The following is a 238,275-nucleotide window of genomic DNA, read 5'->3' on the forward strand; positions in this document are numbered from 1 at the left end:
TGCTAACTTATCTTTGTTGGCTAATTTCTTCTATCAATTATCCATTTCTGGAAAATGTCACATGGGTTTAATCACTGGGAGAAAACACAGTGATGCTTGCCGTCCTTGAACTGAATAACAGATTTGCAATGTCCAATCACTAACAGACTTTGAAAGAAGTGACATAGTTTGATCACTGGTTATAATACGCATTTGTTACTTAGTAATTTTGGACTGAAGAACTAACTGCAAATGTCACACTTATGCTATTAATCACAGTTAATACACCAGTGTATGTGAAATTTGAACTGTGTTGTTGAGGGACTAATGTTCATTTAATTAAAATATGCTAACTGAAAATCTTGCATTTAGGAATCATGCAACCTGAGGACCTTCATCAAGCAAAATTATAGGATATGAAAGGATATATAGACACATGAAAAGGACTTTAAGGCCCTGGCCGGTTTGCTCAGTGGTAGAGCATCGGCCTGGCATGCAGGAGTCCTGGGTTCAGTTCCTGGCCAGGGCACACAGGAGAAGTGCCCATCTGCTTCTCCACCCCTTCCCGTCTCCTTTCTCTCTGTCTCTCTCTTCCCCTCCCGCAGTGAGGCTCCATTGGAGCAAAGATGGCCTGGGCACTGGGGATGGCTCTGCGGCCTCTGCCTCAGGCACTAGAATGGCTCTGGTTGCAACAGAGCGACGCCCCAGATGGGCAGAGCATCGCCCCCTGGTGGGCGTGCCGGGTGGATCCCAGTCAGGCGCATGCGGGAGTCTGTCTGACTGCCTCCCCATTTCCAACTTCAGAAAAATTCAAAAAAAAAAAAAAAAAGAAAGAAAAAGGACTTTAAAAAACATCTTCCAAACCTAGATAGATAAAGTGGACAAAAATGTAATAAGGATATAGTAGACACAAATAACATAATCATTGTGTTAGTTGGGTCCTATAGTAAGCAGATACTGAGACAGCACAAAAGGCTGAAGTTGCTGCACTGACCCATTCAGTCATAGCTGGGTACGGAGTAATGAAGTAGAGCATCATTCCACACATATTTCTCCCGGCTCTTTATTTAACAGCAGCCCGTACCTCCTTGTTGATCTGTATCAATTACTTCTACCAAGATAATGACTCCTCTTGCTTGCTAGTAACTGGTTACATGTAGTCCAAAAGGCCCAGGCTGAAGCCATAGTTTGTACTCAGTAGGGTTCTTGCTGTGTCCCTTGGCAAGCGTAAACCCCAGGGACCATCACTTCTAACCCTGAAGAGCCCAGAGTTGCAGGAACAAGAAGCATAGAGTCCTACAGGGAGTCATCGGAAATGATATTGAGTGGAGATACTCCTTAATTCCTGAACCTCAGGTATTCTTCTATTGTAAACATAGCACCACATAAAATTTTCTGATTCGGTGCATACATCATATCCTGGAGGATGGCACCCCACCCTCAGAGCATCGCCTCAAAGCTAACTGCACCTGCCATTGGCCATTCCAACATTCTATCAGCTCAGCTACTCCTGGAAAGTATGCAGTATGACCAGTGTATCTCATAGTCACGGGCCCACTCCTGCACCTTCTTGCCTGGGAAATGGATTCCCTGATTACATGCTATGTTGTGTGGAATTCCATGCTAGTGGAATGGGTACTCTCTAAGCCCCCAAATAGTGGTCCTACATGAAGCTCTGTGGGCAGGAAAGGCAAACTCATACCTTGAATAGGTGTCTAATCTTGTGAGAATGAAGCACTGACTGTTCTAGGATAGAAATTGCCTACAATTGCTACCAAGTAGCCAGTTGATTTCCTTGAAGAACAGCAGAGGAATGGACTCTGTTGATGACAGGATGGACATTCAAAGGCAGCAGTAGCTGTAAGAGTCTTGGTAAGTGGAAGTTCATGACGTTGGGCCCATGGTTAACCTCTACCTCTCCATTCATGTGCCCATTGTGTCAGTTGCCAAAAGATGCTAATGTTGGACTTATTTTGGCTACTTGATTGTTTAGTACCTCTTCTGTAATGAATGCTTTCTGGTGAGCATTAACATATAATGTAAAAATTTTCACACTTTGTGCACACACCAGTATGTCCATCCATAATATCATACAATGTGCTCTCTTTGTTTCCAGATTCTTTTGCCTGTGAGATTTATCTATGTTGTTGTATGAACCAGAAGTTATTTTTGTTGTTGCTAAGTAGTATTCAACTATATGAATAGACAAAAGCTTATATCTTCTCTTGTTGATAGACATCTAGTGTGTTTCTAATTTCTGGCTATGTATAAATAAAGAACGCCACTACCAGTCTGTTATTGTAGACATATGCATTTATTTATCTTGGAGACTATGTGTTTATGTATATACAGGATAGGCAAAAGTAGGTTTACAGTTGTTTGTATGGAAAATAATACAATAATAAATAATAAGGGAATAAGCTCTGTGTTTCATGAACTCACAACTGTAGATCTACTTTTCCATACCCTGTAGATGTATGGGTGTGTGTGTGTGTGTGTGTGTGTGTGTATAGTCATATGTATACATTATATAAATATATATGAAGGGCTGAGTCATGTTTAACTTTTTAAGAAATTGTCAAATGATTTTCCAAAGTTCCATTTGCCCCACATTGTTGTCAACACTTGGTATTGTCTGTCTTTTTTTTTTAATTGTAGCCAGTTTGGTGGGTAGGTAATTGTAGCTCACTGTATCTTTAATTTTAATACTTTTTCTTCAGATGTTTTGGGGATATATATACTCTGTAGATAAATAATAAATATGGTTTTTCTTCTCTTCCCTTTCAGTATTTATATCTCATTTTCTTTCTTCTCTTACTGCATGAGTGGGAGTATAGTGAGGCAGCTTAATGGCAAGAGTGGGAAATAATCATAAAGAGCTTTGTAAGTGATGTTAAGAAGGACAATGAAGAACTTTTTATGGATGACTAATGTGGCCAAATTTGCATTTAGAAAGAGCTCTCTGGCTACAGTGTGGAAAAAATTAAGTCACCAGGGAAAATTAGGAGGAAAATCAGAAGGCTCCTGACCTGACTAGGTGGTGGCGCAATGGATAGAGTTTCAGCCTGAGATGCTGAGGACACAAGTTCAAAACCCTGAGGTTACCAGTTTGAGCATGGTCTCATCTGGCTTGAGTGTGGGCTCATTAGCTTAAGCATGGGGTCACCAGCTTGAGCATGAAATCATAGACATAATCCCATGGTCACTGGCTTGAGCCCAAGGGTCTCTGGCTTGAAGTCCAAGGTCACTGGCTTAAGCCCAAAAGTCGCTGGCTTGAGCAAGGGGTCACTTGCTCTGCTGAAGCCCCCCAGTCAAGGCACATATGAGAAAGCAATCAATGAACAACTAAGGTGCCGCATCGAAAAACTGATGCTTCTCATCTCTCTCGCTTCCTGTCTGTCTGTCTGTCTGCCTCTCTCTTGCTAAATAAAAAAAGGCTCCTGAAGTGATGTAGATAAGAAGTGGTGACCTAAGCTAAAAAAAAAATAGCAATTGGAATGGAGAAGAATTGATTTTGAAAAGATAAAATATGTCTGTTTCCACTTAGTCCACATCAAGTGTGATTTTAGTAAATGAATCAATAAAAATATGCACATATTTCAAGCTATTTTTAGGATAGACATTTCCTTTAGAGAAGCCAGAAACCACTAAAAAGAACATTTCAATAAATGTTATCAAATATTAACAGAAAGGACTGTTGGATTTAATATAAAATATAAAATGAAAATAATGCAATTCAATGAATGCAGAATCAGTTACTAGAATTTATTTTCTTACAAACATGCTCCGATCAGATCAGGTAACAAGTTCTTTATGCCAGCTTCCAAAACTGGTAAACTGAATTGTAGTAATAATTGATGTGTTCCTTGATCAGCAAAATAGATGACCTAAAAAAAGTAAATTACCCTGGCTGAAAGTAAAACATTGAGGTCAGACCAATTTAGAAAAAAAAAAAAAAAAAAGACATAAGCAGGAAAGAAGTTGACAACAGCAGAAAATTTTAATTGATTTATGCAAAAAGACAAAAGCAGATGACTTGGAAACTGTGGCATTTATCCGAGGCCTCATAGCTCTAGAACTGCTGTTCTTTCTACTATTCTGCCTCCTTTGCTCTTGCTCTTCCTTCTTTTTGCCCTGCACGCTCTCCTCATCCTTAGTAAATGCCACACTTAGCATTTCCCACAGCTTTCATTTCATTAGAGGTGAAATTTTTTCAACCATGTGTCCAGCCTTGACCTCAGACTTACATTTCCAACTTTTTACCTGATAATATTCCTGGATTTTCAAGCTCACAAACTCTAAAATCACTTTCTCTGATCCAAACCATTTTTTTCTCTTTTTTTCTGTTAAAGTTACCACCGTTCTCCAAGTCATGCAATTTTGACATCCAAATTATTTTTGACTCTTCCTTCCACGGTAAATTAGTTCCCAAACTTGCCTAGCCTCATCAACTGTTTCTTCAGATTATACCCTGCCCTGTACAATCACCATGCTACTTCAGGCCCTTCTCACAACTTTGCCAGAACAGTTGCAATAGCCTCCTTGCTAGTATTCTTGTCTTTAGTTTTTACTTTCTTGAATTAATTTTGCATGTTGTCACAAATTTAATCTTTCTAAAGCTCAGAATCGGTAATAACCTCGGATTGCTACAAAACAACACAGAGTAAGTGCTGGCGAGGATGTAGAGAAAAGGGAACCCTCCTGCACTGCTGGTGGGAATGCAGATGGGTGCAGCCACTGTGGAAAACAGTATGGAGATTCCTCAAAAACTTAAAAATTAAACTGCGTTTTGACCCAGCCACCCCACTTTTAGGAATATATCCCAAGAACAACACGTCAATGATTCAAAAGAAGAAATGCACCCCATGTTTATGGCAGCATTGTTTACAATAGCCAAGATCTGGAAGCAGCCCAAATGTCCGTCAGTGGATGAGTGGATTAAAAAGCCATGGTTCATATACACAATGGAATACTATGGGGCCATGAAAAAGAAGGAAATCTTACCTTTTGCGACAACATGGATGGACCTGGAAACTATTATGTTTAGTGAAATAAGACAGGCAGAGAAAGAAAAATATCATATGACCTCACCCATTTGAGGAATCCAATGAATAATATGAACTGAGGAACAGAATAGAGACAGAGGAGAGATCAAAGGGACCAGAAGGAAAGCGCACAGAGTGAAAGGGGATGATAGGAAGGGATCAGAAAAGGGAGAGATTGGTGAAATTATGCACACATAACACAACGTTATAGAGAGCAGAAAAGCAAATCCTGGAGGGAAAGGGGAAGGGCGTTGCCGGGAGAGGGGAAAGGGGGCTGTTGTGGGAAATACAGGGAGGGGGTGTTGCATTTGGGAGGACACTTGAATCTATGTAAACACAATAAATTAAAATTAAAAATATATATATAAAAACTAAGGATAATTATATTCAAATGGGAAAAAGAGAAAAAAGAAAAAATGAGACAAGAAAAATTTTCCAGTTTTGCAAGCTTACTTTTTTCTTTTTCCAGTAGATGTCTCTAGTCTTCAAGTTCTTTTGTTTGTTTGTTTGTTTCTGCAGTGAGAAGCAGGGAGGCAGACAGACAGACTCCTGCATGCACCCGACCTGGACCCACCTGGCAAGCCCGCTAGGGGGAAATGCTCTGCCCATCTGGGGCATTGCTCTGTTGCAACTGGAGCCATTCTAGCATCTTTGGTGGAGGCCATAGAGCCATCCTCAGAGCTCGGGCCAACTTAGCTGCAATGGAGCCTTGGCTGCGGGAGGGGAAGAGAGAGATAGAGAGAAAGGAGAAGGGGGAAGGGTGGAGAAGCAGATGGGCACTTCTTCTGTGTGCCCTGTCCAGGGATTGAACCCAGGACTTCAACAATCTGGGCCAACGCTCTACCGCTGAGCCAACTGGCCAGGGCCTGGTCTTCAAGTTTTGGCTCTGTGAGAGTCTTGGGCAGAGTTCAGCTGAGGTGTTGCTGTTGTAATGATGTAGGCAAGGCCTCAGTCGTGCTGGTGGGTGGGGCTTGTTGTTAGCTCTTTACAGTTTCGGCTTTATGGCTTTGCAGTTTATGGCTCTAGCAATTGTGGTCTCAGGTCTCCGGGTGCTCCTCCCAATGTTCCAACAGACCAGTGGATCAAATGTGGAGTCCCTCTGCCTCTCGAGAGAATGGCCCCAGAGAGTAAGCTGTGAGGGATCTGCTACAGTCATTCTTCATACTGTGAGGGAAGGGAAGTGGGATCTGGGAGGCTGAGGTCGCACTTTGGTTCTCTCCTATGCTGCACAAAGGGCAGATGGCAGATAGAGCAGGGACTGTGCGCTGTGAGCCTATTGCGCTTGAGCACTGTGCACATTGAACCCTGCAGGCTAAGTGTGCACAGATTGAGTGCACCTCAGTGCTGTGAAGGGAAAACTCCTAAGCACTCACAGATTGAGTGTACCCCAGCGCCATGCTGACTGAACTCCACAGGCTAAGTGTGCACAGATCGAGGGAGTACTGCAGGCCTAACCTGTGGTGGCACAGTGGATAAAGCGTTGACCTGGAAATGCTGAGGTCGCCGGTTTGAAACCCTGGGCTTGCCTGGTCAAGGCACATATGGGAGTTGATGCTTCCAGCTCCTCCCCACCTTCTCTCTCTCTGTCTCTCCCTCTCCCCTCTAAAATGAATAAAAAAAAAAAAAAAAAAAAGGGAGTACTGCAGCCTGTGTGTGCACCCAGTGCCAGCGATCACAAGTGGAGCCCAGCAAAGTGGACAGACCATGCAACCCAGGCCATGTCCCTGCTCTTGGTTGTACCCACCTTAATTCAGCTCCTTCTCCTTTGCCTCTCAGTCTCTCAGCCTCTCCTGTCTTCAAAACAAAACCCAAGCAAAGCATGCCTCCTTCCCTCACATCATCAAGGAAAGAGAAAAATTCAGTCCTCCGGCTTCTCTCCTTTCCGGAGCTCACCTCGAGAGCATTTTATTTTCTGCACACACACCCCCCCTTTTCAACCCATTCCACCTTCACCTTCAGTCCCTTCAGTGCATGGATCTTTCAGGCATGGCTGCAGCCCAGCTGGGGTTCCTTCTGTGCAGTATAGTTGTTCAATTTGTTGGAATTTCAAGGGGAGAGATCAGCAATATCTCTCACGCCGCCATTTCTCTAATCAGCTCATTCAAGTTTCAGGCAATTTTAACAAAACAAAAGTAATTTTTTTTCCTGCTGAATAGGGTGAGGATGGTGGAGGGGGCTTCTGGGAAGGATGTCGCTTGGGAGGGAGCCAGGCCATAGTCTCCAGATATTTTAGGCATTGTGAGGAAGTTGATTTCCCCAGAAACTTCCCAAGCACCAAGTGAGGAAAGTGAGATCCAAACAGGAAAATGAAGTTCTGGTGATTGAGGCAAAGTCAGGCCCTTTCTCTTCCATACTCGTCCTCTCACTCTTGCCATGTACTGCACAGGGACCCCCCCCCCCCACACACACACACACTAGGAGGCTTTCCCTGGGACCAGCCTCCAACTATGAGCCCTGGAAGCAAGATATAATGTGAAATACCAACTGTGGATTAAAAGCAATAAAAAATTCTTGTTAGGAAAGAAAAAGACAGAAAACTAAAAAATTCAGTGTCTAGCTCTATACAGTTGTTACTACTTCTAAGTTATATATAATAGGATTTTTCTCTTTCCTCTCTGTTCTGAGGCTTCCACACTGGGGTATTTTTTCTTTGTTGTTTGTTTTTTTATAACCACTCTTTTCTGTTTGTTTGTGGATAAGAATTAAAGAAAATCAGAAGTCAATATATAATCATCATAATATGGAAGATGCAGAGAAAGGAAAAGCCAGAGGTCTCAATAGCATTTGTTTGGAAGTTAATACAAAGTATGAAGGCACGTGTATTTTTTGTATTTAACTTTTTGCATTTATGTATTTAAAAATGCTAAGGGTATTTAATAGATATTTAGAGTGAAGAACATATAGAAAATATACAGTATAAGAAATGACTTCTCTATAACTCATACAAAGAAATAATATATGAACAAAAAACTATAATTCAAAATAGCCTACTTAAAAACCATATATTATATTCTTTAATCCTCCATAGGATGTGGTACCTAATAAATTTCTAAAAATTTTAGTTGCCATCTGCAAATATAGTTTATTTTGTAGAACATTCAATGTGAAAATACCACCAGAAAAATACACTGCTCACAAAACTTGGGGGATATTTTATCGCTTCATATTCATTGTGAAATATCCCCTAATTTTTGTAAGCAGTATATTTAAAAATAATTTTTGTCATCTTCATCATCAGGTCTCTAAAAATTACTTAACAGGCCTGACCTGTGGTGGCGCAGTGGGATAAAGCGTCGACCTGGAACACTGAGGTCGCCGGTTCGAAACCTTGGGCTTGCCTAGTCAAGGCACATATGGGAGTTGATGCTTCCTGCTCCTCTCCCTTCTCTCTCTCTCTGTCTCTCTCTGTCTCTCTCTCACTCCTCTCTCTCTAAAAAAATCAATAAATAAAATATTAAAAAAAGTAAAAATAAAAATAAAAATTACTTAACAATGAGTCACTGGATAGTCTGTTTTGATTAGTAAAACAAAATAGAAGAGATCATTCTGTTTCAATACAGTTTGCAGTGGCATATTATGACCACTAGGGTGTGCTATTAGCTTTGCCATCAGGTTAGTCCTCCTGGCAATAAGTCTGAAAATCATAGCTGCCCAGTGTTTGGTGTGGATCAGGGGTCCTCAAACTTTTTAAATAGGAGGCCAGTTCACTGTCCCTCAGACCGTTGGAGGGCCGGACTATAAAAAAAACTATGAACAAATCCCTATGCACACTGCACATATCTTATTTTAAAGTAAAAAAAACAAAATGGGAACAAATACAATATTTAAAATAAATAACAAGTAAATTTAAATCAACAAACTGACCAGTATTTCAATGGGAACTATGCTCCTCTCACTGACCACCAATGAAAGAGGTGCCCCTTCCGGAAGTGCAGCGGGGGGCCAGATAAATGGCCTCAGGGGGCTGCATGCGGCCTGTGGGCTATAGTTTGGGGACCCCTGGTGTAGATAATCCTGAACCAGAAAGTCACTGAACCTTTTCCAGACTGTCATAAGGACACATCAGAAATCATAATAACACTTTACCAGTTTCCCATTTGAAAACTGTGAGTATACAAGGATGCTATGTTAATGGATGATCTTGTAACAAAGACAAAATGTAGAAGATCGAGCAAATATGTATAAAGTTGATTGTTCTAATAGAATGAAATTTGTAAAAAGTTAACATTATTTTATAGTTTGTTCTATATTTCATAAAAGTTAGGCATAAATAGGAAGTAGATCAAGAAATAACTATAATTGGAATTACTTTTGTCAGTCCCAACTTTTAGTTTCTTTTATAACTTTAGTTTTTTGTTTTTAGTTTTAGGGGGTTTTTTTGTTTAGTGAGAGGAAGGGAGTCAGAGACAGACTCCCACATGCACCCTGACCAGGATCCACCTGGCAATCCCATTAGGGGGCAGTGCTTTGCCCAGCTGGGGTCATTGCTCTGTTGCTCAGCAATGGAGCCATTTTTTTAGTACCTGAGGCACAGGCCACAGAGCCATCCTCAGCACCTGAGGCCAACTCACTTGAACCAATCAAGCCATGGCTGTGGCAAGGGAAGAGAGAGAGAGAGAGAAAAGGGGGGGGGGTGGAAAAGCAGATGGTCACTTCTCCTGTGTGCCCTGACTGGGAATTAAACCCAGGACGTTCATACGCCAGGCGATGCACCACTGAGCCAACTGGCCAGGACCTCTAACTTTAGTTCTAATCAGTGTCCATCTTCCTGGATATTACATTCTATTCTAACAACCATCAAATATAAATTGATATTCAATAGGTTAAAAGACAATAGACTCATATACCATAAATAAGATTAATTACTTTGTCTCCCTCATTCTTCTTGTTTGAAATTTCTTTAATTGGAAATAAAGGATGAAGATTTTAAAGAACACAAGGATTTGATGTATTTAATATATATATATTTGGTGTGAATGCAGTTTTGTCAAAAGAGGTCAGGCTCTCAGAGAATCCCAAGAATTTGGCCTGCAGTTTACTAACCCCTGTTCTAGCAGTGGTCAGCAAACTCATTAGTCAATAGAGCCAAATATCAACAGTACAACAATTGAAATTTCTTTTGAGAGCCAAATTTTTTAAACTTAAACTATATAGGTAGGTACATGGTTATTAACTTAATTAGGGTACTGCTAAGCTGGCCAAAGAGCCTCACTCAAGGGGTCAAAGAGCCGCATGTGGCTCGCGAGCCGCGGTTTGCCGTCCACTATACTTCTATATGTCACATGATATGCCTCTGTTATAGCAGTTATTGCAGTGTATTGTAATAAGATTTGTATGTTTGCTAATTCATTGTGAAACCCTTTAGGAGACGGGCTGATGTTATTCATATTTGTTTTCCCAGTGTTCAACAGAGTAGTTGGCATTAATAAGTCCTAAAATATTTTGTTTAGTTGAATAAGTAGTATTCAGATAGAAACTGGTTTGTGGAAGCACTGAAGAACCTGTTCACTATTCAGTTTTATGTTCCAAAGGACTGTGTAGTTTTTTTTTTTTTAAATAGCTTTATTGAGATACGTTACATGCCATATAATCAACCCATTTAAAATATACAATTCTGAGATATTTTTATTAAGCTTTAATTGACATAAAACATATTAGTTTCAGGTGTACAACATGAGATTTGCTTTTAAAAAGAGATGGAAAGATCTAAAGGTGGGTGTAGGCCACAAATGAAGGAAAAGAGAAAGAAGAAAGTAGTTCTCTGGTATGATTTTTATTCTGTGCTGAAGAAAAACTGTATTAAAAGAGGCTTTATGTTCTGTGTTCAAACTCAGTATAAACCTGAACTTGGCTCATTATCCTTGAAAATGGTCTAAGACTGATCCAAGGTATCATTCTTTCCTCTTCAATTATCCAGAGTACACATCCCTAAACTTGAATTATTCCTCTCTCCATCCCCCCTCCTCTTTTCTCCCCAAATCTTACTTTATTATCAATTGCTGCATGACAAATTGCTCCCAAAACTTAATGAGTAAGCAAAAATAAACATTTATTATCACATAGTTTCTGTGGGTCTGGATTTTTCGATTGGCTTAACTGGGTGATTCTGGCTTAGGGTATTTAGAACAAGGTAGCAGCTGAGATGCCAGTTGGGTCTGCAGTCATCTGAAGGCTTGGCCAGGGCTGGAGGATCTATTTCCAAGAATGGCTTACTGTGCTCGCTTTGGCAGCACATATACAAAAATTGGAACGATACAGAGATTAGCATGGCCCCTGCGCAAGGATGACACGCAAATTCGTGAAGCGTTCCATATTTTTCTCAGATAAAAAAAAAAAAAAAAGAATGGCTTACTGATATGGCTGGCAAGATGGTACTGATTAATTGGTGTAATGCCTACAGAGTTCCTTGCCAGGTGCCCACTGCAGTGGAATGCTTGAGCGTCCTCATGTTATGGCAACTGGCTTCTCTCTAAGTAAGTGATCCAAGACAGCATAAAGTAGAAGCCGCAAAGTCTTTTATAACCTAGCCTTGGAATTTACACATCATTATTTGTGAAAAAACGTACTGGTTACACAGGTCAGCTAAATTCAGTATGGGAGGAACTATTATATATCAGGAAGAAGGGATCACTGTGGGGCTTCTTAGTGGCTGACTACCACATTTCTTTACATATACTGCTCACAAAAAATTAGGGGATATTTTATAGCTTCATATTCATTTTGAAATATCCCCTAATCTTTGTGAGCAGTTATATATATCAAAGAGGATTTCTGAATTCCTGAAGTCCAGTACCAGCTTTTGAATAATATATTACTCTTTCATTTAGCCTGCCTAAAAAAACAAACAAAAAACAACAACAAAAACCTCTTGGGGCAGACCAATACTTCTTAAGTGGAAAGCATCGGAGAAAAAGGAAGGGCTGAGAACTTGTTTTCCTTGGGCAGTCCAATATCCCAGGTTTCCTATTCCTGTGGTATTAACTTTCACTATATGTTCATTCTTATACTTTTACCCTGAGATACACTGTTGCCCTATTGTCAAGATACTCACCATAGAACACTTCCCTTTACCCTGCACTTTTTAAGACTTTCTCTTGATACACACAGCTACTAGACTGCTTTCTCATGTACTCTACCTTACCCATCATGGATCTGCCTATGGGAGCTGGTCATAAAATAACAATCAGAATAATAGTCATCTTTCTATCATTTGGAGAATCTAACTGTGTCTACTGTCTCATTTAAATAAACAGTAAGTTCTGTAAATAAATTCATTAAAACCCATGATAGCAGTGATATAGATATCTGGGTAGCTTAAAGAGGACACCCTGTATTTGCTAAGTGAATGAAAAATATTCTCTTCAAATAGAGAATAGCTATTTAAAATAAGGTTAGTCATAATATCATTGAATCTGGACTTTCCCCCCTATAAACTTCTTTAATTTTAAGGAAAAGTATTTACAGAAACTCTAATCCTTTCCAACTCAGATTATTTGCCCAACTAATACTCTGAACTATATTCTGTTAGACAAAGTAATGGAAAAAGCGACTTGTGGTTTCAATTAATGGAAACCCCCCTCCAACAATTTGGCAACTTCAAGTTTGAATAGAACAAGATTGAGTCGCATCAATTGCCTTTAAATGCACATTTTGTCCTACTTTTTAATCCAAGGATTTAAAACATGACAGGCAGTAGAGGTGCCTGCTGTTTTTTAAAAGAATGTCAAGAGGCTGTAGCATTTCCTGAACAAGAAACAGATTCTGTTACCACTCTGGGATTGAATGTAGAATTTATATTTAACCCTTTTATATATTTTTCCTTTTTTTTCTTCAGTGTTAAATTTTGTCTACATGCTCAAACTTTTTATATTCTTAATTGGCTTTATTAATGTCAGTTGAGTGAAGAAAAAGATTTAAAGTAAATAAAGCTCATAATTCATTCCATCCTTTCAATCCATGGTAGACTCCTGGGAATTATTGTGATTATTAGTAAAAAAGAAAAGGAAAGAAAAGGGGGGGAGGGACATGGGAGGTTTAAGAGAACTGCCTTTTGGTTCTGCCACAAATTAGTCTTCTAGTCTTGGGAAAACTATTTCACCTTTTGGGTTTTTTTTTTTTTTCTTCTGTAACTTGGTGGCTAAGGATGGGAGAGGCGTTTCATCTTAGGTTTTCCTCTTCACCAAAGAGTTCGACACAACACCAAATACAAATTTAATCCCACACAGCCTCATTGCTTCGCCCTCTTCGCTTTGATTTCCAGGGACGCCCTCCTTCTCTTGCTTAGAATCCCATACTGGCCCCCAGGGGGCTGCTCATTGAACCTTTGGCTAGTGGTGTCTCAAGAAGGGAATGAAACTTCGTTCTTCATGGGTTGTGAAACCCATAAAGATACTCCCAGCTTCAGGCTGACATTCTTTTCTGGGGTCTCGGTTTCTCTTCCTCCTTACACCGTCATGCCTTTGCCTAGTCTCCACCGGTGATTAGCTTTGTGTTAGCCTGTTCTGGGGACAGCGCCAACTTGCCAGACCCTAGCAGCTCTGATTCTAAGGAAGTAGCATGGCAGGGCCTTACGGACTGGGGCCCTTCTTCGCGACTGCCTGAATATATAAACCCGTATCGTGACAAAACATTTCCGATTTTCTTCCGAAAAGCCCAACCCTGGGGTCACAGCCATGCAAGTTATAGGACACCACTGTGCGCCCTCCGCTAGTCTCAGAAGTCCTACTTTTCTGCTCTGGACCGGATAGTTGCAGTAGTGGCTGGAACTACAAGGCCCAGAGTCCCCGCGTGCATGCGCGCTGCTATTGTGACGCTCCTTTCCCGGTAACTCGCCCTCTCAGGCAAACTTGAAGATAGCGGCAATTCTCCGGTGAGGGGCGGAGACGTTCTCTGCCCGACTCTCTGCCCCCCTTCGTGATAGGCAGTGGAACCAACCAACCGACATGACGGGATCATGACGCAGTCTCCAATCAACACCAGCGGCGGAGAGATGGGCGTGCGCACTGGCAAGGCCGGTGGGCTAGGCTGTGCCGGGTTGCGAAGGGGGCGAATAACGTCGGGTCGGGTCAGCGGGCGCTGCAGTAGTCGCCGCAGCGGCGATGGGAGCGGTGGGGACGAGGTGGCGGCGGCGGCTGGAGGGGAAACAGGGGCTGGCGCAAGAGCAGCGGCGATGGGTGGCCAGCAGCAGCAGTAATAACTGCCGCCGCCAGTAAACGCGGACGGTACCCGAGGGGACTAACTAGACGGACGGCCCTCGAAGCCACGCTCGGGTCCCGCCGCAGTGTGCGGCGGGGGATGGGCAGGCGGCGGCGGTCCCGCCTGCTGAGGGTTGACCCCTGCGGGTCCTGGCCCTGAGATAGACGCGAGCCCCTCTGCTGAAATCCCTGCGTCCGCCACTGCCCAGGTAGGACACACCCCCCGCGCCCCCTGGCGCGGCCTGGGATCCCTCGGGCTCCGCCCTCCCCAGTTCTGACTCCTTTTCTGGCTACCGCACAGGCGAAGTACCGACCCTGGTGCAGAGGGAAAGGGTCGGGAGACTCTTCGGTCGCTGCCCACGCCCGGGCTTGTGCCAGACCCAGTCACTCCACCTCACAGACCGTCTGCTTCTCCCCGGTTTCTCCGAAGGCTTGTGCCCGGTTTCCCCAGAGGCTTTTGGTGTCTTCACTGAATTTGGAGGGTTATGAAGATTTGTTCTGTTTCTCTCTGTGGCTGACCCACGTATCACTTGTATTCATTCTGCTTCTGGTACCAGGACTGAACACTGAGGATTCTCGGACTATACTGACCGCTTCTTTCCTCCCCCGCCTCCCCAAATATACTAACAAGGGGCATCTGGCTATAGAATCTTTGCTGTGTAGTAACGACAACGAAGTCCATGACTTCCTGTTACTTAGGCTGCGAAGTAGTGACCTGAGAGATTTACCTGTCATTTGCTTTAACCAAGATAATATAGACAACCTGGGTTGCTATGGGAGGGACCAAAGACTCCACACATGTACTCCACACGTTATCAGAGTAGATAATCCATTGGGATGCCAGGATACTTTATGCTACAGTGAAGTTAATTTTGTTTCAGTCGTGGCTGCATTAGAGGTAAAAATGACATTGAGGTGTACTTTTTTTTTGTATTAAAGTTGATAGGTGGCAGCAGTTCCGGTATTAACTCTTCTCTTTGCTAGCTTTAGAAATTGTTCTTTCCTAGAACATTAAAAGAGGACAGTTTTATTGTAATCTGTATATTATGTAAAGATATTTTGGTAGTCAATAGAAATTGAGTTCCTGTATTCACGTACGAGGATCCCATTATTATGAATGAGCATTTGTATACGCGCGCGCACGCGCGCGAAAGATTCCACTCTGTTTTGTTACAATGTTTGGTTCTGAGCCCTTAATAACAGTTGCATTGGTTTCTAAAACACTGATTTGCAGGATAAACACAAAGATGTGTTTGCTGTTTTCTTTTGGCTAAATGGAATAGAGTTACGTTCATGGGGGGGGGGGAGATTGATTTTAAAGTATTGAGGGAATTGAATGCTATGTATTTTTTTAATGTAAAGCAAGCAGGAATGGTGACAAAAATTGCTTAATATGACATCTTGAATTTATCTTAACTCTAAAAATTTTCAAATAGTAGTAAGTGCATGGACTTGGATAGCAATTTGTAAGCTATCCAAATTGAAAATGTACTGAAAGGAATTTCTCCTAATTTAGAAGCTTATGTCTTTTTGTATGACATTTTTCTTTTTATCAACGGACTAAAAGAGATGTTTAAAGCATGGTTATAAAGAAAAGTTTTTCTAACATTTTTCTTTATGATAGAATGTTAGGAAATACCTTTAACTTTTTTAGGAAAGGAGAAAGAAATTGAACTCCCTAGCTATATTAATTCATAATATCAAATTGAAACACATTTGATCTTCAGTAGTGGACCAAGAATAATATATCTTGCTCATTACTGTATCTTGTACTACATAATTAATGCATAATTTAGTGAATTCTCTCTTGTATTATAAGATTTAAGATTTTTGTACCTTCACTTTTTTTTAAATACTGATGGTTTTAATGTGTGAGGAAATCTTCATCAGATTAGGTTCATTTGCATTAGCAAATTGAATTCAATTATATAGGGCTTTAAATATCTTTAAATATAGCGTTAGAAGTAAAGTTTGTATAATTTAGACAACTTTTGAGATTATTTTACATAAAATAATGCCCCAAAATGTGACAATTAGCAATAAATTGTTGGCTTTTCAATGTAAATGAATATTACAAGAGCAGAGTTGCCCTGATCATGGAGTTTATTTATTTAAAAATAATTTTTAAAATGTTTATTGTATTGATTTTAGAGAGAGAGAGGAAGGGAGAGAAGGAAAGAGAGACAGGCCAGGGCATGGAGTTTAAATTTAACTTTAATGAGGGGCAGGCAATTCTTTATAAATTTTTTAACTTTAAAAAGTAATATATAGGCCCTGGCCGGTTAGCTCAGTTGGTTAGAGCATTGTCCTGTTTCTCTGTCTCTACTATATAAACACAACAACTTGTTTACAACTCTTGGGAGACTTTGAGCTGGAACCACCCAACTAAATCACTTTCAGGTTCCTCATCCTTAGAAACTGTGAGATGATAAATGTTTGTTGCCTAAAGGAAAAAGCAATATGCTCTGGCTGGTTAATTCAGTTGGTTAGAGTATCATTGCCATATGCCAAGGTTGTAGGTTCCATCCTCTGTCAGGGCACATGCAAGAATCAACCAATGAACCTCCAGGCGGTGGTGCAGTGGATGGAGCATTGGACTGGGTCCCAGAGGACCCAGATTCGAAACTCGAAATCGCCAGCTTGAGCATAGGCTCATCCCGCTTGAGCACAGGCTCACCAGCTTGAGTGCGGGATTGCTGGCTTGAGCGTGGGGTCATAGACATGACCCTGGGGTTGCTGGCTTGAGCCCAAAGGTCGCTGACTTGAAGCCCAAGGTCGCTGGCTTGAACAAAGGGTCACTAGCTCTGCTGTAGCCCCCTAGTCAAGGCACATATGAGAAAGCAGTCACTGAACAACTAAGGAACCTCAGTGAAGAGTTGATGCTTCTCATCTCTCTCCTGTCTGTCCCTATCTGTTCCTCTATCTCTGTCACAAAAAAAAAAATAAAAAAAAATCAACCAATGAATGTGTAAATGGGTGGAGCAACAAATCAATGTCTCTCTCTCTCTCTCTCTCTCTCTCTATATATATATATATATATTCCTTTCTCTCTAAAATCAATAAAATTTTAAAAAAGAAAAAATCAATATATAACAAGGGAAAATGTTTAATAAACATTATTGAATTAGTGGGGGCTGAATTGATCAGCAAAACTAAACAGCCTCTGAGAATTAGCTTATTTATTTCCCCACTAAAAAAAAAATCTATGGAAAAATTGCTTTACAACCATCTGCTTCACCACCTCTCCCCTTCCCCCTTCTGCTCCCCCCCCCCCACCTCCCACAGCCATGGCTCAATTGGTTGGGGCAAGTTGGCCTTGGGCTCCATGGCTTCCATCTCAGGCGCTAAAAAAAAAAAAATAAGGCTCAACATGGAGCAATGGCCCCAGATGGGCAGAGCATTGCCCTCTAGTGCACTTGCTGGTTGGATCCTAGCTGGAGTGCATGTGGGAGTCTCTCTTCCTCCCCTCCTCTCACACACACACACAAAAGAAATAAAAAGAATTGCTTTATAGATATGTGACAATCTTTACAACTTGAGTGTATATTACTCAAAATTAGTCTAGTCATATATTAGTTTTTATGCTGTTTTTGAGCCATATATATATATATATATATATTTTTTTTTGTGTGTGTGTTTTTCTGAAGTGAGAAGTGAGGAGGCAGAGAGACAGTCTACTGCATGTGCCTGACCGGGATCCACCTGCGTGCTCACCAGAGGATGATGCTCTGCCTATCTGGGGCGTTGCTCTGTTGCAACCAGAGCCATTCTAGCTCCTGAGGCAGAGGCCATGGAGCCATCTTCAATGCTCGGGCCAACTTTGCCCCAGTGGAGTCTTGGCTGCAAGAGGAGAAGAGAGATTCAGAGAAAGTAGAGCGGGAAGGGTGGAGAAGCAGATGGGTGCTTCTCCTGTGTGCCCTGGCTGGGAATCGAACCCGGGACTTCTATATGCCAGGTCGACACTCTACCACTGAGCTAGCCGGCCAGGGCCTTGAACTCTATTTTGACTCAAGATATAGCTGGAGCTATGCGGGTTTATTTGGTTAGTAATATTGAAGGACATCTTCAATATGCATAAATTTTTATTTTTAAGGTGAGAAGAAGGAGATAGTGAGGCAGACCTACTACATGTGTCCTGACTGAGTCCACTGGGCACCCCAGTCTGGGGTGAATGCTGAGTACTGAGTACCAAGCACCCTGCTATTTTTAGCGCCTGAGGCTGACATGCTTGGACCAATTAGAGCTATCCTCAGAGCTATCCTCGGTGCTATCTTCAGCTACCCTGGCCAGGCTCCAGCCAAGCCACTGGCTGCAGGAGAGGAAGAGGGAGAGAAGAGGGAGAGAGAAGGAGGGAGAAGCAGATGGTCACTTCTCCTATGTGCCCTGACTGGGAATAGAACCCTGGATGTCCATATGTCAGGCTCTGTGCACTGAGCAACTTGCCAGGGGCCATAGATTTTTAATTTATTTCATTTTTTAAGATTTTTAAAGTAACATAGTTGCACTGTTTTACTTCCTTGTCACCTTCTGTTTTATCCAGTAAATTGTAAACAACAGTAATGGCAGTGGTGGATTCTTCATCCTCCCTGCCTCTCACCTCTCCAGGCTTCAGAGGATAGAGTCCTTGTGGTGTAAATACTTTTACAGTTTTTGTGCTTTAAATACACAGTGCTTTCAGGTTAAGTATCATGCTTCCATATTTGATAAAAGAGACAAGCCTATGTGAAAAGTTGAGTTTTTTAGAGCTAAATTTTGAGTTTAAGTATAACACATGCTCAAAAGTTTCTGTCATTAATATCTGGTGCTCCTCAATTGTAGGTATAAATACAAATTGAAATTACATTGTTTACATAATATAAATGTCAATTTTTGCTAGAAAATTCTATCTTTTAAACAGGTCATTTTAAAGCAGACTTTTTGGTATATTTTCAGTCATGTCCTGTGACTAAGTTAAACATAATTATTATTCTCTTTGTGGTCATTTTATAGGTTCTCGGTAATTAATTGAACATATAGTACTTATGAACTTTTGTGAACATTTTGTATTTTTTTTCTTTTAATCTTTGTAAGATCCTTTATGATTTTAGATGTTGATAAATGATTTTTATTGTATGTTGGAATTTGCTTTTACTTCAATTAGAGTAAAGCTTTTCAAGGTAAAGTATTAAGTGTTTTTTGAAATGAGTTTGGGGTGTTGTAGAGTCTTCTGAAAAATGAGAGGTACTAGCTTCTTGGCTCCCTTTAGTCAGCTGTCGAGATCTAACCAAGAATCAGTATATTTTTTACATAAAATTTGGCATTTTAATTGAAAACAATAATTAGCATTTTTTAATGTTTGAATTAGAAGATTTTTTGCCATTACATGTTTTTACGAAAATACTTTTCTCATTTTTATATTTGTCTTTTTTTCTTTCTGTAGCATTAGGTAATTGCTTATTTTAAAAAAATGATTTTGCATTGTTTTCCTTATTTTGTTCTAGTTCAGATGATGATCTGAATACTATATTTTGTTAATACTTGTCTGACATTGTTTTCCATGTGTATTGCATATTATGGATTAAGTTTGGAAAGCTCCCTTTTACCCCCTTCTTGATCCATCCACTAAGTTCTTCCGTTTCTAAAATATCTCAAAAATGATTTTATCGACATTTTTTAATGACAAGGCAGAGATGAGGACAGTAAAATAGAAAAAAAAAGTAACTAAAGAGAAAAATATGAGCCTTACTTACCTCCCATGAAATTTACTTCAAAAAAACATCATCTGAAGCCTGACCTGTGGTGGTGCAGTGGATAAAGCGTCGACTTGGAAGGATTAAGGTCGACCCTGGGTGCAGAAGAAAATATTGGACTCCTTAAAAAAAGAGAGACAGGGAAAATCAAAATACATGTTAATCATATTTTTAAATAAATAAAAAATATTATGTACTATTAATGTTAAAATTGCACATATGAAACCAAACTTGGTGTCATTAGAAAAAAGTGTAAAGTTTGGGTTTTGCGGGATTCTTCAGAAGTCAAGGCCCAGGGCACGCACCTAGTATGCCCGCCGTTAAATCCACCTCAGTTGCTGGTTTGAAACCCTGGGCTTGCCTGGTCAGGGCACATATGGGAGTTGATGCTTCCTGCTCCTCCCCCCCTTCTCCATTTCAAAATGAATAAATAAAATCTAAAAAAAAAAAATCATCTGGAGCCCTGGCCGGTTTGCCCAGTGGTAGAGAGTCGGCCTGGCATGTGGATATCCCAGGTTTGATTCCCAGTCAGGGCACACAGGAGAAGTGCCCATCTGCTTCTCCACTCTTCACCCTCTTGCTTCTCTCTCTCTCTCTCTCTCTCTCTCTCTTCTCCTCCCCTCCTGCAGCCAAGGCTTGGTTAGAGTGAATTGGCCCCAGGTGCTTAGGATGGGCCCATGGCCTCCGCCTCACGTGCTAAAAAATGGCTCCAGTTGCAAATGGAGCAAGGGTCCCAGATGTGCAGAGCATCGCCCCCTACTGGGCCTGCCGGGTGGATCCCAGTTGGGGTGCATGCAGGAGTCTGTCTCTGCCTTCCCTCCTCTAAAAAAAAAAAAAAAGAAGCTACATCACATGATAGATAGTATATTAGAACTTCATTTCTGCTATTTATCTAAAAATTCAACATGTCCAAGATAAAACTCACTTGTCTTTTAACTTTTTAAATTCTACAAATGAAAGTATCACTGTTTAATCAGTCATCTAAACTCAAAAATCTTATTTCTTTATTTTTTGGCTTCCTCTTTCTCCTGGTTCTACTAATATGAAACCTATTCTCTTCATCCACTACTACCACCTTAACTTAACCTCTGTGAACCTCATTATATTGCTAGAACCATTGCAGTAGACTCATCCATTTATTTATTAAATATTTTTTAAGCATCTGTTATGCTACGTGTGCTGAGGGTTAGAGATTCAGCAGTGAGCAAGACACAAATGCTCTAACTTTTGGAGCTTACAAGACAGTAGGAACAGACAGTTGTAGAACAAGGAATTACAAGTGTTCCAAATATCATGAAAACAAAATGCAGACTGCCACAAGAACATATTAATAGATAGACCTAATAGTCTTTTGTTTTATCAACCATAAAAATAGTATTTTTTTATTTCCAAAAACAAAATTTTATTTTTTTTCTTTTTTATGTCTTTTTTAAGTGAGAGGAGGGGAAATAGTGAGACAGACTCCTATATGAATCCCTACCAGGATCCACCTGGCAAGCCCCGTCTGGGGCCATGCTAGAATCAACTGAGCTATTTTTAGTACCTGAGGCTGACATGCTCTGATCAACCCAGCTATCCTCAGTGCCCAGGGCCGACACTAGAACAAATTGAGCCATTTGCTGTGGGAGGGGAAAAGAGAGAAAAGGGGGAAAGGGAGTGGGAGAGACGTAGATGGTTGCTTTTCTTGTGTGCTCTGACCAGGGATCGAACTCTGGACGTCTGATGTTCCATCCAATGTGTTAATGGGCCAGGACCCTAAAAATAGTATTTTTTAAGTTTATTCTACATACTATCTCAGCTTCAAAGTTTAGTAGATTTATTATAGCTGTAAGTAGTTAAATAATTTTGAATAAATATTTTTAAATTAAAAAAATTTTAATTAAAATTAAATATTCACACAACTCCTGAAACAGCTTTAGACAGATCTTTTTAGATGGCCAGAATACTTTTTTTTTTCTTTTCCAAGTGAGAGGATGAGAGATAGACAGAGACTGCCATGTGTGCCTGGACTGGAGTCCACCTGGCAACCCCGTCTAGGGCCAGTACTCTGCCCATCTGGGACCATGCTCGCAATGGAGCTATTTTTAGTGTCTGAGGCGAAGGCTCCATGGAGCCATACTCAGTGCCCTGACTGATGCTCTTGAACCAATCGAGCCATGCCTGCAGGAGAGGAATAGAGAGAGAGAGGAAAGGGGGAGGGGATGGGGTGGAGAAGCAGATGGTCGCTTTTCCTATGTGCCCTGACCGGGACAAACCCGGAACATACACACTCCAGGCTGACGCTCTACTACTGAGCCAATCTGCCAGGGCCAAAGGCCAGAACACTTTGAAAACTTTTGTTCTAAAGAGACCACCTCTCCCTCTCCAATAAGGGTTTCTATTTTGGGTTCTTCTAGTCTTCAGTTGCTTGAGTACTGACAGAATTCCTGTGTTACCAATAGAAGGGTATTATGGTTATATGAAAGAGGTCTGAAGTTAAGCTGTCTCTGAATGAAGTTAAGCTGTCTCTGTAGCTAGAGTCCAGCAGTGTATAGATGAGTTATTAAATGTAGAAGTAGTTAGGATATAATTTGGATATCTTTGTAAGTTTTAAAATTTATAAATGTATTTGCAAATCAGAAAAAATATATCCTGTATATATGTTGCTATCTATTTTTTTTTTTTTTTGAAAGAGAGAAATAGACGAGGACAGACAGGAAGGAAGAAAGATGAGATGCATCAACTCATAGTTGTGGCACCTTAATTGTTCTGTGATTGCTTTCTCATATGTGCCTTGACCGGGGCCTCCAGCCAAGCCAGTGACCCCTTGCTCAAGCCAGCGACCTTTGGGCTTTAGCCAGCAACCCAGGAGCTCAAGCCAGGGACCATGGGGTCATATCTGTGATTCCACACTCAAGCCAGTGATGCTGTACGGGCTCGAACTGGTGAGCCCGTGCTCAAGTCAGCGAGCTCAGGATTTCCAACCTGGGTTCTCAGTGTCTCAGGCCAACACTTGATCCACTGTGCCACCAACTGGTCAGGCTGTTGGTATCTTCTTTTTAGTTTAGAAAATGAGATTAGGATAGCCACTAACCTTTTAAATTAATAAATGTTTATTAAACAAATGATTATAAACTGTTCATTGTGTATCAAGATGAGATTTGAAATTATTCTCATCTTTACTATAACATCACATAGGACCTTAGATTACTTAATTTCTCTTTGCCTCAGTTTTGCTGTTTTTAAGAAGGGAAAATGAATATACTTTAAATCCAGTTACAGTGACTATCATTACAGGAAAGATTCTGTATTGTTTTTCCCTTTGTCTTAGTGGGAGGATCATAGACATGCTTTGTTTGGTTGATCTGGCTACAGTAGACTTTACCAAAGGATGGGTCTCATTTACTTTGTATTTTCCTTGCAACCTGGCTGTGTGAATTATACCTTACTTTCTATCAGGGAAGAATTTGTTTACTTATGTGTTGTTAGTATGGTAGCCAGGCAAAGAATTAGGTTGTGTACACTTTTTTTCTGTTGTCAGTAATTGTAGCCATGCTGACTTATAAAGTTTCTCTTTAATAGATACATATTTTTAAATTTTATTTAGAAAATTAAATTCAACAGGGTGACATTGATCAATAAGAGTATATAGGTTTCAGGTAAATGTTCCTATAGCATTTGAACTGTTGATTATTCATCACCCAAAGTCAAATCATTTTCTGTCACCATATATTTGTCCCTCTTTATACCCTTCCCCCAATAGATATTTTATTTCTTGAATATATTTATTGAATCCAGAGATATTACCTGCTGCTGGAAGTATAACTTACCTCCTGTGAAAGTTTAGAAGGGACAGTTGAAGTGTGAGTAGTCACTAAATTTTCTTTCTCTTTTTATTTACTTATGTATGTATGTATGTATGTATTTTTGTATTTTTCCGAAGTTAGAAGCGAGGAGGCAGTCAGATAGACTTCCATATGCGCTCGACTGGGATCTATCCAGCATGCCCACTGTGGGGTGATGCTCTGCCCATCTGGAGTGTTGCTCTGTTGCAACTGGAGCCATTCTAGCGCCTTAGGCGGAGGCCATGGAGCCGTTCTCAGTGTGCCCAGGCCAACTTTGCTCCAGTGGATCCTTGAGTGTGGGAGGGGAAGAGAGAGACAGAGAGGAAGGAGAGGGGGAAGGGTAGAGAAGTAGATGGGTGCTTCTCCTGTGTGCCCTGACCGGGAATCAAACCCTGAACTTCCATGCGCTGGGCCAATGCTCTACCGCTGAGCCAACCGGCCAGGGTCTCTTTCTCTTGCTATCAGCAAAATAGAGTTATCCACAAATCTTCATCTCTGTTTACTAACTTTTTAGAGAGGCTCTTGCAAAAACCTGTAGGTTAAAACAAAAACAAAATCCACAGATAGTATCCTATTCTGACTTTTATTTCTGTTCTTTATGGTTGTTTCTGTATTATTAGATGTCTTGAAAAACTTAGCTGTTGTGTAGTCTTAGTAAACTTGTTTCTAAACCTCAGCTTGTTTTATTTTAAAGCATAATTTAGATAATCTTTTATAATGTGAAAAATGTATTATTTTGATTTTTTTGAGATAGCTACTCTGCATCTAACTATATTTTAATCTATTTTGGGGATGTAGATCAGGTATCCTAAATATGATACTACTTATTCACATAATAGATCATAATAACTTTGAAAAGCATCTGATCTTTTACTTTAATAGTGGAAGTGGTGTTTGATATGTTTATAGTTTTTATCAAAATTGGAAAATTTAAGACATTTTTTTCCTTCAGTTTCTCCCCCCCCCCCTCCCGGCATGGAATCTCTCTGGGCTCAATAAATGTTTCCAGAAATTAAAATGTGTATCTACTAAAAATGGAGAGAAACTTTATATAAGATGGTATGGTTACAGTTATTGACAACAAAAGAAAAGGGTAAACAGCCTCTTTGTTGTCTACTTCAAGGACTCCAGTTATGTATTTCCCAGTTTTATATACATTGATGTTATCCCATAGCTCACTGATGCTCTGTTTGTTTTATGTCTTTTTCTCTCTTTGATTTTGGATAGTCTTTTTCTGTATCTTCAAGTTCACCAGTCCTTTTATACACTGTGGTTAATCTGGTGTTAATCTGATCCAGTGTATTTTTTTTTTTATCTCAGAAATATTCTTTTCATGTATGGAAGGTAATTTTTTAAATACATTCACTTCTCTTCTTATACTTTTCTCCATTTTCTTTATGGAATACATTTATAATAACCATATAATGTCCTTGTGTACCAACTCTATCATTCGTTCTATTTCTGGGTCTGTTTTTTATTGAGTGATATTTTTTCTTGTTTGCAGCCCTGGTAATTTCTGTTTGGATGTCAGGCATTGTGATTTTACATTGTTATGTTCTGTGTATATTTGTATGTTTTCCTTAAAATATTTTTAAGATTTGTTCTGGGATACAGTTATTTGAAAATAGTTTGACTCGTTCAAGACCCTTGATGTTTTTGAAGGTTTTCTTCACTCTGGTGAATATACAGACTATTCACAGCACTATGTGAGAATCACGAATTTTTTACCTGCTCCTTTCTAGTGGTTGTTTTCCTGGTCTTGATTGTTTCCTCACTTACATGCACTGATAAGTACTCAGCCAAAGTCCTAAGTCAGCGGTTCTCAACCTGTGGGTCGGAAAATACATATTTATTATACAATACATTTTTAAATAAAATATGCATTTCCGATGACTTTAGGCGACCCCTGTGTTTTGGTCGTTCGACCCCCGCCGGGGTCGCGACCCACAGGTTGAGAACCGCTGTCCTAAGAGGAACCCTCCCTAGATATCCAGAGTTCATCTTTATGCAGCTTTCTTCTCCAGTGTTCTGTCCTGCCTTAAGTTCAAATTCTGTCTCCTCAGCTCACGGAGACTGGGCTCTGTTTGGGTTCCCCATTCCTGTGCTGTGGACTGGAAACTCCAGGCAGTGAGGTGTGGGCAAATGTAAGGTTTACCTCATTTATTTCCCTTCTCTTATGGATCCCTGTTTTGTACTGCCCATTGTCTCATGTCTAAAATTTATTGTTTCATTCAAATATTAGTCTGTTTTTCTAGTTGTTTAAAGTAGGAGGGTAAGTCTAGTTCCTGTTACATTGTGGAGGCCAGAAGTTGAAATGGTCTTCTGGGTATATGTAAGTTTCAAAGAAGAGTCATATTTCACAGTTATGGTATTGTTAGAAATTTATGTATTATCTTTATGCTCAAATGTATTTTCTAACCGTTTAGACACATCATAGGCTTTTCTTATGATTAATTCTAGCACTGTTCCCATTGAGATTAAAATTGTGGGTAAAAATGAATTCCTGTTTGTGGATAGGTGGTGGTGCAGTGGATAGAGCGTTGAACTGGGATACAGAGGACCCAGGTTCGAGACCCTGAGGTCGCCAGCTTGAGCACGGGCTCATCTGGTCTGAGCAAGGCTCACCAGCTTGGATCCAAGGTCACTGGCTAGAGCAAGGGGTTACTCGGTCTGCTGAAGGCCCACGGTCAAGGCACATATGAGAAAGCAATCAGTGAACAACTAAGGTGTCGCAACGAAAAACTGATGATTGATGCTTCTCATCTCTCTCCATTCCTGTCTGTCTGTCCCTGTCTGTCCCTCTCTCTGACTCTCTCTCTGTCTCTGTTAAAAAAAAAATTCCCTATTTTCCTATTAAAGAGCAGAATCTTACATAAACTATATATGCCATTTATAAAACCATGCTGTTACCTATTTATTGAATTATCTAACTTCCCTGCAAATGTAGGAGAATTTTGAATTTTATTACTTCAACCTGTCTAGATTATAGTAGTCCTAACTGGACTTCTTTCCTCTTGCGTTATATCCTTCCTTGCTCTGAAGTCCTTCAGTGGCTTCCCCTTGTCTACTGAAATAGAATAAAATTCATCCTGTTCCTTGCCTGATTTTTAGTCTTAACTCAGTTTACCTATGTATTCTTTCTCTACAATCAGAATTCTTTTCCATTTAGACTAATCTAGGCATTCATTTACGTACCCATGCACTTGTATGTTGTGCACATTTACTCTTCAGTGTCTACTTACCTCCTTAGTTAGCTTTTGCCTTGAAACAAATCACTCCAAAGGTCAGCAGCTAAAACAGTAATCATTTATTAGTTAACTATTCCATGGGTTGGCAGTTTGAGCTAAGCTGAATGGTTCTTTTGATCTTGTCTGGGCTCACTTTTGTGAGGCAGCTTGGGTTTCTTTACAATCTAGGTTCCTAAACCAGAAAAAGAGGGCAAGTTTCCAGTACATAAGTGCTTTTCAAGCTTCTGGGTCACGTTTGCTGATGTCTCATTGGTCAAAGCAAGTCATAGAGCCAACACCAATTTCCAAGATGGACAAAGAAACTTTACCTCTTGTTTTTTTTTTTTTTCTTTGAACTTCGCTCCACCCTTGATTTTACACCACACAGCTGGGACTATCCTCATCTGCAAAATGGGCATTTAATACTACCCATCTTCTATGGCAGTGGTTTTCAAAGTGTGTCTCTTGACCAGCAGCAGCAACATCAATGGGAACTTGTAAGAAAAGCCAATTCATGGTCCTGGCTGGCTAGCTCAGTGTTAGAGCATTAGCCCGATTGGAAGTCCTGAGTATGATTCCCGGTCAGGTCACACAGGAGAAATGCTCATCTGCCTCTCCACCCCCCCCTTCTTTCTCTCTGTTTCTGTCTTCCCTTCCTGCAGCCAAGGCTCCATTGGAGCAAAGTTGGCCCGAGTGCTGAGGATGGCTCCATGGCCTCCGTTTCAGGCACTAGAATGGCTCCGGTTGCAAAGGAGCAACACTATGGATGGGCAGAGCATCGCCCCCTAGTGGACACACCGGGTGGATCCCAGTCAGGCACATGTGGGAGTCTGTCTCTCTGCCTCTGTGCTTCTCACTTCAGAAAAATACAATAAATAAATAAATAACAAAGAAAAAGAAAAGCCAATTCAGGAAGTCCATCCCAGACCCACTGAAACAGAAACTGGGAAATCAGGGTCTAAAATTTGTTTTCACAGCTATCCAGATAATTCTGATGTACACTCGAGTCAGAGAACCTCATCATAAGGTTACTTTGAAGAATACATGAAGGAGCATGTAAAACATGCTCAGAACAGTGCCTGGTACCTGTTATTTAGCTAGTAGTATCATTATTATCATCATCATTCTCCTCCTCCCCACAGGAACATTTTTTTAATAATACTGTCATTTACAGTAGCACCAGATACTCACAGTTGGAGATGCTTTTCCTGTGTAACAAGACCCTGGGACATATATGTGCACGTTGATTCTCCTAACGGCACAAAGGTCATCTCTGCCCTGACCACCTGCCCTCATGGTACAGGGACTGATTTATACTTATGTTCAATTTATATATATATATGGCATTATTTTTATTTAGTTTTATATCTCATTACATAAAATCTATCTTTCTTTTTTTTTCCTTTTTTTTTTTAATTTAGTGAGAGGAGGGGAGGCAGAGACAAATTCTCACATGTGCCCAGACCAGGATTTACCCAGCAAGCCCACTGGAGGGTGATTCTCTGCCCATCTGGGGCCCTTGCTCTTTGCAGTGAGAACCCTTTTTTAGTGCCTGAGGTGGAGGCCATGGAGCCATCCTCAGTCCCAGGGCCAACTTGCTCCAATTGAGCCATGGCTGCAGGAGGAGATAGGAGAAGAGAGAGAGAGAAAGAGAGAGAGAAGCGAGAGGGGGAGGGGTGGAGAAGCAGATGGGCACTTCTCCTGTGTGCCTTGACCAGGAATCAAACCTGGGCCACCCACACGCCAGGGCCGACGCTCTACCACTGAGTCAATAGGCCAGGGCCCATAAAATCTATTTTTAAGGGAATATTTTAGTGATTTGTAATATATTCAGAAGGTTATGCAATTACTACCGCTGTCTAATTCATGAACATTTTCAACACCCCAAAAAGAAATGTCACACTTACTAGTCACAGTTAGTGCCAACTTCAACTTCTTCCTATCCCCAATTCTCATAATTCACTTTCTGTCTCTACAGGTTTGTCTATTCTGACATTTCATGTAAATGGAACCATAAAAGATACGTCCTTTTATTTCTGGTTTCTGTCACTTAGTATATATAATGTCCTCAAGGGTTATTCATATTAGAGCCTGTATCAGGACTTCATTCTTTTTTATGGTTGAGTAATATTTCAGTGAATGAGTGTGATAGATTTTTTTTTATCCATTCATTAGTTGATGAACATTGATGGTGCTTTCACTTTAATGGGCATTATGAATGATGCAGCTTTGAACATCTTTGTAGAATTTTTTGCATGAAGGAATGGTTTTTATTTCTTTGGGTTTATACATGGAAATTGATTTGTAGCACTTTTTGAAGAAATATCACACCATTTTTTATGATAGCTATATTATTTGACTTTTCCATCAGTATATTATTAAGGTTCTGATTTCTGCACACCCTCTATAATACATCTTTTTTTTTTTTTCCTTATTTTTTATTTTTATTTTTTTGCATCTTTCTGAAGCTGGAAACAGGGAGGCAGTCAGACAGACTCCCGACCGGGATCCACCCGGCACGCCCACCAGGGGGTGTTGCTCTGTTGCGACCAGAGCCACTCTAGCGCCTGGGGCAGAGGCCGAGGAGCCATCCCCAGCACCCGGGCCATCTTTGCTCCAGTGAAGCCTCGGCTGCGGGAGGGGAAGAGAGACACAGAGAGGAAGGAGAGGGGGAGGGCTGGAGAAGCAGATGGGTGCTTCTCCTGTGTGCCCTGGCCGGGAATTGAACCCGGAACTTCTGCACGCCAGGCCGACGCTCTACCACTGAGCCAACCGGCCAGGGCCGTCTATAATACATCTTATTGTCCATTTTTAATTAAAATATATTTTTTTAAGTGAGAAGAGGAGAGATAGACAGACTCCAAATGTGCCCTGACTGGGGTCTACCTGGTAATGCCCTTCTGGGCCTGATGCTCGAATCAACCGAGCTATCCTTAGTGCCTGAGGCCAATGCTCAAACCAACTGAACTATCCTCAGTGTCCAGGGCCAACACTCAAATCAATCGAGCCACTGGCTGAGAGAGAAGGGGGAGAGAAGGAGAAGGTCACTTCTCTTGTGTGTCCTGACTGGGAATTGAACCCGGGATGTTGGATGCAGGGCTGACACTGTCCACTGAGCCAACCGGCCAGGGCTTCTTATCGTCCATTTTTAATTGTCTCCGTGCCCATAGGTAGAAGTGACATCTCATTGTGGGTTTGATTTGAAACTACCTCTTGATGGAAGTTGCAACAAGGTCACGTTGTAAAGGGAAGTATAAATATATAGAGGATTAGATGGAATTTGTGGTTATTTTGCAATTTACCAAACCATTATATATCCTACCCACCTCCTCTCAGAAACTGTGTGATCACCCTATTCCATGCATTATACTTCCTTCTATTCTTTTAACATATTTGTAACAATTTATTGAATGACTACATGTTGGATTTTCAAAATCACTCTCACTTACTGTATTTTTCGCTCCAGAAGACACACGGGCATTTCCCCCTCCACTTTTTGGGGGAAAAAGTGCATCTTATGGAGGGAAAAATACAGTATTTGCTTGAGGACTATTTAATGTCATTCAGTCTTATAGGAGGTGAATGATATTAAAAAATTACTGAAAGTTTGTATACAATGATGAGTATAGTTCTGCTCTTGAACTAAAAAAAATCATAGCTTAAAGAAAGACATTGTGAATTGTGTATGATTCTAAGTCTGTTTTTTTTACTCTGATCCTAGATTTCTGCCTCATGTTCAACTCACAGATTAAACTGGCTTTTCACTATTGCATAGATGGTGCAGTTTCCTTGTCTATTATACTGCTAGGTGGTTGTTGCGTAATCTGTTTTGTGCCTGGCTTTCCCTGCCTCTGTTTTATATGATTATATTACCTGTTACTGTCTTTTTATAAGATATACTAACCATAGAGCACCTAAAATATATCTTTAAATTATAATTATAAAGTCAAATGGTCAAGAAATAGACCATTGCTGGCATCTCAGCAGCCCCCTCCTGATCTCATCCCTTTTGTTTATTCCAAAAGAATCCATTTTTGTGAAAAATCATGTTCTTGCTTTTTAAAATAGACTTACTACCTACAATTGCACTCCAATTTAACATAGTTAATTTTGCTTATTTTTGAGGTTTTTATAAAAAGACAGACATAATGTTTGTATCCTTTAGTTTTGCTTGATTTTGTTTTCAGTGCCCTTTGTGCGATTGATTCATTTAGTTCAGTGTAGCAGTAGTTTCTTCATTTTCATTTTAGTAGTTTTCTGTGGTAGGTAGAGTAAGGGTCTCCTGAAGATATTCATGTCCTACTCCCTGAAACCTGTGAATATGTCACCTTGTATGACAGAGGGACTTTGCAGTTGTGATTAAGTTAAGGCTCTTGGGATGGGAAGATTCTTTGATTATTCAGGTGGATTCACTGTAATCACAAGGGGCCTTATAAGAGGGAGGCATATATATTTTGTCAGAAAGAAATAAAATGTGATGATGGAAGGAAGCAGAGGTCAGATAGAGAGATTTGGAGATATTACAATAGTAGCTTTGAAGACAGAGGATGGAGCCAATGAGCCAAAGAATGTAGGCAGCTTCTAAAAGTGAAGGAAAGGGCAAGGAAAGGCATTCTCCCCTAGAGTCTCCAGAAGAGCATATCCTTGCTGACACCTTGATTTTAACCCCATGGAAGCCTGGACTTCTGATATCCGGAACTGCATACAGTTATAAATTTGTGTTGCTTTGCCACTAGTTTATGGTAATTTGTGTGTTGGCAGTAGGAAATATACTTTTTTTTTTTTTTTTTTCTATATGAATATACTCCAGTTTATCTGTTCTTCTCTAGCTGGAAATTTGAGTTGTTTCTAGTTTTGGCATTTTATGGACAGTGTGGCTATGAACATTCTTCAACATGTTTCCTGGTACATATGAGAAGAGTGTTTATAGGAGTTATGCCTAGGAAAAGAGTTACTAAGTCACAGGGTGGGGCATCTTTTCAGCTTTACTTTGTACTGTTTTCCAAAGTATGTTCCTACTAGTAGTGTATGAGTCAATTTTTTTATTTTCAAAGTATTTCTTTGATATTCACTATGATAATGCTTTCTTCATTTATGTAAGTGGGTACTCAAAATTTGTTTCAAGTGAAAATTCATTTGGGATCTAATTTATACTTTTTCCAATCTAGAAATAGTAGGTAGTATGGGTTCATTTTTATTATTTTTTTGATCAGCTAATTTTTCTATTAACTTTAAAAGCAAAATTATAGCAATGACAATGCTATAACTTAATTTGTAGTCATGGTTGTAATTTTTCTTTTGCTTACAGAAACATTTTTATATGAATTTGATAAGTAGTAGTTGTATAATAGGTTTAAATGTTAGGCCTCCATGCAAACATGGTAATTTACTTTCATCAGCATTCAGGCAGGACAGGGACTGTTTTGAACAGTATTTATTATGTCTGTAGATGTGACTGTTTTCCTTTCTACTGGTTAAGAAGCATGCAGAATGATGAACTACCATTTATTGAGCACAGTCATTGTGCCAGGCACTGTGATAAGCACTTTACAAATATCATGTATTATTAGTTTTAATCCTTAGTTAGCCACTGTTGTTATTCCTTTTTAAAGATGAGGAATTTGAGGCACAGAGACGTTAAGTAATAGGCCTTAGGTTACACAGCCAGGATTTGAATGTAGGTGGGCAGGTCTTTATCTCTATATTGTGGGGAGTCCCTAGAGTTAGAAGACAGTAAACACACTGCAGTGTTATGTTAATTTCTCAAATAATACTCTTTTAGAGAGTTGTCATCATTAAGTGTGGTTTGGTCTGTTTTATGTTTTTGGAATGCTTACACAATTTTTTATTCATTTGCCTTTTGTGACTCTTATTTTCATTCTGCATTTATTTCTCATTTTTCTCTCATCTTGTTATATTTGTATATGTATGTCTATATGATTTTTAAATTACGTACAGTTTAATCTCATTTTCAGATGACTAATTAATTTTACCAAATATCTATTTGTTGATAAAATACAAAGTTCAGCCTCACTGGTGGTGGCACAGTGGATAAAGTGTTGATCTGGGATGCTGAGGTCTTAGGTTTGAAACCCCAAGGTCGCCATGGACTTCCCTGGCTTGAGAGTAGCCTCCCCAGTTTGAGTGTGGGTTCGCAGGCTTGAGCATGACATCAAGGCCAAAGGTTGCTTGCTTGAGTCCAAGGTTGCTGGAGCCCCCCATCAGGGCACATATGAGGAGCAATCAACAACTAAAGTGCTGCAGTTACAAATTGATGCTTCTCATCTCTCTCTTGCAAAACAAAACAAAGTTCATAATTTTTAAGTTATGATGTGGAATCGAAAAGAACCTGTGCTTCAGGTACTACTTTGAGATACTATTGCTCCATGTTAACAAAGCCTGTTGTATTTGTTATCTATTGCTGCATAACAAATAACCCAAAACTTGTGTTTTAAAACAACATTTATTAATTTCACAGTGTCTCTGGGTCAGGATTTTGGGTGTAACTCATCCAGGTAGTCTGTTTTAGGGTCAATCACAAGCTGCAGTTGTGGTAGGCTGTAGTTATCTCAATGCTCAACTGGGGAAGGATCCATTTCCATGCTAACTTCAGTGATTGTTGGATTGATTCAGTTCCTTGTGGACTGAGGGCCTTGGTTCCCTGCTAGATGTTGGTATCTATTAAAAGTGGAAATCAATAATGTTAGCAGAACCTGCCTTCAATTCTTCACCATGTGGGCCTTACAGCGGTCGGCAAACTCATTAGTCAACAGAGCCAAATATCAACAGGACAACGATTAAAATTTCTTTTGAGAGCCAAATTTTTTAAACTTAAACTATATAGATAGGTACATTCCTTATCGAGGTAGTGCCGCACGTGGTATTTTGTGGAAGAGCCACACTCAAGGGGCCAAAGAACTGCATGTGGCTTGCGAGCCACAGTTTGCCAACCAGGACCTTGGCAGCTTGCTTCATCAGAGCAAGCAAGTAGGGAGAGTCAAAGAAAGAGAATGTGAGCAAGGTAGCTATCATAATCTTCTTTAATACCTAAGGGAAGTGACATCACTTTTACTGTATTTTATTCCTTAGAGAAAAATCACTAGATCCATTCACCCCAAGGGGAGAAGATCAGTAGCACAAGTAGTTCATAGGGAGCCATTTAGAAGCAGACTCATGCACCTTGGTAACTTAAAGGATTCTGAACCTTTTCCCCTAGGGTTTATTTCCTAATTGGAACAGGTGTATTCTTAGACTTTCTTCATTGTTCTGAAGGATTCTACCCAGGATACCACATTGTTCTATGATCTTTTCACTGGTAATTTAAAGTGAGACAAGATCTTAGGGCCTATGCAGGCCTGCTGGGAAAGGATTTCTATAAGGATTAATATGTCTGGATGGCTTTGGTCCAAGGCCATTTTTGCTGGCTATAAGTGGGGTTTCCAGAAACAGGGAGCACATAACTCTTCTTAAAATTGAAGATGTCTATGCTTGAGATGAAACTGAATTCTATCTAGGCAAGAGATATGCTAGTATGTACAAAGCAAAGAAAACACAGTGATTCCTGGTGGCAAACTGAACAAAACCAGAGTAATCTAGGGAAAGGTAACTTGTTCTCATGGAAATGGTGGCTTGGTTTGTGCTAAATTCCAACGCAACCTTCCTGCTAAGGCCATTGGCTGCAGAATGTGTGTAATATTGTATCTCTCAAAGATTTAAATTTACTGAAAAGTAAATAAAATGGATTTGATCTCTTAAAAAATAAACAAAAATAAAGTAAGATAATAAAAGTTATTTGGTATTGTAATTACGTTATATCTGAAGGTTACCTAGTAGTCTTATTAAAAATTTAAACTTTTGCCCTGGCCAGGTTGCTCAGTTGGTTGGAGTGTTGTCCTGATACACCAAGGTTGTAGGTTCTATCCTGCATTAAGGCACATACAAGAATCAACCAATGAATGTGTATAGATAGGTGGAACAACAAATCGATGTTTCTCTCTCTCTCTTCTCTCCTCTCTCTCCCTCACCTCTCTCTCTAAAATAGAAAAAAAAATTAAACTTTTTTAAACTTTGTTAAAAATATACATAAAATTTACCTTTTTTTTTTTTTTTGGTGAGTTGATGATCCTGTGCTCAAGCCCACAACCCTGCACCCAAGCCAGTGACTCCACACTCAAGCCAGCAAGCCTGTGCTCAAGCCAGCAATCTTGGGTTTCAGTCCTGGGACCTCAGTGTCCTAGGTCAATGCTCTATCCACTGTGCCACCACCAGTTAGGCTTTCTATGTTTTATTGTATAGTTGTTTTTTTAAGTGGTTGCTCTAGGTTTATATTATATTTACCTACCTAATTTTTCAGTCTGCTAGATTTATTATAGTACCACTCCCAGGGGAATGCAGAAACTTAATCACCATCATATAGGTCTCTTTAACATTCTACTTTTTGTCATAGTAGTCTTATGAATTATATCTATGTACATTGAAAATGCTTTCAGGAAGTGGTAAAATTTTTGCTCTTAACTGTCAAGCATATTTTTAAGAATGTAAGAGATTAGTTTGTTATATTTATCTTGATCTCTTTGTGTGTGTATGTGTGTGTGTGTGTGTGAGAGAGAGAGAGAGAGAGAGGAGGAAGAGAGAGACAGGGAGAGAGAGAGACAGGGACATTGACTTGCTCCTGTATGTGCCCTGACTGGGAAATTGAACCATCAAACTCGGCACTCATGGACGATGCTCCAACCAACTCAGGCTATCTGGCCAGGGATTAATTTTTATTGATTTTTAGAGAGACAGAGAGAGGATGGGAGAGAGAGGGCAGGGATAAGGGAAGCATTTGCTGTTCTACTCAGTTGTGCATTTTTTGGTTGCTTCCCGTGTGTGCCCTGATCAGGGATTGAACCTGCAACCCTGTTGTTCTGGGACAAAGCTCTTAACCGACTGCGCTAACTAGCCAGGGGCCTACGTTGATTTCTGTTGCTCTTCGTTACTACTGTAATTCTAAGGTTTCCTCTGTTCCCTTTTCTCAGAAGAAATTTTTTTGGTTATTCTTTCTCAGAAGCTCTGCTGACAACACATAATTTTAATTTTTCTTTATTTGAAAATGTCCTCTGGTGTTTTTCCTTGTATACAGAATTCTGGGTTAACATTGCTTTTTACATTAAATACTTTAAAGATGTTTTTATATTTCTTTCTAGTTGTTGCGTTATGTTGATATGTATCTTGTTTCTTGTGATGTGTAGTATAAGCTTGTGTTTTGTTATTTTTTGGCAATAGACTTTATAGGTGGTTAAGAAAATTTTGTTGCATCATATCAGGAAGCACTTTTGTCTATGGTGCTGCTTTTTAGTGATGTTAAGATGGTCAGTAGGTTCAACTTGGGCCTTCTGTATTAAAGATCCCATCAACCTTTTTTACCTTATGGTTTTAGCAGCCATTGATGGTTATTGCTTATAACCAGGAATTGGAATTCTTAATTCTAGTTGATTTTCTAATTTGATGATCTCTTCTGCATTTATTAGCCATGATTATTCTTTAGGGAATTAGCTGCCCTCATCCTGTCTTTGGTTTTCCAGAAATACTGTTCATATCAGAAAGGCAAGATAAATGCTTGATTCTTTCTACCTATTTTCCAATTTTCAGAGTAGTTAAACCTTAGAAACTTCCAGTTGACCAAAGAGGAATTTTCTTCTTTTTACTTTTTTTAGTGTCATTATGAATTTACGTGCATTTACCGGTATATTTTTATGTTTTTCATCCTTGCAATCACCATTCTTGTATATTCTCAAATTGTTTCATCCTTGGTAAATGAGAATCCTTTCAGTTGTCTCTGATTACCTTTTGACTTGCCTATAGTAGTATGGTTAACATTTTTGCTTTCTCCTTTGGCAAGATGTCCTATATTTATTTTATGTACAGTTTCCTGTGCCAGACTTGGAATAAGCCAATTCTCTAAGGAGCCCTGATTTCTTTTTTTTTTTTTTAATTTTTTTTTTACAATTTATTTATTTTTTTACATTTTATTTATTCATCTTTTTAGAGAGAGAGCGACAGAGAGAGGAAAGAGATAGAAAGAACAGAGGGAGGAGCAGGAAGCATCAACTCCCATATGTGCCTTGACCAGGCAAGCCTGGGGTTTTGAACGGGCGATCTCAGCGTTCCAGGTCAACGCTTTTACCCACTGCACCACCACAGGTCAGGCTAAGGAGCCCTGATTTCTTTCAGTGGGAAATGATGTTCAGAGTCTACAGTATGAGTAAGGGGTGCTCATTGCTAGTGGGTTATTGTTGCTTTTAGGCCTTTTCAGGCCAATCTTCATGCCAAATTTTCTACCATAATTTCTTGATTGTCAAATACTTGTTATGTAGTTGGTTCCTAGGGATATTTCCTAAGAACAGTATTCTTTAAGTTGAGTGTTCATAACTGCTTATTTTGTTTAGCCTTGAAGGTTAGTTTGGCAGTATAGAAATCCTTGGCTCACGTTTTATTTCTTTGGATATTTAAATACAGTGTGTCCGTAAAGTCATGGTGTACTTTTGACTGGTCACAGGAAAGCAACAAAAGACGATAGAAATGTGAAATCTGCACCAAATAAAAGGAAACTCTCCCAGTTTCATACTTATTCAATGCGGTTCGATGTGGGCTCACGCACAGATTTTTAGGGCTCCTTAGGTAGCAATCCCGTATAGCCTCTACAGACTCGTCACTGACTGATGGCCTACCAGAACAGGGTTTCTTCACCAAACTGCCAGTTTCCTTCAACTGCTTATCCCACCGAGTAATGTTATTCCTATGTGGTGGTGCTTTGTTGTAAACGCGCCGATATTCATGTTGCACTTTGGTCACGGATTCGAATTTAGCGAGCCACAGAACACACTGAACTTTCCTCTGTACCATCCATATCTCGACTGGTATGGCCGTGGGCTACTCTGCTGTATACACGGTGTTACATCATCATCTGCGCATATGCACACATGCTGCCACATCATCCTACAGAAACTGGGAGGGTTTTCCTTTTTTTGGGTGCAGATTTCACATTTCTATCGTCTTTTGTTGCTTTCCTGTGACCGGTCAAAAGTGCACCATGACTTTACGGACACACTGTATATAACTCCATTGTCTACTAATATAAGCTGTATGCCAGTGTATATCATCGATCTGATCTTCTTTCCATATAAGTAATTTGTACTTTCTGCATGATGCCCAGTGAGTCCCCCCCCCCCCCCTTTAAAATCCAGTAATTTATTAATCTGTGTCTTCCTGTTGAACTTCTGAGTTGTTTTCTTAGGTATTTGGTATACCATTTCAACATGCAGATTTAGACTTTTTTTTATTTCTAGAAAATTTTCTTGAATTAGAGTGGCTAGTATTTGTTCTAATTTTTAGCTTTGATTTTCTTTTTTGGGGCCTTCTATAATATGTATTTTGTATTTACTTTGCCTTTTATTTATTACTATTAATTTTAAAATTTATTTTCAAAGGCTTTTGCCAGGTGGCTCAGTAGATAAAGTATCATCCTGATGTACTAAGGTTGTGGGTTTGATTTCCGGTCAAGGCACATACAAAAAGCAACCAATCAGTGTACAACTAAGTGGAACAGTGAGTGAAACAATGAGTGGATGTTTCTCTCTTTCCCTTCCCCCCCTTCCTCTGTCTCTTAAATCAATAGAAAAATTAAAAAAAAATTTTTTTAAAATATGTTGTTTTCATTTTTCTCCCGTTTCTTTTTTTTGTATTTTTCTGAAGTTGGAAACAGGAAGGCAGTCACACAGACTCCCGCATGCGCCTGACCGGGATCCACCCGGCATGTCCACCAGGGGGCGATGCTCTGCCTATCTGGGCATTGCTCTGTTGCAACCAGAGCCATTCTAGTGCCTGAGGCAGAAGCCATAAGGCCATCCTCAGTGCCTGGGCCAACTTTGCTGCAATGGAGACTTGGCTGTGGAGGGGAAGAGAGAGAGAGGAAGGAGAGGTGGAAGGGTGGAGAAGCAGATGGACGCCTCTCCTGTGTGCCCTGGCCGGGAATCGAACCCGGGACTCCTGCATGCCAGGCCGATGCTTTACCACTGAGCCAACCGGCCAGGGCCATTTTTCTCCTTTTAAAAAAATATTTTAAATTTTATTGGTTTGAGAGAGATCTATTTGTTGTTTCACATATTGATGCATTCATTGGTTGATATTTTTTTGTGACAGAGAGACAGAGAGAGGGACAGACAGGCAGGAAGGAAGAGAGATAGAGATAAGGAGTATCAACTCTTCATTGTGGCACCTTAATTGTTTATTGCTTGCTTTCTCATATGTGCCTTGATGGGGAGGAGTGGCTACAGCAGAGCAGATGACCCCTTGCTTAAGCCAGCAACCTTGGGCTTCAAGCCAGTGACCTTTGGGCTCAAGCAGCGACCATGGGGTCATGTCTGTGATCCCACACTCCAGTCAGCCACCCGGCGCTGAAGGTGGTGAGCCTGCGCTTAAGCCGGAGACCTCGGAGTCCTGGTCCAACACTCTATCCACTGCGCCACCACCTGGTCAGGTGTATTTCTGATCTTTTTCTGAGTTTGCTCAGGTTTTCTTTTATGTCTTCCTATGATGAGCTCATTTAAGAGCCTTTCTAATTATGATTTATGTTATCTTAAAGCTTCTTTTTCTTAATTTGTTTTGTAAAATTAGTTTTCATCTCCTTTTGGTCATATTTTTCCGTTGTATCTTAATTTTCTATAGGAGGCCGGTTCATGTTGTTATTGTCTTTTTCTTACAATGTAATTGTGTTGGGTTTGATCACCAGCCCTTTTCTCTGGCTCATGTTTATTTCCTATCCATTTAAGTGCATTATGTAACATTAAATTTTTATTAGCTCTGATGATGATAAGCTCTGACTTACAACCTATTAAACTATGAGCTGTTGTAATTAAGTACTCTTTTTCTTTAGTAATATGTTGTACTTAGGATAGTCATCTCTCTGGGTCAGCTGCTGTTGACGTCATGCTTTCTCTGTAGTCGCTTAGCAGTCTTAGCTATTGTAAATTATATCTGTGTTATAATATAATGGTTTTGTAATGTCTAGCTTTTTCACTGGGTATCTGTAATGGAAAGATAAATGCTCTTTAAAAATAATTACTAAATAGATTTTTGAACTGAGTTCCTAGGTTCCTCCACTTTCCAAGAGAGCAGCCTAATTAAAGTACAGGATTAGTAGTGCTAAATGGTGCTTAAATGTTTGTGTTAATTAGTTAGCCCTGATATACTGTTGTTGTATCTTTTGTTTTAGGTTAAATGGAAACTACCCTTAGGAGCTGGATGCCTGTGTAGCCTTTTTCTCATATCAGTGAGTTGCAATGAGTGGAGGAAGCGAACAACCGGATATCCTCAGTGTTGGGATTCTGATCAAAGAAAGATGGAAAGTGGTGAGTATACATTTCAGAGAGAGAGTGTACACATTTAGGGGTAATTTTTGGTGTCTTGATAAAAAAAATATAGAATTTCATTAGAGAATAATACGTATATTGCTTGCTAAAGCAGTTATTTTTAGGTTTTTACCTATGATTAAGTTTAGTTTATGCTCTAATTCTTACTCTTGTTTTATGTAATAGTAAATTTTTCTAACCATTGATAACTAATATTGAATAAGGTAAATAAAAGTGTACTTAAGGAACGGACAAATTAAAAATATATATAGTACAATGAACTGTTCTTTTCTTTTTTTGAACCTTTTATTAAGGAAAATTGTCAGTATACATAAAAATAGTGACATTGATACAGTGAACCTCCACATACTTATGCCCTAGCTTAAACAGTTATCAATTTATGATCAATCTTGTTTCTGTTGGAATCCATGGGAGTCTGAAAGACCAGAGTAACAGGCTTTATTGAAAGGAAGAAAAGAACCCTGCCGGGCACTTCTCTGGGGAGAAGAGCACCGGTTACAGACTAGGGGCGAGTTATATAGTGTTTGGGAGAGCCTGAGGAGATACTGAGGCAAAATTCCTGGTATGTCCGGAGCCCCTCCTTGGGGCGGCTTCTCAGTTTTTTGGAATTCCTTTGTCTCGGGGGCGATAGTCCAGTAAGGGTGAGGTCTGACAGATAAGGGGAACATCAAGAGAGCAGTTTGGAATTTACATATCTATCATTTCTCAACTCTGTGGTTACATATAAAAGAAAGGCAGTTATTAATTTTATAATATATGGTGAGGAGTGATGAGGAGAAAGAGAAGAAAAAATTGGAAAATTATTGCTTCTTTTGGAGAGAACTCAATAAGGGAATCTTGCCAAGCCAAGTCCCTCATCCAGTTAAGGAGGTGGTCAATTTCCATGCTGTAAGGTCTGAACCAGGCGATGTCTCCGAAAACCTGAGTGAGGAAGTAAAAAAATTTTGCAAGGTAATAATTGTTAGTTGCTTGCTGTGAGTGCCAAGTGGACAGAGTGACATGGTGATACATGGTCTCCTGGTTAAGCCTCATGAGACATGCTGGTCTGGTTCCTCTCGAATGGGAGGACATGTGGAGATTTGTAGAGACAGGGAACCTATTGGTGTAAGTTTTTAGAAGGACTCAATATTAAAAGGAAGGGGGTTTGGAGAACATTCAGGAGGGAACTTCTCGGGCTGAGGGTCGGCTTCTTCCTGCTGTCATCCCTACCTATTTGATATTTCCCTAGTGAAGTTCTCCTTGGGATATTGGGGAATAGGAGTGTAGGAGCATTTGATTGTAGGTAATCCTAGAGATTTCTCTCATCCTGGCTTGTAGGAACTTGATAAAGAAGGGGGCAAGTATTTGGAGATCAGGAATGCAGAGATAAGGAGGGTTGTATAGCAGGGGTGAAAGTTCTTCCATGGTGAAGTTAGAGATATTTTTTCCTGGCAGCCCTGGAGAGAGCAGTTAGCTTGAGCTAAAAGAAATGTTTCATGTTCGTTTGTAGGCTCCTCTTCAGCCAAGAAGACCCAGTGATCTTGTCCTCTTACTATGTGAAGGGTAAAAAGACTGAAAAGCATTAAGAGGTGAATGCTATTCATTCTCCTAGTTCTTCAGGGATATGGGAGAGCTTTAGGGTTAGGGGATCTGTAGGGGTTGAAAGATAGGATTTAGGAGGTTTGCTGATAATAGGGTTTCAGATTTTTCTGTTTCACGAGGGCAGGTTTCAGAGTTGGTGTGTAGGGTTAGGTAGATTTTTCCAATTTTCTGATTCGCAAAGGTCTGCATGCAGTTCTATAAGAAACTAGTGAACAAACATAAGAGGCAGGGTCTAAAAGTTAGAAAAATAAATAGGAGAGTGAGTGGACCAATGAAAGGCAATTGTCAAGATACCCAGGTTGTGCAAAACCACTGACTCCATGTTTACAAATTCGCTGGGCTTGAGAGAGAGAGAGAGAGTAGGAATAAGACAGGGCAGTGTGGCTAGTCCCCCTGTCCCTAGATCTACTTTTATATAAAATTTTAAAGCAACAAGAAGAGAAATTACCTGTATAGTTCGTTTGGTCCTTAGATTGATGGATAGTGTATTAGGAACTAGAAGAGGCTCATGAGGTGGGATTAGGTTGATATTTGGGGTGAGATAGATTAAGGTACAGGTTTCTGTACAATTAGTAAGGAGATACATATACTCGTGGTCCCACACGAGTAGAAAGCACCTGATTGGGTGAGGCAGGCTGAGAGGTGAATAGAGAATAGAAGGACAAGGGGTCGGTTTTGTTTGTCTGTTTCTGAGCTTCAGATGGTTAGGATGGAGGAAAGAGTCGTCCCAATAAGTGGGGAGAGTAGAGGATTGGTAGCTAGGGTGACTGATTAAACATTCTTTGAGAACCAGTTTTCTGACTGTACAAATTCTTTTTCTCGGTACAAACCTATAACCTGCACAAACCTTCTACAACTTACATAAACCTTCAGCTTTCATGCACTTTCTTATCCAGAAAAAACTGGCCTTCATAACAACTTGCTTTTCCTTTTTCTTTCAAAAGTATTTCCATACCTTATACCTTCTATTATCAAAACCATACAATTCCTTTCTAGTCAGAACTCTTGATTTAAAAATTTTTAACCTCTAGTGACAATCAAGTTGACTTTCTTTTTATCCTAGTTTCCCTTTTCCCAAAGCCTGACTGAAAGAGTCCTTAGTTTTTTCATATATTTGCCATATGTAGACCAATCAGCTTCAGGTTTGTGATTGGAGTAAGGCATTCCGTTTTTCTACTTTAGCAGCAGTGGGAGTTGTCGGGATCATGGTGTGTGGTGGACCTGTCCATGTGAAAGTCAGTCCTTGGGTGATGTAATGCTGGAAGTGACTCTTGGACAGTCTTTGAACAGTTTGCTGAGTAACCTGTAAATCCTGCAAGTACTTAGGGAAAGGGTGGTTACATTTCTACACTTTGCAGTTAGAGTTTAAGTCCTAGTGACCACTGCTTCTAGCTGGAATTAGCAGCAGGTCCCAGCCTATAATAGGCATGGGGCATTGAGATAAGAGGAACAAAGGAGATACTATACATTAAATAAAGTAACAAACGCAGACTGTCAATACCCACAGTAGAGATCTTTGAGGGATAAATAAAACTTAAATATTCAAGCGAGGCATAGTAGATGGCCCTTGTATTTACAAGAAATGAGATCAGTTTATCTGCTACTTGGAATAAATACCTTAGGTTCGTGAACGATGTCCTTGGGCCTTCAGTGGCAATTCCCAGCACGCTGGGCAAGGTCAGGTCACAGGTAGCTGGAGCAGGGCTAGAAGAGACTGAACCCTCCCTCCATGGAGCAAGGGGGCAGCTTACCTTCTCATGTCCCTCTTTCCACAGCAGAGGTGTGTCCCTTGATGGGGCCAGGAAGCCTAGCAGGCTTCAGTTCAATGACCTTTTTTCCACTCTTGAAGCAAGGCCTTGATGGAATTCTCTGAAGCCCTTTAGGGCGCTCGAGCCAAAAGCTGGTATTTTCTGACCTCTTTTGGGCCTTATTTGCCTTTTCTGTTACTTCTTTGTTCATTATAGACCTTAAAAGCCATGCTCAGAAGATCTCACTGAGGGGCTTCACTAAGAGCAAAATTGGGAATTCAGTGTTTAAAGAAGCCTATTAGACTGAGGAAAAAAAGATTTGATCTGTTGTGGTAGGTGGTTGGAGACTGTGGAGGGTCTGAGTTTGATCTAGAGTGAGACTTCAGGTGGTGGGGGTTAAGGCGATGCCTAGATAGACTAGGGACTGAGAATAAAGTTAAGCCTTAGCAGAGAAGACATGATATCACTTCATAGTGAGGAAGTTAAGGGTGTGTCTCCTTGAGGCAGGCAGGGAGGGGCTGCAGAGGAGTAGATCATCTACATATTGTTATATGTATATGTTGCATGCTGTTATATCCTGAGCTAGTGCCTGCCGAAACAGGTGTGGGCTTTTTCTGATCCCCTGGGGTAAGACAATCCAGGTAAATTGCTGGGCTGCACTAGTGTCCAGGTAAAGGCAAACAGAAAGTAAGAGTCAGGGTGGAGGAATGGTAAAGAAGGCATTCTTGAGGTCTAGGACCATGAAGTGAGTGGTGTTTGAGAAAATGTGTGACAGTAACTTATAGAGATTAGGGACTACTGGATGGAGGGGAATTACTGCCTCATTGATTAGGTGTAAGGTTTGTACGAGGTGATAAACTCCTGAAGGTTTTCAAACAGGAAGGATGGGGGTATTGCAGGGAGAGTCCATGGGGATGAGTAAACCTGGTTTAAGAGGTGGGTAATTATTGGTTTAAGGCCTTAGAAACAGACACAGTTACACATTAAACAAAGACTTTACATAAAAGTTATGAATTAAGGAATTTAAATGAGCGTGCTTTACTTGTTCCAATTCAAATTATACTAGAGATATTTTCTGACAAAGAGACAAGACAACTTCTTTTGAAGATGGCAGCGGAGTAGGCGGACGCACAGACGCCCAGCTCTCAACACCAAACTGGAATACAAATCAATTTAGGAAAAATCAGCATGAAAAACCAACACTGAACTGCAAGAACAGCTCTCAAAAACCAAGGAGCAAAGAGGAAGCCACAATAATCCTGGTAAGGAGTGCCTGAATCTCCTCTGCTTACAGGAACGGAAGGGGGGGGCGTGAGGCTGAGAGCCCAGAGAGGATTTCACAGAGGAAAAAGAGCAGAAACTACTGCTCACAGCCACTTACCTGGCGACCAGGGAGCAAGGTGGGTTGAAAAGACCAGCTTATCTCCCAAGTGGAAAGGTCGTGGAGAGGGACAGACTGTGAGGGGATAAGGTATGCAAGAAACGAAATAAAAAAGCTGACTCATTCGTGCTGGAGGCGGCCATAGCTGGGGGAGGGACTGAACCTTTCACAAAACAGAGCTGAAGTGCTTCCGGATCAGAGATCTCCGGACATCTATCCAGCTCCAATCAGTGCAACAAGACACAGCTGAAAACAAGAAGTGGGGAGGAGGGGCAGTAACTCAGGTCTCCATGGAGATCTGAGATACACCTCCCCCTACTGAAGCTGAGAAAAAACCCTGCCCCCAGTGAGATTAGTTGGTGGAAGAGACCTTCAGCGTCTCAGGTTACACCCACAGCATTCCTGGTTACAGTTTCCAGGAAGCCCCCTGCTGAGATCAGTTAACAAGACTATCACCTGTTAAGAAAACAAACAAATCAAGACTTCAAAGCTGCCCAAATCCGAAAGTGGATTACAAATAATAGCTGATACCAACCCCAGAAGACCTAGAAATAACACAACTGAAAACTTGAGGCAGACAACACCAAGCCTAAACTCAAACAACTCTACAAATAAAACACCATTATGAGAAGACAAAGGAGTGCAACCCAAATGAAACCACAAGAGACACCTTTGAGAGATGAGCTGAGTGATATGGAAATAATCAAACTTCCAGATGCAGAGTTCAAAATAATGATTGTAAGGATGCTCAGGGATCTTAGAACAACAATGGAGGGGCAGTTTGAAAACCTAAATAAAGAAATAGCAAGTATAAAAAAGGATACTGAAATATTAAAAAAGAATCAGTCAGAGATGACAAATACAATATCAGAAATTACCACAATGGAAGGAATTAAAAACAGGATGGATACAGCTGAGGATCGAATAAGCGAGTTGGAGGACAACTGGAATGAAAGCATGAAAGCAGAGAAGAAAAGAGAAAAGAGACTCAAAAAGTCAGAGGAAACACTTAGAGAGCTCTGTGACAACATGAAGAGAAATAACATCCACATCATAGGGGTTCCTGAAGAAGAAGAAAAAGAACAAGGGATAGAGACTTTGTTCAATCATATCATAACTGAAAACTTCCCTAAATTAATGCAAGAGAAACTCTCACAAGTCCAAGAAGCACAGAGAACTCCATTAAAGAGAAACCTACACCAAGACACATCATAATTAAAATACCAAAGCTAAGCGATAAAGAGAAAATATTAAAAGCTGCAAGAGAAAAAAAAGTTATCAACTACAAAGGAGCCCCCATAAGGATGACATCCGACTTCTCAACAGAAACACTTGAGGCCAGAAGGGAATGGCAAGAAATATTCAAAGTAATGCAGAACAAGAACCTACAACCAAGACTACTTTATCCAGCAAGGCTATCGTTTAAAATCGAAGGAGAAATAAAAAGCTTCCCAGACAAAAAACAACTCAAGGAATTCATTACAACCAAACCAACACTGCAAGAAATGTTAAGGGGCCTGTTGTAAACAGATCAAAGGAGAAAAAGAATATAGCAAAAAAAGGAATACACCTTTAAAGAAGAAAATGGCAATAACCAACTACATATCAATAATAACTTTAAATGTAAATGGATTAAATGATCCAATCAAAAGACATAGGGTAGCTGCGTGGATAAGAAAACAGGACCCATACATATGTTGTCTACAAGAGACACACCTTAGAACAAAAGACACACATAGATTGAAGGTAAAAGGATGGAAAAAAACATTTCATGCAAACGGAAATGAAAAAAAAGCTGGGGTAGCAATACTTATATCAGACAAATTGGACTTTAAAACAAAGGATATAGTAAGAGATAAAGAAGGCCACTACATAATGATAAAGGGAGTAATCCAACAGGAAGATATAACTATTATAAATATCTATGCACCTAATATAGGAGCACCCAAATATATAAAGCAGACTTTGATGGATTTAAAGGGCAAGATCAACAGCAATACTATAATAGTAGGGGATTTCAATACCCCACTAACATCACTAGATAGATCCTCAAGAAAGAAAATTAACAAAGAAACAGCAGACTTATTGGAAACACTAGATCAACTCGATTTAATAGATATCTTCAGATCCTTTCACCCTAAAGCAGCAGAATATACATTCTTTTCAAGTGCTCATGGTACATTCTCTAGGATAGACCACATGTTAGGGCACAAAAGTGCTCTCAACAAATTTAAGAAGACTGAAATCATATCAAGCACTTTCTCCGATCACAACGGCATGAAACTACAAATGAATCACAGCAGAAAAGCTCAAAAATTCTCAAACACATGGAAACTAAATAGCAGGGTGTTAAATAATGAATGGATTAAGAATGAGATCAAAGAAGAAATAAAAAAATTCCTAGAAACGAACGACAATGAGCATACAACAACTCAAAATTTATGGGACAAAGCGAAAGCAGTGCTGAGAGGGAAGTTCATAGCACTACAGGCACACTTTCAGAAGCTAGAAAAAGCTCAAATAAACAACTTAACCCTGCATCTAAAAGAATTAGAAAAAGAACAGCAAGTAAAGCCCAAATGTAGTAGAAGGAAGGAAATAATAAAGATCAGAGCAGAAATAAATGACATAGAGGCTAAAGAAACAATACAGAGGATCAATGAAACTAGGAGCTGGTTCTTTGAAAAGGTAAACAAGATTGATGAACCTTTAAGTAGACTCACCAAGAAAAAGAGAGAGAGGACTCAAATAAATAAAATTAGAAATGAGAGAGGAGAAATAACAACTGACACAACAGAAATACAAAATATTATAAGAAAATACTATGAAGAACTGTATGCCAAAAAACTAGACAACCTAGATGAAATGGACAAATTCCTTGAAACATACAATCTTCCAAAAATCAATCTGGAAGAATCAGAAAACCTAAACAGACCAATTACACCAAATGAGATCGAAACAGTTATCAAAAAACTCCCAACAAAGAAAAGTCCGGGGCCCGATGGCTTCACAACGGAATTCTACCAAATATTCAAAGAAGAACTAACTCCTATCCTTCTCAAACTATTTCAAAAAATTCAAGAGGAAGGAAGACTTCCAAGCTCCTTTTATGAGGCGAGTATATTCTGATTCCAAAACCAGGCAAAGACAACACAAAGAAAGAAAATTATAGGGCAATATCTCTGATGAATATAGATGCAAAAATCCTCAACAAAATATTAGCAAACCAGATCCAACAATATATGGAAAAAATCATACACCATGATCAAGTGGGATTTATACTGGGGAGGCAAGGTTGGTACAATATTCGTAAATCAATCAATGTGATTCATCACATAAACAAAAAGAAGGAGAAAAACCATATGATAATTTCAATAGATGCAGAAAAAGCATTTGATAAAACCCAGCACCCATTCATGATCAAAACTCTAAGCAAAGTGGGAATACAGGGAACATACCTCAACATGATAAAAGCCATCTATGAGAAACCCACAGCCAACATCATACTCAATGGGAAAAAATCAAAAGCAATATCCTTAGGATCAGGAACAAGGCAGGGGTGCCCCCTATCACCACTCTTATTTAACATAGTCCTGGAAGTCCTAGCCACAGCAATCAGACAAGAAGAAGAAATAAAAGGTATTCAAGTTGGAAAAGAAGAAGTAAAACTATCATTATTTGCAGATGATATGATATTGTATATAGAAAACCCTAAAGTCTCAGTCAAAAAACTACTGGACCTGATAAATAAATTCAGCAAAGTGGCAGGATATAAAATCAATACTCAGAAATCAGAAGCATTTTTATACACCAACAATGAACAGTCAGAAAGAGAAATTAAGGAAACAATCCCCTTCACAATTACAACCAAAAAAATAAAGTACCTAGGAGTAAACTTAACCAAGGAGACTAAAGACTTGTACTCGGAAAATTACAAAGCATTGATAAAAGAAATCAAGGAAGATACAAACAAGTGGAAGCATATACCGTGCTCATGGTTAGGAAGAATAAACATCATTAAAATGTCTATATTACCCAAAGCAATCTATAAATTCAATGCAATACCAATTAAAATACCAATGACATACTTCAAAGATATAGACCACATATTCCAAAAATTTATATGGAACCAAAAAAGAACACGAATAGCCTCAGCAATCTTAAAAAAGAAGAATAAAGTGGGAGGTATCACACTTCCTGATATCAAGTTATACTACAAGGCCGTTGTACTCAAAACAGCCTGGTACTGGCATAAGAACAAGCATATAGATCAATGGAACAGAACAGAGAACCCAGAAATAAACCCACAGTTCTATGGACAACTGATATTTGACAAAGGAGGTAAGGAAATACAATGGAGTAAAGACAGCCTCTTTAACAAATGGTGTTGGGAAAATTGGACAGCTACCTGCAAAAAAATGAAACTAGATCACCAGCTTACACCACTCACAAAAATAAACTCAAAATGGATAAAAGACTTAAATGTAGGCCGTGAAACCATAAGCATCTTAGAAGAAAACATAGGCAGTAAGCTCTCGGACATCTCTCGGAGCAATATATTTGCTGATTTATCTCCACGGGGAAGTGAAATAAAAGACAGGATAAACAAATGGGACTATATCAAACTAAAAAGCTTTTGCACAGCTAAAGACAACAAGAACAGAATAAAAAGACAAACTACACAATGGGAGAACATATTTGACAATACGTCTGATAAGGGGTTAATAACCAAAATTTATAAAGAACTTGTAAAACTCAACACCAGGAAGACAAACAACCCAATCCAAAAATGGGCAAAAGAGATGAATAGACACTTCTCCAAAGAGGACATACAGATGGCCAATAGGTATATGAAAAAATGCTCAACATCACTAATCATTAGAGAAATGCAAATTAAAACCACAATGAGATATCACCTCACACCAGTCAGAATGGCGCTTATCAACAAAACAACATAGAATAAGTGCTGGTGAGGATGTGGAGAAAAGGGAACCCTCCTGCACTGCTGGTGGGAATATAGACTGGTGCAGCCACTGTGGAAAACAGTATAGAGATTCCTCAAAAATCTGAAAATCGAACTGCCTTTTGACCCAGCTATCCCACTTTTAGGAATATACCCCAAGGACACCATAGAACGGCTCCAAAAGGAGAAATGCACCCCCATGTTTGTGGCAGCATTGTTAACAATAGCGAAGATCTGGAAACAGCCCAAGTGTCCCTCAGAGGACGAGTGGATTAAAAAGCTTTGATACATATATACTATGGAATACTACTCAGCCATAAGAAATGATGACATCGGATCATTTACAATAACATGGATGGACCTTGACAACATTATACGGAGTGAAATAAGTAAATCAGAAAAGAAAAAAACTAAGATGAATCCATACATAGAAGGGACATAAAAATGAGACTCAGAGACATGAACAAGAATGTGATGGCAACAGGGGCGGGAGGTTGGGGGAGGGGGTGAAGAAGGAGAGAGGGGTTAGGGGAGGGGAGGGGCACAAAGAAAACCAGATAGAAGGTGACAGAAGACAATTTAACTTTGGGGGAGGGGTATACAGCACAATCAAATGTCAAAATAATCTAGAGATATTTTCTCTCAACATATGTACCCTGATTTATCAATGTCACTGCATTAAATTTAATTTAAAAAAATAATAATTAAAAAAAAAAAGAGAGACAAGACAGATTCCTTACTCACATAGCTTAATATAATTCTGCTTTTTAAGTTTTTTGAGATGGCAGGGAGTTGCCAGCATAGAAAGGAGGAAGAGAGAAAGCAGATGGATGGACAGTGTGAACAGCTGGATGAAAAGAAGAAGGGTCAGAATCTGCAGGAGGAGGAGGAGGAGGTTAAAGTATTGGTGTGGTGCCACGTGGTCAGAGGAGTCAAAAGGATTTAGAGCTCTGAGGAGAGGGGAGAGGACGAGGAGGAAAGAGGCACAGTCGCAGTTTGTAAGGAGGGAGGAGGGGTTGGAGAAGAGACAGACAGAACTGCAGTTTGTAAGGAGGGAAGAGAAGTCAGAGATGAGACAGGCACCGCAGCCAGAGCCACAGCTTCTAAGGAGGGGTAGGTGATGAAGAACACAGTGGAGAAGGGAGAGGCCCCTGGCCAGCAGGGGAGGAGAAAGAGAGACTGGTGAATGAGAAAACAGGATTTAGTGAAGGGAAGGGGCTTTCTGGAGGGAAGAGACTCTAGCAAGAAAGATTTGCTGAGGGAGTAGAGAGGGGTCCCGAGAGAGGGGTGCCCTCAGGAGTCAGGCAGGAGGGAGAGAGTTGGGAGTCCACGGAGAAGGAAAGATTAGGAGCAGAGGTTTTAGGTGAGTTTTTTTTGGCCAAAAACAGCCTGCGTGTAGAACAGAAGGTACAGAAATTAAGGACAGGAGAGAAGAGAGAAGAAAAGCCTGCACATAAGGAATTTCTGATGCCCTCCCTGTCCGGTGGCAGAAATTGTCAAGATCTCTTAGAATATTGTAATCAAATGTCCTGTTTTCAGGCCAATGGGAGTCATTGTCTAGTTTGTATTGGGGCCACACTGTGTTACAGAAGAAGATTAATTTCTTTGGTTTGAGGTCTGAGAGACCGAGTTTGGTGAGGTTTTTTATGAGACATCCTAGAGGGGTCTGGTCGGAAGGCTTCGACTCTGAAGAGCCCATAGTGGAGACAGGTGAGCAAGAGGGGGCATCCCCGCCTTTTGTCACTGTCCCAAGAGGAGAGAATCTCTGTGTGGGGGAGTCGTCCCTGATAGAGGTCGTCACCACCTGTCAGGGAGCTCCAAGGACGAGAAGTCCGAGAGAGTGGAGAGGTTTGGCTAGGTGCCTAGTCTTCCGTGCAGTCCACTGAGACTGAAAGTCAAACCCCTCAAAACGTGAGGCATGTCAGAGAAAACCGTCCGACCAGGAAGGGGTGTTTTTAGAGAGAAATTTAGAGGCCAACCGGGGAAGGGGAAGGGAGAAACTCCTTACCTTTCTGGTCCAGCAGGGGTTCAGGACAGGGTTAGACTGCCAGCCAATCGACCTACATACAATTACACGTCCAAACAGAATCAGGGAGTAAGCCTGGGATGAGCTGCCGCTGCCCATTGCTTCCCTGGTTGTAAGTTTGGACGGCAAAGAGGGATCGTCCAGGCAGTTAGTACCCTGTCCCGGGTTTCGGCACCAAATGTTGGAATCCATGGGAGTCTGAAAGACCAGAGTAACAGGCTTTATTGAAAGGAAGAAACGAACCCTGCCGTGCACTTCTCCGGGAAGAAGAGCGCCAGTCACAGACTAGGGGCGAGTTATATATAGTGTTTGGGAGAGCCTGAGGGGATACTGAGGCAAAATTCCTGGTATGTCCGGAGCCCCTCCTTGGGGTGGCTTCTCAGTTTTTTTGGAATTCCTTTGTCTCAGGGGCGATAGTCCAGTAAGGGTGAGGTCTGACAGATAAGCGGAACATGAAGAGGGCAGTTTGGCATTTACATATCTATCAGTTTCATTATTTTAACCTCCTTTCCAAAATATTTTAAGCATATCTTTTCCTTTAGCATTTTTTCTGTCTGTACCTCTTTATGTATCTCTAAAAGATAAAAATTTCTTTTTAAAACATAATCATAATATCATTATCACACCTAAAATGTAATAATTTCTTAATATCAAGTATTCTTTTAGCTTTAAAAAACTCCCCTAATTGTTTTGTAAATTCATTTTTCTTAAGTGAGAAGCAGGGCAGCAGAGAAACAGACTCCCGCATACACCCCGTCCAGGATTCACCCACTAGGGGTCAATGCTCTGCCCATCTGGGGCTGTTGCTTTGTTGCTCAGCAACTGAGCTATTTTAGCACCTGAGACAAGGCCATAGAGCCATCCTCAGAGCTTGGAGCCAACCTGCTCCAACTGAGCTATGGCTGCGGGAGGAGAAAAGAGAAACAGAGAAAGAGAAGGTAGAGGGGGAGGGGTGGAGAAAGCAGACTTCTATGTGCCCTGACCAGAAATCAAACCTGGGACATCCACACGCAGGGCCAACACTGTACTGCTGAGCCAACAGACCTGGGCCCTGTTTTGTAAATTATTATTTTTTATTTAATATATTGGGGTGACATTGGTTAATTGTATAGGTTTCAAGTGTACAGTAGAACATCATCTGTATATTGTATTGTGTGTTCACCCCTTTGTCTCCTTCCACTACTACCATCTGTTCCTCCAGCCCCTTTCTCCCCTGCTAATCATTATGCTATTGACTATGTCTATGAGGTTTATTTTTTAAAAAATTTTATTTATTGGCTTTTTTTTAGCAAGAGAGGAAGGAGAGAGAGAGAGAGAGAGATAGGAGCATCAATCTGCTCCTGTATGTGCCCTGACCAGGGACTGAACCAGCAACCTCTGTACTTCTGGACAATGCTCTAACCAAATGATCTATCTGGAGGTTGTTTTTCTTTTATTTTTGGTGTGTATGTATTTTTCTGAAGTGAGAAGCGGGAGGCAGAGAGACAGACTAGAGAGACAGAATCCTGCATGTGCCCGACCTGGTTCCATCCAGCAAGCCCACCAGGGGGCTATGCTCTGCCCATCTGGGGTGTCCCTCTGCTGCAATCAGAGCCATTCTAGTGCCTGAGGCAGAGGCCACAGAGCCATCCTCAGCGCCCGGGCCAACTTTGCTCCAATGGAGCCTTGGCTGCAGGAGGGGAAGAGAGAGACAGAGAGGAGGGAGGGGGGGAGGGGTGGAGAAGCAGATGGGTGCTTCTGTGTGCCCTGGCCAGGAATTGAACCTGGGACTTCCACACGCTGGGTTAGCATTCTCCCACTGAGCCAACTGGCCAGGGCTCTGGAGGTTTTTATTTGCTTTTTGCTTGTTTGTCTGTTTTTGCTTAATTTCTTCACCTTTTTCATCCAGTCCTGCAACCACCCTCCCCTCTGACAGCTGTTTTTTGTGTCTATGAGTCTGTTTCTATTTTGTTTTGTTAGTTTATTTTATTCATTGAGTTCCACATATGAATGAAAGCATGTGGTACTTATCTTTCTCTGACTGGCTTCTTTCACTTAGCATAATACTGTCTGGGTCCATCCCTGCTGTCACAAAGATGTGTGAGGTGATACCTCATTGTAGTTTTAATTTGCATATCTCTGATGCTTAGTGACTTGAGCATCTTTATTATATGCGGCTTAAGTGTCTGTCTCCGATAGCTTATTGGTTGCTTGCGTAACTGTACTAGCCAATGGGGTGAAGTTGCCACGGCTGAACGCAAATTGAGCAGGTCAGGGGGAAGGTGAACATTTGTTTGCATTGGCAATCATCTGCTTTTGAAACAATTTAAGGCTGAATGCAAATTGAGCGTGTCAGGGGGAAGGTGAACATTTGTTTGCATTGGCAATCATCTGTTTTACATAAAAACTACGTCTTAACGTAATTTCTTTTAAGAATGCCTCCTAGAAAATACAGCACTGAAGAGGAGAGAAAAGGAGCTAAAGCTGCACAAAAACGGCTTTCTCGACAAAAAGAAACCACTGAGCAGAGAAAGACAAGGCTTGCTTCAGTCGCAGAGCAAATGCGTCTTTCTCGGCAAAATGAGACTGATGAGCATAGAGAAACAAGGCTTGCCTCAGATGCAAGACAAAAAAGCCTGTCTTGACAAAATGAGTCCCTTGAACAAAGGCAGGAGAGAAATGCAAAAAAAACGACAGAGTAATGCTGACCAAAACGCAAAAAGGATTAAAACAGTTTCAAATGGAGAAACTTTAATTTTTGAGCATTCCTCTGGTGACATGAATATTAAATGTGAACACTGTCAGTCCTTAAACTTCAAGTTAGAAACTAATCGATTTGACCGTGGCAAGAAAGGATTTTCTCAATGTTGCAAGTATGGAAACATTGTAGTTCCACTAATTGAGAATTATCCACCACTCTTGAATAAATTATTGACTAATCAGCATCCAAATAGCAAACAGTACATGGATAGCATTCGATCCATTAATAGTTCGTTTGCTTTTGTGTCCATGGGAAACAAACCAATTGACTTGCCTGGACCAGGACTTTATTGCTTTCGACTTCATGGTCAAGTTTACCATCAAACTGGAACTTTGCATCCTTCTGACGGGAAAAGAAAGTTTGCTCAATTATATATACTTGATCCCTCAGAAGCCAGTTCGGCACGTTTAGAATGGAATAAAAGAGTTCCTGAGACCTTACTTAATGAAATGGGGGAATTATTTCAAGACATTAACTCATTTGCAAGGCAAGCTTAAAAATGATGGAAAGATCTACACAAGAAATGTTGTGTACAAAGAGATCTTTGACATGTGAATTAACATTTTATTATTTAAATCACCTTTATTGAGCTAGCGGTGGCTCTTAAGAAATGTACCGCCAGTGATTTCCTTCATTGCACTCTACTTTAAGCAATTAAGCAAGTAGAAGGGGGAAACCCCGTGGGACACTAAGCAAAGGGGCGTCCTCGCCGCCTGCCCTGGGTAATTCAGTTTGAATTAGCAGACACCTTTGCACAAATCATTTTAATTACAATTTATAATATCTAGAACAGTGGTCATTTCATATGACCGCCGGGCTTTCTAGTCTTTTCATATGTCTATTGGGCATCTGTATGCCTCTTTGGAGAACTGTCTATTCAGGTCCTTTGCTCATTTCTTAATTGGATTGTTTGTGTTTTTGGTGTTGAGTTTTATAAATTCTTTATACATTTTGGACATTAAGCCCTTATTAGCCTTATCATTGGCAAATATGTTCTCCCATTCAGTGGATTGTCTTTTCATTTTGTTAATAGTTTCCTTTGCTGTGAAAAATTTTTTGTTTTAATTTTTTTGTTTCTCTTGCCCAAGACGACAGATCATAAAAAATATTTAATGGTTTGAATCAAATTCAAATAAAGTCTGGATATTGCAATTGGTGACATCAGTTAAATCAGAGAGAGAGTCAGAGAGAGGGATAGACAGGGACAGACAGACAGGAACTGAGAGAGAGATGAGAAGCATCAATCATCAGTTTTTCATAGTGACACTTTAGTTGTTCATTGATTGCTTTCTCATATGTGCCTTTACCGTGGGCCTTCAGCAGACCGAGTAACCCCTTGCTAGAGCCAGAGACCTTGGGTCCAAACTGGTGAGCTTTTTGCTCACGCCAGATGAGCCCGTGCTCAAGCTGGCGACCTCGGGGTCTCGAACCTGGGTCCTCCGCATCCCAGTCTGATGCTTTATCCACTGCGCCTGGTCAGGCATCAGTTAAATTTTTTAATTTTTAGAGTTTTTTTTTTTACATCTCTTTTTACTTAGAATTTATTTGTTGGAGAAACTAGGTCATTTGCATGTACAATTCCATGATATGGATTTTTCTGATTGTTTCCATGTGGTATTAACATGTTTCTGTGATGTGTTTTATGTAATTGCTAATTACATATAGAAGCTTGATTAAATCTGAGTTCAGATCTAATCTGAGGTAAGCAGTTTTTTTATAAAGAGTATCATGAACTTTCAATAGGAGGCACATACTGCCTGATTTCCTATAATTTTTGTGGTGTTACTACTATAAATTGTCATTGTCTAGGTCTGTTAATTCATTAGGGATTGCAGATTTGTGATGTTCTAGCATTCTTTCATTTATTAAAGTACATCTATACAGCAAAAATTTTCATCATCAATTGTTAGATTACCTGAGATACAGTCTGATTAGAAGAACAGGATAAATGCTTATTTCTTTTCTCAGTTTACCAGTTTTACAAATAATAAACAGGTGTCCTAGGATTATCTGATATTAACCAATGAGATTTGTAAAAATAAAATTAAGGGCCCTGGTCGATTGGCTCAGTGGTATAGAGCGCTGGCCTGGGGTGTGGATGGTCCCAGGTTCAATTCTTGGTCAGGGCACACAGAGGAAGTGACCATGTGCTTCTACACCCCTCTGCCTCCCCTTTTCTATCTCTCTCTTCTCCTCCCACAGCTATGGTTCGATTGATTTGAGCACATTGGCCCTAGGCACAGAGGATGGCTCCATGGAGCCTCTGCCTCTGGTGCTAAAAATAGCTCAGTTCTGAGCATGGCTCCAGATGTGCAGAGAATTGGCCCCAGATGAGGGTTGCCCGGTTGATCCCTGTTGGGGCATGTGTGGGAGTCTGTCTCTCTATCTTCCTTCCTTTCCCTTGGAAAGAAGAAAAAAATAAAAAATAAAAATATAATTAAGAATTCATGGATTTAAACAAATTTTTTTTTTTACAGAGACAGAGAGAGAGTCAGAGAAAGGGATAGACAGGGACAGACAGACAGGAACGAAGAGAAATGAGAAGCATCCATCATTAGTTTTTCGTTGCGAATTGTGACACCGTAGTTGTTCATTGATTGCTTTCTCATATGTGCCTTGACAGCAGGCCTTCAGCAGACCGAGTAACCCCTTGCTCGAGCCAGCAACCTTGGGCTCAAGCTGGTGAGCTTTTGCTCAAACCATATGAGCCCTCGCTCAAGCTGGCGACCTCGGGGTCTCGAACCTGGGTTTTTCGCATCCCAATCTGACACTATCCACTGCGCCACCTCCCGGTCAGGCGGATTTAAACAAATTTAATGTTTTTATTTATTGTAGTTGTTATCCTTATTGATGCTCAAATTTTCTCATTTGACTAGGAAGACACTCTCAAGTTGTCTCCTAAGTTCTTTTAACATGATCCTAACAGTTTTTTGATGGCTTTCTTGCCCTAGACTTGGAATCTGCCATCTCTCCTCCTCTTAAAGGAGCTATTTTCATTTTGCATATACTTCAATATACCTAGTTTTTTGTTACCAAAAACTTTGTTCCATTAGCAGGTTTAGCAAAGCTATTTTAGTGGTTTCCTTAGTCTATGAACAGATTGGAAAAAGAAAATTCTCCTTTAGAAGTAAAATTTTTATTTTTATGGTATAGTGTTTTACTGGTTAGGCTTTGAAAATTTACTTAAGTGAATCTTAAGAAAAGGACCATGCATGTCATCAGCATGGACTGGTGCAGGGAGATTCCAACAATTGGTAATCTTTTATGTAAGTCGGGAATGAGTGTTGCTCTGGTGAGAGCTTTGAAGTTAGTACTGCCATAAAGGTTGGCTGTTCAACAGAAGTGGCAAATGAAGTTATGCCTGGCCTAGTTACTCTTTTCTGATAGTTAGAGCTAATATATATGTGTGGAGTATGTCACCCACATAGTGGAGGCACAGTGGCAATTTTAGTGAAAAATCACAGGTTCATTGTTAAGGTTTGTGTTTTGGTTATCTATTGTTATATAACAACTACATCAAAACTTAGAGGCTTAAAATAATCATCTATTTTGTTCACAGTTTTGTCGACTAAGAATTTGGGAAGAGTTTGCCTAGGTGGTTTGTCCCATAGCCATGCAGTGCTAGCAGGGTTGGTTGGGTTGGAGGATTCACTTCTAGATGGTTTGGTGTCTTGGGGGTCCTTAGTTTCTTCACCCTCCCTTTATCCTGGTGGCCCATTTTTCTAGGATCACTTCACAGGCTTTTCTCAGGTGGCTGGCTTTTGAGAAACAGGTAACAGAAGCTATAAGGCTGTTTAAGGGCTATTATTAGAACTAGGACAGTGTTACTTTGCCATGTTCTGTTGGTTAAAGCAGCCACAAAATCCACACATATTTAAGGGGGTGGGAAAATGAACTACTTCTTTTTTTAATTTTTTTTTTATTTTTTGTATTTTTCTGAAGTTGGAAACGGGGAGGCAGTCAGACAGACTCCTGCATGTGCCCGACCGGGATCCACCCAGCAGGCCCACCAGGGGGCGATGCTCTGCCCATCCAGGGCGTCGCTCTGTCGCGACCAGAGCCACTCTAGCACCTGGGGCAGAGGCCAAGGAGCCATCCCCAGCGCCCGGGCCATCTTTTGCTCCAACGTAGCCTTGGCTGCGGGAGGGGAAGAGAGAGACAGAGAGGAAGGAGAGGGGGAAGGGTGGAGAAGCAGATGGGCTCCTCTCCTGTGTGCCCTGGCCAGGAATCAAACCCAGGACTTCTGCACGCCAGGCCGACGCTCTACCACTGGGCCAACCGGCTAGGGCCGAACTCTACTTTTTTTTTTTTTTTGTATTTTTCTGAAGCTAGAAACGGGGAGAGACAGTCAGACAGACTCCCGCATGTGCCCGACCGGGATCCACCCGGCACGCCCACCAGGGGGCAACGCTCTGCCCACCAGGGGGTGATGCTCTGCCCCTCCGGGGCGTCGCTCTGCTGCGACCAGAGCCACTCTAGCGCCTGGGGCAGAGGCCAAGGAGCCATCCCCAGCTCCCGGGCCATCTTTGCTCCAATGGAGCCTCGGCTGCCGGAGGGGAAGAGAGAGACAGAGAGGAAGGAGAGGGGGAGGGGTGGAGAAGCAGATGGGCGCTTCTCCTTTGTGCCCTGACCGGGAATCAAACCCGGGACTTCTGCATGCCAGGCCGACGCTCTACCACTGAGCCAACCAGCCAGGGCCGAACTCTACTTCTTGATGGGAAAGTGGCAAAGTCATACTGAAGGTGCAAAACTGATGGGCAAAATTGTTGTGGACATCTTTAGAAAACAGTCTGTCATAGGCCTTTATTCTTTCTCTAATCTGTATACCCCTATCATATTAAACTGCCCCTGTCTCTTTCCCTCCTAATCCACTGATGTCTTAGGGCATTAGCAAGCTCAATAGAAAGTTAATTCTCTACTGTTGTTCAAATGACATAGGAATGACCAAGGAGAAAAATAATTTACTTTAGCCTAAATTTGTTTTTTCTGTCATTTATAAGATTTTTTGTAGGGTAAAACATAAAGCCATCTCTCATCACAGTTTATAACTAGAAAGTTGTCCCTTTGTTACTGTTTATGAATATTTTAAGTTACTCTAGACTTTGTTGAATGAAAAAAAAAATACAGAGACTCACAAGTACCAATCAAGACCCAACAAAGAGCAATTTACTTAACCAAAATTAATTTCTGGAACTTTTCTTTTTAAGCGAGAGAGAGAGGAACAGATAGGGACAGACAGACAGGAAGAGAGAGAGATGAGGAGCATCAACTCATAGTTCCGGCACCTTAGTTATTCATTGATTGCTTTCTCATATGTGCCTTGACTGGGAAGCTACAGCAGAGCAAGGGATCCTTTGCTCAAGCCAGTGACCTTGGGCTCAAGCCAGCGACCTTGAGCTTCAAGCCAGCACCTTGGGCTTTAAGCCAGAGACCTTTTGGCTCAAGCCAGTGACCATGGAGTCATGTCTATGATCTCACACTCAAGCTAGCAACCTCGTGCTCAAGCCGGCGACCTTGGGGTTTCTTTTTTTTTTTTTTTTTTTTTTTTTTCTTTTTTTTTTCATTTTTCTGAAGCTGGAAACAGGGAGAGACAGTCAGACAGACTCCCGCATGCGCCCGACTGGGATCCACCCGGCACGCCCACCATGGGGCGGCGCTCTGCCCACCAGGGGGCGATGCTCTGCCCATCCTGGGCGTCGCCATATTGCGACCAGAGCCACTCTAGCGCCTGGGGCAGAGGCCGAGGAGCCATCCCCAGCGCCGGGCCATCTTTGCTCCAATGGAGCCTTGGCTGCGGGAGGGGAAGAGAGAGACAGAGAGGAAAGCGCGGCAGAGGGGTGGAGAAGCAAATGGGCGCTTCTCCTGTGTGCCCTGGCCGGGAATCGAACCCGGGTCCTCCGCACGCTAGGCCGACGCGACCTTGGGGTTTCAAACCCGGGTCCTCAGCATCCCAGGCCATCGTTCTATCCACTGCACCACCGTCTCATCATGCTAAAATTTTGGAACTTTTATTTAATCCAGAGCTCATACCAGGGTTCCTCATGATATCTCTTCCCATTATCAGGGGAAATTAAAGAAGGATTATGGTTCATATATACAAGCAATAAATACAATAATTGCTTAGCAATACAGGGTGGGGCAAAAGTAGGTTTATAATTGTGAGTTTGCAAAAGACTTTATTCCTGCATTATTATTTATTATTCTTCTCTTTTTTAAAAAAGTTTTTTCATTGAGAGAGAGAGGGAGAGGGAGAGAGGCATCAATTCATTGTTCTATTTAGTTGTGCACTCATTGGTTTCTTCTCATATGTGCCCTGACCAGGGATTGAACCCACAACCTCCCTGCACCAGGATGATGCCCTATCCATTGAGAACCTGGCCAGGGCATGTATTCTTTTACATATGGACAACTGTTAACCTAGTTTTGCCCAACATGTATATATATAGTTACCACTTTGCCAAATGTTATGGAAAAAACAAAAAGTAGATGGAGTGGCCTTCTCTTTGAAGGAGCTTAGTTTCACTGTTGGGGGCTAGGATATTAACAATGAAAAGTGGGAAAGTTAAGCAACCTAGCCTGGGTTGCAAGTATTATCCAGATATTTAACTTAGTAAAATGATTAAGTGATTAAGCAAATAATTCCTATAGAAATTCAGAAGATAAAGAAATCAGCCTAGATACAGTATTGAGTATCTATGCTGGAGAAAGAAGTGGGACTTGAGCTGAGGCCTCTGGTTAGGATTTAGCACTCTGTGCCTCCAGTAATGACTTCCTATATTATATCACATCCTAGATGTTTGATAATGTGATAAAGAGAAGACTTAGTTTTAGGAAATGGAAGAAGGCTAATTGTAGGTTGTTTCTAGCTTGAATTATATCAGTCGTCCCACTCCAGTTTCTCATAACTGTTGCTAGCTCTTCAGAACTTGCTTATAATAATACTAGAAAGCCCGGCGGTCATACGAAATGACCGCTGTTCTAGATATTATAAATTGTAATTAAAATGATTTGTGCAAAGGTGTCTACTAATTCAAACTGAATTACCCAGGGCAGGTGGCGAGGATGCCCCTTTGCTTAGTGCCCCACGGGGTTTCCCCCTTCTACTTGCTTAATTGCTTAAAGTAGAGTGCAATGAAGGAAACCACTGGCAGTACATTTCTTAAGAGCCACCGCTAGCTCAATAAATAAAGGTGATTTAAATAATAAAATGTTGATTCACATGTCAAAGATCTCTTTGTACACAACATTTCTTGTGTAGATCTTTCCATCATTTTTAAGCTCACCTTGCAGAGGACCATCAATTATTTTTAATTTTACGTCCGTTCTTTCACAAACTCTTGAACAGCTGACATAAAGTTGACTGTGTCCAAATGCAGGCTCAGGTAAAAAAATGCCGCACGGTCAAATCGATTAGTTTCTAACTTGAAGTTTAAGGACTGACAGTGTTCACATTTAATATTCATGTCACCAGAGGAATGCTCAAAAATTAAAGTTTCTCCATTTGAAACTGTTTTAATCCTTTTTGCGTTTTGGTCAGCATTACTCTGTCGTTTTTTTTGCATTTCTCTCCTGCCTTTGTTCAAGGGACTCATTTTGTCAAGACAGGCTTTTTTGTCTTGCATCTGAGGCAAGCCTTGTTTCTCTATGCTCATCAGTCTCATTTTGCCGAGAAAGACGCATTTGCTCTGCGACTGAAGCAAGCCTTGTCTTTCTCTGCTCAGTGGTTTCTTTTTGTCGAGAAAGCCGTTTTTGTGCAGCTTTAGCTCCTTTTCTCTCCTCTTCAGTGCTGTATTTTCTAGGAGGCATTCTTAAAAGAAATTACGTTAAGACGTAGTTTTTATGTAAAACAGATGATTGCCAATGCAAACAAATGTTCACCTTCCCCCTGACACGCTCAATTTGCATTCAGCCTTAAATTGTTTCAAAAGCAGATGATTGCCAATGCAAACAAATGTTCACCTTCCCCCTGACCTGCTCAATTTGCGTTCAGCCGTGGCAACTTCACCCCATTGGCTAGTACAGTTACGCAAGCAACCAATAAGCTATCAGCGACAAACAGACACTTAAGCCGCATATAATAAAGAAGACAGAGGTCCTGATATTTCCAAGTTAAGCTAACATATTTTATCAGGAAGTATATTAAGTGTTTAATTTGATTAGAGTTTACTCTGATTTGCGCATAGAGATATATAGTGAACCCTGGGATAGTTTAGAATGGGAGCTTTTTGCGTGCTCTTTGGAGTCTGTTGAGTGCCTTAGAGAGAAGGATAAATGTCACAGAGAGGGCTGGGTGCTGGCTGCCCTCCTATCTCTAGCCTCCCAGTATATACATCTCAATCAGGTTCCAGATAAGATTACAACTGGTAAAAATATTTCATGCTTTAAAAAAGTCTTCAAATGAGCCTGACCAGGCAGTGGCGCAGTGGATAGAGTGTCGGACTGGGATGCGGAGGACCCAGGTTCGAGACCCCGAGGTCACCAGCTTGAGCGCGGGCTCATCTGGTTTGAGCAAAGCTCACCAGCTTGGACCCAAGGTCACTGGCTTGAGCAAGGGGTTACTCGGTCCACGGTCAAGGCACATATGAGAAAGCAATGAACAACTAAGGTGTCACAACGAAAAACTAATGATTGATGCTTCTCATCTCTCTCCGTTCCTGTCTGTCTGTCCCTATCTCTGACTCTCTCTCTATCTCTGTAAAAAAAAAAAAAAAGTCTTCAAATGATTGCCTTAAAATTAAAACAAATCTGGTTGTTGAGAAGCATTTGTGTGAAGCGAAGCTTTCAGATACTGTGGGGTTTTTTTTTGACAGTTCTGATGCTGGCTATAGACCAAATTTAAAAATTATTTGTAGCTGAAATAATTTTACTATCATTTGTGGACAAACCTGTGGGAAAAGGTTCTGATGTTACTTCTAGGCATTTGTTTTCCTCTTGCCATATTCATGGTTAATTTAACAATGTTGAGATCTTTTTATTGTAAAATAGCAATAGCAAAATTATATATATTTTCTAAATATCAGAGACAAATGGTTTTCAGATAGAATCTTCTAGTAATTTTGTTTGTGTTCTTATTTCCTCTGCAGTTGAGGAAGATTGGGGGGGGGTGGCTTTGGAGAAATTTACGATGCACTGGACATGCTTACCAGGGAAAATGTTGCACTGAAGGTGGAATCAGCTCAACAACCAAAACAAGTTCTGAAAATGGAGGTTGCTGTATTGAAAAAACTACAAGGTAAGTTGCTTTGTGTGACATACCAAACAATTTATAATTTATTGTTATCTTTCTGAACCTTAATTTCATTCTCTAACTATTAATTGAATTTTCTGATGTCAGATTGGTATTAACATGCTGAGCATTTTTCTCTTTAAAATTTTATCACTAGCTAGTAATAGAAATACTGATTGCTTAGCATAATCGAACTTTAGCAATTCTTTTTTCATGGTGAGTAAGGATGAGAGTGAATTACTTGAAACATTTTATTTTAGAAAGTGTTTTCATAAGGCTGTCAGGGTAAATTTAGCCTTAAAAAGCAACAACCAAACATAAATATATCTTGAGTTGTTTCTACTCGTATCTTTGGATGTTAAACATACTTTAATCACATGAAGGAAACTTCCTTCAAATCACACTGCAGGATGGAATGGGAATAATACTGTTCGTTATGTGTTGATTTCTTTAATTTCAGTTTCATAAAATAACTTTATGGCACTGTATTTATTTATTTAAATTTTTTTTCAACGCTGAGGTCACCGGTTCAAAACCCTGGACTTGCCCAGTCAAGGCATATATGGGAGTTGATGCTTCCTGCTCCTCCCCTTCTCTCTATCTCTCTCTCTCTCTCTCTCTCTGCCTCTCTTCTCTAAAGTAAATAAATAAATAGTAATTTAAAAAGAAAAGCTTACTGTCAGCTTTATAAAAAATTTTTTTCCATTGATTTGAGAGAGAGACAGAGAAAGGAAAGGGAAAGGGAGAGACAGAAAAAGAGAAGCATCAACCTGTTATTTCACTTTGTTGTTCCATTTAGTTGTGTACTCATTGCTTCTCATATGTCCCTGATCAGGGTTCGAACCCACAACCTTTTGTGTGTGAGACACTTTATCCACCGAGCCACCTGGCCAGGGCCCTGTCCTTAATTTTGAGGTCTGTTTTACTAGTTGGGTCCCTATTATTTTACTACAAGGATAAATAATTTTTTTCTGACATCAATTCAGTAATTTAAACCCTGAATACATTGCTAGTTTATATTCATCTTTGTATTTTCAGTTTAATGACATGATATTATGATATTTAAAATTTTTTTTAATTTTAAAAGATATTAGTTTGAGAGAGGGAGAGAAAGAGAGAAGCATTGATTTGTTGCTCCATTAGTTGTGTACTCATTGGTTGATTTTTGTATGTAACTTGACTAGGGATTGAACCTGCCGCCTTGACATGTCAGGATGACATTCTAACCAGCTGAGCTACCTGACCATGGCCCTAAATGTCTTCTTGTTGTTGTTGTTTTAGTTTAAGATTTTTGATGTGTGTGACAGAGATAGAGAGAGACAGAGAGGGACAGATAGGGACAGACAGACAGACAGGAAGGGAGAGAGATGAGAAACATCAATTCTTTGTTGCAGCACCTTAGTTGTTCATTGATTATTTTCTCATATGTGCATTGATCAGGGGCCTACATCAGACTGAGTGACCCCTTGCTCAAGCCAGTTACCTTGGGCTCAAGCTGGTGAGCCTTGCTCAAACCAGATGAGCCTGTGCTCAAGCTGGCAACCTCTGTGTCCCCAGTCTGATGCTCTATCCACTGTGCCACCGCCTGGTCAGGCTGGCCCTAAATGTTTTACCTGAGTCAAAATTAAATAAGGGTGATTAGCATATTAAGTAATCTTGCTAAGCTCTAGGAGGTTTGATATTGTTATGAGACATTCATTAGTATCTAAAGGAATTTAGTACTAACATACAGAACAAAGAAAGTTACTATAATTGGCTCAAGTAACTATAGTTGGTAGAAATAGCAAGGGTAAAATACTATGTAGCCTAGACTTTCAAATTCATGACTGTATAATCTTTTGGGAGAATGTGCTCTCTTTGTTAATTCCTAATTTTTGAAATTCTAGTCAATTAATTTCTGTTAAGTAATGAAATGTGTATTATAGATTCTGGCAACGTCTATTCTTTTAATTTTTCCCTTTGCCTTAAATTTTCTAGTTATCAGAGTTTCTCTACCAAAGTCAGTTCATTTTTTTTTTTAATTTTTTTATTAATTTATTTTATTTATTCATTTTTAGAGAGGAGAGAGAGAGGGAGAGAGAGAGACAGAGAGAGAGAGAGAGAGGAGAGACAGAGAGAGAGAAGGGGGGAGGAGCTGGAAGCATCAACTCCCATATGTGCCTTGACCAGGCAAGCCCAGGGTTTTGAACCAGCGACCTCAGCATTTCCAGGTCGACGCTTTATCCACTGTGCCACTCCAGGTCAGGCATTTTTTTTTTTAATTTTTTTTTTTTATTGATTTTTAGAGAGAGAGGAGTGAGAGAGAAAGAGAGAGAAGGGGGAGGAGCAGGAAGCATCAACTTTCATATGTGCCTTGACCAGGCAAGCCCAGGGTTTCGAACCGGCAACCTCAGTGATCCAGGTCGACGCTTTATCCCACTGCGCCACCACAAGTCAGGCTCAAAGTCAGCTCATTTGATTAGAGCATGATGCTAATAAAATTATAGATCTGGCCTGACCAGGCGGTGGCTCAGTGGTTAGAGCGTTGAACTGGGATGTGGAGAACCCAAGTTCAAGACCCCGAGGTCGCCAGCTTGAGCGCCGGCTCATCTGGTTTGAGAAAAGCTCAGCAGTTTGGACCCAAGGTCACTGGCTCGAGCAAGGGGTTACTCGGTCTGCTGAAGGCTCACGGTCAAGGCACATATGAGAAAGCAATCAATGAACAACTAAGGTGTCGCAACGAAAAACTAATGATTGATGCTTCTCATCCCTCTCCGTTCCTGTCTGTCCCTCTCTCTGACTCTCTCTGTCTCTGTAAAAAAAAAAAAAAAAAAAAAAAAAAAAAAATATATATATATATATATATATATATATATATATATATATATATATGTTTAGCCCAAACTTAGCTCTCCCAAAACATGGGAAATTAGGAAACAGTGGAAATGCACCCATTGTCACTACTAGAAAAAATGGATACTTGGAGAAGGAAAAATAGGAAAAAAGATGGCACATTCTTTTTCTCACCTTTTCTCCCTTCTCCCTATTTGTTTTGAACTGTTCTCAATTCATTCTCGTAGAAGCCACAATGGGATGCAGCTAGAATTACCCCTTTCTGAGGTTATTGATTCTAGGAGGTCTGTTTTACTCTCAGCTAAGCCCATGAGTTGTGTCATCATCAACTTGGCCTGGACAACTTCACCTGTCTTTCTCCTACTTGGCCCTGAGTAGATGCTTCCAGGTGAGGCAGGATACAGTTTTGTAGCCCTTTCAGGAAGTTCTGCCTATTTTGACCATGGTTTACTCAGGATTCTAAGTGATAAACCTTGAAGATCAGTTTAGTACCTTTAATGGATGAATTAGAGATCCTTGAATGCTAAGTCTCTTCTTTCCTTCTATTTTATCTTTCATACTATCAGTATATAATCTAAAATGTTTTTCCTATTGGTTTATAATCCCATAACATCCTATTTCTTACAATTCTTCACTTTTCAAAAATTAATAGGTTTTTATCTTCTGATATGTATTTCAATGAGGCAGCCCTTGACTTTCTGTTCATGACTTCCTTATGTCTTCTACATACTTAATGCCTTAGAACTTCTTTTTGTTAAGCAAGCTTTGGAATCTAGACCCTTTTGAGAACATTTTTATAGGGCTGAACTGCTTTCATCTTCTGGTTGTCATAATGACTTCTTACTCAATGACCACAACAAAAAAGGCTAAGTATTTAAGGGAAAAATATATAACCTGAGGCAAACCTTTTATAAGATTGGTTGGTTTTAAATTGATACTCAGTTTTTGATAACTGGTATAAGGATTTTTTTCCCTATAAGATAAAAAGATATATTATGATGAAATTAGCCCAAACCCTAAATCTTATTTCATTTAATTAATCAGTCCCCCCTTTCAAAATTCTCATACCGTCTCTTTCTGGATTCCCTCAGTTCTCAATTTTTACTCAGGTTTTCCTGTACTTAACAACTATAGATTTCTTCAGGTCATACATAACTCTCATTACCAGTATGTGCCTTTCTCATTGGTCCCAAAGTGTGAAGGCCTTAGCATTTTACCACATCTTTCCTTCTGAATGACCTTCCCCAGACTATTAAATCAGATTACTTTCTTTTCAAAGTTCTCTCAACTATTTTAGATGTATCCTCCAATTCTCTATTGAATCAAGCTAGACTCCTAAATTGTACTTGGTTTTTACAGATTTATTTGCATGTTTTAGTCACTTCTAAAATGAAGCCATCTGTGTATAGGCCTATTATGTAGTACTTTTCTAACACTCGGTTATTATTTTCTGAAGCAGTGGTTTTCAACTGCCTGTCCAGTGTGGGTCTGCCAGAAATTTCATGCCAGTTGCAAGAGACTTAACCACCGTGATGTTGTATGAAGATTATGGACCTATTATAGACTATAATCTTCATACAAGATTAGGTGGTTATCTCTTTCATGGACCAGTGGTTGAAAAACGCTGCTCTAAAGTATACCTAGTAAACCAGAAGACTTAATAAGCCTTTCCTTTTATTAATATTGTTCAGATACATCTTCATATACTCATCTATTTGTGTCTTCCTTCTCTCCATTTGTGACTATACCACTTTCATACCTTTGTTTTTCAATTTATTTGCTTTGAAACTGTGTAAAGGGGATAATTGTCTCTATAGTCTGTTAGATTCTTTATTCTCTCTTCTCTCCTATCTTAAATAAATGCTATATAGTGACCTACCTATCTTCACTTCTCAATATTCATGATCTCTTGAGCTGTATTCACCATACCACTTAAAAAATAGTTTTGTATGCAGTACAGGTATAAGAAGAAAAAATATTCTTTCTATGATTTTAACTCTGATCACTAGTAATTTTGTAGTACCTCAGGAACCTACCATCAATATGTGTTAAAAAGTTAGATTTCCATTGCAATTTTAACAAAATTTGATACATGTCTAGAATCCTGCAAGTGAGATAGGCAAATCTTAATATTGAGTTTTAGCCCTGGCTGGTGGCTCAGTGGATAGAGTGCCAGCCTGGTGAAAGGACGTCCCAGGTTTGATTCCTGGTCAGGGCACACAGGAGAAGCAACCATCTGCTTCTCCCCCCATCCCTCTCCGCTCCCCTCCCTGCCCCCCTTCTCCTTCTCTCCCTCTTTCCCTCCTGCATCCAGTGGCTCTATTGGTTTGAGTGTGGCCCCGGGCACTAAGGATAGCTCCATTGGAGCAGATCAGCCTCAGGTGCTAAAAATAGCTCATTAGCCTGACCAGGCGGTGGCGCAGTGGATATAGCGTCGGACTGGGATGCAGAGGACCCAGGTTCGAGACCCCGAACCAGCTTGAGTGTGGGCTCATCTGGTTTGAGCAAAAGCTCACCGGCTTGAACCCAAGGTCGCTGGCTCCAGAAAGGGGTTACTCAGTCTGCTGAAGGCCCACGGTCAAAGCACATATGAGAAAGCAATCAATGAAAAACTATTGATTGATGCTTTCTCATCTCTCTTCGTTCCTGTCTGTCTGTCCCTGTCTATCCCTCTCTGACTCACTCTCTGTCTCTGTAAAAAAAAAAACACAAAATAGCTCATTACTTGAGCATGGGCCCCAGATGGGGTTGCCAGGTGAATCTGGTCAGAGTGCATGTGGGAGTCTGCCTCACTATCTCCCCTCCTCTCACCTAAAAAAAAAATTGAGTTTTTCCCTAATTTTTTATTATGAAAAATTTCAAATATACAAACAAGTAGAGAATTATATAATTAATATTCATGTATTCAATACTCAGCTTCAATAAGTATCAGTATTTGGCCAGTCTTGTTACGTCTGTATTCTATTCTTTTAACATTTTCTCTACTTTGCTGGAGTTAAAAAGAAATCCTATAAAGAAGCTATGGTACATATAGACAGTAGAATACTTCTCAGCCATAAGAAATGGTGACATATTGCTGTTTAAAACAACATGGATAGACCTTGAGAACATTATACTGAGTGAAATAAGTAAACCAGAAAAAGCTAAGAACTATATGACTTCACACATAGGTGGCATATAAAACTGAGACTCATGGACAGAGAGAAAAGTTATGTAGTTCCCAGGGAGAGGGGGCAGGGAGAAGGGGAGTAAAGAGACAAATTTATATCCCAAACAGGTGGGATATAAAACTGAGACCCATGGACATAGATAAAAGTGAAATTGTTACTGCAGGGAAGGGGCTTGTGAGGAAGGGGAGAGGAGAGTAAAGAGAGACAAATACATGGTGACAGAAAATGATTTGACTTTGGGTGGTGGGCACATGACACAATCAACAGTTTAAATACTATAGAGATGTTCACCTGAAACCTATGTACTCTTATTGAGTTATGTCACCCCATTAAAATTAATTTCAATAGAAAAGAAAAAATCCTAGACATATATCAATCATATATATATAAATACTTCAGTATGTATCTCTATCTAATAGATAAGGGCTTCTTTTTAAAGAAAAACTGAAAATACTTTTTATTTTATAGTCATGAAGTATCAGGGAATTTGTGGGTTTCAAGTGTGGGGGGTATTTGGAAAATATCAAAATTTAAGAGACATTACTTTGCCTGTTAGAGCTTTGTTGATGATTTTGTGAATCCATGAAATTGAATCTGTTGGAACATAAAAAGTCTTAGCCACTTACCTTCACACACACACAAAAAAAATGTTATGAGAACATATTAGAGGTATATATTTGTTAAACTTTAGGAAAATTTGGGAGATCTATATTATTGAAAAAGTGAGGTAACAAGTAATAAGTGAAAATGCCTCAGGTGACTAGTTTTAAAAATAGATTTGAGACCTATTGGAGAAGAAGCCTGTGCTCCAGTTTTTCTTTAACTTAACCTTTTACAACCATTTTTGGTTTACAGAAAAACTGAGCAAAAAAGTCCAGAGTTCCCATATTCCCCTCACCCCCAGTTTCTCCTATTGTAACATCTTGTATTGGTGTGGTACATTTGTTACATTTGGTGAACCAATATTAATATATTGTTATTAACTAAGTATATAATTTACATTAAGAGACTCCTTTTTAAATAACATAAACTCAGTAGTCTTAAACACTTAAAAAAAGTATCTCTCAATACCATCTAAAGTGTAGTCGTTGTTTAATTTTTTGCAGTGTCCCAAAAATATCCTTTTACAGTTGACTTGTTCAAATCAAGATTCATACACTGGCCCTGGCCGGTTGGCTCAGCGGTGGAGCGTTGGCCTGGCGTGCAGGGGTCCCGGGTTAGATTCCCGGCCGGGGCACACAGGAGAGGCGCCCATCTGCTTCTCCACCCCTCCCCCTCTCCTTCCTCTCTGTCTCTCTCTTCCCCTCCCGCAGCCGAGGCTCCATTGGAGCAAGGATGGCCTGGGCACTGGGGATGGCTCTGTGGCCTCTGCCTCAGGCGCTAGAATGGCTCTGGATGCAACAGAGCGACGCCCCAGAGGGGCAGAGCATTGCCCCCTGGTGGGCATGCCGGGTGGATCCTGGTCGGGCGCATGCGGGTGTCTGTCTGACTGCCTCCCCGTTTCCAGCTTAGGAAAAATGAAAAAAAAAAAAAAAAAAGATTCATACACACAGCCACACAGCAGGAACATTACATTTGCTTGACAAATCTCCTAAGTCTCTCTCTCTTTTTTTTTAGCAAGCAGGAGCGAGAGAAAGAGACAGACAGACAGCGACAGACAGGAAGGAATAGAGATGAGAAGCATCAACTCATAGTTGTGGCACCTTAGTTGTTCAATGATTGCTTTCTCATATGTGCCTTGACCCCGGGGGTGCTCCAGCTGACTCAGTGACCCCTTGCTCAAGCCAGAGATCTTTGGCTCAAGCCAGCAACCATGGATCATGTCTATGATCCCACACTCAAGCCGATGAACCTGGGTCCTCAGTGTCCCAGGCCTACACTATCCACTGTGCCACTGCCTGGTCAGGTTCTTAAGCCTCTCTTAATTTATAAGAATTCTTCCTTCCTATCTTTTTTTTGGGAGGGGGGAATTTAGTTGTTGAAGAAATTGCTGAAGTTCTTAGTTTGATAGAATAGTTCAAATTCTGGATTTGGCCATTCACATCCTTGTGGTGTCTTAGCATGTTCCTCTATTCACCATGTTGTCTGTGAACTGGTAGTTAGACCTAGAGCAGGCGTGGCCAACAGTTTTTGCCCCAGGCCAGATTAGAAAGAAAACATTTTTCACGGGCTGGAGGAAATATTAAAATTAAAAAATGTTCCCTGGCCGGTTGGCTCAGCGGTAGAGCGTCGGCCTGGCGTGCGGGGGACCCGGGTTTGATTCCCGGCCAGGACACATAGGAGAAGCGCCCATTTGCTTCTCCATCCCCCCCCCCCCTTCCTCTCTGTCTCTCTCTTCCCCTCCTGCAGCCAAGGCTCCATTGGAGCAAAGATGGCCCGGGCGCTGGGGATGGCTCCTTGGCCTCTGCCTCAGGCGCTAGAGTGGCTCTGGTTGCGGCAGAGCGACGCCCTGGAGGGGCAGAGCATCGCCCCTGGTGGGCGTGCTGGATGGATCCCGGTCGGGCGCATGCGGGAGTCTGTCTGACTGTCTCTCCCTGTTTCCAGCTTCAGAAAAATACAAAAAAAAAAAATGTTAAGTACAAAAACGATTCGTTTAAGTAAACAAAATTTTATTATGTAATTTGTTTATGAATAAAGGTGAGTAAAAAAAATTTAATATACAATATTATTTTAATAAAAATATATTTTAATAAAAATATAATTACATACCATATAAATATCCAAACTATCGCAATCAATTGAAACAATATTTAATTAATAGAATGAACTTGAAGGAGTTATATTGCAAATAAAACAATTATTTCGTTTTACAAACAGCCTGGACACGTTTTCAGTTATCAACTGCAGCTATTGCCTATGCTACAATGCCACTTGATTCAGCACACTTGCCCACAAAAATAACGAATTGTTTGACCTTGGATGTGCACTGGCAAACTCCGCCTAAAAGAATGTGGGTTTCACATCACCACTAAACGTCAAACAGTTCATATCGAGTACAGATGAGTACAAAAGTTGTAAATCTTTATAATGGAATTTTTTAAAAAATAAGTATTGCGAATCCATTCAACCAATTATTGGAAGTTAACCCTAGATTAGTCACACGCAAAATTCTTTTCCGCGTATCACTATCTTCTTAAATATCTCAATTTCTGATAATCAAAGACGCTTCCTCTTCTGAGTAGCTGAGATTTTAAAGTAGCGGAGAATATTAAAAATTTAATCGTGGGCCACATAAACTCATTACACGGGCCGGATGTGGCCTGGCGGGCCGGATGTTGGCCATGCCTGACCTAGAGGCTACATGCCTAGATCCATTGTTTCTGCAGGGCTTGTAAAATGGTGATTTTTCTTATTCCTTTTTTCATTCCTTCCAAAAGTCTGAACTAGAATTATTCTACAAGTAGAACTTTATCTCATCAGCGGTTTGTTCCCTCTGAAATTTAGTTACTATAAGTAGGACAGAATAAAGGCTTAATTTTTCTTTCCTTTTATTTACCAATTTTCAGAATAATGAGTTGTATCCTTATGTGACTAGTGACTTGTTTTCTGTTTTAAGTATCACTATGAAGTCATGTATATTTACCTATTTAATTTCAACCTATTGCAGTCATTCTTCTTTTGATGCTCAAATTTTCATGTCTTTAGGTAGTGGAAGCCCTTTCAAGTTGGCTGCTGTGTCCTTCTGACATAACTCCAGTGTTCTGTGATACCATTCTTGCTTTCTAGCACAGCACATGTTTAAGGTATTCCTTGAACTTTCCCTGTACCATAGTTGGAATCAGCAACCCTGTTTTTCCAAGAAGCCCTATTCGTTTTGTTGGGAAATAGTTGAGACCACAATGTGGGCACTATATTGGACCAACACACTTTTCTCATAGGTTTTAATAAGTTCTAGATTTTGCCTGTTTTAATCTTATGTGGACTTTTCAACTTGCTTGCATTGTTTATTTTATTTTAAAAATACCATTACATTCTATTTTAAATTGCAAGCCTCTTAAAGGGCAGGGATTATATAATTTAAGCCTGACGTTTTTGCTCAGTGGCAAAATGATAGCACAAAGTAGGTGTGATAGCACACATTTGCAAATGGAGATATGGGAGAATACGATAACATAATTCTTCTATTTCTGACTATTTTTTCATTGGTTCTTTGTTTTAAGAAAAATAAATAATTGGAGTTCTGGAATAATTTGTTAAAGAGTGCTATAAATACTAGTTGATCAAGTCACTTTTGGATGACTATGGTTTGGATGCTAAAAAGCATATTATATGGAGATTCAACTCTTCATTGTTATAAAAGACAATCATTTGTGTCTTCCAGAAAGTGATTTCTATTTGATTGAGAAGTTTTTTTATTTTTATCTCTGCATATAGGTAGGTCTAATGTTTTGGGAATTTAGAAAATTGTAAAATTACTATAATTTATATTTTATATATGTTTTCATGAAAGGGAGTCTTTCTAGGATCTTTAAAAGTTTATATTTTGTTAACTTAGGTCCAGGGGGTGTATAAATATATAGTTATGCATAAAGATAGTTTTTCTTTAAAAGTATTCTGTAGATCACATATCTCATTAATTCTTACATGTGTTCTTTCCACAATGTGTTCACCCTAAATGAAGTTTGTTGTATTTAAAAATCACTACTGAAATCATTGAATGACTAGAAAATTGTACTGCCTTACTGTCCTATTTTAGCCCTTTCTGTCATATTGTGAATGATCAGCATATCTTACCTCTTGTGTTCTTTCAAAGCACCAACTTGAGTAAAACTGAGTTTTTTCTCTCTATATATTACCTTGGATGAGATATTCATGGTATTTGTTGGTAAGAGTACATGCCTAGATCCATTGTTTCTGCAGGGCTTGTAAAATGGTGATTTTTCTTATTCCTTTTTTCATTCTTTCCAAATTTCTGAACTAGAATTATTCTACAAGTAGAACTTTATTTCATCAGCGGTTTGTTCTCTTTGAAATTTAGTTACTATAAGTATGGCAGGATAAAGGAAATATAGACTTATTTAATTATTTAAAAATTATTTTCTCCTCTAAATCCTCTGAAAGCAAGTGAGTTATTACTCAAGAAACAAACGAGTAACTGCCATTGTTCGATCACTGAATAACTTTATTATTCTCAGTTGAAGTAGTTGGGAATTAATTTGTCTTACCCCATATAAATGTAGAGAGAAACAATATAGCCCATAAAGAAGGGATTTTGTATTGACTTCCAGGGACTCCTTTTACCTTGAGATATTGGTCCTGTTTTTGTTTGTTTGTTTGTTTTTGCCTTTGAGACTACAGCACACAGGCTCTGAGAGTTGGGAAGAAGGGATACTATTACAGAAGAGCAAGTGCGACCTTCCCTGCTGGAAATCTCCAGCTACTGCTGCAAAATACAACTGCTTCCTTTCCCTAGTCATAACAATGTAAGAAATATGTAACTTCTTTCTAGTCTAGAAGACTGTCTCTGAAAGTTACTCCCAAGTTGCTTGCCTTCATTAAGGTTCATGTGTTCCATCAAAAGATGTAAGGTCTCTGATAACTCCTTTTGTGGGAGAGCATAGTAGTCAATGTCTGGGACCTAAAGGGTTAGGAATAAATCCTTACCCATTTTATTGCATCCTTTAACTTGTTACCTGCCCTTTTGTTTATTTCATCCTGTGCATTTACCTTCCCCCCTCAAATTAATTTTGCTTGCCCTGTTTAAGGTTCATCTGTTTCATTAAAATGTGTTTGGGGATCTCTGAGAACTTAACTTGTTCAGTATGTTTAACATTTACCTAGTTGGGAGAGTTAACATTATCTGCAAGTTCAGGGTTTTGTTTATTCATTACTCTGTTTGGACTTAGAAAAATGACACATCAGAACTAGGATAGCAGAGATCCCCCCCCCAAGAGACAGTAAGAGAGAGGGACAGAAGGACAGACAGGGAGGGAGAGAGATGAGAAGCATCAGTTGGTAGTTGTGGCACTTTAGTTGTTCATTGATTGCTTTCTCATATGTGCCTTGACCAGGGGCTCGAGCTGAGGCAGTAACTCCTTGCTCAAGCTAGCGACCTTAGGCTCAAGCCAGCAACCATGGGGTCATTTCTGTGATCCCACGCTCTAGCCAGCAACCCAGTGCTCAAGCTGGTGAGGCCGTGCTCAAACAGATGAGCCCGTGTTCAAGCTGGCAATCTCAGGGTTTCGAACCTGGGTGTTCGAACCAGGTCAATGCTCTATTCACTGCATCACCACCTGGTCAGGCGAGCTCCATTTTCTTGAAAAAGAATATAAGGTATATGTGCGTGTCTTTGTATGTACATACACATATTTTTATATGTGCTTTATATGCACAAAGGAAGACTGGGATCATAACAGAACTCAAGAAGCTGTTGGGAATGGTTATGTTTGGGTATTGGAATTAGAGGTACCAGGAAAGGAGAGGATCTTTTACTTTTTCCCTTTATACTTTTGGTTCTTAAGAAATTGGAAAGAATAATGCAAACATTTCTTTTATAGTAAAAATATAATAATTATAAATATCTCAAAATTCATTCTTTATCTTTTTAAATTTCTGAATGCTTGAAAATACATGGTAAATTACTGTAATATAATTTAATTAAAAGGCTATTTTGGTTTGTGAACTTACTTTATAAATGGTTGGTAATATCTTATTTGTGGGGAGATCTGTAGCAGTGTCTGAGTGCTTCCTATGTGCTAGGAACAATACTACTGAATGTTAGGCTCATTCATACTTGTTTTGTTTAATCTTATATCTATTTTTTTATCTAATGCATACATAAGACCTCCCTTCCTTTTGTTTACAACCTATTTTTAAGGCTGAAGGCTGTAAATTTGAAAATCAAACAGAAGAATTAAGTAAAAAGTAAAAGTTTCCTTTCTCTTAGTCCCTCACTCTCCTCCAAAGTTAACCACTGTTATGGTGTCTTGTTTTTATTTTCCAGAAACAGTCAGTACATTTCATAAATCTATTTGACCACACACATATTTAACCATATCATTATATATGTCATATATGTATAATGTATGACATACATAATATAATTGTGTATGTATAAAATCTCCCTCCCTTACCCATATCTTCCAACAACATGTGGAATCATACTGTATATATACTGTTCTGCAACTTGATGTGACCCCTTAGATTCAGACAGTAAAACTCATTTTCTGTGCACTTTTATGTTCAGCAAAGAGTGATCCTTCAAAATATATTGATTGGATCATGTCACTCTCCCACCATTGCTAAAATATTTTAAGGCTTGCCTTTTCTCAGGTAAATTCCACCCATCTTAACATGGCATGACTTTTTTAGTTCCTAAACAGTTTATGGCCTCTTATCTGCCATTTGTTTTTTCTGTCTTATGCTTTGGATAACTCCTTTCTTTTCTTTTTTTAAAAAATTTATAACAAGCCTAATATTTATAAAAATCCATGGGTAAAATAAGATTTAAAGAAATAAAGCAAAGTACAATTAAGGGCTTCATTTTTTTTCCAAGCATGTAATATCCCAAAATAGATATGCTTAAAAAAATGTGATTCTACTTGCTTGCCTGTTCTCTTTTCTTCAATAAGGTTATTATAACATTTATTTATTTTTAATTTTTAATTTATAATCAAAGTTATACAAATAGTTTTAAAAAATCAATCAGTTCGACAAACTTTGTTATGAAAAACAATCAGGTTCTAGTTCCAGATAAGATGGAGTAAGCATACTTCACCCTGTCTTTCCCACTGAATGCAGCTATAAAACCTGGACAGAATGCTTGGAGTGGCTATTTGAGGACTCTGAAAAATAAATAGTAGGAGGCAGATTGGGGAAGAAGACCAGAATTCAAAGTACCAGTGAACTGGTGGTGAGTTTACCATTTTCTTTCTTCCAGTATGCCCCCGCCTGAACTTAACATATCCTGAAACCTGGAAGTATGCATCATTAACATGGACAGAAAAAGCACCAGAAGTCCTCTATTTCTGACTCAAAGAGCAGAAAAGGGGTTTCTCAGTGCTCAGAGAAAATGTGGCAATCCCACATCCTTTTCTTTTTTTTTTCTTCTTTATTTTCTTGTACCCCAGGCCTCAGGCAATCCATGGCAGTGGCTGCAGTGGCCTCAATGGGGTTAGGCAGGAGCCTAAATCTCAGAGAGAGGGGAACTTTCCTCTCAAATTGGAGGAGCTATGTTCTCAAGAAAGTGGAGCAAATTCCATTGCTTTTCTTCTCTCTGTGCTCTTCTGCTGGTTGGCCCTGACTTCTGACACAGTCATGGGAAGTACATAGCAGAGTGCAGTTAATGAAGCCCAGCTTTCTGTTTGAAGGCTAAGAAAGGGGAGCCCCAGGGAAACAGAAGATTGCATGTAAAGTTGCTTATGGACTGCTGAGCTGACTTCCAAGCTGTGCATGTGTGAACCTGATTCTAAACAGCCTAAATAAATGTTGAGGACTGAATATGAGATATACCATCCCAAGCCCTAAACTGGACACTACGTGGGACAGTTATGGAACACACTACTAAATTGAAATTGGAAGCACAACCGACAGAAGACAGATTAGAACTTGAAGTATGAACCCAACTGGGTTAATTACTGACTAAAAAACCCCCACAAACATTCTCATTGGGACTTAAATTAGACCCAGAGTCTCATAAATTTAAAAATGTCCAGAATATAATCTACAATTATTCAGCTTAAAATAAATTAGAAAAATCTGAACTTACATAAGAAAAGATAACACAATCGCAATACCAAGACCACACAGATGGTAAAGAGTTATCTCGGTGGGGTGGCAAGATGGTGATGGAGGAGGCAGATGTACCAACTTCCAACTCCCAGAACAAGGTGGATTACAACTTAATTTTAAGAACAATCATCTGGAAAAACCAACTTTGTACTCTTTAACCAGGGATCACTGAAGAAGCCACACTGAGACTGGTAGGAAAAGCAGAAACGCAGAGGGGGCTGCCCAGTTCCCAGGAGCAAGCGGCAGCCCAGAGGGAATTGCGTGGAGGGAAGTGAGTTTAGCACAGAGGAGAGGGTCCTGGGCCCCAGGAACGAAGCCCCAACCTGAAGCCCCAGAGCCTAGAAGAGGCGTACGGACAGTATTTAGCTGCAAAACAAGCCAGGATACTATTTGTGAGAAAGAGATTTCTCAGACCCAGGATTTGTCTTAAAGGGTCTGCACAGAAAACCTCTTTCACAACCACTCACCCGGGACTCCAGGGGATGGGGAGAGATGAGATGACTGGAGTAGCAGGCAGGAAGAGAGTTTAATCTAGGAGGCACAGGGAGAAACACTTTGAGGGACAGCCACCCCAACCCCTGGGCTGAGTCACTCCCCAAATCTGAAGTGAATATTTCCCCTAGAACCAGCAATACCAGCTAAGGGAAGCAGGTCACCAGCCAAACAGAAGCTCTCCTGTGGCAGTCAGAGCAAAGAATCGCTTAGAAGCGGGGAGCCATCCAGGATACAGTATTGAGTGCTAAGGTCTGAGCTGCATCACCATCCCCACACAGCTGATTACTTGCTGGAGGGCGGGTGGCAGCGGGACACGGAAGCACAGTCCCATCAGTAGAGGCAGAAGTAGGGGGGTTGACTGCGGCTGCGGCCCAGATGCAAGAGCAGTCCAGCCTGCAGGGGCGGTAGCTGGGGCTGGTCGTGACTGAGGCCCGGAGTGAGCACAGTACTGTCTAGCAGAGGCCAAGGGCGGCTATGGCAGCGGAAGGGGCACATGAAAGTGGTCCAACCCGTGGCTGTGGGCTGGCCGTGCAAGAGTGGTCCAGCTGCAGGGGAAGGTGAGAGCCGGGAAACCGGCTGAGACTTGCAACTGGGCGCAGGAGCACAGCCCCGCCCGCAGGGTAAAGGTTTGCAGCCCAGGCAAGCAAACACAGTCCTGCCTGTGGGGTCAGGACAAAGGCCGGGGGCTGGCCAAGGCTTACAGCTCAGACGCAGGAGCACAGTCCAGTCCTAGGGGGCGGTGTGGAGGCTGGGTCGGCCAAGGATTGCAGCCCAGGCATGTGAACACAGTCCCGCCCACTGAGGTGAAGGGAAAGCAGCAGTGACCACTGCAGCAGGCCAGTGCGGACAACACCCATGCCCGAACACCCAAAGCAGTGGCAAAGGGGATGGTAGGCCTGCAGATAGACCACACCTAGAAAACAGAAGTCACACCCATCGGATTCCTATGGCCACACCCTTCTTATACACAGACAAAAAGGGAAAGGCAGAGAAATGCAACCCAAATGAATCAAAAAGAGAAATCCCCAGAAAAAGATTTGAATGAGATGGAAATAACCAAATTATTGGATGCAGAGTTTAAATTAATGATTGTTAGGATGCTCAAAGATCTTAGAGCAACAATGGATGGACATAATGAGCATCTAAATAAAGAGATAGCAAGTACAATGGTACCTTGAGATACGAACAGACCAATATACGAATTTTTTTTAAGACACGAGCTGCAACTCGGTCTGTATTTTTATTCGAGATCCGAGCAAAATTCCGAGATATGAGTCGTGATTCGGGAAGCTTCTGCTAGTTGGTGCATTGGCGCATGGGTCCAGTATCGACAGTTTGATATATGAGTTGACTGACTTATGAGCTCGGATACAGAACAAATTAAATTTGTATCTCAAGGCACCACTGTATAAAAAAGGACATTGAAATAATAAAAAAGAATTAATCAGAAATGACAAATACAATATCAGAAATGAAGATCACACTGGAAGGAATTAAAAGCAGAATGGATGAAGCTGAGGATTGAATCAGCAAGATAGAGGATAAGATAAACAAAGGCACGGAAGCAGAGCAACAAAAAGAAAGACTCAAAAAGTCTAAGGAAACTCTAAGAGGGCTCTGTGACAACATGAAGAGAAATAACATCCGCATCATAGGAATTCCTGAAGAAGAAGAGAAAGAACAGGGATAGAGACTTTGTTCAAAGAAATCATAGCTGAAAACTTCTATAAATTGATGCAGAAAAAAGTCACACAGGTTCAAGAAACACAATGAATTCCATTAAAGAGAAACCCCAAAAAATCTACACCAAGACACATCATAATTAAAATACCAAAGCTAAGAGATAAAGAAGGAATACTAAAAGCTGTCAGAGAAAAGCAGTCTATTACCTACAGAGGAGCCCCCATAAGAATGACATCTGATTTCTCAACAGAAACACTTGAAGAGGGATGGCAACAAATATTCAAAGTAATGCAGAACAAGAGCCTACAACCAAGACTTCTTTATCCAGCAAGGCTATCATTTAAAATTGAAGGAGAAATTTAAAGCTTCTTAGACAAAAAAACAAACAAACACAACTCAAGGAATTCATTATAACCAAACCAATGCTGCAAGAAATGTTAAGGGGCCTGCTGTAAACAGAACAAAGGAGGGGGGAATCTAGTAAAAGAGGAATGTAGCTTTAAAGAATAAAATGGCAATAAACAACTACATATCAATAGTAACCTTAAATGTAAATGGATTAAATGATCCAATCAAAATACATAGAGTAGCTGTGTGGACAAGAAGACAGGACCTGTACATGTACTGTCTACAAGAGACACACCTCAAAACAAAAGATATACATAGACTGAAAGTAAAAGGATGGAAAAAAATATTTTATGCAAATGGAAATTTAAAAAAAGCTGGGGTACCAATACTCATATCAGACCAAATAGACTTTAAAATAAAGGCTATAGAAAGGGATAAAGAAGGTCACTACATAATGATAAAGGGAGCAATCCAACAGAAAGATATAACCATTATAAATATCTATGCACCTAATATAGGAGCACCTAAATATATAAAGCAAATTCTGATGGGCAGAAATGGTGAGATCAACAGCAATACTATAATAGTAGGGGATTTTAATACCCCACTAACATCACTGGATAAATCCTCAAGAAAGAAAATTAACAAAGAAACAGCAGACTTAAAGGACACACTAGATCAACTGGACTTAATAGATATCTTCAGAACCTTTCACCCTAAAGCAGCAGAATATACATTCTTTTCAAGCGCTCATAGTACATTCTCTAGGATAGACCATATGCTAAGACACAAAATGAGTATCAACAAATTTAAGAAGATTGAAATCGTAGCAAGCATCTTCTCAGATCACAATGGCATGAAACTAGAAATAACTACAATAGAAAACTGAAAAACACTCAAACACTTGGAAACTAAATAGCATGTTATTAAATAATGAATAGGTTAACAATGAGATCAAGGAAGAAATAAAAAATTTCCTTGAAACAAATGAAAATGAACATACAACAACTCAAAATTTATGGGACACAGCAAAAGCAGTCCTGAGAGGGAAGTTCATAGCACTACAGGCATACCTTCAGAAGCAAGAAAAATCTCAAGTAAACAATTTGACCCTGCTTCTAAAAGAATTAGAAAAAGAACAAGTAAAACCTAGAGGAAGTAGAAGGAAGGAAATAATAAATATCAGAGCGGAAAGAAATGACATAGAGGCTATAAAACAAAAAAAATACACAGTATCAATGAAACCAAGAGCTGGTTCTTTGAAAAGGTAAACAAGATAGATGAACCTTTAACCAGACTCACCAAGAAAAAAAGAGAGAGGACTCAAATAAATAAAATTAGAAATGAGATTGGAGAAGTAACAACTGATAGCAGAAATACAAAGGATTGTAAGAAATACTATGAAGAACTATGTGCCATAAAATTAGACAACATAGGTGAAATGGACAAATTCCTCTAAACATATCATCTTTCAAAAATCAACACAGAAGAACCAGAAAACCTAAACAGACCGATTTCATCAAATGAGATTGAAACAGTTATAAAAAACTTCCCAACAAACTAAAGTCCTAGGCCAGATGACTTCACGGGCAAATTTTACCAAATATTCAAAGAAGAACTAACTTCTATCCTTCTCAAGCTATTTCAAAATATTCAAGAGGAGGAAGACTCCCAAACTCCTTTTATGAGGCGAGCATAAAACTGATTCCAAAACCAGGGAATGACCCTACAAAGAAAGAAAACTATAGACCAATATAACTGATGAACTTAAGATGCTAAAATTCTCAACAAAATGTTAGCAAACCGCCCTGGCTGGTTGGCTCAGCGGTAGAGCGTCGGCCTAGCGTGCGGAGGACCCTGGTTCGATTCCCGGCCAGGGCACACAGGAGAAGCGCCCATTTGCTTCTCCACCCCTCCGCCGCGCTTTCATCTCTGTCTCTCTCTTCCCCTCCCACAGCCAAGGCTCCATTGGAGCAAAGATGGCCCGGGCGCTGGGGATGGCTCTGTGGCCTCTGCCTCAGGCGCTAGAGTGGCTCTGGTCGCAACATGGCGACGCCCAGGATGGGCAGAGCATCGCCCCCTGGTCGGCAGAGCATCGCCCCATGGTGGGCGTGCCGGGTGGATCCCGGTCGGGCACATGCGGGAGTCTGTCTGACTGTCTCTCCCTGTTTCCAGCTTCAGAAAAATGAAAAAAAAAAATGTTAGCAAACCAAATCCAGCAACACATGAAAAAAATTATACATCATGATCAGGTGGGATTTATTCTAGGGAGACAAGGCTGGTACAATGTCTGCTAATCAATCGGTGTGATTCAACACATAAACAAAAAGGATACAAATCACATGATAATATCAATAGATGCAGAAAAAGCATTTGATAAAATCCAGCACTGGTTTATGATCAATACTCAGCAAAGTGAGGATACAGGGATCATACCTCAACATGATAAAGGCCATCTATGACAAACCCAAAGCCAACATCATAATCAATGGGCAAAAATGAAAAATGCCCTCATGATTAGGAACAAGGCAGGGGTGCCCCCTTTTACCACTCTTATTGAACATAATTCTGTAAGTCCTAGGCACAGCAATCAGACAAGAAGAGATAAAAGGCTTTCAAATTGGAAAAGAAGAGTAAAACTATCATTATTTGCTGATGATATGATACTTTACATAGAAAATCCTAAAGTCTCAGTCAAAAAACTACTGGAACTGATAAATGAATTCAGCAAGGTGGCAGGATATAAAATCAATATTCAGAAATCAGTGGCATTTTTATACACCAACAATGAACTGCCTGAAAGAGAAATTAAGAAAACAATCCCCTTCACTATTGGCAACAAGAACAACAAAAAGTAAAGTACCGAGGAGTAAATTTAACCAAGGAGGTTAAAGACTTGTACTCGGAAAATTATAAAACATTGATAAACAAAATCAAGGAAGATACAAACAAGTGGAAGCATATATCATGTTCATGGATAGGAAGAATAAACATCATTAAAATGTCTATATTACCCAGAGAAATCTATTAAGTCAATGCAGTTCCCATTAAAACACCAATGACATACTTCAAAGATATAGAACACATTCCAAAAATTTATATGGAACCAAAAAAGAACATGAATAGCCTCAGCAATCTTGAAAAAGAAGAATAAAGTGGGTGGTATCACACTTCCTGATATCAAGTTATACAAGCCCATCGTACTCAAAACAGCTTGGTATTGGCATAAGAAGAGGCATACAGATCAATGGAACAGAACAGAGAATCCAGAAATAAACCCATACTTATATGGACAATTGATGTTTGATGAAGGAGGTAAGAGTATACAATGGAGTAAAGATAGTCTCTTTAACAAATGGTTTTGGGAAATTTGGACTGATACTTGCAAATAATGAAACTGGATCACCAACTTACATCATTCACAAAAATAAACTCAAAATGGATAAAAGACTTAAATGTAAGTCATGAAACCATAAACATCTTGGAAGAAAACCTAGGCAGTAAACTCTTTGATATCTCTCATAGCAATATTTTTGCTGATTTATCTCCACGGTCAAGTGAAATAGAGGACAGGATGAACAAATTGGACTGTGTGAAACTAAAAAGCTTTTGCACAGCAAAAGACACCATTAACAAAATAAAAAGACAACCCACACAATGGAAGAATATATTTGCCAATACTTCTGATAAGGGGTTAGTAACCAAAATTTATAAAGAACTTGTAAAACTCAACACCAGGAAGATAACCAATTCAATTAAAAAACATGGGCAAAAGAAATGCATAGATACTTCCCCAAGGAGGACATACAGATGGCCAATAGGCATATGAAAAAATGTTCAACATCACTAACCATTATAGAAATGCAAATTAAAACCACAATGAGATACCACCTAATACCTGTCAGAATGGCACTCACTAACAAAACAACACATAATAAGTGCTGGCGAGGATGTGGAGAAAAGGGAACCCTCCTGCACTGCTGGTGGGAATATAGACTGGTGTAGCCACTGTGGAAAACAGTATGGAGATTCCTCAAAAAGTTAAAAATGGAACTGTCCTTTGACCCAGCTATCCCACTTTTAGGAATATATCCTAGGAATACCAAATAACTGATTCAAAGGAAGAAATGTACCCCCGTGTTTATTACAGCATTGTTTACAATAGCCAAGAAACAGCTGAAGTGTCCATCAGTTGATGAGTGGATTAAAAAGATGTGATATATATATATATACAATGGAATACGACATGACCGTGAGGAAGAAGGAAATCTTACCTTTCGCAACAGCATGGATGGACCTGGAAACTATCATGCTAAATGAAACAAGCCAGGCAGAGAAAGACAAATATCATATGACCTCACTCATTTGAGGAATCCAATGAACAATGTGAACTGAGCAACAGAACAGAGGCAGAGGCGGGATCAAAGGGACCAGAGGGAAAGCAGTCAGAGAGAAAGTAGAAGAAAAGATGGGATCAGAGAAGGGAAAGAGATTAATGAAATTATATATACATAACAGCATTATAGAGTACAGGACAGCAAATCCTGGAGGGAAGGGAGAAAAGCATTGGTGGGAGGGGCCGGGGGAGCTGAGGGGAATAAAGGGTTGGGGAGATATATTCGTGGAACACTTGAATCAATGTAAACACAAATTAAAATCATAAATAAAAAAAAAAGTTATCTCGTTGACTTTTAAAATCAGCTCTAATGACCGCGTCCCAGGAGTAAGCAAGAAGATAAAATACCTCAGGAAAGAAATAGAAGATACAAAGAACTAAATATAAATTTTAGAACTGAGAAATACAATCATGGAAATAAAAAATTTACTGGATAGGCTCAATAGCAAAGTGGGCATGACAGGTGAAAGAGTCGGTGAATGTGAAAATAGAGCAATAGCAATGATTCAGCTGCAACAACAAAAAGGAAGGTTAAAAATAAGTGATCTTGGGAACCTATGAGACTGTCATCAGGTCTCACATTTGTGTCATGAGAGATCCAGAATGAGAAGACAGTGAGTGTGGTGTGCCAAAAATATTCAGAGAAATAATAGCATACAGATTGGAAAGGAAGAAACAAAACCGTCTCTATTTGCAGGTGGCATGACTGTTTATGTAGACAATCCCAAGGAATCCACAAAAAAATTCCTAGAATAAATGAGTTTAGTAAGTGATTCATGGTCAACCCACAAAAAGGAATCATATTTCTGTATACTAGTGATAAACAATTGAAAATTGAATTTAAAAAATTTATAATAGCTCCTTCAAAATGAAATATTTATGTTTAAAGTTAATAAAATATGTATCTTTATGTTGGAAACTATGAAATTCTGATTAAAAATAAACAAAGATTTAAATGGAGAGACATATCATATTCATGAATTTGAAGATTCATTGTCGCAAAGATGTGTGTTTTTCCCAAATTGATCTATAGATTTTACACATTATCAACAAAGATCCCAATAGCACTGTTTGTAGTTATAAAAAAACTGATTCTAAAATTTCTATAGAAAGGCCAAGGACCTAGAATAGCCAGAGCAATTTTGAAGAAGAAAAATATTGGAAAAATTAAACTACATGGTTTTCAAACTCAGTACAAAGCTACCATAATCAAGATAATAGTGTTAGCAAAAAGATAAACATATAGATCAGTGAAACAGAATAGAGATCTCATATATGCCTTGATTGACCCCAGGGGACTGAGCCTATGGCCCCAACTCAAGCCAGTGACCTTGGGCTCAAGCCAGCGACCTTTGGGCTCAAGCCAGCGACTGTGAGGTCATGTCTGTGATCTCACACTCAAGCTGGTGAGCTCATGCTCCAGCCAGCGACCTTGGGTACTCAGCATCCCAGGCCAGTGCTCTCCATTGCGCCACCTCCTGGTCAGGCAATAATTTAAAATTTTTTAATAAACTATTAGAAAAAATAATAATGCATCTTGACCTAAACCATACCCATGATACAAAAATGAACTTAAAATGTTAAATATAAAGCTATCCAGCTTTTAGAAGAAAAAAAACATATGAAAGAATTTCCTTTGATAGTTATCTAGAATGAAGAGTTTGGAAAGTTCCTTTTGCCTTTGGCTCCTAGTGAGTTACTTAGAACCTAAGGGATTGTTAGATGGGCTTTATCATGAGAGCTGGAATGAGCCTTTGCATTTTAGATTCCTTGGTGGAATTATTTTTCCTGGGGAGTTGGTGTGGAGCATACCCCCCCCCTTTTTTTGTATCCGTATCAAGTAAACTCAGTCAAGCTCTAAGCTCTATGATGCATTTTAAGCCAGCCAATCTAGTAATTTCTTTGTAACACTTATTCTTTGTTCTTATAAGCTATGATTTGATCTTATATTGTCTATATTAGTCTTGTAGTAATTTCATTTCTTTCAACAACATTGTAAATTCTTTGAGAACTGGGTCTAGCTTTATATTTTTATCTCCCATGGTGTAAATATATATTTCATGAGTTGTTATTAGGGTGAATGTGGTTTGTTGTTTGTTTTTGGTGGGGAATAGGTAACTCTAAGGAGTAAATGACAGATGGGTAAGGAAACTAACACTGGTTTGTAGTGTCCTTATTAGGATAGTAGTCCATCTTTGGGGAATCTCAGTGTTAACTAATTTGTAAATGACTTGGAATTTGTTTCTGAATTCTAGGACATTATTGTTAGTAGATTTGGGATTTTTTCATCTCAGCTGTTTACTCTATTACTAAATGGCTTTTTTCCCCTGGCTGGTTGGCTCAGTAGTAGTAGAGCATCGACCTGGCTTATGGAAGTTTTGGGTTTGATTCCCAGTTAGGGCACATAGGATAAGCAACCATCTGCTTCACCCTTGCCTTCCCCCTTTTCTTTCTCTCTCTCTCTCTCATCCCCTCCCACTGCCATGATTTGATTGGTTTGAATGAATGTACCTGGGCTCTGAGATTGGCTTTGTGAAGCTTCCATCTCAGGTGCTAAAAATAGCTCAATTGTGAACATGGCCCAAGATGGACAGAACATCAGCCCCAGACAGGGGTTGCTGGGTGGATTCCGGACCAGGCGCATGTGGGGAGTCTGTCTTTCTATTTCCCCTCCTCTCGTTTGGAAAAGAAAAACTGACCAGGGTCCCAAATTCTTTTTGATATCGCAGTAAAAATCTCTGTTTAACTAGCAAGGTGCTACCTTGCTATAATACCCATAGATATTATCTGTCTAAATTAAGTCTACCTCTTATTGTCTCTTTTGGGTGGAGATATCACTAATTATTTCTCTTTTGTACCAAGTTTTATGACAGACCACAGGCATTCTCTATTGGATTATAGTGTTTAAGACCAAGAAGATTAAGAAAAAGCCCTAGTGGTGGTATTTTGAGTGGTTGGTAAAGATCTAGTTTGTATGTTCAGAATTTCCTTCCTTTTAGAGCAGTGATCAGCAAACTCATTAGTCAACAGAGCCAAAATATCAACAGTACACGATTGAAATTTCTTTTGAGAGCCAAATTTTTAAACTTAAACTATATAGGTAGGTACATTGTTCTGGCCTTTGCGCCTGCACGTGGTATTTTGTGGAAGAGCCACACTCAAGGGGCCAAAGAGCTGCATGTAGCTCACAAGCGGCGGTTTGCTGACTACTGTTTTAGAAGATTTATTATTATTTAGGATTTCATCTTTTTATCTTTCTCTCTCTCTCTCTTTTTTTTTTTTAGTGAGAGGAGGGGAGGTAGAGAGACAGACTCCCACATGCACTCTGACAGGGATCCACCCAGCAACCCCCATCTGGGGCCCACGCCCAGACCAACCAAGCTATACTCAGTGTCTGGGGCTGACACTTGAACCAGTTGAGTCACTGGCTGAGAGGAGAAGAGAGGGAGAAGAGGGACAGGGAGGGGAAGAGAAGCAGATGGTCGCTTTTATGTGTGTCCTGACTGGGGATCAAACCAAGGATCAAACCCGGGATGCCTGCACACTGCACTGACGCTCCATCCACTGAGTCAAGTGGCCAGGGCCAGGATTTCTTAAATGTAAGAAAGACATAAGCAGAAAGTTAAAATTGGTTTGTTGATACAGTTCCATCTTATATTTTCTGTTTTTTAAAGTTTTATTTTTATTTTTTATTTATTGATTTTAGTGAGATCAGAAGAAGGAGAGAGAGAGACAGGAGGAACATCAATATGTTCCTGTATGTGCCCTGACCAGGGATCAAACCTGCAACCTCTGTGCTTTGGCATGGAGCTCTAACCAACTGAGCTATCCTGCCAGGGCACATCCTGTATTTTCTTTGGATCAACAACCTGTAATTCCCAGTGATCAGTGCTACCTTGTCGACTTCTTTCTCTAGTTCTGTGTTAACAGACTCTCTTATTTGTCTTCAGGGAACTCTTATGATAATTGTCCTATTTATTTTTCCTCCTTCAGAGCCTTACTAGGTGACCAATTTGCTAATATCTGAAAATCTAATCTTGAGTATCAATTGGTTGATATTACCTCCTTCAGGGACATTTAGATTTTAAGAATTGTATTTGATTTGAGGAGATGAGGTTGAGGGAAAGAATGTAAGCAAAAAAAAAAAAAATCAAACAAAAATAAAACCCATTTGAGAGGGAGAATAAAAAAACAAACACACCTCATCAGAGTATATAATTTATGCTGAAGAACTGAAGGAAATGAAGTTTGGTTAGTAATGTAGAATGAATCTTAAATTATAGGCTCACTTTTTTATCTTCTGCATGCATTATTGTTTAGGGTTTCTTGAGTAGGCAAACGATGTGATAAAAATAGTACTTTAGGGAGAAAATCTTATGAATAGTGTGTGGTTGGTGACATTATGGGTCACGCTGACCTAGTCCAGCGAAGTACAGTCATATTTGACAAAATGAATGGGGTCAGGGAGGTGTACATGCTAGGTGAACCTGGTCAGTGGATAACAGGTGGTAGTCCATTGGAGTTGTCAACATCAGGGGAATCCAGTACATTGTTTATAAGAGATAGATGAAGCATACAAGGCAAGCTGGTGCTTGTCATTCTGAGGTTGACATTTGGCCATATGGGAGCAGGCAAGGGGTAGTAGAATGGAAAAAAGGAGTGAAGGCCTTACTCTTAGAAAGTCCTTAGTCCTAGAAAGTCCAGGGTACTGGATAGTTTAATAGTCATTTTCATTCATTCTTCCTTCTTTTCTTCTTAGGCACTCGGAGAATTTGAAACACTGTGTTAGGTGCTAGGGATATAAACAAGTCATGGTCTTTATCACTCAGGGACTCATAATCAAGACAGACTGATACAGAGAGAGTGAATAATAAAATTGTGAATAAGTTATAAAAAACCCTCTTTAAGTGTTTTTAAAAAGAGAAATGTATACAAAGACCCATAGAGCATTGAGAAGGGAATGAAAGAGTAACTAGGCAGAATCCCAGTTGTCAGAACCAAGGAGTGAGGTCAGGACAAGACTAGCAGCAAGGTTGAATGCATGATGATATCCAGAGTGTTGTGCTGGATAGAACTCCGTAAATGTTTCCTGCTGAACTTAGTGGGCTTTAGTCTGTAGGTGAGAGTTAAGTGGCAACAATATTATGGAGAGGAAGACTATAGTGTCAAAGAACTAGTGAGGGTCTTAAAATATTTGAGAGTACAGAGGCAAAGGATTCCAGTGAAATACTCTATGAGATAGTGATGTCCTAGGCCAGTGGTTGACAAACTCATTAGTCAACAGAGCCAAATATCAACAGTACAACGATTGAAATTTCTTTTGAGAGCCAAATTTTTTAAACTTAAACTATATAGGTAGGTACATTCCTTATCAAGGTGGTGCCCTCATATGGTATTTTGTGGAAGAGCCACACTCAAGGGGCCAAAGAGCCACATGTGGCTCGCGAGCTGCAGTTTGCCAACCAGGGTCCTAGGTCAAGGTGATCAGTCACAGGAGTGAACAGAGAAAGGATAGGCAAACGATAAAAACTGCTAATTTACACACACAAAAAGGAAGTCTAAACAATCAATCAATCGATAAAGGGATGCTCAACATTACTAGTAATGAAAGAAATGCAATTATAGTAAGACACTAATTCATATCCATCAGATTGGGGGGAGGGGTGTCTGGGAGCTCTGGCCAGATAGCTTAGTTGGTTAGAGCATAAACCTGATAGACCAAGGTTGCGGATTCAATCACTGGTCAGGACACATACAAGAATCAACCAATGAATTAATAAATGGGTGGAACAACAAATCTATGTTTCTCTCTTTCTCCCTCTCCCTTCTTCTCTCTTTCTAAAAAAGTCAATTTAAAAAAGTATGACAGGCCCTGGCTGGTTGGCTCAGTGGTAGAGCATCGGCCTGGCATGCAGGAGTCCCGGGTTTGATTCTGGGCCAGGGCACACAGGAGAAGTGCCCATCTGCTTCTCCACCCCTCCCCCTCTACTTTCTCTCTGTCTCTTCCCCTCCCGCAGCCAAGGCTCCATTGGAGCAAAGTTGGCCCGGGTGCTGAGGATGGCTCCATGGCCTCTGCCTCAGGTGCTAGAATGGCTCTGGTTGCAACAGACCAACACCCCAGATGGGAAGAGCATCACCCCCTGGTGGGTATGCCGGGTGGATCCCGCTCAGGTGCATGCGGGAGTCTGTCTGACTGCCTCCCCGTTTCCAACTTCAGAAAAATACAAAAAAAAAAAATAAATGACAGTATTTAGTATTAAGAAGTGAGAATTCTCTTGTGTCCCAGTAGCAGAAATAGAAATTGAGGCCCTAGCTAGTTGGCTCAGTGGTAGTGTTGGCCTGGCGTATGGATGTCCCTGGTTCGATTTCTGGTCAGGGCACACAGGAGAAGCAACCATCTGCTTCTCTACCTCTCCTCCTCCCCTTTCTCACTCTCTTCCCCTCCTGTAGCCATGGTTCGATTGGTTTAAGTACATCAGCCCCGGGTGCTGAGGATGGCTTTGTGGAGCTGAGGATGGCTCCAGATAGACAGAGCATCAACCCAAGTTGGGGGTTGCCAGGTGGATCCCTGTCGGAGCACATGTGCAGTCTATCCCCCCCCCCCCACTTGGAAAAGAAAAAAAAATAGGTACAAGAACACTGAGAAGCAATTTGTACCTATCATATAATGATGATGCTAGCAACCATTTATCACACTTTCTGTGCCAGGCTTTGTTTCAAGTGTGTTTTTAAAAAATAGTATTTGATTTAATTCTAACTATAACTTTTACCTCATCTTATAGTTGAGGAAATTGAACCTAAAAGAGGTTAATATGTCCATAGTCACAAAAGAAAGGTAAATAGAAGAACCAGAAATTTTAGTTTATATCTGTGTCATTACAAAATAATGCTCATTATTACTAATTTTGATACTAATAGGCAGCATACGTTGAGCACTTCTTATATACCAGGCAGTATATTAAGTATTGAACATACGTTGGCTGATTGCCCCTGTGCAATAACCCTTTGAGATAAGTGCTGCTGTTACTCCTTGTGTGGCGTGTAGAGATTAAGTAACAAGCTAACAAGTGAAAAAGCTGATATTTAACTCAGTCATACAGTTTTCCTCCACATCAAACTGAAAGATCCAGAGGTAAGATAGGCCTTAGGGATACAGGGGGTCCTCAGGTTACGATACAATTCTGTTCCTACAACAGTGATGATATAACCTGCATTTTGGTATAACTTGAAACATAACTTAGCCTAAGTCACTTACGTATCCTAACACAGTTGTATTTATAAAATCATAATCTAGTACATAAAAACACAAGCCACAGAAAAAGGAAAGGGACATACATATACTGTACTGTACACTGTACTGTATTTACAGAAAAAAGTAACAAAAAATGAGTGTAAAACAATTCCTTCCCTTTATTCCTGTGGTTGCTTGCACACTGGAAGGGGCATGACAAGGTGGGAGAGAGTGACCTATTGAGAGGAGGAAGCTGGAGAGGCAGGAGAACCTGCAGAAGGTGCTGGAGATACTGGGTCAGCTGAATCAGGATTGTCTAAGGAACATGCAGGAGATGCTGGGGATGATTCTACCTGTACTGCAGATGTTATTTCGAGAAGCAGCTGATGTAGAGGGTACAGGATCTGTTGCAGGCCTCTACCTTCTTAAAGAATTTTGTTCCAGGCTAGTCTGGAAGGTTGATTACTTCTCTTCCAAAATCTGCCTATAGCATTGCAAGGCGTCCATAACAGCTCTGTACACCTTACTGAATCTGTCTTTGCTGGGGTCCACAGCGTGAAATTTTGCCAACCCACCCTCTACCATAGAAAAACCTTCTGCCAAACCCTTGGTAGTAAATCTCTCAGGTTCTGGGATTTCTATCTCTTCCTCTTCAATCAGCTGCTTCTCCAGTTGAATGGGGTCATCTGCAGACAACTCCTTTCAATGTGAAGCCAGTAGCTATGTGACATCCATCGTGATGGCTTTCCTCTTCTTCTAAGCACTACCGTCTAAAGACTGACTTTTGTTTAGGAACCATGTTAAGGGCCCAAAACTCACCAAACAAAGCAACACAAATGTAACACTTGTGCTTTTAACGGTACAGAATGACGTAGGTAAGTGTACTGGGGGATGTCAACTCTCTCATTCTTAGGCCGTGTTACTGCGTATTCTTCTGCCTTGTGCAACCAAACTAGTTCATACGGCCCGTGGGCCGCATGTAGCCGCCTGAGGCCATTTATCCGGCCCCCTGCAGCACTTCCGGAAGGAGCACCTCTTTCATTGGTGGTCAGTGAGAGGAGCACTGTATGTGGCGGCCCTCCAACGGTCTGAGGGACAGTGAACTGGACCCCTGTGTAAAAAGTTTGGGGACCCCTGCACGTAGTCCATAAGTGTGAGGCTAACAGCATAAGCTGAAACACTCATATCTCAATTTTTTAAAGTTTTTATGGGAGTGAGCATCGTAAACTTGAAATGTTGTATTTTGAAACTATTGTAACCGAGGACCCCCTTTATTTTGATCTGGGTTCTGACTTTGTGTGTGTGTGTGTGTTTCTGAAGTGAGAAGCGAGGAGGCAGAGAGACTCCCGCATGCGCCCAACCGGGATCCACCTGGCATGCCCACCAGGGGGCGATGCTCTGCCCATCTGGCTCCGTTGCACCAGAGCCATTCTAGCGCCTGAGGTGGAGGCCTTGGAGCCATCCTCAGCACCTGGGCCAACTTTGCTCCAGTGGAGCCTTGGCTGCAGGAGGGGAAGAGAGAGACAGAGAGGAAGGAGAGGGGGAAGAGAGGGGTGGAGAAGCAGATGGGCGCTTCTCCTGTGTGCCCTGACCGGGAATCAAACCCGGGACATGTGAAAGTTCTACCTGTGTTCTACCATTGAGCCAATCAGCTAGGGCTTCTAAATCTTTTTTAATTGAGATAGAATTGACATGTAATTTCATAATTGTGTAAGGTGTACAAAATAATGATTTGATATATGCATATATTGTAAAATAATTACCATAAGTTTAGTTAACATCCATCACCTCACATAGTTAAAATTATTTTTCTTATGATAAGAACTTTTAAGATTACTCTCAGCAACTTTCAAATATACAATACAGTATTGTTAACTATAGTTACCATGCAGAATATTACATCCTCAGAATTTATTTTACATCTTGAAGTTTGTACCTTTTGACCACCTTCATTCTTTCCCCCCACCCCTCGCCCCTCCACTCTGGCAACCACCAATCATATTCTATGTTTTGGAGAGTTTGGATTTTTTTATTCCACATATAAGTGAGATGATATAATATTTGTCTTTTCCTTTCTTATTTTATCTAGGATAATACCTTCAGGATCTATCCATGTTGTCACAGATGGAAAGGTGTCCTTATTTTTTATGGCTGCATACTAGTGTGTATGTGTATCATCTTTTCTTTTTTTTAAAGTTTCTATTGACGTGAGAGAGAGGAAAGTAGGGGGAGAGGCATCAACTTGTTTCACTTTCACTTAGTTGTTCCATTTAGTTGTGTACTCATTGATTGCTTCTCATATGTGCCCTGACTGGGAGTCAAACCTACGTCCTCTGGCTTGCTAGGTCAATACTTGATCCTTTTGGCCAGGGCTATCACATTTTCTTTATCCATTCATCCATCAGTGGACACCTGGATTGCTTTCATGTCTTGGCTATTGTAAATAATGCTGCACTGAACTTTAGGTGCAGGTATCTCTAAGATAGTAATTTTCTTTCCTTTTGGATGGAGATGTATATTATATGTTAGTTATATTTTTAATTTTTAAAGGAACTTCATACTTTTCCACAGTGGCTGTCCCAATTTACATTCCTCTCAATAGTGCACAAGGGTTTCCTTTTCTCTGCATGCTCCTAATACTTGTTATTTTTTGTCTTTTTGATAATAGTTATGCTTATTATAACAGGTATGAAGTGATATCTTATTGTGTTTTTGATTTGCATTTTCTTGATGATTAATGATGTTGAGCACCTTTTTATGTACCTATTGAGCATCTGATATCTTTTTGGAAAAATACCAATTCAGGTCCTCTATCCATTTTCAGGGATTTTATTTATTTTTTTATTTATTTGCTATTAAATTGTATGAGTTCTTTATATATTTTGGCTATTAACCCCTTATCAGCTATATGATTTGCAGATATTTTCTCCTGTTCAGTAGGTTGCCATTGATTTTGTTGATAGTTTCCTTTGATGTACAGAAGCTTTTTAATTTGCTGTAATCCCATCTGTTTACTTTTCTTTTGTTGTCTTTGCTTTTGGTGTCAAAACCAAAATGTCATTGCTAAGACCTATTTCAAGAAGCTTACACTCTATGTTTTCTACTGAGTTTAATGATCTAAGGTTTTTTGTTCAAGTCTTTCATTCATTTTGATTTGATTTATTGTATGGTATAAAATAGGGTCTTGTTTCATTATTTTGTGTGTTACTGTCCATGTGACTGTTTTTGTTTTTGGATTTTTTGTGTAATTATAATCTTTTATATTATGGACTTTATCTTCATGCTGATTTTCCTCATGCTTGAGAGACTGTTGCTGGAGCTATATTCTTTCTCTCTTAATTAGCAATAATTGTACCTTGAATAAACCTCATTGGCTATGGTACTGCCACTGTGCAAAGCTACATTCTTTCTCTTTCTTTTTAAAATCTCCTTTAACTATGCTCCTCTGTTTTTGTTGTCATCATTGTCTTCCTCCTCCCCTCCTCCTTCTTCCCTTCTTCTTCCTCCTCCTCTTTCCCTTCTTCTTCCTCCTTCTTCTTCCCTTTTTCTTCTCCTCCCCCTCCTCCTCCTCTTTTTTCTTCATATCCTCCTTTCTTCTTTCTCCTTCTTCTTCCTTCTTTCTCCTTCTTCTTCCTTCTTCCTCCTTCTTTTTTCTTATTGTTTCTTCTTCCATCTTCCTCCTCCTTTTTTCTTTTTCTCGCAGGCCCTTTAACATTTCTTGAATACTGGTTTAGTGGTAAATACTCCTTTAACTTTTTCTTGTCTGGGAAGCTCTTTATTTCTTCAATTTTTTCTTTTTTATGTGCATGTGTGTGTGTAACAGAGACAGAGAGAGGTACAGACAGGAACAGACAGACAGGAAGAGAGAGAGATGAGAAGCATCAATTCCTCGCTGCAGCACCTTAGTTGTTCAGTGATTGCTCTCACATGTGCTTTGACCGTGGGGCTACAGCAGACTGAGTGACCCCTTGCTCAAGCCAGTGACTCTGGGCTCAAGCTGGTGAGCCCATGTTCAAGCCAGCGACCTCGGGGTTTCGAACCTGGGTGCTCCGCGTCCCAATCCGATACTCTATCCACTGCGCCACCGCTTTGTCAGGCTCAATTTTAAATGATAGCCTTGCTGGTAAAGCAGTCCTGGTTGTAAATTCTTGCTTTTTATCACTTTAAATATTTCTGTTGAGAAATCAGCTGGCAGTCTAATGAGAGCTTTCTTGTAGGTAGCTAAACTGCCTTTCTTTTGTGGCTTTTAAGATTCTCTCTTTGTCTTTAACCTTTGCCATTTTAACTATGATGTGTCTTGGTGTGGGCCTCTTTGGATTCATCTTGTTAGGATTCTCTGCACTTCCTGGGCTTGTGTGATTTTTCTTTCACCAGATTTGGAGAGTTTTCGGTCATCATTTCCTTTTAAAAAATGTTTATGGAATTTATTGGGGTGACATTGGTTAATAAGATTATGCAGGATTCAGGTGCACAATTCTACAATATATCATTTGGGTCATTATTGTTCTTGATCCCTTGCTCTTGCTCTTCTCCTGGTACCCCTATGCTGTGGGTGTGATGTTGTTAAGCTTCATGTAGTCCTGAAGGTCCCTTAAACTACCCTCATTCTTTCTAATTCATTTTTTCTTTTTGCTTCTCTGATTGGGTTTATTTTTCTACCTTATATTGCAAATTGCTAATTCGATCCTCTTCTTCATTCCCTGTTCATTCCTTCCTGTATATTCTTGATATCAGATATTGTATTCCTCATTTCCGAGCAATCTTTTTCTATGGTTTCTATGTGTTTTTTTTTTAATGCTGTTGTGGTTCTCACTAAGTTCCTTGAATTTTCTTATAATATCCCGGATGAACATTGATTCTAAAACCCTCAACAAATATATTAGCAAACTGGATCCAGCAATACATCAAAAAGGTCATACACCATGCTCCAGTGGGATTTACTCCAGGGATGCAAGGTGGATACAGCATCCACAAATCAGTAAACGTGATACACCACATGATTAAAATAAAGGCTAGGCTCTGGCCATTTGGCTCAGCAGTAGAGCGTTAGCCTGGTGTGTGGAAGTCTCAGGTTCGATTCCCAGTCAGGGCACACAGGAGAAGCGCACATCTGCTTCTCCACCCTTCTCCCTCTCTTTCCTCTCTATCTCTTCCCCTCCTGCAGCCAAAACTCCACTGGAACAAAGTTGGCCTGGGCGCTGAGGACAGCTCCATGGCCCCCGCCTCAGGTGCTAGAATGGCTCCAGCTGCAACGGAGCAATGCCCCAGATGGGCAGAGCATCGCCCCCTGGTGGGCAGGCTGGGTGGATTCTGGTCGGGCACATGCGGTAATCTGTCTGACTGCTTCCCCGCTTCTAACTTCGGAAAATACAAAAATAAGTAAATAAAGGCTAAAAACCATATGATCATAGCAATTCATGAAGAAAAATCATTTCATAAGACCCAGCACCTATTTATGTTAAAAACTCTCAGCAAAGTGGGAATAGAGGGAACATACTTCAATGTAATAAAGGCTGTATACGATAAACCCACAGCCAACATCAGACTCAATGGGCACAAACTATAAGCATTTCCCTTACAGTCAGGAACAAGACAGGGATTTCTGCTTTATTTATGCTTATTTATCACAGGACTGGAAATCCTAGCCACAGCAATCAGACAAGAAGAAGAAATAAAAGGCATTTAAATTGGAAAGGAAGCTCAGCGGTAGAGCGTCGGCCTGGCGTGCGGGGGACCCGGGTTCGATTCCCGGCCAGGGCACATAGGAGAAGCGCCCATTTGCTTCTCCACCCCCACCCCCTCCTTCCTCTCTGTCTCTCTCTAACCCCTCCCGCAGCCAAGGCTCCATTGGAGCAAAGATGGCCCGGGCGCTGGGGATGGCTCCTTGGCCTCTGCCCCAGGCGCTAGAGTGGCTCTGGTTGCCACAAAGCAATGCCCTGGAGGGGCAGAGCATCGCCCCCTGGTGGGCAGAGCGTCGCCCCTGGTGGGCGTGCCGGGTGGATCCCGGTCGGGCGCATGCGGGAGTCTGTTGGTCTCTCCCCGTTTCCAGCTTCGGAAAAAGAAAAAAAAAAATTTAATTGGAAAGGAAGAAGTAAAACTGTCATTATTTGCAGATGACATGATACTGTATGTAGAGAACCCTAAAGATTCCACCAAAATACTACTAAAACTGATAAATGAATTCAAGAAAGTAGCAGGATACAAAGATATCCAGAAATTGCTTGCACTTTTATACACCAATAATGAACTATCAGAAAGGGAAACTAAGAAAACAAACCCATTCACAGTTGCTTCAAAAAGAATAAAATACTGCTTGACCGTTGATGGCACAGTGGGTAGAGTGTTGACCTGGGGTGCTGAGGTCCCAGGATTGAAAGAAATCCTGAGGTCGCCAGCTTGAGCGTGGGATCATCAACATGACCCCATGGTTGCTGGCTTGAGCCCAAGGTTGCTAGCTTGAGTAAGGGGTCACTGGCTTGCCTGGAGCCCCCCAGTTAAGGCATGTATAGGAAGCAATCAGAGAACAAATGGGTACTCAATTACAAGTTGATGTTTCTCATCTCTCCCTTCCTGTTTCTGTCTCTCTCTCTCTTAAAAAAAAAAAAAAAAAAAAAAAAGAATAATAAAATACCTTGGAATAAACTTAAATCAAGGATATAAAAAACTTGTACTTGGAAAATTATAAGACACTGAAGAAAGAAATTGAAGAGAATACAAATATGTGGAAGCATATACGGTGTTCATGGTTAGGAAGAATTAATATCATTAAAATGTCCATACTACCCAAAGCAATGTATATATGCAACACAATTCCTATCAAGAGACCAATGGTGTATTTCACAGAACTAGAACAAATATTCCAAAGATTTATATGGAACCAAAAAAGACCCCAAGTAGGCACAAAAATCTTGAGAAAGAAGAACAAAGTTTGAGGAATTATGCTACCTGCTCTCATACTATATTACAAGTAATCAAATAGCATGATACTAGCATAAAAGCAGACATATAGATTAGTGGAACAGATTAGAGAGCCCAGAAATAAACCCACACCTTTGTGGTTAATTAATATTTGACAAAAGAGGTAAAAACATACAGTGGGGTATAAATATTATCTATTCAATAAATGGTGTTTGGAATATTGGACAGATACATGTAAAAAAATGAAACTAGACCACCTTCTTACACCATATACAAGAATAATCTCAAAATGAATTAAAGACTTAAATGTTAGACTCAACCATAAAAATCCTAGAGTAATACATAGGCTGTAAAATCTCGGACATTTTTTAAATTGGTTTTAATTTATTGTGTTTACATAGATTCTAGTGTCGCCCCGAATGCATCCCCCCTCCCCCGTATTCCCCTCAACATCCTTCTTGCCCCACTCCGCATAGAGACATCCCCCATTCCCTTCAGGTTTATCCCATCCTTCATCCCCTTTTCCTCTGTCCTCTTTTCCTCTGGTCCCTTTGATCCCTCTTCTGTCTCAATTTCGTTTCTCATTTCACTTGGTTCATTGGATTCCTCAAATGAATGAGGTCATATGATATATTTCTTTTACTGCCTGGCTTTTTCACTTAACACAATAGTTTCCAGGTCCATCCATGTTGTCGCAAAAGGTAAGATTTTCTTCTCTTTCATGGCCCCATAGTATTCCATTACATATATGTATCACAGCTTTTTAATCAACTCATCCACTGACGGACACTTGGGCTGTTTTCAGATTTTCACTATTGTGAACAATGCTGCCATGAACATGGGGGTGCATTTCAACTTTTGAATCAGTGATATGGTGTTCTTGGGATATATTCCTTAAAGTGGGATGGCTGGGTCAAAAGGCCGTTCTATTTTTAATTTTTTTTTTTTTTTTTTATATAATTTTATTTTTTTAATGGGGTGACATCAATAAATCAGGATACATATATTCAAAGATAACAAGTCCAGGTTATCTTGTCGTTCAATTATGTTGCATACCCACCACCCAAAGTCAGATTGTCCTCTGTCACCTTCTATCTTGTTTTCTTTGTGCCCCTCCCCACCCCCTATCCCTCTCCCATTCCCCCCTCCCCCCCGTAACCACCACACTCTTATAAATGTCTCTTAGTTTCACTATTATGTCCCACCTACGTATGGAATAATACAGTTCCTGTTTTTTTCTGATTTACTTATTTCGCTTCGTATCATGTTATCAAGATCCCACCATTTTGCTGTAAATGTTCCGATGTCATCATTTCTTATGGCTGAGTAGTATTCCATAGTGTATATGTGCCACATCTTCTTTATCCAGTCATCTATTGATGGGCTTTTTGGTTGTTTCCATGTCCTGGCCACTGTGAACAATGCTGCAATAAACATGGGGCTGCATGTGTCTTTACGTATCAATGTTTCTGAGTTTTTGGGATATATACCCAGTAGAGGGATTGCTGGGTCATAAGGTAGTTCTATTTTCAGTTTTTTGAGGAACCACCATACTTTCTTCCATAATGGTTGTACTACTTTACATTCCCACCAACAGTGTATGAGGGTTCCTTTTTCTCCACAGCCTCTCCAACATTTGCTGTTACCTGACTTGCTAATAACAGCTAATCGAACAGGTGTGAGGTGGTATCTCATTGCCGTTTTGATTTGCATTTCTCTAATAGCTAAAGAAGATGAGCATCTTTTCATATATCTGTTGGCCATTTGTATTTCTTCCTGGGAGAAGTGTCTATTCATATCCTCTTCCCATTTTTTTATTGGATTGTTTGTTTGTTTGTTGTTGAGTTTTATGAGTTCTTTGTATATTTTGGATATTAGGCCCTTATCTGAGCTGTCGTTTGAAAAAATCATTTCCCATTTAGTTGGCTTTCTGTTTATTTTGTTATCAGTTTCTCTTGCTGAGCAAAAACTTCTTAGTCTGATGTAGTCCATTCATTAATTTTTGCCTTCACTTCTCTTGCCATTGGAGTCAAATTCATAAAATGCTCTTTAAAACCCAGGTCCCTGAGTTGAGTACCTATGTCTTCTTCTATGTACTTAATTGTTTCAGGTCTTATGTTTAGATCTTTGATCCATTTTGAGTTAATTTTTGTACAGGGGGAGAGACTGTAGTCCAGTTTCATTCTTTTGCATGTGGCTTTCCAGTTTTCCCAGCACCATTTATTGAAGAGGCTTTCTTTTCTCCATTGTGTGTTGTTGGCCCCTTTATCAAAAATTATTTGACTATATATATGTGGTTTTATTTCTGGACTTTCTATTCTATTCCATTGGTCTGAGTGTCTATTTTTCTGCCAATACCATGCTGTTTTGATTGTCGTGGCCCTATAATAGAGTTTGAAGTCAGGTATTGAAATGCCCCCAGCTTCATTCTTTTTCTTTAGGATTGCTTTGGCTATTCGGGGTTTTTTATAGTTCCATATAAATCTGATGATTTTTTGCTCTATTTCTTTAAAAAATGTCATTGGAAGTTTGATGGGAATTGCATTAAATTTGTATATTGCTTTGGGTAATATAGCCATCTTGATTATATTTATTCTTCCTAGCCAAGAACAAGGTATATTCTTCCATCTCATTATATCTTTTTCGATTTCCCTTAACAATGGTTTATAGTTTTCATTATATAAGTCCTTTACATTCTTTGTTATGTTTATTCCTAAGTATTTTATTTTTTTTTGTTGCAATCGTGAAGGGGATTATTCTTTTGAGTTCCTTCTCAGTTGTTTCATTGTTGGCATATAGAAAGGCTATTGACTTCTGTATGTTAATTTTGTATCCTGCGACCTTACTGTATTGGCTTATTGTTTCTAGTAGTCTTTTTGTGGATTCTTTGGGGTTTTCGATGTATAGTATCATATCATCTGCAAAAAGTGATACCTTTACTTCTTCTTTTCCGATATGGATGCCTTTTATTTCTTTGTCTTGTCTGATTGCTCTGGCTAGAACCTCTAGTACCACATTAAATAAGAGTGGAGAGAGTGGACAACCCTGTCTTGTTCCTGATTTAAGGGGGAAAGCCTTCAGTTTAGTGCCATTTAATATGATGTTAGCTGATGGTTTATCATATATGGCCTTTATCATGTTGAGATATTTTCCTTCTATACCCATTTTGTTGAGAGTCTTAAACATAAAATTGTGTTGTATTTTATCGAAAGCCTTTTCTGCGTCTATTGATAAGATCATGTGGTTTTTGTTCTTTGTTTTGTTGATATGGTGTATTACATTAACCGTTTTACGTATGTTGAACCATCCTTGAGATTCTGGGATGAATCCCACTTGATCATGATGTATTATTTTTTTAACATGTTGTTGTATTCGATTTGCTAGTATTTTGTTTAGTATTTTAGCATCTGTATTCATTAGAGATATTGGTCTGTAGTTTTCTTTTTTTGTGCCATCCTTGCCTGGTTTTGGTATGAGGGTTATGTTGGCCTCATAAAATGTGTTTGGAAGTATTGCTTCTTCTTCAATTTTTTGGAAGACTTTGAGTAGAATAGGAACCAAGTCTTCTTTGAATGTTTGATAAAATTCGCTGGTATAGCCGTCAGGGCCTGGACTTTTATTTTTGGGGAGGTTTTTAATGGTTTTTTCTATTTCTTCTCTACTGATAGGTCTGTTTAGGCTTTCTGCTTCTTCTTGACTCAGTCTAGGAAGGTTGTATTTTTCTAGGAATTTATCCATTTCTTCTAGGTTGTTGAATTTAGTAGCATAAAGTTTTTCATAGTATTCTACAATAATTCTTTGTATATCTACGGTGTCCGTGGTGATTTCTCCTCTTTCATTTTGGATTTTGTTTATATGAGTTCTTTCTCTTTTTTCCTTGGTAAGTCTTGCCAAGGGTTTGTCAATTTTGTTGATCTTTTCAAAGAACCAGCTCCTTGTTCTATTAATTTTTTCTATAGTTTTTCTGTTCTCTAATTCATTTATTTCTGCTCTGATTTTTATTATCTCCTTTCTTCGGCTGGTTTTGGGTTGTCTTTGTTCTTCTTTTTCTAGTTCCTTAAGGTGTGAAGTTAAGTGGTTCACTTGGGCTCTCTCTTGTTTGTTCATATATGCCTGAAGTGATATGAACTTCCCTCTTATCACTGCTTTCTTTTTTGCAGTTGAATTCTAGTTTCAAGGCTTTATGATCAGAAAATATGCTTGGTACAACTTCAATTTTTCTGAATTTGCTGATGTTGTTTTTGTGGCCCAACATATGGTCAATTCTTGAGAATGATCCATGTACACTGGAGAAAAATGTATACTCAGTCACTTTGGGATGAAATGTCCTGTAGATGTCTATCATATCCAGGTGCTCTAGTGTTTTGTTTAAGGCCACTATGTCTTTGTTGATTCTCTGTTTGGATGACCGATCTAGAGCCGTCAGCGGTGTATTAAGGTCTCCAAGTATGATTGTATTTTTGTCAGTTTTTGTTTTAAGATCAATAAGTAGCTGTCTTATATATTTTGGTGCTCCTTGGTTTGGTGCATATATATTAAGAATTGTTATGTCTTCTTGATTCAGTGTCCCCTTAGCCATTATGAAATGGCCATTTTTGTCTCTGAGTACTTTTCCTGTCTTGTAGTCAGCATTATCCGATATGAGTATTGCTACACCTGCTTTTTTTTGGATGTTATTTGCTTGGAGTATTGTTTTCCAGCCTTTCACTTTGAATTTGTTTTTATCCTTGTTACTTAGATGAGTTTCCTGTAGGCAGCATACAGTTGGATTTTCTTTTTTAATCCATTCTGCTACTCTGTGCCTTTTTATTGGTGAGTTTAATCCGTTTACATTTAGTGTAATTATTGATACTTGTGAGTTCCCTATTGCCATTTTATATTTTGCTTTCTGTTAGTTTTGTGTCTTGTTTGATCCTTCTCTTTTGTTTTTCTATCTTTTGTTTTTATTTGGTTGTATTCCATACATCTTTCCACTGTTGCTATCTTTTTTTATCTCATGTGCTTCTGTGGTGGTTTTTTCAATGGTGGTTACCTTTGAATAATGAAAAGGGTCCCTACCCTGTTCATTGTAGCGAACTATTTTGTGAGTACTTTTGCACTCCATCGTCCTTTGCTACTGTTAATCTCCATCTTCTCCCCCTCTTTCTTTTTGTTGTTGTCACAGTTTAAATTTGGTTTTATTGTGTTCTTCTTGGAGCTTTTACTTGTGGCTCTGTTTTTTTTTGTTCTTTGTATCTGATTGGAGAACCCCCTTTAATAATTCCTTGAGTGGGGGTTTTCTGATGATAAATTCCCTCATCTTTTCTGTATCTGTGAATGTTTTTATTTCTCCTTCATATTTGAAGGATAGCTTTGATGGGTATAGTATTCGTGGCTAAAAGTTCCTCTCTTTCAGGACTTTAAATATTGGGGTCCACTCTCTTCTAGCTTGTAGAGTTTCTGCTGAGAAATCTGATGATAATCTAATGGGCCTTCCTTTATATGTTGTATTCTTCTTTTCCCTGGCTGCCTTGAGAATTTTTTCTTTGCTGTTGGTTTGTGTCAATTTCATTATGATATGCCTTGGAGTAGGTTTGTTGGGGTTAAGAAAACTTGGAGTTCTGTTTGCTTCTTGAACTTGAGGCTTTAGTTCTTTCCACAGGCTTGGGAAGTTCTCATCTATTATTTGTTTGAGTATGTTCTCCATTCCATTTTCTCTCCCTTCTCCCTCTGATATACCTATTATTCTTATGTTATTCTTTTTGATGGAGTCAGATAATTCTTGTAGGGCTATCTCATTTTTTTTAATTTTTGAGTCTCTTTCTTCTTCTCTCTGTTGTGCCTCAAGTTGCTTGTCTTCTATTTCACTAATCCTCTCTTCTATCTGACCTGTTCTATTAGCTAAGCTTGTTACTTCGTTTTTCAGCTCGTGAATTGAGTTTTTCATCTCTGTTTGATTTGTTTTTATAGTTTCAATTTCCTTGAACATATATTCTTTGTGTTCATTGAGTTGTTTTCTGAGCTCCCTAAATTGCCTTTCTGTGTTTTCTTGTATATCTCGGAGGATTTTTAGGATTTCTATCTTGAATTCTCTGTCATTTAGCTCCAAGGTTTCCAATATATTAAATTTTTTCTCCATAGATTTTTCCTCATCTAGCTGTGTTACCTGTCTTTCTTTTGTATCCATGATATTCGATTTTCTCTTCCTTAATGGCATCTGAGGGTGGTTTTGTTGATAGTATTAATGAGATTTAATAAAGAATAAAAAATTTAAAAAAATAATTAAAAAAATCGAAAAAAGTTGTTTTTTTAAAAAAAATTAAAAATGAAATAAAGAAAAATAAAATAAAAATTTAAAAAAAAAAAAAAAAAAAAAAAAGGAAATTATTCCCCCCCTCCTTTTTTCCTCTCCTCTCCTCTCCCCTCTTTCTTGATAAAATCTTGTGGTGGACTGTGAATTATAACAAACAATGCCTGTGATGGAGGGCCTGAATTGGGGAAAAGTAATGAAGGGGCAAAAAAAAAAGAAAGAAAAAAGAAAAAAAAGAGCGTATGGACCCACAAAAAGCAAATAAGGAAAAAATTTGGGTCAAGAATAAAATGATTTGCTTTTAGGTGTTGGTTGTCTAAGAGTTATGATGAGAGGATTAAGAGGAAAACGGAAAAATGGGGGGACAAATTAAAAAATTACTATTGTATTTAGTGGAACAAGAACTAGATAATATGGAGAGCCAGGGATGGGAGCACTGCTAGTGAGTTAAAAAGGTGAAGTAAAAACCCCCCAAAATGCCACAAACATAAGTTTGAGTCCCAGATAAGATAATTTGTTTGTTATTGAGGTTTGAATGAGAGGAGATGTAAAGGAAAAAGGAAGAAACTAATATAGAGGGAGAAAAGAAAGAGAGAGAGAGGAAAAAAAAAAAAAGAGGGAACCACTAAAAGAAGAAAAAAGAAAGGAGAGAGAGAGAGAGAGAGTTAAGGGTTTTGGAGTGCAACCCTCATAGAGAGAAAGGAAGAGAAGAGAAAAGATAATGGGAGATGTAACACTTATGGGTAGTGTAGTTCAAGGAGAGGAGAGAGTAAGACCGGTAGAGAGTTAATCGGCCAAATTGGAGGAGGAAAAAAAAAGTATCAAGAATGAAGATAAGAGAAACAAACGAACAAATATAATAAAATGGGATAGGTTATAAAGTCTGCAGATTATTCTTGATTTTGAGAGGTTATCTTCTTGCTTTTTCTTTTCTCTCCCTCTTCCTGGTCAGTGACTCTGTACCCCGGGTTTTGCCCCTTTGCCACTCTCAGGTGGAGGTTTGCAGTTGATAAGTCTCTATGGCAATGTCATGTATTGTGCTTTAGTCTCGTTGGCAGTCGAGGCTATTAGCATTTATAGGCTCCGACAGTGAGAGAGTCCGTGTTCCTGGAGCCTTTCTCCTAGTCTTTCCTTCCTCAATTAGTAGCCTGATAATCCAGCTATGGGGTTGCTACTGCCTCTGCCTGGATAGTAAGAGGCTCAAAGAGCTGGCAACTCCCCACTCTATTTCCACTCAGCACAGGGCTCTGGGTAAGGCTCAGTCAGTCAGAGCTGCTAGCATAATCAGGCGGGCTTTCCACCCACTCACAGACCTCTGGCTCTGCCACTCTGTCCGGTAACACAAGCGGTGCCCACTTCCGGGGCGCTTGGAGAAAACTCTCACTCACTGGCTGCGCGCGCAGACCAGGATATCCGGCCAGCAGTCTCACGCTCTGAGTGAAACCCCCGACCGCAGGGAAAAGTTGCAGCGTTGGAATTGAGTCTCGCTCCGTCCCCGTGCACGGCTTTTGCAAGGCGCTGGGGCGGCCCGAGATTCCGCTTTGGCCCACACAAAGGCCCCTGACTCTGCTCCTCTGTGCGATGACACGGGTGCGCACTGCCGAGGCACTCGGAGGAATCGCTCACTCCTTATCTGCGCGCGCAAACCAGGATATGAGGCCGGCCACTTTCCCTCTGAGTGAAACACCCTTGGCAAGGAAAATCTCCACCATTGGAATTAGTTCTCACTCCCTCCCGTGCGTGGCTTTCCCAGGGCGCTGGGGCTGCCCAGAGACTCTGCCCTCAGCCCACAGAAAGGCCTCTGACCCTGCCTCTCAGTGGGGCAACACGGGCACTGACTCCCGGGGCCTAGGAAGAAATCTCTCGCCCACTAACTGCGGACCAACCAGGAGACCGGGTAAAATGGCCGCGCCGCTTGTCTTTCTTTGTTTGGGTTTGGCGCGAGTGTTAGCTTGTATTGCCCGGGTTGCCACAGGATCAGATTTTCCTCGGCTTGGATCTCTGTGCCACAGCCTGGTTCGGCCGTTTGTATTCACCCCCTTTGCCCGCCTCAGTTTCTATATTCACAGTTACCAGAGAAAGCCGCCCTGTTTAGGTTAGTGAGGAAGGCGGAGCATTTCTTACTCCCTATTTCCTTCGGGGTTTGGTTATATATTTAGCCAATTTTTCACTCAATCATACCTTTGGGTGTATTGCGAAGCATCTGGAAGCTCCAAGTATAGGTTTTTCTGTTTCTGGTTGAAGATCTTGTTGAGTTTTGGGGGAGATTTATCGGTATCGCTTCCTACCCCGCCATTACTCTGACGTCATCTTTCTATTTTTAATTTTTTGAGGAATCTCCATACTGTTTTCCAAAGTGGCTGCACCAGTCTGCATTCCCCCCAGCAATGCAGAAGGGTTCCCTTTTCTCCACATCCTCGCCAGCACTTATTATGTTGTTTTGTTAATGTGTGCCATTCTGACAGGTGTGAGGTGTATCTCACTGTGGTTTTAATTTGCATTTCTCTAATGTTGAACATTTTTTCATCTGTCTATTGGCCATCTGTATGTCCTCTTTGGAGAAGTGTCTGTTCATTTCTTTTGCCCATTTTTTGATTGGATAGTTTATCTTCCTGGTGTTGAGATTTACAAGTTCTTTATAATTTTTGGTTATTAACCCCTTATCAGACGTATTGTCAAATATGTTCTCCCATTGTGTAGTTTGTCTTTTTATTCTGTTCATATTGTCTTTAGATGTGCAAAAGCTTTTTAGTTTGATATAGTCCCATTTGTTTATCCTGTCTTTTATTTCACTTGCCCGTGGAGATAAATCAGCAAATATATTGCTGCAAGAAATGTTGGAGAGCTTACTGCCTATGTTTTCTTCTAAGAGGCTTAAGGTTTCATGACTTACATTTAAGTCTTTTATCCATTTTGAGTTTATTTTTGTGAATGGTGTAAGTTTCATTTTTTTGCAGGTAACTATCCCATTTTCCCAACATCATTTGTTAAAGAGACTGTCTTTACTCCATTGTATGCTCTTACCTCCTTTATCAAATATCAATTGTCCATATAGGTGTGGGTTTATTTCTGGGTTCTCTGTTCTGTTCCATTGATCTATATGCCTGTTCTTATGCCAGTACCAGGCTGTTTTGAGTACAGTGGCCTTGTAGTATAACTTGGAAGTGATACCTCCCACTTTATTCTTTTTTTTTCAAGATTGCTACAGCTATTCGTGTTCTTTTTGGTTTCATATAAATTTTTGGAATATGTGTTCTAAATTTTTGAAGTATGTCATTGGTATCTTTATTGGTATTGCATTGAATTTATAAATTTCTTTGGGTAATATAGACATTTTAATGTTTATTCTTCCTATCCATGAACACGGTATATGCTTCCACTTGTTTGTATATTCCGTGATTTCTTTTATCAATGTTTTATAATTTTCCAAGTACAAGCCTTTAATCTCCTTGGTTAAATTTACTCTTAGGTACTTTGTTTCTTTAATTTCTCTTTCTGACAGTTCATTGTTGGTGTATAAAAATACCTCTGATTTCTGAGTATTAATTTTATATCCTGCCACTTTGCTGAATTCATTTATCAGATCCAGTAGTTTTTTGACTGAGACTTTAGGGTTTTCTATGTACAGTATCATATCATCAGCAATTAATGATAGTTTTACTTCTTTTCCAATTTGGATGCCTTTTATTTCTCCTTCTTGTCTGATTGCTGTGGCTAGGACTTCCAGAACTATGTTGAATAAGAATGGTGAAAAGGGGCACCTGTGCCTTGTTTCTGATCTTAAGGGTATAGTATTTAATTTTTTGCCCATTGAGCATGATGTTGGCTATGGGTTTGTCATAGATGGCCTTTATCATGTTGAGGTATGTTCCCTGTATTCCCACTTTGCTGTGAATTTTGATCACGAGTGGGTGCTGGATTTTATCAAATACTTTTTCTACATCTATTGAAATTATCATGTGGTTTTTTCCTTCCTTTTGTTTATGTGATGGATCACATTGATTGATTTGTGAATATTGTATCAGCCTTGCCTTCCCAGAATAAATCCTACTTGACCATGATGTATGATTTTTTTCATATTTTGCTGGATCCGATTTGTTAATATTTTGTTGAGGATTTTAACATCTATATTCATCAGGGATATTTGCCTATAATTTTATTTCTTTGTGTTGTCTTTGCTTGGTTTTGGAATCAGAATTATGCTTGCCTCATAAAAGGAGTTTGGCAGTCTTCCTTCCTCTTGAATTTTTTTAAATAGCTTGAGAAGGATAGGAGTTAGTTCTTCTTTGAATATTTGGTAGAATTCACCTGTGAAGCCATCTGACCCAGGGCTTTTGTTTGTTGGGAGTCTTTTGATAACTGTTTCAATCTCATTTGTTGTAATCAATCTGTTTAGGTTTTCTAATTCTTCCAGATTGATTTTTGAAAGATGATATGTTTAGAGGAATTTGTCCATTTCACCTATGTTGTCTAATTTTATGGCATATAGTTCTTCATAGTATTTCTTACAATCCTTTGTATTTCTGCTATCAGTTGTTACTTCTCCAATCTCATTTCTAATTTTATTTATTTGAGTCCTCTCTCTTTTTTTCTTGGTGAGTCTGGTTAAAGGTTCATCTATCTTATTTACCTTTTCAGAGAACCAGCTCTTGGTTTCATTGGTCCTGTGTATTGTTTTTTTTAGCCTCTATGTCATTTATTTCTGCTCTGATCTTTATTATTTCCTTCCTTCTACTTCCTCTAGGTATTACTTGCTGTTCTTTTTCTAGTTCTTTATATATATATTTTTATTTTTTTGCATTTTTCCGAAGCCAGAAATGGGGAGGCAGTCAGACAGACTCCCGCATGCACCCAACCGGGATCCACCTGGCACACCCACCAGGGGGCGATGCTCTGCCCATCTGGGGCATTGCTCTGTCGTGACCAGAGCCACTCTAGTGCCTGAGGCAGAGGCCACAGAGCCATCCTCAGTGCCCGGGCCAACTTTGCTCCCGGAGCCTTGGCTGCGGGAGAGGAAGAGAGAGACAGAAAGGAAGGAGAGGGGGAAGGGTGGAGAAGCAAATGGGCACTTATCCTGTGTGCCCTGGCCGAGAATCGAACCCGGGACTCCTGCATGCCAGGCTGACACTCTACTACTGAGCCAACCGGCCAGGGCCTCTAGTTCTTTTAGATGCAGGGTTAAGTTGTTGATTTGAGCTTTTTCTTGCTTCTAAAGGTATGCCTGTAGTGCTATGAACTTCCCTCTCAGGACTGCTTTTGCTGTGTCCCATAAATTTTGAGTTGTATGCTCATTATCATTCGTTTCTAGGTATTTTTTTATTTCTTCTTTGATCTCATTGTTAACCTATTCATTGTTTAATAACATACTATTTAGTTTCCAAGTGTTTGAGTATTTTTCAGTTTTAGTTGATTTTTAGTTTCATGCAATTGTGATCAGAGAAGATGCTTGATATGATTTCAATCTTCTTAAATTCATTGAGACCCCTTTTGTGCCCTAACATGTCTATCCTAGAGAATGTACCATGAGTGCTTGAAAAAAAAAAAATTCTTCTGCTTTATGGTGAAAGGTTCTGAAGATATCTATTAAATCCAGTTGATCTTGATGATCTATCTAGTGATGTTAGTGGGGTATTGAAATCTTCTACTATTATAGTATTGCTGTTGATCTCACTCTTTATATCCATCAAAATCTGCTTTATATATTTAGGTGCTCCTATATTAGGTGTATAGATATTTACAATGGTTATATCTTCCTGTTGGATTGCTCCCTTTATCATTATGTAGTGACCTTCTTTTATTTCTTACTATATAGCCTTTGTTTTAAAGTCTATTTTGTCAAATATAAGTATTGCTACCCCAGCTTTTTTTTACCATTTCCATTTGCATGAAATATTTTTTTCCAACCTTTTACTTTCAGTCTATGTGTATCTTTGGTTCTGAGGTGGGTCTCTTGTAGGCAGCGTATGTGAAGGTCTTGTTTCTTATTCATGCAGCTACCCTATGTCTTTTGATTGGATCATTTAAGCCATTTACATTTAAGGTTACTATTGATATGTAGTTGTTTGTTGCCATTTTATTCTTTAAAGCTACATTGTTCTTTTACTATATTATTTTTCCCTTTGTTCTGTTTACAGCAGGCCCCTTAACATTTCTTGCAGCATTGGTTTGGTTGTAATGAATTTCTTGAGGGTTTTTTTTTTTTGTCTGGGAAGCTTTTAATTTCTCCTTCAATTTTAAATGATAGCCTTGCTGGATAAAGAAGTCTTGGTTGTAGACTCTTGTTCTGCATTACTTTGAATATTTCTTGCCATTCCCTTCTGGCTTCAAGTGTTTCTGTTGAGAAGTCAGATGTCATCTTATGGGGGCTCCTCTGTAGGTAATAAACTGCTTTTCTCTTACAGGTTTTAGTATTCTTTATCTCTTAGCTTTGGTATTTTAATTATGAGGTGTCTTGGTGTAGATTTTTTGGGGTTTCTCTTTAATGGAATTCTCTGTGCTTCTGGAACCTGTGTGACTTTTTCCTGCATCAATTTAGGGAAGTTTTCAGCTATGATTTCTTCGGACAAAGTCTATATCCCTTGTTCTTTCTCTTCTTCTTCAGAAACCCGTATGATGCGGTTATTTCTCTTCATGTTGTCACAGAGCCCTCTTAGAGTTTCCTTAGACTTTTTGAGTCTCTTTTATTTTGTTGCTCTGCTTTTGTGCCTTTGTTTATCTTGTCCTCTATCTTGCTGATTCAGTCCTTAGCTTCATCCATTCTGCTTTTAATTTCTTCCATTGTGGTCTTCATTTCTGATATTGTATTTGTCATTTCTGGTTCTTTTTTATTATTTCAATGTTCTTTTCTATACTTGCTATCTCTTTATTTAGGTGCTTGTTATGTCCATCTGTTGTTGTTCTACGGTCTTTGAGCATCCTAACAATCATTATTTTAAACTCTGCATCCGATAACATGGTTATATCGGACTCATTTAATTCCTTTTCTGGCGATTTCTCTTCATTCATTTGGGTTGCATTTCTCTGCCTTCCCATTTTACCTATGTGTAAGAAGGGTGTGGCCACAGGAGTCCAATGGGTGTGGCCTCTGTGTTCCCTAGGTGTGGTCTGTATGCAGGCCCACCACCCCCTCTGTTGTTGTCTTGGGCATTTTGGTCTGGGTGTTGCTGGTGCCAGCTTGCTGGACAGTCACTGTGGTTTCTGCCTCTCCTCTGTGGGTGGAGCTGTGTTCACATGCCTCACCCCCATGGGCCCAGCTGCGCCCCTGTGCCCTGTTGGGGCTGCAAGCCACAGCACCACGGTGTAGGGCTACACACCTATGTTCAGCCACGGGTCTCTGCTGTTTTCCTGGCTTCTGCCCCGCCCTCGCATGCAGGAATGTGCTCTCCGTCAGGCTGTAAGCCCGGCTCCCCAGGATTGCTGCTTTCTTGCGCTGGGCTACAAGCCCCAGCTCTGCTGGTGGAGCTGCGTGCCCAAGCTCAGCTGCGGGTGTCTGTTGGTTCCCTGTCTTTCGCCCCACCAGGGCTGTGTTCTCACACTGGGCCACAGCCCCGGCCCCACAGGCTGAGCTGCGTGCCTCACTCAGCCACAGGTAACCACGGGTTCCCCGGCTTTTGGGCTTTCGCCCTGACCCCGCAGCCGGGAGTGCAGTTGGATCACTCTTGCTCCCCCCCCCCAGACATGGGTAGGGCTGCTTTTGTGCGCTCCTTTTGCCTCCACAGCTGCCGGGCAAGACTGAGCTCCTGCTGGGCCTCAGCCATGGCCAGCCCTGCTTCCGCCCCCGCTGATGGAACCATGGTTCTGTGTCTGGCCGCTGCTGCTGCCCGACTTTCAGCTAGCACTCAGCAGTGTGGGTGGAACAATGCAGCTCAGACCTTATCACTCAATACTTTATCTCTAAAGGCCCCCTCATTCTAAGCAACTCTGCTCTGAGTGCTACAGGAGAGGTTCTGTTTGGCTGGGGTCCTACTTCCCTTTGCTGGTATTGCTGATTCCAGGGGAAATATTCACTTCAGATTTGGGGAGTGACTCAGCCCAGAGTTTAGGGTGGCTGTCCCTCAAAGTGTTTTTCCCTGTGCCTCCTAGATTACACTCTCTTCCTGCTACTCCAGTCCTCTCATCTCTCCTTGACCCACAGAGCCCCAGGTAAGTGGTTGTGAAAGAGGTTTTCTGTGCCATGCCTTTAAGAAGAATCCTGGGTCTGAGAAATCTATCTCTTTCTTACAAACAGTGTCCTGGCTTGTTTTACCGCTAAATTCTGTCTGTAAGCCTCTTCTAGGCTCTGGGGCTGCAGGTGGGGCTTTATTCCTGGGGCCCAGGACACTCCCCTCTCCACTAAACTCACTTCCTACCACGCTAGTCCCTCCGTGCTGCCTCTCACTCAGGGGAGCTGGGCAGCCCTCTCCGCGTTTCCAATTTTCCTATCAGTCTCAGTGTGTTTTCTTCACTGATCCTTGGTTAAAGAGTCTTCTTAGTTTAGTCCATAGTTGGTTTTTCTAGGTGATGGTTTTTAAAATTAAGTTGTAATCCACTTTGGTTTTGGGAGGTGGAAGTTGGTATGTCCACCTATTCCATCGCCTCGGACATTTCTTATACAATATTTTTTCTTATATTTATATATTGCCTCAGGCAAGGGAAACAAAAGACAATATAAACAAATGAGACTTCATCAAACTAAAATAACTGCGCAGGCCGTGGCTGGTTGGCTCAGTGGTAGAGTGTCGGCCTGGCATGCAGGAGTCCCGGGTTCGATTCCCAGCTGGGGCACACAGGAGAGGCGCCCATCTGCTTCTCCACCCCTCCCCCTCTCCTTCCTCTCTATCTCTTTCTTCCCCTCCCACAGCCGAGGCTCCATTGGAGCAAGGTTGGTCCGGGCGCTGAGGATGGGTCTGTGGTCTCTGCCTCAGGAGCTAGAATGGCTCTGGTTGCAACGGAGCGACGCCCCAGATAGGCAGAGCATCGCCCCCTGGTGGGTGTGCCAGGTGGATCCCGGTTGGGCGCATGCGGGAGTCTATCTGACTGCCTCCCCATTTCCAACTTCAGAAAAATACAATAAATAAATAAATAACTGCACAGCAAAGGAAGCCATCAATAAAATTAAAAGACAACACACTGAATGGGAGAACATATTTGCTGAAACATCTGATAAGGGCTTAAGATACAAAATTTATAAGGAACTTGTAAAACTCAATATCAGAAAAACAATCTAATTAAGAAATGAGCAAATGGCCCTGGCCAGTTGGTTTAGTGAATAGAGCATTGGCCTGGTGTATGAATGTCTCAGGTCCACTTTCTGGTCGGGGCACATAAGAAAAGCAACCATCTGCTTCTCTCTCCTTCCTATCCCCCTTTTCTACTTCTTTCTCTCCTATAGCCAGTGGCTCAGTTGGTTCAAGCATGGGCCCTGGGCACTGAGGATTGTTCAGTTGGTCGAGCACATCAACGTCAGGCACTAAAAATAGCTCAATTAATTTGAGCATCAGCCCCAGATAGGCTGCTGGGTGCATCCCAGTCAGGGCACATGTGGGAGTCGATATCTCACTATCTCCCCACCTCTCACTTAAAAACAAGGAAAGAAAGAAAAAAACAAGGAAAGAAAAGAAGAAAAGAAATGGGCAACGGAACTGAATAAACACTTCTCCATAGGAGACATATAGATGGCCAATAGAAACATAAAAAGATGTTCATTGTCACTAATCATTAGCAAAATGCAAATTAAAATGACAATGAAGTACCACCTCACACCTGTCAGAATGGTTGTCATCAATAAATCACCAAAGAACAAATGTTGGCAAGGATATGCAGAAAAAGGAACCCTTGTGCACTGTTGGTGAAAATGCAAATTGGTGCAGCCACTGTGGAAAGCAGCATGGAGTTAGCTCCAAAAAAAAAAAGGGGACTTCCTAATGACCCAGTAATTCCACTTCTGGGAATTTATCCAGAGGGACCCAAAACATTAATTTGAAAGAATATATACACCTCTGTGTTCATTACAACGTTATGGAGGGTGTCAAGTCTATTGAGAGTAGATAAATAATTGAGGAAGATCATTCTCCAAGAGAGATTTGCGTGCTGTTAGTAAGGAGGAATGAATGCTGGATAGTTAATCAAGTATAGTAAATACTTTGTAAACAGATTATCTCACTTAATTCTTTCAATAGTTCTTCTGACCAAACAAACTTGCTCAAAGTTTCATAATTATAAAGTTGCAGAGTTGAGATTTAATTCTTAAGTTAATGCTTTATTTCCCTTTCCATAGAAACGACAAGGTTGCAGGTTCAATTCCTGGTCAGGGCAAACAGGAAGCAACCAATGAATGCACGATTGAGAGGAACAACAAATGAATGCTCCCCTTCCCTCTCCTTTCTCTTTTCCTTCCTCTCTCTCAAAAAACAAAACAAAACAAATTCTGGGGCTGGAGGAATTAAAGAGAGGACATTTCTAGTGATCTTACAGAAATAAAAAGTATTATAATAAAGAAATATGGACTATATGACAATAAATTAAATAACTTACATGAAATGGACAAATTCCTAGAAAGACATAACCTATGGAAACTGACTTATGAAGAAATAGGAAATCTGAATAGACATACAATGGGTAAGGATGATTTGACTTTGGATGGTAGGCACACAATGCAGTATACAGATCGTGTATCATAGAAAAGGTATACTTAAAATCTATATGATATTGATCAGCTGACTCAGTGGTAGAGTGTTGGCCTGGTGTGTGGAAGTCCCGGGTTTGATTCCCAGTCAGGGCACATAGGAGAAGCACCCATCTGCTTCTCCACCTGTCCCCCTTCCCCTCTCTTTCTCTTTCTCTCTTTCTCTCTCTCTCTCTCTCTCTCTCTCCCCCTACTCCCTCTGCCTCATTCTCTTTGTCTCTCTCTCTTGTCCCCTCCCACAGCCTGGCTCAAATGGTTTGAGCAATTTGGCCCTGGGTGCTGAGGAATGCTCCATGGCCTTGTCTCAAGTGCTGAAATAGCTTGGTTGCCAAGCAATGAAGCAACCGCCTCAGATGGGCAGAGCATCGCCCTGTAGGGGGCTTACTGGATGGATCCTGATAGGGATGCATACAGGAATCTGTCTCTGCCTCCCTGCCTCTTGCTTCTCACTTAATAAATAAATAAATCGATATGATCTTACTAATGAATACTACCTCAATTTAAAAAAGAGAATAAAAAATTAAAATTAACAATAAATTACAAAATTTTATAATAATAAAAACACCTACCCATTGTTGAAAGTCCAGGCCTGGATGACTTCACTGCTGAATTCTAAAAACATTTAAAGGAAGATTAATGCCAATTTTTAAAAACAGACTCTTCCAAAAAATACAGAAAAGGAGGGAACTTTTCCTGATTCATTCTATGAGACCAGTATTACTCTGATACCAAAAGCAGTCAAAGATATTAAAAGGAAACTACAAATCAATGTCTCTATGAATATAGATGCAAATATCCTTAGCAACATATAAAAAAGGATTCAGCAACATATAGAAAGGATTATTGACCATGAGTAAGTGGAATTTATCTCTGGAATTCCAAGTTGGCTCAAAATATGAAAATCAATATGATACACTGTATCAACAGAACAAATGCCAAAAGCATCATGATTATGGTAGTATACACAGAAGGCCCATTTAATAAAACCTAGTACCCCTCATGATAAAAATTCCAAACAAACTAGGAATAGAAAAGAACTTCCTTACCTGATAATGGACATCTATTAAAAAAAAAAAAAGACTCATAGTTAATATGATAGAAGACTGGCTTTTTCCACCAAAGATAAGGAACATGACAAGGATTTCTACTTTTTGCCATGTCTTTTCAAGTCAAGAAAATGAAATAAAATGCACTCAGATTGGAAAGAAGTAAAGCTATCTCTAGTTATAGGTGACATGATCTTATATATAGTAAATCCTCGGGAATCCACTGAAAAAATTATTAGAACTTATAAACAAGTTCAGCAAGATTGTAGCATACAAGGTAAATATACAAAAATCATTTATATTATAAGACAGTGGCAATGAACAAGCCAAAAATGAAATTAACAGAACAATTTCATTTATAATAGCTTCAAAAAGAATAAAACATGTAGGAATAAATTTAACAAAAGAAGTGCAAAACTTTTTTTCTGAAAATTACAAAGCAGTTGAAAAAAATAAGGCATAAATACATCAAAAGATATGTTTGTAGATTGGAAGATAATATATATATATATATATTTTTGGAAGAGAATATTATTGACATGGTAGTACTCCTGAAATTGATCTACAGATTGAACACAATGCCTACCAAAATCCTAGCTGGCTTCTAATGGACAAACTGATTCTAAAATTAATATAGAATTGCAAGAGACCCTAGATAATCAAAACTGTTTTGAAAAAAGAACAATAGGCCCTGACTGGTTGACTCAGTGGATAGAACATTGGCCCAGCATGTGGATGTCCCAGATCGATCCCCTGACAGGGCACACACGAGAAGCAACCATCTGCTTCTCTTCCCGTTTCTCTCTCTCTTCCCCTCTTGCAGCCAGTGGCTTGATTGGTTCTAGCGTTGACCCCAGGGGCTGAGGATAGCTTGGTTGATTCAAGCATCAGCCCAGATGGGTTGCTGGGTGGATCCTGGTTAGGGGGCTTGCAGGAGTCTGTCTTTGTATATCCCCTCCTCTCACTTTAGAAAAAAAAAAGAACAACAAAGTTGTAGTCTTAAACTTCCTGATTTCAAAACTTAGTATAAAGTGACAGTAATGAAGACATGGTACTAGCACAAGGATAGAATTATAGCTTCCTGATCAGGTCGTGGGGTGGTGGATAAGAGCATTGACCTGGGACGCTGAGGACCCAGGTTGAAATCTTGAGGTCACCAGCTGGTGCGTTAATTTGAACCTTCCTCATCTTTTACCTGGAGTAGTGTATTAACCACCTAGTTGATCTCCCTGCCATAAGTCAGCATGTAATGGTGATTAACGTTCTCTTTCCAAAACACAGCCCAAATCATGTAGCCCTCTTGCTTGAAAACCTTAGAACTAGCCCCTCCCCCACCATTATCTAATAAGGAGTCAAATCTGAACTCCATGTGGCATATAAGACTTCAGCATACATTTTATGTTTCAGTATGCCACCTTTTAACTGTTATCCAACCCTCTAGCCTATTAACTCTTCTTTTTCTCTTTTTTTAATTAAATTTTTAAATTTATTATATATATTAACATGGATTCAAGTGCACCACTCAATATAACACCCTCAACCCCCCACAATGTGCCCCCCATTGCCCCCCTCCCCAAATCCCCTCTGCCCTCTGGAATTTGCTGTCCTGTTATCTGTATCTGTGTGTTATGTATATATATATAATTTCACTAATCCCTTCAGCCTCTCTGATCCCATCCCCTCATCCCTCTTCCCTCTGACAACTGTCCCTCTGCTCCCTGTGACCCCACTTCTGCCTCTATTCCATTCCTCAGTTCATAGGTAAGTGAAATCATATGGTATTTGTCTTTCTCTGCCTGTCTTATTTCACTTAACATAATAATCTCCAGGTCCATCCATGCCATTGCAAAAGGTAAGATTTTCTTCTTTTTCATGGCCTTAGAGTATTCCATTGTGTATATGTACTACAGCTTCTTTATCCACTTGTCCATTGATAGACACTTGGGCTGCTTCCAGATCCTGGCTATTGTAAACAATGCTGCAATAAACATGGGGTGCATATCTTCTTTTCAATTAGTGTTTTGGGATTCTTAGCATATATTCCTAAAAGTGGGATAGCTAAGTCAAAAGGCAGTTCCAATTTTAATTTTTTGAGGATGCCATACTGTTTTTCACAGTGGCTGCACCAGTCTGCATTCCCACCAGCAGTACGGTAGGGTTCTCTTTTCTCCACACCCTCATCAGTACCTGTGGGGGTTTTTTTTTGGTTTTCTTTTTTTAATTTTTTTTATTTATTTATTCATTTTAGAGAGGAGAGGGAGAGACAGAGAAAGAGAAAGGGGGGAGGAGCTGGAAGCATCAACTCCCATATGTGCCTTGACCAGGCAAGCCCAGGGTTTCGAACCAGCGACCTCAGCATTTCCAGGTCAACGCTTTATCCACTGTGCCACCACAGATCAGGCAGTACCTGTGTTTTGATTTGTTACTGAGAGCCATCCTGGCAGGTATGAGGAGGTATCTCATTGTGGTTTTAAATTTCATTTCTCTGATGTTTAGTGACTTTGAATATTTTTTCATATGGCCATATGTATGTCCTCTTTGGCAATGTGTCTGTTCATCTTCCTGGTGTTGAGTTTTAGAAGTTCTTTATAAATTTTGGTTATTAACTCCTTATCAGATGTGTCAGCGAATATGTTCTCCCATTGTGTGGGTTGGTTTTTTGTTTTGTTAAAAAGCTTTTTAGTTTGATATAGTACCGTTTATTTTGTCCTTTATTTCACTTGCCCATGAAGATATATCGGCAAGAATATTGCTACGAGAGATATTGGAGAGTTTACTGCCTGTGTTTTCATCCAAAATTTTTATGGTTTCATGATTTACATTTAAGTATTTTATCTATTTTTTTTCTTTAGCTAGAGAGACAGAGAAGGGAACAGACAGATAGGGACAGACAGAAAAGGAAAGAAATGAGATGCATTAACTCATAGTTGTAGCACCTTAGTTTTTCATTGATTGCTTTTTCATACATGCCTTGACCAGGGCGGGGGGAAGCTCCAGCAGAGCCAGTGACCCCTTGTTCAAGCCAGCAACCTTTGGGCTCAAGCTGGTGACCATGGGGTGTGTGATCCCATGCTCAAGCCAAAGACTCTGCACTCAAGCTGGTGAGCCTGCACTCAAGCCGGTGACCTTGGGGTTTCAAACCTGTGTCTTCAACATCTCAGGCTGATGCTCTATCCACTGCACCACCACCTGGTCAGGTTCTTTAAGGTTCTTAAAACAGGTTCTTTATATTCCATCATAAAATGCTATACAGAAAAACAAATTATTAATTTTTCAGAAGAGAAACTATAATATAACCTTTTCCACTGTTTTCTTTCTTTCCTTATCCAGGGAAAGACCATGTTTGTAGATTTATTGGCTGTGGAAGGAATGATCGCTTCAACTATGTGGTCATGCAGTTGCAGGTAGGTTACCTTGAAAGTGTATCTTAAAATCTTACAGTTTTGATCCAGGTACCTAATTATAGTGGAAAAGAATAATAATAATGACATTCTTGATATCATCTCAGAATGTTTTATATTATGCAGATGAAAATTTATTTAAACAGACTTGGTACAGATATTTCTAAAGATGGAAGGATTGTTCCTGTCAACTATTTGAGTTGATCCATATCATCACTGACTGTCATAATTGCAAAGTTTTCAGTTCACACATGGATTGCTGGATATAATGTGAGTCTTGCTCTCTCCCTGTCCCTTCCCTTTCTACCCATTGTTACTTTAAGGACTATAGTTTTCTGTTTATGTGTTCAAGTACCAACCTTAATTGCTTGAAAATGTAAATGTAAGCACTAGTTGAGATAGAGGAAAAATTCTATCCCTTTTTCTCTTTTCATTCTTTAACATTACTCTCTCTGTTCCCTGTCCTTTAGATGGAAATTGGAGGTGGGTTGGGGCAGCAGTAAGAGAAATTCAGAAGGGGAATATTGGAGTAATGACTGCAACAGGAAGGAGAGGGGAAACCATCACCTTTCTGATTCTACCTCTGCCCCTGAACACACATACCCCACACCTCCCCCTTGATCTATAGCCATCCTCAACGTATAAAAGCGTTATTCAGCTTGCTGCCTAAGTTAAAGATCTCAAGGTTTCTTTTTCAGCTTTAGCAAAATTTGTTTTGGGCACATGGTTCTTTTATTTTTTCAACTTTACTACATAGCAGTGATTTCAGAGACATAGATCCTAGCCTAAGTGCTTCTTCTTTTCCTCAGAAGGCTTTTCTTGTTTCCATCAATTATCCTTCAGCACTTGATGTAGATTTAAAGATATTTATCTATGGACTTTAGCCTTAAAGTCTTTGAGTTATGTGTTTTGCTATTTCTGGAGCCAGCCCAGGTTTATTTCTTGAGGCAGCTATTCCTGGACCTTTTTAGGTTATTAATATGGACTCTGCTTTTTCTCCCTTTGGCCAATAATATTATAATTTTTATATTTTAAACTATGATATTATAACTTTAAACTATGATATATTGTTTTATTTTGGATTTAGAAACTTCTTATAGGACAGGTTGTATCTCCATTTTGCAAATGAAAAGGCTGAAGCTCAGGGAAGTTTGTGGTTGGTCTGAGACTGGTTACTTGATGGGTGTTAAGGCTTGGTGAAAGCCTAAGGCCGGTGTTCTTGGCACAATTAAAGAAAACTCTTCAGATTTGTTCTTCGGTTATTAATAACTGGAGAATATGGACAGGAGCTTTTTCAAGACTGCAGAGTGCCTCTTGTCTTAGCACATGCTTGTTTTTATTTTATTTGCAATTACTTAAATCTCACTTTCGGAAATGAGAAGGCTCTTAGTCTGGGAAAACTAAGGAGGCTTGTATATCAGGTAATGATAGCTTTTGTGGCCCTTGGCACTCCCCTGTGGACCCATCCAAGAACCTTTCCATTTGACTTGCATGCTATCCTTTTTCCTGTCATAAGAAAATTAGCCCTGAAAAGAAAAAAAAAAGAAAAAGGAAATTAGCCCACCACTAACCACCCCCATCTCTACATTTAGGGTTGTCTTGATTTGGGACAAGGTTCAAGTTAGTATAACTGTTAGTGGGTACTCTCTTGACATATTAAAGATTACTAGTAAGTTTCTCCCATATATTTTTATTAAAATTTACATGCTCAGACCAAGCTTCTCACTGACATTACTAATTTCTTCTAAAAACTGCAAATTCACAACAGTGTGGTGATTGCTGAGAAAGGAGGAAGGTAGAGGACATCATAGAGGGCATAAATAAAATAAAACGACCAAATTCATTATTCTTAACTAAATTTTACTCTTTTTTTCCCAGCAATTCAGTTATATAACACCTGCTTTAAAATTTTTAAGGAATGAATTTTATCTCTGTTTAGCAATTCTAGCTATTTATCATTAAAATGGATCTTAAAATCTTACAGGATTCAAACAGTTATAGACATTTCTTTTTTCATTTCTACTGATAAGAACTTGGCCATGTCTCATTTATTATCCTGTCACCATTGAGGCTTTACAAGAACATCCTTAGGGTGATATTTTGTGATAAGCATATCACCTAGGGAGGGGCAAAAAAATATTTTGAATCCTGTAACCAGTACAGATGTAGATCAAGATTGCCTAACATCAGAGTTGTCATATCTTTAAAATTTTTATTATTATGGAAAAAAATTAAACATACACAAAAATAGAGAGAATTACATAATGTACCCATGTACTCATCACCCACTTTCAATAATTATCAAGCCTGACCTGTGGTGGTGCAGTGGAGAAAGCGTTGACCTGGAAGGCTGAGGTTGCTGGGTTGAAACCCTGGGCTTGCCTGGCCAAGGCACAGACAACAAACAATCAATGAACAGCTAATGTGAAGCAACTCTTGAGTTGATACTTCTTGTTTCTCCCAACCCCTCTTTCTCTCCTCTCTCTATAGAATCAATAAAATCTTTTAAAAAAATTATTTATATATGGCCAATCTTGTTCCAAGTAAATTTTTTCTCTCCTTTCCCTCCCTAGATTATTTCAAAATAAATCCAAGAAATATTTAATCTGTAAATATATTAATATATATATTTCTAAGAAGTATTCCTTTTTTTCCATCTTAGTCACACTACACAATAATTCCTAAATAACATCAAATATCAAGTCAGTCTTCAGATTTGCTTGATCATATCTTCCTATTTTTTGTATTTGGTTTACTTGAATCTAGTTCCAGACAGAATCACATACTACATTTGGTGGCTATATGTCTTTTTTATTTTTTTATTTTTTCAGAGACAGAGTGAGAGTCAGAGAGAGGGATAGATAGGGATAGACAGACAGGAACGGAGAGAGATGAGAAGCACCAATCATCAGTTTTTCGTTGCAACACCTTAGTTGTTCATTGCTTCTCATATGTGCCTTGACCGTGGGCCTTCAGCAGACTGAGTGACCCCTTGCTTGAGCCAGCGACCTTGGATCCAAGCTGGTGAGCCTTGCTCAAACCAGATGAGCCCGCACTCAAGCTGGCGACCTTGGGGTCTCGAACCTGGGTTCTTCTGTATCCCAGTCTGACGCTCTATCCACTGTGCCACCACCTGCTGAGGTGGTGGCTATATGTCTTAAGTCTCGTGTGTGTGTGTGTGTGTGTGTGTGTGTGTGTGTGTGTGTGTGTGTGTGAGAGAGAGAGAGAGAGAGAGAGAGAGAGAGAGAGAGAGATTTTATTTTGGGGGGTACAGAGGATAGTTGAGAAACATCACCATGGGTTCTTAAGTCTGTTTTAATCTGTAGGTTCCCTTTTTTTTCTTACAGTTTTCTTTTTGTTGTTTTTCTTCTCATTCATAAAAAAGGGAGTCATTTGTCATGCAGAAGTTCCCATATTCTGGGTGATGTTGTTTAGCATGTTCTTCTATTCCCTGTATTTTTTTTTTATAAACTGGTGATTAAATCAGATTCCAGTTTTTTTTTGTTTGGCCAAAATACATCAGTAGGCAGTGTCTGGCTGTCTCTTTTTAGTAATATTTTCTTTTCGTTTTTGTTGTTTGAGGGAGAGAGAAAGAGAAGCAGGGAGGGAGGGAGGGAGGGAAGAAAGGATAAAGAGAGGGAAATGGACAGACAGAGACAGACAGGAAGGGAGAGAGATGAGAAGCATCAACTCATATTTGTGGCACTTCAGTTGTTCATTGATTGATTGCTTTCTCGTATATGCCTTAAACAGGGAGCTCTAGCCAAGCTAGTGACCCCTTGCTTAAGCCAGCGACCTTTGGGCTCAAGCCAGTGACCATGGGGTCATGTCTATGATCCCATGCTTAAGCCAGGGAGCCTGCGCTTAGCCTAGATGAGCCTGCATTCAGGCGACCTTAGGGTTTCTATGCTAGGTCTTCAGCGTTCCAGGCTGATGCTCTATCCACTGAGCCATTGCCTGGTCAGGCTCACTTTTAGGAACGTTAAGATTAATCAGTGAATGCAGAGACTGTCAGCCTGATTCATTCATTTTAAAGTTTCCAGTGGTTTGGCCCTGGCCGGTTGGCTCAGTGGTAGAGCGTCAGCCTGGCGTGCGGGAGTCCTGGGTTCGATTCCCAGCCAGGGCACACAGGAGAAGCGCCCATCTGCTTCTCCACCCCTCCCCCTCTCCTTCCTCTCTGTCTCTCTCTTCCCCTCCCGCAGCCAAGGCTCCATTGGAGCAAAGTGGCCCGGGTGCTGAGGATGGCTCTATGGCCTCTGCCTCAGGCACTAGAATGGCTCTGGTTACAACAGAGCGGCGCCCCAGATGGGCAGAGCATCGCCCCCTGGTGGGCGTGCCTGGTGAATCCCGGTCGGGCGCATGCGGAAGTCTGTCTGACTGCTTCCCCATTTCCAACTTCAGAAAAATACAACAAAAAAAGTTTCCAGTGGTTTTTCTCTAAGTTTCATCAATCCATTAGAAATCATTTCCTAGATTCATTGAGGTTGCAAATGTACTATTCTAATTCTGTTATTTCTAATTGATGTATTAGCTAGAATTCTTTAAAAAGCACTCCACCAACTATTAGGTTATCCTAAGGAAGGATAATATTTCATATAGGAAGGAAGGATTAATACTTGATTTTTTAAATTTTTATTTAATTATTTTTAGAAAGATATTGTGAAAGAGACAGAGAAACATTGATATTTTTGTTCCACTTATTTATACATTCATTTTTTGATTCTCATATATACCCCAACTAGGGATCAGACCCACAACCTTGGCATATTGAGATGACACTCTAACCAACCGAGCTACTGAGCAGGGTCTGATTCTTTCCTTTTATTTACCAGTTTTCAGAATAATGAGTTGCTTTCCTGTTATTTTGAAAAGGGGACACCTCTCAGTGTTTTTTCTAGATTTTATTTATTGATTTTAGAGAGAGGCAAAAGAGAAGTGGGGAAAGAGTGGGAAACATCAGCTTGTAGTAGTTGCTTCTCATATGTGCCTTGACTGGGCAAGCCTGAGGTTTTGAAATCATTGACCTCAGTATTTTAGGTCAACGCTTTATCCATTGTGCTACCACAGGTTAGGTTGTTTTTAAAAAACATAATTATGAATTCACAGATTTAACATTTTGTGTTTTTCTTTTTCATTTTAATCTTTATTTTATTTTTTTTTAGGTGAGAGTAAGGGAAATAGACTCCTGCATGTGCCCCAACCGCAATCCACCCGGCAACCCCTGTCTGGGGCTGCTTACAACTGAGCTATTTCTAGCACCTGAGGCGGTGGCTCCATGGAGTCATCCTCAGTGTTTGGGCCCACATGCTCAAATCTGTTGAGCCATGGCTGCAGGAGAAGAGAGAGAGAAAGAAAGAAGGAAGAGGGGAAGAGAAGCAGATGGTCACCACTCCTGTGTGCCCTGACTGGGAATTGAACCGGGGACTTCTATACTCCAGATCCACCCTCTACCTCTGAGCCAACTGGCCAGGGCCATTTTGTGTTTTTATTTGTTTTTGTTTTTTTAATTTTTCATTTTAATCGTTATTTTTCTTCCCTCCCTTCCTCCCCCCCCTCCCTCCCTCCTTCCTTCCCTCCTCCCCTCCCTCCGTCTTCCCTCCCTCCCTCCCTCCTTTCTTCCTTCCCTCCCTCCCTCCTTTCTTCTTTCCTTCCTTCCTTCCTTCCTTCCTTCCTTCCTTCCTTCCTTCCTTCCTTCCTTCCTTCCTTCCCTCCCTCCCTCCCTCCCTCCTTGCTTTCTTCCTTCCCTCCTTCCCTACTTACTTACTTCCCTCCCTCCTTCCTTCCTTACCTCCTCCCTCCCTCCTTCCCTCCTTCCCTCCTTCCCTCCCTCCTCCCTCCTTCCCTCTTTCCCTCCCTCCTTCCCTCCTTCCCTCCCTCCTCCCTCCCTCCCTTCTTCCTTCCCTCCCTCCCTTCTTCCTCCCTTCCTCCCTCCTTTCCTTCCTTCCTTCCTTCCTTCCTTCCTTCCTTCCTTCCTTCCTTCCTTCCTTCCTTCCTTCCTTCCTTCCTTCCTTCCTCCTTTCTTCCTTCCCTCACTCCTCCCCTCCTTCCCTCATTCCCTCCCTTCTTTTTTTCTTTCTTCTTTCTTTCTTTCTTTCTTTCTTTCTTTCTTTCTTTCTTTCTTTCTTTCTTTCTTTCTTTCTTTCTTTTTTTTCTTTCTATTTTCTTTCTTTTTTTTTTAATATAGAGGAAGGGAGGGTAAAAGAGAGAGAGAAAGAAGCATCAACTCCTCACTCTGCTTAGTTGTGTCCCCATTAATTGCGTCTCGGGATTGAGTCTGTGCCCTTGGGAATGCCCTGGGACCCTTGGGGATCTCTCTGGCAACCCTGGGATCAAATCGGTGACCTCAGTGCTCTAGGATGATGCTCTATCCATTGTACCACTGACCCAGGCTGTTTTTCTTTTTAATGTTCAAATTCTCCCATCTCTGGCTATCAAGACTTCCTTCAAGTTTGATCCTGATTAATTTTGACAGGACTAGACTGCAGCAGTCTTTGATAGCATCTTTACTTTATGGTACAACATTGTGTACCTGGCTCACTGTATATATTTCATGCTTCAGAGCTGGAGTCAGCCATTCTCCCTTAAGCTTTTATTTCTGTTAATGGGAAATGGTATTTAGAGACCACAATCTAGATGTTATGGATGCCTAATGAAACTGAATTGGTCATTGTTTTAAATTCTTTTCAAGTGGATGGATTCAGGATATGTTTTTGTTTTTTTTAAAGAGAAAATATATCATGGTTTATGTTGATTTTTCCAATTCAAATTTGTGATAATAGAATTGCTAATAACCTCTTTGATTTTATATTGTGAACTTCAGGGATCTGAAAGTACATCTCTTTGCTCTTATGTACTTTTAAAAATCTATAGATGAAGTGATATAATTGGGATTTACATGAAAATAATAATCCAGTGTATGCGTGTGGGAAGGGAAAGGAGGGTGTGTGTTGTGGGGTGTGGGTAGTGGATAACAGTCAAGGGTTCATTATGTTATTTTCTCTTTCTTTAAGTATGTTTAAAATTCCTAATAATTTTATTTGTATTTTTGGGGATCATGTTAAATTTTAGAATTAGGAAGAAGTAAATTTACTTTTTAATTTCAGCAATATTTCATATTACTATGTACAAGGATTCTATTTTTTTATTGGCTGCATATTAGTTAAGATGATTGTACCATAGTTTATTTAATTGTTCCCTTATTGATGGAGATGTAAAATGTTTTTAATTTTTATCTATAATAAATAATCATTTTTAGTATATACTCTGATATACAAGGTGAAACAAAAGTAGTTATACAGTTGTTTGTATGAAAAATATAATAATAATAAATGATAATACAAGAATAAACTGTTTTGCATATTCACAGCAGTAAACCTACTTTTGCCCCACTCTGTATAATTTCTTGGATCCAACCTACACGTGTTCCTTTATTTCTTTTTCTATTAAGTGGGAGGCAGGGAGGCAGAGACTGACTCCCACATGCACCCCAACCAGGATCCACCTGGCAAGCCCCCTCCTATACAGTGCTCTGCCTGTCTGGGCGGCTGCTCCATTGCTTACTAGCAACAGAGCTATTTTAGTGCCTGAGGCCAAGGCTGTAGAGCTGTCCTCAGCACCCAGGGCCAGCTTTGCTTGAACCATTCGAGCCATGGCTGTGGGAGGGGAAGAGAGAGAGAGAGAGAGAGAGAGAGAGAGATGGGGTTGGGAGGGAGAAACAGATGGTTGTTTCTTCTGTGTGCCCTGACTAGAGTCAACCCCAGGACTTCCACACACCAGGCCTATGCTCTACTGCTGAGCCAACTGTCCAGGACCTGTATTTTCATATTAATAATTCTTTCCTCATACTTTTGCCAGACGTGTATTTATCTTTTTAGATTTTGTTATTTGATACCTCAGGTTTATATTTTAAAAGATTTAAAAATTAAAAATCATTACTAGCCTGACCAGGCGGGGCACAGTGGATAGAGCGTCAGACTGGGATGCTGAGGACCCAGGTTCGAGACCCCGAGGTCACCAGCTTGGCGCAGGATCATCTGGTTTGAGCAAGGGCTCACCAGCTTGGACCCAAGGTCACTGGCTCGAGCAAGGGGTTACTCGGTCTGCTGAAGGCCCACGGTCAAAGCACATATGAGAAAGCAATCAATGAACAACTAAGGTGTCGCAATGCGCAACAAAAAACTAATGATTGATGCTTCTCATCTCTCTGTTCCTGTCTGTCTCTGTCTATCCCTCTCTCTGACTCTCTCTCTCTGTATCTGTTAAAAAAAAATCAGTACTAATATAGGTGTAGTTTAATTGATTTTCTTTCAAAAGCTTTTAAGGTGGTGGAAGTTATTTACAAATGAACTTCCAGTATTATCTTTGGTATATTTTTGGCAATCAAAATATTGAAGTTGCCTGACCAGGTGGTGGCGCAGTGGATAGAGCATGATTAGGATGTGGAGGACCCAGGTTTGAGACCTCGAGGTCGCCAGCTTGAGTGTGGGCTCATCTGGTTTGAGCAGAAGCCCACCAGTTTGAACCCAAGGTCTCTGGCTCCATCAAGGGGTTACTCAGTCTGCTGAAGGCCCGTGGTCAAGGCACATATGAGAAAGCAGTCAATGAACAACTAAGGTGTTGGAACGTGCAACGAAAAACTAATGATTGATGCTTCTCATCTCTCTCCATTCCTGTCTGTCCCTGTCTATCCCTCTCTTTGACTCACTCTCTGTCTATATAAAAAATAAATAAATAAATAAAATTAAAAAAAATATATTGAAGTTATTAGGTGCTCTAATGGGATTATAAAAGTTGTTGCTCTTGATTATCACTTATTTTACATTTTCTGAGGATGTAGAGAACAATAAATTACCCTAACATTAAAAAAATAATAAACTACCAATTTATACTATGGGAAAACTGCCGTTTTAAAGATATGTGGTATGAAAGACTCCTGACTTTCTTGTAATTTTTTAAATTCTTAGATTACTATTTAATGTTTTATTTTAAATGGTATTTATGTAATATAAGAAATTATTACTTTTGCATCGGCCTGGCATGTGGAGTCCCGGATTCAATTTCTGGCCAAGACACACAGGAGAGGCACCCATCTCCTTCTCCATTCTCCCCCCTCTCCTTTCTCTCTAACTCTTCCCCTCATGCAACCAAGGCTCCATTGGAGCATAGTTGGCCCGGGCGCTGAGGATGGCTCCATGGCCTCCGCCTCAGGCTCTAGAATGGCTCTTGTTGCAACAGAGCAACGCCCCAGATGGGCAGAGCATCGCCTCCTAGTGTGCATGCTGGATGGATCCTGGTTGGGTGCATGCAGGAGTCTGTCTCTCTGCCTCCCTGCTTCTCACTTCAGGGGGGAAAAAAAGAATTTATTACTTTTTCAAAAGTAAATCAACTGTTTTTAGTTGAGGTAATTGTTTTAGTGATATTAATCCTGATTATATACTGCAACATTTTGGGAATAGAGAGATTGGGATATTTAAATTTCCTTGAGATATAGTGGCCAGTTGCATTCTTTAGGACATAGAACTGCAGCACTGTAACCTGTTCTTCTCATCAGATTACTGGTTGTTAACTAGGCAATAAGGAACCTTCTGGATGGAACAGCACTGTGAAGTGGAAAAGAACACTTTGGAGTCAGACAGACTTATATTTGAAAGACAACTTTACCTTAACAGGTTAACATTATTTAAACTCTCTGAACCTCAAGTTCCTCATCTGTAAAACAGAAATAACTTCTTTTCAGGGCGATGTGAGAATTAAATGCAATCATGAATGTAATTATTGGCACAGGCTAGATACATTCATTGCTTTTCTCTACTTCTAGAAGTAATTGGGTGTTTCATATAATTTTTGTTCATAATAACAATAAATAGCATTTATTGAGTACCAACTGTATGTCAGATAGTATTCTAAACAATTTACATGGATCTGTTTTAATCCTCCCAAAACACTTGCCCCGTTTTATAAGGAAACTGTGCCACATATGAGAAAGTAGTAGAAAGTAGAAACATACTACAAATAAGTAGTTTGTATGGAAATATATGTTAGGCAGTAATGAGGAATTACTGCTCTGGGTGTGTGTGTGTGCATGTTTAAATATCTTTTAAAATAATATATATATAAATTTTTGTATATGTTTAACATTTATATATATTTATTTTTAAATAAGATATATATAAAATATATTTTTTAAATAATCAAGACTGTATTTTGTTATGACATCAGAAACAAAGGGAATTGTGACTTGGACACATGCTCAAAAACTTTGGTTATTCTTAAATTTGTCTGAAACATCAATGCATTATTTTAATAGAATCTCTTCCTTTGAGTGAGAAAATCACAATTTGGGTAAAATCTTTGCTATTTTAGTCAAAACATTTTTAATGGTAAATAGATAATTCTCCATCTTTTCTTTTAACATAGTTTTAGTACCATGTTTTAAAGTGTTTATTTGGTTTCTATAGGGTCGGAATCTGGCAGATCTACGCCGTAGCCAGTCCCGGGGCACATTCACTATTAGCACTACTCTTCGGCTGGGTAGACAGATTCTGGAGTCTATTGAGAGCATCCATTGTGTGGGATTCTTGCACCGGGACATCAAACCGGTAGGGGTCCTTTTCTAGCCAGTGCACAGAATGAATTTGTTGGATGGGAAGCAATAAATTACAAATGTAACACTCTATATTAAATACAAGATAACATTTTCATTTCTATAGCAAAAATGTAACTGGAAGCAAAATATAACGCCTCTTAATTTAAAAATAATTATAAACTACCACTTATATTTAAGAGTTTTTCTTATACAATGAAAATGTTGCTCGGTATCCAAATTAAAAGTGATTAATGCTTGACTTATTATGTGTGTTAACTTTGCTAATTACTTAGCCTTACAGCTAATTTGATAGTTATTCTTTAGATTTCTTTTTCCTAATATTGGTCAAAAATATTTACATATGTTGCTTTTAGATGTTGGTATTGTATTCTCTGAACTATTTTTTTTTTTATTTTTATTTTTTTACAAGGACAGAGAGAGAGTCAGAGAGAGGGATAAACAGGGACAGACAGACAGGAACGGAGAGAGATGAGAAGCATCAATCATCAGCTTTTCGTTGCGACACCTTAGCTGTTCATTGATTGCTTTCTCATATATGCCCTGACTGCGGGCCTTCAGCAGACCGAGTAACTCCTTGCTGGGGCCAGCGATCTTGGGTCTAAGCTGGTGAGCTTTTTGCTCAAGCTAGATGAGCCCACGCTCAAGCTGGTGACCTCGGGGTCTTGAACCTGGGTCCTTCTGCATCCCAGTCCGACACTCTATCCACTGCACCACTACCTGGTCAAGCTCTGAACTATTTTTTAAGTGACAAATTAAGAAACTATAAATTTTGAAAGACTAATTTTTTTCTCCTGAGTGCTACACTAGCAATATATAATTTTTTCCTATTGTTTTTCTTAAATATTGTCATTTCCATAAGTGTGAAATAAAACTTTTATTTTTCCTTCTCGGTTTTTTAATTGCTCAAAAGGGGAAATTACCCATTTCTGATATATTGTATTTACTAGGAATTTATCAGATGTTGGTACAGTTGGGAATTACACCCATCTGTTGCTACATGATTTCTAAAATTAAATAATTTACATGAAAATGCTAACTAAAATTAACAAACTTAATGTAAGGTAGATTTCGCTGGCTCCCATTTCTGTGCCACACTAAATGTCATTTGAGAGCTCTGGTGATCGAAAAGGTGACATTTTCATAAAAAAACTCCCTAGGTAGAATTGTATTTTAAAATAAAAGCAAACAATTTGGTAAAAATTTGGCTTTTACTTTTATAATTTTCTTATTTACATATCTATCTTTGCTTGTTTGTGGTCATTTAATGTTACATGGATTTTCATTAAGGGAAGAATACAAAGTATATTTTACTTAAGTCTGTTTTGAAATGTTTCCTTAAATTGCATTTTAATTTTTACAGTTAGTGAAATTCAACTTTAGGACATTTATTTACTTTTCTGAGCTATGTATTTGATTTTGCCTACTTTTAGTTTCTCCCATTTTAAAAAATAGGGATTGGGTTTTCATTTAGGCAATAGAGGAAGTTAGAGTTCTGATTCCAGTTAAGTCATTGTTGCGTTATATATAACTTTATACGGTTGCTTAAATTCTTTGTTGCTCAAAGTTCATCTGATCTTAACATTAATAGAACACACAATGAAATTTATGTATTATATTAATTACAGTAAACATCATTGACTAGAAGAGTGTATTAGGACATATGCGTTATATAGAATTTAAGCAGACAAATTAAAATATAGAAAGGATAAGATATAAAGAATAATTATTATAGGAATATGTATATTTTCCTTTATTTTTCTAGTCGAACTTCGCCATGGGTCGCTTTCCTAGTACATGTAGGAAATGTTACATGCTTGATTTTGGCTTGGCTCGACAATTTACCAATGCCTGTGGTGACGTCAGAACAGTAAGATTTTTTATATTATTATTAAATATTTGAAAAGTAACCTATTATTTATTGTATCACTCTAAAGAAATGCTAATTATGTATCAGCATAAATGCCATTCAAAATAGAATAAAGATTTATCAATAAATCCAATGAATGAGGTAATTATAATTTTATTATTGAAAGTTGTGGCTTTAAAAAAAGTATATTAGATGTAGTTTTAGAATTGTCTTGTAGTAAGAACACATGTTAGCCCTTTATGATCGGGGGTCTGTTTTGCAGTCATAGGGTTTTTCTACATACTATATAGTTCTTCTATTTCCATTATTGTACTTTTCATATCCATTTGGTTCTTTTAAAATTTCCTCTTTATTGATATTCTCTATTTGCTATGGAGTTGTCATTCTTTCCTTACTTAAGCATTTCTTTAGTTTTGTGAAGATGTTTATAATGGCTAATTTAAAACCAACAATATCTAGTTACTCACAGGCAGTTTCTATTGTCTGATTGGTCCCCCTTCCAGTGTATATTATTATGTGCTTGTTCTTTTTTTTTTTTTTTTTTTTAATTTTTCCAAAGTCAGAAGCGGGGAGGCAGTCAGACAGACTACCGCATGCACCCGACTAGGATCCACCTGGCATGCCCACCAGGGGGCGATGCTCTGCCCATCTGGGGCGTTGCTCTGTATCCACCAGAGCCGTTCTAGCACCTGAGGTGGAGACCGTGGAGCCATCCTCAGTGCCTGGTCCAGCTTTGCTCTAATGGAGCCTTGACTGCAGGACAGGAAGAGAGAGATAGAGAGGAATGAGAGGGGAAAGAATGGAGAGGCAGATGGGCACTTCTCCTGTGTGCCCTGACCGGGAATCGAACCCGGGACTTCCACAGGCTGGTCCAATGCTCTATTGCTGAGCCAACCGGCCAGGGCCCTTCTTTTTTTTTTTTTAATTTTATTTATTTATTTTTTATTTTTTTACAGAGACAGAGAGTGAGTCAGAGAGAGGGATAGACAGGGACAGACAGGAACGGAGAGAGATAAGAAGCATCAATCATTAGTTTTTCGTTGCACGTTGCAACACCTTAGTTGTTCATTGATTGCTTTCTCATATGTGCCTTGACCGTGGGCCTTCAGCAGACTGAGTAACCCCTTGCTGGAGCCAGCGACCTTGGGTTCAAGCTGGTGGGCTTTTGCTCAAACCAGATGAGCCCGCGCTCAAGTTGGAGTGCTGGGCCCGTGACCTTGGAGTCTTGAACCTGGGTCCTCTGCATCCCAGTCTGATGCTCTATCCACTGCACCACCGCCTGGTCAGGCCCTTCTTTTTTTTTTTTTTAATTTTTACATTAATTTGGGTGGAGGGGGGCAGAGAAAGAGAGAGAGAGAGAGAGAGAGAGAGAGAGAGAGAAGCATTAACTCATTGTTCCACTTAATTGTCCCATTTAGTTGTGTACTCATTGATTGCTCTCAAATTTGCCCTGACCAGGGATCGAACCCTCAATCTCTGTGTGCTGGGACAACTCATTTTCCATTGTACACTCAGCTAGGATGGTTGATTATTTGGACTGAGTGCTTTTTTATTTGCTTAGTGATTACATTATTTCAGTCAACTCTGTTTTTCTCACCCCTACCCCAAAACACAGTGCTAATCTTCACTCATTGATTGCTCTATTGTTCTTTTGTTTTTTGTTTATTTTTAGAGTGAGAGAAAAACAAGAAGGGAGAGAGAAACAAGAACAGAGAGAGATAAGAAGCATCAATTTAGAGTTGTGTCACTTTAGTTGTTCATTGATTGCTTCTGATATGGGCCTTGACCAGGGGGATCAAGCCAGTAACCATGGGATCATGTCAATAATCCCATGCTCAAGCCAGAGACCTTGGGGTTTTTTTGTTTTGTTTTGTTTTGTTTTTTGTATTTTTCTGAAGCTGGAAACGGGGAGAGACAGTCAGACAGACTCCCGCATGCGCCCGACCGGGATCCACCTGGCACGCCCACCAGGGGGCGACACTCTGCCCACCAGGGGGTGATGCTCTGCCCCTCCGGGGCGTCGCTCTGTTGAGACCAGAGCCACTCTAGCGCCTGGGGCAGAGGCCAAGGAGCCATCCCCAGCGCCCGGGCCATCTTTGCTCCAGTGGAGGCTCGCTGCGGGAGGGGAAGAGAGAGACAGAGAGGAAGGAGAGGGGGAGGGGTGGAGAAGCAGATGGGCGCTTCTCCTGTGTGCCCTGGCCGGGAATCGAACCCAGGACTTCTGCATGCCAGGCCGACGCTCTACCACTGAGCCAACCGGCCAGGGCCGAGACCTTGAGGTTTTTAAGATATCAGTGTCCCAAGTCAACGGCTAATTGCTCTATTGTTTACAACAGTGCCCTGGGGCACAAATTCATTGATAAACTAATATAATCAAATTGTGTGTCCTAAAGTGGAAGTTTCTGAGGTCAGAGTTTGATATTTGTTCTGGACTCAGGTGGGCTCCTTTCATCTGTCTTATTCTCCTGATTCTCCCTTGGAGAGCCCATAGTCTAGGCTGTGTGTTCATTAGATCCACCAGTCTCCTCCTAATTGCCTTTACTACAATCTCTGGTATTTTTGAGAGGGGTCTTGGATTTAAACTTAATTGAATTTTCTTTAGAAGGGGATTAAGAATTATCTCTCTTTTTGCTTTCTGCCCCCAGGCAAAATCTCTGAGCCAGGGCTCTAGATTTGGGGGTGAAGGAAATGTTTTTACTCATGTTCTTTTCTTCCACTAATTCCCAACCCACTTCATTCGGATTCCTCCGACCAGGGAGTAGAATGAGAAACAGCTAACTTGTTTACCAACCCCCACTTCCCGACCCCTTTCATCTGGTCATCCAGATTTTTCTGACCATTCTTCAACCCCCTTATCTACTTAATGATATCCCCATCTCTCCCTTCCACTTTGGCGTGGACATTTGAACTAGCCAATTGAGAGAGAATAAGATTGGACATTCAACACTCCAGGCAATGGTTCGAGACCTAGCAGCCTAGGGCCTGCATTAGGGATTAAAACAGAATTTGACCTCTGCCCACATGCTTGCTGGCTGGCTTTCAATAGCGGCAACATGCGCTTCTGCTGAAGTTATTAAAGTTGCCTTGCTGAGGTGTTTTGTCTCCACGAGTCTTGCTTAATTCCATCTTTAACAAGGGTGAGGCTAGCTGTTCTCTGAGTGACTTACTTTAGGAGCTGAGCCCTTTGGTTGAGTTGGGGGCAGTAGTCTGAGGTCCCTGAGCATGGAACCACTGCCTCATGAGCCAAGAGAAGGATGGTTGGAGTCCTAGAATTCTCGGCATACCACACCAATTTAGAGCCTCTATTCCATCAAAGAAGGCTAGGAGCCTCCACCTCACTACCTACAGCTGCCCAGGACTTAGCCTTCTCAGCAACAAGCAGCTGGGAGAATATGAAAATGCTGAAGTCTTACTTCTGTGGGAAGAAAGCCCTATATCTGGAAAGTGGGAAAGGAGGGAGCCCTGTGTTCTTGGTTACAGCAGTCTGGAGTGAAGTTGCCTTCACTGATCTGGAAGACAGAAGAGAGGGATCGGTTTTGGTTCAGATACCATAGACTCTAGCCTTTGCTGGCAAAGAATTTCATAGGTTTTCTTGAATAGATGTTTCTTCGCTTGTTGTTTGCCCTAAGGACCATTTCCAGAGGCTTTGGTTGTTTTTTTAAATAATTTTCATCAGTTTTACTGGGGAGTGAATCTGATGGAACTTCTCATGTTATACTGGCATTTGGTCTCTGTAAAGCCAGAAGCCACGGCTGCCACTATCAAAGCAGCCTGGCTTATGCAGGTTCCCATTGGATTCGGGCAGATGGTAAAGAAACGGCGGAGTCGGAGGATGGTGGGCCAGCCATCCTATTTATTGGTGTCTCACCAAGACAGGCAAACCACAAAAGACAAGGGAAAAGCAGAAAACCAGCTCTTCCCATGAAGGGCAAAGGATCAGGGAAGCCCCTGCAATCGTGATAGCAGGAACTGTGTGTGCCAGCTCCTGGTCTGTCCCACTTTATAGTGTAGAAAACCAAAATCCCTTAATCCAATATACAAACAAGGAAGTCTCTGATACAAAGTCACTTATCCAAGGCATAATTGGATTCCTCATGAGAGTGCACCACCCAGATCATACAATCAGTCAAGGGTGTGGGGAAAAGCTTAGTCCTAAAACCAAACCTTAGGCTACAATGACCTGGCCTGCTTATAGCCTGTCCCCCACACCCAATATAAGTCACAAGCGAGCAAACATATATATCATATTTACAAACTTATTTGACCAACATTCCACCCCTTTTGCTCGCTTTACAATCTAAACCACAGGCATCTTCCATGATGATCACTGTGCAAGGAGTGGGATACATTGCATAAACAGAAATAGTACCAATTACAGCAATAGGATTAACAGATCAAAAACTATGGGCGAAATGAGAGAGCTGTCAGTGGCACCAAGAGAGGCAAATCCTTTCCCTCTGGCAGAATACAGGCCAGAGTTTTGTCTGCAGACAGCACCGTAGCTGGCACCAGAGGCCGCCCTGAGTGGGCATACCAAACCTTATTGGCCAATACACCAGCATCTGCTGGTTCTATGTGTAGTAAAATAGGAGAACTCATTATTGGCCATAAAGAAATTACAAAGGTGCCCTTCAAAATGCTGTCCCCTTGAGCACTCAAGGGATAATACACTTCTACCTTAGGTGGCCAGGTGCTGGTTGCCCAAGGAGTTAACTGGAGGTCCACCTCTAGCCCCTTTACCCATAGTGCCAACAAGGCCACCCATCTCAGATGGGGGGCCTGTACAGTCCAGGGCCAAGTCCATTGAAGCCGTTGTCCTTTAAGAAGGGCTGTTGGAACAGGTAAGAGCACATTGCCCTGCTGTCTGAAACCTGGCTTGAGTAAAATGTCCTTGGTGCGTATCTGCAACTGAATGGGGGCAGCTGTCCGATGCAGGAGGGCCTGTACTAGAGCTGGGCTCCCCCGTCGAGGTCGCTCATTCAAAATCCGGAGTACTGTCCATAAGCAGCGTGTCCATCCAGTAAGAGAGCCGGTGCCCCCCTCCTGTCGCAGTCCCTGCTTTAAGAGTCCATTATACCGCTCAATGATACCAGCAGCCTGGGGGTGGTAGGGAACATGGTACTTCCAGTCCACCCCCAGCTTTTGAGCCCATTGCCTCACCATTGAACCAGTGAAGTGGGTACCATTGTCACTTTCAAGGACCAGAGGTCGCCCGTATGCAGCACTCAGGCGGTCCAGAGCCTGTATGACTGCCCTCTGGTCAGGGTTACGAGCAGGGTAAGCAGCAAGCAGCCCGGTGGCAGTATCTACACAAGTGACTGCATACTGGTACCCTTCTGACTTTGGTAAGGGTCCAATAATGTCTGTCTGCCATCGTGTCAGTGGAACATGACCCCTCTGAATCTGTCCAGGCGACACCAGTGATCTCCGAGGGTGTTCCTTGGAACATACTGCACATTGCTCACAGGCTGCAAGTACCTCTGCATAGGACACAGGCAAGTTCCAAGCCTTAACCGTAGCCCACATAGTTTTCTGTCCTGCATGGAGCAGGCGCCAGTGGAGCCACTGTGCCACATCACCTGCAGGGGCAGTCTCTAACCATCGCACCCTTGCCAACGTGTCTGCCTCATCATTCCCAGGATGGGCTTGAGGGGCATGCCCTGTGACATGATATACTGTCACCTGTTTCTGGTGTCCTATTTCCCATAAGTCCTGCCACATAGCCTGACCCCATAGTGGACGGTGCATTACCATACACTGGTTAATGTGCCAAGTAGCAATCCAAAGGGTAAGTCCACGATAGACGGCCCAGCTATCAGTACAGATTACCAGAGGTGAAGGTTCATTATGGGCAACTAGCCAAACAGCTCTTAATTCTGCCCATTGGCTGCTTTGGCCTATACCCGTGTCCATCCAAATAGTCTCAGTGGCCGGATGGAAGGCTATAGCTGTCCATTTGGCAGGATGGCCCCTGCTGGAACCATCAGTATACCAGGCATCCTCGGGGATGGGCACCCGCCCCTCCTGGTAGGGACTGACTTCAGGTTCTGCCTCCTGAGCCCCAGTTGCACCTGACTCTAAGGTCGCATAGGTGACTGGACCCAAGACTTCCTGCAGTTCTGCCCTCAATGGGCTGGTGCTAAGAGCACAGCGTTGCTGCAGGTAGGCACCCCACTTGGCCAGGGTGGACATTTGGGCCATACCACTGCATGGTTTAGTTGCCCAATCTCTCACCCATCCAGCTATAGGGTATGTTGTTTTGACTGTAACTGGTGTTGTGGTTGTAATACTCTCAGTTGCCAGGAGGGCAGCATACACAGCTGCCAGCTGCTTCTCCACTAATGAGTAACGAACTTCAGCACCTTTCCACAATTGAGACCAAAACCCAATAGGTTGCCGTAGGCGCTCTGTCCGCTGCCACAAGCCCCATCCAAACCCCTCTGAGGTTACATGAACATCCAGCTCACAGGGCCTGGCAGAATCAAACACATTCAAGGCCTGTGCCACCTTGACAGCTCTCTTAGCAGCTGCAAATGAACCTTGCACCTGCTCAGTCCAATCCCAACGAACCCCCTTTCGAATAAGGTTGTACAGGGGGCGTAGTAACTGAGCCAAATGGGGTATAAATGCTCGCCAATACCCCAACAAACCTAAGAATTCCTGTAACTGTTATACCGTAGTGGGCACGGGGTATGCTTGAATCTTATCTATAACTGCGTCAGGGATAACTTTTGTCTTACTGGACCAGACAACTCCCAAGAATTTAACAGATAACCCAGGTCCTTGTAATTTGTTCTCGTTGACTGCCCAGCCACATGCTTTCAAATGGGATAGCAGGGTAGGGACTGCTTGCTCCAATTCTGGAAGAGAATCACTAGTTAGCATAATATCATCAATATATTGGTACATGCGAACTACCTCTGGCTGTTTCCATTTAGCCAGGTGGGCAGCCACCAGCCCATGGCACAAGGTGGGGCTATGCAAATAGCCCTGGGATAACACTGTGAAGGTCCATTGTCTCCCTTCCCAACTGAAGGCAAATTGGTCTTGACTCTCTGCAGCTATATCAATAGAGAAAAAAGCATTGGCCACGTCTTCCACAAAGTGGTATGTCCCCAACTCATGGCTTAGCCGATCCATCATGTTAGCTATCGAGGGAACAGCAGCGTGCAAAGGGGGAACAACTTTATTAAGTTCCCTGTAATCTACTGTCATTCTCCAGGTTCCATCTGCTTTGCGCACAGGCCATACCGGGGAGTTGTAAGGACTGTGTGCTGGCCGGATGATCCCTACCTTTTCTAATTCGAGGATTGTCCCTGTGACTTCTTCATAACCACCTGGCAGGTGGTACTGCTTGGTGTTAGTCACACGCTGAGGGATGGGTAATAGCAAAGGGGAATGTGATGCGTGTCCCCGCAATACGGCCTTCACGACCCTGATCCGCAGCCGAAACTCCCCAGCTGTAGTTTCCAACCACAGTCCTTGCAAGATATCTACCCTCAAAATATATTCAGGAATAGGAGATACATACACCTAATATGACTTAGGAGGCAGTTTTCCTATCCCCAATGGAATAGTTACTGGCTTCACTTGAACAGTTTGTCCCCTGTAACCGTCAATGGCCACTGGGGTCCCAGCAAACCGCTCTGGGTTCCCATAGAGGAGGGAACATTCTGCACCTATATCCACCAAGGCCAACACCCATTGTACATTGGAAGGGGACCAGTGGATAGCCAGTTCCACGTGTGACCTCCGGTCCCCGCCCACCCCCATTAGACGGGTCCCTCGGCCCTTTTCCTATTCAAACTGGTACAATGGGTCTTGGGAGTTCTCCTCTCCCTTGGCCGTCTCTATCATATAATCTTGTAACCGAGCTGTGCGTGCACCAAACGTTTTATTGGTAGCTGCTGGGCCTTTCTTTTCAGTGGCTGGAACTTCTGTTCTGGTTTAAGCTGCCGCCAAAGCTCCAAAAGAATTTTATTAGACTGGCCATCCAATTTCCCCTTATCTGCTCCAGCCGCAATCAAATCTACCCACATCTGCGTTCGGGTAACCTTTACAGGCCCGTTTCCCTTGCTAGTTGGGGGGGCAACATAGGCAGCAGCCCTCACTGCTTTATGATCCCGAGGTGCCTCCAGCTCTCCCAAATCTGCTACCATTTGTGTGACTGCATTGATGAGCTTCCCCAAATAGGGGCCCAATATAACCACAAGTGACCCAAAAAGGGCTGACAGGGCACTAGCAAGGACAAATTCCCTCATTTTAGCCGTAAACACTTCCTCGTCTGGCCCACGGGACCCAGGGTTGAAAACAGCATTCTTCATACCTAGTTCCCGAAGGACCTTTACTAACTCACTGTAGCACTGCCACCGACTCATTGCCCCCGGCAATTCTCCAGCATTCTGCCAGACCATACGAATGGCAGCCATCACCCATTCTGATAGGGTATGGTCTCCTGGATTGCCATGGCAGTTCTGAAGACGCTGCCTCAAGGAAGAGTGTGTGGTAATGGTGGCCAATTTCTCCATCTCTGTTCCGGAGAGCATGATGCCATCCACCCCTATATCCCATAATCGTAGTAACCAGGCTACCAGGGATTCAGTAGGTTTCTGTCTAAATTGTGCCCCCAACTCCATCAGCTCTGCCTGGGCATAGGGCCGGACCACAGAGTGTTCCATTACCTGGGCAGGAGGCTGTGGCTGCCCCTGAGGGACTCTTTGCTGCTGGGTTTTTACCTTTTTGGCGACCACTGGTCGGGCTCTCAGTGTGCGTATGGCAGCTTCAGCCTGAGCATTCTCATCCTCAGAAGAGGAGTCGCAAGCGCCTGCTCCCGCTGACTCAAAGCCAATCCACCAGCACAGATGCTGCTGCTCCTTTGGTGACCATTTAGGCTCCTGTGGCTGCTGGCTTTTGGCCGGAAGCTGAGACTCGAGCTCTTGAATCCGCAGTTGTTTCTCCAACAACTGCCGGTGAAAACGTTCAGCTTCCAGGGTAAACTGCAACTCGTGAACCCGTAATTCCTTCTCCAGTGCTCGCTCCAATTCCAGCCTTTTCTGCTGTTCTATTTGCAATTCACACTGAAGCTTTTGACCTCAGGCAGCTTCTCGCACAGAACTCCTGGTTTCCTCTTGAGTAAAAAACACGTAGCCCATGGCCCCTAAAAGGACAGCCATGGGGAACCAGAGCAGCAACCAGTACTCTATGCCACCCATCAAGGGTGGCGGCCCCATACCAATCTCTGAATCCTGCCGCAAACTACGCCAGTTGTAAGGCCAGGAGCCATGGCTGTCACTATCAAAGCAGCCGCCTGGCCCATGCAGGTTCCCATTGGATTCGGGCAGATGGTAAAGAAACGGCGGAGTCGGAGGATGGTGGGCCATCCTATTTATTGGTGTCTCACCAAGACAGGCAAACCACAAAAGACAAGGGAAAAGCAGAAAACCAGCTCTTCCCATGAAGGGCAAAGGATCAGGGAAGCCCCTGCAATCGTGATAGCAGGAACTGTGTGTGCCAGCTCCTGGTCTGTCCCACTTTATAGTGTAAAAAACCAAAATCCCTTAATCCAATATACAAACAAGGAAGTCTCTGATACAAAGTCACTTATCCAAGGCATAATTGGATTCCTCATGAGAGTGCACCACCCAGATCATACAATCAGTCAAGGGTGTGGGGAAAAGCTTAGTCCTAAAACCAAACCTTAGGCTACAATGACCTGGCCTGCTTATAGCCTGTCCCCCACACCCAATATAAGTCACAAGCGAGCAAACATATATATCATATTTACAAACTTATTTGACCAACACCATTGGATTCGGACAGTCGGTAAAGAAACAACGGAGCCAAAAACTGGTTGGCCATAGTCTTTAATCCTAGCTTGCACCCTGCGGGCAAGCAAAACACACATACTAGGCTCCAAACCCACTCACATTCAGTGCTCAAAAAGCTACTGACTTATCCGAGTTTCCTAGAATCAAAGGTTACTAGCTCACCAGACTTACTCACCTCTGTTCCCCATCTCCTTCCTTCTCCCTGCATAAACTCTGCACTAACTGGCTTCTCACTCAACACTCCGCCATTTTGGCTGCTTCTCCTGGCCTACTCCACGTGGTCTCCTTCTGCTCTCTGCTCTGCTCTCTCCTCTAATGATAATCTCAGGAACCAAGCTCGCAAGCTCCCGCTCTGCCCCTATTTTATAGTGTAGAAATCCAAACCTTTAATCCAATATACAAAATAGGGAAGTCTCTAATACAAAGTCACTTATCTGGGGCATGATGGGATTGTACCACCCCACATCAAAAAGGGTGGGAAAGGCTTAATCCCGAAAGCAAGCCCCAGGCTACAAGGATTCTGCCTGCCCACAGCCTGCCCCCAACACACATTAATATCACCTGGGCAACGGCCTCCACGTGGGCAGCGCCATCTTTAACAAAGTGAGCATAATATATTTTATCTGCCCAACAGTCTCCCACTATTTTTTGTTTTGTTTATGTTACAGAGACAGAGGGACGGATAGAGACAGACAGACAGACAGGAAGGGAGAAAGATGAGAAGCATCAATTCTTTGTTGCAGCTCCTTAGTTGTTCATTGATTGCTTTCTCATATGCGCCTTGACTGGGGGCTACAGCAGATCAAGTGACCCTTTGCTCAAGCCAGCAACATTGGGCTCAAGCCAGTGACCTTGGGCTTCAAGCCAGCAACCTTTGGGCTCAAGCCAGCAACCATGGGGTCATGTCTATGATCCCACACCCAAGCCAGTGACCCTGTGCTCAAGCTGGTGAGCCTGTGCTCAAGCTGGATGAGCCCACGCTCAAGCAGGCGACCTTGGGGTTTTGAACCTGGATCCTCTGCATTCCAGTCCAGTGCTCTATCCACTGTACCACTGCTTGGTCAGGCTCACACTACAGTTCTTATACTTATGTCTACTTTTTATGTTTTGTTTAACAGCAACATGTTTGCTGCTGATTGTGACTTTCATTCCTAGCAAATTGTTTACACAGAAGTTGAAATGCTGGTTTTGAATGAGCTAACTATATAATAATAGAGTTGTATACAGAAATGTAAATTATATTTAAAATTTAGGCACAAGGGAATTTAAATGCCTAGTGTAAAGCCAGTAGCCAGGGCTACCATCACAGCTGCCCGGCCCATGCAGGTTCGCATTGGATTTGGACAGTCGGTAAAGAAACAACGGAGCCAAAAACTGGTGGGCCACCATCTTTAATTCTAGCTTGCACCCGGTGGGCAAGTAAAAAAAAATACACACTGGGCTCCAAAACTGTAAAGCCAGAAGTCACGGCCAGGGCCACCATCAGAGCAGCCGCCCGGCCCATGCAGGTTCGCATTGGATTCGGACAGTCAGCAAAGAAACCATGGAGCCAAAAACTGGTGGGCCATAGTCTTTAATCCTAGTTTGCACCCGGCGGGCAAGTAAAAACATACACTGGGCTCCAAAACCCAGTCACATTCAGTGCTCACAAAGCTACTGATTTATCCGAGTTTCCTAGAATCAAAGGTTTCTAGCTCACCAGCCTTATTTCCCTCAGTTCCCCATCTTCTTCCTTATCCCAGATACAAACTCTGTACAAACTGGCATCTCACTCAGCACTCCACCATCTTGGCTGCTTCTCCTGGCCTCCTCCACGTGGCCTCCTTTAGCTGCTGGCTCTACTCTCTCCGCTCTCTCATGCTAACCTCAGGAACCAAGCGCCAAACTCCCGCTTCGTTCCCATTTTATAGTGTAGAAAATCCAAACCCTTAATCCAATATACATAATAGGGAAGTCTCTTAATACAAAGTCACTTCTCTGAGGCATGATAGGATTGTACCACCTTACACCAAAAAGGGTAGGAAAGGCTTAATCCCAAAACCAAGCCCCAGGCTACAAGGATTCTGCCTGCCTTTAGCCCACCCCAACACACATTAATACCACCTGGGCAACGGCCTCTTTAACAAAGTGAGCATAATACATTTTATCTGCCCAACAAAAACCAATTCACATTCAGTGCTCACAAAGCTACTGACTTATCCGAGTTTTCTAGAATCAAAGGTTTCTAGCTCACCAGACTTTATTCACCTCTGTTCCCCATCTCTTTCCTTCTCCCTGCACAAACTCTGCACTAACTGGCTTCTCACTCAACACTCCGCCATCTTGGCTGCTTCTCCTGGCCACATGGCCTCTTTCTGCTCTCCTCTCTAGAATCAAAGGTTTTCAGCTCACCAGACTTATTCACCTCTGTTCCCCATCTCCTTCCTTCTCCCTGCACAAACTCTGCACTAACTGGCTTCTCACTCAATACTCCCGCCATCTTGGCTGCTTCTCCTGGCCACATGGCCTCTTTCTGCTCTCCTCTCTGCTCTCTCCTCTAATGATAATCTCAGGAACCAAGAGAGCAAGCTCCTGTTCTGCCCCCATTTTATAGTGTAGAGATCAAAACCTTTAATCCAATATACGAAATAGGGAAGTCTCTAATACAAAGTCACTTATCAGAGACATGATGGTATTGTACGACCCCACATCAAAAAGGGTGGGAAAGGCTTAGTCCTAAAACCAAGCCCCAGGCCACAATGATCCTGCCTGCCCACAGCCCACAGAGACACACATTAATATCACCTGGGCAACAGCCTCCACGTGGGCAGCGCCATCTTTAACAAAGTGAGCATAATACATTTTATCTGCCCAACACCTAGACATTGTGAGAGAGGCTTTTTGGTTCTGGTGAAGGTCTTACATTATTAATAGGTAGCAAGGTAGTGTTACTTGTCCAAAATCCATGTGCACTATACTTTAAAAGGGCAAGGCTCAAAACATCAGAGTTTAAAGTAAGGAAAGGTTTACTGATCAAGAAGATGCCAACTGACAAGATGGGAGACCTGGTGGTTCGTCAAATTTATCTTAAGAAAGTATAGAATTCAGGCTTCTTTATGCCAAGGGAAGGGGAAATGGGCAGGGTATTTGAGCTGATTGACAACTGTGGAAATCTGGGTGCCCCAGGGGTTTGAGGAAGATTGTGTTAGTTGAGGTAAGTCTGGTTCCTGCAAATCTTTGATAAACAGTACCTTCTCTCCCTTATCTCCTCAAGCTCCAGCAGGATTCCTCTAATGATTAGCATGTCTATATGCAAGACTAAGCAGATCTATTAGCCTGAAGGTCATGGGAACAAAGCAGGCTTGAACAAGATGGAGTCAGAGAGACGGAGCATTTCACTGTTACAGAAGGTGGTTTAGTTTCTATTTAGTTTATTAGATTTGAATATTACTGTGAAATCCTATTTCTATTCCAAGTATCTTTTTTTTTTTAATTAAGTAAAAGCAGGGGAGGCAGAGAGACAGACTCCTGCATATGCCCCAACCAGGATCCACCTGGCAAGCCCACTATGGGGCAATGCTCCGCCCATCTGGGGCGTTGCTCCATTGCTTGGCAACTGAACTCCTCCCCTGAGGGGGAGGCCATGGAGCCATCCTCAGCACCTAGAGCCAACTCTGGTATAAATCCAGCCATGGCTGTGGGAGGTGGAGAGGGGGGAGGAAGAGGCGTGGAGAAGCAGATGGTTGTTTCTCCTGTGTGCCCTGACCGGGAATTGAATCCCAGACATCGTCTTGCTGGGCCAACACTCTACCACTGAGCCAACCAGCCAGGGCCTCCAAGTATCTTTAAATATTAATGAGCACATGTTGGGCAGATAAAATGTATTATGCTCACTTTGTTAAAAATGGTGCTGCCCACGTGAGGCCGTGGCCCAGGTGATATTAATGTGTGTTGGGGATCATTGTAGCCTGGAGCTTGGTTTTGGGATTGAGCCTTTCCCACCCTTTTTGATGTGGGGCGGTACAATCCAATCATGTCTCAGAGGAGTGACTTTGTATTAGAGACTTCCCTATTTTGTATATTGGATTAAGAGTTTGGATTTCTACACTATAAAATGGGGACGGAGCGGGAGCTTGTGCTCTTGGTTCCTGAGATTATCATTAGAGGAGAGAGGAGAGCAGAAAGAGGCCATGTGGGCAGGAGAAGCAGCCAAGATGGCGGAGTGCTGAGTGAGATGCCAGTTTGTGTAGTGTTTGTACCTGGGATAAGGAAGGAGATGGGGAACTGAGGAGAATAAGGCTGGTGAGCTAGAAACCTTTGATTCTAGGAAACTCGGATAAGTCAGTGGCTTTGTGAGCACTGAATGTGAGTGGGTTTTGGAGCCCAGTGTGTGTTTTTACTTGCCCGCCGGGTGCAAGCTAGAATTAAAGACTATGGCCCACCAGTTTTTGGCTCCGTTGTTTCTTTACCGACTGTCTGAATCCAATGCGAACCTGCATAGGCCAGAAGGCTGCTGTGATAGTGGCCCTGGCCACAGCACATATGTGTGAAGCATGGATAGAGGTGCTGGGACTGCTGCATTGAGTAAGCAGAGCAAAACAAGGCTCTTATGGAGGTTATATTTTAGTGGACAAGACAGATAATACACAAATTAATACATAATTTTACACTGTGATAAATGCTATGAGGAGTACAAAGCATGGTATTGACATAGGGATTGTTGGGCAGTGAGGACAAAAGACTATTTTAGAGGTATTAGTTAGAAAAGACTCCTTTGAGGAGGTATTGAGTTGAGAGTTGAATGAAGTGTGAGAGCAAGCCATGTGACTATCTGTTAAGAAAGTGTTTGTAAAGCCAGTAGCCACGGCCACCACTACAGCTGCCTGGCCCATGCAGGTTCTCATTGGATTCGGACAGTCGGTAAAGAAACAATGGAGCCAAAAACTGGTGGGCCTTCATCTTTAATCCTAGCTTGCACCTGGCGGGCAAGTAAAAAACACACACTGGGCTCCAAAACCCACTCACATTCAGTGCTCACAAAGCTACTGATTTATCCGAGTTTCCTAGAATCAAAGGTTTCTAGCTCACCAGACTTATTCACCTCTGTTCCCCATCTCCTTCCTTCTCCCTGCATAAACTCTATACTAACTGACTTCTCACTCAACACTCTGCCCTTTTGGCTGCTTCTCCTGGCCACATGGCCTCTTTCTGCTCTCTCCTCTAATGATAATCTCAGGAACCAAGAGAGCAAGCTCCCGTTCTGCCCCCATTTTATAGTATAGACATCAAAACCTTTAATCCAACATACAAAATAGGGAAGTCTCTAATACAAAGTCACTTATCTGGGGCATGATGGGATTGTACCACCCCATATCAAAAAGGGTGGGAAAGGCTTAATCCCAAAACCAAGCCCCAGGCTCCAAGGATCCTGCCTGCCCACAGCCCGCCCCCAACACACATTAATATCACCTGGGCAACAGCCTCCACGTGGGCAGCGCCATCTTTAACAAAGTGAGCATAATACATTTTATCTGCCCAACAGTGTTCCAAGCAGAGGGGACAGTGAGTGCAAAGGCTCTGAAGCAGAGTAAATTTGATGTTTTCAAGAAAAAGTAGGGGGGCCACTAAGGCCATAGTATAACATAGCACAATAAGGAGGGTGTAAGTGGAGAGATGAGGTTTAAGAGGTTGGTAGTTGTAGGTCAAATAAATTTGTAAATATGATATATATGTTTGTTTGCTTATAGTTTACATGGGGTGTGGGAGACAGGCTGTAAGCTGGCAAAGTCATTAGAACCTAAGGCTTAGTTTTAAGACTAAGCTTTTCCCACCCTTTTAATAGTAAAATCTTTTCAAAATCCTTCTAATACTAAGATCTTCTCAAAACGAAGCTTTTCCCCACACCCTTGACTATTGCATGAGAGGGGTAGTGCACTCTTATGAGGAATCCCATTTATGCCTCAGATAAGTGGCTTTGTATCAGAGACTTCCCTATTTATATATTGACTTAAAGGCTTTAATTTCTACACTATAAAATGAGGCAGACCAGGGGCATGCTCGCCTAGATCCTGCCATCAGCATTGCAGAGGAGAGGCAGCCAAGATGGCAGAATGCTGAAGAAGAAGCCAGTTTGTGCAGAGAGATAAGGAACAGATAAGGCTGGTGGGGCCTTTGATTCTAGGAATACTTGGATGTGTCAGTGGCTTTGGGAGCCCTGGATAGAAAGGGAAGTGTTTTCTCACTGTGTGTATTTCTTGCCTGCTGGGTGCGAGCTAGGATTAAAAGTAATGGCCCACCAGTTCTTGGCTCCATTGTTTCATTACCATCAGTCTGAATCAAATGAGAACCTGCATGGGCCAGGTGGTTCCGATGGTGGTCATGGCTACTGACCATACAGTACTGTCAACATAAAAAAACTTCCAAGCCTATAAGAATTTTTAATGAGTTTATTTGAGCCAAACTATCGACAACTGCCAGGAAGCAAAGTCTCAATGGATTGAGAAAGTACTCCAGAAAATGGCAGTTTTACCACCTAGGATAAAAAATAACTCATTACCACCTTAGAAGCTTGCTGTGGTTCTTTCTTGATTGCATTCTTTTTCCTTCCTCGAGCAGCACTGTCCAATTGGCCTTATTAGGAAGACGAAATATCCTGTATCTGTACTGTCTGATATGGTAGCCACTAACCACATGTGCCTGTTGAGCACTTAAACTTTGACCAGAGCAAACAGTTTTAAGTTTCAAATTTTACTTAGTTTGGAGTTGTTATTATACTTACTATTATAGCCAATAGATAAACTCCATTCTTAATTTTGCATTAACCAGTACCTTGCTTTGCTTCTCTCTTCTGTAGAGCCAAGGGTAGTTGTTTTGGAATATGGAGTGGATTCAAGGAGCTTTGTAAAATCTAGTTACCATGTAACCTAGCTTCCCCCAATGATAATACTGTATCTTAAATAGTCATAGTACAATGTCAAAACTAGGAAATTGATATTGGTACACTAATATTAACTCAAGTACAGACTTGAGTCAGATTTTACACACAATTTTTTTCTTAAGAGTGGAGGGAGTGGTATATTAAATTTTATTTTATGTGTAGATTCATTATAACCAACACCACAATTAAGATAAAAAACTCTTTTATCACCACAAAGAAATTCCCACAAAGCATAAATGTGTATTTATCTACCAAATTTACGGTATAGGATCATCAGTCAGCATGCATTCCAAATGGAATGATGGATGTTGTCTGTGACACTAGTGAGTTGTTTATGTGGTTGGTTTTGATAGCCTCTAATATTAATCATCTTTAAGATATATTAGTTACATTAAATAGAGTTGTGAGGTACAAAGTTACTTTGATCTATACAGTTTCAGAGTTGAATTTCTGTTTGCTTAATGATTTGGATCTGCATGCTCATTTTTTCTCTTCGGGTTTAAAGCATGCCCCAGTTTCCTAGCCCTTCAGCTGGCATCTCACATTGGCCCTTTGTGTCTAAGCTCTTGGAATGCCATGTTTTCTTCTTCCTAACCATTCAACTGAAACTTCCTAGGGCTATAGTGACCTAATTAAAAACAGTTGTTGAAGTCTTTTTCTCTGTTACTTTTCCAGAATTTCAACTATTTTCTTATGTCCACAGAGGGTTTTATGCTGAGTATTTCTTTTTCTAGATTTATTCTTCTAGGGACTCATTCTACCTCTAACATTCATCTCCTTCTTCACATTCGTACCGCATTGTTTTTGTGCAGATCTCCTGATTTCTTGTTTGGATTATTAAAATAATTTACTCACTGAGCTCTCTACCTTCTCCTTCCTCTATACTTATAGTCTGTCCTCTATACTTCCAGCAGAGTAAACATGCCAAGCACTTTCTCAATCATATTACTTCACTACTGAAAATTTTTTGATGAATTCTATTTGCATATTATAAACTAAACAACTTAATATGACATTTAAGGCCATCCTTAATCTGATTTCAACCTATGTTTTTATTATTTTCTCTTACTATTTGCTTCAACCATACTAGATTCTTTCCCTAATGCTTAAAGTATACTCCTCCCTTTTGGCTTTGTTCATTGTTGTTGTTTTTTTTTACTTAAAATGAAGTTCCTTCTTCCTGTTGAAATTCTGCCAGTTTTTCTAGGCCCAAATATCTAGGTATTTATTTTAATAAAACAATCGTTTAGGTTTTTAACAACTCTCACTTTCCACTTTTTTTCCTCTAAAGATGTTTTTAAATATAATTTTTGAAAAGGTAATACTATATTTATATGTTGCAAAAATAAAAGATTTTTTTTTTTAATTCAATGAGAGGAAGGGAGGCAGAGACAGACTCCTGCATGTGCCCCAACTGAGATCCACCTGGCAAGCACACTAGGGGGCAATGCTCTACCTATCTAGGGAGTTGCTCTGTTGCTCAGCAACTAAGCTCTACTTACCGTCTGAGATGGAGGCCATGGAGCCATCCTCAGTGCCTGGGGTCAGCTCGCTCCAGTGGAGCCATGGCTGCAGGGGGAGAAGAGAGATAGAAAGGAGAGGGGCAGGGGTGGAGATGCAGATGGGCGCTTCTCCTGTGTGCCCTGAGTAGAAATCAAACCTGACACTCTACCACTGAGCCAACCAGCCAGGGCTGCAAAAATAAAAGAATTAAAAATTCCTCAAAATTTAACACTTGTGCCCTGGCCAGTTGGCTCAGTGGTAGAGCGTCGGCCTGGTGTGCAGGAGTCCCAGGTTCGATTCCCGGCCAGGGCACACAGGAGAAGCACCCATCTGCTTCTCCACCCCTCCCCCTCTCCTTCCTCTCTGTCTCTCTCTTCCCCTTCCGCAGCCAAGGCTCCATTGGAGCAAAGTTGGCCTGGGAGATGAGGATGGCCCTGTGGCCTCTGCCTCAGGCGCTAGAATGGCTCCGGTTGCAACACAGCGATGCCCCAGATGGACAGAGCATCGCCCCCTGGTGGGCGTGCTGGGTGGATCCTGGTCGGGTGCATGCGGGAGTCTGTCTGACTGCCTCCCCGTTTCCAACTTCAGAAAAATACAAAAAAAAAAAAAAAAATTAACACTTGTGCTCTTTGAAAGACACCATTAAATGAAAATTCAAGTCACAGACTGGGAAAAATATTTGCAAAACATAATCTGACAAAGAACTGACAAAGAATCCGTAAACAACTCTCACAACTCAATAATTAAAAAAAAAAAAAAAAGAAATGACAAAGTTTTGAATAGATATTTGATCAAAGAGAAATAAGTATTTATATATTAACAAATGCTAAGCATCTTTAATTTTCAGGGACATGCAAATTAAAACCACAATGAGATACTACTACACAGTAATTAGAATGGTTAAACCTAAAAAAAAAAACCCAAAACCCCAGATAATTTTAAGAGTAGTGATGGCCAAAAATCAGAGGTTGCCAGAGCCTGGAAGTGGAATGGAAGAGATTGACTACAAAAGGTGTTAAAAGACATTTGGAGTGATAGAAATATCCTTTCTCTTGATTGTAGTGGTAGTTCCATGACTATATCTTTGACAAAACTCATGGAACTTTGTTACCCGTGTGTAAATTATGCTTCAATAAATATGACTTAAGCCTGACCAGGCAGTGGTGCAGTGGATAGAGCTTCGGACTGGGATGCAGAGGACCCAAGTTTGAGACCCCGAGGTCGCCAGCTTGAGTGCGGGCTCATCTGGTTTGAGCAAAAGCTCACCAGCTTGGACCCAAGGTCGCTGGCTCAAGCAAGGGGTTACTCAGTCTGCTGAAGCCCCATGGTCAAGGCACATATGAGAAAGCAATCAGTGAACAACTAAGGTGTCGCAATGCGCAACGAAAAACTAATGATTGATGCTTCTCATCTCTCCGTTTCTGTCTGTCCCTGTCTATCCCTCTCTCTGACTCTGTCTCTGTAAAAAAAAAAAAAAAAAAAAAGACTTAAAACAAATAAAAAAATAAACAGTGAAACACATCTCCATTTCATCCCTATCCGAAATTCACTTGTTTCATGTCTGCCTTTAACCCTCCTTCTACTTTTAGGAAGCTGTTATAAGTTCCTTGATGTATTCTTCTGGAATTTCTTTATGCATGTGCAATGTATATTCTCATTTTTCTCTTTTTGATTCAAAAGGTAGCATGACATACTGCATTTTTTTCATTTATCAGTGCATATAAATCTTTCTATATCAGGATATAGAGCTTATGCATTCTTTTTTGCAGCTACAAAGTGTATTCCATTATATGGATGTACCTTAATTTATTTAGTCAGTCCCCTATTGATGAATATTTGGGTTACTTCAGTTTTTTGTTATCACAGACAGTAATGTGAATGAATTTGTAGATTCATTATTTTTGCATCTGTGCAAGTATATCTGTAAGATATTTTCTAGAAGTGAAATTGCTGGATCAAAAAGAATGTATGCATGTGTCATTTTGATGAATCAACCAAAGTACCATCAACTGGGGAAGTATCAGGAGATCACCTGTCAAGGCCCAGTTAAAAGTAGCCTTATTCCTAAGATTTTTCCTTTTCTTTTTCACTAAATGGAACTAATCCTTACCACTCCTTAACTTTAGTAGCTCATTGTACTTTGCTAATGATGTTCGTTATAATTTGCTTTGATTTAGAATTATTTGTAATGTAGCTGTTTTTCCCAATTGAGTTGTCTTTTCTGCATTATAAAAGATGACTGAATTGTGTTGACTTTAGTATTATTTCAAGATCTCTCTAAACAGTTGATCTCTCTTTACCTATATTTCAACCATTTCAGTGGTAAAAGTCAAGTCAGAGCCAGGCCAGGGGGGAAGTCTCCTGGGTTTGTCTTGGCTAGAATCCATCACTGGGAAGTGTAGGTGCCCAATTAACTATGGACTTGGCTGCAGAGTGTGATAATAGGTCTGGATATTTTCATCCTAACAGTTATTGGAATGAAAATAACTGGGCAAAAATCACATGCTACAAAAACAACTTTGGCATTTTGGTATCAGTGAAGACTCTTGTTAAGCAATGAATAAATGTACAACTTTTTAAAAATTTTTATTTAGAAAATTAAATTTAACAGAGACATTGATCAGTAAGAGTACATAGGTTTCAGGTAAACATTTCTATAGCATTTGAACTGTTGATTATATTATGTGCCCATCACCCAAAGTCAAATCATTTTCCATCACCTTGTATTTGTCCCTCTTTATGCCTTTCCCCCCACCTTGTTTCCTACATTCCCCTCCCATATCCCCCTACCCCTAGTAACCACTTTTATCCATGTCCATAAATCTCAGTTTTATATCACATCTATGTGTAAAATCATATAGTTCTTAACTTCTTCTGATTTACATATTTCACTCAGTATAATGTTCTCTCAGTATAAGGTCCATTCATGTTGTAAATAGCACTATGTCATCATTTCTTATAGCTGAGTAGTATTCTATTGTATAGAAATACCACATTTTCTTTATCCAATCTTCTATTGAGCAATTCTTTGGTTGTTTCCATGTCTTGGCCACTGTGAACAATGCTGCAATGAACATGGGGGTGTTAGCCTAACCTGTGGTGGTGCAGTGGATAAAACATCGACCTGGAATGCTGAGGTTGCTGGTTCAATACCCTGGGCTTGCCTGGTCAAGGCACATATGGGCGTTGATGCTTCCTGCTCCTCCCTCCTTCTCTCTCTCTCTCTCTCTCTCTCTCTCTCTTTTCTCTCTCTAAAAATGAATAAATAAAATCTTAAAAATAAAATTAAAAAAAAAAAGAACATGGGGATGCCTGTGTCTTTACGTACCATTTTTTTTGAGTTTTTGGGATAGATACCCAGTGAAGGTATTGCTGGGTCTCTAATTTTTTGAGAAACCACCATACTTTCTTCTATAATGGTTGTACTGATTTGCATTCCCATCAGCAGTGAATGAGGGTTCCTTTTTCTCCACAGCCTCTCAAACACTTGTTATTACCTGTCTTGTATAATAGCCAATCTAATAGGCGTGAGGTGGTATCTCATTGTGGGTTTGATTTGCATTTCTCGAATAGCTAATGAAGATGAGCATTTTTTCATATATCTGTTGGCCATTTGTTTGTCCTCTTGGAGAAGTGTCTGTTCAGGCCCTCTCCCAATTGTTTTATTGAATTGTTTGCTTGTTGCTGGGTTTTGTGAATTCCTTGTATATTTTAGATATTAACCCCTTATCAGAGCTGTTGTTTGCAAATATCATCTCCCATTTAGTTGGCTGCCTATTTGTTTTGTTGTCATCAGTTTCTTTTGCTATAGAGAAGCTTTTTAGTTTGATATAGTCCCATTCATTTATTTTTGCCTTTACTTCCCTTGCCTTTGGGGTAACATTCACAAATTGTTCTCTACCACCAAGGTTTATGAGTTTAGTACTTATGTTTTCTACTATCTAATTTATTGTTCCAGATCTTATTTTTAGGTCTTTGATCCATTTTGAATTAATTTTTATGCAGGAAGACAAAAATATATTCAAATTTCATTCTTTTGCATGTGCTTTCCAATTTTCCCTGCACCATTTATTGGAGAGGCTTTCTTTTCTCCATTGTGTGTTTTGGCTCCTTTGTCAAAGATTGTTTGTCTATATATATATAAGGTTTTATTTCTGGGCTCTCGATTCCTTTCCATTGGTCTGTATGTCTGTATTTATGCCAGTACCATGCTTTTTTTATTATAGTTGCTCTACAATATAATCTGAAGTCAGGTAGTGTGATACCTCCAGCTTCATTCTTTTTCCTCAAGATTGCTTTGACTATTTGTTTTTTTCATGGTTCCAAACAAACCTGGTGATTTTTTGTTCTATTTCTTTAAAAAATGACATTGGAATATTGATGGGAATTGCATTAAATTTGTATACTGCTTTGGGTAATATGGCCATTTTAACAATGTTGATTTTTCCAATCTATGAACATGGAATATTTTTTTATTTCATTGTCTTTTTCAATTTCTTCTAATAATGTTTTGTAGTTTTCAGTATATAGGCCCTTCACATCCTTTGTTAAGTTTATTCCTAGGTATTTTATTTTTTGTTGCAATTGTAAAAGGAATTGTTTTTTTGAGTTCATTTTCCAAAGTTTCATCATTGGTACACAGGAAAGCAATAGACTTTTGTGTGTTTTGTTATTTTTATTTATTTATTTATTTTTATTTTTTTACAGAGACAGAGAGAGTCAGAGTGAGGGATAGACAGGGACAGACAGACAGAAATGGAGAGATGACAAGCATCAATCATTAATTTTTCGTTGTGCATTGCGACACCTTAGTTGTTCACTGATTGCTTTCTCATATGTGCCTTGACCGTGGGGCTTCAGCAGACCGAGTAACCCCTTGCTTGAGCCAGCGACCTTGAGTCCAAGCTGGTGAATTTTTGCTCAAACCAGATGAGCCCACGCTCAAGCTGGCGACCTCGGGGTCTCGAACCTGGGTCTTCCGCATCCCAGTCCTACGCTCTATCCACTGCGCCACCACCTGGTCAGGCGCAATAGACTTTTCTTTATTGATTTTGTATCCTGCAGCTTTACTGTTATTGGTTTATTGTTTCTGATAGTTTTTTGGTGGAGTCTTTGGGGCTTTCTATATACAGGATCATGTCATCTGCAAAAAGTTATACTTTTACTTCTTTCCTGATATGGATGCCTTTTATTTCTTTCTCTTGCCTGATTGCTGTGGCTAAAACTTCCAGAACTATGTTGAGTAACAGTGGAGAGAGTGAACAACCTTGTCTTGTTCCTGATTTTAGAGGAAAAGCCTTCATTTTTAGTATAATATTAGCTGATGGTTTGTCATATATGGCCTTTATTATATTGAGGTACTTTCCTTCTATTCCAAATTTATTGAGTGTTTTAAACATAAAAGGATGTATCTTATTGAATGCCTTTTCTGTATCTATTGAGAGGATCATATATTTTTGTTCTTTGTTTTGTTGATGTTTTGTATTACATTGATCAATTTTTGTATGTTGAACCATCCTAGTGCTCCTGGAATGAATCCTACTTGGTGGTGATGTATTATTATTTTAATGTGTTGTATTTGATTTGCTAGTATTTTTAGGATTTTTGCATCTGTATTCATTAGAGATATTGGTCTGTAGTTTTCTTATTTTGTATTGTCCTTGCCAGGTTTTTATATCAGGGTTATGTTGGCCTCATAAAATGGGTTAGGGAGTATTGCTTCTTCTGTTTTTTGAAGACATTGAAAAAAATAGGTGCCAAATCTTTTCTGAATGTTTGGTAGAAATTACTAGTGTAGCCAACTGGTCTGGGACTTTAATTTGTGGGGAGGTTTTTAGTTGTTTCTATTTTCTCTCTGCTTATGGGTCTATTTAGGTTTTCCACTTCTTTGTGACTCAGTCTAGGAAGAGTGTATAGTTCTAGGAATTTATTCATTTCCTCTAGGTTGTTGAGTTGGTGGCATATAATCTTTCATAGTATTCTACTATGCTCCTTGGTATATCTATGAGTTCTGTGGTAATTTCTCCTTTTTCATTTCGGATTTTGTTTATATGAGTCCTTCTTTTTTCCTTAGTGAGTCTAGCAAGTTGTTTGTTGATTTTATTGATCTTTTCAAAGAACCAGCTTTTATTTTATTAATTTTTTCTATAGTATTTTTTTTTTTCTTCATTTTTCTGAAGCTGGAAACAGGGAGAGACAGTCAGACAGACTCCCGCATGCGCCCGACGGGGATCCACCGGGCTCGCCCACCAGGGGCGGTGCTCTGCCCCCCAGGGGGCGATGCTCTGCCCATCCTGGGCGTCGCCATATTGCGACCAGAGCCACTCTAGCGCCTGAGGCAGAGGCCACAGAGCCATGCCCAGCGCCCGGGCCATCTTTGCTCCAATGAAGCCTTGGCTGCGGGAGGGGAAGAGAGAGACAGAGAGGAAAGCGCGGCGGAGGGGTGGAGAAGCAAATGGGCGCTTCTCCTATGTGCCCTGGCCGGGAATCGAACCCGGGTCCTCCGCACGCTAGGTCGACGCTCTACCGCTGAGCCAACCGGCCAGGGCTCTATAGTATTTTTGTTCTCTATTTCATTTACTAGACCTGCTCTAATTTTTACTATTTCCTTTCTTCTGCTGACTTTGGGTTGCTTTTGTTCTTCTTTTTCTAGTTCCTTAAGCTGTGATGTTAGGTTGTTTACTTAGGATATATCTTGTTTCTTTTTTTTTTTTTTTTTAATAAATTTTTATTAATGTTAATGGGATGACATTAATAATTCAGGGTACATCTATTCAAAGAAAACATGTTTGTTTCTTGATATAAGCCTGTAATGATATATACTGCATCCAAGAAATTTTGATATGTGCGTTGTTATTTTCGTTTGTCTTTTGACCCAGTCATTTTGTAGAAGTATGTTGTTAAATTTCCACAGTGTTTGTTTCTCTACCTCCTTTTTGTAGTTGAATTCTATTTCAAACCCTTATGGTCAGAAAGTATGCTTGGTATAATTTTCATCTTTATGAATTTGTTGATGTTAGTTTTGTGGCCTAATATATGGTCTATTCTTGAGAATGTTTTATGCACACTGGAGAATAATGTATAATCTGATGTTTTGGTATGAAATATCCTGTAAATGTCTATTATGTCCATTTGGTCCAGTGTGTCATTTAAAGGCAATATTTCTTTATTGATTTTCTGTTTGGATGATCTACCTAACCCTGTCAATGGTGTGTTGAGATCTCCAAGTATGATTGTATTTTTCTCTGCTTCTATTTTTAGATCAGTTAGTAGATGTCTTATATATTTTGGTGCTCTTTAATTCAGTGCATATGTATTAAGAGGTGTTATGTTTTCTTGATGCAATGTCCCCTTTATCATTATGAAATGTCCATCTTTGACTGTGATTACGTTTGTTGTCTTGAAGAAGTCAGCACTGTCAGATATGAGTATGGTTACACTTGCTTTTCTTTAGGTATTATTTGCTTGGAGAATTGTTTCCCAACCTTTCACTTTGAGTCTACTTTTGTCTTTGCAGTTTAGATGTGTCTCTTGAAGGTAGCTATGGTTGAGTTTTGCTTTTTGATCCAGTCTGCTACTCTGTGCCTCTTTATTGGTGAGTTCAGCCCATTTACATTTTGCGTAATTATGGACACTTGAGGATTTCCTACAACCATTTTATGTTTTGTTTACTGGTATCTCTATGTCTTGTTTGATTCTCCTCTTTTGTATTTCTGTCAATTGTTTTTGTTGGATGGCATTCCATACTTTCCCGTTTCTTCTTTTTTTAAGCTGTGTATTTCAGTAGTGGCTTTTTCATGGGTGGTTACCATTAGATTATTAAGAGAAAAATTATCATATGTACAAGAGTCTCTTGTCTTATGAGTGCTTCTGCACTCCATCCTCCTTTGCTACTGCAGATCTTTATCCTCTCTCCTTTTATGTTATTGTTGTCACAGATTATTCTTGTTTCTATTGTGACCTTGTTGGAGCTTTTACTTGTAGATTTAATTTGTTTTGTACTTTGTGTCTGGTCAAATAACCCCATTTAGTATTTCCTGCAGTGGGTGTTTTCTGGTGATAAATTTCCTTAGCTTCTGGGCCCTGGCCGGATGGCTCGGTGGTAGAGCGTCGGCCTGGCGTGCGGAAGTCCCGGGTTCGATTCCCAGCCAGGGCACACAGGAGAGGCGCCCATCTGCTTCTCCACCCCTCCCCCTCTCCTTCCTCTCTGTCTCTCTCTTCCCCTCCCGCAGCTGAGGCTCCATTGGAGCAAAAGATGGCCCGGGCGCTGGGGATGGCTCCTTGGCCTCTGCCCCAGGTGCTAGAGTGGCTCTGGTCGCGACAGAGCGAGGCCCCGGATGGGCAGACCATCGCCCCCTGGTGGGCGTGCCGGGTGGATCCCGGTCGGGTGCATGCGGGAGTCTGTCTGACTGCCTCCCCGTTTCCAGCTTCAGGAAAAAAAAAAATTTCCTTAGCTTCTGTATGTCTGGAAAAGTTTTTATTTCTCTTTCAGATTTGAAAGATAAGTTTGATGGATAGAGTATTCTTGGCTGGTAATTCTTCTCAGTACTTTCAACATTTGAGTCCACTCTTTCCTGGCTTGTCAAGTTTCTTCTGAGAAGTGTGATGATAACCTAATGGACTTTCCTTTATGTATTACGTTCTTTTCCTTCACTGCCTTGAAGATTCTTTCTTTGTTGTTGATTTTTGACAATTTTATTATGATATGCCTTAGAGTAGGTCTTTTTGGGTTGAGGTAACTTGGTGTTCTGTTTGCTTCTTGGATTCAAGGCTCTAACTGTCCATAAGCTTGGGAAATTCTCATTAATTATTTGAATAGTCTTTCCATTCCCTTCTCCATCTCTTTTTTTTAATATACCCATTATTCTTATTTGCTCTTTCTGATGAAGTCAGACAATTCTTGTAGAGCTCTCTCAGTTTTTTTTTAAATTCATGACTCTCTCCTCTTTGTAGTTGCCTGTCTTCAGTGTCACTGATTTTTTCCTCTATCTGGCTGTTCTGTTTGCTAAACTTGCTACCTTAGTCTTCAATTCATGTATTGAGTTCTTCATCTCTGTTTTTAAAGTTTCAATCTTCTTGGAGAGCTCATTAAGTTGCCTATTGGTGTTTTCTTGCATCTTGTTGAATGTTTTCAAAACTTCGATTTTGAATTCTCTATCATTTAACTCCACAATTTCCATATGATTAAAATGTTTTTCTGGAGATTTTTTATTTTTTTTCTGAACTACGTCTCTGTCTTGTGTAGCCATGGTATTTGTTTTCTTTTTCCTTTATGGTATTTGAGAGTGCTATTGTTCAGAACCCTAACAAAAAAAAATGCTAAGAAAATAAAAAATTAAACTAAAAAATACAGGAAAAATATAAAAATTTTAAATATTATGACAGGTAAAAAAAAAAACACCACAGAAAACAAAGGTCAAAAACGAATAAAAAATAAATCAACAACAAACAAAAGAGCACAAAAAAATAAGAATAAAAAATATAAAAATTAAAGAAAATGACATTGAAAAGAGAAAAAAGAATAAGAAGAAAAAAGGAAAAGAAAAAATATATATTTTGGTTGTAATAGGTTTTGTCCCATAGGTGTTGCTGTATTACAAGTTTTTAGCTCAGTGAAATTCCTGGGTTGTCCTCTGCTGACATGTTGCTGTTGCAATGATACAGGCAGGGCCATAGTCGCATTGGTGCGTGTGGCATGTTGTGAGGGCTTTATGTCTATGGCTTCAGCTTACCAGCCTTATGGCTCTAGCAATAACGATCTCAGGCTTCTGGGCCCTCCTCTCCACATCTCAGCAGACCCAGGGACCAGACTCAGCGCACTCTGTTCTTCAGGGAAGAGAGTGACTCTAAAGAGCTAGCTGTGGGGTTTGTCTTGGACACTTTCTGTGTCATGAGGTAAAGGACTTGGGGTCAGGGAGGCTGGGGGCCGCACTTTGTTTTTTTCTGTCTATTCTGAATACGGGCTGCAGGCAGACCACGGGAACACTGACCATGACTCTCTACTCTGGCTTCTTTGGTTTAGTTTGTTCCCCTCTCCCCCTCTATCTCACTGTTTCTCCCAGAAGAAGGAGACCCAGTCAGTCTGGGTTTCCCTCTCCATACCCCTCAGACAAAATCCAAACATCATGAGCTTTTCTTTTCCCCACAGTTCATCAGAGGAAAAAAAACAAATAAACCCAGTTACTCTGGGTTTGTCTCCTCTCCTGAGCCCTCTGAAATGCATTTTATCTTCTGCCCCTCTTTTCAATCCACCCCACCTTTAGTCTATTTGGTGGATGGATCTTTCAGGTGATCCTCTGAGCCCAGCTGGGGTTCCTTCACTGTGTTGTTGTTGTTCAATTTGTAGAAATTTCAAGAGGAAAGATCAGGAGTATCTCTCACGCTACCATTACTCTGACCTTACTCCAAAAGTACAACTTTAAAATGTTATTTAGTGAAAAAGGCTTTCATATATATATCTTCTTACACATTTTCCTCTGGAAAGAAATTTTTTTTTCTTTTTTTTTTTTCATTTTTCTGAAGCTGGAAACGGGGAGAGACAGACAGACTCCCGCATGCGCCCAACCGGGATCCACCCGGCACGCCCACCATGGGGCGATGCTCTGCCCACCAGGGGGCGATGATCTGCCCATCCTGGGGGTCGCCATGTTGCGACCAGAGCCACTCTAGCGCCTGAGGCAGAGGCCACAGAGCCGTCCCCAGCGCCCGGGCCATCTTTGCTCCAATGGAGCCTTGGCTGTGGGAGGGGAAGAGAGAGACAGAGAGGAAAGCGCGGCGGAGGGGTGGAGAAGCAAATGGGCGCTTCTCCTGTGTGCCCTGGCCGGGAATCGAACCAGGGTCCTCCGCACGCTAGGCTGACGCTCTACCGCTGAGCCAACCGGCCAGGGCCTGGAAAGAAATTTTTAATCTCAGAGTTCCATCAACCAAAGTGAGAATATTGGATATTTCTGTTAGTCATGATGTCTTAGGAAAAATTGATACCTGAGTATGATTTTCAATTAATGGCAGCTAAGAAAATGAAATAAGTAAATTACAGAACCTTTTGATTACTGAGACTTGCCATTAAATACAAAAAGTATTTTTAATATAATTAAATCTTAAAGCAAATAAAAAAGGAGTACTAAAAGGAAATAAAGATTTTCATGAAAGAAGAAATAGACAATTTGAATAGATTAAATATAGATTACAAAAATGAGCAAAGAGAAGAAGAATACATAGAATATTTATCTTATATCATAGCACATGACCGCCTGGCCTGTGGTGGCGCAGTGGATAAAGTGTCGACCTGGAATGCTGAGGTCGCCGGTTCAAAACCCTGGGCTTGCCTGGTTAAGGCACATATGGGAGTTGATGCTTCCTGCTCCTCCCTCCCCCTTCTCTCTCTCTCTCTCTCTCTCTCTCTCTCACTCTCTCTCCTCTCTTAAAAAAAAAAAATATATCATAGCATATGACCAAAGTGATTTTGGTAACTAAAGGTTTTTTTGTGTGTTTTTTTTTGTGACAGAGTCAGACAGAGGGACAGATAGGGACAGACACACAGGAAGGGAGAGAGATGAGAAGCATCAATTCTTCATTGCAGCACCTTAGTTGTTCATTGATTGTTTTCTCATAGGTGCCTTGACGGAGGGCAAGGGGGGCTATAGCAGACCGAGTGACTCCTTGCTTGAGCCAGTGACTTTGGGCTCAAGCTGGTTAGCTTTGCTCAAACCACATGAGCCTGCATTCAAGCTGGCAACCTCGGGGTCTCGAACCTGGGTCTTCCGTGTCCTACTCCGACAGTCTATCTACTGCACCACTGCCTGGTCAGGCAACTAACTAAAGGTTTTAAAAAATATTATTTATTCCCTGGCCAAGTATCTTGGTTGGTTAGAGCATTGGCCTGAAGCACAAAGTGTGTCGGTTCGATCCCTGGTCAGGGCATATATAGGAACAGATCAATGTTCCTGTCTCCTTCTTGCTCTTCCTTGCTTTCTCTCTAAAATCAATAAAATAAAATTTTAAAATATTATTTAATATGCAGTTTTTCTGCCTACAAAAGTAATATATTTTAGTTGAGAATAATTTAAAATTATGGGGGAAAACACAAAACTTCTATTAATGGAAATAATTGACTATGATCATTTTCAAGTTTTTCAGTTTTCATATTGAACTCTTGTGCCATCCATGAATTTTTAGTTGCTGACTTGACCTTTGTGAAGCAGTGGAATGGAAATAGTGCATGATTTCAAGTCAAAAGACCTTGGTTGAGTGCTTGCTCTAGCAGTGCATATACTAAGATGGAGAAGATGAACATGGCCCCTAAAAAAAAGAAAAAAGAGATGTTGGTTGATGCCTGGTTTTATCACCTACTAATTCTGTGTCCTCAGACAAGTTTACTTACATCCAGTACCTGTTTCTATATCTGTAAAATGAGCAAGACAAAGACCCTGCCCTCACACAGTTTATATTCCAATGGAAGAATATAGGCAATAAACAAGTTAAAATATAAATAAAATTAACTTTGTGTAATGAAAGGTATTATAAGAAAAAAAAGCAGAGTAAAAGAATAAAGTGTCATTGCAGGAGTGGGTAGTATTTTAGAATAGGATGATTAAGGAATATTTCTCTGAGAGACTGACATTTGAGCAGAGGGCTTAATATGGAGATGAGTTAGCCATTGGAGGCATACAAGGAGATAGCATTCCAACTGAAGAGACTAACTAGCAAGTGCAACTAGCTAGTTCAACTGTACTCGTAAGTCTCTTCAGTTGGAATCCCAGTCTCTGTAGTAGAAAAAAGCACAAATAAATTCATTTTGGAATGAGGATAGTTTCAGGTTGTAGAATATCTTGTAGACCAAATAAGAAAAGTTTGGACTTTTCCTAAGTTAAGCTCTCTGAAAACTGGGATCCTATATTATTCATCTTTGGATTTATTCCCAGTACCTGGCATATAGTTAAGTACTCATTAACCTGAATTAAGTGTAGCATATATAGGGAAGGATACAAGTTGTCACCAGCTTTGAATTGAGTTTAAATGAAATACCAAGACACAAAGAGGTTAGCATCTTAGATTACTTAGATTCCTCATGGTCTTAATATACTTATTTGTAACCAAAGCCTGTAAACTAGTATATATACTATGATGCTTGGCATGATTATGGGTATCTGAAAACATTTAATATTTTCTAATATACCAAGTTTCTTTTATTATAAACGTCACTTTATTTTAAAATGTAGGTAGAAAACTGGGACTTACTGATAACTAAAATGTTATTACTTACTGTTTTAACATAATCTACAATTTTCTATAATTTCACAATAAAAAAGAAATTTAGTGTTCTGTTGTGACAATAATGTACATGTTTCTCACATCTACTTTATGGGTTCAAGTATACGGAATCTTTTGCTATTTGAAGCTCATTTATTTTTCTTTGCTTGGTTTTATTGTAGCCTCGAGCTGTGGCAGGCTTTCGGGGGACAGTTCGTTATGCATCCATCAATGCTCATCGAAACAGAGTAGGTATCTGAAGTAGTCATCTCTGTATAAGCATGCTAATGGCTGGAATTAGATTGAATTTTTTACATTAGAGTACAAAGGTGTAGAAAGTGCTTTGGAACAGAGGGAAATGCATTAGTTATGCTAATGAATGGCAAGGTTTATAGTGGACAGATGGACAGATGTGTGCTACTGCATAGAAAATAAAATTGGATTTGCCAGAAAAAAGAATAGTGAAGTATGTATATGCCATGGGGAATCTTGTATCCTTACTAGGTAAAAGTAAATAATTTAATATAGAATTTTGAAGAAATAGAACATTTATGTTCTCTTTCTAGAAGTTATTTGGGAATATCATACTGTCAATATCTAATGAAATATAGGGGTCATCATTTTATCTATAATATGCATCTAATCTGTGATAGCCCTTCTGCATTAAATCTTTTGTTTTCATGAAGATCTCAAATGCAGACTGAAAGGCAGAAACCACACAAGACAAACCAAAAACACGAGGCTAGTGTGTTCTAAAGAGAAAATGTATTTTAAAAGTGCCTGGATACTAAATACAAGTGGGCTGAGACCAGCAAAGGGTGTCAGCAAAGGGTGTCAGACCTGAGCTGTGGGAGAGAGCATTAAATATAGGGGTTACTGCAGGTACTTGAACATACTTAGATTAATATATCAGGGTTGGTTGCCCTAGTTACAGACTGTCTTCTTTTCCCAACCCTCAGGACCCTCATGATGTTCTTGTCTCAATGACATTTTTCAGAACCTTCCCAGGGTGGGAGGAGTTGCTTAAGGGGAGGGGGAGGTTGGGCGAGAGAAATGTTTATTGAAGAAATTATCCTAGTGGGAGTTGAGTGAGGGGAATTTGAGAATTTGAGTTTTAAAGGAACCAATTTAACCCTAACACAAATGACTTCAAATTTTTTATCTTAGTAAATATAACTTTCCTCTTGGGTTTAAATCCTATCTCACACCCCCACACCCCCCACATCCCATATTCTTACTTTGGTACTTTGGTACTTTGGTTCTTTTGTTCTGCTCTGATTTTTTTCTCATCTAAACCTTAATTATATGTAGAAAAAATGGGTACCATATTTCCCCATGTATAAGACACTCCCATGTATAAGACGTACCTTAATTTGGGGGCCAAAAATTTGAAAAAAAAAATTTATTACATAAAGTTATTGAACTCAGGTTTTATTCATCATAAAATTCATACAATTCTTTTTTTTTTTTCTTCTGAAGTTGGAAATGGGGAGGCAGTCAGACAGACTCCTGCATGCGCCCGACCGGGATCCACCCGGCATGCCCACCAGGGGGCAATGCTCTGCCCATCTGGGGCGTTGCTCTGCCGCGACCAGAGTCATTCTAGCGCCTGAGGCAGAGGCCACAGAGCCATCCTCAGCGCCCAGGCAAACTTTGCTCCAATGGAGCCTCGGCTGCGGGAGGGGAAGAGAGAAACAGAGAGGAAAAAGAGGGGGAGGGGTGGAGAAGCAGTTGGGCCCCTCTCCTGTCTGTCCTGGCCGGGAATTGAACCTGGGACTCCTGCATGCCAGGCCGATGCTCTACCACTGAGCCAACTGGCCAGGGCCCATACAATTCTTCATCACTGTCAAAACTCCCATGCATTAGGTTGTCCTCATCTGTGTCTAATGACGAATCACTGTCTTCAACAATGAGCACAAAAACAAGCACAAAAAAGCAGGAAATGCAAGTAAAAAAACTACAACCACTGTATAAAAATGCAACCAGTTTTGGCCCTGGCCGGTTGGCTCAGTGGTAGAGCGTCGGCCTGGCGTGCTGGGGACCCGGGTTCGATTCCCGGCCAGGGCACATAGGAGAAGCGCCCATTTGCTTCTCACCCCCCCCCCCCCTTCCTCTCTGTCTCTCTCTTCCCCTCCCGCAGCCAAGGCTCCATTGGAGCAAAGATGGCCCGGGCCCTGGGGATGGCTCCTTGGCCTCTGCTACAGGCGCTAGAGTGGCTCTGGTCGCGGCAACGACGCCCCGGAGGGGCAGAGCATCGCCCCCTGGTGGGCGTGCCGGGTGGATCCCGGTCGGGCACATGCGGGAATCTGTCTGACTGTCTCTCCCCGTTTCCAGCTTCAGAAAAATACAAAAAAAAAAAAAAAAATGCAACCAGTTTTTAGACCCCAAATCTTCCAGGAAATGGTGCGTCTTATACAATATGGGGAAATATGGTATTTTATGGATTCTTAGTCCTTGAACTTGTTTGGATGGAGTTAAGAAAATTAACAAGTATTTCCTTGATAAAACAAAGATAAATCTTTTCTTAAACTTTTGTTAACTTATTTTTGTTCTGTGAAGCCAAAATTGCTTTAATGAAAATTTGACCAATGCTAAATTTAATAGGAAGAGTGTGCTGTGGTCTTATAGGCTATGCTCCAGTTAATTTGGTTTCTTATGATGTGATTTTAAATTGAAAATAAGAAAAGTGTTTTTTGTCAGTTGGTAGCACTGTGCCAAGCATTTTTAACTTATTTGTTGTGATTCAGTGTTGCTTTTTTTTTTTATAATGGCATCTAGTCAGTTATTCTGCCTTGAAAAGAAAGTATACTTATTTTCCAGGAAGAGTCTTACAAAATTTTTTAAGCATTAGGCTTTATAATTAATTCTATTAAAGAATTATTTTAACTTTGGATCTTTGAAATAGGACATTTCTTTTTGATATAAGCATAAATATTTTTAGAAATCATAATAGCTCTATAAGCATTTCCAAAGTTGCTACTAGAGATTTTATACACACACACACACACACACACACACATATTTTTTAATTTGAAGACTAGAGATTTCTTCTAAAAGCCTTTCCAGCTTTGAGCACTATAAAATTTACCTTTAACCTGTCTGTTATTCATTCAATCATGGTAGAGGAATTTGATAGCATATAGCAGTGATTCGTACCCTTCTTTTTGGCTGCCGACACATCTGAGGAGTAGAATGCTTTATACAGTAACACTGCTTCACAACAATGATTGTCATTTTATGTGGTGACACAGGCTTGCAACTAGTGAAACCTTCACAGGTGCTTGTCTAATTAAAAAAGATTTCTTTCTTTTATACTCTGTAACCCTGATTAGTTAATTTATGAATATAATTCTCTTCATTTCTATTTTTTTGGTACCTTAAACTTTTAACACGAATAATTCCCAGACAAAACAGGGACTTTTTAAAACACTTGCACTCTGTTGTCCTACATTTTAATCCTTTGTTAATCCTTGTTTTATCTCAATATTTTGTGAATAAACTACTATACTTTCTTCTGGTTCTATGGTTGCTATTAAGATTATTGTACATTTAATTATTGTTACCATGTATTTAATTTTTACTTTTTGGGGGGGTCTACTTTTGATGTTTTGTTTTTATTTTTGGTGTCCTGCCATTACATTCAAACATGCCTAGCTGTGGATTTGTTTCTATTTATTCTGCATGGGAGATCAGAACATTCATGTCTTTCATTGATTCTGAAGATTCTCAGACATTACTTTTTATTGCCCTTGCTGGTTGGCTCAGTGGTAGAGTGTCGGCCAGTGTATAGAAGTCCCAGGTTCGATTCCCGGTCAGGGCACACAGGAGAATCGCTCATCTGCTTCTCCACCCCTCCCCCTCTCCTTCCACTCTGTCTCTCTCTTCCCCTCCCACACTCAAGGCTCCACTGGAGCAAAGTTGGCCTGGGCGCTGAGGATGGCTCCAGAACCTCCACCTCAGGTGCTAGAATGGCTTTGGCCGCAATAGAGCAACGCCCCAGCATTGCCCGCTGGTTGACATGCCGGGTGGATCTCTGTCGGGCACATGCGGGAGTCTGTCTGACTGCCTTCCCGCTTCTAACTTTGGAAAAATACAAACAAATAAATAAATAAATAATAAAATAAAATATTGCCTTTCCCTTTCTATACTTTTTTTTCATATATCCAATTTGATGTATGTTAGAGTTTCTTGTTCTGTTTTCTTCTTTGTTTTTACTCTTTTTAATTTTTTTAGGTGAGAGGAAAGGAGATAGGCAGATTCCCACATGTGCCCAACCGGGATTCACCCAGCAACCCCTTCTGGGGCCAATGCGCAATAGTGAGCTATTTTTAGTACCTGAGGCTAAAAAACAGTTCAAACCAACCAAGCTATTCTTCAGTGCCTGGGCCACATGCGAACTAATTGAGCTACTGGCTTCAGGAGGGGAAGGAGGAGAAAAGGGGATGGAGGCTGGAGAATAGCAGATGGTCACTTTTCATGTGTGCCCTAACCAGGAATTAAACCTGGGACATCCATATGCTGGGCCAAAGCTCTATCCACTGAGCCACTGACAGGGCCTTGTTCTATTTTCTAACTCTTTGTATCTCTGTGTTGCATTCTAGATAATTTCTTTAGATCTGTCTTTCAGTTCATTAAATTTTTTTACTGTGTTTAATAAGCTTTTTAGCCTCTCCACTGAGTATTTATTTATTTTTATTTTTCATTTTTTAAAAATTTACTTATTGATTTTTAGAGAGAGAGGAAGGGAGAGACAGACAGACAAAAACTTTGACCTGTTTCTATGTGTGCCCTGACTGGGGATTAAACCGGCAACCTTTGTGCATTGAGACATTGCTCTGATCAGGCGAGCTATCTGACCAGGGCCAATGAGTTTTTAATTTCCATAATTGTACTTTTTTTTCTTGTGAGGTTGGGGAGGGAGAGAGAGGAGAAGCTTCAACTTGAAGTTGCGTCACTTTAGTTCATTGATTGCTTTTTATACGTGCCTTGACCAGGGGAGGGGGTGCTCCAGCTGAGCCAGTGACCCCTTGCTCAAGCCAGCAACCTTGGGCTTCAAGCCAGTACCTTTGGGCTCAAGCCAGCAACCATGGGATCATGTCCATGATCCTATGCTCAAGCTGGTGAGCCTGCACTCAAGCTGGAGACCTTGGGATTTCAAACCTGAGACTTAAGCATCCCAGGCTGATGCTCTATCCACTGCACCACCACTGGTTATGCTCTGTAATTGTACTTTTTATTTCTAGATTTCTTTTGGTTTTCCAAATCTCATTGGTCTTTTTATTTTTTTGGATAAAATATGGTTCCTTTGTCATGACTTTAATTTTTTTTTGTTTTGTTAAACATTCTTATTTCACATGCCATATTTTATAATTCCATTTTTGAAGTCTTTGAATGTCTAATTCTATTCTCAATAGATTCTCCTGACATTAACTTATGGTAGCCTGCTTTATAACAATTTTGTAATTTCACATAATGAGCTTATATTTGATGGGCCTCAAAGAAGTTCTCAATTTTTTTTAATCTTATTTTTATTAATTTTAATGCAGTGACATTGATAAATCAGGGTATATATGTTCCGAGAAAACATCTCCAGATTATTTTGACCTTTGATTATGCTGCATACCCCTCACTCAAAGTCAAATCATCCTCCGTCACCTTCTATCTGGTTTTCTTTGTGCCCCTCCCCTCCCCCCACTCCCTCCCTCTCCTTCCTCGCCCCTTCCCCACCCCTCCACCCCACGCCCTGTTACCATCACATTCTTGTCCATGTCTCTAAGTCTCATTTTTATGTCCCATCTATATTGGTTCATATAGTTCTTAGTTTTTTTCTAATTTACCTATTTCACTCCTTATAATGTTATCAAGGTCCATCCATGTTCTTGTAAATGATCCGATGTCATCATTTCTTATGGCTGAGTAGTATTCCATAGTATATATGTACCAAAGCTTTTTAATCCACTCATCCTCTGATGGACACTTGGGCTGTTTCCAGATCTTTGCTATTGTGAACAATGCTGCTATAAACATGGGGGGTGCATTTCTCCTTCTGGAACCATTCTATGGTGTCCTTGGGGTATATTCCTAAAAGTGGGATGGCTGGGTCAAAAGGCAGTTCGATTTTCAATTTTTTGAGGAATCTCCAATACTCTGGTTTCTCTTCAGATTACATAAATCTTTCGCCTTTTACTAAAGAAGTTCTCAATTTAAGAGTGCTTTTATCTCGAGGGGATTTTCATTTGCAGCTCTCATCACTGCAGGAAAGAATCACCCAGAAAACAGTCATTCCTGGGCTTGGCTTTCCAGACCACAAAAGTGGTGTAAAATTTTTTTTAAAAGATTTTATTTATTGATTTATGGAAAAAGAGAGAGAGAAAAAGGGCAGGTGGAGGAATGGGAAGCATTAACTCATTGTAGTTGCTTCTCTCATGTGCCTTGACCAAGAAAGCCCAGGGTTTTGAACCGGCAACCTCAGCATTCCAGGTCAACACTTTTTTTTTTTTTTTTTTGGTGATAGAGACAGAGAGAATCAGAGAGAGGGACAGATAGGGGACAGACAGACAGGAAGGAAGAGAGATGAGAAGCATCAATTCTTCGTTGCGGTTCCTTAGTTGTTCATTGATTGCTTTCTCATATGTGCCTTGACCGGGGGGGGGGGGGGGGGCTACAGCAGACCAAGTGACCCCTAGCTTGAACCAGCAACCTTGGGCTCAAGCTGGTGAGCCCTGCTCAAACCCGATGAGCCTAAGCTGGTGACCTTGGGGGTCTCGAACCTGGGTCCTCCACGTCCCAGCCCGATGCTCTATCCACTGCGCCACCGCCTGCTCAGGCTCCAGGTCAACGCTTTATCTAGTGCACCCACCATAGGTCAGGCAGTGGTATAAATTTAAATCCTAGATCTGAGTGAGGGGCAGGCCTTCAGTAACAAATTCTCAAGGCAAATTCTTTTTTAACTTCTCACTTTATCTCTTGATAGTGGTTCAATTCTATAGAAAACAATTATTGCAGCATAATGTACATACTAAATGTTGCATTAAAGGCAACCCCTTGCAGGTCCTAGCTATATAGTGGTGGTAGGGGGGAGTTGCTCAGTTTTAATTTTTTTTTTTTTTTTTTTACAGAGACAGAGAGAGAGTCAGAGAGAGGGATAGACAGGGACAGACAGACAGGAATGGAGAGATGAGAAGCATCAGTCATTAGTTTTTCGTTGTGTGTTGCAACACCTTAATTGTTCATTGATTGATTTCTCATACATGCCTTGACTGAGGGCCTTCAGCAGACCGAGTAACCCCTTGCTCGAGCCAGCGACCTTGGGCTCAAGCTGAGGAGCTTTTTGCTCAAACCAGATGAGCCCTCACTCAAGCTGGCAACCTCGGGGTCTCGAACCTGGGTCCTCCGCATCCCAGTCCGACGCTCTATCCACTGCGCCACCGCCCGGTCAGGTGCTCAGTTTTAATTTTTGTCTTATGTAGGCTCAATGCTTTTATATAGGTCCCCTTCCTGACTGATAAATCGCTGGTTGATAAAATCTGATAGTTATCTCCAAAGCAGCCACAGCTAAGGCTGTAGCTTCAGCTGGCTTCTCTTGTTTTCAGCTTTCTTTTAATTTTGACCATTAGTATTTACTTCTTTTTTTTTAAATTGTAGTAAAAACACATAACATTAAATTTATCATCATAACCATTTTTTAAGAGTGCAATACAAAGTGTTAAATATATTCACATTATTGTGAAACAGATTTCTAGAACTTTTTCATTTTGCAACATTGAAATTCTGTACACACTAATTTCCCTTCTCCCTTCCCTCAGCCCTTAGCAACTACCTTCTGTTATTTCATAATGAATTTTTTTTACTAATTAATAGACTGTTAATTATATTATTTCCAGCATTTCTGGGTTTGGGCGTATTTTTTTATCAAAAAGTTCTTTAGTATATATCTATTCTGCCATCTACATTGCTATATAACTATATAACTATATATATATACACACACACACATCTCAGATGTATATATATATCTCGGATAATTTGTGGGAAATATATTTAAATCTTTAGGCCTTATAATAGGGTGAAACATGATGGTTAGGTCTTAGACAATGTAATATACTCACAAAGAGTGGTAATATAATGTGACTAAATTTTGTTTTGCTGTGAAGGAAATGGGGAGACATGATGACCTTTGGTCCTTATTCTACATGTTGGTGGAGTTTGTGGTGGGTCAGCTGCCATGGAGAAAAATAAAGGACAAGGTAATTTTGGAAATGGAAATGTCAGTTTTGGGTAGGGGAGGGAATAAAAATTTCTTTTTGATAGGCATTTTTATTGAGAATATATATATTTATATATAAGAATTAAAATTTGCAAGGATTTTTACTATATCACACCCAATATGTATTTTTTTCTATAAGCTGATATTAGAGATTGAATTAATTTTATAACTTTTCTATGTACAGACTAGGTACTAAAATAATTTAAGTACAATTATCACTTCTGATTGATTTCTAGTCTCTCTTACTTTTTATTTTTACTAGTCCTTTTTTTTTTTTTATAAATCAGTGAAACTCTTAATTTTTTTTAATTAAGTGAGAGCAGGAGAGGCAGAGAGACAGACTCCCACATGCTCACGGATGGGGATCCAGCCCACAGTCCCCTATGGGACGATGCTCTGCCCATCTGGGGCATTGCTCCATTGCTTGGCAACAGAGTTATTTTTAGCACCTGAGGTGGAGGCCACAGAGCCACAGGACCAACTCAGTGGAGCCCATCGAGCCATGGCTGCGGAAGAGGAAGAGTGGGGGGAGGGGTAGAGAAGCAGATGGTCACTTCTCCTGTGTGCCCTGACTGGGAATCAACCCTGGGACATTCACACACCAGGCCAATGCTCTACCACTGAGCCAACCGGCCAGGATAAAACTCTTAAATTTAATTGTCACATATTATTTGATTTGAAAACTGTAATAAACACCTGCGTTGATAATGAAACATAGACCAGATTTAAGATCAACTTTTTCTTTGGGAGAGCTATCGATTCACTGATGCAGGACTCTGTGTTACCTACAGGCCCTCTCCCTTACCCACTTTAAAGCAGTATGCATTAAGCTATTAGTATGAATTTATTTCTTGCTTTATCATTAATTATCTATGATCTCATTCTCCTTGCATACCCTTGAGACTATTACTGAAAGGCCTGTAATATGTAGCTGCCAAGAAAAATTGACTTTGGTTCTATTTCTCTTCTTAGGAGCAAGTAGGCTCGATTAAGGAAAGGTATGACCACAGGCTTATGTTGAAACATCTCCCTTCAGAGTTCAGCATCTTTCTGGATCACATCTCCTCTTTGGATTATTTTACAAAACCAGACTACCAGGTAACCATCTTTGTGAATTCTGTGGACTGATTATTCTGTTATCACTTATTATAGTTTTGAGGATGTTGTAAATGACTATGGGTGGTCTCTAGAATAATACTATTTTAATACATTTTGAGGAATGTGGTTAAATTACCTGATGGTGACAGTATCTGTGTGTGTGTGTGTGTGTATTTCCTTCATTCTGGATGAACCTACTTTATTAGAGTTTTAGGTTTGTTCATCATGTAATAGATTGTGCTGTTCCTGCTGTGATTCATCTGGTGTAGAACTGCTGATAGTTCAAATTATGTAAATCTTATAGCTAATGTTGACCAGAAGGAACTGTCTAACTAGGTAATGTATCTGTCGAGGGCTTGAGGGCTGCATATCATATATTAATATGCTATGGAACAACAGTCAGTCAGTGTAGATTGTTGGCTCCGTTTTGTCTGTGGTCAATGAATCATTTCCTTAGAGCATCAGTTAATGCGGCCTTATAAGGTTTTCTAGGTCTACCACAAATTGCATTTCTAACCCACCAGCTATTTCAAAGGATTCTATTGGTCTCAGGGAAAACCTGGTCAGAGCTTAATGCAAAATAATCACTATCACTGAAAACAGAAATGAAACCAGACATAGATTTATAATAATATACTAGTGTATCATTTTTGTCTACAAAGGACAACACGTAGACTTTATTGCCTGTTAATAGGAGTTTTGTATTCTAAAGTGTTGTCAGTGTTGTCTAGTCAAAAGACTAAGACTACTCACAGTACAGTGAAGTTATTTGCATATAACTATTTTATATGAAATTGCAGCTTTTGTATAAGATATAAATGATATAAAGCAGAAGGGCAATATACAACCTTGGGTCCTTAGAGACCTTAGAGAAGACAAGGTGAGCTGTCTTCTTTCCTATAATGGCTGTTTGTGTTATAAACTATAGACTGTCTAACTCAGTGTTTCTCAAATCACTGGTCCACCAGATATTTTGTGCTAATCCGCAAAAGAGTTAACCACCCTAATGATATATGAAAGTTATAGAGTCTAATCCTGGACTGTCTTGTTAGAGAAAATTATCTTAACAAGTTTCACATGGCCAATACCTCATCCAGTAGCCCTGCTACTCACTCTGACAACAGGTGTGGACCTAGAGAGAAAAGCTGTTTGCTCTCTACCCGGAATCTATTATGTATGTCTCAATTAGAATAAAGGCTGACACTTGCTTTTGGAAAATGTTATGATGTATTTGGAATTTACATCCATGTTTATCAATCTAAATACAGGGTAGAGCAAAAGTAGGTTTATAGTTGTTCATATGGAAAATAATACAGTAATTAATAGATAATACAAGAATACAGTAAATTGTTTCACATACTCAACAGCTGTAAACCTACTTTTGCCACTCCCTGTGCCATTATATGCTATGTACAATAAATACTTTCCATTAAACTGAAGGTGAAGATATCAGAATTATAGCCAAGATTAAAACAGATACCTTATTATAATTATTGTTTTTATTACTAGATTCTGAAAAAGCATAGTAACTAAAAAAGATAAAGTGCTGGGCCATGAATCTTCCTCAGGTGACAGAATTACATAGATCTCTACACACACACACACACACACACACACACACACACACACACACACGAGTGCGTTTAAAACTGGTAAAATTTGATAAGCTCTGTGGATTGTACCAGTATCATTTTTCTGGTTTTGATATTGTACTCTAGTTATTTAGGATGCTATTACCATTGGGGCAAACTGGGTGAAGGGGACTTTTCTGCATAGTACTTTTGCACTTTCCTGTGAATCTTTAGTTATAGTTGACCCTTGAACAACATTAACTTGAACTGTGCAGGTCCACTTATAAATGGTTAGGAATCGCATACATGGAGGACTGACTTAAATTACACATAGATTTAAATCCATGTGTATGGATTTACAGCTAGTCAGTATGCAAAGCAACAACTCACTATGTGAGTAGTCAGTATCCCTAACCTCTGAGTTGGTGAAGGGTCAACTGTATTTCAAATTAAAAAAATTTTTTTAAAGATTTTTTTATTTATTCATTATAGAGAGGGGAGAGAGAGAGAGAGAGAGAGAGAGAGAGAGAGAGAGAGAGAGAGAAAGAAGGGGGGAGGAGCAGGAAGCATCAACTCCCATATGTGCCTTGACCAGGCAAGCCCAGGGTTTTGAACCGGCAACCTCAGCGCTTCCAGGTTGACGCTTTATCCACTGCACCACCACAGGTCAGGCTAAAAAATTTTTAAAAAGTGATGGGCCCACATTTTCAGAAATGTAGATAGTGATTTTAAAAGTGTGGCTACCTTATAATTTAAATAAATCCCTTCAAGGTGTTTTAGAAAGGAAAACGACTCTCAAAGGTGCCTAGGAAAATCTTTATCAACCTTGACTTCCACCACAGGACTCTACCTGTTGGTGTCACTATTAATGGAAAACTAATATAGCAGCATCAGATTGGATAAAGAAGGGCCCTGGTGTCTTTACACATTATTGTCATACACACAGCAATGTCACAGTAATACATGGTTCCTGGGGTCCCAAAACAGTTTCATTCCTACGACAGTGCATATCCCAAATTTTGGTGTAAGTCAGAACACCCTAGCCTAACACAAACAGAACACTTATGCCTTTAACAGTTCAAAATGGTGTAGGTAAGCGTACTGGGGACGCTTCCTCACTCATATGCCATGTTACTGCGTAGGGTTCCGCTGTGCACAGCCAAATTAGTTTACCCATGTAGTCCGTAAGTACAATGCTAAGGGCATAAGCCAAAACACTCACGTCTCAATTTTTTAAAGTTTTTATGGGTGTGAGGGTCATAAACTTGAAACATTATATGTTGAGACTGTCATAACCTGAAGACCCCTCTGTACCTGGGCAGTACTATTATCCCATCTTATGAAGTCTTAATAGCCTGGGAAAGCTAGTGGTGCTAAAAGTGGTAATCTGAACCCATTTCTGACCCCTTCAAAAAGATCCCAGGCCTGACCAGGCGGTGGCGCAGTGGATAGAGCATTGGATTACGATGCGGAGGACCCAGGTTCGAGACCTCAAGGTTGCCAGCTTGAGTGTGGGCTCATCTGGTTTGAGCAAAAGCTCACCAGCTTGGATCCAAGGTTGCTGGCTCCAGCAAGGGGTTACTCGGTTTGCTGAAGGCCCGCGGTCAAGGCACATATGAGAAAGCAATCAATGAACAACTAATGTGTTGCAATGCGCAACAAAAAAATAATGATTGATGCTTCTCATCTCTCCGTTCCTGTCTGTCTGTCCCTATCTATCCCTCTCTCTGACTCTCTCTCTGTCTCTGTGTAAAAAAAAAAAAAAAAAAGATCCCAAACTTTTTCCAGTTTGCCATCTGCCTTCCTTGGAGAGGTGACCACAAACAACAGCCACTGTAAAGTAATACTAACATAACTAGGTAAGAAAAATTTAGTGAAAGAACTAAAAAAGTACATGAAGAATTATCTGAAATTATTGCGTTAATTATTCTAACATAAGGATACAAAATGTATATTGGGGTTTCAGATTATGTTAAGCATTGTTTAGCAAGTTGGAAAGATTAATAAAACCCATAGTATACACACTGTTGGTGAGTCTGAAACTAAAATGTGTATATCAACCAGTTCATACACTGCCACAGCATTGCTAAAATCAGAGGCTATGATAGGAAATCCAAAGCCAACCCCTCTGGCTTTGGGAGATTTAAAGTTATTTTAGGATCCCTTGACTCTGATACATTGAGAGAGCATGTATGGGCTGCTTCTGAAACAAACAAATAAGAGTTTGAGTAGCGACTAAATATATAAAAAGGAGGAAGTTCTCATAAAATAGAAGGTCAGAGAAGGTCTCTTTCTAAAGCTGCCATTTAAGCCAAGCCCAAAAAAGTGAGACTGTATTGCATGAGAAGAGCAGAAATAAGAGAAAGAATGTTATAAGCAAAAGGAAGAACAATATGCATAGGCTCTGATTCAAGAAAGGAATAAAAAGAAGATAGGTGGCCAGAACATAGAAGGTGAGGGAAGAGAATGGTTTTAGATGACATTGGAAAGGCAGAGACTAGATGATACAGGGCCTTGTGGTCTTTCTTAAGGAATTTAGACTTGATTCTGTGCAGCAGGAAGCCTTGGAAGGTCTAACAAACAGAAGCATTGTGATACAGTTTGTGTTTTAAGAAGATTATTTTGCAGTTATGTGCATTCAAATGAGGCAGAGGACAATTAGGGAGTATTTAGGGAAATACTGAGAAAGGCTGAGTTATACCCAAGAAAGAAAGAAATGTAAAAAAAAAAAATCAACGTCTTAACATTACAGAAGTTTTATTTTTTGGTCACAAAGGAGTGTAGTTACTGGGCAGGTCTCCTGGGCAACTCTCAAGTGGTACTTTAAACATCCAGGCTCCATCCACATTTTGACACTGCTTTCTATAATATATACAATGTCCTTTACAGTCATCAGGAATGGGAAGAGTGAGTGTGGATGATTGCTTAGGGTTTAAAAAAAAATTTTTTTTTTTTAAGTGAGAAGTAGGGAAGCAGAGAGACAGATTCCTGCATGCACCTGGACCAGGATCCACTGAGCAAGCCCCCTACCCTGCGATGCTCTGCCCATCTGGGGTGTTGCTCTGTTGCTCAGCAACTGAGGTTTTAGCACTTGAAGCAAGGCCATGGAGCCATCCTCAGCCCCCCGGGGCCAACTTGCTCCAATGGAGACAGAGGGGAAGAAAGAGAGAGAGAAAAGGGAGAGGAGGAAGGGTAGAGGAGCAGATGGTCACTTCTCCTGTGTGCCCTGACCAGGAATCGAACCTTGGACATCCACACGCCGGGCTGACGCTGTACCACTGAGCAAACTGCCCAGGGCCTGCTTAAGGGTTTTATGACCAAACTGCTTTGGCATACACCCCTATGGCCCGAACCCATTCACTTTGGCCTGATTCTAACGGCAAGGGCAACTGGAAGATAGAGTCTTCCTTTGTGGGCAGGAACAGTGATAGTCTTGACTTGGATATAAGCAGTAAAGATGGAGAGAGGTGGATAAATTCTTGCCCTACCCCCTTTAATTTTCTCCTTTCATTCCCACTGCACTTATGTGATTCAGCTATATTGGACCCTCAGTGTACTCAAATGGGACTACCAGCCTTTCTTCTGATATGCCTTGCCTGGAATGCCTACATTTCATAAACTGCTTGTTTTGTGAAATTGAAAGCCCTGAGCCAGGGCCTTTTACATTTATCTCAGTTTCCTCAAGAAATTAGCACAGTGATAGGCATTTAGTAAAAGTTTGTCAAAATGGATTAAATCTGCTTAATCTGATTATTGTTTCTGTTGAATGCAAACTCTCTGAAGACAAGACTTTTTTTACCTTTATATTTCTAGCACCCAGGAAAGTAAGTATTTATTCAGTGTATATCTGAATCAATGAATGAATATTTGATATAACTGCAGAACAAGTAGAGTCACAGAACGTTCCTGTTTACCTACTCACTTGAATTCAGCTGTATATGCAGAAGATAGAAAATTTTTAATGTGTCTGTATTTTTGCCTGCCTTTTGGCTCAGTTAGCCATGCCCTATGGTGAGGATGATGGTGATTCTATTACATTGGTCTTTCTCTCATTGACAGCAGTCCAGTCATCTAGTATCAGGCTGCATTGAGCATGATTCTAAAGAATAGTAATTTGAAGGGTACAGTATAATCCCTGAATGCAGCCAGCTTCCTTCATTCACATTCATTTGGAGAAAGAGAAGTCTATTCCAGTACTGGAGGAAAGACTAGCTAGGTTGAACCTAGTGCAACTACTGTTCTGTGCTTTATGCACACTTTAACAGGCTTTCAAGGATAATTCCAATTTTATGCTGTTGTTGCCTTGCCTGCTGACTAGCTCTAAGTCTTCTATAGTGGAAATAACACTGCACTTAAAAGGCCTGTTTCATTTGGTGCTTTGCCACACACCATTTGTATGACCTTTTAAAGACTGTTTTCTTATCTGTGAAATGATTTAAATACCTACCCCACATTGTTGTTTTTAAATTTTTCATGAGATAACTATGGGAATGTTTTGTAAATTGTAAAGCATCATGTAAACATAAGTGGTATTACATATACCTCAGTGAGACTGCATTTGCTTATAACATCTCACTTTTCTTCATTCTTCTATACTATCCAACATTACTTCTATATCAATAGAACTTTCTGTTTTCTTTATGCTGCTTTGTCCTGTCAAGGCAAAAAGAACATGTTGCTTACCTTTTCAATTGACCTTGTTAGGAGGTAATAAGCAGCTTCTTAGTATAATGCCAGTTTACCTGGTGGGCTGGCAGCACCATAAAGAGAAGACATTGGTATCAGACAGCACTGGTGGCTGAGCAACAATGCTGCCTTACACTGCCTCAGGTCCGTTGGGGTCATCAATTAGGTGCACTCCTGAGTTCTCCTCTGTATCTTGATATAAAGTATGAAAACAGCTAAAACTCTAGGCTTCTTGAACTCATTCTCTTTATTTGATCTCAATTTCTAAGTCTATTCTCCAAAGGGTGAGTGCAATGCATTTTTCCCTCTTCTACCAATGCCCCTGGTAGAGGAGAGAAATCTAGAACATGTGCATTACTTTCCCTCTATTGAATCGACTAAAGTTGAGTCAGTTTCTTTTGCAGTAAATAATCCATCTTTGAATCACACATGCCAACATGCCATTGTACTCTGCTGGTTAAGTGCTTTATTGATCCATTAATTTACCACTTAGTAACTGAGAATTCAGGTATCAGGATTCTCAGTGAGTCCTCAGTATCACATTACAAATAATTCTTGGTTTTTGCAAAGACTGGACTTAGTCTGCATTCTCTTCGAAAGGGAAGACTGGGATTTCATATTGAGGTAAATATCATAAAGTTATGGATTGCTTTTGTGCTAAGGATTAGAAAGCAGAGGGGTGGTTCCCTAAGGCATTATGTCTGTATCAGATGACTGATTACTATTAAGAATAAGGTTATTTCAGGTGTTGGAAGCTACCACGAGGCATTTCTGTGGAGTACACATGCTTATGTATGCAATTATTTTATTTTATTTTATTTTATTTTATTTTACTTTATTTTTAGTGAGAGAGACAGACAGATGGGAAGGGAGAAATGAGAAGCATGAACTCCTAGTTTCAGTACTTTAGTTGTTCATTGATTGCTTCTCATATGTGCCTTGACTGGTGTGTGGGGGCACTCCGGCTGAGTCAGTGACCCCTTGCTTTTCTTAAGCCAGTGACCTTGTCTCAAGCCTGTGACCTTGTGCTCAAACTGTTGAGCTAGTGCTCACGCTGATGAGAAGGTGCTCAAGCCGGATGAGCCTGTGCTCAAGCTGGCAATCTGGGGGTTTTGGAACCTGAGTCCTCAGCATCACATGTTGACACTGTCTACTGTACCACCACCTAGTCAAGCACAGTTATTTTAGGTAATGTATTTTTGTCGGGTAGATTTTTTTCTCATTATTAAAAGTAATAGTTATTATAAAACTTTAGAAAGTACAGAAACAAAAAAATTAAATTATTTTAAATTTCATCACTCAAACCTGTAGTACCTGATTTTTATGTACTTTGTGTGTGTGTGTGTGTGTGTCTTGAATAATTTGCTTTAGAAAAATCATTTAATTGTGTATCCCATTAGAATTGGCATTAACAAAACAGACTGTCTCTTATTCATAAACACAAATAGAAGGGAAATTGACACAAATAATCCAAAACAGTAGCTAAATAAAACGTAATATTGCATTGTTGCCTGTCTAGACTAGACCTTCCTCAGGTCTTCCCTCCTCTTTTTTTCCCTCTATCCTGAAATATTCTTCCCCAGCCTCCTCCCTTCTCTTACTTTCATTCAAGGAAAATTCACCTTCCTTATGATCTTCCACCTCTAGAGTTTCTCACTACGTCACCAATCTCTCCTATGCATGTTTCTTAAGAGCTCCGGGAACAGTCTTAAAGTGTCAGCCATAATTCAGAGTTTCCTTGCATTCTCCTGATATCTTAAAGGTTTATATGAATTCACTTTCTAATTTTGTATTTATTGTAATAAAGATATATTAAATGTCTTCTGAGGGAAATTCTTCAGGAAGATGTGCCACATTTATCAGGTGACTTTAAACCCTCGCTGGCATATGGCTGCATCCCTTGATTGAAACCTTTACCCTAATTTGGGATATCTGGGTTCTTTAGATGAATTTGTATTTCTAAGACTATATTATTAAATGAAAGAAGTAAAGACATCAGCCCCGGCCAGATAGCTCACTTGTTTAGAGCATCGTCCGAAGCACACCAGTTTGAGTCTCAGGGTCATACAGGAACAGATCGATGTATCTCTCTCTTTCTCCCTCCCCCTCCCTTTCTCTCTGTTCCTCTCTTGCTAAAATCAGTAAATTAAAAAAAAGAGAAGAAGAAGTAAAGGAACCAGATGTATACTAGATTTCCAGTGATTTTTAGTGGAGAGATATGGGGCAGGCCTTCCTAGAGGGGAAGTGTCAGAATCATCCTGAAAGTTTTTTTAGATTTTGCTCTGCCCCCTTTTCAGTAGGGAATTACTACCATAATGTGCTCCTGTTCTGATGGGAAAGTGCTTTGTTCCTCAATTATATTGAAGTAAAAAGCATGAGGATTGCCTGACCTGTGGTGGCACAGTAGATAAAGTGTCAACCTGGTACGCTGAGGTTGCTGGTTTGAAACCCTGGGCTTGTCCGGTCAAGGCACATGACCAGCAATCATTGAACAGCTAAGCAGCTTGAGTTGGCTTAAGCTCAGTGGTTCCTTCGTGTCAAGTTCACTTGCTAAAGTGAAGCAAGTATGTGTTGATACTTCTCACTCCTCCATCCCCTCCTCTCTCTGTAAAATCAATAAAAGAAATAATTAAAATATTTTTAATTAATAGTTGAGAGTTACACATTTTATATATACATATATATATGATTTTTAAGGTGATTAATTTATATTCTCAAATCTTTTGAATGAGTAACTGAATTGGAGTTTTTTTTATTATTTATTTTAGCCAAATGTGATATATGAATTCAGTGCTCCCCCCACCCCCACCCCAGCAAAAGAGTTCTTGATTTGTCCTGTTTCTATATGTCAAAGATTAGAATTTAAAGCCACTCTGGTCCTGAATTTATTGCTACATTAGAAATGCTTTGTTCTTTAAAGTATCAGCAGAGCTGTATTTATTCTGACCATGTTTATTGCCTCAGTACCTTTTGCTTTTTTTCTGCTTCTTTTCTTCTGTGCCTTCCATCCTTCTGCCTCCTGCTGCCGGTCTGTAGTATTACCATCATAGTGACAAACTGAGGCGTGATGGCATATGCTACATTCTTGTTTGAGGCCCAGCGGCATATGCTATATTTTCTAAGAGATATAATACTATGATAATTATAAGAAAATAATTCCATGATAAATGGACATCCGGCATAAAAACTGTTTAGGATTATCCCCATTGCAACTCAGCACAAGCAGAGCATTTAAGCAGTGGCTGTTTAAGTACTCACAAAGCAAAGCAGTTGTTGCCTTGTGGGTAGAAACTCCACCTTTCAGGAAACATGCATCTCGCTCTGTGAGAGCTTATGAGAACCTCGATTTGCAGAATCAGGAGAGGTCAAAGGTCTGCCACTTCAATTCCTGTATGTTGAATCTCAATCTGTCTTCCTTTGTGTTTGTCCTTTGTGTTTTCTAAGCTTTCTTTCTGCCTCTGACAGTTTGGGGAAACCTAAGCTATAACATATGTAACTGGACAACAAAAATATGACCAAAATATAAATTCTCAGGTTTTGTTATTGTCTTTTCTAATTCCTTTTATCTTTTTAGTTTCCTTTTTTAAATTTATTATTTTTTTCTTCAGGATTTAAATGAAAGGTAGGGTTATGTGAATCTTTCAGTAAATATTACTACAAATAAACATTCTTAAATGTTTTTAGAGTAACTATTTAAGCGTTCTGTGCCCACAATTCCAACATGTTTCCCTTCCCACACACACCACCAAGTAATTCTCTGATACCAGCTTGGTGTCCTACAATTCAGATCAATTCTGACACTATCTACCCAGTAATGGATAGCAGCAGATTCCACAGATTAGGGACTCGGCTCCACAAGACTGTCCTTCACTTAAGATGCCAATTGCAAGTCCTTGTTGTTACCTGTCCTTCTGATCAACTGGCTATATATCAGAGGTTCCCATAGCCCCCTCCTTGGGTTTAATTAATTTGCTAGAACAGTTCTAGGACTCAGGAACCAATTTTATCACTAGATTACTGGTTTATTTATCACAAGAATATAACTCAGGAACACCAGATGGAAGAGATGCATAGGGCAAGGTATGAGGAGGGGGGTGTAGAGCTTCCATGCCCTCTCTGAAGGACTCACTCTGTCAGCACCACCATGTATTCACCAATCCAGAAGCTTTCAGAACCCTGTCGTTTTGCGTTTTTGTAGAGGCTATATGTTACCTAGGCAAAATGATTAAATCGTTGACCACTGTGACTGATTCAACCTCCAGCTGTTTCTTCCCTCCTCTGGAAGCATGGAGGTGAGACCAATCCTTTAATCACATGGTAGGTTCTTCTGGTGACTAGCTCTCATCCTTAGGTGCTTTCCAAAAGTCATAAACCTAGTTGTGGTGGCTTGTTATGACTAACAAGACACATTTCATCTTTATGGCTCTGAAGTGATTTCAGGAACTAAGGGCCAGACCAAATATTAGAATAAAATATTCTCCCATTGCTCTTATCTCTCAGGAAATTTTAAGGGTTTTGGGAGTTCATAGCCAGGAACTGTGGACAAAGACCAAATATATATGAGGCATATATTTTGGTCATCTAAATGACCAAACATATTTCTTACAGATCACAATATTACAATCATATGTAAGGCATTGTATTAGATACAATAATGAGCAAGATCTGACATGTACTGGCCTATTGGAGCTTACTGCCCTAGGTAAAAAGAGAAAGTCAAATCAACTAAATAATCAGAAATAATAAAAAACTTAAAATTGATAGCATTTGACCCTTTTCTTATTGAGACTGTTTCTTTGGCATCTAGAACACCACACTCTTGGTTTTCCTACCTCATTGGTCACTCCTTGGCTTCCATTGCTGAGTCCTGTTTTTTTCCTCATCTAAATGCTAGAGTGCCCTAGGCCAGTGGTCCCCAACCCCTGGGCCATGAACTGGTACCAGTCCGTGGGCCATTTGGTACCAGTCCGCAGAGAAAGAATAAATAACTTACATTATTTCCGTTTTATTTATATTTAAGTCTGAACGATGTTTTATTTTTAAAAAATGACCAGATTTCCTCTGTTACATCCATCTAAGATTCACTCTTGACACTTGTCTCGGTCACGTGATATATTTATCCGTCCCACCCTAAAGGCCAGTCTGTGAAAATATTTTCTGACATTACACTGGTCTGTGGCCCAAAAAAAGGTTGGGGACCACTGCCCTAGGCCTTTGTCCTGGGGCCTCTTTGCTATCTACTTTCCTTAGATTATAGCATTGAGTCCTATGCCTTTAAATACTTACTACCTGTTGCCTGACCAGGCGGTGGCGCAGTGGATAGAGCGTTGGACTGGGATGCAGAGAGGACCCAGGTTCGAGACCCCGAGGTCGCCAGCTTGAGCGCAGGCTCATCTGGTTTGAGCAAAAGCCCACCAGCTTGGACCCAAGGTCGCTGGCTCCAGCAAGGGGTTACTCAGTCTGCTGAAGGCCCGTGGTCAAGGCACATATGAGAAAGCAATCAATGAACAACTAAGGTGTTGCAACGTGCAATGAAAAACTAAAGATTGATGCTTCTCATCTCTCTTTGTTCCTGTCTGTCCCTGTCTATCCCTCTCTCTGACTCACTCTCTGTCTCTGTAAAAAATAAATTAATTAAAAAACAAACAAACAAGTTCTTCCATGGTAAAGTTAGAGCTATTTTAATTTAAAAAAAAATACTTACTACCTGTTAATGTCTATATACTGATGAGTATCAACTTTGTTTCTGTATTCCTTATTCCTCCCTACATTCCATAAAATATTAAATATCCCAGTTCTCAAACTTATTGCTTTTCATCTTAATAAGTGGTACCACCATTTACCTAGTGGCTCTGGACAGAAATTTGAATTACTCTTTTTTTTTTAAATTTTTCTGAAGTTGGAAATGAGGAGGCAATCAGACTCCCGCATATGCCCGACCGGGATCCACCTGGCATGACCACCAGGGGGCGATGCTCTGTTGCAACCAGGGCCATTCTAGTGCCTGAGGCAGAGACCATGGAGCCATCCTCAGCGCCCAGGCCAGCTTTGCTCCAATGGAGCCTTGGCTGTGGGAGGGGAAGAGAGAGACAGAGAGGAAGGAGAGGGAGAGGGGTGGAGAAGCAGATGGGCGCTTCTCCTGTGTGCCCTGGCCGGGAATCGAACCTGGGACTCCTGCACACCAGGCCGAGGCTCTACCACTGAGCCAACTGGCCAGGGCCTGAATTATTCTTTATTCTTTCTTTACTTTCATCTAATCCATCAGCAAGTTCAGTTGGCTATACAAATGATACCTAAATCCTACCACTTTTATCACCTCCACTCTTACCATGCTGATTGAACTTCAGTTGCCTCCTAACTGACCACCTCTCCCTAGCATCCTCATCCCCACCTCTGTTTATGGCATCTATTCAACACTTAATAGGCAGAGTAATCTCTTTAAAGCCTGAAACAGACCTTCATAAAATCCTTCAGTGGGGAAGTGCTGATTCCAGGTCTGGGGTTGGAAATGTATGAGATGAATCTCTGAGGATAGGACACTAACAGATAGCAGAGTAAGAGAAATGATGAGGAAAGAATGAGGCTCTAATCATAAATTGAAAATGATGTATACTGTCAGAAACAGTAAAGGAAAAAGGTCTTTGTGAGATCTTTCTCAAGATCAAATCAGACTTTTGTGATTTAAAGGCAAAAATAACTGAAATTATATATACTATAAGTCAAGTAATAGGGCAGATTTCTTTTTGATAATTGTGTACACACACATGCACACACACACATACAGTTTAAAATTTCTTCAAACCCACAAAAATTTGGGAAGAAAGCACAATGAACTTCTGTATAGCCCTTAACCTAGACATACCAGCTATTAACACTGATTACTTATTTAAGTTGTACCATATAAAAATGCTCCTTTTGACAAAAAAAAATCACATAGTTGAAACTAATAATCACATATGCATACAACACACATTTCCTGTTGCTAAACCAGGTTGACATTTTTGGGGAAATAAATGGTGATGGATGGAGACTTGACTTGGCAGGATGAATACACAATATGGTGTACAGAGATGTGTTATAGAATTGTGCACCTGAAATATGTATAATTTTGTTAACCAGTGTCACCCCAATAAATTCAATTAAAAAAAAGATATGATACTTCATATGTATCTTCCAAGAACAAAGACATTCTACTGTGTAACTACAAACCAGTGCCTCAACTGAGAAAAATCAATATTAATTCAAAATCATCACCCACATATAGTCCTTATTTAGATTTCCCTCTTTCTATCATCAGGTTGTTTTTATTGCTTCTCGGCCTTTTGGCTAAAATTAAGTGTAGTACCTGTATCATCAGGTTTTTAAAAAATCTACAAAATTAATTCATGAGTCTGGGGTGCTTTCTCTTAAAGAATAAAGTGACTTTGTTTACTGTTGGCTTACTCTAGTTTTTTTCTTTGTGGTTTAGCTTCTTACATCCGTGTTTGACAACAGCATCAAAACCTTTGGAGTAATTGAGAGTGACGCTTTTGATTGGGAGAAGACTGGAACTGATGGCTCTCTAACAACTGCCACCACTTCTACCACCCCTCAGTTGCACACCCGCTTGACCCCTGCGGCAATCGGGTATGTCCTCAGCAGCCCGCTTAGCAGTCTTTCCTCAATACATTATATTAGCAGAACTTTTTTCATCCAGATTCCCTCAGATGACCAAATGCAAAGAAGTAGTGAAAGTCTATGGATTTTCTTGAATTAACATTGCTCTTTTATATGCCTTTGTTCAGGTTTACTTTTCTTACAAAGTGTTTATAGATCATACTGTAAGATGGGAGTTTAGAGATGTATGACTTGTTGATGTCAGATTAGAGAGGGATTTCTCATCTTCAAAATGAGAAGGAACATTTGTTGCATTTTCTTCTAAAGAATATATGGGACCTGGGACAGAATGAGCCACAATCTTATCTAATTATACTGTGCTTAAGTTTAGTGGAAACAAAACATGCAGCTTGTTCCTCTTACGAGAGTGATTTAATTTTCAAAGTGTATTAGGAATAGATTATGGTGTGTTTCTATCTTCTTGTTTTTGTTTTTGCAGTTATTGTTTTCTCTACATGCATAAATAGTTGCCTTGGGGGGGAGGCAGGTTGTGTATTTTTTTTTCCCCTGACCCATTTTTTGCCTACTCTGGTTGCTTTAAACTGCTTGGTTTTTTAGAAAGCAAATAGGGAAAAAAAATTAAAAAGTAAATAGGAAAAAATCCTCATACAATGTGAGCTAATTGGGACAGTTTATCACGAATCCATTGCTTTGGCTTTATATTGAAAGATGGAATCACTAGAGCTTATTGATCAGAAGAGGTTACATGGACTCATATTTTTTAACATGTTATCTTTGATTAGCTAATCTTAGAATTCTTAAATATGAAACACTGCCTTACCAGGTGGTGATGCAGTGGATTGAGCATCAAACTAGGACGCGGCGGACCCAGGTTTGAAACCCCAAAGTCGCCAGCTTGTGCGGGCTCATCCGGCTTGAGTGTGGGCTCACCAGCTTGAGCACGGGGTCGCTGGCCTGAGCGTGGGATCATAGACGTAACCTCATGGTTGCTGGCTTAAGCCCATAGGTTGCTGGCTTGAGCAAGGGGTCACTTGCTCTGTTGTAGCCCCCCGGTCAAGGCACATACGAGAAAGCAATCAATGAACAAGTAATCAACAAACAACTAGGATGCCACAATGAAGAATTGATGCGTCTCATCTCTCTCCCTTCCTATCTGTCTGTCCCTCTCTCTGACTCTCTGTCCATATATATATATATGAAACCCTGACTAGCTACATCAGAATTACCAGAGATGTTTGTTTAAAATACCTATTCGTAGGACTCACTCCATATCTACTGAGTCAGAATCAAGGGATGTGGCACAGCAGTCCATATGCATCAGACATTTCTCATGCTTCTGAGGTGGGACCCCAGCCACCCTGTCTTATAAAAGAGGAAATAATCCTAAAACTGAATGAATCATACAACTTTAGATAAATATTAGTCACAGAGCTTGAGCTATCCAGAAATTTTTATTCTTTTTTTTTCTTTGCTTGTTTGTTTTGTTTTGATTTTGAGAGTGTGCTTATTAAAGCTGGAGACAATGAAACAAGGAAAGGCTTAGATTAGAAGAAGCAACAGGAGAGAGCCTAGGCAGAGCACTGCTTTGGCTCTCTAGAAACACTATGGAAAAGAAGTGAGGCAAGGTGGGGCTGCTGTCAGTCACTGGAGAGTTAAGAGAAAAGGGGGTGTTGGAGACAGGTTCAGGGGGTTAACCTGGGTTGAGCTGCCGCTACCCTTTGCTCCTGTGGTTGCAAGTCTCATGGGGTTCCTTAGAGTTTAGGAAGTGTGGCATATCCTGGGAGGGAGAGCACACTTAGCAATTTTGATTCTTGTTTTTAGTGCTTTTGTTCTTCCTTTAATCGTTGTTAGAAATAGATATGGTTCCAACTTGCAAATTTCATGTGATAAGAGTTCATGATAACTGAAGTCGATGAAGACAGTGTAAGTTTCTATCTCCCAATCTTTCCTCCTAAAATAAGACAATAACACAAAAGAAAAAAAATGCACCAAAACCATGTCCTTAGGATAGTTTAAAGACCAAGGACTTAAACAAGGGAGGATGATACAAGTATCGTTACCTGTAACACAGAATTGGGTAATGTGGGGTTGACTAGTGAGAAGTAGAAAGAGCTATAAAGAATATAGGAATAGCAAGTATTGTATAAAGTGCAGCTCCTACTCCTAGGATTGAGATCAAGGATCCAAACAAAAAGCTCCCCCAGGTCAGACTCAAGGGCTGAGGTACTGACCTTGTTCCAGAGGGTATGTCCATCTCTCATTGGATGGCAGGGAAGTTGCTCTTATACCACATTGGTAAAATTTGCTGAAAGTTTGCCCTCTGAAACTTGATGGAAATCTGCCCTCTGGGGTACCAGAGAAAGCTATTTATTGGGAGTATCTCACCAGATGCACTCTACTACAAAACTTCTGGTTAATGGGGATTGCTCAGGAAAGCTGTTGGTGGCTGCTGTCTGTGTGAGACAGGCCCTGAAGATATTGCAGTGCTATAGAAGCCTCACTTTGGGAAAAGCCACACATGCTGGAGAAGCTTGCCAAACTATGCACTGGAACCCAAAGCAAAGCACTTTCCTCCTGCAGTTTCTTTCCAGTGCTCCTCACTGACAAAGCTCCAATGCCAGCTGGCAAAGAAAAATAATTCAAGGGCTCAGATCCACTTTCACGGAACAGACAAGAAGGATGAATTTGGAGCTGAAAGGCAATAAATTGCTAATTACAAAGGCACAAAAAGAAAAAATAGTTTACACACAAGAAAGGAGAACTATAAAATCAGAGGACACAATATCTCCCTGAACATAAAAACACATAAAAAAATCACTTAAGTGTTTGGACTTTGCTATACTGACAGAAGAGGATACTAATTAAACTGTGAATCTTGTAAAATAGTCCAATTACACAAACATGAACAAGAAAAAGATTTTAAAGTTGCATAAAATATTATAGTAAAAAATCAGAAAAGAAAATTCAATACATATTAACTAAAGAAATTTCCTCTCAGAAAAAAAAATCATGAAGAAGAAAACTAAAAAAACCCAACAAAACAAAATACGGTAACAGAAAAAACTGTAAGACAAAACCACAAATGGAATTAAATATGTATGCTCATTCATTTGAAGATAGGATAACTACCTTAAATTAGAAATTTAAAAACTAAAAATAGAAACAGGACCCCCCTCCCCAGAAATTGGTGAAAAAGGTGAAAGGGATAAATAAGTACAAATTGCCAGTTATAAAAATAGTCACAGGAATGTAAAGTACAGTATAGACGGGAATAAGTCAATAATACTGTATTGTGATAACTGGATGGTATCAGATGGGTCCTAGAACTATTGGGAGGATCACTTTGTAAGGTAATAAATGTCTAATCACTGTGTTGTATACCTGAAACTAATATAATATTTTATGTCAACTGTAACAAAAATAAATTTAGGCCTGACCTGTGGTGGCGCAGTGGATAAAGGGTCAACTTGGAAATGCTGAGTTCGCCGGTTTGAAACCCTGGGCTTGCCTGGTCAAGGCACAAATGGGAGTTGATGCTTCCAGCTCCTACCCCCTTCTCTCTCTCTGTCTCTCCCTCTCCTCTCTAAAATGAATAAATAAAAAAAATTTTTTAAATAAATAAATAAATTTAAAGAAAAAAGAAATAGACCCTAAAAGGGGAAGAGGGGGGAGAGAAAAAGGTAAAGGAAAACAGAGAATAAGAAATGAAATGAAGACTGAAGTCAGGAAAGAAATGGAAGAAAAAGATATCTCAGAATTGAATAAGCTACAAAATACACAAAAGAGAATAGACTCAAATGAATATTTAATAAAGGACATTGAATAAAATTAGGAAAAAAGCCTCAAGAGAAAAAATAATAAATCATTAACCTACTCTGGCCAGCCGGATAGCTCAGCTGGTTAGAGCGTTGTCCTGATACGCCAGGGTTGCGGGTTCAATCCCCATTCAGGGCACATACAAGAAACAACCAATGAATGAATGGATAAGTGGAACAACAAATTGATTTTTTTTTTTCTCTCTCTCTCTGTTCCTTCTTCTCTAAAATCAATTTTAAAAAGAGTAAAAAAATTTATATAAAAGGGTAGAGAAAAGGTTGTGCATATGGGTGTCTGACAGAGCAAGACTGGGATTCCTATTGTTAGAGTCCCTGAAGAAGAAAATCAAAGCAATACCAGTTAAAACAGAAATTCATTAGCAAAAAGTTAAATAAGAAAACGGGGACTAAGAGTATTTAAAAAGGTATATGTCCAGTCCCTGGCCTGTTGGCTCAGTGAACAAAGCATTGGCTTGGTATATGGATGTCTCAGGCTTGATTCCTGGTCAGGGCACACAAGAGAAATGACCACCAGCTTTTCCACCTCTCCCCCTCCCCGTCTCTCCCTTTGCCCCTCCCACAGCTGGTGGCTCAGTTGAGTGTAGGCCCCGGGCACTAAGGATAGCCTTGGTTGGTCCAGTTGACTGAGCATCAGGTGCTAAAAATAGGTCAGTTAATTTGAGCTTAGGCCCAAGATGGGAGTTGCCAGGGGATCCCAGTCAGGGTGCATGCAGGAGTCTGTCTCACTATCTTCCTTATTCTCACTTAAAGAAAAAGGTGTATGTCCAGCCTGACCTGTGGTGGCACAGTGGATGAAGCATGGACCTGGAATGCTGAGGTCACCAGTTTGAAATCCTGGACTTGCTTAGTCAAAGCACATATGACAAGCAATCACTGAAGAACTTAAAGTGAAGCAACTATGAATTGATATTTCTCACTGCCCCTCCCAATAAATAAAAATCTTTAAAATAAATTTTAAAAAAGGTATATGTCCATAGGTAGCTATTACAACAAAAAGGCAAACCTTCTAAATACCAGAAAGAAAAGTTTATAAAGTACAAGTACTCATCTTGTAGATAGAAACAATATAACAAATATAACAAAATATACATAATTATAAAATACTGTACTATGACAGAGTTGAGATCAAATACAATATATCAGTTGTAGCAATAAGTAACATGGTCTTAACCTCATCTAATAAGGAAAAAGATTTTCAGTTTGGTTTATGTAGCGGGATACATATGCTCTGAACAAGAGACACACCTAAAACAAAAAATGTTTTAGAAAGGGACAACCTGACCTGTGGTGATGGGGTGGATAAAATGTCAACCTGGAATGCTGAGGTCACTGGTTAAAAATCATGGGCTACACCTGACCAGGCGGTGGCACAGTGGATAGAGCGTCAGACTGGGATGTGGAAGACCCAGGTTTGAGACCCCGAGGTTACCAGCTTGAGCGAGGGCTCATCTGGTTTGAGCAAAAGCTCACCAGCTTGAGCCCAAGGTCACTGGCTTGAGCAAGGGGTTACTCAGTCTGCTGAAGGTCTGCGGTCAAGGCATGTATGAGAAGGCAATCAATGAACAATTAAGGTGTTGCAGTGCGCAACAAAAAACTAATGATTGATGCTTCTCATCTCGATCCTGTCTGTCTGTCCCTGTCTATCCCTCTCTATGACTCTCTCTGTCTCTGTAAAAAAACAAAAACAAAAAAACAAAAACTATGGCTTGCCTGGTCAAGGCACATGCAAGAAGCAACTATGTACTACGAGTTGATGCTTCCTGCTCCTGCCCCCCCCCCCCCGCCTTTTTCTCTCTCTAAAATCAATAAATAAAATCCTAGCCTGACCAGGTGATGGCACAGTAGATACAGCATTGGACTGGATTCGAAGCCCTGAGGTCACCGCCTTGAGAGTGGGCTCACCAGCTTGAGTGTAGGCGTGCCGGCTTGAGTGCGGGGTCGCTGACTTGAGCCCAATATCACTGGCTTGAGAATGGGGTCACTTGCTCTGCTGTAGCCCCCCCACCCACCCACCCCACCCAGGCACATATGAGAAAGCAATCAATGAACAACTAAGGTCCTGCAACAAAGAATTGATGCTTCTCATCTCTCTCCCTTCCTGTCTGTCTGTCCCTATCTGTTCCTCTCTCTGTCTCCCTCTCTGTCTCTGTCGCACACAAAAAAAAGAAAAAAGAAAGGGGATGGACAAAGATATACCAGAAGAGCCTGACCTGTGGTGGCGCAGTGAATGAAGTGTTGACCTGGAATGCTGAGATCACTGTTTCAAAACCCTTGGCTTGCCCAGTCTAGGCACATATGAGAAGCAACTACTATGAGTTGATGCTTCCCACTCCTCTCCCCCTTTCTCTCTCTCTCCCCCCCCTCTCCTCTCTCTAAAAAAATAATAATTAATAGAATATTTTTTTTAAAAAGAGATACACCAGAAGAAAGTGGAAACAGTAAGAAGAGAATAATGATCCTAATGTCAGACGATGTAGAATTCAAGACCAAAAAGCTTTAAAAGTTATAAAGAAAGCCTGACCTGTGGTGGCGCAGTGGATAAAGCGTCGACCTGGAATGCTGAGGTCGCCGGTTCAAAGCCCTGGGCTTGCCTGGTCAAGGCACATATGGGAATTGATGCTTCCTGCTCCTCCCCCACTTCTCTCTCTATCTCTCTCTCTCTGTCTCTCTTCTCTAAAATGAATAAATAAATAAAAATAATTTTTAAAAGTTATAAAGAAAAAAAAGTTATAAAGATGGAAGGGTACATTTTAATACTAAATGTCAAAGGTCACAAGTAGACATAGTATTTATTAATATTTAGTCACCAGGGCTTGACCAGTGGTGGCGCAGTGGATAAAGCGTCGACCTGGAAATGCTGAGGTCAGCGGTTCGAAACCCTGGGCTTGCCTGGTCAAGGCACATATGGGAGTTGATGCTTCCAGCTCCTCCCCCCCTTCTCTCTCTGTCTCTCTCTCCTCTCTCTCTCCCTGTCTGTCTCTCTCTCTCCCTTTCTCTCTCCTCTCTATAAAATGGAAAAAAAAATTTTTTTTTTTTAAATTTAGTCACCAGAATTATAGCAGTCACCTTTGAGAAACAGCAACTATAGGAGATTCAAGGACGCATAGATAGAAACATACTATTGTGATAATTGGAGATTTTAATATACAACTCAGTTCAAGACACATAAAGTGAACAAAGAATAAGAAATAGAAGACAAACAACATGGTCAATAAGGTAGCTCTTTTGCATATTTTTCAAACTACACCTTGATAGAGATTGTAACCATCTGCTCAAGTGCCCCAGAAACATTCACAAAAAGTGATCAATTATTAAGTCATTTAGAAAATATAATCAGTGTCATAAAACAGAAATATTACACTATCTGATAACACTGCAATAGAACTAGAAATTACTAACAGAAACAAAAATGTCAAAGTTCTTTCCTCCTGGAAATTTAAAAACCTATTAAACTACTTTTGAGTGAAAGGGAAAAATACAAACTGGAATTATAGAGAAAATAATGATAATTAAAGTACTACATAGAATCTGTGGGATACATTGAAAGCCAAGATCAAAGGAAAATTGGTGGCATTAAACAAGGAGGAACATGTGTCTTATTACTGAAGATATTAATATTGGTAATCTGGTTAAGGTAGCCAGATTTCTCCGCTGTAAATTACTAGAATTTTCCCTTGTACCTTGTTGGAAGATACTTTGAGACTATTCAAATAAACATTTTTCATGATGCTTTTGACCACCAATTTATCCATTAGTGAATCTTGCCTGCAAAGTATTAGGTCCACGCTGCTCAGTGTCCTGACCTCCCGCTTGGTGCATGGAGGGGTTGTTTGGAGGGATACAGTCCCTAAGAGCCGGAGGCAGAGGTGGAGCTGCAGCTGCTGCCCCAGCCCAGCCAGGCCAGAACACTGAATAGGAACTAGGCATTTAACTAGGTCCGTTTTCCTGCCCGGGGCACTTACCATGGTATTTATAAGTTGAAGTGCCTTGGAAAAGGCAAACCTAGAATTGTTACTGTATTTCTCCATGTATAAGACACACCATTTTCCGAAAAATTTGGGGTCTAAACACTGAGTGTGTCTTATACAGTGGTTGTAGTTTTTATTTTTTTACTTGCATTTCCCACTTGATCGCGTGGATGAGGAGTCGTATGAATTTTATGATGAATAAAACTTGAGTTCAATAATTTTATATAATACTTTCTTTTTCAAATTTCGGGCCCCAAAATTAAGGTGCATCCTATACATGGGGAAATATGGTAATATATATATATTAGCCTACAGCATAAAGATTGCATGGAATTTAAACTAGGTGAACTGGAAAAAAAAAGTATTAACCCACAAGCCTACCATTTATTAGCTGGCCCTTTAAGAGAAAGTTTGCTGACCTCTGAATTCTCTGCTTGCGAATGATATAGAAGAATAACTGGAAAGCCCTAGAGAATCAGTATTAAAGAGAAAAATGATGATGTGTGTCCCATTACTCTGAATCTCTTAATAGAAGGAGAAAGTAAGTTCGTGAGAAGGTAGGAGGAAGCTTTAGATGAGGAGTCAGCATATCTTATCTGTAAGGGGGCCAGGTAAATATTTGTGGGCTCTGCTCTCTTTTTCTCCATTATCACTGTTATTGCAGTGCTAAAGCAGCCATAGACTGCCATTCATGGAAATGAATGAGTGTGACTATGTGCAATAACACCATATTAATAAAAAATAGGTGAGCAGGCCAGATTTGGCGCTCAAGCCCTAGTTTGACAGCCCCTTACTTAGATTATGGGGGAGGAAATATAAAAAGGATGTCCATTCTTACTATTTTCCAGTTCTGCCATACACTTCCCTACTTTTCCCCCTAATTTACTTCTATAATTTATATCTTGCCTGCAAACACAGACCATATGATAAAAACACTCTCACATGTACCTTCTCACTCATTCTTATTCCTTAATATAATTTCTCTGGAAAGGAATTCTTTCTGTGTCTCAAAGTCCAGATTGGGTCAGAGTTTTAGAAGAAGAAAGAAAATAATGTAAGGAGTGAAAATGAGAGAATAAATGAGGAGAGGAACCTGAGTGATGTGGAAGACAGCCTGTGTATAGAAGATGGAAGAGTTCCTTGAAGTGTGTGGTATTATATCTACTTCATAATACCACAGATAACAGGTATAAAGGCAACTAAGAATAAAAATAGAAGCAGTTTCACAGGTGGAGGTGTGGTTTGTCTCCCGAGGAGTGAAAAGAAAATGCCAAGGAGCTGGGGTAGTTGGAAAGAAGCAGAGTGGTAGCTAGGCATAAGGAAGAGAATCTGGAAGAACACTGAGTGATTAAACTGGGGGCAGGGAATGTGAGGCTAGTAAACTGAGTTTGCTGGACTCAAATATTTATCCTTTTGCCAGTCCCTTTCTCAGTAAGAGGGAATTTTTCAACATTTGGATTACCATGTAACAGATATATATTAGTGTCCATTGTAATTCCTTGCATCAATAAATAAATTATAATAAACTTGTACCTGAAAAATCTTATAATAGCCAATTTATTTCTGAACTTTACTTTTATAATAAACCCTTTTATTTTAACTATTTTAGGCCAAACTACCTTTTCAAGATGTTTTGTGGGTTTTTTGTTTTGTTTTGTTTTGTTTTTGTGTGTGTAACAGAGAGACAGAGAAAGGGACAGACAAACAGGAAGGGAGAGAGATGCGAAGCATCAATTCTTCGTTGCAGCCCCTTACTTATTCATTGATTGCTTTTTCATACGTGCCTTGACGGGGGTGGGGGGGGACTACAGCAGAGTCAGTGGCACCTTGCCAGCGACCACGGGGTCATGTCTGTGATCCCATGCTCAAGCCAGTGACCCCATGCTCAAGCCGAATGAGCCCATGCTCAAGCTGATGACCTCAGAGTTTCGAACCTGGGTCCTCTGCATTCCAGTCCTGCGCTCTATCTATTACTCCACCACCAGGTCAGGCATCAAGATGTTCTTAATGTCAGAACTTCAGGTACTATATACATTATAAGGCTAAAGTGTTTTTTTTTTACCTGGGAGCCATGGGCAGTGCTTTTCTACGTTACCTCTAACCTGCTGATAAAGAGGCTCATGTTCTAGCATTAACCTTGGTAGGGAGATGTGGTAAGTGAAGGTGATCAAATCAAGTGGAACAAGTCCCTGAAAAGTGACTGATCTTTGTTTTCACAGCATGACATATGTATGACACCTGGGCCAGGGTGTAATCACTACACTTAGAGTGGTTCACTGAGAAGATGCCTATTTTGCCACTCATAATAATTGTGTCAGTATAACCTACTGGTTTTCTACTTTTAAAAATTCCAGATCACTTCTATGAAAAGGTTTCATTGTGTGCTAAATATTGTGTTTAGTCAGCAGTATTTTTTTTAAAATAATCGAGTGTAGTGTTGAGTGCTGGAGCGTTAGAGCTGGCAGGGGCTGATCACTTTGTGAGTGGTAACAGAACTAGAAAAGTCCTTCATGGGTCAGAAGTCTAAGGGAGAGGTAACCAACCATGTAAACAGGACATGAAGTTCTTTGGAAAGAAATATGTAGACAAAGTGCCAATTTATATTTTCTGTATTGTTCCTTGTTAGTTCATGCAAATATATGAACTGCATAATTGTAAATTTTGTAGTTTCCCCTAGAGGGCAAGAATTTCCTTCTCTTTTTGTCCCCTAGGGTACTTAGTAAAAAGTCCGTAAATGAAGAAACAAATGTATATTTCACAGTATTAAAAAATGAAACATAACTTATGATACCTGCTTATATCATATGATACTTAACATTTTTCTTGTTTATAATTTTTGTTATTCTCTAAGAAAAATGAGTAACCTGACCTGTGGTGGTGCAGTGGATAGAGCGTTGACCTGGAATGCTAAGGGTGCAGGTTCAAAACCCCAGGCTGGCCAGGTCAAGGCAAATACGAGAAGCAACTAATATGAGTTGAAGCTTCCTGCTCCCCCTGCCTTTCTCTCTCCCTCCCTCTCTCTCTCTCTTCTCTCTCAAATCAATAAATAAAATATTTTTTTTAAAAAGAAAGAAAAATGGGTAAAGAACAGAAAATACAAAAGTTGACAAATTTCTTGGAAAACAGAGCAAATGTTGCCCACTTTTAAAGTAATTGTTAAATCAGTGAATTACTACTGTATTAAAATTTTTCTTTTTAAATCAGGTTGAAAATTCTGTTGATCAAAATGTAGAAGTTTTGTTTTGTGGAATTGTCATAGCCTGTTTCCGGGGTTTTGGGTTTAATCTTATTTTGTTTTACTCTCTTGATATATATAGACTTTATCACTTAACTCCAGAAACAATGTAAAATATCTCATAGTAATTTTTGATTCTGTTGTTAAGTCTACCTTTTCTTCACTCCTCATTTTTAGAATTGCCAATGCCACTCCCATCCCAGGGGACTTGCTTCGAGAAAATACAGATGAAGTGTTTCCAGATGAACAGCTTAGTGATGGGGAGAATGGCATCCCTGTTGGTGCACCACCAGATAAATTGCCTGGATCTCCAGGACATCCTCATCCCCAGGAGAAGGATGTCTGGGAAGAGATGGATGCCAACAGGAACAAGATAAAGCTTGCAGTTTGTAAAGTGCGTATTTCTTACATAGGAAGTAATATCTTTCTATGTGCTTATTTTTTTTTCCTGTTGCTGTAGCAAACTATTTTCAATTTTGAATGAGAAGTAGACAGAACATTGTATTGCTAGTTACTTCTCTATTTGTAATTACAATATTTTGGCTAATTTTGCCCTCAACATTGAAACATGGACACTGAACATTAATCTTTATCTTGTATTTTGTGGAATGATAAAGATATTTTAAAAAATAACCAACACTAAGATGAAAACACATCTATAGAGCAGAGTTAATAGTCTTTCTAAATAATGTGACAAGATCGTAGGCTTCTTCTTATGGTGTGGACCAGGGGTAGTCAAACTTTTTCTAAAAACCGCCCACTTTTGCAGTGCTGGTCAACCTAGTCCCTACTGCCCACTAGTGGGCGTTTCAGCTTTCATGGTGGGGGTAGCAGAGCAACCAAATGGTGCCGTGATTGGCCCATCATGAAAGCTGGACCGCTCACTAGTGGGCGGTAGGGACTAGGTTGACCAGCACTGCAAAAGTGGGTGGTTTTTATAAAAAGTTTGACTACCCTGGCTGTGGACTGATGAAGCTATGAGTACCTATTCTGAAAACTGTCTCAAATGGAGGTGGGGAAGTGCAAGTGGGAAGTGGTAAGTTGACTGAGTGGACGTTGAACAAATGACATGAATTTTAACTCATTAGGATTGCCAGCAGGCCCACCTGTAAGTGTGGAGAGAGATCTAGATTTCTGAATAAAATGATTAATTTTTAGTAATCTTGAGGCAGATTTTTTCCAAATTTCTTTCTGATCTTATTTTTCCTTATCATTTCCATTTTCATAGAAGATTAAAAGAAGATAAATGGTGTGGAGGAACAGGAAATTAGAAATCAGTTAGTTTTTGGTTTAGTATCAAAGAAAGTTAAGTTTATAGGTCTGTAAAATGAGACTTTGGGCTCATACCTGTTATCATGATGGATAGAAGGTTGTCTAGCCATGGTTTTTGAACGGGTATTGTATCTTGAAAAGAATCCTCTATCATCACTTCTGAAGAGCTTGGTCTGTCTTTGGACAATATATACTATATTGTTAAACTATATAAGTTAAAAAATTAACATTGTATATTTTCAGTCAGGGGAATCATTTGCCAGAACATTCTCTGCATATATGTGCTATGGTGCACTGTTGTCTAGCTGTTGAATTACTTACTATTTGGACTAAACTAATAGTAATAAAGAATAAATAGTGAAAAAGTGGTCAGAAAGTCAGTGTCGGATTTTTAGCTATAGACATCTTTATAGCACTGGGAACAAACTGTTCTTGTGGTAAAAAATCTCTAGTTGCCAGCCCACATGGGTCGATGTCTGTATATTTGAGAAGGTGAAATAGCACTTGGTATAAATCTTAGTTATTTAGTTTTCTTACATCCATTATCACTATATAATCTCTTAGTTCTCTTCTGTTTTAATTCTTCCTTTTTAAAAAATACTCAGATTATTATTGTTGTTCATTCATATAAGTAATATTTTTGTGAATTTTTCAAAGATACTTACCATTTCCTTGCATTTTTGGAAGTCCTGGACTCATGACTTTCTTCCTGAAATATTTCCTTTAGAAGTTCCTTTAGCCTGACCAGGCAGTGGCGCAGTGGATAGAGCGTCGGACTGGGATGAGGAGGACCCAGGTTCGAGACCCCAAGGTCACCAGCTTGAGCGCGGGCTCAACTGGCTTGAGCAAAGCTCACCAGCTTGGACCCAAGGTCACTGGCTTGAGCAAGGGGGTTACTCGGTCTGCTGAAGGCCCACGGTCAAGGCACATCTGACAAAGCAATCAATGCACAACTAAGGTGTCGCAACGAAAAACTAATGATTGATGCTTCTCACCTCTCTCCGTTCCTGTCTGTCTGCCCTATCTCTCTCTCTGTCTCTGTAAAAAACAAACAAACAAACAAACAAACAAAAAAGAAGTTTCTTTAGCTGAGGTCTTTTGGTAGAGAACTTAGCAGTAAATATATTTATTTCAGCCTCATTCTTTAAAGATAATTTATGCTGGATTCAAATTTATTATTTGTTTGTTTATAAATTTCATTTATTGACTTTTAGAGAAAGAAGAAGGGTGGGGAGAGAGAGAGAAACATCAATTTTGTTGTTCCACTTTTTTATGCATTCATTGGTTGGTTCTTGTATATGTACCTGATGAGGCATTGAACCCCATAACCTTGGCTATTGGAATGACACTGTAACCAACTGAGCTACCCCACCAGAGCTAGAATCAGTTTTTGATTGATAGTTATTTTTTCTCACTTCATCTATTGGCATCTGAAGTATGCTATTATTCTATATTTTTCTTTGTAGATCCTCATTCTACCTGTCCTCCCTCCCTAGCTACTCTTTCAATTTTTCCATTGATTTGAGAGTGAGAGAGAGAGAGAGAGAGAGAGAGAGAGAAAGCATCAACTCATTGTTCCACGTAGTTGTTCCATTTATATAGTAGTATGTACTCATTGATTGCTTCTTGTACATTACGTGCCCTGACTGGGGATTGAACTGGTGACCTTAGTGTGCTGGGACGATGCTTTATCTACTGAGCCACCTGGCCAGGGCCCCTTCCCATCTACTTTTTAGTTTTTCTTCTTGTCCTTGGTGTTTTGCATTTCAACTAAAATGTGTCTAGGCATATATTTCTTTTTGTTTATTCTACTTAGGATATCTTACGTAGTCTGAATCTTTGATTCACATATTTTTGTTTTTGTTTTTATCAGTTCTGGGAGATACAGAGACATTCTCTGCCTAAATATTGCCACCTCTTCATTCTTTCTGTTCTTTCTTGGATTTGAATTAATTATATATTATGCCTTTTATTCTATCTGTCATAAATCTTAATTTTATTCTATTTGTGATTTTAGGGAGAGAGGGGGAGAGAGAGAGAGAAAGAAAGAAAATGAAAGAAGAAAAGGAAGGAAAGAAGGAAAGAAAGGAGGGAGGGAGGAAGGATGGATGATTGATTTGCTGTTCTACTTATTTATGCATTTATTGGTTGATTCTTGTATGTGCCCTGATTGGGGGGGGGGGGGATCAAGCCTTCAACCATGGTGTATTGAAACAACACTCTAACCAGTGGAGCTATCCCGCCAGGGTTTTAATATCTTTTTTTGTATTTTTCTCACCTTGCTGTACTTCATTCTAGGTCATTTCTTTTTCCATGTCTTCTAATTCACTAATTAAAAACTTTGACCTTTTATAGCTAATTTGTTTAAATTGAAGATTGAATACTTAATATTAAATTCATCAGTTAATTTCAATCAAATAATCCTTTCTTGATCTTTGTGGTAATGACTTTTATTTAAATATTTTATGCATAGCTGTTTTGTATTATGCACCTGAACAAGTTTGATAGCAGAAGTGTTTGGGAACATTACATTTTAAAAAATTATCTCTTTTACTATCTCTTAGTCATGATGCCATGCCTTCTCATGTGTTTGACTATCTTCAATGTTTTACTAATTAAAAATTGGTGGTGGCTTGAGCACATGCTAACCAGCTTGAGTGCAGGGTTACCAGCTTGAGCATGGGATCATAGACATGACCCCATGGTTACTGGCTTGAGCCCAAAGGTCACTGGCTTGACACCCAAAGTCACTGGCTTAAGCAAGGGGTCAATGGCTGAGCTGGAGCCCCCTGGTCAAGGCACATATGAGAAAGCAATTAATGAACAACCTAAAGAGCTGCAACTATGTGTTGATGTTTCTCCTGTCTCTCCCTTCCTGTCTGTCCCGCTCTCTCGCATACACACACTAAAATAATAATACTAATTATTATTATTGATGGGGGTTCTATAGACTTAAATTGGGGAGTGGAGAAACCTTTCTCCAGAGAAGATTGTCTTCTGCTTCTGCTGCTAGCCAAAGTGTACCTCCTGTTAACACCAATTGCGCATCTTCTTGAGGATCATTAACCAGAAAAGATGTCCCAGATTTCCTTTTCCCATTCCACTAATGGTGTAAGTCTTAATTTCCCTGCTGACTGTACTGCTGTAGGTATCTGTCCTTAGATGCCCCACCGCTCTGTGCAGCCTCCTGCTCTACCCAGCTACTTGTTGTTTAAACACCAGGTTTTCTTCTTGTTTCTTTTTTGGAGAGGAAACATGGCATGGGGTATTGTGGCTTCCCAGCCTCCCATGGCTTGTGAAACCACTTGTCTCAAAGAGTATGTCATTTCCAAGTTTTAGTTTTAGTTTAGTGCAGCGGTTCTCAACCTGTGGGTCATGACCCCGGCGGGGGTCGAACGACCAAAACACAGGGGTCACCTATAGGTTTAGTGGATGGGGTCCTAGAAGCTCCTAGTTAAACATAATACAAAAAGCCAAGGTTGTTGAACTTTTTAGACTGTTTATTTTTATATCAAAGATTTAAAAAAACTAAAATAATACAGAAACTAAGAAGAAATTAAGAAAACTCAATTTATAAAGGATTAATAGACAATATGTAATGACTTAAACTAGCTAAAATATCCTAATGTTCTGAGAACTCCTCCCAATTATTTGCTTATGTTATATTGAAAGATTTCAGTGATGACTACCACATGTGGTAATTGGAATGTTTTTCATGGTTTTCTTTTATATTTGTTTAGGCTGCTACTGAAGAGGAGAATAGCCATGGTCAAGCAAATGGTATTCTGAATGCTCCAAGCCTTGGTTCACCAATTCGTGTCCGCTCAGAGATTACTCAGCCAGACAGAGATGTTCCGTTGGTGCGAAAGTTACGTTCTATCCACAGCTTTGAGCTGGAAAAACGTCTGACATTGGAGCCAAAGCCAGATGCTGATAAGTTCCTTGAGACCTGGTATAAAATAGTTTTTCCTCTTTTTTAAAAGCCACTAAGATATTATTATTTTAAATATTTATTTACTTATTTCTATTTAAAGTCTTTTAAATAAGAAATTCTTGCATTTTTGTAGCACTAATTTGATTAAGCTCTCATCATCATCCATGTTAATTATCATCCTGACTTTTTATGTAAATTGTCTCTTAATATTGTTACAAGTTCTGTAGCATAACCTTTGGCTTTGGGAGCCGAGCAGTGGGAGCTGGTAACTTCACAATTCTAGGTATAAGTCAAACTAACATTTTGAAGTGATTTTGTTTGGAAGGTGATCTCTTTTATTGGAATGGAGAAGATGCAGTGTAGAGTTTGAGAGAGCATTAAGCAGAAAGAAGGGGAATACATGAAGGAGAGAAAAAAGTAACTTATACACAAGGAATAGGCAATTTATTTATTTATTTTTTCCAAGTGAGAGAAGGAGAAATAGAGAGACAGACTCCTGCATGCTCCCTGACCAGGATCCACCTGGCAGCCCCCATCTCAGGCTTATGCTCTGCCCATCTAGGCCATGCTTTCAAGCAAACCATTTTTAGCTCCTGAGGCCAAGGCTCCATGGAGCCATCCTCAGCACCCAGAGCCAGTGAGCTCAAACCAATCAAGCCAGGCTGCAGGAGGGGGAGAGATAGAGAGAAGGAGTGTGTGTGTTGAGGGAGGGGAAGCAGATGGTTGCTTCTCTTGTGTGCCCTGACTGGGAATTGAACCCAGGACATCTATACACCGGGCTGATGCTCTACCACTGAGCCAACCAGAGCCAGGCAATTTATTTTAATGAAGGCTTTCTGTGAGTAAGTGCTGTAGGAAAAATAGATGTTAAGGAAAGGTGGAACTTGGAGAGCCATACATTCATAATGACTATTTGTAGTTCATGGTTATGAGGCCCTTTATCCTCAAACTTTGATAACAGAAGACAGAATGAGACTTTTAAAAGAATTTGGGGTATAATTATAGAAGGCTTCAACAATATTAAAACCCAAGTGACTTTTAATAAATATAGTCACACTCTTCACTATTCCCTGGTGACTACTATTTGCAATGAATATTAGGTTAGAAGGACCTTGTATTTGACATGGTAGTTACTATATCTAAAGACAGTTCAGCCACTTTGGCCTAGTCCAGTCTGGCTTCCATTTAAACAGTCCTTTATTCATGTGTATTCTTCCTCACATGGTAATCATTCAGTCTCACAGCTATGTGATGTAAGCTTGTGTCTACGTGTTGATATGCTCAAAAGGATGAACTAGGATATTGTATTTAAACATTTTGTTTTTGTATTTTTCTGAAGTTGGAAACAGGGAGGCAATCAGTCAGACTCCCGCATGTACCCGACCAGGATTCATCAGGCATGCCTACCAGGGGGCGATGCTCTGCCCATCTGGGACGTTGCTCTGTTGCAACCAGGGCCATTCTAGCGCCTTAGGCAGAGGCCATGGAGCCATCCTCAGTGCCTGGGCAAACTTTGCTCCAATGGAGCCTTGGCTGAGGGAGGGTAAGAGAGAGACAGAGGAAGGAGAGGGGGAGAGGTGGAGAAGCAGATGGGCGCTTCTTCTGTGTGCCCTGGCCGGAATCGAACCCGGGACTCCTGCACGCCAGGCTGACGCTCTACCACTGAGCCAACTGGCCAGGGCTGTATTTAAATATTTTGAGTTGCGGCTAAGATTGGGAATAAATATAAAGGTACAATAGGGGTAAAAGCTTAGTTTGGTAAAGAATTAGTCTAATAAAAAAATGGAACTTTTAAAAAAGAGAGTACATGTTAAGGGAAGAGATGAGTTATAAGACAAGGTGAGAACAGAAGTTATCCAAGAAAATGAATTTAAGCCAGAACCTAGAATGAAGAGGAAATTGAAGCACCTAATTACAAACTTAAGGAAAGGAAATAGTCTATTACTTAAAACTACTTCCCTACAGATGAGATCAGTTCTCAAAGCCAGTGCAGCCAAATACCATGTTGTCATACCATGTTACGTGCCCCTCAGGTAGCAGAGAGATTTGTATATACAATGTCAACTGCCTCTTAATCCAGCAAAACTAAAAATATGCCCTGAAGCTTCTCCCATTCCACTGTCACCCTCACACACTATCTGTGGAGTTCTGTGTGCATAGTGGGCTGGGTGTGGTTGAGCAGGTACAGTACCTTCTCTTCTTCAAAGCCCTGCCTTTGGAGCTGTGTAGTTGAATGAGTATACATTTACATACATCACTAGAGACAAACAAATGCAGAAAGTATTTTCCTTATGTATACTATCTTCTTTATTTCCTTTTGTAGGGCTTTTGGTGAGGCAGAAGCCCCTTGGTTATGTTGTTCTCAATCCCTCAGAGAGAACAGAGAGTAGTGTGATTGAACTGGCAAAGCAAAAGTGAACTGGATCATACAAGTCAACCCAGTCAGGCTTCTCTCCTGCCCTGCAGCAGGAGAGACATCTTCCTCCCATAGGCTCCATCTTCCAAAACAGGATTGTGACAGGTGGAGAAGAGCATTAGCAACCTGTGAAACTCTTTTTATGCTTTATCCATATTTTTTCTCTGATCTCTGTGTGAATAATAGTTCTGTATAGAGCAGGGGTCCCCAAACTTTTTACACAGGGGGCCACTTCACTGTCCCTCAGACTGTTGGAGGGCCGGACTATAAAAAAAAAACTATGAACAAATCCCCATGCACACTGCACATATCTTATTTTAAAGTAAAAAACCAAAACGGGAACAAATACAATATTTAAAATAAAGAACAAGTAAATTTAAATCAATAAACTGGCCAGTATTTCAATGGGAACTATGCTCCTCTCACTGACCACCAATGAAAGAGGTGCCCCTTCCATAAGTGCTGCGAGGGCCAGAAAAATGGCCTCAGGGGGCCGCATGTGGCCCGCGGGCCGTAGTTTGGGGACCCCTGCATAGGTTATATAGTAAATATTACCCTTGGACAATTGAATAACTTTTCTTTGTTTTCTTAAGTTTGGAGAAAATGCGGAAAGATGCCAGTACAGGAAAGGAATCTGTTCTTTCTGCTTTGCTTCATAAACCTTGTGTTCCTGCTGGGGCCCGTACTGACCACGTCTGGAACTGTGATGAAGAATATCCTCCAGATGCTTCTAAACCTGCTTCTGCCAACACCCCTGAGCAGGCAGATGGCGGTGGCAGCAATGGATTTATAGCAGTTAACTTGAGCTCTTGCAAGCAAGAGGTTGATTCCAAAGAGTGGGTGATTGTAGACAAGGAACAAGACCTTTGGGATTTTAGGACAAATGAGGCTTTAGGCCATAAAACAACAGGAAGTCCTTCTGATGAGGAGCCAGAAGTACTTCAAGTCCTAGAAGAATCACCTCAAGATGAAAAGCTCCGATTGGGTCCTTGGGCAGAAAATGTTCATTTGAAAAAGGAAACCTCAGGTGTGATCTTAGCACTTTCTGGGGAGTGCCCTGTCACTGCTGCTTCAGAACAATATACAGATAGGCTGGAACTCCAGGCTGGAGCTGCTAGTCAGTGTATTGCAGCGACGCCCACAAGCCCAATGGAGGCACAAGCAGAAGGACCCCTTACAGCGGTAAGAGATTTTTTTCTTGTCATTTATCTCTGTTATCCACTCAAGGTATTATTAAGAAAGGACTATCAGTTGATCAACTAAGGTTCTTCAGCACAGGCCTAAGTAGGCAAATGGGTATAGGGAGTGATGTCTGGACTAGTCAGTCTTCCAATATAAAATTTCTCAAAAAGTAAGGTTTCCTGTCAGGATACCAACTCAAATACACAAAATGTCATTATACCCTAATTTCAGAGTAACAGTTATAATTAGACCACAAGAACGATCTATGTGTGTACATATAATTTGATTTTCAAAAAACCTTGTAATTCTAGATTTTTAAAAAAAATGATTGATCTTAAGAGTGAGGAAGGGAGAGAGATAGAAACAGAGAGAGAGAGAAAAAGAGAGAAACATCAATTTTGTTGTTTCACTCATTCATGCCATTATTGGTTGATTTTTGTATGTGCCGTGACTGGAGGTTGAACCTACAACATTGGTGTATCACGATAACACTCCAACCAGCTGAGCCAAGGGGCTAAGGCTAATTCTAGATACAGTGGTGCCTTGAGATACGAGTTTAATTTGTTCTATAACCAGGTTCGTAAGTCAGTCAACATGTATATCAAACAAATTTCTCCCATTTAAAATAACTGAAATAGCCCTGGCCGGTTGGCTCAGCGGTAGAGCGTCGGCCTAGCGTGCGGAGGACCCGGGTTCGATTCCCGGCCAGGGCACACAGGAGAAGCACCCATTTGCTTCTCCACCCCTCCGCCGCGCTTTCCTCTCTGTCTCTCTCTTCCCCTCCCGCAGCCGAGGCTCCATTGGAGCAAAGATGGCCCGGGCGCTGGGGATGGCTCTGTGGCCTCTGCCTCAGGCGCTAGAGTGGCTCTGGTCGCAACATGGCGACGCCCAGGATGGGCAGAGCATCGCCCCCTGGTGGACAGAGCGTTGCCCCATGGTGGGCGTGCCGGGTGGATCCCGGTCGGGCGCATGCGGGAGTCTGTCTGACTGTCTCTCCCTGTTTCCGGCTTCAGAAAAATGAAAAAAAAAAACAAAAACTAAAATAACTGAAATAAATAAATTCCAGCCCTGTGAAACATCCCCAAACTATCCTAAATTATGAAAAAGCATGTTTTTAATTAAGAAACACACATGTATACTTTACCAATGCATAAAAAAATATATGAAATAAAAGAAAAAAGTGTTATTTAGTACTGTGTTCTTACCTTGGAGACAGACGAGTGTGGCCAACGGAGGTGAATGGCGGAGGAGGAGGGAGGAAGGGATGCAGGCACTGTAGATACAAACTAAAAATGCACTTTCTTAACACTCAATGTAAACCAAAACTGCACTTTCTTTACTGAAAATGAAACCACAAAAACTTAATTGTAAAAAAATGCACTTTCTTAACTTTAAACTTAACCTAAGCTTAACATTACATATTTTTCGTTTAATCATCACCTGTTTTTGCCTTTTTGGCTGCACTTTCGGCACTTTCACTTGTAGGACTTTTGAATAAAAATCCAAAGAGGTTTGCTTTTGCCTGCCTTTTAAAATGTTATGGAAATGTGACAAACAAGTGTCATTAAAAAGTGCTGAAGCACGACCAGTTGAAACTTTTTCTGGGTGTTTCTTTTCAATGAAACTTGAAAGCTTCTCCCACATTGCCAGCATGTCTTTAATTTCACTTGTAGAAATCACTTCCTCTGACTCTACCTCCTCCTCACTACTAATCTCTTGCAGAAGCTCCGTATGTTGCATCACCTGTAGCTTCTTCAACTCCTCAGTTGAGAGTTCCTCCTCATGTTCCTCGATGAGCTCGTTTATGTCACTCTCATCTACCTCCACACCCATCGACTTTCCAAGAGACACAATCTCCTCCAACGCTTCTACCTTGGTCTTGGTCTCTGGTTCGAATCCTTAGAAGTCCCTGATGTAACAACATCAGGCCATAACTTTTTCCATACCGAGTTCAAGGTTCTTCTTGTAATCTCTTGCCATGCCAAGTCAATAATGCGTAAACGTATCACGATTTTGTAGTGATCTTTCCAAAACTCTTGAAGGGTTAGATTTGTATTCTCAGTCACCTCAAAGCAGTGATGGAACAAGTGCATTGTATAAAGCTTTTTAAAGTTGGAAATGACCTGCTGATCCATAGGTTGCAAGATTGAAGTCGTGTTGGGTGGGAGGTAGAGAACTTTCACGAATTTGAACTCATCGAGAATGTCATCTTGAAGACCAGGTGGGTGGGCTGGAGCATTTTCAAGGATTAGTAATGCTTTCATCAGGAGTTTATTTTCTTGAAGATATTTTTTCACTGCAGGACCAAAGACGTGATTTACCCATTCAATAAAAAACGGCCGCATAACCCATGCCCTAGCATTGGCGTGCCACATAACCTGTAGTTTTTCTTTAAGAATCTTGTGAGTCTTAAAGGCTCGAGGATTTTCGGAATGATACACTAGCAGTGGCTTTACTTTACAGTCACTGCTAGCATTTGCACACAATGCAAGGGTCAGACGGTCCTTCATGGGTTTTTGGCCTGGCAGCTTCTTCTCCTCCGAGATGATGAAAGTCCTCCAGGGCATTTTTTTCCAAAACAATCCTGTTTCGTCAGGGTTGAACACTTGTTGGGGGATGTAGCCTTAAGCCCAGCAAAACGTGCAATGTACTCCTCAGCTGCCTTAACGTCAGCACCCGCAACTTCATGCCTCACCACTGAATGGATGCCAGATCTCTTCTTGAAATTTTCAAACCAGCCGTGACTTGCTTTAAACGTATCTTCTGCTGCCTCTTTTGATTGACTCAAAAGACTCTTCAAGTCATCGTAAATAATATGTGCTTTTCGCATATACAGTCTCCGTCACTGTATCTCCTGCCAGCTCTTTCTCTTTCACCCACTCCAGCAGAAGCCTCTCCATTTCTTCATGGATATTTGTCCTTAATTGGGACAGAATTGTAGTTCCTTTTCTCTGGATTTGCGCTTTTGATGGCATCCTTTTGTTTAAGGATGGTACAAATTGTAGATGTATTGCGGTCGTACAGCCTTGCCAGTTCAATCCCTCGTACACCACGCTCATGTTTTCCTATTATTTCTTGCTTTACTTCTGTCGACATCATTCTCTTCTTCTTCTCACCACTATTCTTTACACTCACTTTCTTCAGGCTCATGATAGCATACCAAAAAAGTTAGTAAAAAATGCAAAAATGATGCAAGAATGAATACAGCACATGAGATTCGACTTGATTCTGTGGGTAACACGTGAGAAGGAACAAGATGCTGGTGTTGTGCTGCTGATACTGGACCCATGTGCCAGCGCACCAACTAGCGGCAGCTTCCCAAATCACAACTCGTATCTCGGAATTTTGCTTGGATCTCGAACAAAAATACGGACTGAGTTGCAGCTCGTATCTTAAAAAAAAATTGTATGTTGGTCTGCTCGTATCTCAAGGTACCACTGTATTTTGAATATCTACATTAGATATATGGTGAGCCAGACCAGTAGTGGTGCAGTGGATAGTGTCAACCTGGGATGCTAAGGACCCAGGTTCGAAATCCTGAGGCTGTTGGCTTAAGTGTGGGATCATAGAAATGATCCAAGGTCACTGGAAGGAACAGTCCACAAATCTTAGGCTTCGGTGGGTACATCTGTCCTTACATGGATGGGAATACCAGGTTTTCTTAAAATCCACCATCATCTAGCAGCCCTCTCTTCCAACTCACCAGAAACAACACTGTTGTTCCCAGGCTGAAATGTTTTCTGTTAGAACATAATTCCTTATACAGATATAAAACAGTGAGGAGATATAACAAAATTTAATTTTGTAAATAGCTCTGTAGGAATTTGCCTGCACTACAAAATAGAAAAAAAAAAGCCTACCTCTTTTTTTAAATGTTAGGTAATCCTTTTTTCTTTCCCAAGACTGTATGCCTAGCCAAGGGAACAGTCCAGCCCCAACTTTGTTAGCCAAACTGTGCATCATTGTGTGGGGCTGCCTCCTCTTTGAAGAGCATCCTTTTCCAAATTGTACAAAGTTACCCTGTGGGCTAACGGCAGTCCTACCACCTTCCTCCCTTCCCTGTATCTCTTTTTCTACCCCACCTTTTCTCTTTCATTCATTTCCTATTTTCAGCTATAAAACAACTTCCCGGATTGTTTCTTCTTTTCTTTGAGTCTAGATGCCTTGACTCGCTGTTGTTCAAGTATTTTTCCAATAGCTTTCTGGGGTGCTTCCCTTCGAAAGGCTTTCTGAAGCCTTAGCTTTATTTCTTCTAGTATTTTTTGTCCTCTCCCATCAATGCTGTCCTGTTCACAAAGATTGTTCTCATGGTTCTTTTATACTATCTGTAACATTTTCTCTATCAAGTTGTTGAAAGACTTTATTTATATATTTAATATTATGTCTGATATTTTTTCAAATATTTTTAAATAAAAATATTTTTAACTGAAGATTTCTAAATAAATATCAGCTGCATCACTTTTTAACTTATGTCCAATGTATTAAACTTACTGTTTCCTGCCCTGGCCAGTTAGCTCAGTTGGTTAAGGGCATCACCCGAAACAGTAAGGTTGCATGTTTGATCCCCGGTCAGGGTGCACACAGGAAGCAAACCAATGAATGCATGACTGAGTGGAACAACAAATGAATGCTTCCCTTCCTCCTCCCCTCTCTCCTCTCTTTCTCTCTTTTCTCTCTCTGAAACAATAAAATTAAGCCCCGGATAGCTCAGTTGGTGGGAGCATCGTCCGGTGGCAGCACTGGAGGTTGCTGGTTCAATTCCCTGGTTAGGACATTGGAGCAGCTCAGTGTTGTTGTGTTTCTCCCTGCCTCTCTCTCTCTCTCTCTCTCACTCTCTCAAAAATAAACAAACAAAAAAACCTTTCTGTTTCCCTCCTTTTGGGGCTTGGGATAAAAATATATTTATATTGTTTCTAAATTTAAATTCAGAATTTACTTTGGCAAAGCAGATGTTATCACTTCTTTAATTTATTATAGGCACATTAAATATAGATCTCTTTCAGCTCGGATTATATGCTTTAGGTTGGATGATATGATAAACTATATTACCATTCTATCTGAGTATTTTAAATTAAGACATGTTTTGATGGGAAATAGTTTGTTAGTTTGTATCTTTTTCACTCAGGCTTCTTTTTTATGCTGATATGATGGGAAATCATATCTGATTTCTTAAAATATGTAGAAACTATAAAAATAGGCAAAGCAAAAAGAATATCTGCATTACAAGTATAATTGGCATATTAAATTAACTGATGAACTTAAGCATTTAGTTCTCTCTTTCTTGGTACTGATTTGTGAGCCTTGTTTAGGTCCGCTTTTTTTTTTTTTTTTTTTTTCATTTTTCTGAAGCTGGAAACGGGGAGAGACAGTCAGACAGACTCCCGCATGCGCCCGACCGGGATCCACCCGGCACGCCCACCATGGGGCGACGCTCTGCCCACCAGGGGGCGATGCTCTGCCCATCCTGGGCGTCGCCATATTGCGACCAGAGCCACTCTAGCGCCTGGGGCAGAGGCCACAGAGCCATCCCCAGCGCCCGGGCCATCTTTGCTCCAATGGAGCCTTGGCTGCGGGAGGGGAAGAGAGAGACAGAGAGGAAAGTGCGGCGGAGGGGTGGAGAAGCAAATGGGCGCTTCTCCTGTGTGCCCTGGCCGGGAATCGAACCCGGGTCCTCCGCACGCTAGGCCGACGCTTACCGCTGAGCCAACCGGCCAGGGCTAGGTCTGCTTTTATCCATACATATGAAGGCACTTATTATTAAATAGCATGTATAAATTTTTTAGATAATGTACTTTGAAAGATGGATAAATTTGCTAGATTGAAAAGAAATTGCATTGGGATTATTTTTACAAATTAGTCACCCCCCCCCCACCCAGTCCAGGGTAAACTGTGATGAAATTAGCTCATTATCAATTATTTCTAAAATGATGCACATCGATATGGATTTATAGGGAGTAAAATAAAACCAGGTATTAGCTTATCTTAAATTACATTTTCATTAGTGAATGGAGAGACAAAGTCAAGCTGACATAAATGAACAAGTACAGAGAAGAAAAAGAAAGTAACTTAAACTTCTTCCAAAAGAGGTCTAACCTCTGGTCCAGAATGGCAGTAAGCATAGGAAAAATGTAACCTTTTTCATGTGACATTGGTAATCACTGTTCGTAGGGACAAGGTCGGACTTGAGCAGTAATATAGAAATGGAAGGGTTTTCCTTCCAGAATATCATGGCAGATTGTACCACATGATCTTTTGGTCCTAGATGGTCCTTTAGAAAACCAATGCTTCATTTTTATTCCTTTTTACCACTGAGAGCACCAAGCCTCAGGACAATGAGGTGATCTGTAAAGAGTCAGATCAGATGCATTAGACTCTGTGTTCTGACCTCATACCAGTCTTCTGTTCCTCACACCAGGGGATTGTCAACATACTTAAAGACTTTCTTCAGTGTCTTGATTCTTCAATATTGAGAAGAAGAGAGGGGGTGTATAATAATACACATAGAGGGAGCAGGGCAAAAAAGTCACATAAGTTTTAAGTAATCTGTCTGTTAGCATCTTTAAGAAGATTCCTCTGACTGCATTTACAGGAATATCAATACCCATACTTTAAAATTCTGACTAGCAGTTGATTCAAAGGCCTTCATTCTCCTCTTTTCATTCCTTCGATTCTCTTAAGTTTCTGTAAGTTCCATACTATCAGGGATAAGCAGTTGGCATCAACCTGTGAGGTTGGTTGTTACATCTAAACAGTTACCTGAACCACAGAAAGTGATTGTAATGGGGCTAGGTGCACAAATGCAGACACAGACAGATCTGCCGGAGACTGAAGAGTACGATATTGGGTGTTTTTATTTTCTAATCTTTTCTTTCTTTTCTAAATTTTTTTTACTATGGTGAAGATATATTTCATTCATAACTGGGGAGGAAAGAAAAATTAAAATCTTTCTGGGAAGGTTAAGTAGCACTTCAGAAATAAGAGGACTTTGAAGGATGAGTAAGTTTGTTGGAGGGAGGCGCAGGGATGTCAAGCCAAGAATACAGCGCATGCAAAAGTACAGAGGCTTGGAGCACCAGAGTTCCGAGTATTTAAATAAGTGGTCCAGAAGTTAAGGCAAAGAAAAGAGGCTGAAGGAAGCTACAGACGCTAAGGTGATAAAGGCCTTGACCTGCCATGCTGTGATATGTGGGCTGTGGAAAAGAAGCTGAGTGAGCTATGACTGAGGGCAGAGAGTAACATGCTCTTTAAGAGCCTTGTGGGGGAGAATGTGCTAGGGCAGCAGCCAGTGAGGAGGCTTTGGCATTACTCCAAGCAAATGTGATGAGGGCTTGAACTGTGAAAATCACAATGAAGACTTAAGAGACATTTCAGTGACAACTTATTTGAAGTAGTAGCTTCATGTTGCCTTCCCAGAAATGTGTGTGCCACTGAATAACTAGAATAGCTGTATGAAAGCTCATGGTGTTAGAGCCTCCACTAAAAAAGAAATCATCCATGTAATGTATTAATAGATGTATGCTTTGATAATGTGAAAAGGTAAAGACTTTTTGGATTGATTTCCACCTAACTCCTTGAACTGGATTTTATAGGGGAGTTAAATGCATGTATGTTGATTGGGGAGTGCCCAAATGTCCTCTGCCTGGCCATGGATTCATATTTTTGATCTGGAAAATTTGGTTATTATAATTATAGAAAAATTTTGTTTGTTGGAATTAAATATGATAGTATAATTAATTTATGAATAGTCAGAAAAGACCAGAGATTGAATGGACTGAATTGGGAAGTAAAGAAAGCCCATTTGTGATGTGTTCAAATAATAGACTGGACTCTCACCTGGGCTTCATGGAAGGAGCCCAACAGCCAGTAGTTGATTCACTCATGTATTCAACACTTGTTGAGCATCTATACTTGTCAAATACTATGCAAGGCATCAAGAATTTAAAGCCTAGTGAGTCCTCTCACTGCTTCCAAGGATCTTCAGTCTAGTAAAGGAACACAATTTCTTATACATACTATGATAGAAATACATAGCTTGTGTAAGTTGGGGAGAGCTGAGCTAGATTTATACCTAAAGTGTCTTCCAGTATTGCATGAAAGGGCTTGAAAACTTGACTATTAAATCCTATAGCTATATATATGATATGTAATTACAGGCCAGCCAAGAAATATTTTTATTTCTGTTTGTCTTTTCTGGGATTTCTATTCTTTTGGTGTGAGTTGTGGCTTGCTTATAATTTTTAGTACCCACACAAAAATTTTATACTTCCAAACCCCCTTAAATATACATTACACTGTTAATAATGAGTGACTGTCTCTGAGGAGTAGGATAACAAGGGAAGAGGAAAAAAACCTTTTACTTTTCAGTAAAAGGTCTTGAGGCTTTGAGTTTTCAGTTTTACCTACCTCTGTGCAAAGACTGCTGCCCTCTCCATCCCTTACCCCTACCAGCTGCCATGTCCATACACGTAAGTCCAACCACAACATAAAAATATCTTTAGTAAAAGTAACCAACATAAATGCAACAGGGGTAAAGAGTGAGTGGGAAATTCTCTTAGCATGTATGGCCTCTTAATACACTCCTTACAAAAATTAGGGGATCAGAGAGCCTGCACATACTCCAGTACTTTCAGCATTTTGTATAGTGCACTTTCACCAACGAAATAAAAGTTGGTTTTGCATCTCATTTGCATAATCAAACTTTTATTGACTTGTCATTTGCTTTTCTGATGTTCTTGTTTAATAAAAAGGAATCAAATGCTTTTTTTTTTTTTTTTTTTTTTAACAGAGACAGAGAGTCAGAGAGAGGGATAGATAGGCACAGACAGACAGGAATGGAGAGATGAGAAGCATCAATCATCATTTTTTTGTTGCGACACCTTAGTTGTTCATTAATTGCTTTCTCATATGTGCCTTGACCGTGGGGCTACAGCAGACCGAGTAACACCTTGCTCAAGCCAGCGACCTTGGGTCCAAGCTGGTGAGTTTTGCTTAAACCAGATGAGCCCATGCTCAAGCTGGCAACCTCAGGGTCTCGAACCTGGGTCCTCCACATCCCAGTCTGAAACTCTATCCACTGCACCACCGCCTAGTCAGGCGAAATGCTTCTTTTTTTATTGCTTTATATTCATTTTGAAATATTCACAAATTTTTGTGAGTAGTATATTTAGATTTAGATGTTATCACTGCTGTGTACCTTTTTAAAAATTTTTTAAAATTTATTCATTTTAGAGAGGAGAGAGAGAGAGAAAGAAAGGGAAAGGGGGGAGGAGCAAGAAGCATCAACTCCCATATGTACCTTGACCAGACAAGTGCAGGGTTTTGAACCAGCGACCTCAGCATTCCAGGTCGACGCTTTATTCACTGTGTCACCACAGGTCAGGCTGCTGTGTACTGTCTTATAGAAATAAAAATTTGGTACATAAAAATACGGTTCAATGATAGTAATTTAGCCTGACTGGTGCTGGTGCAGTGGATAGTGTTGATCTGGGACACTGAGATCCCAGGTTCTAAACCCTGAGGTTGCCCGCTTGAGTGCAAGCTCATCTGGCTTGAGCACAGGCTCACCAGGTTGAACACAGGGTTGCTAGCTTGAGCCCAAAGGTCACTGGCTTGAAGCCCAAGGTCAATGGCTTACGCAAGGGGTCACTGGCTGGGCTGGAGCTCATAGTCAAGGCACATGAGAAAGTAATCAATGAACAACTGAAGTGCTGCAACTATGAGTTGATGCTTCTCATCTCTCTCCTGTGTCTCTCTCTCCTTCTCTCACTCTTTCTCTTTTTTTCTCTTGCAAAAAAAGAGTATTTTACTTTTATTCATAATTTTGAATACTTGTATAAAGTATGATATAAAGATGCTTTCACCAAAAGAAGTCTATAGTGGATTTGTAATGACTCAAAGAAATTTGAATTGTTAAAATTTAATTTTTTAATAGGTCAGAAATTTGTTTCTATAACTTAGTTTTTCTTGGCTGCAGTAGAAATCAATAAATTATTTCATTACCTATAGCTCTTCTAAATTATTTGTAAAAAAACAAACAAGTTGAGCTCTTCTAAAATTATGTCAAAAAAATAAGTTGTGTATATGGGATATTTATATTCCATATACCTTTCATTTGTAAGAAAGGCTATTATCCTGAATGAAAAAGAAGAAAATGGATTGTTATTCTTGAATGAAATTATTACCAATGAATGAGAAAAAAGTAAATGGATAATTTGTAAATTAAAATGCAAATAATAGTTGGTTTGTAGTACTGTCTATTATTTCTTGCCATGTGGCCAGTTCCAGACATGGGATAATTGTAAAATAATGAGTCTGCTTTATCTGAACTAAAAAGTAATGAGACTGATGCTAATCAAACTTAGCTCTAGGCCGAAACAAAAATAAGAAAACATGAAAGAATTGGAAAATATCAAGTCATTTTCTAGCAGTAGAGAAGTGTGCCTGATACAGTTAGAGAACAGAAGAAATAATTGAATTCATACCTTAATGAAATGTTTGTGATTTTTTTTTTTTTTTTTTTTTCATTTTTCTGAAGCTGGAAACAGGGAGAGACAGTCAGACAGACTCCCGCATGCGCCCGACCGGGATTCACCCGGCACGCCCACCATGGGGTGACGCTCTGCCCACCAGGGGGCGATGCTCTGCCCATCCTGGGCGTCGCCATGTTGCGACCAGAGCCACTCTAGCGCCTGAGGCAGAGGCCACAGAGCCATCCCCAGCGCCCGGGCCATCTTTGCTCCAGTGGAGTCTTGGCTGCGGGAGGGGAAGAGAGAGACAGAGAGGAAAGCACGGCGGAGGTGTGGAGAAGCAAATGGGCGCTTCTCCTGTGTGCCCTGGCCGGGAATCGAACCCGGGTCCTCCGCACGCTAGGCCGACGCTCTACCGCTGAGCCAACCGGCCAGGGCCCCGAAATGTTTGTGATTTATAGAAATTAAAGGTGTAAAAGCTATGTATGGTTTGCTGGCAGATCATTAATTTAGTCCATTTGTAGAGTGTCCCAAGTATGGATACTGCTTGTGTATCTTTAGTGTCTGTTTTCAGCTATATGTAGAATTAGCTTTTTTAAAATCTGAATTCAGCTATTGATTTTTGTTTTTTCTCCTTGTATCTCATCAAGTAATGTTTTTGCAGAATCAGTTTCCCAAACTTCATTTAGAGTTTGTAGTTCATGTCAGTAGGTTGTGCTATGCTGTGCATGACTTACAAAATACTGAAGTCCTATCCCTATTTTTTTTACCATTTTTTCCCTCAGTTGTGTAATTTGTGTTAATAGTAACCAACTAAAATACAGCTGAGATGGAATTAGTAAAGATGATTTTAGTAATATTTATAAGTTTAAAGTGCTATGGCCCTGGCCAGATTGTTCAGTTATTAGAGCATCATCCCTAAACACAGAAATTGCCGGTTCGATCCCCAGTCAGGGCACATACAGGAACAGATTGGTGTTCCTGCCCCTCTCTCTTTCTCCCTTCTTCTCACTCTAAAATCAATAAATAAAAATTCAAAAAAAAGATATAGTCTAAAAAAATTTTTAAGTGCTATGGAAGTATTATATGATAGTAACTAATGCACTATATTTCATAATTACCCCAAATATTTTCAATTGAGAAAGTAAGTTCTTCTGTCTGGTAATTCATCTGTCTTTTCTATATATAGTATTTTCACCATTTTTTTTATACCACACATACGCATACATTTATATCTTGACTCTAAGATAAATTAAGTTCAAAAGTGAATTTATTCCCTACCTTCAATCTCAGAAACCCAGTGGAATGTTAGTTTTGTAAGCACGACTGATTTTATTTTGGCTGATGTACTCGGGATTAGATATAATAATGAAGTGACTATTGGTTTATTTTGAATATAGGTATATCCATCTTAACTGTTATTTGGCATTTAATACAATTTTACATCTGCTTTTCTTATCACTGTCACTCTTGGTTGTTAAAAAGTAAATTTTAAAGAGTAAATAACTATCATTTTAAGTTTCAATATAATTTGAAAAATATACTAGAAAATTACCATCTGCCTGAATATATTGTAGAATAATGAGAGAGAGATACAAGTATGAGGTGACTTCTTGAAGTACAACAACACCAGAACTTGCTGCCTTCTAAGGTCATTATAGTTCTGGGTTTATTGTAAGAATTCATAGCCCTGGATAGAATGTCGGACTGGTGTGTGGACATCCCAGGTTGGATTCTTGGTCAGGGCACACGGGAGAAGTGACCATCTGCTTCTCTCCCCCTCCCACTCCCCTTGTATCTCCCTCTTCTCCTCCCAGAGCCAGTGGCTTGATTGGTTCAGCCGTGGCCCCAGGTGCTGTCGATAGCTCAGTTAGTCCAAACACATCAGCCTCAGGCTCTAAAAATAGCTCATTACTCAAGCATTGGCCCAGATGGGGTTGCCAGGTAGATCCTGGGCAGGGCACATATGGGAGTCTGCCTCACTATGTCCCCTCCTCTCACCTAAACAACAACAACAGAAAATTCACGTCTATTATGAGAAGCAACTACTATGAGTTGATGCTTCCTGGTCTTCCCCTCACCCCCATTTCTCTCTAAAATCAATAAGTAAAATCTCAACAAAAAAAAAAAAAAAAGAGAGAGAGAGAATTCAGGTCTGAATTCAACCTGTCTTGGATTAACCTGAGAGATCCTGAAAAAAGACTGTTTCCATTCAGGAGCTATTTCAGGATGTTAATTAGGTGTTTTCTCCCTGGGTAGGGCTTAGGACAAGCTCTCAGGGGTCCCCAAACTTTTTACACAGGGGGCCAGTTCACTGTCCCTCAGATCGTTGGAGGGCCGCCACATACAGTGCTCCTCTCACTGACCACCAATAAAAGAAGTACCCCTTCCAGAAATGCGGCAGAGCGGATAAATGGCCTCAGGGGGCCGCATATGGCCCGCGGGCTGTAGTTTGGGGACACCTACATGTTATTAAACCTAATTGTGTTCCTGATGAACAGAGAAGCAGACCTAAACAATGTATCTGACTCTGGAACCACACCAATTTCTTGGTGTTGTTGGAGTAGAGTCTAAGCAAAATCTCATTTTTCTTTGAATTCAGACCAATTACTATAGTTTTTCTAGAACCTAATGAGCCTCATTAAGTGATTTGACTTATTTGATTTCTCAGAAAGGCTTTTTTCCTTACCAGCTGTGTGCTTGACATTTTATGCCTCCTTACATGTCACTTGTAGCAAATGGAAGATACAATATTAGGAAGATAAACTGTTCCTAACATTGTATGACCACTAGGACAAAATGCATATAAATTTGGAGTTTTTCAAATTGTGGTAACTTGCCAGTATTTTTTTCCATAATCCTATATTTATTCTGGCAGGACATAGCTGATGCACTCAAAGGGACTTAGAATTTAATGAAAGGAACTTTTTACAGATGTGTGGGTATACTTAGAACAGCCAACAGGACCATCAATAGAAGGAGCTATTTCTGTCCTGAGTCTTAAAAGGGGAAGAAGAGAAGCTGTTAGTAGAACCTAGCGAGAGTCAGATCTGTGAGAGTAGGGCCTGCGACAGGAGCTATAGCCAGGAGTGGTAGAGCAGAGCCACTGCTAAACCTGCAGTCCCTTGGGGAGGGAGGGAGCAGAGAAAATTAGCACCCAGACCTTTTTCTCCTCAGACTCTAGTTCTCTGTGGTGCTGGCCAGAAACCAGAAGGAGAGGAGCCTGGGTAGTGCAGTCTGCAGAAATCAGTCTTCTAGAACACAAAGCAGGCTAAAGAAAAAGGTGTGAACCTCAAGAGAGGCTGTGCTGTATAATCCTGAGTAGGGGAGATTAAGTGTCATGAATTTTTATTCAGAATTGCTCATTTTAAGTATGAGTTAGGCAGACCTAGCTGACACCTGTGGTCCTCTTATAAATTAGAATTTGAGGTATTAAATCAGGCCCACATCTTTATTTATATTCTACATTATTACATATTGACCTTTTTTCCTCCCTCTTTTCAGATTACAATTCCTCGACCTTCTGTGGCATCTACACAGTCGACTTCAGGAAGCTTTCACTATGGCCAGCAGCCAGAGAAGAAAGACCTTCAGCCCATGGAGCCCACTGTGGAACTCTATTCTCCAAGGGAGAACTTCTCTGGCTTGGTTGGGACAGAGGGAGAACCTCCTAGTGGAGGAAGCAGAACAGACTTGGGACTTCAGATAGATCATACTGGTCATGACATGGTACCCAATATTAGAGAGTGTGACAAATCCCAAGACCTGGAACCAAAAGACCTTCCTGACCATAACAGACTGACTATGAGAGAATTTGAAAGTCTCCCTAGGGAAACTGAAGAGAAAAGCACTCTTCTAGGGTCAGATAATGAAGATGAGAAGTTAAGTAAAGGGAAGCATTATATTGAGATTGCCTCTCTCTCAGGAGACATGGTAACTGTGGAAAGGGATCAGTCAGCTACCACTGAACCTCTTGATATGACAAAGACACAGACTTTTAGTGTGGTGCCAAATCAAGACAAAAATCATAAGATAATGAAGCTTGTGGCAGTTGGAACTTCAGAAATTTCTCCACAAGTCACTGACCCACATGTTGAAGGCCAGATAGGCCAGATAACAACAATGCAAAAAAGTAAGATATCGAAGGATGATGACATCAAGAGTGAAGACTTGCCAAGTCATGAAGGAGACCTTTCTACTTTTTTGCACCAAGAGGGTGTAAAAGAGAAAATTGCGCCTAGAAATAGAGAACTATTTCATTGTGTTTCAGCGAGCGAACATTGTCCCTCATCCCGGAAGGATGTGGTTAGGTCATCCTTCATAACTAGACACAGCCGGATCCCTGTTTTAGCCCAAGAGATAGACCCAGCTTTTGAATCATCCCCTTCAGTCTCTGCAAAAGAAAAGCTCCTCCAAAAGAAAGCTTATCAGCCAGACCTAATCAAGCTTCTGGTGGAAAAAAGGCAACTCAAGTCTTTCTTTGGGGACCTTTCAAGTGCCTCTGACAAATTGCTGGAGGAGAGACTAACCACTGTTCCTGCTCCCTTTTCTGAGGAGGAAGTCTTCACTCCTTTTTCAAAACTGGCTGTTGACTCCTCCCTGAGCAGGTCAGCTGAAGATAGCTTTTTGTCACCCATCATCTCCCAGTCCGGAAAGAGCAAAATTCCAAGGCCAGTGTCATGGGTCAGCACAGATCAAGTCAATAGCTTAACTTCATCTCAGTTCTTGCCTCGACCACCACCAGGAAAGCCACCCCCGAGGCCCGGAGCAGGAGCCAGGTAACTCTGAATGTCCTTCCTGTGTTAAGTGTGTAGCACTGTTTCTGTGTCTGCTTGGCTCTATGTCAGTGTTTCATTTCTTTGTTGCCTGCTTTTGATTGTCTGTTTCCTTCCCTGCCTTTCCCAAGCCTTATAGCACAATGTAGTAGAAGGGGTCAGATTGGTCCAGGTTAATTCTCAGCTTTCCCACTTACTTGCAGTATGAACCTCAATTTCCCTATCTATAAAATGTGTAGAACATTTGCTTCGTAGTTTTGGGAGGATGAAATAAGGGAGTGTATGTCTAAAGCTTCTTGAAGTACTGATTAGCATGCAACAAAGGTTCCTTCCCTCTGGTCCACTTTAACTAGATACTCAGTAATTTTCTAGCTTTGACTAGTCAGAATCCTGTTATAACAGATATCATTATGAAGTAAAATTTTATTGAACCATGCTGTGTCCATCAATTGATGACTGGGCCTTGTTAGCTCTACTGTTTATCTTATCATAATGAGTTAAACAAACAAAAATCCTATAGATTTCCCTAGGTCTAATGACAGCTACAACTATACATACTACAGTTATTGCTTTAATATTTACTCTGTGGTATACTTGTTTATTGAATTTCTCATGTATAGTTGATCATAGAATGATTTTTTTTCCCTGTGGCATAGACAGAGAGAGTCAGAGAGAGGGACAGATAGGGACAGACAGACAGGAAGGGAGAGAGATGAGAAACATCAATTCTCCTTAGTTGTTCATTGATTGATTTCTCTTATGTGTCTTGACCATGGGCCTTCAGCAGACCCAGTGACTTCTTGCTCGAGCCAGCGACCTTGGGCTCAAGCTGGTGAGCCTTGCTCAAACCAGATGAGCCCATGCTCAAGCTGGCGACCTCAGGGTCTAGAACCTGGATCCTCCACGTCCCAGTCTGATGCTCTATCCACTGTGCCACTGCCTGGTCAGTCAGAATGATTATATATTTTTTATTTTTTTAAAGTTTTGACTTTTTTATTTTTGAGAGGGGGGGGATAGATAGAGACAGACAGGAATGGAGAGAGATGAGAAGCATCAATCATCAGTTTTTCGTTGTGACACTTTAGTTCATTGATTGCTTTCTCATATGTGCCTTGACTGCGGGTCTTCAGCAGACCGAGTAACCCCTTGCTCAAGCCAGATGAGCCCACGCTCAAGCTGGTGAGCTCGGGGTCTCGAACCTGGGTTCTTCTGTATTCCAGTCCAATACTCTATCCACTGTGCCACCGCCTGGTCAGGCAGAATGATTATATTTTGAAGAAGAGGAGAAAATATTGGGAGGCGATGAACCAGTTAAGAGTGCTTTCCTTGGAGCTGTGATTCACTTTCACAGAATAGAAGGGGAAAGAGAAAAAGGATGGTCTTTTAAAAAAAATTAATTGAAAATAAAAATACAGGCCCTGGCCGGTTGGCTCAGCGGTAGAGCGTCGGCCTAGCGTGCGGAGGACCCGGGTTCGATTCCGGCCAGGGCACACAGGAGAAGCGCCCATTTGCTTCTCCACCCCTCCGCCGCGCTTTCCTCTCTGTCTCTCTCTTCCCCTCCCGCAGCCAAGGCTCCATTGGAGCAAAGATGGCCCGGGCGCTGGGGATGGCTCTGTGGCCTCTGCCCCAGGCGCTAGAGTGGCTCTGGTCGCAATATGGCGACGCCCAGGATGGGCAGAGCATCGCCCCCTGGTGGGCAGAGCGTCGCCCCATGGTGGGCGTGCCGGGTGGATCCCGGTCGGGCACATGCGGGAGTCTGTCTGACTGTCTCTCCCTGTTTCCAGCTTCAGAAAAAATGAAAGAAAAAAAAAAAAAAAAAAAAGAAAATAAAAATACATTTACATGAAAACTATAGCCTATTCTAAATAATATAGCCATAGGCCTCCACCTGTTTGAAGGATTTCTGAAGTATTTTAAAGTGAGATTCTTTCTGTATCATTACCTAGCAGAACTTTTCACCTTTACCTAAAGAAAGTTTAGTTTTTACTTTCCGTAGGATTTCAAGTTCAAGGGTAATTAAATATTGGATTTGAAGTACCAATGGGACTAGACTTCCCCAGAAAGAATGGATATGAGTGAACAGTAGTCATTTAGCTGAGATTTTATTTATTGATTTGAGAGAGAGAAAGGGAGGAAGGGAAAGAGAGAAACATCAGTTTGTTGTTCCACTTATTTATGCATTCATTGGTTGATTCTTTTATTTCTTTTTTTTTTCTACTTATGTATTTTTAGAGAGAGAGAAGGAGGGACAGACAGAGACAGACACAGGAAGGGAGTGAGATGAGAAGCATCATTTCTTCGTTGCAGCACCGTAGTTGTTCACTTATTGCTTTCTCATATGTGCCTTGACTGGGGCCCTCCAGCCAAGTCAGTGACCTTTTGCTCAAGCCAGCGACCTTGGACTCAAGCCAGTGATGTTGGGCTTCAAGCCAGTGATTTTGGGCTCAAATCAGTGACCGTGGGGTCATGTCTATGATCCCATGCTCAAGTTGGTGACCTCGCGCTCAAGCTGGTGAGCCCATGCTCAAGCCAGGTGAGCCTGCGCTCAAGCCAGCGACCTCAGGGTTTCCAACCTGGCTCCTTAGCATCCCAGGCTAATGCTCTGTTCACTGAGCCACTGCCTGGTCAGGCTCATTAGTTGATTGTTGTATGTGCCTGACCAGGTATCAAACCCACAACCTTGGCGTGTCAGGATGTGCTCCATCCAGCTAAGCTTCCCAGCTGGGCAATATTTAGCTGAGATTTTAAAAAGGTGATATTTATGAATGATATTCAGACATTCCCCTTTTTCTTCTCCTTGTCATCTGTGCTTCATAGAGATGCCATATCTGTGGCTTGAGCTACTTGGATTTCAACAAATAAATCCTCATTATCACTTATTATTTAGCACTTTATGTGTCCCCAAAAGGTAGCACTTGGTAACTAAGCCAAGCCTGTAGTATGTGTCAGATATTAGAACTGACCAGCTTGGAACTCATCTGGAAATTCAGAGTGAACTCAACTTTCACACCTCGATCCTGGCACAGAGGAATTACTTTATTCCATTTTTCAATTTTTACTATAAGATCCTTGAGAGTAAGGGGTTTCATGTCATTTTTAAGAATAAGTAGATCATGGAGAATGAGGACAGAAAATTTAGAGAAGAAAGTCAGTAATTTATTGCTGAACCATGATGAGGATGATGAGGATGATGAGGATGATGGCTATTTATGTCCCTGTCTCCTGTGGGTACTAATATAGCCTGGGAGGGGCTCTCACTTCCTTTAGTAAGAAGTGGCATGTCAGCATGAGGTTTAATTTCTTAAACTGAGTGCATTTTAGGCTAAAACAAAGACATTTAGAGCAAAGAAGACATTGCTATTCATATGAATACTCTCTAGATTTAGAATTCTGAGTTGCCAGGAAGGAAGGGCAGTCAGTCCCCAAGTTCAGCTCTTCTGAATCTCAAGCTGTTGTCAGGGGCAGAAACAGAGGCTCAGGGAAACCAGTGGCTGCTCTTTTTATTTTGGAAATCATTTAATGAAGCTGAAATATACTTTTATCTGTAGTTCCTGCTGTTAGTGAGGACAGTTCCTGTTGAAGACTTAAATCGTGGGGACTAACAACATTTAAGTGCTTCTGAATGGCAGACATCCAACTAAATACTCTTCTTGGGTTATTGCATTTGGCTGCACAGTAATGCTGTGAGATAGATAATCTCATTAAAAGCAAGGAGAGGGTAAATGATTTGTCTAGGGTCCTATAACTAGAATATGAAAGAGAAACTCTGTATCCTTTGTTTTCTGATTTTGACTTACATCATAGACTTTATGATTTGGGACGTTGTGACTTTTAAAATGAATTCTAGGGCCTGACCAGGCGGTGGCGCAGTGAATAGAGTGTCGGACTGGGATGTGTAGGACCCAGGTTCGAGACCCCGAGGTTGCCAGCTTGAGCGCAGGCTCATCTGACTTGAGCAGAAAGTTCACCAGCTTGGACCCAAGGTCGCTGGCTCGAGCAAGGGGTTACTCGGCCTGCTGAAGGCCCGCGGTCAAGGCACATATGAGAAAGCAATCAATGAACAATTAAGGTGTTGCAATGAAAAACTGATGATTAATGCTTCTCATCTCTCTCCATTCCTGTCTGTCTGTCCCAATCTATCCCTCTCTCTGACTCTCTCTGTCCTTGTAAAAAAAAAGAGGAAAAAAATAAAATAAAATGAATTCTAGGCATATTTGAAATGAATCAAAATGAAAATAATTTTTCTCTGTACTTTTAAGGCTCCGCAGATACAAAGTCCTAAAGAGTAGCAATTCCGACTCAGACCTTTTCTCTCGCCTGGCCCAAATTCTTCAAAATGGATCCCAGAAACCCCGGAGCACAACGCAGTGCAAGAGTCCAGGATCCCCTCACAATCCAAAAACACCACCCACGAGTCCTGTTGTCCCTCGAAGGAGTCCTAGTGCCTCTCCTCGAAGCTCTTCTTTGCCTCGCACGTCTAGTTCCTCACCATCTAGGGCTGGACGGACCCACCATGACCAGAGGAGTTCATCCCCACATCTGGGGAGAAGCAAGTCACCTCCCAGCCACTCGGGGTCTTCCTCCTCCAGGAGGTCCTGCCAGCAGGAGCATTGCAAACCCAGCAAGAATGGTCTGAAAGGATCTGGCAGTCTCCACCACCACTCGGCCAGCACTAAATCCCCCCCAGGGAAGAGTAAGTTGGCCAGTAAACTCAGCAGATAGGAAGGAGCCAGGCTGCATCTCTGAAAGGTGTGAGATCTTCCTCCTAAACCTGATGCATGTGCATCCCTGTACTGTCCATTTAAAAAGTCTGTGTTGATTTTCTCTTGCAAAAGGAAGTAACATGATAAATTATTTATAAGAAGACATAAATATGTGATAAGGAATTACCTAAGGCAGGCAGCAAGCAGATCAGGAATCAATGCCTTTGCATAGCAAGGGCAATCTAGCAAATCCGGGAGGAAGAAACTGATTAAATGAACTCTCATTTTTGTAGTTGCCTCTGAGACAAGAATTGAAGGGAGGAGATGGAATGGAATTTTAAGAGGTTTGGCCTACTTATTTTTTTAAAGTTCTACTCAAATGTTATATAGCAGAAGTGAAACTTCCTGTTTTAATATTTTCATTCAGAACTTTCCAGCCTTGCAGAATCAGAATTGCTGCAGTATTCAAGTATAGATGAGCCTGTAGCTGGGGAGCCAAAGCTGATACACGTATTATTCGGCTTGTGTATTTTATATTGAGAGTTCACACCTTTACTTTGCCTCATTCCTAGTACCTTCCCTGGAGCTCATGTTTTTTAAAGTCAGTGTTTCTCACCTGATCCAGCCTCTCTTATTTTTTTTTTTATTTTTTTAACATGAAATTTATTTTAATTTATTGTGTTTACATAGATTCTAGTGTCTCCCTGAATACATCCTCCCCTCCTCCATGTTCCCCAGTACATCCCCACTGTCCTCCTCCCCATAACACTCTCCCCCCTTCCCTCCAGGATTTGCTTTTTTGCTCTCATCCCATCCTATCACCCTGTCACCCCCTTTCCCTCTGTCCGCTTTCCTTCTGGATCCTTTGATCCCGCCTCTGTCTCTGTTCCGTTCCTCAGTTCATATTGTTCCTCGGATTCCTCAGATGAGTGGGATCATATGATATTTTTCTTTCTCTGCCTGGCTTATTTCACTTAACATAATAGTTTCCAGTCCCATCCATGTTGTCGCAAAAAGTAATATTTTCTTCTTTTTCATGGCCCCATAGTATTCCATTGTGTATATGTACCACTGTTTTTTAATCCACTCGTCCACTGTCGGACACTTGGGCTGTTTCCAGTTCTTGGCTATTGCAAACAATGCTGCCATAAACATGGGGGTTCATTTCTCCTTTTGAATCATTGATGTGGTTCTTCTTTTATTTTAACAATATATTCTGATATGCTTTTAGCAGCACATGCTGAGAATTTCAAATCGAATTAGTTTTTTAGTCCCCTAATATTTTCTTTGGAGCACTATACTCTCAGTATATTTTTATTGTGAGAAATAATTGATTAAAACTTAGGCAACGGAAGGAAACGTCTAAATAGAGCTAGTTTGCAGGCTTTAGTGCTTTAGGGAGAGAGGGGCAGAATGGGGGTTAATACCCTTCAAGGCAGAACCCACTTTCCCCCCGTTAGTTTCCTCCTTGTGGAAGGAAAACTGACAGAGTAGACCTTGCTTTCTTAATTCTTCTAGATACCAACTCTTTCTAATGTCACCCTCCAAAATGATACCAAGGAAGTACAATGCTGTGTAATGTGACTTTATGCTTTTAGAGGTTTAGAAATAAAAATAGGAAGAAATTAAATATGTTTTGAGACTTTAATCCTCAAACTTTGTATTTTATACATTTAGCCAATAAGGAATGAGTATCTGGGGAAATAAATTTAGGTTCAGTATTTATCTTTTAGAAAGTTTTATTGCCTGCTTCTCCTGTGCTTTAGTTTAAATATTTGGGTTTCTTGATCTAATTTCTATGTAATCTCAATTTATAAAGCTAAAAGAGAATCATAATCTCTTCTGCTAAACAGGAACCAGGCAAAATTAAATCTTACTAGACTTTGAAAATGGGCTCTTTTATACTCTGGTGTTTTTTGTGTTGTAAAGACCTTACTAAGGTCAGATAAATTGGTCTGCTTGCTGTTGAAATTTGCCTTCTAGCAGACATCTGTGTTTTCTCTTTGACCTTGTGTTTGCTGCCAAACCTAATATGGTTGAATTGGGGAAAAAAATATATTTTCTCACCAAGTGAACATATTCTAATGCTGCATCAAAGTTGCCCTGAAGCTGCACTGAACTTACCGCGTTCTCTTGATCTGTGTTGAACTTTTTAAAACAAACAAAAAAACCATTCAGAACACTGTTGAGGCATATCTGGTCTCCCATAAGAAATGTAGCATAGTGTGCAATATTAATTTCTCTCCAGTTTCAAGCACTACAGAGGAATGCAATAGATAAGACATATTTGCTGTTTATCTAAAGCAACTGTAATAATATTGGAAAACTGGTCCATCTGTATTATATTGTATAATAGTTGCTATAACACTACTTGCATGTCTTCATAGTAAATTCTATAAATATTTATAAATATATAGAAAAACATATGCTTATATAAACTCATTCTTTCTCATTCTCCATTTGTAATTTCAAGATCACAGATGGTAAAATATCTTTTTACTCTGTGCCTCACATATACGTGGGCCTTGCCTTTCTTCATTTTCTGAAAATATGTTCTTAGCATATTTAAGATTCTTCTTACCTTCCTTGTGTGTAATGCAAGGGTTGGCAGTCTTTAACAAGCCAAGATAGGTTATTTAATTTTCATTTTAAAAAGATTTTAATAGGGGAAAAATTACTGGGATGTGTTTGCAGTACTGGTTCAAAGATTTGTCATGTTGATCACATAATGCAGTCCTTATGGTTAGAGTGGATAAACTGGGATGATAATCATGGGTCTGATATAAATTTATTTTTAAATCTCCTTTTATTTCTTTAAAGATTTTTTAAAAATTTATTTTAGCCTGACCAGGCGGTGGCGCAGTGGATAGAGCGTCGGACTGGGATGCAGAGGACCCGGGTTCGAGACCCTGAGGTCGCCAGCTTGAGTGCGGGCTCATCTGGTTTGAGGAAAAGCCCACCAGCTTGAACCCAAGGTCGCTGGCTCCAGTAAGGGGTTACTCGGTCTGCTGAAGGCCCGCGGTCAAGGTACATATGAGAAAGCAATCAATGAACAACTAAGGTGTTGCAATGAAAAACTGATGATTAATGCTTCTCATCTCTCTCTGTTCCTGTCTGTCTGTCCCTGTCTATCCCTCTCTCTGACTCACTCTCTGTCTCTGTAAAAAATAAATAAATAAATGAAAATTTTTAAAAAATTTATTTAAGAGAGAGGGAGAGAGAAGAGGGGAGCAGAAAACATCAACTCATAGTTGCATCCCATATGTGCCTTGACCCGGCAAGTCCAGGCTTCGAATTGGCAACTTCAGCGTTCCAGGTCAATGCTTTATCCACTGCGCCACCACAGGTCAGGCAAAAAGAATCTCTTAAAATTACCATTCTGTTTTCTTCTTTTAACCTCAGTTTTTGACGGGGGTGGAGTAATCTACAATTATGAAATTCTCTCTTTTTTTCCTGTTGTATAAGCTAAATTGTGCTAAAGATAGCCACCTTTAATTCCTGACCCCTTTAGTCAGAAATGTGTTTGTGGTAACCCCAAGAAAAGCTGATGAGGCTGCAGTTGTGGTATATATGTTCTTTGTATATTATATTGACATTGCTCTGCTAGCAGTCAAACCGACAGTGATGGCAACATGGCAGCTTGATGCTTTTCCTTTCTTAGTTCCATTTTTCTCCCAACTTTTCCACTGTGTTGTTCCCTTTTCTAAGTGGTACCGACACCCTCAAGTTCCAAAAACAGCCTCGTGTTTAAGAATATTTTATTTTGCTTCTAGGAAAAAGTTAACCAAAGATTTTTTTTCTGCTTGATAGTTTCAAAAGAACACAGACTAATTATATTTTATGTATCAATAGGTCCCCTTAAAAGTACTACTATCTCATACAGGATGGGGCAAAAGGTAGGTTTACAGTTTTCATATGGAAAATAATACAAGAATAAACGGTGTTTTGGGTACTCACAACTATAAACCTAAGTTTTTGCCCCACCCAGTACAGAGATTTACTTATGGTTTAAAAAATTTTTTTATTGATTGATTTTAGAGAAAAACATTGACTTGTTCCTCCATCCACCTGTTCATTCACTGGTTGATTCCGCATATGCCCTGACTGGAGATCGAACCCCCAACCTTAGTATATTGGGATGATGCCCCAACCAACTGACCTACCCGGCCCAGGTCTTTATGATTTTTAAATGCAGTTTGTGCTTTCAAATGTTACATGTCTCGAGCTAAAAAGAGAAGTTCACAACTCTGATAAAGCACTTTTGGCACAAAGATTTTTTTTTTGTTTTATTTTAAAGTATGATACAGAGAACGAGTTGTATTGTTTTCTGTTCTTTTTTATTTATTTATTTTTTTAGTGATGGCACATTTCAGCTTTCAGTGACAAACAGATCATTCAAGTAATTTTAAACCAGTTTGGTTATTCTACCTAAATTGAGGGACATGGCCACTAATTAAAGCCAAGCCAAACTATACTAAAAGTATTATGGGGCAGAAGTTAAAATTATCTTTGGAAAGTCAAGTGCCTCCTCATTTCTTATATCACAGCAAAATGGCTGGTTAGCTAGTCACATTTGCCCTTATCTTCCCTGGGTAATCTCTGGAATAACTGGGGTGGAATGGAGATGGATTTAGCAACAGTTTAGTCCCTTTAGGTAGTATTCTTTCTAAATTATGCTGCCAAATCTCCAGGGTGTACAGATGAGTTACAAGATTTTAAAATTCCACATAGTAATCTTTCACACAGCTTAAAGACATTAAACTTTAACATATAGTGAACAAAAAAGGAAAATTGGGTCATATCAAATTTAATTTTAAAGCACAGATTATAAACATTTTTGAATGTAAGTCTTAGGTAGGCACTGTCATTCTCAGCTTGGTATGCAAGCTGGCCTTGTTAATAGTGGCCTAGCTACATTCACTGTTTTTTGAGTTGCATGTTGTGAAGTAAATGTTTTTTTGTAAAAGTTGACAAGTTAGTCAAGGCCTAAATAAGTAGCAAAATGGTAATTGAGACTCACTGTTATGATCCACTTTATATTATTTGTTTTAAAATATTAAACAAATTTCAGCTGCTTACTAATACAGTGAACTAGTTAGCTCCTCCTAGCACTGTTGGCACTTGTGGTTCTTTGGTAATCATCAGAGATTCCTTCCAAATAGATTTTTATGCAGATGTTTCTATGGTTGTATTTGATCTACAAGGAAAAAGTGTACATTGCTGCATGTTTTATAAACCCAGACACAGATAATTAAAACAATAGTTTTTCTATACCCAATAGCTTTGAATTAAAAACAGATGCCTTTTCTTCAAGAGCAGAGGATTCTTTTTTCTAGGAACTACATTCTTTTTTTTTTTTTTTATTGATTTTGGCATGAGAGGAAGGGAGAGAGAGACAGGAACATTGAACTGTTCCTGTATGTGCTCTGACCGGGGATAGAACTGGCAACCCCTATGCTTTGGGACAGCGATCCAACCAACCAAGCTATCCAGCCAGGGCTAGGAACTACATTCTTAATCTAACATAAGAAACTAGTAATAGGAGAAACAAGATCCAGAATTCAGAATTTAGGGGAAAAATTGCATCTTACACTGGCTATTTGAAAATATATTTATTTGTAGATAAGTCCAGATTTAGTCTAAGAGATCAAAGTTTTCACATTTTAAAAGTTTTCATTCCTTTATATCAGTCAAAAGGTGGCATATGTTAGGGAACCATTTTTCCTGTCCATGCTCATGTGTTTTGGAATTAAGTTGTTTACATTCTTTCTCTTAACATCTGTCTATGTCTGCTTATGTGCATTTACCACAGATGTGTTGGGGCTTTGCACCTATATATTGCATTGTGTTCACCACCCCAATAGTGCCTGTATTATTGAGGCAATAGAATGATAACTCCATTGTTTAACTTTCTTGAGTTTCATTCTATAGACAGTTTATTTGAAGTTATTTATGTTTTAATACAAAAAGTATTCCAGGATTAAAGCATGGAACCACTGTGGTAGTCCTCACATGTCAATATTTACCTAAGTTCAGAAACCATAGGTTCATACTTAGACTGTAACTTAGAGAAGGAAATTAAGATAGTTCTAGTCCTCAGACCATGTAGAAGGATGCAGTACATTGAAAAGCCTAGGTGATTGTAAGAACATCCCACTTCCCTGTCTCAACCAACAGAACCCTGGTGTGGATTTCAAGGATGTGGGAGTAGGCCCTGACTGGTTGCTCAGTGGATAGAGCATCAGCCCTGTGTATGGACATCCTGGGTTTGATTCCTGGTCAGAGCACACAGGAGAAGTGATCATTTGCTACTGTCTCCCTTACTCTCCCTCTTCCCTTCCCACAGCCAGTGGTTCATTTGATTTGAGCATGGCCCCAAGGCACTGAGAATACTTGGATTAGTTGGAGCAAGTCAACCTCAGGTGCTAAAAATAGCACGGTAACTTGAGCATCAGCCCCAGACAAAGTTGCTGTGTGGATCCCAGTGTGTGTGGGGTGCATGCGGGAGTCTGTCTCACTATCTCCCCTCCTCTCAGCTTTTAAAATAAAAAGGGGGCCCTGGCCGGTTGGCTCAGTGGTAAAGCGTCGGCCTGGCATGCAGGAGTCCCGGGTTCGATTCCCAGCCAGGGCACATAGGAGAGGCGCCCATCTGCTTCTCCACCCCTCCCCCTCTCCTTCCTCTCTGTCTCTCTCTTCCCCTCCCACAGCCAAGGCTCCATTGGAGTGGAGTTGGCCCGGGCGCTGAGGATGGCTCCATGGCCTCTGCCTCAGACGCTAGAGTGGCTCTGGTTACAACAGAGTAATGCCCCAGATGGGCAGAGCATCACCCCCTGGTGGGCGTGCCAGGTGGATCCTGGTCGGGCGCATGCGGGAGTCTGTCTGACTGCCTCCCCATTTCCAACTTCAGAAAAATACAAAAAATAATAATACTAATAAAATTAAATTAAAAGGGTGTGAGAGTAGAGTATTTGAGATCTTGCTCCCCAGCAATTGTCTTCAGTTTTGGTTCAAATAAACTCTTATAAAAAAGTTTTAAACTTTTAAAGGATGTGGGAATAGTGTAGAAACATCAGGATCATTGGTAGTTTGGCTGTCCCTCTAGAATTACGAGAAATTTAACCCAGATAGTCTTGAGAGACTAAGGAAACTGTTGTCAACCTTACTAAAAAGGACTGCAGGAGGTAGTGGGCAAATTCCCTTTCATGTAAAAGGGAATTTGGATGCTGCACACCTCAATTCCTAAAAATCCCTGGCTGGATATGAAATGATCACATTAAAGTCTTTTTCCTTTAATTTTTTTAATTTATTGGGGGTGACATTGGTTAATAAAATTATATACACTTCAGGTGCACAATTCTATGATACATCACCCGTGTATTGCATTGTGTTCACCACTCCAAGTCAAGTTTCCCTCCATCACCATCCATCCCCCCTCTGCCTTCCTCCACCCCACCCCCCAACATTAAAGTCTTAGCCCATGAATACATTTTCTAATTCAATTGTGAAGATTGGCTCTGACTTTTTACTTATTCCACTTAAGCAAATTTGGATCATAAAATTAAAGTATGTGATAAGGTCAAGATCACCTTGAGGTTATACACAATCTCAAGACACTGAATAACCAAGTAGTACCATTTACTCAGTAATGATTTGAATGTTTCCTTAGACTTTGCTGGATCCTTAGTCTTAAAGAAACATGTAAAAGGAGCGAAGCATTTTTCTATGTTGCCATGAGAAACTTTTTTTTTTTTTTTTAACATTTTTTTAGGAACATTTTTTTAATAACTTTTCATTTTTTATTTTTTATTTTATTTATTAATTTTAGAAAGGAGAGAAAGAGAGAAGAGAGAGAGAGAGAAGGGGGAGGAGCAGGAAGCATCAACTCCCATATGTACCTTGACCAGGCAAGCCCAGGGTTTCGAACCGGCAACCTCAGCATTTCCAGGTTGACGCTTTATCCACTGTGCCACCACAGGTCAGGCCATGAGAAACTTGAATTGGGTCAGTCTCCTAATTGAAAGTGATAGTGACGGGCATAGTGTGTATCACTGGTGATGCTGACATGTCCCTCAGATACCTTGGGCCAGGGGTTCTGGGTTTCTTGAATAGGAGTCACTGAAGCAGCTCTTGGAGTCCACTCACTATAGAATTTGCTAATGACATAATTTTACACACAATGGGTAGGAATTTTCAGTAGTTTAGTATTTTATATTGTGTACAGAAGTGTTCACTCACCCAGTTAAAAACATTGACTAAACCAAGTTTTTGTATAATTACCTTTGCCATATGATTCTGCCCCCCCCCCCCCTAAAATACAGTAAAAATCCTTAAAATTCCATGTGCAGCACTTCAGCATACCTGAAGTCTGTCTGGTTGTTCTTCACTCACCCACAAGGGTAAACAGGCTACCAGAGTTTGAATGTAATGGGGGGCGGGGGCAACCTAGGGAGGAAGATATCCTTGGGACTTTTTCAAAACAATTTTATTTTTAAAACTATTCACCAGATAGGTAAATCAGTTCACTATGATAAAAAGCATTCAGAAATACAGATAGCAAGATAAAGAAAATATAACAGTGTGCCACTTGGGGCTCTGAAATTGGATTCGGTGAACCAAATAAAGAAGAGATGTGATGACCCAGGCTTGAGCATACACAGCCCCTGATCCCCTTCCTGACATCTCTCCTAAAATAGCCGGTGCCGATTTAATCAGGCCATTTACTTTCACATTCACAGCTTTTGGTAAAAACAAAGAAGGGGGAAACATCTAGTTTTGTTTTAGATATAAATCTCGAAAGTTATGATCTATTGGCAGCTGTTAAATCAGATTGAACCACAAACCAGAAGAACTCTCTCTTGTCAAGCGTAGAGGACTTTAATAATTCCAGTTTTCTCCCTTTCCTTTCCTCTATATGAAATCAAGAGTGACGAGAAATTGCTCTTGGAAATGCCTCCAAAGCTATTGTGTCCTTTTCCCCTCCAAACAGCCCTCTTTATGCATTTTTGCTCAGGCAACCAAGGATATTGGCGGAAACATGGAGTACTTTTGTATAGGTCATCTGTACATAAAAGTGTAATTATTTATTTAATTTTCCCATTTGTATCATATTAAAGCTTTGTACAGTGTTTTGAGTTATGTTTTAAAATTATTTTGTATTTTATTTTTATAATCTAGTAATAAAATATTCATTCCGCATGTAACTCTAGTTCTGTTTGTGTGATGGCTTGGATTTCAAGAGTTGGGAAGTATTTTCTAATTTAATAACGTTATTGAATGCACCAGAGGTTCCAAGATCAGCAGGGATCAGAAAGTGTTCATATAAATGCAGTACCAGAAAAAACGCATTGGACTGAAAATAAGCTATCAGTATCCCTGCAGATGAAAACCTGGGTTTCAGACCTTCATCCTGTGGCTAGAGGGAGGTACCTTTTCCTTGGGTGCAGGAAACCGCCTTGTAGCACTAGAGTGGTTCCAGTTTCCTACCACCCGCACCTTTGCACTTTTAACCTTTTTTGAACTAAAGGAACTCTTAGGAGGAATTCCCATGATCGCTGCTTCACCTGTCGTTTGGTTTGGCCTGAAGTATTGGTACCATGTTTTTATCTGCTTGGTTTCCCTTCCTTGATTTCTCAGTGAGCAGTAATATCCAAAGAGCTGGCTCTCATGTTTTTCAAAATAAGAGAAATTAGGAAATAATTCAAGCTCCTCAAAGCTAATCATAAACGTGCCTATTAATAACTAAGTTGCAAAGTAGTTGAAATATTAACCTGGTCTAATTCCATAATTGTAACCTGTAAGGGATGTAAAGATACAGACAAGGGACTGTGTGCAGGGAAGCAGGCACTTCAAAGGTTGTGGGCTGAGGGACATAGAGAAAAAGCCTCCCAGCAAGACTTCTGGCTTTTCTTAAATGGTCAGCCAGCAGATGGTGAATGCTGGAAAGCCTATGGGCAGGGGCGATTGAATACCCAGCCTTTGGGCGAGACAGGTCGAATGAGGTTAGGCT

At 40.3% G+C, this 238,275-nt stretch overlaps 1 protein-coding gene, 1 long non-coding RNA gene and 1 other non-coding gene across 5 annotated transcripts; all 3 read left to right on the top strand.

Annotated features, from left to right (window-relative positions):
• The first annotated feature begins 11,238 nt into the window (after positions 1-11,238).
• On the top strand, positions 11,239-11,342 carry LOC136377780 (U6 spliceosomal RNA). Its single transcript, XR_010746411.1, has one exon. It is a non-coding gene; the product is annotated as a U6 spliceosomal RNA (small nuclear RNA).
• Positions 11,343-14,066: 2,724 nt separating this feature from the next.
• Positions 14,067-229,271, top strand: TTBK2 (tau tubulin kinase 2). Of its 3 annotated transcripts, none has more exons than XM_066343762.1 (15): positions 14,067-14,427; positions 40,254-40,393; positions 63,938-64,081; positions 121,207-121,280; positions 131,735-131,875; positions 133,646-133,750; positions 165,427-165,492; positions 173,398-173,490; positions 174,483-174,608; positions 188,334-188,491; positions 199,699-199,915; positions 204,534-204,745; positions 207,737-208,325; positions 222,296-223,569; positions 227,826-229,271. In XM_066343762.1, exons 2-15 carry the CDS (start codon positions 40,321-40,323, stop codon positions 228,286-228,288), a joined length of 3,735 nt encoding a protein of 1,244 aa, XP_066199859.1. In that variant the 5' UTR covers positions 14,067-14,427; positions 40,254-40,320; the 3' UTR covers positions 228,289-229,271. The 3 variants fall into 3 exon arrangements, with proteins under 3 accessions (XP_066199859.1, XP_066199860.1, XP_066199861.1); XM_066343763.1 differs by lacking the exon at positions 14,067-14,427 and adding an exon at positions 14,632-15,116; XM_066343764.1 differs by lacking the exon at positions 14,067-14,427 and adding an exon at positions 14,634-15,116 and having other exon boundaries at positions 40,254-40,389; positions 63,933-64,081.
• Positions 229,272-231,341: 2,070 nt separating this feature from the next.
• Positions 231,342-237,469, top strand: LOC136377261 (uncharacterized). Its single transcript, XR_010746267.1, has 2 exons — positions 231,342-235,996; positions 236,250-237,469. It is a non-coding gene; the product is annotated as an uncharacterized lncRNA (long non-coding RNA).
• Positions 237,470-238,275: the final 806 nt, after the last annotated feature.

The sequence above is a fragment of the Saccopteryx leptura genome, chromosome 6 (assembly GCF_036850995.1).
Source record: "Saccopteryx leptura isolate mSacLep1 chromosome 6, mSacLep1_pri_phased_curated, whole genome shotgun sequence".
Classification (NCBI taxonomy): Eukaryota; Metazoa; Chordata; class Mammalia; order Chiroptera; family Emballonuridae; genus Saccopteryx; species Saccopteryx leptura.

Coding starts and splice junctions, on each gene's coding strand:
- TTBK2 (XM_066343762.1), top strand. CDS start 40,321: ATGAGTGGAGGAAGCGAACAACCGGATATCCTCAGTGTTGGGATTCTG. Junction 131,876..133,645: donor TGCACCGGGACATCAAACCG/GTAGGGGTCCTT, acceptor TTATTTTTCTAG/TCGAACTTCGCCATGGGTCG. Junction 173,491..174,482: donor GGAGAAAAATAAAGGACAAG/GTAATTTTGGAA, acceptor TTCTCTTCTTAG/GAGCAAGTAGGCTCGATTAA.